The 262,779-nt window shown below is 43.5% G+C and overlaps 1 protein-coding gene across 1 annotated transcript; it reads left to right on the forward strand.

Moving 5' to 3' along the window:
* Positions 1 to 3,366: 3,366 nt before the first annotated feature.
* LOC142760540 (protein unc-93 homolog A-like) lies at positions 3,367 to 227,932 on the forward strand. Its single transcript, XM_075863733.1, has 8 exons — positions 3,367 to 3,456; positions 38,978 to 39,159; positions 134,823 to 135,052; positions 157,699 to 157,827; positions 208,642 to 208,856; positions 217,326 to 217,461; positions 224,113 to 224,244; positions 227,664 to 227,932. Exons 1-8 carry the CDS (start codon positions 3,367 to 3,369, stop codon positions 227,930 to 227,932), a joined length of 1,383 nt encoding a protein of 460 aa, XP_075719848.1.
* The last annotated feature ends 34,847 nt before the right edge of the window (positions 227,933 to 262,779 follow it).

Consider the following 262,779-nt stretch of genomic DNA (forward strand, 5'->3'; position numbering starts at 1 on the left):
TGAAAAACAAATAGATAGTTCATATCTGTTTTTATGAAGAGGTGAGCAGAAGTCTAGACAGAGGGGCCGCTGTGGATTTAGTGTTTTTGGACTTTGCAAAGGCATTTGACACTGTCCCCCATAGACTCCTAATGGGTAAATTAAGGACTATAGGTTTAGAAAATATAGTTTGTAATTGGATTGAGAATTGGCTCAAGGACCGTATCCAGAGAGTTGTGGTCAATGATTCCTTCTCTGAATGGTTACTGGTTATAAGTGGTGTACCCCAGGGTTCAGTGCTGGGACCACTATTATTCAACTTATTTATTAATGATATAGAGGATGGGATTAATAGCACTATTTCTATTTTTGCAGATGACACCAAGCTATGTAATATAGTTCAGACTATGGAAGATGTTCATGAATTACAGGCAGATTTAAACAAACTAAGTGTTTGGGCGTCCACTTGGCAGATGAAGTTTAATGTAGATAAATGTAAAGTTATGCATCTGGGTACCAACAACCTGCATGCATCATATGTCCTAGGGGGAGCTACACTGGCGGATTCACTTGTTGAGAAGGATCTGGGTGTACTTGTAAATCATAAACTCAATAACAGCATGCAGTGTCAATCAGCTGCTTCAAAGGCCAGCAGGATATTGTCGTGTATTAAAAGAGGCATGGACTCGCGGAACAGGGATGTAATATTACCACTTTACAAAGCATTAGTGAGGCCTCATCTAGAATATGCAGTTCAGTTCTGGGCTCCAGTTCATAGAAAGGATGCCCTGGAGTTGGAAAAAATACAAAGAAGAGCAACGAAGCTAATTAGGGGCATGGAGAATTTAAGTTATGAGGAAAGATTGAAAGAATTAAACCTATTTAGCCTTGAAAAAAGACGACTAAGGGGGGACATGATTAACTTATATAAATATATTAATGGCACATACAAAAAATATGGTGAAATCCTGTTCCTTGTAAAACCCCCTCAAAAAACAAGGGGGCACTCCCTCCGTCTGGAGAAAAAAAGGTTCAAGCTGCAGAGGCGACAAGGCTTCTTTACACTGAGAACTGTGAATCTATGGAATAGCCTACCGCAGGAGCTGGTCACAGCAGGGACAGTAGATGGCTTTAAAAAAGGGTTAGATAATTTCCTAGAACAAAAAAATATTAGCTCCTATGTGTAGAAATTTGTCCTTCCCTTTTCCCTTCCCTTGGTTGAACTTGATGGACATGTGTCTTTTTTCAGCCGTACTAACTATGTAACTATGTAACTATGTAACTATATTGACGTTTGATTTGTACTTATGAATAATGTTATATATGTTATATGTTTATCTTTGTTATAATGTTTACATACTGCAGGTGTTGCTATTCAGACATCATACATACAAGTAAACTAGTGAAAACATGACATAAACATGTAAAGTTACTTACAAGGTTAATAAGAGTGGACACTTCCATATCCATTCGGCTATTATCTGGCCATGGTAATAGCTCTGTGTTCATGTAATAAGCTTGGAAGGCGAAAATGGAGGTTTTCTCTTCCTCATCAGAATGATGAAATATCCTGTTCCTGAAAGAAATCCGCAATGCAACATACAGTAAATCCGCAACACACATTACATCTGCGGATTTCATTGCATAATTTTGAAACTCCATTGAATTCAATGGGGAAATTCCGCAACAAGTCTGCAACAGACAGTGAATGCTGCGGACAGAAAATTCTGCACCGCAGCCTATGTTCCGCAGTGGAGTTTTCTGCAACGTCTGCACAAAGTTAACTAAAAAGGTGTTGAAACCAATGGACAAACTTTCTGCTGCGGATTTCCACTGCTAACTGTCCGGAGCGTAATTCCACAGCAATTCCACCACGTCTGAACGTGCCCTCAGGGCACGTTCAGACATGGCGGAATTGCTGTGGAATTCCACTCTGGACAGTCCGCAGTGGAATTCTCCAGTGCCCGTTTTTTTCATTTCTTTCTATACATTTTTAGGAAAGTTAGTTCAGACGTTGCAGAAAATTACTTTGCGGAAATTAGACTGCGGTGCAGATTTTTCCCTCCGCAGCATGCTCTTTCCATTGCGTAGAAGAAGCGGAATTTCACTGCGTATTTCAGCCTTTGCAATGCAAAAACTGAAATCTGTGGCAAGTCTGCTGTGATACCTGTCAAATATGCAAATGCTGGTGCAGATTCATTGAAAAATTGCCCCAAATCTGCACCATTTTCAGCGGAAAAATTCTGCCACGTCTGAACGTGTCCTCATTATACAATGTGAGGTGTAGGAACTGATCAAGGTGATCAAGGGATTAATCTGGGCTGCTGAAAGCCTGTTAGGGCAACCGACTAGATTTTCAGTAAACATCGCTGTGATTGGTGAGTACAGACTCACCAATCAGAGTAATCGCTGGCATGGGACCACTCTAATTAGTCCCTTAGCAGTTGCTAGGGAGTCGTCACTGTCGGGGACAGCTGATCTCCTGCAAATGTGACACTGTCTGTTGTGACAGTGGCAGTTTGAATCTGCCACGTAATTATATTTCAAGTTGCGCAGAGTTACTCCCCACCTCGACTTACATTTATGTCAAGGTGCCGCAAGGGGTTAAATAAAAATGACAATTCTTTTTACAGAATATGTACATTGAGGGTATGTTCACGCAGGGTTTTCAGCCGTATTTTGGGGTGTAAACGCCTCGAAATATGTCCTTAAAAACGCTAGTGGCACGCCGACAAACAGCTTCCCATTGTAATCAATGGGAAAAAACGGCGTCTAGTTCAGATGGGGTGTTTTTTACGCCGCTGTTTTATAAAACGGTGCGTAAAAATACGCCGCATAAAACAAAGGAGCATGTCACTTCTGGAGCCGTTTTTGGAGCTGTTTTTCATAGGGTCAATTTAAAAACAGCTCCAACAAAGCCTCAAGAAATGTTTTCTGCTTTAAAAACGGCTAAAAACCAGAGGTTTTTTTCCCTTGAAAACAGCACCATAATTTTCAGCCGTTTTTAATTGTGCATGTGAACATATTCTGAAGCTTACAGTATATGGATCTTTGGAACCTTTATGTGGAATTTGGCTACACAAGGAATCATTTGTTAATGAGAAAAAAAAAAGCACCACAAGTCATGTGTTGATGGGTTAACCATTTATGTGTCACATTTAAATAGTAGAGTTCAACCTAACAATTTCACAAACAGTCAACTATTTATGTACATGCACCCATTTAAGAGTTTCAAAACACTATTAAGAATCGACTTGAAGAGTAAACTTTGCACTGCTCGCTTGAAACTTGTATCCGTTCCAACAACAGTCTTTGTGTATACTGTGTGTTTTGGCATTTTACTTATAAGGAAGTCATTAACCTAGAAGAGCAGAATATAGTGAAGCAATGAAGATAAAACATCTTAAAAATATTATCATTGTTTCCTTTGGATTTCTTCTTCTATTCACAGCCTATGGTGGACTTCAAGCTTTACAGGTAATATACATATGAAATAACCAATTTTTGCTGTTAATTTTGGCAGTTATGTTTTATTGCTCTTAATAGAAAAACATTACAAGCCATGTTATGTGTTTACACGTCTGGTATATTGTTTTATTAGCTAAACCAGAGAATCATACTCCAGAACAGTATGAGAAGATAAAGTATAATTGGAAACACAAGAACAACAATGCAGAATGTCTAATAGGCAAAATTGAATTTCTCATATTTTATGCTAAGGCCTGATTCACACGAACGTGTTAAACATCCGTGGGACGGCAGTTGAAACAGCGGCCATCCCACGGACCTATGTAATTCAATGTGGCCGTTCACACAGCCGTTGTTTCAACGGACCGTGTGAAGGGTCCGTGGGAAAATAGGACATGTCCTATCTTTTCACGCATCACGCATCCCTCCATAGAATCTCATCTATGGGGGATGCGTGACATTGCGTCCCGCAGCGCTGAGCATGGATGCATCTCGGACGTGAGAAACGGCAGTTTTGCACATCCAAGATGCGCAGCGTTCGTGTGAATCAGGCCTGTGAAAGTGATTAGAATATTTTTAAAAGATAACATTTTGCATGGACTCTATCTTGTATGGTAGGCGTCCATTTTGGATCAATGGAATCCATCTTTTGGCCTGAAGGAGCCATCTTGAGATTAATAAGTAAAAAGTAAATGTCAGCAGGTGTCCTGAAGCAATTCTATGTTATGTGTTCTTGAATTGAATGTTTTATTACTCTTGTAAGGAGCAGATCAAATAGCCTTGGCCGAATGGACAATGACATTGTTTACCAGAGGGAGGGGATTCAGCCATGGAAGAAGCGCTCTGTTTAATTAATTTAAACTTATCTGTAGTCTCCATTCTCTAATGAGATAAGAAGTAGAGACAAATTAACTTGTGTCTCTGAAATGTGTGTCTTCCCATGGGACAAGATTCAGGCCACCTGGGGCTTGGAGGGTGAAACATTATTATAATGCATTAAAATATTCTCATTGGCTGAATCAGAGTCATTATCATATTGTAGATGATTGGCTGAAACCAAAGCCTACACCTTTCCTGTCATTATACTTATATACTTGTAGGGATCAATAAAGAGCAGAGAAGGATTTTGAGCATACAAGCATGGTCTCTTGTGCCATCTTTTCTCTCAGATATATATATCTATTACCTATGATTTTAAAACTGGATAAATCACTGGAGGGCGGGTATCGGTTGACATACCCATTACAAATTTCAGTCTAAGGGTATGTGCACACACACTATTTACGGACGTAATTTACGGACGTATTTCGGCCGCAAGTAGTGGACCGAACACAGTGCAGGGAGCCGGGCTCCAAGCATCATACTTATGTACGATGCTAGGAGTCCCTGCCTCGCTGCAGGACAACTGTCCCGTACTGTAAACATGATTACAGTACGGGACAGTTGTCCTGCAGCGAGGCAGGGACTCCTAGCATCGTACATAACTATGATGCTAGGAGCCCGGCTCCCTGCACTGAGTTCGGTCCGGTACTTGCGGCCTAAATACGTCCGTCAATTACGGACGTAATTAGTGTGTGTGCACATACCCTAATATATTTTGGCCCATGATTGCGTTAACAAGGCCTAAGTCACAACAACCATTAATCAGAAATATTCTGGCGCTAATAATATAGCACAATGCTATCAATAAGCAGCTATAACTAATGGTAACCAAGTTCTTAAATGCAATGTGTACAGACAAATATACGCCCATAAAATCTTTATACATAGTATATGGGCTTGTCCCCTATATTTCCTTTATCAGTGCTGCATAATTCTGTGTTTATTATATACAGTGGCAGGCTGGCAAATTTTAGCCTGGGGGCAAGCATACAGCACTGGCCAAAGAGCAGCGGACCATTCTTAAGGCTTATTCACACGAACGGGATATACATCCGTGCAACGCGCGTGATTTTCACTCGCGTCGCACAAACCTATATTAGTCTATGGGGCCGTGCAGACATGTGCGTGATTTTTATGCAGCGTTGGTCCGTTGCGTAAAAGTCCCGACATGTCCGTTCTTTGAGCGTTTTTCGCGCATCACGCACCCATTGAAGTCAATGGGTGTGTGAAAACCACGCATGTCACACGGAAGCACTTCCGTGCGAACAGCGTGATTCGCGCAACAGCTGTCAAAAGGATGAATGAAAACAGAAAAGCACCATGTGCTTTTCTGTTTACAAACATCCAAATGGAGTGTCATAATGATGATAATCACGCAGCCGCGCATCATATGATGCTGCCACACGGAGCTGTCAAGTGGATTTTGCGGAGGCAAAACGCAGCGTTTTTTGCGTGCGCAAAAGGCACACGCTCGTGTGAATCCAGCCATAACCTCTTTACGTCTGCCTACCGTATAAAGGTGGTTGAAGTAACTGGGCTTTAACCCCTTCCCGCTGCAGCCCTTTTTCAGATTTTCATTTTTGTTTTTTCCTCCCCACCTTCCAAAAGCCATAATGTCTATAACGTCGATATAGTACTATGAGGGCTTGATTTTTGCGGGACGAGTTGTAGTTTTTCGTAGCACAATTTATTTTGTCATATAATGTACTAGGAAACAGGAAAAAAATTATTCGTGGGGTAGAAAATGAAAAAAACAGCGATTCCTCCATGTTTTTTTGCGCACCATTTTTACGTAATTCACTGTGCAATTAAAACAACATGTTAATTTTATTCTATGGGTCAATACGATTATGGCGATACCAAATATATATAGTTTTTTCTATATTTTAAAAAGTGTAAAAAATAAAATTTATTTTGTGTCACCAAATTCCAAGAGCCATAACTTTTTTATTTTTCCGTCGATTAAGTGGTATGAGGGCTTATTTTTTGCGGGAAAAGCTGTAGTTTTTAATAATACCATTTTGGTGTACATACGACGGTTTGATAACTTTGTATTTCATTTTTTGTGGGAGATTAAATTACCAAAAAATAGAGATTCTGGCGTTTACAAATTTTTTTTTTACAGCATTCACCGTCCGAGTTAAATAGTGATATATTGTAATAGTTCAGACTTTTACGGATGCGGTGATACCAATTATGTGAAAATGGGAAAAGGATTTTTTTTTTTACTTTTAATATATATATATTTTTCTTACACAAAAAAAAAGTTTTATTTAACTAATTTTTACTTTTTATATTAGTCCCCCTAGGGGACTTCAACCAGCGATCGTTAGATCGCTTGCACGATATACTGCAATACTAATGTATTACAGTATATCGTGATTCTGACAGGCAAGTATTAAGCCCTGCCGGACGCAGGGCTTAATAGGTGCACAAAGATGGCGGACCTGGGGGCCTTCATAGCAACCGTCACACCCCCCCCCCCCATGATTGCGTTGCCGGGGGCGCGATGAGCTGTTAGAGGGGGTTGCCCCCCTCTTTTTAATGATTTAAGGGCTATGCTGGGATCGCGTTCGAGCGCGATGCCGCTCGTTACTCTGTAGTGTCGGCTGTAACAGCCGACACCCGCATCGTATGGAGCAGGTTCACTCCATGAGCCCGCTCCATATTTTCCCTAACCGACTTTGGCGTATGGATATGTCAAATGTTTGGAAGGGGTTAAATTATTAAAGGGTTAAACTATTAAAAGACGGCTGCTAGTTATGTTTTCATGTTCAGATCACACGAGCAAACTAATACCCCTTAGGGTTTGTTTACACCTATGGATGTAGCCATCTTTATCTTGACTCTGATAACTTTCTTGAGCGTGATATCACATAAGAAAATTAATTAAAAAGTCATTGAAAAACTCTAGATAAATGATCTTGCCTATGTGTATTTAATGCGTTTAAAGTCAAGGTAAAGACGGCTACATCTGTATGTCATTGTTTCCATTGTTCTGCTAAATCAGAGGAGCAGAACAACGAAAATACCAGAAGTATCGGTACCACTGCGTGACAGCATGCTGTGCTATTGTTTCCAGTATTTTCGCCCAGATCTGTGTTGGAGGCCCCTAACGGAGCCTCCAATGCAGATGTAAACAGGCCCATCCCCGCAATACTGTTACTGAGCAAAACTACTATACAAAAATAGAAAAATTACCAATAATACCATGATACAAATAATTCCACCACACTATTACCGCAAAGTGACTGAATATTATTGCCATACTGTTACTGAATTAAAACCACTGTACAAAGCCTAATTTTAACACCACACAGTGACCACATAGTAAATATAATTACTATACATGCACTCTGCAGACTATATAAGTGATTACAGTACAGTTTTATACAGTGACTCACAGGTGACGTCTTCTCTGATTAGTCATTCACTTTCCCTTTTCTTCTCCATCCGTCCCAGGCCTCTATGATGACTTCTTCCAGCCACGACTCATGTTGGCTTTTCCAGCATCCTCCCTACCTATATTCCACCCTCTAAACAAACTCGCCATCCACAGAACTCCATACGGTAATAGCATCCCCCTTGGTGTCCCACACAATGAAAGTGCCCCCTCAGTAACCGTGCCGCCTCAATAATAGTGCCCCCTTTGTGTCCTATATAGTGTCAGAGTAGACTGGGTTCGGGAGGGTTAAAGGTACTCTAAGAATCCAGCCTTGGAGTCCAAATCAGGATATTGATGCATCAGAGAGAAGACACAGACATGTGCTTCAGTGTCTCATGTGGTGTTCTCTGAAGAATCACTCCCCGTTCAGTTTATTTATACAGTACAGGATGCAAAGAGAGATAACATACAAAAGTCAATAGTAAACACACACAATTACAAGTATAGCATCATTGCTGTGGTAGCTTAACTAATTAGGTAGAAGATCACTTATGGTACATACAAACATGTTAGATAAAGACACAGCCTGTGGAAAAGCCATGAGCCCCCAACTTTGGAAAAAAAACAAGTTAAACTGAACTTTAAACTTTCCTGGGGTTTTTATAGTCCATGTACACACATCTAATTATTAACTTGCTATCTCATTCTCATAGCCTGATTATACAGGATAAAAAACTTAACCCTTCGTTAACTTTCATAATAGTAAAAGTGCCCCATCAGTAATAGTGCCACATTTGCAACCCCACACAGTAATAATGCCCCATTTGTAACCCCTTAATGTAACAATGCCTTTAAAAGTCTCATTTATTGCCTCTACACAGTAATACTGCCCCATTTTTCCCATACAGTAATAGTGCTCCTTTAGAGGCCCCACACAGTAATAATTGCCCTCTTTGCTCTAAATAAATGAAAGAAAAAAACAGAAACTCACCTAAACACTGCTCTAACAACGAGCATTAAGGTTCTCTTCCTGGTCTCTACAACCTGGCGAAGGTGGCGTGATGCAGTGATGTCATCACGCAGCCTTTGCCAGGATGATGACGTCCTCTGCATCCTGGCTTCTGGGAAAAGATTGTCCCATTGCCAGACTTCTCCCCCAGTTGCAGTTGTAGGGGGTGCTACCGTGCCCAAAAGGGAAAGGGCCTGTCAATGCAATCGGGCTGATCTTTTTACACCTCTGAAAGGGTGCCCCTGTGGGGATGGGGGAACTGGGCATTTGCCCAGTTTGTCCCCTTCTAACGCCTGTAGAGCTCCTAGCAGTCAGTCAGACCCCTATTGCAGTGTACTGTTATCCCCCCAAATAGAGCCCTCAGAAGTCAGACCCCACCTTGTAATATAATAACTACCGAGGGCTCTATGGGTGTATTATAATGCAAGGGGAGTTTGAGCATCTAATTTTGCATGCTGAGGGTTCTATGGGGAGGAAACTCAGACCCTTCACCCTTGCAGTATAATAATTACTTTGGACTCTATGGGGAAAGGTAATTATACTGCAGGGAAGTTTGAGCATCTGACTGTGTGACGGCTCTAGGGGGGATAAATTCCCTCTGCAGTCGTTCAGGTTCTCAGACCCCCCTCCTTTGCAGTATAATCCCAACCCACAACATCGGTCGATCACTTTTAGAGGCAGAGCGGTGCTCAGTCTTTAACATGGCTCACTGGTAGCCTGCTTGGCTACTCCTCTCTTGGTTCTTTGGTCTGCATAAGCAGATGCAGTCCTGGGAAGAGAGCAGCCAGCACAGCAAGCAAACCACACACATTCATGTAGCAGCACTCTCCTTCTCCTCTCTGGCGGGGCAGTCTGTGCCAGAAGCGTGTTCTAGAAGACGTGCATATCGTGCATGCTTTTCTTAAAGCTAAAGTGTTTCCGTGGTTGGCGGCAGTCATTGGGTATGGTCTGCTGGCCCTAAAAAAATCTACTGGGAAACGTGCCCGGGGGGAACATGCCCCCTTGCCCAGCCCAGCCCTGATTATATATAATCAGGGGCGTAGCTAAAGGCTCATGAGCACCGATTCAAAAGGTCTTATTGGGCCCCCCCTGCAAACTTCTCATGGCCGACGGTACGCAGCTTTCGGCTGCATCGCTGGGTCTCTTATGTGACCCAACAATGCAGCACTAGCAGCCAGGGGCACTAAGGACTTAAAATGTCAGGGTAAATAGCCCCAATACATATGTGTCCGGCCAAAAAAAATGTGTTCGTGTGTGTGTGTGTGTGTGTGTGTGTATAGGACACAGCATAGCATAGCTATAGCACTACGACCCTATAAACTATGGATAGGATTAGATACATTGGCTCAGCAGACAGTATCACACATGATAGGATTAGATACAGTGGTTCAGCAGACAGTATGACACATGATAGGATTAGATATAAGGCCCAGCCGACAGCATCACACATGATAGGATTAGATACAGTGGCTTAGCAGACAGTATCACACATGATAGGCTGAGATATAGGGCCCAGCTCGCTGACATTGCTGCTCCAGCGCTGGACCCAGGAAAGGTAAGAATAATAATTGTTTTGCTTTTTTATGTGTTACTAATTATTTTTGTGTGTTTGTGTTATTCTACAAGTTCGATCGTTGGACTACGTCGTATTCGAGGACTACTTCAATGACAGCATTTTTTTATTCTCAATAAGATGGTTAATGGGGGTTGTGTGTGTTTTTTTATTTCAATAACCTTAGTAATAGCCACTGGCTGATTGACAATCTCAATTACTAAGGCGAAGCTTAATGTTAGCAGGTGAAGAGGCTAAAACTAACCCCCATTATTACCCTGGTATCCACCGCCACCAGGGGTACTGGGAAGAGCCAGGTACGAACCAGTACCCGACCATCTTTAGCGATGGTCAGGCACCGGGGCAGCCATAGGCTGGTAGTATTAGGCTGGGGAAGGCCAAAAACAGTGGCCCTTCCACCCTGGTAATGCTGCCTGCTGCTGCTGTGTTGTATCTGGCTGGTTATGAAAATTGGGGGGGGGACCCCACATTGTTCTTTCCAATTATTATTATTATTATTTTTTTTTTTAAATGACGTGGTTTCCCCCCATTTTTCATAACCAGCCAGATATAATAAAGCATCAGCAGGCAGCATTACCAGGAAGGGAAGGGCCGCTGTTTCTGGCCTTTCCCAGCCTGATAATACCAGCCTGCGGTCGCCCCATTACCCGACCATCGCTACAGATGGTCAAGTACTGGATCATACCCGGCTCTTCCCAGCACCCCTGGTGGCGGTGGGTACCGGGGTAATAAAGGGGGTTAGTGTTCGCCTGTGCAATGGCTAACACTAAGCCCCGCCTTAGCAATGGACGCTGTCAATCAGCCGGCGGCCATTACTAAGGCGGTGGTAATATAGTTAAAAAAAACCCACAAAGACATAGAAAAAATATTTTATTGAAATAAAAAATAAACCCACACAACCCTCATTAACCATTTTATTGATAATAAAAAAGCCGTCATCGAAGTAGTCCTGGAATCCGACGCAGTCCAACAACCGAACCTGTAAGAAAACACAAAAAAAACGATTAGTAACATGTGTTAGACTTAGATACAGGGCCCATGTGTGATACTGTCTGTGGGACCCTGTATCTAAGCCTACCACAAGGTAGGCTTAGATACAGGGTCCAGCAGACAGTAATCTTATACAGTATAAGATTACCGTGTGCTGGGGCCCCTGTATCTAAACCTACTGTGTGGTAGGCTTATATACAGGGCCAATCAGACAGGATCACACATGGGCCATGTATCTAAGCCTACCATGTGATTGGCTTAGATGCAGGGCCCAGCAGACAGCATCACATAATCTGTGATCCTGTATCAAGGGCCCTCTAAGCCTGCTACATCGTAGACTTAAAGGAATTGTCCAGTCCCTAAACATTGATGGCCTATCCTCAGGATAGGCCATCAATAGCTGATGGGTAAGGGTCCGACTCCCGGGATCCATCAATCAGCTGTTTTGATGGGGCCACAGCACTCATACGACAGCTGCTTCCCCTTCATTTCCCTTACTCGCTCACACTGTGAATCGCCGACACGGATTCACAGTGTGAGCAAGTCACCAAAATGAAGGGGAAGCAGCTCTCGTAAGACTGCTGCGGCCCCTTCAGAACAGCTGATTGGCCGGCTCACGGGAGTCGTACCCCGCCAATCAGCTTCAGCATACAGGGATATTACTCTTACCCTCCTCTTCAGCTGCCTGAAATTCTGTCCTGACTCTATCCGGGATCACGACGTTGTGCGGTGCGCACAGCGCTGTGACGTCAGGACCTCCACTGCGCTCCGGAAGCAGGAAGGTAAGTGCTGTCAGTTACTATAGTAACTTTTTATTGATATGGTGCGGTGGGGCGCGGGTCCCCTGGCTTCGGGGCCCGGTGGCAATTGCGACCGCTGCGACCCCTATAGCTACACCACTGTATATAATAATGTCTAAGATTGCTTGTCACTTATTGCAATGCTAACAAATGCACATGATAAATTATTGTTTCAGATAAGCATCATCTAATGGAGGTAGATATCACTAGGATGCTCCAGTCAGGGCAGGATTCAAATTTTTAATAACATGTTCCCTTGATGGCGTGTGGGATGCCCAGGGTGTAGTGTGCCACAGAAAATTATGTAAGTTAGTATTTGTGTAAATAGCAGTAATATCCCATACATTGGTTTGCCACAATGTTAATATATCAATTAATATATTGAATTGGCTAGATGTAGATATGGTTCAAGCTACATAAAAAAAAAAAAGTGCACAAAGATGGTTTACACCCTAGAGTTCTTAAAGAGCTTAGTTCAGTTATTTTTGTGCCCGTCTTCATAATATTTAGAGAGTCTCTGGTGGCTGATATAGTTCCAAGGGACTGGCGCAGGACAAATGTTGTGCCTATTTTCAAAAAGGGCTCTAGGTTTTCCTGGAATAATTATAGACTAGTTAGCATAACATCAATCGTGGGAAAAATGTTTGATGGACTTTATACAGGATTGTGTGACAAAAAATAAGTGATAGCCAGCACGGATTTACTAAGGGCAGAAGTTGTCAAACCAACCTGATTTGTTTTTATGAAGAGGTAAGCAGAAGCCTAGACAGAGGGGCCTCTGTAAATCTAGTATTTTGGACTTTGCAAAGGCATTTGGCACTGTCCCTCATAGACGTCTAATGGGTAAATTAACCTCTTCACGCGCTGCTCCGCAATAGTACGTCCTGCAGAGGGGTTAGTTCCCGCATACAGACGTACTATTGCGGAGTAGTTCCCGGCGCACACTGTCCTAACGAACAGTGTCCGGGAACCGGGAGGTCAGCTGTCCCCGACAGCTGACACTCCAGCCTTGCCGGTCAGCGGACCATCGCCGCTGATTTCGGCAATTAACCCCATAAATGCGGCGACGGATTGCCGTCGCCGCATTTAAGTGGTTTGAAGCACATCGGCAGCCCCCTTGAAGTGATTGTGGGGGCTACCGATGCTTGTCACGGCAATCGGAGGTCAGACAATGACCTCCGGGTTGCCATGTACGGAAGCCTCGGAGGAGCAGCCTCCGGCCGGTCCTCCGAGCCTTCCTGTCAGTGTGACTGTCACGTCACAATGACAGTTTGGGTATGTGCACACACACTAATGACGTCCGTATACAAAAGTATGATGCTAGGAGCTCGGCTCCCTGCACTGTGTTCGGTCCGGTACTTGCGGCCGAAATACGTCCGTCAATTACGAACGTAATTAGTGTGTGTGCACATACCCTTAGAGTACATTACACTACGTGTGTAGTGTAATGTACTCTAGCAGCGATCAAAGCTGCAAGTCCAAGTATCCCCTAGTGGGACAAGTGAAAAAAGTAAAAAAAAGATAATAAAAATGTTTTAAAAAAAGTGTAAAATAAAAGTTCTAAGTTATATAAACAAACACTGCATTTTTTTCCTATAATAAGTCTTTCATTATAGGAAAAAAATGAACATGTTAGAAAAAGTACACATATCTGGTATCACCGCGTTCGTAACGACCCCCACTATAAAACTAGGAAAGAGAGCAAAAAACCACGGCGCCACTTGGTGTGGATCAAAGGAGATGGAGGTGAGGGATAAAAGGAGATATATATGCTCACCGTGAGGTTAGGAGAGTTGAATTGAGGTGTCCACGGGATAGCTGCTGCCAGATACGAGCCGTTTACCGAGGTGACCGCTTGGGTACGATAAATGCAAGAAAGAACAAATGGGATCTATGTTGGCGCTGCTGCGTGGTGTGGACAAGGTACAGATCCAGAAGACCAGTTTATGTAAACTGTTTTATTGCTATATTTGCAACGCGTTTCAACGCCGAACTGGCATTTTCGTCAGGCATAAGGGGTACAGAAAGAAAGAGACATGTTTATATACACACATGAGGCCATCTGGTTTGGGCCAGTTCAGACTGATCAATTAGGTAAAAAACCGCGAAAAAAGTTCAAAGGGAAGGATCTATTACAATAGCAGTTAGTAAAAGTTTTAATATGAACACATAAATAAAAAAAAAAAGTCTATACGTAATAAAAGACGTGGTGTCACGTCAGAGAATGATTTTGGAGCGATATAAAGGGGTGGATAAAAACGTTGTGTCGTGTCTAAGGGACAGCAACGTTTGGTTGCTTGAATCGTTAGCTGGTGTCATCGGGAGAGGGAGGTGAGCAAGTCATATCTGGTTTTTATTATTGTTTGTTAAGTCATAAGGATGTTAGTTATGTTTGAGAAGTGAACGATTCTATCTGGTGGTTTTTGCTGTTTACACGTTGCCAAGGAGACCAACTATGTTACGGAGGCCGATGGGGTCCAAAAGGAAATGGAACGCACGGTGAACCGCATAACGCGAGGGATCGCTGGGCTGCTCAGAAGGGACAGTGAACAGGGAGAGTATCTGCCAAAAAAGAAGAGAGGGACGGGGGGTGAGTATGAATGAAGAACCATAAGTGGATATAGACAAAATGCCTTGGTTAGTATGATGATATGTTCAATGTAAATATTAGTTTGACGGAACACAGAACGATATTAAAGGGTAAGGATGACCTTGTTAAGGTGGTCGGAACAGCGCCTATATTCTTGAATGAATGTATGACTTATGGATTTACTTTAAAAGTGAGAGTTTTTATCAAAAAGCGTTAAGTGTATTTGGTTTTGTGTGTGAAGAAACCGCAAATGTAAAAATGGTTTATTATATAGTTGTTACTGGAAGGCAAGGATGAAGACTAACTGAATATTAAAATGCTGTTAGGGGATGCGGAGAGAATTATGATGTCTTGATTTGCGTTATAGTAGTTTATGGGGATATCATAGTTCAATATACAGACCGTTTACTTGATCTGTGTAGCGCTATAGTTGTTGAATTTTTATATAGATTCGCGTGGGTGCAGAAGGGGTTGGTTGTTGGATATTTTTCAATGTTGGGGTTGGTCAAACAGTTAGTCCAAAGATGACTCTGTGATGTCATTCAGACCCAAAGGGTGTAATGTATTCATTTTAAAAATCCAGTTGTTTTCCCTTTGTTTTAATTTGCTGAATCTGTTTGGGACGTCAAAATGAATATGTTCAATGGGTGTGATTTTGATTTTGTTAAATTGGCAATCATGTACCTGAGAGAAATGACGGGATATACTGTGTTTGAGGTATCCAGTGTTTACATTGAACCGATGGTTGTTAACTCGGGTTCTTAAACATTGGGTGGTTCTTCCGATGTACTGCAACTGGCACGGGCACTCCATTAGGTAAATGACGTATGAGCTGCCACAGTTGAGGAGAGTTTGAATTGTGAATGTTTCGTTGGTGACTGTAGAAGTATAGTTATATTTTTTGTGGCTGATGGAATTGCAACAAAGGCAGCGTGAATGTCCACATTTATAGGACCCTTTGAGGTTGGAGAGAAAGTTTGCTTGGGGTGTTGGATGTTTCTTTACTCTGCTGGGGGCCAGAATGTTTTTGAGGGTTAAAGACCGTCTGAATGTGATGTTTGGTTTATATGGTAATGTGTCTTTTAGGTGCGGATCATTTTTTAGGATGTGCCAATGTTTGGAAAGGATGTTCCTAATTGTTTTATTACCTCTGTTGTAGGTGGTGATGAAGTTGAGATTAGAGTTGGTAGAGCCTGATTTGGGTTTCTTGAGGGGGGGGTTTAAACAGGACTTTTGTGTGAGTTCTGAAGCTTTTGATCGTGCGCCTTTTATGAGTTTAGTGGGAAAACATTTGTCTTTGAATCTTTTTTCAAGGACTAGGCACTCCTTGTTGTTGTCTGTTCTTGTTTACTGTTTGTTCTAGTTATGTTTTTCCGATAACTGAGAGTAAGGCATATGCTGAAAAAGTAGAAATGCCCGAGCAGGCATCCACTTGATATAATGAGAAAGTTATTAATTATGTCATGTATGGTCTAGTTCTCTCTCTTTTTCATTTTCTTCCTTTCAAGAACTGATTCAAAAATGCCTTTGATTGCGTACAAGTAATTCCTTGCACAGATCTATGAGCCGCAGTTCATATATATATTGTAAATGTATTGCCTGTACTATGTTTATATTGTTACAAATTTCCTAATAAAAATATATTGAAATAAAAAGTCGCATGTACCCGAAAATAATACCGATAAAAACTACAACCCGTCCCGCAAAAAACAAGCTCTTACACAGCTTTTTTGATTGAAAAATAAAAAAGTTAAGGCTCTCAGAATATGGTGACACAGAAAATAAAAGTGATTTTATTGCGCAAACGCTGCAAAACATAAAAAAAACCCTATATACATATGGTATCGCCGTAATCGTACCGGCCCGCAGAATAAAATATAATGGGCATTTATAGTGCACGGTGAACGCCGCAAAAAATAAACTAAAAAACATTGTCAGAATTGCTTGTTTTTGGTCACCCGGTTTGCAAAAAAATTGAATAAAAAGTGATCAAAAAAATTGCATGTACCCCAAAATGGTACCAATTAAAAGTACAGATTGTCTCGCAACAAATAAGCGATGCAAAATGTGCAGTGTTTTCTAAAAGCGGATAAGATCCGACACCATTTATCAGTGCGACACCGGCCACATATCCACATTTTTATACCCTCTTATTATGCCCTGATGTTCTCCGCACAGATTACATACGCCCCCACATTATAAACTGAAATACCAGCAAAACCCCAAACAGAAAAACTACCAAGCAAAATCTGCGCTCCAAAAGCAAAATGGCGTCCATCCCTTCTGAGCCCTGCAGCGTGCCCAAACAGCAGTTTGTGCCCACATATATGGCATCGCCATACCCGGGAGAACCCGCTTAACGCTTTATGAGGTATTTGTCTTCAGGGGCACAAACTGGGCACGACATATTATGCACTAAAATGGCATATCAGTGGAAAATTGCAATATTCACACCATCCGCTGTGCATTAACCCCTTTGAGCACTATGACTTAATAGCACGTCATGGTGCGTGGGTGATGTATGGAGCGGCTCACGTGCTGAGCCCGCTCCATACGCTGCGGGTGTCAGCTGTGTATTACAGCTGACACCCGGGACTAACGGACAGGAACAGCGATCGCGCTGTTACAGGAGTCTGTAAAAATAACAATACACTGCAATACATTAGTATTGCAGCATATTGTACCTGCGGATCAAATGATCGCTGGTACAAGTACCCTAAGGGGACTAATAAAATGTGTAGAAGAATTAAAGTTATTAGTAGTGAGAAAGAAAAAAGTTTAAAGTTAAAAAAAACAAACTTTTCCCATTTTCCTTCAAAAGTAATGTAAAAAAATAAACAGAATTGATATCGCTACGTCCGTAAAAGGCCGAAATATTACAATATGCCATTATTTAACTCGCATGGTGAACACCGTAAAAAACTTAAATAATTTAAACCGCCAAAATCGTTGTAGTTTTCGTTTTTACCGCACGGCGAAAGCTGTAAAAACGAAAACCCCCAAAAATGGAATCAGTTTTTTTTCCTATATTCCTATATTTTCCTATTTTTTTTTCAGTTTCCCAGTACTTTTTATGGCACTGTAAATGGTATCAATAGAAACTACAATTCCTCCCGCAAGAAATAAGCCCTCACATCACTCTACTGACGGAAAATGAAAAAAGTTATGGCTCTTGGAAGGTGGGGAGTGAAAAACGAAAATAAGAAAGCAAAAAATGGATCAGTCCTGAAAGGGTTAATTCATTTCTAATGGAAAAAAATGTATGACCACTTGTGGGGTATTTCCGTACCCGGGAGAAATAGCTTTACAAAAATTGGTTGTTTATTTCTCCTTTATCCCTTGTGAAAATGAGAAAATTCAACATTTTAGTGGAAAAAAATTGTGATATTAATTTTCTCCGCCTAATTCTAATAAATTCTGCAAAAGACCCGTGGAGTCTAAATGCTCACTGTACCCCTAGAAAAATTCCTTGAGGGGTGTTTCCAAAATGGGGTAACTTGGGGGGCTTCCACTGTTTTGGTCCCTCCAGGGCGTTGCAAAGCCGGCATGGCACCGAAAAACAATCCAGCAAAATCCGTGCTCCAAAATCCAAATGGCGCTACTTCCCTTCTGAGCGCTGCCATGGGTCCAATCAGCAGTTTATTACCACATATGGGGTATTGCCGTAATCAAGCTTTTTAAAAAAAAAAGTTGATTTTCATTTTCACTGCCTAATTCCACAAAATTCTGCAAAAAACTGTGTGGTCAAAATGCTAACTATACCCCTAGATAAATTCCTTGATAGGTGTAGTTTCCAAAATGGGTCACTTTTGGAGGGTTTCCCCTGTTTTGGTCCCTCCAGGGTCCCTCCAGGGTGTTGCAAACGTGACATGGAACCGAAAACCAATCCAGCAAAATCCATGCACCAAAATCCAAATGGCGCTCCTTCCCTTCTGAGCCTTGCTGTGGGTCCAATCAGCAGTTTATTACCACATATGGTATTATCTCTTGTAAATATTAAAAAGTTCTATGTTTTTTCAGAAAAAAGTAGATTTTCATTTTTACAGACTAATTCTGATAAATTTAGCGAAAAACCTGTGCGGTCAAAATGCTAACTATACACCTAGATAAATTCCTTGAGGGGTGTAGTTTCCAAAATGGGGTAACTTTTGGGGTGTTTCTACTGTTTTGGCACCACAAGACCTCTTCAAACCTGACAAGGTGCCTAAAATATATTCTAAAAAAAAGGAGGCCCAAAAACCACTAGGTGCTCCTTTGCTTCTGAGGCCAGTGCTTCAGTCCATTATCACACTAGGACCACATGTGGGATATTTCTAAAAACTGCAGAATCTGGGCAATAAATATTGAGTTGCATTTCTCTGGTAAAACCTTCTGTGTTACAAAAAAAAATGTATTAGAAATTTATTTAGGCAAAAAAAAGAAAATTTGTAAATTTCACCTCTACTTTGCTTTAATTCCTGTGAAACGCCTAAGGGTATGTGCACACACAGTAATTACGTCAGTAATTAACGGACGAATTTCGGCCGCAAGTACCGGAACGAATACAGTGCAGGGAGCCGGGCTCCTAGCATCATACTTATGTACAATGCTAGGAGTCCCTGCCTCGCTGCCGGACAACTGTCTCGTACTGTAATCATGTTTTCAGTACGGGACAGTTGTCCTGCAGCGAGGCAAGGACTCCTAGCATCGTAGATAAGTATGATGCTAGGAGCCCGGCTCCCTGCACTGTGTTCGGTCCGGTACTTGCGGCCGAAATACGTCCGTCAATTACGGACGTAATTAGTGTTTGTGCACATACCCTAAAGGGTTAAAACACTTTGTGAATGCTGATTCGAATACCTTGAGTGGTGCAGTTTTCAAAATGGGGTGACTTCTGGGGATTTTCTAATATATAAGGCCCTCAAAGCCACCTCAGAACTGAACTGGTCCCTGAAAAAATAGCCTTTTGAAATTTTCTTTAAAATATGAGAAATTGCTGCTAAAGTTCTAAGCCTTGTAACGTCCTAGGAAAAGAAAAGAACTTTCAAAAAACGATGCAAACATAAAGTAGACTTATAGGAAATGTTAACTAGTAACTATTTTGTGTGGTATTACTATCTGTTTTACAAGCAGATACTTTTAAATTTAGAAAAATGCAAATTTTTGCAAATTTTTTCTAAATTGTGGTGTTTTTCAGAAATAAATACCAAAATTATCGACAATGTTTTTCACTAACATAAAGTACAACATGTGACAAGAAAACAATCTCAGAATCGCTTGGATAGGTAAAAGCATTCCAACGTTATTACCACATAAAGTAACAGATGTCAGATTTGAAAAAATTGGCTGGGTCCTGAAGGCCAAAACAGACTGGGTCCTGAAGGGGTTAAGGACTATAGGTTTAGAAAGTATTGTTTGTAATTGGATTGATAATTGGCTCAAGGACCGTATCCATAGAGTTGTGGTGAATGATTCCTACTCTGAATGGTCCCCGGTTATAAGTGGTGTACCCCAGGGTTCCGTGCTGGGACCACTATTATTAAACTTATTTATTCATGATATAGAGGATGGAATTAATAGCACTATTTATATTTTTGCAGATGATACCATGCTATGTAGTATTGTTCAATCTATAGAAGATGTTCGTAAATTGCAATCTGATTTGGACACACCAAGTGTTTGGGCATCCACTTGACAAATGAGGTTTAATGCAGATAAATGTAAAGTTATGCATCTGGGTACCAGCAATTTGCATGCATCATGTGTCCTAGAGGGAGCTATACTGGGAGAGTCACTTGTTGAGAAGGATCTGGGTGTACGTGTAGATCATAGACTAAATAACAGCATGCAATGTCAATCAGCTGCTTCTAAGGCCACAAGATATTGTCGTGTATTAAAAGAGGCATGGACTCGCGGGACAGGGATATAATATTACTACTTTACAAAGCATTAGTGAGGCCTCATCTAGAATATGCAGTTCAGTTCTGGGCTCCAGTTCATAGAAAGGATGCCCTGTAGTTTGAAAAAATACAAAGAAGAGCAACAAAGCTAATAAGGGGCATGGAGAATCTAAGTTATGAGGAAAGATTAAAATAATTAAACTTATTTAGCCTTGAAAAGGGACAACTTAGAGGGGATAGGATTAACTTATATTAATATATGAATGGCACATTCAAAAAATATGGTGAAATCCTGTTCCATGTAAAGCCCCCTCAAAAAACAAGGGGGCACTCCCTCTGGTTTAATCTGCAGGTTCAATCTGCAGAGGCGACAAGCTTTCTTTACTGTGAACTGTAAATCTATGAAATAGCCTACCACAGGAGCTGGTCACAGTAGCTACAGAAGATGGCTTTAACCCCCTTCCCGACATTTGACGTATCCATACGTCATAGCCGGGTAGGGGAAGTATGGAACGGGCTCACGGAGTGAACCCGCTCCATACAAAGCGGGTGTCGGCTGTATGTTACAGCCGACACTTCACAATAACGAGCGACCGCGCCATTTAAATCGTTAGAAAGAGGGGGGCGACCCCCTCTAGCAGCTCATCGTGCCCCCCGCAATACAATCGCGGGGTGGCGATGGTTGCTATGGCTGCCTGGGGGCCTAATGAAGGCCCCCAGGTCCGCCATCTTTGTGCACCTACTAAGCCCTGCCTCTGGCAGGGCTTAATAGAAGCCTGCCAGAAAGACAATATACTGCTATACATTAGTATTGCAGTATATCGTGCAAGAGATCCAATGATCGCTGGTTGAAGGCCCCTTGGGGGACTAATAAAAAAAGTTAAAATTTGTAATATAAAGGCTTTTTTTATTTGTAAAAAAAATTAAAATTAAATGTAAAAAAAAAAACCTTTTCCCATTTTTACCCTAGAGCATAGTAAAAAAATAAATAAATATAACTGGTATCGCCGCATCCGTAAAAGTCTGAGCTATTACAATCTATCATTATTTAACCCAAACGGTGTACGCCGTAAAAAAAATTGTAAACGCCAAAATCGCTATTTTTTGGTCACCTCAACTCCCACAAAAAATTGAATAAAAGTGATCAAAACGTCGCATGTACCCCAAAATGGTATCATTAAACACTACAGCTTATCCCACAAAAAATAAGCCCTCATACCACTTAATTGACGGAAAAATAAAAAAGTTATGGCTCTCAGAATTTGGCGACACAAAATAAATTACATTTTTTACACTTAGTTTTTTACTTGTAAAAGTAGTTAAATATAGAAAAAACTATATATATTTGGTATGGCCATAATTATATTGACCCGCAGAATAAAGTTAACATATTGTTTTAATTGCACAGTAAGTTACGTAAAAACAAAGCGCAAAAAAACATGAAGGAATCGCTGTTTTTTCATTTTCTACCCCACAAATACATTTTTACCACTTCCTACTACATTATATGGCACAATAAATAGCGCTATGAAAAACTAAAACTCGTCCCGCAAAAATTAAGCCCTCATAGGACTATATTGACGGAAAAATAAAAAAGTTAGGACTTTTGGAAGGTGGGGAGGAAAAAACGAAAATTTTAATCTGAAAGTTGTTTAAGACGGGAAGGGGTTAAAAAGGCTTAGATAATTTCCTAGAATGAAAAAACTCCTATGTCAATGTGTAGAAATGTTTCCCTTCCCTTTTGTCATCCCTTGGTTGAACTTGATGGATATGCGTCTTTTTTTCAACCGTACTAAATATGTAACACTTTGAATATAAATATATGTACATATATACCTCCCTATACAGAGTCACTATGTTATATGCATTCATTACTTATAGACCTATATGCAAACATTCACTGAGAGAAGGAGGCAAATTTCCCAGCCTTTTTTCACACCCCTTAAATACAAATGTTTAGTGTATAGATACAGTATCAGATCAAAGATTTATCAAGAGTAAGAGCACTAGAACCAATCTCATAACTTAAATACACTATCAGAACCGAGCTGAGTGCAGAAATTGCTAAAACCAAGTTAAGTACAGAGATCAATTGCAAACTTAGGTTAACCCATTCCATATAACTGAAATTATATGGAATGGGTTAGTTATTTCAACAATCTAGATTGGAACCACACAACATCTCCACAGACCATACAAATCAATCCAGGTCTGATATGTCACACTCAGAGTGAGAATAAACAACAACATAACAGGTGACATCTCCTCTGAATGCAGTCATTGTCCATTTTTTCTTCATCCGGCCAAAACCGTCATGACGACTTCTCTCGGCCACAACTTTTTTTCTGTAGAGCTTGCGGCCAATGTCTATGGCTCCTCATTTTTTACGCACATCTCCACACTCTATACTAGGACAAAATGCGCAGAGTGCCTTATACTGTGCCTCCTGAATATAACAGTGCTACACACTCTTTGTCCCCTAAAAATAATAGTGCTACACATTTTTTGCCCCCTAAAAATAATAGGGTGACATACACTGTGCCCCTAAATATAATAGTGCTACATACACTGTGGCCCTGAATATAATAGTGCTACACACACTGTGTCCCTTGAATATAACACTGTGCGCTATGAAAAAAATGGTGCTACATACACTGGGCTGCTACATATAACATTGCCACACACTGCACTTTCTAAAATAAACTGTGCCACACACTGCGCCCCCTGAAAATTACAGTTCCACATATCGAGTGCCCATTAATCAGTACCAAATATAGAGCCCCCGTGAAATAACAGTGCCACATACAGTTTCCCATAAATCGGTGCCACATATGGATCCTGCATAAAATAACAGTTCTACATAAGGTGCCCCCAGAAAACAATGGTGCCACATACTGTGGCTCCAAAAACCAATAGCACCACATTTTCTGACCCCAATGAAACAGTGCCACACTGTGCTGTTCCATATATGTATGTATGTATGTGTATATATATATATATATATATATATATATACACCCACAAAAGCAAGAAAGCAGCTTGGAAGATTCAGGTGCAAGACCTTGGCACAGACCCGAACATTTGCAACGTTTAAGTGCAACTAATTGTGGCCTTTCTCTATTTCAGATATGTGAATAAAGTCCACCATCTTTTTTCACTGAAGTATCGGAGAGGTGCCAATTTTGTTTGATATATAAGTATATATATATATATATATATATATATATATATATATATACTGACCTGTCCAAAATCCCACGCTGCCATCCCATCCAGCAATGCATGCCAGGCATGTCCACTTCTGGCCAGACCTGGCACTTACAGAACGACGCAGGCAGTGCGATGACGTCATTGTGTGTCTACATCATAGCGAATGTGCCGAAAGTTGGTGCAGGAGCACGAGAGATATTATAATGACCAGTTGGTGAGAACCAGATGAAACCAACCCCTGGCTCGAGTCCATAAGATGCAGCAATAATTAGAAACAAAAACGGGGGAAAATATTTTATTGTATATATCCTTGGGTGATATGGTATAGTAGCAACACATCACACATAATCTGAGTTTAACAGACAGTAGAAGTGCACATGCATATTCTCGTTCTGAAAGGTTTTCCCCAGTCCTGGAAACTGCATATCTCCGGACTATTAGACACACCAGCATATATTTTTTACATATTTTAGCAAAAAATAGTGTATCTAAATGTAAAAAACAATAATAATAAACTAAGAAAGCTATCTACCTTATAACTGGCAGCATCAGTCCATAAACCTTCTAAGTTTAAAATTAGTCTCTCACGTACCTCTAAGGCTGGATCCACACAGTGTTTATTTGCATTCTTTAATTGATTTTTTTTTTGTGTTTTATTTCCCCCAAAAAAATAGTTGCGTTTGTGGCAGTTTTGTAGCGTTTTTGGGATCAGTGGCGTTATTTTTCAGAACACAGACTGCTTCAGATATGGCGTTTTTCTTTCATTATGGGTTTCTCTATAGAACTTAAAAAACTCCATAAAAAAAACTGTGAGAAGGAGGCCTAAGTTTAAACGAGCAATTATATTTTTCTCATGGGTGATCATGACGATTGATAACTTTGTTCCTTTAACCCCTTAATGCATTATCACGTAAGCGCACATCACAGGATAGGTCCCCTTTCCACATTCTGACATGCTTTGTACATAATGGTGATCACGCAGTCACAGAAGCCATGCCCGTGCAGTCATGGCAAAAGCCCGGCTGTAAGTGACAGCTGTGCTCCTGCTACAATGACCAAGATCAGAGAAACCTACATGCCCAGCAGTTTAACCCCTTAAATGCTGCGTTCAATAGCAACAGCAGCATTCAGGTGGTTTAACAAAAGGAGGGACCTCCCTCTGTTATCCATTGGCGATCTGCTATAACTGTCTGCCGATAGGTTGCCACAGCAGCCGTGGGCCAAACATGGGCCCCCCGGCCTGCCACGAATGTACAGTGAAGGAAATATGTATTTGATCCCTTGCTGATTTTGTACGTTTGCCCACTGTCAAAGACATGAACAGTCTATAATTTTTAGGCTAGGTTAATTTTACCAGTGAGAGATAGATTATATAAAAAAAACAACTGAAAATCACATAGTCAAAATGATATATATTTATTTGCATTGTGCACAGAGAAATAAGTATTTGATCCCCTACCAACCATTAAGAGTTCAGCCTCCTCCAGACCAGTTACACGCTCCAAATCAACTTGGTTCCTGCATTAAAGACAGCTGTCTTAAATGGTCACCTGTATAAAAGACTCCTGTCCACAGACTCAATTAATCAGTCTGACTCTAACCTCTACAACATGGGCAAGACCAAAGAGCTTTCTAAGGATGTCAGGGACAAGATCATAGAGCTGCACAAGGCTGGAATGGGCTACAAAACCATAAGTAAGACGCTGGGTGAGAAGGAGACAACTGTTGGTGCAATAGTAAGAAAATGGAAGACATACAAAATGACTGTCAATTGACATCGATCTGGGGCTCCATGCAAAATCTCACCTCGTGGGGTATCCTTGATCCTGAGGAAGGTGAGAGCTCAGCCGAAAACTACACGGGAGGAACTTGTTAATGATCTCAAGGCAGCTGGGACCACAGTCACCAAGAAAACCATTGGTAACACATTATTCCGTAATGGATTAAAATCCTGCAGTGCCCGCAAGGTCCCCCTGCTCAAGAAGGCACATGTACAGGCCCGTCTGAAGTTTGAAAATGAACATCTGGATGATTCTGAGAGTGATTGGGAGAAGGTGCTGTGGTCAGATGAGACTAAAATTGAGCTCTTTGGCATTAACTCAACTCGCCGTGTTTGGAGGAAGAGAAATGCTGCCTATGACCCAAAGAACACCGTCCCCACTGTCAAGCATGGAGGTGGAAACATTATGTTTTGGGGGTGTTTCTCTGCTAAGGGCACAGGACTACTTCACCGCATCAATGGGAGAATGGATGGAGCCATGTACCGTCAAATCCTGAGTGACAACCTCCTTCCCTCCACCAGGATATTAAAAATGGCTCGTGGCTGGGTCTTCCAGCACGACAATGACCCGAAACATACAGCCAAGGCAACAAAGGAGTGGCTCAAAAAGAAGCACATTAAGGTCATAGAGTAGCCTAGCCAGTCTCCAGACCTTAATCCCATCGAAAACTTATGGAGGGAGCTGAAGATCCGAGTTGCCAAGCGACAGCCTCGAAATCTTAATGATTTACAGATGATCTGCAAAGAGGAGTGGGCCAAAATTCCATCTAACATGTGTGCAAACCTCATCATCAACTACAAAAAAACGTCTGACTGCTGTGCTTGCCAACAAGGGTTTTGCCACCAAGTATTAAGTCTGGTTTGCCAAAGGGATCAAATACTTATTTCTCTGTGCACAATGCAAATAAATATATATAATTTTGACAATGTGATTTTCTGTTTTTTTTTTTATATATAATCTATCTCTCACTGGTAAAATTAACCTAGCCTAAAAATTCTAGACTGTTCATGTCTTTGACAGTGGGCAAACTTACAAAATCAGCAAGGGATCAAAAACTTATTTCCTTCACTGTATGTATATTAGAAGGTATAGATATCTGCAGCAATACCAGCATACAAAAAAGATCCCCAAAGTGGGTGGTGCACGCAGCAAAAATAATGCCGGTTCCAAAGGGATTTACTTATCCAAAGTTAGAGAAGACACAACTGCAGCACTTGAAGCGATTGAAAAAACCTGTACTTGTTTATTCACCAAGCATGAACTTGCAATGTTTCAACCCTGATAGGGTATTTCCCAAGCATAAATACAATATATATAGTAACAATCTAGTGACATCATATCCTGTTTATCAATTATCTTACAAAGACTTCTTAAAGAGAACCCTTCACCTCCCCATACATGTGCAGCTGAGTGCAGCATGTAATGGGCAGGGCTGCACAAACCCTGGGGCACTTTACATTTTTTTCTACCTTCCTCCGTTATTAAAATATCAGTGCCGTTATATTTGGCGCCCGATATTTAACCCCCTGAACTGTCAATGGGGCGTGTAATGGCAAGGGGGCGTGTTACTATTTTCTGTGACACTGTCCAAATCAGATACCGACAGTGTTGCAGCAAGAGCGAGGATAGGGGAGAGAGTGTGCGTGCGTGCGTGCGTGCGCACGCACGCTTTCACTCTGCAGTTGTCGAGATCAGTCTTCTGCCGAACTGGCAAGGGGGCGTGTCACTGCTACGGACTGTGTAAGAGCTGGAGAGAGAGCCCGCATGTGTGCTCTCCTCTCTTCAGCTCTTGCGAGAGATCAGTCTTGTACTTTGTCTGCCGAACTGGCAAGGGGGCTTGTTACTCGCACTCTCCCCTCTTTTCAGCTCTTACAGTCTTAGTCTTTTACTATTGAAAAAAAAAACGCAAAAAGAAGAAAACTATACATACAGTAATTGGTAGCTCCGTAACGACCCAAACTTTAAAACTATTATGTAATTTATCCCGCACGGTGAACGCCGTAAATAAAAAATTAGAAAAACTCCGGAATCGCTGTTTTTAGGGCCCATCACCTCCCAATAAAAATGGAATAAAAAGTCACATTTACCCCAAAATATTACTAATAAAAATGACAGCCTGTCCTGCAAAAAAAAGTCCCTGACACAGCTTTGTCCACGCAAAAATAAAAAAGTTGTGGGACTTAGAATATGGCGACACAGAAAACAAATGGTTTTATAAAAAAAAGTGATTTTATTGTGCAAAAGCTGCAATACATGAAAAAAAGTATATAAATTTGGTATCACCATAATCATATAAACCCGCAGAATAAAGTTAACATGTAATTTATGTCGCACGGTTAATGCCGAAAAAAACCCCAATAAAAAGCTATTCCAGAATTGCTTGTTTTTGGTCATTTCCTCTTACAAAAATGAATTCAAAAGTGATCAAAAAGTCGTATGTGTCCCAAAATGGCACCAATAAAATCTACCGCTTGTCTCGCAAATAATAAGCCCTCACACAGCTCCATCAACGAAAAAATAAAAATATTATGCCACTAGTCATGCGGTGATGAAAAAACAGGTCGGAGGGGAACATTACTTCAGTCTCAGGGCCCCAAAAGGTGCAGAGTGTTACAAAAGGTAGACACTGGCCTGTGCAAAACGGATTGCTTCTCAGCGTACCACACATCTATGGATAGTCTTTTTATTTACCTAGTTATTATACCCCCTTATTATGTCCAGATATACTCTGCACAGCTTACATGTACCCCCACATTATAAACTGAAATACCAGTAATACTCAAACAAAACTACCACCAAGCAAAATCCACGCTTTAAATGGCGCTCCTTCACTTCTAAGCCCTACAGTGTGCCCAAACAGCAGTTTATGTCCACATGTATGGCATTGTCATAACCAGGAGAATCCGCTTAACAATTTATGGGGTAAAATTCTCTAGTGGCACAAGCTGGGCACAACTTATTGTGCGGTGAAATGGCATATCAGTGGAAAAATTGCAATTTTCCTGTTGCATCATCCACTGCGTATTCATTTCTAAAAAAACACCTTCGGCGTCTAAATGCTCACTACACCCCTTGATAAATGCCTCTAGGGTATAGTTTCTAAAATGGGGTCACTTTTTTTTTGGTACATCAGGGGTTTTGAAAATGCAACATTGTGTCCACAAAGCATTCCAGCAAATTCTACGCTCCAAAAGTCAAATAGCACTCCTTTTTTTCTTAAACCTCCCATATGTCCAGTTTATAACCTCATATGGAGTATTACCATACTCGGGAGACATTGCTTTAAAAATGTTGGGGTGCTTTTTCTTCTTTATTCCTTGTGAAAATGAAAAATGCTGATCTAAAACTACATCTTATTGGAAAAAAAATTATATTTAATTTTCACGGCTTAATTCTAATGAATTCAGCAAAAAAAACTTTGGGTTTAAAATTCTCACTATACCCCTAGATGATTCCTCAAGGGGTGCAGTTTTCCAAATAGTTACTTTTGGGGTGTTTCCACTGTACTAGTACTACAGGGGCTCAGCAAATGCGACATGGCATCCGGAAACCATTCCAAAACCCAAATTGCGCACCATGTGTCCAAACAGCAGTTTATGGCAGAATATGGGATATTTCCGTACTCGGAAAAAATCGCTTTAGAAATGTTGGGGTGCTTTTTCTCCTTTAGTTCTTGTAAAAATGAAAACAAAATTGTTAAATATACATTTTATTGGAAAACATATATATATTTTTATTTTCACTGTCTATTTCCAATAACTTCTGCAAAAAACCTGTGTGGTCACAATGCTCACTATACCCCTAAATAGTTTCCTTGAGGGGTGAGGTTTCCCAAATGGGGTCACTTGTGGGGGTTTTTCACTGTCTTGTTCCCTCAGGGGCTTTGCAAATGCAACATGGCCTCCACAAACTATTCCAGCAAAATTTGAGCTCCAAAAGTCAAATGCGCTCCTTCCCTTCTGAGCCCTGCCGTGTGTCCAAACAGCGGTTTATGAACACATATGAGGTATTGTTGTACTCGGGAGAAATTATTTTACAAATGTTGAAGTGCTTTTTCTTCTTTAGTCCTTGCGGAAATGAAAAAATTCTACGTTTTTTGGGGAAAAAATTTATTTTTCATTTTCACAGCCTAATTCGAATAAAATCTATTAAACATATGTGGGGTCAAATCGCTGACTAGACACCTTGATAAATTCCTTGTGGGGTGTAGTTTCCAACATTTTTTAGGGTGTTTCCTATGTTTTGGCACCACAGGACCTCTACAAACCTGACATGGTACCTAAAATATAATCTAATAAAAAGGAGGCCCCAAAATCCTCTAGGTGCTCCTTTGCTTCTAAAGCAGGTGCTTAAGTTCATTATCACACTAGGGCCACATGTGGGATATTTCTAAAAACTGAAGAATTTGTGTAATAAAATTTTAGCTGGATTTCTCTGGTAAATCCTTCTGTTACAGAAAAAAATGGATTAAAAATGAATTACTGCAAAAAAAAAACCTGAAATTTGCAAATTTCACCTCTACATTGCTTTACTTCCTGTGAAATGCCTAAAGGGTTAAGAAACTTTCTAAACACTGTTTTGAATACTTTGAGGGGTGCAGGTTTTAAAGTGGGGTGGTTTATGGGGTTTGTAAAGTATGGGCCACGCAAAACCACTTCAGATCTGAACTGGTGCCTGAAAAAATAGCCTTTTGAAATTTTCTTGAAAAGGTGAGAAATGTATAAAGTTATAATGACCTAGAAAAATAAAAGTATTTTTTTTTTTAAAAACTATGCCAGACATATGGAAATATTATTTAACAACTATTTTGTGTGGTATTACTATCTGTCTTACAAGCAGATGCATTTAAATTTATAAAAATGTAGCAAAATAATTTTTTTGAGATACTGAATGTATCAACCAATTTTTACCACTACCATAAAGTCCAATGTGTCACGAGAAAATAATCTCAGAATCGCTTGAATAGGTGAAAGCATTCCAAAGTTATTACCACACTAAATGACACATGTCAGATTTGAAAAATGAGGCTCTGTCAGGAAGGTCAAAACTGGCCGCAGCAGGAAGGGGTTAAAACCTTAGCTTCAGGAAAATCACCAGGACCCGACGGTTATACTAGAGAATTCTTCAAAATTATGCTACCGTGGTTTAAAGATTTGCTCTTCGTTATATAATAATATGTTTAAAAAAGGTGAAACCCTGGAATCTGTCAGGGCTGCATACATTACAGTTATCCATAAAGAAGATACAAATCCTGAAGAGGAAGCTTCATATACATCCATCTCGTTAATAAATGGGAATATTAAAATATTCTCAAAAATATTAGCAGACAGATTGGCAAAAATATTATCAGATAGTTCAAGATAACCAGAGTGGATTTATTAAGTGTAAGCAGGGGGTTAAAAATATTAGGAAGTTGTGTGCTGTCCTGGATTGGGCCATGGCCAGGCCACAGTCAATTAAATTGGCTGCATTAATAGAATTTGATGCAGAGCAAGTATTCGATAATGTGGCCTGGCCCTGGCTCAACATGTTACTGAATAAAATAGGGGTAGAGGTAAGGTTCCTAAGGGCAATTAATAGGATGTATAATAAGGTAAATGCACATTTGGTGACGCAGGGTGTAATTTCACAAATATTTACTCTATATAAGGGGACTAGCCAGGGATGCCCACTTTCCCCACTTTTGTTTAATTTAGCACTAGAGCCATTGGCAAGGGATACTTTACAAAATAATGATATAAGAGGTATCACTGTAGGCAAAAAATAAGTTCAATTAGCACTTTTTGCAGATGATTTACTATTGTTCACAAAAAACGTAGGAACACAAATACAGGAAATACTTAATAAAATGAGATGTTTTGGAGAAGTGTCAGGTTCTAAAATAAATAGCACAAAATCAGACGTATTAATGTTAAATAAGGAAGCAAATACCCTGTGGAACTCTACCTATAAAATGCGCATAACAAAATCATATTTCAAATATTTAGGGGTCTGGATAGATAGAAATCCAACAGAATGGAATAGATTGAACTATTTCCCTATAATAGAATAAAAAAGGAGTTAGAGAGATGGAGGGCTCTCCCTTTGTCTCTATTTGGAAGATGCAATTGTTACGTCCATTGTAACGGAGTAGATCCTTGCCAGACAGGCATAGGACAGTCACTGGTAGATGGTACCTTGATTGCAGGTTGTTGCCGGATTACTGGAAGCAGGCTGGTGCTGGATATCTGGAAACAGTTTTGTGCTGGATAGCTGGGAGCAGGCTTGTGCTGGATTACTGGAAACAGGCAGGGGCCGGATTACTGGAAGCAGGCTTGTCCTGGATAGCTGGAAGCAGGCTTGTGCTGGATTACTGGAATTAGGCTGGTGCCAGATAGCAGGAAGCAGACTTGTGCTGGGTAGCTGGAAGTAGGCTTCTGCTGTTTTACTGGAAGCAGGCTGGTATAATGGTGCAGCCATCAGAAGAATGAAGAGCAGTAATAAAATCCAAGGCAATGTGTTGCCAGGGGCTGTTCTTTCCCGACTTCTGAGGACACTGACGCACAAGATGTCCCTTTCTTCCACAGTACACACATAGGTTAGAAGAACGTCTGTGCTGCCGTTTTTGGTCTGAGAGTCTGACCTAATTTAAAATGGATAGGCTCTTTAAAGGTTGTAGTAGAAGGTAGCAGGCGCCAGTCAAGGAGACTTTTCTCTTGGAGGACTTCTTGAGAGCGTTCCCGAAACCTCAGATCTATGCGGGTGGCCAACAGAATCAGGGCATCCAGAGTAGAAGGGAGGTCACGACCTGCCAGCTAATCCTTGATCCTACTGGCCAATCCTTGCCAGAAGGTTGCCACGAGGGCCTCATTATTCCAAGCAAGCTCTGCTGCAAGGGCACGGAACTGGATGGCATATTCTCCAACAGTCTAACTTGCTTGGCGAAGTGAGAGCAGTGAAGCAGTACGGCTGAAGAAGTACGTACAGGTTCCTCGAACACAGTACAATAAGTGTGCATAAAAAGCTGCTTATTGGAAGACTCCGGACCCTCGTGTTCAGAGATAGGATTTGCCCACGCCAGGGCCTTGCCAGACAACAGGGGGACAATGAAGGCTACTTTGATCTGACAGAAATAAATGTTCATGTAGCGTGAAATGTATTTTGCATTGACAAATTGACAAATCTTTGCTTCCCCATCGTAACAGGGTGGAAGAGGCAAGGAAATCAGGCTCCGGAGCCGACTGGAGCTACATCTGGCTGAGGATCAGCTGGAGCTAAAGATTGTGGAGCTGTCAGAGTAGGGACAGGAGCAATGTCCAGGCGGTTGGCTAAAGTCTTAACTGCTTGCAAAAGCTGATCTTGGAGTAATCAGAATTCACACATATCATGCCGCATGATCTGAACAGCAGTGTTGAGTTTGCCAGTGGGGTCCATGGCCTGTGTAAACGGTAACGTCCACTGGGGATGTGGACCCACTGGGCTACTCTACATAACGGAGTAGCTGCTGTCCAGACAGCTATAGGACAGTCAATGGTAGATGGTACCTTGATGGCAGGCTGGTGCCGGATTTCTGGAGGCAGCCTTGAGCTGGATATGTAGGACTGGTTATGGACAGTGGACTCAGCAGGACTGGACACGGATGCAGGATGTCACGATCTGTGGGTATGTGGACCCACTAGGCCGCACCGCCGTAGAGGGGTAGCAGCTGGCCAAACAACAGTGTACCAAGTCTATACAAAGTCCAAACACAAGGGTACCTATAATAGTCCAGACAGTAGTGGAGGCTTAGGCACAGATGGTACTTTGACGGCAGGTGATGCAAGACATGGTAGGAGGTACCAGGTGTGGCAAATGACATCAGACATGGTGTAAGACAGCAGGCGTAGGAGACGGCACAACACGACTCCAAGACTAGAGAGGGCACAGGAGCAAATACAGTATGGTATACAGGATACAGGTAGCAGGGCACAGGAACACTGGGAAAAGGATACGACTAAGGGACCATTTTCAAGACTAACATAGGATTACAAACAACGCTCAGGCAACGAGTGAAAGAGTCATTTTTATAGTCCATAGTGATTAGGGCTAATTAACAATATTTTACATGTGCGCGCGCACCCTACGGGACACTGCAGAGCGAAGCGGAAGTGAGTGCTGGTGTCTCCTAGGAAAGAGATGCCGGCTAGCACTCGCAAGTCCATGGCCGCGGCCATCGGGGTGTGAGTAGGAACGACTGTCCGCGGCTCTGGACGTTACATAGGACTGATCACAGTCACTGGAATCAGGACTGGTCACGGACACTGGACTTAGAATACAGGACTGAACACAGATACAGGATATTCACGGACTCAGGCTTCAGGGAACAGGATACAGAACCTTCACAGACTAACATTGGGTTAGAAACAAGTACTGGAGAAGTGGGCAGAATTCCTTAAGTAGTCCAGGGTATGTATGCAGGGATAGGCTGGGGGCAATATTCCTGGTGCGCTCTGGCCCTTTAAGAACTGGTAATAGGCACAGGATGGGGGAGGAGAGAGCAGAGCGTGCCGGTGTCCCTGGGCAGAGAGAAGCCGGCGATGAGGATGAACAGGTTGGGGGCGGCTGGAGTGAGACCCGTAGCCGTCGGCGCTACAATAATATTATAAAGATGATGCATTTTCCTAAATTACTGTATTGTATGCAGATGCTACCATGTTTGATAAAGCATAAGGATATAAAGCTGCTTGAAAAGGTATTTCAGAGATTTATTTGGAAAGGGAGAGTCCCAAGAGTGGCTTTCTCACGCTTGAAGGAGAGTAATAAAAGAGGCCTTGCTTGACCAGGTTTGTAATGGAGTGGTTACATAAAAGGGACAGGTTTATAAATTATGAGCTAGAAAAGCAGCTGACATCTCCGGCTTTCCTGGCAACCTATATGCACGCTAGAACAAAAAAGATATCATGTCTGGAGAAAACAGCATTGTTGTTAAAATAGTCGTTTTGAGTTGCCAGTCCACATATCAAAATATTTGACATTAGGAGATTATCTTGACCTAGCAAAAGTTGAAGGTATTAATGGATGGGTGCCCTGTTGGGGGGGGGGGGGGGGTAAAGGTATAGAGACAATAAATAGTTTGATACACCAACAGACTGGCAAGCCAAACTGCTTTAATCAGCTAATAGGAGAATATGGAATATTTGAAAATTTGTTTTTGCACTATTTTCAGATTAATCCCTTCCCGTTACAGCCATTATCTGGATTTTCATTTTTTCCTCCCCATCTTCTAAAAGCCATAGCTCTTTTATTTTTCTGTTAATAAAGCCACATGAGGGCCTGTTTTTCGCGGGACGAGTTGTCGTTTTTCATGGCATCTTTTATTCTACCATATAAAGTATTGGGAACCTGTAAAAAAAATCTTTGCGGGGTTGAATAGGAAAAAAAACGATACCACAATCTTTTGAGGGGTTTCGTTTTAACGGATTTCACCGTAAGGTAAAAATGTTATGTTAACTTTATTGTGCAGGTCAATACGATTACGGCAGTACCAAATGTATATAGTTTATTTTATGTTTTGCTACTTTTACAAAGAAGAAACTAATTGTTAAAAATAAAATTTGTGTTTTGTTGCCAACTTCTGAGAGCCGTAACTTTATATTTTTCTTGCGATTTAGTGGTATAAGGGCTTATTTTTTGCCGGGCGAGCAGTAGTTTTTATTGGTACCATTTTGGGCTACATGAGACTTTTTGATCACTTTTTATTTCATTTTTGTACCATATGAAGTGGCAATAAAACAGTGATTCTGGTGTTTACATTTATTACGGCGTTCACCGTGTGGGTTAAATAATGGTATATTGTAATAATTCTGACTTTGATGGACACAGCGATACCAATTTTTAGTTTTAGTTTTTTGCATTACTTTAGAGTAAAACCTGGAAAAAGTTATTTATTTTAACTTTTTATATATATATATTTTTTTACACTACTAAAAACTTTTTGCAACTTTTTTTTTTACACCTTTTATTCCCCCTAGGGGACTTGAATTGGCGATCTAACGTTGGATCGCTGGTACAATACACTGCAATACTAGTGTATTTCAGTATATTGTCATTTTTACAGTCTCCTGTTAAGCCCTGCTAGAGACAGCTGATATCACAGAGCTTTCACCCGGAGATGCATTCTCCGGTAATGTGTTCGCTGTGACAGATTGCCACAGCGATCACATTGGTACTCTCAGCGGCTCTTGCACACGGATGGTAAGGAGCTCCTAAGTTATGAATTTAGATGTGACCGATAACAGTTCATGAGAACGGCGGTCCCGTTCCTCCGAATGAACTGAACGGCAGGTCGTGCATGCCCACTGCTGCTTCATTCACTATCTATAAGACTGCTGGTTATCTCTGGCAGCGCCATATAGAATGAATGGAGCAGCAAGGCTCAAGCACGAACTGACGCTCAGTTCATTTATAGAAACGGAACCCCTGTTCCCGTGATCGGTGGGGATCCCAGTGGTCGGACCCCCACCGATCAGCATGTTATCACCTATCCTGTGGTTAGGAGAGAACTTTGAATCTTGAGACAACCCATTTAAACCACATAAATATATACTTCACCGTACTTGGTTTGAGAAACCTCCGCAATGTATTCTGAGGCCACTAGTCCTCCATCCAACCACGTACAGCAGTAAGGCAGATTTACCCTATTTCAGGTCAATAAAGTGTGATAGTATAATAATATTGCAACACATCATTTAAAAACGAAAAGATGATTTATTATACTCACAAGTATGACAAAAATGTGCAGTTATACAATCTCATAGCATGCCATGCAGTAGCCCGACCCTGGACTTCTCCCCATTCCGGCTTCTTCCGGAAGAAGCCAGACAGAGTGAAACCCAGGATCTGGCTGCTGCTTGACATGCTATGAGATTACAATTAACACCATGATTTCTGCAGTCAATACTGACTTGAGGTGATTAAAATGTAGGCATCGCCATAGGCTTTGCCTTTTATGAACAGTTAGGATTCATTCACAGGAACGTGTAAAACGTCCGTGTGATGGCCGTTAAAACAATGGCCGTCACACGGACCTATGCAATTCAATGGGGCCATTCAGACATGCAGTGTTTTTCATGCAGCGTATTTCCGTTGCGTGAAACTCACTGCATGTCCTATAATTGAAGTGAAGTGAATGGGTGCGTGAAAATAACGGACAGCACACAGACTCACATCCGTGTGCTGTCTGCGATTCATGCACAAGTTCATAAGAAATTAAGTAAAAAAATAAATAAATAAAGAAATGTGCACCAACAGTCATCACAAACTGATGCCACACGGAACACACACGGATGACACACGGAACTACAACACATGACAAACGTGTCCTTTTTTTGTGGACGCAAAACAGACACGTTCGTGTGAATAAGGCCTATGTCTTGAATGGGGTTCTTGAATGCAAAGAACAAAAAACCACTCATTAAAATAGGAGTCACACCCAAATACACCCAAAAGCAATACAATGTACAAAGTGTCCAGTATTTCATGGTATGGCCCTAGACATTTTGATTTTCTTTACTGTTCAGCCCATTATTTAAATTTTTCCATATTGCTATGATGCTTGGAGGTGCAAAGATTGCTCTTGCACGTGGGGGGGGGGGGGGCAAAGGTCCCTCAGCCTAATATGAGAAGTAGTATAAACAACGTGTGACAGTTGGGGATCGGTTACAGATTTTGTATTGATTCCCAGGAGCATCAAATTACGCTTTTGGGTAAATTTCTAAGCAATGTTTAGTCGACTGCTAGAGCAATAAAGGTTATGCCAGAAGTTTGTGATGATGTTGCAGAGGTCCTGCCACAGCTTAAACTACTGGGAGTTTAATCAACTTGTAGAGCTTTGATAAAGTTAGGGTATGTTCACACGGCAGCCTCCGTTACGGCTGAAATTACGGAGCTGTTTTCAGGAGAAAACAGCTCCGGAATTTCAGACGTAATGGCATGTGCAGGCGTTTTTCGCTGTGTCCACTACGGACGTAATTGGAGCTGTTTTTCCATGGAGTCAATGGAAAACGGCTCCAATTACGTCTCAAGAAGTGACAGGTACTTCTTTGATGCGGGCGTCTTTTGTACACGGCGTCTTTTGACAGCGGCGCGTAAAAAAACCGACCGTCGGCACAGAACATCGTAAAGCCCATTCAAATGAATAGGCAGATGTTTGCCGACGCTTTGGAGCCGTATTTTAGTAAATAGGGTGTGTGAACCCAGCCTTAGAGGTCAGACCAATCAGCCAAGAGTAATCAGCCAAGTAATGGTTAGTGGAGAATTGTAGCAAAGGTCAGACAACTAAGGCCCTCTTTACAGAGTCCATCTAGTTCAACCTATTCTCCTGCAATGTTAATGCAGAGGAAGGCAAAAACACCCATGAGGCAGTATCCATTTTCCTCATCCTTTCTAATTTCAAATATAGCAATAAGAATAAAAACGTGTATCAATGAACCATCTCGATACAGAGGCAGGGACAGAAAACATGCACAAAGATACGGCCACAACCCTGCGGCTGCTAAGATATACTATTCCGTCTCAATGAATTAGAATATCATCAAAAAGTTAATTTATTTCAGTAATTTAATTCATAAAGTGAAACTCATGTATTCTATAGATTCATTACACACACACTGATCTATTTCCAGAATTTAATGAAAATCGAACATTTAGGGTATGTTCACACGGCGGGGGTCCGTAACGGCTGAAATTACGGGGATGTTTCAGCCTGAAAACATCCCCGTAATTTCAGCCGTACCGGCATGTGCAGGCGCTTGAACGCCGCGTCAATTACGGCCGTAATTAGCGCTGCTATTCATTGGAGTCAATGAATAACGGCTCCAATTACGGCCAAAGAAGTGACAGGTCACTTCTTTGACGCGGGCGTCTATTTACGCGCCGTCATTTGACAGCGGCGCGTAAATATACGCCTCGTGTGAACAGACAAACGTCTGCCCATTGCTTTCAATGGGCAGATGTTTGTCAGCGCTATTGAGGCGCTATTTTCGGGCGTAATTCGGGGCAAAAACGCCCGATTTACGTCCGTAAATAGGCCGTGTGAACATACCCTTAGTGTCTCAGAAAATTTGAATATTATATAAGCCCAAATTCAAAAATTATTTTTAATACAGAAATGTAGGCCTACTGAAAAGTATGTACAGTATATGCCCTCAATACTTGGTCGGGGCTCTTTTTGCATGAATTACTGCAGCAATGCGGCGTGGCATGGAGGCGATCAGCCTGTGGCACTGCTGAGGTGTTATGGGAGCCCAGTTTGCTTTGATAGCGGCCTTCAGCTCGTCTGCATTGTTGGGTCTGGTGTTTTACACTTCTAAACAATATAAAAAGAAACATTTAAAACAAATCAATAGTATAAAGATGCACATTCATAAAAAAAATGCTGAGTTTTAAATATAATAAAATATTTTGTCATTACAGAGCAGCCTGAACCCTGAGAAAGGACTGGGAGTTGCATCATTAAGTGTTGTCTATGGATGTCTAATATTATCGTCACTTTTTCTACCTCCCATCATTATTAAGAAAATTGGATGCAAATGGACAATTGTCGTCTCAATGTGCTGTTATATCACTTATTCCATTGGGAACTTTAAACCAAACTGGTACTATTTTTTTTTATCTTTTAGTGTTACAATTTTTAGTGATATTTGTTTGTTCATCTGTTTTTATTTAAAGAAACATTGATTTTTGTTAACAGCAATATGTCTTAGGCTTCGTTCACATCTCCATTGGAAGCTCCGTTACCGGGGACAATAGCACAAAATGCTGCGCTATTGTGTCCGTGATTGAAGTCAACGGGTTCTGTTGGCTGACGGCGGTAACCGTTGTGCAATGGAACCGTTGCTTCCATTTATTCCCTTGTTCTGCTCCTCTGATAGAGCAGAACAAAGGAATGACACAATGCAGGTGTGAACATAGACTTAGGCCTTGTTAGATGTCTTTCTTTATAATTTTCCTGTGTTTAGGATACAATTTTAGTGTTGGATAAAAATTTATTAATTCAAAAACAGGACTTGAACAAGGTCTGAGTTATCCTAAAATCTTACATCACATCACTTCCATATAACTAACTAACACAAAATTAGTTAAACAAAACCTTAAAGGGATTATTCCACCACAACCACTTATCCCCTATTCAGAAGAAAGGTGATAATTATTTGATCGCTGGGGTCTCACCGCTTGATTAAGAGAACCTGTTTAGTTGTATGGCTGTAGGCCCTGTTCCCACGGATCGGATACGCTGCGTAAAAACTGTGCAGCGTATTCGACCTGGAACCCGCAGCACCATCCTTTCGAAAAAAACAAACCACATTGGAAAGCAGTGCTGGAAAAAAAATTCATACTTACCTCCTCCTTCTCTTCTGCGTGTAATCTGGCCTAAGATGACGTTGCAGGCCATGTGACGCTGAATCCTGTGATTGGCTGCAGCGGTCACATGGGAGGAAACCTCATCCCAGGGAGCCGGCATGCAGCAAGGAGAAAGTTCTGGGTAAGTATGATATTTTTTTTTCCTAAATTGCGACACTTGGCTTTCTGTTGTGGATTTTGCATCCTCATTGAATTCAATAGGGAAAACCCACAACAGAAATTCAACGAAAACGCAGCATGAATTGACATGCTGCGGATTTAAATTCCGTACCGCAGGTCAATTTAGTAATGTTTACGCTGTATATGTTTTCACAGCGTGGGCATGGGATTTTCTAAATCTCTACCACTTTGCTGGTACTGTATATACTGCGGAATTTCCACACAGAATTCCGTTGTGGAGATTTCACAGCGTTTGCTCTACGTGGGAACATAGTAGGCTTGAACATCCAAGACCTACAGAATCAGGGTCTCTTTTACTTCAACGAAAATCTGGAAAAATGCTGCATAGAAACTGGAAAAAGGAAAAGCTTAAAGGGGTTGTCCACTACCCGCAGGCGGCGGCCTGCTTCCTCTCTGCTGCCCCCTCCGGCACTATAGTTTTACCTGCGTCTATAGGACGCAGATACAATTACATGCATAAGCAGTGCATAAGCGCTTAATAGCAGAACACGTTCCGTGCCCCACCATTCGTGCTTGCGTCGTTCAGCCTCAGCAGGTCGGCATTGCAAGAGGATGGCACGGGAACGGGATCAGGTGAGTATGTAAAGTTTTTTTTTCTGTTAAAAGTGTGAGGGGCTATATGTGGGGCACTATCTACAGAGTGGTTATTTATGGGGCACTATCAGGGGGGGGCTATATGTGGGGCACAATCTACAGGAGTGCTATATGTGGGGCACTATCTACAGGGGGGGCTATATGTGGGCCACTATCTACAGGGGGCTATATGTGGGGTACTATCTACAGGGGCTACCAACTACAAGGGGATCTATGTGGGCCACTATCTACAGGGGGTTCTATCTAGGGCACTATCTTCAGAGGATTTTATTGGTGCACTATCTACAGGGGGCTCTATGGAGGCACTATCTACAGGAGGCTCTATAGGGGGCACTATGTATGTGGGCACTGTCTACAGGGGGCTCTATGTGGGGCACTGTCTACAGGTGGCTCTATGTGGGGCACTGTCTACAGGCGGCTCTATGTGGGGCACTGTCCACAGGGGGCTCTATGTGGGCACAATATCTTTTTTTATATTAATCTTTTTATTTCAAAAATAAATATTTGCTGTAACCATATTTCAAGCCTAGTTTACTATAAGCGCAAAAGATGGAAAAGCTACACATTTATCTTGCTGTATATGCAAAACCACGAGTACCAAACCGAATTTTCAGACATTATCTGCAAATGATACAGTAAGACATAAAAATTCGTATTATATTTCCCTTAACCCCCAAACCCAACCCCATAAGAACGGAAGATAGAGAGCGAAAAAGAGAAAAAAAACAAAACATTTTAACTATGCCAACACTCAGAAAGATTTGTAGTTTCTCTACCAGGGTTCTTCCTGAGGTCACATGTTTCAAAAGAGATCATCTCATTAACTAATTTTTTCCAAATTAATACTTGTGGAGAATGTTTGGCCAGCCAACTTTTGGCGATACAGTATGTTTTGATATATAATGATTTGATAATCATAGTGGTCTGCCAAGTACCCAGAGAGGATTCCCACAGCCCCAACACACAGTTATCAACAGACAATTGCACAGGAAGATCATAAATAGAGGCGATATGTTCTATAACGTTTTGCCAAAAACTGAAACATTTTGGGCAGCGCCGCAAAAGGTGAATTAGACCTACGTGTTGTTCTGCACATTAAGGGCAGCTTCAAGAGTCACGTTTACCAATTTTATACAAAACGTTTGGCGTATAGTATATCCTGTGTAATATTTTATGTTGTACCAAATTATATGAAGAGCTCAGCCAGGAACTAGCTAGAGAAGTCCAAATTTTATCCCATTGTATATTAGAGATAGTACCCAAATCTCTAGACCAATCTTTTTTTTTTTATAAATTCTTTTATTTTTCGATTTTCTCCAAACAAACACGGTAAAGCAGGTAATGCACGCATCTGCAGTACACATCTGCACGCAGGCCAGTATAAGTGTTCACATTAAATGCAAGAAGAACAATAAGGAATAACTTATACTCTAAGTGCGACAAACATCCTGAACCCGCAGCCATGCAGAGAGGCCCCTGGGTAAACATATCAGAAAGGGAGAATAAAGAAAGAAAAGAGGAATGACAGAGGGAGGGAAGGGGCGGGAAAGAGAACTAGCAGTGTCCCCTAAGCATCAGAAGCATATCACGAGGCCACGATGGTCCTGAACTCCGCGGAGGATTGGAATCTGACCCAATGATACCAAGTCTTAAGAAACTTGGCATGGGTGCCTCTCATGGATGCCGTGAGATCCTCCATTCTCATGATCTCCTGTATCTTACTAAACCACATGCTGATCGACGGAGGACAGATTTGTCTCCACAGCGCTGGAATACACGCTCTAGCTGCAATCACTAGGTGGTGAACCACAGAACGACGGTACATGGGTAACGGAGCCTCACACAGATGGAGCAAGAAGAAGGCCGGCGTATGCGGGAGCTGGAAATCCGTGAATTTGGAGGAGATACGCCACACCTCTGACCAAAACGCTGTCAGCCGCGGGCACTCCCAAAAAATATGTAAAATCGTGCCCACCTGGTCTCCACATCTCCAACACAGCGGCGAGACCGCCGGAATCATTGCATGCAATTTGGAAGGCACTCTATACCAACGCGATAAGATCTTAAATCCCTCCTCCTGATACCTGCTAGCCATGGATGATTTATGTGTCATAGTATACACCCGAAACTGTTGTTCTGCTGTGAGTGTGAGGCCCAAGTCCCTCTCCCAGTGGAGCAGATAAGTAGGTGTAGGAAGAGTGGATGGGGAGAGCAGTAGGGTATATAGTCTGGACAATGAGTGACGCAACGAGACTGTACCTACGCAAAGGAGTTCAAACAGGGGTTTTGTCCCGCACGTGTTCAGCAGGGTTAGGCAAGGACACGAGAAAATTACTAAATTGAGTGACCTGCCAAGGAGTGAGAGGAAGAGGGTCTGTCAGAGATGCTAACTGCGGACCAGTCATCCAGGCCTCCCCATGTATAAAATGGGAAGCATGTCCCCTACCTGCCCGCAACCAGGGGGGACATGATTAATTTATATGAATATATTAATGGCACATACAAAAAATATGGTGAAATTCTGTTCCATGTAAAACCCCCTCAAAAAACAAGGGGGCACTCCCTCCGTCTGGAGAAAAAAAGGTTCAACCTGCAGAGGCGACAAGCCTTCTTTACTGTAAGAACTGTGAATCTATGGAATAGCCTACCGCAGGAGCTCGTCACAGCAGGGACAGTAGATGGCTTTAAAAAAGGGTTAGATAATTTCCTAGAACAAAAAAGTATTAGCTCCTATGTGTAAAAAAAATTTCCCTTTCCTTTTCCCGTCCCTTGGTTGAACTTGATGGACATGTGTCTTTTTTCAGCCGTACTAACTATGAAATTATGAAACTATGAAACCAGCTCCGGAATGGACCCCCTTCCCACCCCGGAGGGAATGCCGGATTGCCCAAGACTGGGAACAGGAGGGGGGCGGAGAAGGGTAGATCTCTTTCCGGGGGAAGAGCCGAGACGCAACCGCCAAGGAGGGTCCAATCGTCGGGTGTGTCCGCACCGTTAGGGGAGTATTCCTGCCCTACCGAGGCAGAACCTGCAGGGGAACTGCCATCAAGGATGTTCCATCGATACCCACTGTTTAACCTGTGGCGGAACCAATCCAGAATTTGCGACAAGTGCGAGGCCTGGTGGTAAGAGACAAAGTCCAGGAGACCCACTCCACCCTCACTCTTAGAACGGAAAAGCATGGAGCGGGCTATATGGGCTGGTTTACCCACCCAGATAAATCGATGGAGTAAGGACAACAAGGCTTGAAAGAAGGTACGGGGGATGTGAATTGGCAGGGCCTGGAAGAAATACAAAATCCGCGGTAGGATGTTCATTTTAAAGATTGCACATCTGCCGAACCACGTGAAGGTGCCCGTCGTCCAGGAATCCAGATCGCTCTTTACACGTTGAAGGAGGGGAGGATAATTAACTGCATAAAGGCGAGATAGATCCCTGGAAAGCTGGACCCCCAGATACTGGAGCGAGTCTCTAGCCCACTTAAAGGAGAAGGACCCCGACAGCTCTTCTACCAAGGACTGCAGCAGTGATATATTAAGACCCTACGACTTCTGATAGTTAATTTTGAAATTGGACAATTTCGAGTATCTACTCATCTCCACCATGAGATTGGGCAAGGAGATCCTGGGTGCAGTGAGAAAGAAAATAAGGTCGTCCACATATGCAGCAACCTTAAAGGACCGTCCACCCAATTAAACACACGCTATGTCTGGATTGGAGCGAACCTGACAAAGGAAGGGCTCCAGGCACAAAATGAAGATCAAGGGGGACAAAGGGCAGCCCTGCCTCGTGCCGTTAGAGATAGTGAGCGGGAAGGAAAGGGTACCATTAACCTTAACCCGGGCCGAGGGAGATGAGTAGATGCTCGAAATCCATTGCACCATGTGAGAACCCAACCCAATATGCCGCAAAGTGGCCAACATAAAGTCCCAATCGACCCTGTCGAAGGCCTTCTCTGCATCCGTGGACAGTAAGAGCGTGGGCAGAGCCGAGGCAGCCGCGTGATAAATCAAGTTAACTGCCGTTGTGGTGTTGTCCCGAGCTTCCCTAAGAGGCATGAAGCCCACCTGATCGTAATGGTTCACACTATGGAGGAGGGGGGGGGGGGGGTAATCGTACGGGCCAGGATCTTTGCAAACAGCTTTAGATCTACATTTAGCAATGAAATGGGGCGATAATTTTGTCCGATGGAGGGATCCTTCCCCTCCTTGGGTATCACCGTGATGTAAGCCCTCAGTGCATCCTCAGGGAGAGATTGCCCCTCCGTAAGTGAGTTGTAGGCTTGCAGGAAATGGGGAGCTAGGAGGTCTGAGCAGACCTTGTAGTATTGTATGGGCAGACCATCTGGACCTGGCGCCTTCCCCACCGGTGAATCCTTCAAGGCCCATGACCACTCCTCTGGAGAAATGGGCTCCTCCAAAGCTGCAATAGCCTCCCGTGGGATACATTTCATCCCCGACGAACGGAGATATGCTTCCATCTGCTCCAGTCGGTTCCCACCATCCACAGACGGAGAGGCCCAAGGAAGATTGTAGAGGGAGTGGTAATACGCCCGGAAGGCCTCCGAGATGTCCTGGGGGAGGTGTATACTCCCAACTCAGGGGGCCTTGAAGTGAGGTACGTAGGTACGAGATCAGGTTTTCCTAAGTGCCTGCGCCAGAGTCTTACCAGGCTTGTTACTAAATTTGTAGAAATGTCGTCTACATTTCACTAGGGAGGCCCTAGCCTTGGCAAGACAGAGAGAACAAACCTGAACTCGCAGCTGCCCCAGCTCCATCCCCACGACCCGATCCAAGGAGGCTTTATGGGACTGTTCCAAGAGGTGTATGCGGGACAATAGATCAAGCAAGTGTGCAGTCCGCTCCTTTTTAAGTTTAGATCCGATACGGATGAAGGAACCTCGAATCACACACTTATGCACCTCCCAAATACAAAGCGGGTCCACATCTGGGGAAACATTCATGGCAAAATACTCCCGGAGATCCCTGTGTATGTCCGAAACCACAGTCGAATCCTGCAGAAGCGAATTATTCAAACACCACTGCCAGGAGCGAGGGTGAGCCGCTGGGAGACAGAGAGTAAGAGTAATGAGTGCGGGATCTGAAAAGGTAATGTCATCAATAGAAACTGAGGAGAGGTCGGATAGATGGGAGTGGCGAAGGAAGAAGTAGTCCAGTCTGGAGTATGTGTTGTGTGGGGCCGAAAAGAAAGTGTAATCTTTTGTCGTTGGGTGCAGAAGCCGCCATCTACCAGTTGGTGTTCATGTAACAATCGACATATATACGGCGGTGTGCTGACCTGGGTAAGGACGAGTGCCCGCATGAGGAGTCTAATGTCGGATCCAATGTGACATTCAGATCCCCCCCCAGTATTAGAGTGCCTTCCAGAAAACCATCCAACTCCGCCAAAACCATCTCCAGAAAGGCAAACTGACCAGTGTTAGGGAGATAGTATGAAGCCAGTGTGAACAATGTATTAGCCAACCTACCCTTCACGAAGAGATACCTTCCCGCTCCATCCGTGCGAGTCTCCACATACTCCCAAGGGAGAGAGCGTGAGATCAAAATGGAGACCCCTTTGGTCTTGGAGTCCGGCGATGCACTGTGATACCCCTTCGTATAATGAGAATATGTCAACCTTGGTATGCTATCCGCCCGGAAATAAGTTTCCTGAAGAAACGCCACTTGCGCTTTCTTCTTCCAGAGAAGACGGAGAATGGAGGATCTCTTCTCTGGGATGTTCAGGCCCTGTGCATTCAGCGAGACAATGATGACGTTAGACATATTGGGAGAAGAAGGAAAGACAGAGAGGGGAAGAAAAGAGGAAGAGAGAGAGAGAGAGAACCCCTTAGACAGGGAAAAAATGTCCAGAGAGTGGAACAATACTGCCCCACTAACGGCGGAGTACAAAACCCCTAATCAATACTTCGCATATTATGTCGTTCCCAGGAGGAAATTACCCCCCGAACGCAACACAACAGCACTGAACCCTAATGGGGAAAGTGGAATGACAGCGGTGCAAAGAAGTGATCCCACCAGGAGTTATCAAGTAAACTAAACCAATAGGAGCAAAAAAATAAAAAATGAACGAATCGGAACCACGGACTCAACCAGCTAACTATTATGGGCAGAATGGACCTCCCGGCCCCAGACATCGGATCAGCTGGAAATGTAGATGTAGATCCCCTGAGACATTAACCCAAGACCCAACAAACTGAACCCAATGTCCCGTACATGATCACCACCATGTCCGACATCTGCCCCTCCTGTGGAACACTGCAAAGGAAAAGATTAAACACACAGAGCATGCAGGCCACAACCGACGCCCCTGTGGAAAGAGAATTAAACTATACATCCGGATGTAGGCCGGTCAGTCTCTGCGTGAGGAAAGCCGTCCAGGTGTCCGCTGCTCAATTGGTCCGTCTCTGGGACGAGGCAGAATTGGGCGCGCAGGATCCGGGTTAGGACGTCCTCTAGAAAAGAGCGATGGCGGGGGCTCTGTCCAATCCGGGAGCCGCACTGGGGAGATCTCCAGAAAGCGGAAGGCTTCTTCCAGGTCCTCCGGGGAGCGGGCGGCAAACGATTGCCCCTGGCGGCAGAGTATAATGTGGAAGGGATGGCCCCATCTGTAGGTAGCGCCCGCCTCTTTGGTAGCCTCCAGCAGGGGGCGGACCACCCTGCGCATGTGAAGAGTCAGTCTGGAGACGTCCGGCAAGATGGTAACCTCGGAGCTGTTGAAAGGAATGGCCCCCTTCTCCCTTGTCCTCTTTTTGTTTATAAAAGTGCACTCTGCATATGACATCCCGGGCGATTACCTTCCCTGGTCCGGGGGCCCGCCAAGCGATGCACCCTATCCATCTCAATGGCCATATCGCGTGGTCTGTCCATGAGCTTATTAAAGATATGAGTAACTGCATCGTATAACCCCTCCGGCGGCACAGATTCCGAAATGCCTCTCAACTTCAGATTATTCCGCCTCCCCCTGTTCTCCACAACATCCAGGTGCAGTGAGAAATGCCGCATTTGGGCAGATTTGGTTTCCAAATTCTGAGAAAGAACCGAGATGTCCGTGGTATGAACGGAGTTCTGGCGTTCCAATGTATCCACCCGTGCAGCCAATAAGCGTACCTCTTGAGAACCAACCCAATGGCCCGGTCGTGCTTCTCTTCCAGCCGGGAGAGGCGTACATTCAGATCGGATTTGGTGGGTAATACCCGCACCATTTCCCATAACTCAGCTAGGGTCTGTTCCATGGAGGGGGGCCCGGAGATGAGGCAGGATGAGGGTCCCCCAGGACAGTTGATGGGGTGAGTGGCCCCCTCAGAATGGCAGGCGACCCCTGACTGAGGTGCAGCCAGTCCACTGGGGGAGAGTGCCGGGTCGCGGTAACAGAAAATGGTGCCTGGACCGCCGCGCCTTGTAAGGCCATGCGGCCATCTTCCTGTCCTGACACAGGCTGGGACAGAGGGGGGAGAAGGGCAGCAGCTAGCACCGGAGGAGCCGACACAGACATGGCCGTTATGCTCAGACCTACCTCCGGAGTCGAGGTGGCAGGAGAGCAGTCCTGGGAGCCGCTGACGAGTCACGCCGGAACCAAGGAGCTGGGAGGAGGTGAGCACCCTCGTTCTGGCGGGTCCGACTGCGGCCTACAGCAGGAGTGGAAGAAGGCCGCGGAGAAGCCCCGTCGCGACTGGAGCGGAGGTACCGATCGATGGACGGGTTGCCGGGAGTGACCGAGAGACTCTTGCGGTGCCTGCCCTTAGTCATCCCGCTGCTGGAGCAGGTAAGTGAGTCCTTTGTGGGTGATTGTGAATGGTGTGGGTCCGGAGCTCCTGGAATGCACGTCCTCACACCGCCATTGCAAAGCCACGACCCCTCTAGAAAAATCATTTATCCTCAAGTAAGTCACTGTTTAAGGTGACAGTCCTATGTTTTTTATACATTTTTCCTAAACACCCCTTTCTAGTTTTTGTGTTTTTCAAAAAGTAGGAAAATTTCCAATTATTCAATACAAACGACTTAATGCAATAATGCATGATGTAGTTGGAGATATTTAAATTTATCCATATTGTCAGTCAGTGCATATAAATCCATTAAGTTATTAAAACAAATGATTGTACTATTATCCAATAATTGTGATATCCAATAAAAGTGATGCCTTCCATTAACACAAAAGGCAGGTGTCGTCAGTTTTCGGACTTATTTAACCCCTTCCCGATATTTGTCATGTGGATACATCATGGAAAGCTAATGCTTCCCGCATTTTGCCGTATCCATACGACAAATGCATCGCACCGGCACAGAAGACTCGGTGCCATCATCGCCTGATGTCAGCGGTGTATTACAGCTGACATCCGGCTGTAATGGGGGTGACCGATATAAGCTTTGAACTCCGCCATTAACCCCTTAAATGCAATGGTCAAAAGAGATTGCTGCATTTAAGGTGTTTGCAGCTCATCGGCACCTCAGCAATGAAAATGCCGGGGTACCGGTGGCTGCAATGGCAACCGGAGGCCTAATACTGGACTCTCGGTCTGCCTAGCACGGAAGCCTGAAAGTCTTCTGTAGCCGACGGCAAGATGACGATGGCTCAGGAGCTGAGCCGGCGTCAACAGCTGGACGTGAGATGCATGTTACAGCTGCCATCCACCTGTAATGGCAGGAACCGGAGCAAGCTCCGATCCCTGGCATTAACCTCTTAGATGCAGCGATCAATCGCTGCATCTTAGAGGTTGCTAGCAGATCGGCAGCCCTGCCATGCAATCAGGGCTGCTGACTACTGCTATAGCAACAGGAGGCCTATTTATCGCCTACTGCTCTGCCATTACGGAAGTCGATTAGGCCTCGCCGGGAGGTGCAAAGTATTAGATCTGTCGACTGACAGATCTAATACTTTTCACTATATAGGAAGTGCAATGTATTAGAAAAAAAATCAGACAGTTGGACCTTCAAGTCCCCTAGTGGGACTTAAAAAAAAGTATAAAAAAGTGTAAAAAAAAAGTGAAAAAAAGTTTTAAAACATAATAAAAGTTTCAAGTAATAAAATAAAATACAATCGCCCTTTTCCCTTATCAAGTTCTTTATCATTGAAAAAAATAAAAATAAACCATACATATTTAGTGTTGCCGCGACTGTTACGGCCTGCACTATAAAAAATATTATGTTATTTATTCCACGCCGTGAACGGTGTAAACAAATCCGTAAAAAACTATACCAGGATTTCTGTGTGTTGGTCACTTTGCCTTACAAATATTGGAATAAAAAGTGATAAAAAAAAGTTGCATGTATCCAAAAATGATATCTATAAAAACTATAGCTCGTCTTGCAAAAAACAAGCCCTCATATAGCTCTGTTGACTAAAAAATTAAAACGTTATGGTTCTCACAATTGGCGACAGAAAAAATACGTTCTTTTTACAAAAGTCATTTTATTGTGCAAAAAGTTGTAAAACATTAAAAAGTGCTATAAATTTGGTATCGCCGGAATCGGACTCACCCGCAGAATAAAGTTAACATGTAATTTATAATGCATGATGACCGTTGTATAAAAAAAGAATAAAAAAACTATGCCAGAATTGCAGTTTTTGATCACCTTGCCTCTCAAAAAATAGGATAAGAAGTGATCTAAAAGTCCCATGTACCCCAAAATGGTACGGATAAAAACTACAGCTCATCCCGCAACAATAAACAGTCCCCATACCACTACGTCTATCAAAAACTAAAATTAGCTAAGGCTCCAATAAGCCAGGAAAGAAAAAATATGTGCAGGCCCGAGGGTAACATTTCTTCTGTTTCAAGAGGTGAATTATCAAGGCCCTAAAATTAGGGAACCAGGAATGGTAGGGCCCAAACATATCTTCTGGAAGTGAGGGTGCCCGTATTATATCAGGACAACATTTTCCCATAAGAATTCCCCAAATTGCAAAGGTGCGGAATGTGGACCAAAAGGGGGATTCGAAACTACACCATTTATCAGTGCAACACTAAGGACAGAAGTTGTCAAACTAACCTAATCTGTTTTTATGAAGAGGTGATCAGAAGCCTAGACAGAGGGGCCGCTGTGGATTTAGTGTTTTTGGACTTTGCAAAGGAATTTGACACTGTCCCCCATGGACGCCTAATGGGTAAATTAAGCACTATAGGTTTAGAAAATATAGTTTGTAATTGGATTGAGAATTGGCTCAAGGACCGTATCCAGAGAGTTGTGGTCAATGATTCCTACTCTGAATGGTCCCCGGTAATAAGTGGTGTACCCCAGGGTTCAGTGCTGGCGTCCACTTGGCAGATGAAGTTTAATGTAGATAAATGTAAAGTTATGCATCTGGGTACCAACAACCTGCATGCATCATATGTCCTAGGGGGAGCTACACTGGCGGATTCACTTGTTGAGAAGGATCTGGGTGTACTTGTAAATCATAAACTCAATAACAGCATGCAGTGTCAATCAGCTGCTTCAAAGGCCAGCGGGATATTGTCGTGTATTAAAAGAGGCATGGACTCACGGGACAGGGATGTAATATTGCCACTTTACAAAGCATTAGTGAGGCCTCATCTAGAATATGCAGTTCAGTTCTGGGCTCCAGTTCATAGAAAGGATGCCCTGGAGTTGGAAAAAATACAAAGAAGAGCAACGAAGCTAATTAGGGGCATGGAGAATCTAAGTTATGAGGAAAGATTAAAAGAATTAAACCTATTTAGCCTTGAAAAAAGACGACTAAGGGGGGACATGATTAACTTGTATAAATATATTAATGGCACATACAAAAAATATGGTGAAATCCTGTTCCTTGTAAAACCCCCTCAAAAAACAAGGGGGCACTCCCACCGTCTGGAGAAAAAAAGGTTCAACCTGCAGAGGCGACAAGCCTTCTTTACCGTGAGAACTGTGAATCTATGGAATAGCCTACCGCAGGAGCTGGTCACAGCAGGGACAGTAGATGGCTTTAAAAAAAGCTTAGATAATTTCCTAGAACAAAAAAGTATTAACTCCTATGTGTAGAAATTTTTCCTTCCCTTTTCCCGTCCCTTGGTTGAACTTGATGGACATGTGTCTTTTTTTCAGCCGTACTAACTATGTAACTATGTAACTATGTATGTAACACTGGCCTGTGCATAGAGGATTGCTTCACAGCAAAATATCTATGCATTATTTTATTGTTTTTTTTACCCCATTATTATACCACCTGACTATGCCCCTGATGTACTCCGCACAGCTTACATATGCCCCACATTATAAATTGAAATACCAGTAATACTCCAAACAAAACTACTACCAAGCAAATCCACAATCCAAAAGCCAAATGGCGATCTCTCCACTCTGAACGCTACAACGTGCCCAAACAGCAGTTTACTTCCACATTTATGGCATCGCCATACCCGGGAGAATCCTTTAAACTATTTTTGTGGTGTGTTTCTCCAGTGGAACAAGCTGGGCACGACATATTTGCCACTGAAATGGCATATCTAGGGGAAAAAAATATTTTTACTTTGCACCATCCGCAGAGCAATCATTTATGAAAAAGACCTGTGGGGTGAAAATGCTAACTACACCCCTTAATAAATGCCTTGATGGGTGCAGTTTCCAAAATGGGGTCACTTCTCAGGGGTTTCTTTTATTACTTCACATCAGAGCCTCTGCAAATGTAAACCAATTCTTTGTAAATCGCCAATTTAGGCCTCAATTTTGTATGGTGCACTTTCACTCCTGAGCCTGGTCGAATGTCGAGGCAAAAGATTAGGGCCACATGTAGGGTGATTCTATAACCGGGAAACACAGCATAATAATTAGAGAGCTGTCTTGTTATGGTGGCACAAGCTGGGCACCACATATTGGCATATCTATGGAAAAAATACAATTTTCACTCTGCAACATCGAGTGCACTCTAATTTCTGCAAAACACCTGCAGTGTTAACATGCTCACTACACCCCTAGGTGAATACCTTGAGGTGGTGTCGTTTTCAAAATGGGGTTACTTCTGGGGGTTTCCACTGTTTTGTTCCCACGGAAGCTTTGCAAATGCTACATAGCGCCCAGAAACCAATCCAGCAAAATCTACACTCCAAAAGTTAAATGACGCTCCTTCCCTTCTGAACCCAACTGTGTGCCCAAACAGCAGTTTATGACCACATATGGGGTATTGCCATACTCGGGAGAAATTGCTTTACAAATGTTGGTGTTCTTTTTTTTCTTTATTTGTTGAGAAAATGAAAAATTTTGAGCTAAAGCTTCGTTTTATTGAAGAAAAGGGATTTTTTTTTATTTTCACTGTCCAATTTCTAACAAATTATATGAAACACCTGTGGGGTGAAAATGCTCACTACATCACTAGATGAATTCTTCAAGGGGTGTCGTTTGCTAAATGGCGTCACTTTTTGGGCGTTTTCACCAGGGATTTTGCAAATGTGACATGGCCTCAGCAAACCATTCCTGCTAAATTTGAGATCCAAAAACCAAATGGCGCTCTTTCCCTTCTAAGCCCTGCCGTGTGTCCAAACAGCCGTTTATGACCACATGTGGCATAATGTTTTACGTGGGAGAAATTGCTTTACAAATTTTGCAGTGCTTTTCTCATTTAGTCCTTGTGGAAATGAGAGAAAAAATTAGCTAAACCTACATTTTCTTTGAAAAAATGTAGATTTTCATTTTCACTGCCTAATTCCAATAATTTCTGCAAAAAAACCTGTGGGGTCAAAATGCTCACTATACCTCTAGATAATTTCCTCAATGCATGTAGTTTCCAAAATAGGGTCACTTGTGGGGGTTTTCCACTGTTTTGTCCCCTCAGGGGCTTTGCAAATGCAACATGGCATCCGCAAACCATTCCTACTAAATTTGAGCACCAAAAGCCAAATGGCGCTCTTTCCCTTCTAAGTCCAGCCGTGTGTCCAAACAGCCGTTTATCACCACACGTGGGCTATTGTTTTACTCGGGAGAAATTGCTTTACAAATGTTGTGGTGTTTTTTCCCTTTTAGTCCTCGTGGAAATGAGAAAAAATTAGCTAAACCAACATTTTCTTTGAAAAAATGTAGATCTTAATTTTCACGGCCTAATTCCAATAATTTCTGCAACAAACCTGTGTGGTCAAAATGCTCACTATACCTCTAGATAATTTACTTGAGGGGTGTAGTTTTCCAAATGGGATCACTTTTGGGGGATTTCCACTGTTTTGGCACCGCAAGAGCCCTTCAAACCTGACATGGTGCCCAAAATATATTCTAATAAAAGGAAGGCCCCAAAATCCTTTAGGTGCTCCTTTTTTCTGAGGCCGGTGCTTCAGTCCATTAGCACACTAAGGCCACATGTGGGATATTACTTGAAACTGCAGAATCTGAGCAATAAACATTGAGTTGCATTTCTCTGGAAAAACTTTCTGTGTTACAAAAAAAATGGATTAAAAATGAATTTCTGCAAAAAAAGAATGAAATTAGTACATTTCGGCTCTAGTTTGCTTTAATTCCTGTGAAACCTCTAAAGGGTTAGGAAACTTTCTAAATGCTGTTTTGAATACTTTGTGGGGTGAAGATTTAAAATGGGGTGATTTATTTGGGGTTTCTAATATATAAGGCCTTCAAATACACTTCACAACTGAACTGTCCCCTGTAAAAATAGCCTTTTGAAATTTTCTTGAAAATGTGAGAAATTGCTGCTAAAGTTCAAAGCCTTGTAACGTCCTAGAAAAATATAAGGATGTTAAAAAAAAAACGATGCCAATCTAAAGTAGACATATGGGGGATGTTAATTGGCAACAATGTTGTGTGGTATAACTGCCTGTCTTACAAGCAGATACATTTAAATTTAGAAAAAAGCTAATTTTTGAGTATTATCGCTAAATTTTAGTGTTTTCCACAATTAAATACTGAATGTATCGAGCAAACTTTGCCAGTAACATAAAGTCCAATGTGTCACAAGAAAACATTCTCAGAATTGCTTGGATAGGTAAAAACATTTCGAAGTTATTACAACATAAATTGAAACATAGCATATTTGAAAAATGAGGCTCTGTCAGGAAGGTCAAAAGTGGCCAAAGAGGGAAGGGGTTAAGAATGTTATTATACCATAGTGAAGAAAATTTTGTAAATTTCACATTCCACTTCTTCTTAAGTGTTACCCAAACCTTGTGCAACATCCTACCACTTGGGAACTTACAATCCTGCAATGATCCAGAATCAAGCACTTCATAAACATCGGCATATTTCCCCTTTGACAATACCTTGACCGAGTATATATTAAAAATAATATTTCTCCAGTGAACCAAATATTGCACTTGAGAAGATAAAAAATATATTAAAAAAATAGGTGATTACATTCCTCCCTGTTCCTTGGGTAACTGTGGAATTTAACAATTAACTCTGGTTTTACTACCATTACAAAAAAAGTCTGATATAGAGTCAAGTGACCCAAACCATGTTTTTGGAATCATTACAGGACAATTGATAAGACTATAAAGGTTTTTAGGCAAAATAATAATTTTAACTAACGCAATCTGATCCGGCAGGGAAAAATCAAATCTCCTCCAATTCTTCAACCTTGCCCGTACCCATAACAGGATAGAGGAAATGTTCATTTCCAAATACTCCTCAGCCCTACCGGAAATAATACCCAAATATTTAAAAGAGTTTGAGTGGGTACTTCCAGTACCACTGCCAACTTTATTGATTCTATTATCTAGCAATAGCAAATAAGCCTTGCCCCAATTTATTATCAGACAAGAAAACCCACCAAATTTGTTTATTATATCCATAATAACTGGGTATGAAAGATACATTATCCAGAAAAAGAATAATGTCATCCGCGTAAATAATATTGTATTCTTGCTTCCGCCCGGGCCAAATCCAATTATGCTATCGTCACCTCTGACTGCAATTGCAAGTTGCTTTATAAAAATAGCAAACAGTAGCGATAATAGAGGGAACCCCTGTCTCCTTCCCCCGCTCAATACCAAAACTGTCCGTTGTGTAATTATTCATCAGGACTTGGCCGTTCAGGTTGGATTATAGCAGTTTAACCCAATCTATAGAGGTATCCCCAAAACCAAAGGCCTTCATCTCCAACCAAAGGAATGACCAGTTGGTACAGTCAAAAGCCTTTGTAGCGTCTTAGGCCACAAGGGCTTTTCCCTTTTTATCCATGAGGCCAATCTGGATGGTAGTAAAAGCATGTACCGTCTGTGGTGTCTGACCACGAACTCCTTCAATCCGGTCGACGCCCTTCTCTCCAGAGATGTCTGCACATGCGGCCATCCTGTTTCACAGTGACCACCAGGGTGCGCTCGTGAGCTCAGTCCAGACTTAAGCAGCCATAGTGCACACAGGTGGGAGATTGAGCTTATTGCTCCCAGAGCACTCTGGGCTATAAGAAGGGCTGTGTGTGTGTGTGTGTGTGTGTGTGTGTGTGCGTGTGTATGTGTGTGTGTGTGGGGTCTATATGTGGGGATGTGGAGCACTATATACAGGGGGAGCTCTATGTAGGGCCCTATCTACAGGGGTGGACTATCTATAAAACACTATATACAGGGGGTGGGTTACCTGTGGGGCACTATCTACAGGGGGCTATATGTAGGGCACTGTCTACAGGGGTGGGCTATATGTGGAACACTATCTCCCGAGGTGGGCTATATGTGGAGCACTATCTATGGGGGAAGATATATGTAGGGTAGCACGGTGGCTCAGTGTTTAGTACTATTGCCTTGTAGCTCTGGAGTCCATATGTGGTCACTATCTACAGAGGGCTGTATGTGGGGCACTATCTATAGGGGCTTCTATGTAGGGCACTATATAAAGAGGCTCTATGGGGGTCACTATCTACAGGGGGGCTATGGGGGCACTGTCTACAGGGGGCACAGTGTGTGTGGGACACAGTATATGGTACTATTATAATAAGGGACACAGTGTATGGCGCTATTATAGTTAGAGGTGCAGTGTATGGCGCTTTTATATTTAGAGGTGTTGAGAATTTTATCTTCGTTTATAGGTGCAGAAATGTTTTAAAAGTGAGAAGCTAAAGACATCTGAGCGGAAAACTGCAGAAATGGGAACTGGAAAACACTTAGGAGACAATTTTCAAATACAGACTAGGGTAACGACAACAAAGCTCAGGCAATGCAGTGAGGGGCAGAGCCCTTCTTATAGTCCAGAGTGATCTGGGAGCAATCGAATACTAGAAAGACCGTAGTAGTTGGCAGGTATATGAATAAATCAAAGAACTGATGTGCCTAGGGCACAATGAAACCCAATTTCCCAATACTAACTGAACAACAATAAAATATAACTTTTAATGATATGCTATTAAGATGTCCAAGGAAAGACAAACGACAGACACATTGAATTAAAATGTATAGCTAAAGTCAGCTGGCACATGCTCTGTATGGACTATGCCTTCACTATGGCAGGATGGAGTGTGATGAATGCAAAAGTGTAAATGCTTAGATCTGCAGCTGCAGACAGCTGAACATACGCTAGTATTGCAATTGATCGTGGTATAGATCTCATCTGAGCCTCATCTGAGCCACATCCACGACTTCAGTGCCCTATCCGTGCTCCAAGGGGCGTAACTAAGAAAGACTAGGCCCCATAGCAAACGTTTGACTGGGTCCCCACAGTTGCCACACGCACCCTGTAGACAGTGCAATACAGCCCCGCCTGTAGACAGTGTCACACCCCAATTGTAGAACGCACCCCCAACCTCCCCCTTATAGATAGTGCCATACAGAACCCCCTGTACATAGTGCCATACAGCTCCCCCTGTATATAGTTCCAGACAGCCCCCTCCCTTGTATATAGTGCCACACAGCCCCCCTTAGTAGATTGTGCCACACAGCCCCTTGTAGATAGAACCACAGCACTCCCCTTGTAAATAGTGCCATACAGCCCCCCTAGTAGATAGTGCCACACAGCCCCCCCCTTACTAGTGCCACACAGCCCCTTGAATATATTGCCACACAGCACCCCAAGTAGTACAAGGCAATGGCACATCCGAGAAATTTGTATCAGCCAGGGGGATGTCAATCAAACATGGAAAGGTGGGTTTGGAGGCAGGACTATGTAACTCTTCAGGATAGCGGCACTAACCCATGACCCTTTAAAGAGTAATTAGTATGTAGTGTGCGCTATTTTAATCCCCTGAGGATGCTGTGTTCACAGCTAAACATGTCGGGGGGGGGGGGCTAAGATACTTTTAACAGCTATGTCAGACTAGCCTCTATACCACCCAAAATAGTTACTAGTTCACATTTCCCATATGTCTACTTTAGATTGGCATAGTTTTTTGAACATTTTTTTACTTTTCTTGGACGTTACAAGGCTTAGAACATAAACAGCAATTTCTCATATTTTTAAGAAAATTTCAAAAGCCTTTTTTTGAAGGTCTCTGTTCAGTTCTGAAGTGGCTTTGAGGGGCCTATGTATTAGAAACCCCCATAAAACGCCCCATTTTAAAAACTAGACCCCTCAAAGTATTCAAAACAGCATTTAGAAAGTTTTTTAACCCTTCAGGCGTTTCACAGGAATTAAAGCAAAGTGGAGGTGAAATTTGCATATTTCATTTTTCTTGCTGAATTTAAATTTTATGACATTTTTTTCTGTAACACAGAAGGTTTTACCAGAGAAATACTACTAAATATGTATTGTCCAGATTCTGCAGTTTTTAGAAATGTCCCACATGTGGCTCTGGTGTTCTCGTGGACTAAAACACAAGCCCTAGAAGCAAAAAAGCACCTAGTGCATTTTGAGGACTCTTTTTTTAATTAGAATATATTTTAGGCAGCATGCCAGGTTTGAAGAGGTGTTGAGGTATCAAAGCAATGGAAACCCACCAGAAGTAACCCCATTTTGGAAATTACACCCCTCAAGGAATAAATTTATGCTTGTTGTTATCATTTTGACCGCACAGTTTTTTCACAGCACCTATTTGAATTGGGCTGTGAAATGAAAAACCTGTGTGGTCAAAATGCTCACTATACCTCTAGATAATTTACTTGAGGGGTGTAGTTTTCCAAATGGGATCACTTTTGGGGGATTTCCACTGTTTTGGCACCGCAAGAGCCCTTCAAACCTGACATGGTGCCCAAAATATATTCTAATAAAAGGAAGGCCCCAAAATCCTTTAGGTGCTCCTTTTTTCTGAGGCCGGTGCTTCAGTCCATTAGCACACTAAGGCCACATGTGGGATATTACTTGAAACTGCAGAATCTGAGCAATAAACATTGAGTTGCATTTCTCTGGAAAAACTTTCTGTGTTACAAAAAAAATGGATTAAAAATGAATTTCTGCAAAAAAAGAATGAAATTAGTACATTTCGGCTCTAGTTTGCTTTAATTCCTGTGAAACCTCTAAAGGGTTAGGAAACTTTCTAAATGCTGTTTTGAATACTTTGTGGGGTGAAGATTTAAAATGGGGTGATTTATTTGGGGTTTCTAATATATAAGGCCTTCAAATACACTTCACAACTGAACTGTCCCCTGTAAAAATAGCCTTTTGAAATTTTCTTGAAAATGTGAGAAATTGCTGCTAAAGTTCAAAGCCTTGTAACGTCCTAGAAAAATATAAGGATGTTAAAAAAAAAACGATGCCAATCTAAAGTAGACATATGGGGGATGTTAATTGGCAACAATGTTGTGTGGTATAACTGCCTGTCTTACAAGCAGATACATTTAAATTTAGAAAAAAGCTAATTTTTGAGTATTATCGCTAAATTTTAGTGTTTTCCACAATTAAATACTGAATGTATCGAGCAAACTTTGCCAGTAACATAAAGTCCAATGTGTCACAAGAAAACATTCTCAGAATTGCTTGGATAGGTAAAAACATTTCGAAGTTATTACAACATAAATTGAAACATAGCATATTTGAAAAATGAGGCTCTGTCAGGAAGGTCAAAAGTGGCCAAAGAGGGAAGGGGTTAAGAATGTTATTATACCATAGTGAAGAAAATTTTGTAAATTTCACATTCCACTTCTTCTTAAGTGTTACCCAAACCTTGTGCAACATCCTACCACTTGGGAACTTACAATCCTGCAATGATCCAGAATCAAGCACTTCATAAACATCGGCATATTTCCCCTTTGACAATACCTTGACCGAGTATATATTAAAAATAATATTTCTCCAGTGAACCAAATATTGCACTTGAGAAGATAAAAAATATATTAAAAAAATAGGTGATTACATTCCTCCCTGTTCCTTGGGTAACTGTGGAATTTAACAATTAACTCTGGTTTTACTACCATTACAAAAAAAGTCTGATATAGAGTCAAGTGACCCAAACCATGTTTTTGGAATCATTACAGGACAATTGATAAGACTATAAAGGTTTTTAGGCAAAATAATAATTTTAACTAACGCAATCTGATCCGGCAGGGAAAAATCAAATCTCCTCCAATTCTTCAACCTTGCCCGTACCCATAACAGGATAGAGGAAATGTTCATTTCCAAATACTCCTCAGCCCTACCGGAAATAATACCCAAATATTTAAAAGAGTTTGAGTGGGTACTTCCAGTACCACTGCCAACTTTATTGATTCTATTATCTAGCAATAGCAAATAAGCCTTGCCCCAATTTATTATCAGACAAGAAAACCCACCAAATTTGTTTATTATATCCATAATAACTGGGTATGAAAGATACATTATCCAGAAAAAGAATAATGTCATCCGCGTAAATAATATTGTATTCTTGCTTCCGCCCGGGCCAAATCCAATTATGCTATCGTCACCTCTGACTGCAATTGCAAGTTGCTTTATAAAAATAGCAAACAGTAGCGATAATAGAGGGAACCCCTGTCTCCTTCCCCCGCTCAATACCAAAACTGTCCGTTGTGTAATTATTCATCAGGACTTGGCCGTTCAGGTTGGATTATAGCAGTTTAACCCAATCTATAGAGGTATCCCCAAAACCAAAGGCCTTCATCTCCAACCAAAGGAATGACCAGTTGGTACAGTCAAAAGCCTTTGTAGCGTCTTAGGCCACAAGGGCTTTTCCCTTTTTATCCATGAGGCCAATCTGGATGGTAGTAAAAGCATGTACCGTCTGTGGTGTCTGACCACGAACTCCTTCAATCCGGTCGACGCCCTTCTCTCCAGAGATGTCTGCACATGCGGCCATCCTGTTTCACAGTGACCACCAGGGTGCGCTCGTGAGCTCAGTCCAGACTTAAGCAGCCATAGTGCACACAGGTGGGAGATTGAGCTTATTGCTCCCAGAGCACTCTGGGCTATAAGAAGGGCTGTGTGTGTGTGTGTGTGTGTGTGTGTGTGTGTGTGTGTGTGTGTGTGTGTGTGCGTGTGTATGTGTGTGTGTGTGGGGTCTATATGTGGGGATGTGGAGCACTATATACAGGGGGAGCTCTATGTAGGGCCCTATCTACAGGGGTGGACTATCTATAAAACACTATATACAGGGGGTGGGTTACCTGTGGGGCACTATCTACAGGGGGCTATATGTAGGGCACTGTCTACAGGGGTGGGCTATATGTGGAACACTATCTCCCGAGGTGGGCTATATGTGGAGCACTATCTATGGGGGAAGATATATGTAGGGTAGCACGGTGGCTCAGTGTTTAGTACTATTGCCTTGTAGCTCTGGAGTCCATATGTGGTCACTATCTACAGAGGGCTGTATGTGGGGCACTATCTATAGGGGCTTCTATGTAGGGCACTATATAAAGAGGCTCTATGGGGGTCACTATCTACAGGGGGGCTATGGGGGCACTGTCTACAGGGGGCACAGTGTGTGTGGGACACAGTATATGGTACTATTATAATAAGGGACACAGTGTATGGCGCTATTATAGTTAGAGGTGCAGTGTATGGCGCTTTTATATTTAGAGGTGTTGAGAATTTTATCTTCGTTTATAGGTGCAGAAATGTTTTAAAAGTGAGAAGCTAAAGACATCTGAGCGGAAAACTGCAGAAATGGGAACTGGAAAACACTTAGGAGACAATTTTCAAATACAGACTAGGGTAACGACAACAAAGCTCAGGCAATGCAGTGAGGGGCAGAGCCCTTCTTATAGTCCAGAGTGATCTGGGAGCAATCGAATACTAGAAAGACCGTAGTAGTTGGCAGGTATATGAATAAATCAAAGAACTGATGTGCCTAGGGCACAATGAAACCCAATTTCCCAATACTAACTGAACAACAATAAAATATAACTTTTAATGATATGCTATTAAGATGTCCAAGGAAAGACAAACGACAGACACATTGAATTAAAATGTATAGCTAAAGTCAGCTGGCACATGCTCTGTATGGACTATGCCTTCACTATGGCAGGATGGAGTGTGATGAATGCAAAAGTGTAAATGCTTAGATCTGCAGCTGCAGACAGCTGAACATACGCTAGTATTGCAATTGATCGTGGTATAGATCTCATCTGAGCCTCATCTGAGCCACATCCACGACTTCAGTGCCCTATCCGTGCTCCAAGGGGCGTAACTAAGAAAGACTAGGCCCCATAGCAAACGTTTGACTGGGTCCCCACAGTTGCCACACGCACCCTGTAGACAGTGCAATACAGCCCCGCCTGTAGACAGTGTCACACCCCAATTGTAGAACGCACCCCCAACCTCCCCCTTATAGATAGTGCCATACAGAACCCCCTGTACATAGTGCCATACAGCTCCCCCTGTATATAGTTCCAGACAGCCCCCTCCCTTGTATATAGTGCCACACAGCCCCCCTTAGTAGATTGTGCCACACAGCCCCTTGTAGATAGAACCACAGCACTCCCCTTGTAAATAGTGCCATACAGCCCCCCTAGTAGATAGTGCCACACAGCCCCCCCCCTTACTAGTGCCACACAGCCCCTTGAATATATTGCCACACAGCACCCCAAGTAGTACAAGGCAATGGCACATCCGAGAAATTTGTATCAGCCAGGGGGATGTCAATCAAACATGGAAAGGTGGGTTTGGAGGCAGGACTATGTAACTCTTCAGGATAGCGGCACTAACCCATGACCCTTTAAAGAGTAATTAGTATGTAGTGTGCGCTATTTTAATCCCCTGAGGATGCTGTGTTCACAGCTAAACATGTCGGGGGGGGGGGGGGCTAAGATACTTTTAACAGCTATGTCAGACTAGCCTCTATACCACCCAAAATAGTTACTAGTTCACATTTCCCATATGTCTACTTTAGATTGGCATAGTTTTTTGAACATTTTTTTACTTTTCTTGGACGTTACAAGGCTTAGAACATAAACAGCAATTTCTCATATTTTTAAGAAAATTTCAAAAGCCTTTTTTTGAAGGTCTCTGTTCAGTTCTGAAGTGGCTTTGAGGGGCCTATGTATTAGAAACCCCCATAAAACGCCCCATTTTAAAAACTAGACCCCTCAAAGTATTCAAAACAGCATTTAGAAAGTTTTTTAACCCTTCAGGCGTTTCACAGGAATTAAAGCAAAGTGGAGGTGAAATTTGCATATTTAATTTTTCTTGCTGAATTTAAATTTTATGACATTTTTTTCTGTAACACAGAAGGTTTTACCAGAGAAATACTACTAAATATGTATTGTCCAGATTCTGCAGTTTTTAGAAATGTCCCACATGTGGCTCTGGTGTTCTCGTGGACTAAAACACAAGCCCTAGAAGCAAAAAAGCACCTAGTGCATTTTGAGGACTCTTTTTTTAATTAGAATATATTTTAGGCAGCATGCCAGGTTTGAAGAGGTGTTGAGGTATCAAAGCAATGGAAACCCACCAGAAGTAACCCCATTTTGGAAATTACACCCCTCAAGGAATAAATTTATGCTTGTTGTTATCATTTTGACCGCACAGTTTTTTCACAGCACCTATTTGAATTGGGCTGTGAAATGAAAAACCTGTGTGGTCAAAATGCTCACTATACCTCTAGATAATTTACTTGAGGGGTGTAGTTTTCCAAATGGGATCACTTTTGGGGGATTTCCACTGTTTTGGCACCGCAAGAGCCCTTCAAACCTGACATGGTGCCCAAAATATATTCTAATAAAAGGAAGGCCCCAAAATCCTTTAGGTGCTCCTTTTTTCTGAGGCCGGTGCTTCAGTCCATTAGCACACTAAGGCCACATGTGGGATATTACTTGAAACTGCAGAATCTGAGCAATAAACATTGAGTTGCATTTCTCTGGAAAAACTTTCTGTGTTACAAAAAAAATGGATTAAAAATGAATTTCTGCAAAAAAAGAATGAAATTAGTACATTTCGGCTCTAGTTTGCTTTAATTCCTGTGAAACCTCTAAAGGGTTAGGAAACTTTCTAAATGCTGTTTTGAATACTTTGTGGGGTGAAGATTTAAAATGGGGTGATTTATTTGGGGTTTCTAATATATAAGGCCTTCAAATACACTTCACAACTGAACTGTCCCCTGTAAAAATAGCCTTTTGAAATTTTCTTGAAAATGTGAGAAATTGCTGCTAAAGTTCAAAGCCTTGTAACGTCCTAGAAAAATATAAGGATGTTAAAAAAAAAACGATGCCAATCTAAAGTAGACATATGGGGGATGTTAATTGGCAACAATGTTGTGTGGTATAACTGCCTGTCTTACAAGCAGATACATTTAAATTTAGAAAAAAGCTAATTTTTGAGTATTATCGCTAAATTTTAGTGTTTTCCACAATTAAATACTGAATGTATCGAGCAAACTTTGCCAGTAACATAAAGTCCAATGTGTCACAAGAAAACATTCTCAGAATTGCTTGGATAGGTAAAAACATTTCGAAGTTATTACAACATAAATTGAAACATAGCATATTTGAAAAATGAGGCTCTGTCAGGAAGGTCAAAAGTGGCCAAAGAGGGAAGGGGTTAAGAATGTTATTATACCATAGTGAAGAAAATTTTGTAAATTTCACATTCCACTTCTTCTTAAGTGTTACCCAAACCTTGTGCAACATCCTACCACTTGGGAACTTACAATCCTGCAATGATCCAGAATCAAGCACTTCATAAACATCGGCATATTTCCCCTTTGACAATACCTTGACCGAGTATATATTAAAAATAATATTTCTCCAGTGAACCAAATATTGCACTTGAGAAGATAAAAAATATATTAAAAAAATAGGTGATTACATTCCTCCCTGTTCCTTGGGTAACTGTGGAATTTAACAATTAACTCTGGTTTTACTACCATTACAAAAAAAGTCTGATATAGAGTCAAGTGACCCAAACCATGTTTTTGGAATCATTACAGGACAATTGATAAGACTATAAAGGTTTTTAGGCAAAATAATAATTTTAACTAACGCAATCTGATCCGGCAGGGAAAAATCAAATCTCCTCCAATTCTTCAACCTTGCCCGTACCCATAACAGGATAGAGGAAATGTTCATTTCCAAATACTCCTCAGCCCTACCGGAAATAATACCCAAATATTTAAAAGAGTTTGAGTGGGTACTTCCAGTACCACTGCCAACTTTATTGATTCTATTATCTAGCAATAGCAAATAAGCCTTGCCCCAATTTATTATCAGACAAGAAAACCCACCAAATTTGTTTATTATATCCATAATAACTGGGTATGAAAGATACATTATCCAGAAAAAGAATAATGTCATCCGCGTAAATAATATTGTATTCTTGCTTCCGCCCGGGCCAAATCCAATTATGCTATCGTCACCTCTGACTGCAATTGCAAGTTGCTTTATAAAAATAGCAAACAGTAGCGATAATAGAGGGAACCCCTGTCTCCTTCCCCCGCTCAATACCAAAACTGTCCGTTGTGTAATTATTCATCAGGACTTGGCCGTTCAGGTTGGATTATAGCAGTTTAACCCAATCTATAGAGGTATCCCCAAAACCAAAGGCCTTCATCTCCAACCAAAGGAATGACCAGTTGGTACAGTCAAAAGCCTTTGTAGCGTCTTAGGCCACAAGGGCTTTTCCCTTTTTATCCATGAGGCCAATCTGGATGGTAGTAAAAGCATGTACCGTCTGTGGTGTCTGACCACGAACTCCTTCAATCCGGTCGACGCCCTTCTCTCCAGAGATGTCTGCACATGCGGCCATCCTGTTTCACAGTGACCACCAGGGTGCGCTCGTGAGCTCAGTCCAGACTTAAGCAGCCATAGTGCACACAGGTGGGAGATTGAGCTTATTGCTCCCAGAGCACTCTGGGCTATAAGAAGGGCTGTGTGTGTGTGTGTGTGTGTGTGTGTGTGTGTGTGCGTGTGTATGTGTGTGTGTGTGGGGTCTATATGTGGGGATGTGGAGCACTATATACAGGGGGAGCTCTATGTAGGGCCCTATCTACAGGGGTGGACTATCTATAAAACACTATATACAGGGGGTGGGTTACCTGTGGGGCACTATCTACAGGGGGCTATATGTAGGGCACTGTCTACAGGGGTGGGCTATATGTGGAACACTATCTCCCGAGGTGGGCTATATGTGGAGCACTATCTATGGGGGAAGATATATGTAGGGTAGCACGGTGGCTCAGTGTTTAGTACTATTGCCTTGTAGCTCTGGAGTCCATATGTGGTCACTATCTACAGAGGGCTGTATGTGGGGCACTATCTATAGGGGCTTCTATGTAGGGCACTATATAAAGAGGCTCTATGGGGGTCACTATCTACAGGGGGGCTATGGGGGCACTGTCTACAGGGGGCACAGTGTGTGTGGGACACAGTATATGGTACTATTATAATAAGGGACACAGTGTATGGCGCTATTATAGTTAGAGGTGCAGTGTATGGCGCTTTTATATTTAGAGGTGTTGAGAATTTTATCTTCGTTTATAGGTGCAGAAATGTTTTAAAAGTGAGAAGCTAAAGACATCTGAGCGGAAAACTGCAGAAATGGGAACTGGAAAACACTTAGGAGACAATTTTCAAATACAGACTAGGGTAACGACAACAAAGCTCAGGCAATGCAGTGAGGGGCAGAGCCCTTCTTATAGTCCAGAGTGATCTGGGAGCAATCGAATACTAGAAAGACCGTAGTAGTTGGCAGGTATATGAATAAATCAAAGAACTGATGTGCCTAGGGCACAATGAAACCCAATTTCCCAATACTAACTGAACAACAATAAAATATAACTTTTAATGATATGCTATTAAGATGTCCAAGGAAAGACAAACGACAGACACATTGAATTAAAATGTATAGCTAAAGTCAGCTGGCACATGCTCTGTATGGACTATGCCTTCACTATGGCAGGATGGAGTGTGATGAATGCAAAAGTGTAAATGCTTAGATCTGCAGCTGCAGACAGCTGAACATACGCTAGTATTGCAATTGATCGTGGTATAGATCTCATCTGAGCCTCATCTGAGCCACATCCACGACTTCAGTGCCCTATCCGTGCTCCAAGGGGCGTAACTAAGAAAGACTAGGCCCCATAGCAAACGTTTGACTGGGTCCCCACAGTTGCCACACGCACCCTGTAGACAGTGCAATACAGCCCCGCCTGTAGACAGTGTCACACCCCAATTGTAGAACGCACCCCCAACCTCCCCCTTATAGATAGTGCCATACAGAACCCCCTGTACATAGTGCCATACAGCTCCCCCTGTATATAGTTCCAGACAGCCCCCTCCCTTGTATATAGTGCCACACAGCCCCCCTTAGTAGATTGTGCCACACAGCCCCTTGTAGATAGAACCACAGCACTCCCCTTGTAAATAGTGCCATACAGCCCCCCTAGTAGATAGTGCCACACAGCCCCCCCCCCTTACTAGTGCCACACAGCCCCTTGAATATATTGCCACACAGCACCCCAAGTAGTACAAGGCAATGGCACATCCGAGAAATTTGTATCAGCCAGGGGGATGTCAATCAAACATGGAAAGGTGGGTTTGGAGGCAGGACTATGTAACTCTTCAGGATAGCGGCACTAACCCATGACCCTTTAAAGAGTAATTAGTATGTAGTGTGCGCTATTTTAATCCCCTGAGGATGCTGTGTTCACAGCTAAACATGTCGGGGGGGGGGGGCTAAGATACTTTTAACAGCTATGTCAGACTAGCCTCTATACCACCCAAAATAGTTACTAGTTCACATTTCCCATATGTCTACTTTAGATTGGCATAGTTTTTTGAACATTTTTTTACTTTTCTTGGACGTTACAAGGCTTAGAACATAAACAGCAATTTCTCATATTTTTAAGAAAATTTCAAAAGCCTTTTTTTGAAGGTCTCTGTTCAGTTCTGAAGTGGCTTTGAGGGGCCTATGTATTAGAAACCCCCATAAAACGCCCCATTTTAAAAACTAGACCCCTCAAAGTATTCAAAACAGCATTTAGAAAGTTTTTTAACCCTTCAGGCGTTTCACAGGAATTAAAGCAAAGTGGAGGTGAAATTTGCATATTTCATTTTTCTTGCTGAATTTAAATTTTATGACATTTTTTTCTGTAACACAGAAGGTTTTACCAGAGAAATACTACTAAATATGTATTGTCCAGATTCTGCAGTTTTTAGAAATGTCCCACATGTGGCTCTGGTGTTCTCGTGGACTAAAACACAAGCCCTAGAAGCAAAAAAGCACCTAGTGCATTTTGAGGACTCTTTTTTTAATTAGAATATATTTTAGGCAGCATGCCAGGTTTGAAGAGGTGTTGAGGTATCAAAGCAATGGAAACCCACCAGAAGTAACCCCATTTTGGAAATTACACCCCTCAAGGAATAAATTTATGCTTGTTGTTATCATTTTGACCGCACAGTTTTTTCACAGCACCTATTTGAATTGGGCTGTGAAATGAAAAAAATTTCATTTTTTCCAATAAGATGTCATTTTTGATAAAAATTTCTTATTTTCACAGGGAACAAAATACCCCATTTTGTTGCCCAATTTGTCCTTAGTGCGGCACTACCCCATTTGTGGTGATAAACTGCCGTTTGGGCCCATGGCAGGGCTCAGAAGGAAAGGACCACCATTTGGCCTACTGGAGCTTTTCTGGTGCTAAGTCATGTATGCAGAAGCCCCTGAGGTACCAGTACAGTTGAAACCCACGAGAAGTGACCCCATTTTAAAAACTACACCCCTTAAGACATTCATCTAGAGGTGTAGTGAGCATAATGACCCCACAGGTACTGTGTAAAAGATAATGCGCAGCAGATGGTGCAGAGTGAGATTTGCAATTTTCGATATATATATATATATATATATATATATATATATATATATATATATATATATGGCATGTCAGTGTCCGATATAGTGTGCCCAGCATGCGCCACCGGAGATATACACCCCATAAGCTGTAATGTGGGTTCTCCCGGGTACGGCAATACCCTACATGTGGCTGTTATCAGCTGCCTGGGCACACGGCAGGGCTCAGAAGGGAAAGATGAGGGGAATATGCTGTGCGGAGTGCATCAGGGTAAATTAAAAATTAAGGGATGTATGATAAATTCGAAAACAATCTTTCATACAGAGCCCTGGTTTTTCGGGACACGTGTCGCATTGGTATATTGTTTCACTCCTTATCCCCCTCTTTGAGCAGACTCTGCACCTCTTTTGACTTTTTCCCTTCTTGGCAGTTTGGGGAACTTCTCCTGGAAAGTGTTGCCCTGGTACGATGCGTGTGGCCTTGCTTCCAGAATTACTGGGTGCTCCCTTCTTCTTGGTCCCTAAATATTAGGTTCTTGATAACCACCTCTTGAAATTCCAGGAAAGTTCCCCTCTAGCCTGCACATCGATGTAGCACGTACGCATTGTACAATGCCATCTGTATGATGTGCATGGCCAGCTTCTTATACCACATCCTCGATTTCCGCATGGCGCTGTAGGGCTTCAGGACTTGATCTGACAAGTTCACCCCTCCCATGTACCTATTGTAGTCTAGGATGCAGTCTGGTTTGGGGGTCTCTGCACTGGTACCTCGTACAGGTACATGGGTACTGGTGTGGCCATGTATTGTTGTCAATACAAGGACATCTCTCTTGTCCTTGTACTTGAGACATAATATGTTGCTGCTAGAATGTGCCCTGCTCTCATCCCTTCTGAGTGTTTGCCAAAGCAGAGTCTTCTCGGATTTTTTCTAGCAGTGCCGCATGCCACAGTACGTCTGGAAGCGAGGCACTTGAAGAGTGGGACGCTGGTATAAAAATTATCCAGGTAGAAGTGGGAATCAATGATTCACTGTATATAAGATAGCAAATGTCGTTCAAAAATGTAAATATATTCACCGCCTGATAGAACGATTAAAAATTGATTTTATTGTTAAATTGATAAAAGATATGGCTCAACCAGCCATTATTTCCAGAAACAGGCAAAAGCAAGTGATTGGCGACAGTAGAGGTGTATCAGAGTGAACGAGGTTTCTCAAACACTCCAAGACCACCCTCCCTGTTTATTGTATAATATTTCGCTACACCCTTGCCAATAGATAACAATCTATCCAGATCCAACGCGTTTCAGCAACACATCAAGAGTGATGCCTCATCAGGGATTACTAGATAGCAATTTCAGTTAGAATTGTTAGGTTACAAAAGCTGGATAGCACTGTATATGTGCAGATTTTAGCCTCCAGACGCGTGAACGGCTCTGATACAATGACCGCATACGCGCCCGAGAAGCTGCAGGCTTATACGATTGAGAGCCCGCCCTCATTCCAATCGTCACCGGAGCAGCCGCCAATCCGCATACAACACGCACATTGTGACGTGCCGGAGGCGGCGCCTCACGACACAGACAACCAATGAAGGTATCTGGACGACAAGCGTCCATAGTTACTAGGGGACGCTAGACGCGGCTCCTAAACTGCTGTCAAAATCAAACAGCAAGGAATGGAAAAGGAACGAATGTCCCTCCTATCACACATAACACCGTCCCCAAACAAACGGGGTAGTGTGAGGTGGAGGAGATAAGTATCACGGGAGTCGTCAAGAGAAGACTGACCCCCAGTGATTCCATAGTTGCCTAGCAACTTATCGTTACCCTACTAGCCAGGGATAAGACTCAGATAGAAGATGGACATAGCCCAATATCCCACAAGGACTATGTATAGAAGTCCTATACGAGCCTCCTCCCAAACAGAAACGGAGGGTGCCCGGCGGAGGAAAAACCCCCATCCATAGTCGCTCCCTAAATCTCAAGATGCGATAGGTAGACATAAAAAGTAAATAGAAAGGAAAAAAGTCAGCAAGTGGAGAATAATGCACCCACAAATCGCAATAAAAAACGCATAGTATGAACAGGGACTGAAATACCATTTATCAGTCAAAATATTGATATATTCACAGGGACATCCCCAATTCTCAGAGATGCCCCTGTCAGTCAAAATACTATATATTGGTATATTCACAGAGATAGCTGGGAGTAACCAAAATAACAACTAATCGCAGTAGACACAAACGACTCGACAAAGAAGAATGAGAAATAAGAGGCGCAATGTATCTAGAGAAAACAAGAATAGGAGATTTGTTCATTCAATCCATGAGGATTTATGGTCTGCATCCTAAAAATCCATTCAGCCTCCTTTTGTAAAATTTTCTTGTCCAGATCCCCCCCTCTCGCGAGCGGTCTGACATATTCAATTCCCTGAAAGCCAAGAGCAGTAACATCCCCATCGTGACAGGACCATACGTGTCTTGATACCGGGGTGTCCACCTTCCTTCTGACATCCCCAATGTGGTCACGGATCCTTCTCCTAAACTCCCTTTTTGTTTTACCCACGTACTGTAGACCACATCTACAGGTAATCATGTATACAATGCCTTTCGTTTTACAGTTGATATATGATCTATTGTCAAATGTTTTACCAGTTTTCGTGCTACTGAAATTCCTGCTACATATAATGGACACACATGCTTTGCATGTTCCACATCTAAAGGTACCTTTTAGACTGTTCTCCAACCAAGTACTGCACTGTGCCTGTGGTAGTAGATGACTATGAACCAAACGGTCCCTAAGGTTCCGCCCCCTCCTGTATGTAATAAGCGGGGAGTCTCCTACCAGGTCCCCCACATCGGGGTCTGCCTTAAGGATGCCCCAGAAACGTTTAAGAACTTCCCTCACCTCTCTACTGGCAGAGTCAAAAGTACCGATCACCCTGATCGACTCTTCCTCCACTCTCTTCGGTTTAGGGTTCAGGAGATCGTTCCTGTTGCAACCCAAGGCATTTTGATATGCCCCTCTCAGTACATCCCTGGGGTACCCCCTATGTCTGAATCTATTCTCCAGGTCACGTGCCGATACCCTAAAGTCCGAAATGGTGGAACAATTTCTACGTGCCCTGAGATACTGGCCCTTCGGTATTCCTCTCTTCAGACTAGTTGGGTGCCAGCTTTCCCAGCGCAGTAAACTATTGGTCGCCGTCTTTACATCTGAAATCCAAGATACCAAAATTACATTTTTGGATATTCTGATTTCCAAAACTGACACAGGGATGCTACAGACGAACATGTACCGCAAAGAGACGGCGACCAATAGTTTACTGCGCTGGGAAAGCTGGCACCCAACTAGTCTGAAGAGAGGAATACCGAAGGGCCAGTATCTCAGGGCACGTAGAAATTGTTCCACCATTTCGGACTTTAGGGTATCGGCACGTGACCTGGAGAATAGATTCAGACATAGGGGGTACCCCAGGGATGTACTGAGAGGGGCATATCAAAATGCCTTGGGTTGCAACAGGAACGATCTCCTGAACCCTAAACCGAAGAGAGTGGAGGAAGAGTCGATCAGGGTGATCGGTACTTTTGACTCTGCCAGTAGAGAGGTGAGGGAAGTTCTTAAACGTTTCTGGGGCATCCTTAAGGCAGACCCCGATGTGGGGGACCTGGTAGGAGACTCCCCGCTTATTACATACAGGAGGGGGCGGAACCTTAGGGACCGTTTGGTTCATAGTCATCTACTACCACAGGCACAGTGCAGTACTTGGTTGGAGAACAGTCTAAAAGGTACCTTTAGATGTGGAACATGCAAAGCATGTGTGTCCATTATATGTAGCAGGAATTTCAGTAGCACGAAAACTGGTAAAACATTTGACAATAGATCATATATCAACTGTAAAACGAAAGGCATTGTATACATGATTACCTGTAGATGTGGTCTACAGTACGTGGGTAAAACAAAAAGGGAGTTTAGGAGAAGGATCCGTGACCACATTGGGGATGTCAGAAGGAAGGTGGACACCCCGGTATCAAGACACGTATGGTCCTGTCACGATGGGGATGTTACTGCTCTTGGCTTTCAGGGAATTGAATATGTCAGACCGCTCGCGAGAGGGGGGGATCTGGACAAGAAAATTTTACAAAAGGAGGCTGAATGGATTTTTAGGATGCAGACCATAAATCCTCATGGATTGAATGAACAAATCTCCTATTCTTGTTTTCTCTAGATACATTGCGCCTCTTATTTCTCATTCTTCTTTGTCGAGTCGTTTGTGTCTACTGCGATTAGTTGTTATTTTGGTTACTCCCAGCTATCTCTGTGAATATACCAATATATAGTATTTTGACTGACAGGGGCATCTCTGAGAATTGGGGATGTCCCTGTGAATATATCAATATTTTGACTGATAAATGGTATTTCAGTCCCTGTTCATACTATGCGTTTTTTATTGCGATTTGTGGGTGCATTATTCTCCACTTGCTGACTTTTTTCCTTTCTATTTACTTTTTATGTCTACCTATCGCATCTTGAGATTTAGGGAGCGACTATGGATGGGGGTTTTTCCTCCGCCGGGCACCCTCCGTTTCTGTTTGGGAGGAGGCTCGTATAGGACTTCTATACATAGTCCTTGTGGGATATTGGGCTATGTCCATCTTCTATCTGAGTCTTATCCCTGGCTAGTAGGGTAACGATAAGTTGCTAGACAACTATGGAATCACTGGGGGTCAGTCTTCTCTTGACGACTCCCGTGATACTTATCTCCTCCACCTCACACTACCCCGTTTGTTTGGGGACGGTGTTATGTGTGATAGGAGGGACATTCGTTCCTTTTCCATTCCTTGCTGTTTGATTTTGACAGCAGTTTAGGAGCCGCGTCTAGCGTCCCCTAGTAACTATGGACGCTTGTCGTCCAGATACCTTCATTGGTTGTCTGTGTCGTGAGGCGCCGCCTCCGGCACGTCACAATGTGCGTGTTGTATGCGGATTGGCGGCTGCTCCGGTGACGATTGGAATGAGGGCGGGCTCTCAATCGTATAAGCCTGCAGCTTCTCGGGCGCGTATGCGGTCATTGTATCAGAGCCGTTCACGCGTCTGGAGGCTAAAATCTGCACATATACAGTGCTATCCAGCTTTTGTAACCTAACAATTCTAACTGAAATTGCTATCTAGTAATCCCTGATGAGGCATCACTCTTGATGTGTTGCTGAAACGCGTTGGATCTGGATAGATTGTTATCTATTGGCAAGGGTGTAGCGAAATATTATACAATAAACAGGGAGGGTGGTCTTGGAGTGTTTGAGAAACCTCGTTCACTCTGATACACCTCTACTGTCGCCAATCACTTGCTTTTGCCTGTTTCTGGAAATAATGGCTGGTTGAGCCATATCTTTTATCAATTTAACAATAAAATCAATTTTTAATCGTTCTATCAGGCGGTGAATATAGAAGTGGGAATCCTGGTACAGCAGTGGGTGCACCAAATCCCACACAATTTTTGCATTAATTCCCAGTAAGGGGGGGCATTCTGGGGGCTGAATACTGCTGTCCTTCCCTTCATATATCCTAAATTTATACGTATACCCTGATGCACTCTCGCACAGCTTATACAACTTCATGCCATACTTTGCCCTCTTACTCGGCAGGTACTGGTGGAATTGAAGCCTCCCTTTAAAATTTACCAGGGACTCAACCGGGGCAAACCGGGCACTGAAATGGTCTAATAGAGGTCTCAGTTTGTACAAACGGTCAAAACCGGGGTCATCTCTGGGTGGGCACTGCTCATTATCCGTATAATGTAAGAAGCGAAGTATTGCTTCATAACGCATCCTGGACATGGCCATACGGTACATGGGGGTGTGGTATAAGATGTCCGTGCTCCAGTAGGTCCTAATGGATGGCTTTTTCAGAATCCCATGTTCAAGTGAAGTCCCCAGAACTTGCCCAAATCTGCTGCATCTACAGGGGTCCACCTGTGGGATTGGGCATAAAATGATGTGGGGTTCTTAGTAATATACTGTTGGGCATATAAATTCGTCTGGGAGACAATAAGATCTATAAAGTCATCAGTGAAGAACAACTTGAAAAAGTCCATTTCACTGAGCCCTGCCGTCTTAAATTTTATCCCTGAGCTGCTCGTGTACTCTGGGATTTGGGGCTCATAAATGTCTGGTGTGGGGGTCGAAATGGGGTCACTTCGCTCGGGGGCTTGAACTGCGGCGGGGTCATTTCGCTCGGGGGCTTCAACTGCAGTGGTGGTCCTGGGGCGTCTCCTAGGGGGTTCCTCTTCTTCATCACAGGATGAGGAGGTGGATAAGTAAAACAGAGTCTCACCATCCGACGACTCTGTGTCGGAGGCAAGAAATGAATATGCCTGTTCGGCACTAAATGTCCGTTGGGACATGTTTGATTGTTTCCCTAACTAGGAGCAATAGGCTGCTACCTAAACCAGCCAAAAATATTGATGTTTTTATAGAACGAGTGGGCTTCCCTGAGACTAAACCTAACTAGGGCGAGGGTTCCTAACACTAAACCTAACTAGATTTTATTTGAACTTCCCTGAAACTAAATCTAACTACGGCAACTATTCCCTGACACTAAACCTAACTATGGTGACGGGTGCCTGACACTAAACCTATCTACATTATTCCGAGCTTCCCTGACGCTAAACCTAACTACGGTGATGAATCCCTAACGCTAGATCTAACAACGGTAATGGATTCCTGACGCTAAATTCCCTGACGCTATACCGAACTACGCTTTTTCACGGTTCCCTGACACTAACTAACCATAATACTAAATTAACCAGTTAAATTGTCTAAATTATTATAATTAATTTTTTTTTGTTTTATTTTTTATTTTTATATATATATTTTTTTTATATGCTTTATAAAGAAAAAAAAGAAAAAAATAATCCCCAGGGACCAAGAAATTGGTCCTGAAGACTAAGAAGTGGTCAGTGATAGGAGATCACTGACCAAAAATGTGGGGGAAACACAAAGAGGAAGGGTACAGGACTGGGTAGTGGATTGGGGAGGTGGGAAGCAGAAAAAAAGGAGTTTTTTCACTTTTTTTTTTCCACTTTTTTCACTCTTTATCTTCTCTTCCTCTTCTCACAACCGCTCTGAATGCCTCGCTATCTCCAACAGAGGCGTTCAGGGCGGGTGCGGCAAGATGTGATGTCAGGGAGAGGAAGTGAAGAGACCGATCGCCACTATTGGAAAGTTACTCACTAACTGACCAATAGTGGCGATCGTGGAGGCGGGACCATCGCGACAGGTCCCGGCGTATGAAGCTGTGATAGCCTGCTGTCGGAAACAGCAGCTGTCACAGCTCGTGCACGCGCCGGTGGAAAATGGCGATGCATTTTCCCTGCGACGTAATATTCCGTCGCTGAGCAAGAACGTATTGATTAGCGCGACGGAATATTACGTCGCTGAGCACGAAGGGGTTAAGGGAAGAACATTTAGAAAATGTTTCACAATAGATGAATGGCCAAGGAAATTAGGTTATGTCCATGAAATTTCCACCAGCCCCAGAGTCAAGCAATGCAGAAGAAGAAATCTCATGTTTTTTAGTGCAGATGTGCTTTGGCACTATACAATTAGACTGCTATCAACAACTTCTCCTCATCCTGTTGCCAGATGAGAAATTGAATGTAATTTTGAATCAAACAGATCAGACATATTCAGTTTATCAGTTTTTTTAAATCAGTCACAGCAATTATCCTACAATTCTTATTTGGGCAACAAAAAGAATAGTGTCCTGAACCCCGGCAATAAAGGCAAAGATATTTTGTATGTCATCTCTCTTTTTCAACTGTAGAAAGGGGTTCTTGAATAACATCAATTTGAGTATGTTCAGATATAGATTCACTATTTTGCTGGGTCTTCATTGTTCATTGACTAAAATAGAAGGCAGAATTATTTACAAATCCCTGCAGTCTTTCTCCTCTTCTTTCATGAAGTATCTAATCAATTTGAATGCACAATTGAATTAAGTCCTCTGCTCATCTGGGGTTTCCACTCTGCAAATTTCAGCCATCACATGCGTTGAAGGCCCTCGCCGAAATTGGCTCTTCTGGGCCACTTGACTTCACATGGTATCAGCTACTGAGTTGTGGAATTCTGCTATGTATTCAGAAACAGAGCGTTTTCCTTGTCACAATTTAGCTTCAACTGTAGAACAATGATTCGGTTAATCAAAAACAATTCAAAGAGGGACAGAATGGAGTTAATGCCTTTTTGCTTGTCTTTTTTAAGTTTGGAGCCCAAAGCTATACATTTTTTCCTAATATAAGCTTTGTGGGCCTCCCTTATTAACCCCTTCCTGCTATTGGGTGTGACTGTACGTCCTGATTTACAGTGCATTTCTGCAATAGGGCATACAGTCACGCCCTGTAGATGAAGCGGGCACAGGAGCTGTGCATGCTTCATCTTCAGTGGGTGTCAGCTGTAATACACAGCTGACATCCCACTGCAACGATGGCCGTTACCGCCGATCGCAACCGTTTAACCCCTTCAATGCGGCGGTCAATGGCGTTTGGCGCATTGAAGTGGCTGACAAAGGGAAGGGGCTACGTCTGTAACCCCCCGCCCCCTCCCCCATGAGAGATCGTGGGTAGTGATGGTTGCTATGGCAACCAGAAAGCATAGCAACGGCTTCCTGATTGGTCAGGTACGGAAGCCTATTAGGCTTAATTGTCAGATGAAAAATGGCACTTGCAATACACTGCACTATACTACACAAATAGTGCAGTGTATTGTACCGGGGATCAGAAGATCAGATCTTCATGTCCCCAGGTAAGAGTAAAAAAAAGTGAAAAAAGGTAAAAAAAATAAAATAAAATAAAAAGTTTTAAACTAATAAAAACAATAATCTCCCTGTTTCCCTGATCAAGTCTTTAATAAATGAAAAAAAAATGAAAACATGAAAAAAAATATCCATAATAAATTTTGCCGCGTTCGGACCGGCCTCAACAATAAAAATATAACTTATTATTTTTACTGCATGGTGAACACTGTAAAAAAATTTAATAAATATCAATGACAGCATTTAATTTTTTGGTCAGCTTTTCTCACCAATAGAAACTACAGTTTGTCATACATAAAACAAGCCCTCCCATAGCGATATCAACTGAAAAATAGAAGTCAGAACATGGCGACACTAAAACATTATTTTTTTTAGAAAAGAGTATTTTTATTGTGGAAAAATAGTAAAACGTAAAAAAAAACGATATAAATTTGGTATCGCTGTAATCGTATCGACCCGCAGAATAAAGTTAACATGCTGTTTATGCTGCACGGTGAACACTGTAAAAAATAAAAAACAAAAAATTGCTAGAATTGCTGTTTTTCCTCATCTTACAAAAAATGGAATAGTGATAATAAATATTGCATTTGCATCAAAATGGAACCAATAAAAATTACAACTCGTTCCACAAAAAAAAAAGTCATCACACAGCTCCGTCAACGAAAAAATAACACGTTATGACTCTCAAAACGCAATGATGCAAATTATGCTAAATTAAAGGCCTAGAATAATATTTTAGGTCCCATAGTTTTTCACTAAATACTCCACATCGTCATTTGCTAGACTCCACAGGTGCACCCCGTAGATGAAGCAGAGATGAGGACACTTCAGGGCCTTGTGCTGCTTATGGAGCTAGTGAAGAAGTCAAAGATTAGGCAATACTGGAGCGCAGATATTTTGCACAATACCCAAAAAACCCAGCCTATGCATAAAGGATTGGTGCAAAGCGTACCACACCAATCCATGGATTATTCATTTTATTATTCATTCACCCATTATTACATCATCCTATTATTGTTACGATACTGGCGAACACTGCTGGAATCCTATGGTCAGAAGTGGCGAGCGGAGCACAGTGCAGAACCCGGTGAGACGTCCCCAGGAACAGTGCTTGAAGGGTGGAACACGAGTAGTAGTAGTAGCAGCAAGGAAATTGAACAGTCTGGCAAAGACAGTTCTCAGGAGCAGGAGACTGGAACAAGTCACAATACTCAAGCACTGTTTGGTATTCCATGTGGTCTGAAGTAGGCCCAAACAGGAAACAAGATGGTTCACACGATGCAACATTTGCCATCTTGGTTAAGGGCAAGTTTAAGGGCAAAACAGCAGCCTCCAGTGGTAAGGAGTAAAGGTGCAGCACAATTCTTCAAAGTGTAAAACAGCGGCCACTAGTGGTAATTTTGCAGTACAACAACAGAATCCTGACATTACTCCCTCCTTTCGACAGCGGCCTCAGGACGATGTTTGACTTGGTTTATCTGGATATCTTTGGTGAAATTCCCTAACCAGTCGAGGAGCATTGAGATTGCCTACGGGTTCCCACGAATTATCCTCAGCGCCATATCCTTGCCATTTTATTAGATATTGCAACCGATTTCTGAATATCCTGGAGTCCAGGATGTTTTCAACAGTATAATGTTCTTGTCCATCAACTTCGATAGGATCAGGGGGAGGCAGGTGGCGTCCTGGAAATGGATTTGAAACAACAGGTTTCAATAGGGATACATGGAACACTGGATGTATTCTCATTGGTCTGGGAAGTTTGTGACGAAAAGCCACTGAGTTTACTTGTCCAATAATCTTGAAAGGACCAATAAATTTTTGGCCCAATTTTGCTGAAGGTAAGTGAAGTTTCAGATTCTTGGTTCAAAGCCATACTTCATCTCCCACTTTGAAGGTTGGAGAAGGTCTACGAGATTTATCTGCTGTTTCTTTATATTTCTCCTGGGCAATTGATAATGTAATTTTTAGCATTTCCAGATTCTATTGAAGTGATTGTATTCTGTCAGTCACTGCAGGAATAAAAGTTTCTCTGGGAAGATTGGGAAGAATACTGGGATGGTAACCCAAATTTGCAAAAAACGGTGTTTGTTTAGTGGAGGCATTCTGAGAATTATTGTAGGAGAACTCCGCCATTGGAAGCAAATCGACCCAGTCATCCTGTAAATGGCAGATGTAGCATCGGAGATACTGTTCTAACGTTTGATTTGTGCGCTCAGTCTGACCATTAGACTGGGGATGAAAAGCAGAAGACAAACTGACATTTATGTCGAGTGCTGTGCAAAAACTCCGCCAGAATCTTGATGTGAATTGTACTCCGCGATCCGAAACCACTTCATCTGGTATTCCATGAAGACGAAACACATTCTGAATTATTAGATCAGCAGTCTCTTTAGCAGAAGGTAGTCCAGAGCAAGGAATAAAATTGGCTGCTTTAGTGAGCCGATAAACCACTACTAAGATGGAATTCTTCCCTTTGGAGACTGTTAAGTCGACAATAAAGTCCATAGAGATAGATCCCCAAGGGCGAGATGGAATTGACAGAGGCTGCAATAATCCCATGGGTGAGGTACGAGGAGTTTTGTACATGGCACAGGTGTTGCAAGAAGAAACATATTTCTTCACATCTTTTTGATAATTGGGCCACCAAAAGAAGCGGGAAAGAAATTCTTGTGTTTTCTGAATCCCCTTGTGACCTGCTAGTTTGGAGTCATGCATTAATTTTAGCACGTTTAATCTTACAGTTTCTGGATCGTAAATGCAGTGCTTGTTAGTCCATACTTGATTTTTGAAAGTTAGGGACACTTCCTCTGGTGGGTGCAAAAGAATTGGGTCGGTCTCATAGGCTTCCTTTATCTCATCAAGCAAGTCCTTGCTATGGATCACCCCCAGGAAATTGGACTCGGAAAGAATAGTTGTTGGTGGTACTGTCGAGGAGGAGTCATTGGAGAACAACCTAGATAAGGCATCGGCCTTACATTTCGGGAACCAGGCCTGTAAGAGATCACAAAGTTGAAACGATTTAGAAACAGACTCCACCGGGCTTGGCGGGGAGACAAACATTTGGCAGATCTAACAAATTCAAGGTTACGATGATCAGTTAGAACCACTATTTGTTGAGCTGTGCCTTCTAAATGATGTCTCCATTCTTTGAAAGCAGCAATGATGGCTAGGAGTTCCTTGTTCCCCACGTCATAATTCTTTTCAGCAGAAGTCAAACTTCGAGAAAAGTAAGCACAAGGGTGCAGCAAATCTTTCTCTCTAGTTCTCTGTGATAGAATAGCCCCTATTGCACAGTCTGAAGCATCCACTTCAACAATAAACGCTTTTTCAGGGTTAGGATGAACCAGTATAGGGGCTGTTGTGAATTTTGTTTTCAAATTGAAAAAAGCATCTTGTGTCTGAGGAGACCACACAAAAGGTATCCTTTTCTTTGTTAATTGGGTAATTGGTGTAATAATGCCCGAAAAATTCTTGATAAAACGTCTATAGAAATTAGCAAATCCTACAAATCGTTGGACCTCTTTCACATTTTTTGGAGTTGGCCAGTCTCTAATTGCTTGAATCTTGCTAGAATCCATGTGTAACCCTAGGGGAGAAATGATATAACCCAAGAACTGTATTTCCGTTTGATGGAATTCACATTTCTCCAACTTGATATAGAGTTGATATGCTTTCAGACGTTCCAACACCATTCTCACATGATTCTGATGTTCTTCTGTAGAATTAGAAAAGATTAATATGTCATCCAGATAGAGGACTACGAACTGATCTAACAAGTCCTTGAAGATATCGTTAATAAAATGCTGAAAGGTTGCAGGAGCATTGCAAAGTCCAAAAGACATGACTAGGTATTCATAATGTCCATAACGTGATCTAAACACTGTTTTCCATTCATCACCTGGTCTAATGCGAACCAAATTATATGCACCTCGAAGATCCAATTTGGTGAATATTTTAGCTTGACGAACTCTATCCAGCAACTCCGGAATAAATGGCAGAGGGTAACGGTTTTTAATTGTAACTTTGTTTAATTCTCTATAGTCCACGCAAGGTCTCAAAGAGCCGTCTTTCTTTTTAACAAAAAAAATAGGTGCACCTGCTGGCGATGAAGATGGACGAATAAAACCTTTAGCTAAATTTTCATCTATGTATTCTTTAAGAGCCTTCAGTTCCGGCTCTGCTAATGGGTAGATGCATCCAAAAGGTATAGCTGCTCCAGGCAACAGTTCAATCGGACAATCGTAAGGTCGATGTGGAGGAAGTTTATTAGCATTCTCTTTGTCACATATATCGGTAAATTCGTCATATAGAGTAGGTAATTTAGGAGATACTTCAAGCTCCCCTTCAATCTTTTCGTGAGATTGTTCTGGTAAAGACTCTGAGGAGGGGACCTCTGATGGAAAAGACACTTCTTTGGTTTCCCAGTCAATTGTAGGGTTCTGAGCCTGCAGCCATGGTAGTCCAAAAATAATTGGAAAATGCGGGGATGAAATTAATAGGAAAGATAGAACCTCATGGTGATTAGGTCTCATAATTATCTCCAATGGTTCAGTCTCTTGATCAACTGGACCTGAGTTCAGAGGGAATCCATCTACAGTTTCCATAAGAATGGGTGACAGTCTCTCTTGAAATTTTACACCATGTTTATTAGCAAAAGAAATGTCCATAAAGTTCCAATTTGCTCCAGAGTCCACCATGGCAGAGGCGGATATCCATTGAGAATCAATTCTAAACTTGATGGGAATAAAGCAATGAGTGTCTTTGTGTTCTTTTTTAATATTGGGTGCTGTGCAGGAGACTGAATGAATGAGTGCATGCACTGGTGGCACTTGTTCAGAAGAAACAGATTCTACATCAGAGAATTCATGATCTGCTACTACCGCGACCATCTTGCGTTGACGACATGGACAATTGATAAGGAAGTGATCAGTTTTACCACAATAGAAGCATTGATTTTCTCGAAACCTTCGTTCTCTTCTGTCGGCACTTTCACGCTTTTGTATACTTTCAATTTGCATAGGTTCAGCTTGGTGTTCTTGGTAATTCTTTGTTTCAGAGTCTCTAGGAGTGGGAGCTGAAGCAGACGAGTAATAGTTATTATTACGGGACCAGGTAGAAACCCATTTTTCTTGTCGACGCTCTGACAGCCGAGTGTCTATTCGGATACAATGGTGTACAAAATCATCAAACTCTGTGGGAGCTTCAGCCCGTGCTAACTCGTCCTTAAGTGCATTCTTTTTTAAAGAATGTTAATTTTGCAGCATTATTCCACTCAGTATCCATCACCCACTGTCTGAAATCTGTGGCATATTCGGCAACAGAGCGTCTGCCCTGACGTAGAGCCATCAACGCTGCTTCTGCTGTAGTACACCGGTTAGGATCATCAAATACTTAGGATCATCAAGCCGAGCATCGTTGGTTTCAATAAGAGGGCTTGCCCAGGCTACAGCCTTATGTGTCAGAAGCATAATAATACACAGCACCTTTGAATTATCAGTAGGGAAGTGAGCAGGATGTGCACCAAAATATAACTTGCATTGGTTTATAAATCCACGGTATTTGTCACGATCCCCACCAAACCTGAATGGTGGAAGCGGCAGGGTAGATGAAGAGGCTGGGGTCACAACTCGAGTCTGAAGTTCCCGGATCAGCTCTGCTTGCTGAGCCACCATGCCTTGTAAACCCTGTGTAGCTTGTCCATAAACTTGAACATCATAGGTTGTTTGATTTTCAAACGCCAAATATTTAGTCTTTGAAGTTTGCATGTCAGCAAAGATGTTAGTAAGCAAACAGTTCATATTGTTCACATGAACCTCCAAACTTGCTTCTCTGGCGGATTCCATGGAAATGGCTTGAGTATCCTGTTACGATACTGGCGAACACTGCTGGAATCCTATGGTCAGAAGTAGCGAGCGGAGCACAGTGCAGAACCCGGTGAGACGTCCCCAGGAACAGTGCTTGGAGGGTGGAACACGAGTGGTAGTAGTAGCAGCAAGGAAGTAGGAACAGTCTGGCAAAGACAGTTCTCAGGAGCAGGAGACTGGAACAAGTCACAATACTCAAGCACTGTTTGGTATTCTATGTGGTCTGAAGTAGGCCCAAACAGGAAACAAGATGGTTCACACGATGCAACAATTGCCATCTTGGTTAAGGGCAAGTTTAAGGGCAAAACAGCAGCCTCCAGTGGTAAGGAGTAAAGGTGCAGCACAATTCTTCAAAGTGTAAAACAGCGGCCACTAGTGGTAATTTTGCAGTACAACAACAGAATCCTGACAATTATGTTCTGATGCACTCCGCCCAGCTTACACATACCCTGATGTACTCCGCCTAGCTTACATATGGCCCCACATTATGAGCTGAAATACTAGTAAAACCCCAAGCAAATTATGCTCTTCAATAGCAAAATGGCTGTCCTTCTGGGCCTGGCAGTGTGCCCAAACAGCAATTTATCACAACATATGGGGTATTACTGCACTCTGGAGAACCTGCTTGACAATTTATTGGGTGTGTATCTCTGGTGGTACAAGCTAGGCACAACACATTGGGCACTGAAATGGCATATCTGTGGAAAATGTCAATTTTCAAACTGCAACATCTAATGTACACTAATTTTTGCAAAACATTTCTGGGGTCAAAATGCTCATTACACTTCTAGATGAATTCCTTGAGGGATCTAGTTAACAAAATGGGGTAATTTTTCAGGGGTTTCCACTGGTGTCAAAAAACTAATCTTGTAAAATCTCCACTCCAAATACTAAATAGCGCTCCTTCCCTTTAGAGTCTTGCTGTGTGTCAAAATAGGCATTTATGACCATATGTGGGAGAAAATGCTTTACAAACGTTGAGGTGCTTTTCTCCTATAGTCCTTGTGTACATGCAAAATTTTGAGCTAGAACTACATCTTTTCAGAATTTTTTTTAAATTTATTTTCTATTACATCCCAATTCTAATAAATTCAGCAAAAACCTGTGGGGTCAAAATGCTCACTACACCCCTAGATTAATTCCTCACGGGGTGTAGTTTACCAACTGGAGTCACATTTCTTACTGTACTGGTACCTCAGGGGCTTTGTAAATGCAACATGGTGCCCAGGAATCAATCCAGCAAAATCTGCGCTCCAAATGCCAAATGGTGCTCCTTCCTTTCTGAGTCCTGCCGCGTATCCAAACAGCAGTTTATGACCACATATGGGGTATTTCCGTACTCTGAAGAAGTTGTTTTACAAATTATAGGGAGCTTTTTCACTTTTATTTGTTGAGAAAATGAAAAATTTTGAACTACAGCCACATCTTATTGGAAAATAATAAAATTTTCACTGCCCATTCTAATAAAATCTATGAGACACTTGTAGGGTCAAAATGCTCACTACACACCTATATGAATTCCTCAATGGGTGTAGTTTGTCAAATGGAGTCACTTTTGGGTAATTTCCACTGTACTGGTACATCAGGCGCTTTGCAAAAGCGACACGGTGTCAAGAAACAAATCTGTGCTCCAAAAGCCAAATGGCGCGCCTTCACTTCTGAACCCTTATGTGTATTCATACAGTAGTTTATTACCACATATGGGGTATTTCCGTACTCTGGAGAAGTTGCTTTATAAATGTTGGGTGGCTTTTTCTCCTTTATTTGATGAGAAAATGAAACATTTTGAGCTAAAGCTACGACTTAGTGGAAACTTTTTTTTTTTTTTAATTTTCACTGCCCAATTCTAATACAATCTATAAAACACCTGGGGGGTCAAAATGCTCACTACACCCCTAGATGAATTCCTCAAGGAGTGTAGTTTCACAAATGGAGTCACTTTTGCGGAGTTTCTACTGTTCTGGTACCTTAGGAGTTTTAAAAATGCAACATGGTGCAGAGAAATTAATTGTGATGGCAGGAAGGAGGTGAAGGGAAAGTGAGCCCTAATCTACCCACCGCCCTGTCCCTGCCTACTTGCAACGACCCGCCCTAGGCGACGAGGTACAACTGGGCGGCGGTCCCTACGCTGTCTAAGTGCACAGGAAAACAAACAGGGAACACGCAAGGGAAGGGGCAGTAGCCACGGAACGACACGAGGAAACGGAGCGGCGAACGAACAGTCAGGACCAGGACGAAGTGAGTAACCCGAGCGGGCACGGAGACAGAAGCAAGCCAGGGGCAAAGCAAAGCAAAGCAAGTCAAGTCAAGGAGAACTGCAGCAAGGCAGAAGCACGGCAGAAGCAGGCTGGAGCAAGCAGCAGTGGGGCCAGGAATCCAAAAGAATAACAAGCAATGAGGAAGAGAAAACTGCAGGTATAAATGGACAGGGGGCGGAGCTAACTCTGACTGACCAGGCCGCGATAGGCTCTCCCACTCCTGAGCCTGCCACCCTGATTGGTGGGAGCCGGTGTCAGTCTAAGAGGTCTGGCCTCAGGTGTCGGCTGATTAACCCTGGGAGTCTCCACAGACGTAGTGCCTGGCAGATCCTTTACAGTACTCCCCCTTTTATGAGGGGCCACCGGACCCTTACTAAGAGGACCCGGTTTAGTGGGGAAGAGAAGGTGGAACCTCCTGACCAATACCCCAGCGTGAACATCTCGAGCAGGTACCCAAGTCCTCTCCTCCGGCCCGTATCCTCTCCAATGGACCAGGTACTGGAGGGAGCCCTGGATCATCCTACTGTCCACAATCTTGGCCACCTCGAATTCCACCCCCTCAGGGGTGAGAACGGGAACAGGAGGTTTCCTAGAGGGGGACCAGGACGGGGAGCAGCGTTTAAGGAGGGAAGCATGAAAGACGTCGTGTATGCGGAAGGATGGGGGCAGCTCCAGACGGAAGGATACAGGGTTGAGGACTTCAATGACCTTATAAGGCCCAATAAATCGGGGAGCAAACTTCCTGGACGGGACCTTAAGGCGCAAGTTCCTGGACGACAACCAGACCAAATCCCCGACGACAAACCGGGGGTTAGCAGAACGTCTACTATCCGCCTGAATCTTTTGTGCGCTCTGGGACGCCTCTAGGTTCTTCTGAACCTGGGCCCAGACAGTGCACAGTTCCCGATGAACATCCTCTACCTCAGGATTATTGGAACCACCAGGGGAGACGGAGGAGAACCTTGGGTTAAACCCGAAATTACAGAAAAACGGGGAGACCCCTGACGAGTTACTGACCCGGTTATTCAGGGAAAATTCAGCAAGGGGAAGGAATGAGACCCAATCGAATTGACAGTCAGAGATGAAACACCTTAAATATTGTTCCAGGGATTGGTTGGTCCTTTCCGTTTGGCCGTTAGTTTCGGGATGGAAGGCGGAGGAGAAGGACAGATCAATCTCCAACTTTTTACAAAAGGCTCTCCAAAATAAGGAAACAAATTGTACCCCTCTGTCCGAAACGATATTGACTGGGGCCCCATGGAGACGCAGGATGTGTTTCACAAACAAAGAAGCTAACGTCTTGGCGTTAGGTAGCTTCTTAAGGGGCACAAAGTGGCACATCTTGCTGAAGCGGTCGACTACCACCCACACCACCGACTTGCCCTGAGATGGAGGCAAATCGGTGATAAAATCCATGGAGATATGGGTCCAAGGTCTCTGGGGAATGGGCAAGGGACGTAGTAGGCCCGCAGGTCGGGACCTAGGGGTTTTGGACCTAGCGCAAACCTCACAAGCGGCGACGTAAGCCCTAACATCTTTAGGCAACCCAGGCCACCAATAGTTTCTGGTAATGAGGTGTTTGGTGCCCAAGATGCCAGGATGACCAGATAGAGCGGAGTCATGGTTTTCCCTGAGTACCCTCAGCCGGTATTGCAGGGGAACAAACAGTTTGTCCCCAGGGACGTTCCCGGGAGCTGCACCCTGATCAGCCGCGATATCAGAAGCTAAATCAGAATCCGTGGCAGAGACGATTATACCAGGGGGTAAAATACAAGCGGGATCCTTCTCGGAAGGAGGATTGGCCATGAAACTACGTGACAGAGCATCAGCCTTAATATTCTTGGACCCAGCCCTATAGGTAACCAAGAAATTAAATCTGGTAAAGAATAGTGCCCACCGAGCTTGTCTAGGATTAAGCCTCCGGGCCGATTCTAGGAAAACCAGATTCTTGTGATCCGTAAGGACCGTTACCTGGTGTCTGGCCCCCTCCAGGAAGTGCCGCCACTCTTCAAAAGCCCATTTAATGGCTAGAAGTTCACGGTTGCCAATATCATAGTTACTCTCCGTGGGCGAAAACTTCCTAGAGAAGTAAGCACAGGGGCGGAGATGGGTGAGGGAGCTGGTACCCTGGGACAAGACGGCCCCCACTCCCACCTCGGAAGCGTCAACCTCCACAATAAATGGCTCCTCTTGGTTGGGCTGAATCAGCACGGGGGCCGAGATAAAGCACTTCTTGAGAGTCTCAAAGGCCTGGACGGCCTCAGGGGGCCAATGGAGGACATCAGCACCCTTGCGGGTAAGGTCCGTAAGAGGCTTAGCGACGACCGAGAAGTTGGCAATAAATCTCCTGTAATAGTTGGCGAACCCTAAAAAACACTGTAACGCCTTAAGGGAGGCAGGTTGGACCCATTCCGCCACAGCTTGAACCTTGGCAGGGTCCATGCGGAATTCATGAGGAGTGAGGATTTGCCCTAAAAATGGTATCTCCTGTACCCCAAAGACACATTTTTCAGTCTTAGCAAACAGATTATTCTCCCGAAGGACCTGGAGCACCTTCCTGACATGCTCCACGTGAGAGGACCAGTCCTTGGAAAACACCAGTATGTCATCAAGGTACACAACAAGAAAATTACCCAGGTACTCTCTCAGGATTTCATTAATAAAATTCTGGAAGACAGCAGGGGCGTTACACAACCCAAAGGGCATGACCAGGTATTCGAAATGACCCTCGGGTGTGTTGAACGCAGTTTTCCACTCATCCCCCTCTTTGATGCGGATAAGGTTATATGCCCCCCGTAGATCGAACTTAGAAAACCATTGGGCTCCCTGAACCTGATTAAAAAGATCCGGAATCAAAGGAAGTGGGTACTGGTTCCTTACGGTGACCTTATTCAGGTTACGATAATCAATGCACGGCCTAAGACCACCATCCTTCTTCCCCACGAAGAAGAAGCCAGCACCTACAGGAGAAGTCGAGGGGCGAATGAAACCCTTGGCCAGGCATTCCTGGATATACACCCTCATGGCTTCACGTTCAGGACATGAAAGATTAAATATCCTACCTTTAGGAAGCTTGGCACCAGGCACCAAATCGATAGCGCAATCGTAATCTCTATGGGGGGGCAACACCTCGGAGGCCTCCTTAGAAAACACATCGGCGAAGTCCTGAACAAACTCAGGAAGCGTGTTTACCTCCTCCCGGGGAGAAATAGAGTTAACAGAAAGACATGACATAAGACATTCATTACCCCATTTGGTGAGATCCCCAGTATTCCAATCAAACGTGGGATTATGCAACTGCAACCAGGGAAGGCCTAAAACCAGATCAGACGATAATCCCTGCATCACCAGTACAGAGCACTGCTCCAAATGCATGGAGCCAACCAGGAGTTCAAAAACAGGAGTATGCTGAGTAAAATAACCATTAGCAAGGGGAGTTGAGTCGATACCTACTACAGGGATAGGATAAGGTAAATCAATACAAGGCATCTTTAGAGACATAGCAAATTCCACAGACATGATATTAGCAGATGAGCCAGAATCCACGAAAGCACTGCCCGTGGCAGACCGGCCAGCAAACGAGACCTGAAAGGGAAGCAAAATTTTATTGCGTTTCACATTAACGGGAAATACCTGTGCGCCCAAGTGACCTCCCCGATGATCACTTAGGCGCGGAAGTTTTCCGGCTTCTTATTCTTGCGCCTGGGACAGGTGTTCAGTAGATGCTTGTCGTCCCCACAGTAGAAGCAGAGACCGTTCATTCTGCGAAACTCCCTACGTTGTTGAGGGGACATGGAGGCCCCGAGTTGCATAGGTACCTCCGAGTCCTCCGTGGAGGGGCGAGGAGGCGGGACCTCGGGGGGGATCGCAGAAAAGTCAGAGGGGAGCACACTGAAGCGTTCTAGCTGACGTTCCCTGAGACGTCGGTCAAGTCGTACTGCTAGGGCCATAACCTGGTCAAGAGAGTCAGACGAGGGGTAGCTAACCAGCAGATCCTTCAGGGCGTCAGATAATCCTAACCTAAACTGGCACCTTAGGGCCGGATCGTTCCACTGAGAAGCTACGCACCACTTCCTAAAATCAGAACAGTATTCCTCAACCGGTCTCCTACCCTGACGTAAGGTCACCAACTGACTCTCGGCTAAAGCAGTCCTGTCAGTCTCGTCGTAAATGAGTCCGAGGGCAGAGAAAAAACGATCAACAGAGGAAAGTTCAGGGGCGTCAGGAGCCAAGGAGAAGGCCCACTCTTGGGGCCCTTCCTGGAGTCGGGATATGATGATACCCACCCGCTGGTTCTCGGAACCTGAGGAGTGGGGCTTAAGGCGGAAATATAGTCTGCAACTCTCCCGGAAGGAGAGAAACGTCTTACGGTCCCCTGAAAACCGGTCAGGTAACTTGAGGTCGGGTTCTAGAGGTGAGGTGGTGCGCCCAACCCTTTGGGCCAGGGCCTGGACCTGTAGGGAGAGGCCCTGCATCTGCTGGGTCAGGGTCTCAAGGGGGTCCATGATAGCGACAGCGTAGGAGAAATGGTAGACTAGGTAAGGGCTTGTTATTCTGTGATGGCAGGAAGGAGGTGAAGGGAAAGTGAGCCCTAATCTACCCACCGCCCTGTCCCTGCCTACTTGCAACGACCCGCCCTAGGCGACGAGGTACAACTGGGCGGCGGTCCCTACGCTGTCTAAGTGCACAGGAAAACAAACAGGGAACACGCAAGGGAAGGGGCAGTAGCCACGGAACGACACGAGGAAACGGAGCGGCGAACGAACAGTCAGGACCAGGACGAAGTGAGTAACCCGAGCGGGCACGGAGACAGAAGCAAGCCAGGGGCAAAGCAAAGCAAAGCAAGTCAAGTCAAGGAGAACTGCAGCAAGGCAGAAGCACGGCAGAAGCAGGCTGGAGCAAGCAGCAGTGGGGCCAGGAATCCAAAAGAATAACAAGCAATGAGGAAGAGAAAACTGCAGGTATAAATGGACAGGGGGCGGAGCTAACTCTGACTGACCAGGCCGCGATAGGCTCTCCCACTCCTGAGCCTGCCACCCTGATTGGTGGGAGCCGGTGTCAGTCTAAGAGGTCTGGCCTCAGGTGTCGGCTGATTAACCCTGGGAGTCTCCACAGACGTAGTGCCTGGCAGATCCTTTACATTAATCCAGCAAAATCAGCGCTCCAAAAGCTAAATGGCGTGCCTTCCGTTCTGAGTCCTGCTGCTTGCCTAAACAGCAGTTAATGACCACATGTTTGGTATTTTCGTACTCTGGAGAAGTTGCTTTACAAATGTTGGGGGTGATTTTCCACATTTATTTGTTGAAAAAATAAAAAATGTTGAGGTAAATCTACATCTTATTAGAAAATAATGTCATTTTTCATTTTCACTGCCCAATTCTAATGAAAGCTATGAAACACCTGTGTGATCAAAATGCTCACTACACCCCTAGATGAATTCATCAAGGGCTGTAATTTCCAAAATGGGGTCTTTTTGGGGTGTTTCCTTTGTTTTGACACCCCAAGACCACTTCTCACCTGACATGGTGTCTGAAATATAATCCAAGAAAAGGAAGGTCCTAAAATCCACTAGGTGCTCCTTTGCTTCTTGGGCCTTTGTGTCAGTCCACTAGCACACTAGGGAAACATGTGGGATATTTGTAAAAACTGCAGAATCAGGGCAATAAATATTCAGTTGTGTTTCTCTGGTAAAACCTTCAGTATTACAGGAAAAATGGATTAAAATGGGATTCTGCTAAAAATTTAAACTTGCAAATTTCCCATCGATTTTGCTTTTATTCCTGTGAAATGCATAAAGGGTTAAGAAACTTTTAAAATGCTGTTTTGAATACTTTAAGGGGTGACGTTTTTAAAATTGGGTGATTTGTGGGGGTTCCTAATATATAAGGCCCTCAAAGTCACTTCAGAACTGAACTGTTCCCTAAAAAAAATAGGCTTTTGAAATTTTCTTAAAAATATGAGAAATTGCTAGCCTTGTAACTTCCTAGAATAATAAAAGGATGTTGAAAAATGATGACTACATAAAGTAGACATATGGTAGATGTTAACCAGTAACTATTTTGTGTGGTATTACAAGCAGATACCTTTGAATTGAGAAAAATTCAAATTTTTGCAAATTTTCTTTACATTTTGGTGTTTTCACAAAAAAAAATTCAATTTATTGACCACATTTTTTCACTAACATAAAGTACAATATTGTCATGAGAAAACATTCTCAGAATCGCTTGGATAGGTAAAAGCATTCCAAAGTTATTACCACATATAGTAACACATGTCAGATTTTAAAAATGAGGCTCTGTCATTTGGTCCAAAAGTGGCTACGGTGGGAAGGGGTTAATGGTTTGAATTCCCAGTTGTATACTGTACATATCAAAGAAGTTTTGTAGATGTTGTGACTCAGTCTTACAATTTACTTTGTTATCTAAAAGGGATTCATTTAAGCGCCAACTCCATTCTTTTAATGGAAGTTGGGACAATGTAAGGGAGACTGAGACAGGTGCATGGTCCGTGACTGTTATATTTCCTACTTTGGGCTTCTTAGAATTAGAAAAGGGTAGCAAGGTGTCTGATGCAGGGGGAGGGCGAGTAAAAAACAGAAGTCTATAGCTGATGGATTTGAGGATTAGCGAATTTCCAGCTGTCCAATTCGATTTTGTCCGAATAAATTTGCCACAAGGATTCTACCCCTAAAAAAAACCCACATTCTCACCTCCCCTGGTTTTCCGTAGCGATGCATCCCTGCCTGTTTCCTGAGATGATGTAATTATGATGTCTCCAAACATCTATCATTTTCAATCTTGTAGCATGGATTGTAATTTTTCTAGTGCAGCTTGGTAGATGTGTGATTTTCTTGAGGAATCTAAGAAGGGGTTTAAGGTGACATTAGAATTGCACCCAAGGATAATGGGTCCCTCTAAAAACGCTTTAAGATCTTCTAAAACTTTTGCAAGCCAGGAAACCTGATGTGTATTTGTAATATAAATGTTAGCTAAAGTGTAGGCAACAAAGTGCCATTTAAAAGGAGAATTCAGCATTCAGCATCTTAATGCTGCAGAAGCTTTAAAGGAACAGATTTATGTTTTGCCATCGTGACCCACATTGATGAGGAGTTAGGATGACAGCTATGGAACCATTGTGAGAAGTAGTGTTTTGGAAGAGCTCTTTTTGGACTTTGGCGACTTAGGTCTTTTCACGGGCTTTCAGGGCTCAATCTTGCTTTGGAAAAGAGAAAATGGGGAGGGAAAAAAAAAGAGAAAATGGAACAGTGCCCTCTAAGGTAATGACGTCTGGGTAGGGTTAAAATGAACCTTACATGCGGGATAGTTATATATGATAACGCATCTTTTTTAGGTGTGCAGGTTCATTAGCACAACTCAATTTAAAGCGTGGTGAGTCTTTGACTCTATGGTCCATAGTGTGCTAGGCCTTTGAGTTTATAACGGGTTTGGCTTGACAGTGCTCCCCTCGTCATCAAGACAGAGCCAGTGGAAACCAAAAAATTACTAACTTTGGGCACTCCAGTGTGTTTTTTTTGGATAGGTGGAAAAAGGTTCGTGATTCACGGGGAAAAAAACTTTGTTTAAAAAGGTTCTTTATTGAATGCAACGCATTTCGACCTTGCACAAATGTCTTCATGAAGCATATGTCTGATGAAAACTTTGTTTAAAAAGGTACTTTATTTTTCGAATCAGGAATGCAACGTGCTTCCAGTTCAGAAGAATATTCTTTTTGGCATAAAACAATAACAACATCATAAGGGAAATGGTAGCAACGTTGGAAATAAGGTCTTCCACCAGAAGGCGCAAGCAGACTTTAGGGTCCAATTTACGAGGAAGTCCGACATTTGACTCGAGAAACTCTAGGACTTCAGATGACCGAGCACTCCCAGAACATGTGAAGGAAGGAGCCGTCCTCCCTCTGGCACCGTGGGCAGGTGGGAGAAGAAAGCTTCCCCATTCTAAACAGTTTAGGTGGGGTGTAGTAAATTTAGTGAAAGAACTTAACTTGAATGAGCCAATCCCTTGCAGATATCAAGAGACTAGTTAGGGCACCCAGCATTTTCGCATGATCATTAGAAATGAAGGGTAGGGTCTGGGGCTCTGTCAGTTTTATTGGTAGAGACCTGTAACAATTGTTTGTAGAGTGTGGATAGCAGCTTGGTTAGTGTCTTTTGCACCACCCAGTCCTCCACCGGGGATGTGCACAACCTTAGATCATAACCTGCAAATTGTGACCAGAGGGCATGTCTAAGCTGAAAGTATCGGAATTTCATGTGAGGTGGGATCTGATGCTTAGTAAGGAGTTGTGTAAAATTGACAATCATATTCTCTATCACCACATCCTCCACAGACAGTATCCCCAATTCTGATCACGTAGATGGATTTGAGAGCCTTCGGATGTGTGCCAGGAGGGGTTTATACCAAAGAGGGGTCCTGGGTGACCAGGACACCTCCTCAGTTCGAAAAAGCAGAAGAGACGTCTGCCACACCCTCAAGGTAGTCTGAATCGGAATTGTGAGTAGGTGACCTGGTGGGGGTGCCTGTCGGAATAAAATGTTGACTAGAGCCTTGTATGACATCAGTAAGGGTTGCCTCTAGATCTGTAGAAGGGTTTAGAGGCCTATGAGTATACCTTTAACCAGACATACACTGTAATGCCCATGGCCGCTAGGTTTGCTTACCTCCTGATGGCCGCAGCCATGGATTAGTGAGAGCTGTTTCCCATCTCCTCCTCAGGAGACGCCAGCGTTCACTTCCAATTCGCTCTGCTGTGTCCCGTAGGATGCGCGCGCACGCTCGTGCCCGCTCTTAAAGGGCCAGCGAGCACACCTGAATTAAAGACCAAATTAGCCCATGAGCACCCTGGACTATAAGAAGGGCTCTGCCCCTTCCTGCATTGCCTGAGCGTTGTTGTCATTACCCTAATTTGTCTCTGCAAATGATCTCCTAAGTTTCTTCCAGTTCCCAGTGTTTCCCATTTCTGCTACCTTTAACCTGTATGCTGTGCTATCCTGGTCCAAGTGCCGTATTCAGTTGGAGTCGTGCTGCGCTGTGTACCACACCTGTCCTGCTACACCACGCCTGGTGCCTGCCTGCTGCCTAGTCCCATCCGAGCCCGTCTTGCTACTGTCTGAAGCTACCACAGGTACACCTATACGAACTATAGCCTTTGTCCTGTGTCCTGTTGGCTAGCTGCCATACCGTTAAGGTGGTATGGCCCCGTGGGTCCACGCAACGTACATGACAAACACCAGTTGACTAGCCAAAAAAATATAGGTATAAATTCGGTAAAGCCAGGCCTCCCTGCTCAGCAGGCAATTGGAGTGTACCAAGAGCAATACGAGGGGTTCCACCCAAATGAGGGACCTGAGATCCTTATCCACCTTCGAGTAAAATGAAAGAGACAACCACACAGGGGAGTTATAAAAGAGGTACAAAAATATCAGGAGAGATTTCATTTTAACTAGATTGATTCGGCCTGTTACCAAAGCGGCAGGTATCTCCATCCTTTAAAATCAACATTAATCTGCTGTAAGAGTGGAGAAATGTTATCATTGTTCATGTCAGCACTAATCACTACCCCAAGGTATGTAATGTTATCTGCCCATTGTATGGGTGTAGGGAGAGTAGCCCCCTGGCTCCCGCATCCACCACCATTATCAAGGACTTTGACCAATTAAACTTCAGACCAGAGAACATGTAAACCTATCAAATAATAGAGGCAAGGCTCGCAGTGATTGATCAAGGTCATTAAGAAAAACAAGAGTATCATCAGCGTATAGTGAAACCTTCTTCTCTCTTCCACCTACAGCATATCCTGTTATATCTGCGGAGTTCCTTATTGCTATAGCAAGGGGTTTGCTAATGCAAATAGAGCAGGTGACAAAGGACATCCCTGTCTAGTACCTCGTGCCAGGGCAAATGATGGGGAGATATGGCAGTTGGATTTGACACTCGCTATGTGTTGCGAATATAAGAGATGCACCCATTGGACAAAACAATCTCCAAACCTAAATCTACGCAATACTGACCACAGGTATGGCAATTCTACCAAGTCAAATGACTTCTCTAGGTCCAGAGAGGCTACAACCCAGGAGCCAAGAGGGTTAGAGTCAGAGGAGAGATTAGTAAATAGTCTCCGTAAATTAATATCTGTAGCTTTACCTGGCATAAAACCAGATTAGTCTGGATGAACCACATGAGACATCACCTTTTGCAATTGCATTTCTAGCATGGCTAGGATTTTAACATCAAAATTGAGAAGTAAGATGGGTCTGTAGCATAATTGCTCGGATCTTTACGGGGACCTAGGTATCAGTACTACAAGGGCCTCTCTCATAAAAGAAGGGAGGGTCGTCTTCCCGGACAGGGATTGAAATAGGACAAGAAGCCACAAAGCAATCATGTCCTCATGTGTCTTATACCATTCAATGGGGAACCCATTCAAACTCAGGGTTTTCCTATTTCGGAAAGAGCTAATGGCCACTGTAATCTCCTCCAAAGTTAGTTCAGCATCTAAAGAGGCAGTATCTTCCGCATCTAGAACAGGGAAGTTAATAGTATTCAGATACTCCTCCAGTCTACTCATGGATGACGTCATATTGGATGAGTATATTACAGCATAGAATTGGGCGAATGTCTGATTAATGGCCAAAGGATCTGTCACCAGCAGACCCGTAGGGGATGCAATCTCCACTATAGGATTAGTTAACGTGTCGTCTCTAGCCAGATATGCCAATAAGAGCCCGTTTTTGTCTCCCTGCTCAAAGTATCTCTGTTGGAAATATAATGGTTTCTTCCTGGTTAGTTCTGCCAAAAATAAACTACAGGGTGGGCCATTTATATGGATACACCTAAATAAAATGGGAATGGTTGGTGATATTAACTTCCTGTTTGTGACACATTAGTATATGGGAGGGGAGAAACTTTTCAAGCTGGGTGTTGACCATGGCGGCCATTTTGAAGTTGGCCATTTTGTATCCAACTTTAGTTTTTTCAATGGGAGAGGGTCATGTGACATATCAAACTTATCGAGAATTTCACAAGAAAAACAATGGTGTGCTTGGTTTTAACGTTACTTTATTCTTTCATGAGTTATTTACAAGCTTCTCTTTGTTTACAGCCATTGACATGTCGCAGAGGTTAACACGTGAGGAGCGGATAGAAATTGTGTTATGTCTGGTGAACGCAGTACCCGGGTCATTGCAGCAGATTTCAATGCAAGACACCCTACAAGACCACCCATCTCCCATGCTACAGTTTGCAAACTGCTTGCCAAGTTTCGGGAAACTGGTTCAGTGTTGGATTTGCCCAAATGTGGACGCATGAAAACTGTCACTAATGAAGAAACATCAGTGGCTGTCCTAGCTTCATTCAGCAAGAGCCCACAGCGTAGCACTCGTCGCATGTCACTGGAGAGTGGCATCAGTCGAACATCCCTCGGCGGATATTAGCTACTCACAAATGGCACCCTTATAAACTCCAGCTGCTGCAGCATCTCAACGAGGATGACCCAGATCGGCGCACTGAATTTGCAGAATTGGCAAAACAAAAATTGGAACAGGACCCTCAGTTTACACAGAACATTTTGTTCAGTGATGAGGCAAACTTTTATGTGAATGGTGAAGTTAACAAACAAAACCACCGCTATTGGTCTGACACTAACCCACATTGGATAGATCCTTCCAAGACTGTTGGAACACAAAAATTTATGGTATAGTGTGGTATATGGGGTACAAAGATAGTGGGGCCATTCTTCATCAATGGAAACCTCAAGGCCACGGGATATCTGAAATTGCTACATGATGATGTGTTTCCCTCTTTATGCACTGAAGCTGGCATGTTCCCTGAGTTTTTCCAGCAAGATGGTGCACCACCACATTATGGGTGTCAGGTCCGAGCATTCCTAGATGAACAGTTTCTTGGAAAGTGGATTGGTCGTCGTGGGCCAGTTGAATGGCCCCCTAGGTTTCCCGATCTGACCCCCTTAGACTTTTATCTTTGGGGTCATCTGAAGGCAATTGTCTATGCTGTGAAGATACGAGATGTGCAGCAACTGAAACTACGGATACTGGAAGCCTGTGCTAGCATTTCTTCTGCGGTGTTGCTATCAGTGTGTGAAGAGTGGCAGAAGAGGGTTGCATTGACAATCCAACACAATGGGCAGCACTTTGAACACATTTTATAAGTGGTCAGAAACTTGTAAATAACTCATGAAAGAATAAAGTAACTAAGCGATTTTACAGAAGCCATGACTAAGGACGCTGCAAGCGTCAGAAACGCGTAGGCACCGCTTACACTGCCATAAATCCATCATTTCATTGGAGAATATCTTCCTACAATGCGATTGTTTTTAATTTTTTCTTAATATATCAATAAAACTTGGAAATAGTTTCCTTTTAAAAGACTTCAAGGACACAGCGCTGGATCCATTTCTTTGTCTTCCTTCCATTTCATACGTGTGCCGACACGAGGACCCGTGCGCAAGTCCACACATGCGATAAGGTGAGCTGGAGGAATCCTCCCAAACGTTAAAACCAAGCACACCATTGTTTTTCTTGTGAAATTCTCGATAAGTTTGATGTGTCACATGATCCTCTTCCCATTGAAAAAACTAAAGTTGGATACCAAATGGCCGACTTCAAAATGGCCGCCATGGTCAACACCCAGCTTGAAAAGTTTCCCCCATCCCATATACTAATGTGCCACAAACAGGAAGTTAATATCACCAACCATTCCCATTTTATCATTTTATTTAGGTGTATCCATATAAATGGCCCACCCTGTATATTCCTGTTGTTTGGCAGAGAATTCAAGGAAATCAGAGGCGCTTCTGTAATTAATATCAGTTATCTCCGCCACAGCCAACTCACTCTCAAGGTTAACTCGCTGCATTGCGGCATCTCTTCTATGCGATGAGACAGCCCTTATAACTATTCCCCTTGTATACGCTTTGAACGCATCCCAAACTAAACCATAATCCGCCGTGCCAGCATTAGTATCCCAAAAGCCCAGCAACTCTGTTTCCAAGGACTCCTTACAGGAGAGCCATAGATGACTTACACACACTGAAAGACCCTATTAGTTGGCGGGCAAACATTTAATTTTAATTTACAAGAAATGCCAGAGGCAAATAAAGTCAGTTTTTTCCCAACTAACATTTAACACTAGTCTAAATATAGGAAATTATAATTATTATCATTATTAATAGAACCAAAATAACGAACCACATGTAAGTTAAAATTACAATGCAGTCAAGCAGCAACGGTCCCCATTACTGAACCTAGGTAGCATTGTACTACTAGCTGTGGAAAAGGCATAGACAGAAAAATATCCACATACGGTGGCAGGATGTATGAAATAACTAGCTAATGTAGACAGCTATCTGTATGCCCCAGCTGTCTAAGACTGCATCAATCTAAAATTCAGAAAAGACCCCCGACATGTTTCGCAGTGTCTTCAGGGGTATCGGGACTAATGATAGAGCACTCAGTCTCCAAATTTTACGTTTGGCCACTTCAGGGAAATATCATATTATTTATTCCGCACGGTGAACACAGTAAAAAAAAAAACAATGGCAGAATTTCCTTTTTTCATCACCTTGTCACCAAAATAATGGAATAAAAAGTGATCAAAAAGTCGCAAGTACCCCAAAATGGTACCAATAAAAAACTACAGCTTGTCACGAAAAATAAGCCCTCACACTGCTCCATTGACAAAATAATTAAAAAAGTTATGGTGATGCCAAAACATTATTTTATTTAGAAAGAACTGTTTTTATTGTGTAAATGTAGTAAAACTACTTTAAACTAATTTTAACTAATTTAAAAGCTAAAAATAAATTTGGTATTGCCATAATCGTATTGAACCTCAGAATAAAGTAAACATGTTGTGAATGCCGTAAGAAAATTAGAAAAAAAAACAGTGCCAGAATTGCTGTTTTTTTGTCCCCTCACCTATCAAAACATTGAATATAAAGTGATCAAAAAAATTGCATGTACCCCAAAACGATACTATTAAAAACTACAGCTCGGGGGGCGTTCCTCGAAGTCTATGGAGTAGGACGCACGGTTTAAAGCTCCTCTACCCTTCAGCCTAACTACGCGGTTCATAACTTATTTAGCCTTCTAAATCATACCCACAATGGTGAGACGATTGGCTAAGAAGCCAGACAGCAAACTGGCACCCTCTAGAACACCTGCTGCGGGGACTTTGGACACCTTCCTGTGCTCAGACATGGTGGCAGACCATGTGCCATTATCCGCGCCTCTGCAAGAAACTGTGTCACAATCCTCCTGGTGCCCGTCGGACTCTGAGGATGGAGATCGCCCTCTGGGGAGGGACTGCAGTGTCTATGTCGGCGGAAGCCAATACTGCGGTGCTCCAAGAGCAGCCTCCTGAATTGGTTAGTGTAGAGCAATGTAATGAAGACCCACTGCAATTTTCTTACACAGCCTCTGATCCTAGAAGGTCTGAATCAGAGACGCTCGATTTCCAGCTGCCACTCCCTATTTCACAGCAGGACACACAGGCATGTGACTTGCCGACAAATCTTGTAGACCTTCAACTATCACCTAAACCTCCACGAACCCAGAAAGGTGATATTCTTTCTTTTAAACGCTCTAGAGACTCGGGGCGGTCATGACGGGAAACTGAGCTGGAGCAGCCCTCCACCTCTAGATCTTTACGTCCCCACAGATATGCACCAGACTCCCAGCCATGGCTCTCATCATCGGACTCGGAGAGTCCTACTCCTAAATGAAAGGACTTGAAATCATACCGAAAACAACTTCCTACTAGGGATGACTTTAAAACACTCATAACTGATGTTAAAGATACTTGTAATGCAGCAATCGCCACGGTGCAACAAGACATTCAGAAAATCTCACGCAGAGTAGAATCTCTGGACGATGATCATGATTCCACTAGCCAATACGTCTCCCAGCTACAATCCATGGTTATGGCCCAACATAATGCTATCTCTGATCACCACAAACATCTTGAAGACCTAGAAAATAGAGGTCGACGCCATAACATTAGAGTCCTTGGTGTACCTGAAGCTGCACATGAGGAGGATCTGAAAGGAATTCTCGCGACCATATTTAACAACGTTTTAGGCGTCTCTGCTGAACACACTATAAAACTGGACTGGGCACACAGAGTGCTGAGACCCAAAGGCACTTCACTCCTACCAAGGGACATCATCTGGCCAGAATTCACAGTTCTATTCAATATGACGGATCCACCATCCAACTGCTACATGATCTGTCCTATATCACCTTGCATAAGCGTAGACAATTGTGCCCTTTATTATCTACCCTGCGAGATAACAATATTTTATACCGATGGGGATTCCCGTTCAGTTTACGGCCAGGCGAGAGGGTCGTTCAGAACATCATCGGACAGTCGAACCTTCTGTGATATACTTAACATTCCGGTCCCGAAACTGCCCAACTGGGAACTTACTCAACAACCAACTCCGCCCACTCCTGTCTGGCAAAAAGTGTGCCCAAAGAAGAAATCCAACACTTCACAGGGTCCCGCATTTGACCGGACGAACAAGCCGCCATCTCAGAAATAAGGACTTTGTTCCCTATGGCTAATAATCTTTCTAGCATTAACGATTGCTTAGACCGCATTGTATGTTTTTTTAAATTGTTTTTCACTTCTTTATATAGGTTGAGGGGGAGGACCAATATTGAGGGTTATATAAGATCTCTACGTCCCCTTTACAGGGGTTGGTGACCGCATCGCCGACAGATTTGACTTCCTGTGGTTCTTCTCCTTTATGGAGACATTCATCTTTTCTAGTGCACTTGGTGCAGCTTGTGCTCTCATTGTTATTTGACTACAAGAATTTCTCTATGTTGCTAGTCTTCATATGGTATATCATTCCCATTCATAGTCGCATAACCGACTTGGTAACAAAATGTTGCTTGACATGGTTTTCTCTATTGTCTCTGTTTGTATGTCTAGGTCTCCCCCATCCCTCCCCCTTTTTCCTCCAATTTTTTCTCTTTATTAGGAGATCTAGTCTGTGGTTTGGGATTTCAAGCCTACTGATATATCTTCGCAGCTCCCCCCTTTAGGTACAGGTCAGTCCGCCCTCGGGGCCTCTCATTGATGTATTGTTCTCTAATCACAGATTTGTCATGGCGCGAATAGTTTCTTTGAATGTTAAGGGACTAAATTCCAATGCTAAGCACCGCCTAGCGCTCAGAGAAATGAAAAATCTGAAGGCGGATATTGCCTTTCTCTAAGAAATGCATCATTAAAGTCAGTTTCTTTAAAGTTTGCTCTACCTCACTTCCCTGTTGTCTACACAGCTACTCAGAATAAAAAAAAAGGCAGGAGTCGCAATTTTAATATCTCGAGATTGCCCATTGCAGGTCACTAGATCGATTTCTGACCATCAGGGAAGGTATGTCCTCGCAGGGACTCTGAAGGGTACGCCGATCACTTTATGCAATGTATATGCCCAAAATTCCCTTCTTGGAGAGCGCTTTGGCTAAAATTTTCCACTTGCCATCTACCACTTTATTTATAGGAGGTGACTTTAACCTTCCTCTCTTTGATACCCTGGACAGACATTCCCTCCATACGCCTTCACCACCTTTAGAACTACGTAGATATAAATCGACACTTCGTAAATATAACTTATATGATTTATGGCGAATCTCCAACCCAACGGCTAAACAATATACATTTTATTCACATCCGCACATCACGCATACACGTATACACCGTGTCCCAAATTATTATGCACATTGGATTTAAGTGTCATAAACATTTAATTATTAGTTTTTCAATTAAACTCATGGGTGGTATTGTGTCTTAGGGCTCTTTGGATCATTGTAATCAATCTCAGACATCTGTGATAATTAGTTTGCCAGGTGTGCCCAATCAAAGAAAAACTACTTAAGAAGGACGTTCCACATTATTAAGCAGGCCACAGGTTTCGAGCAATATGGGAAAGAAAAAGGATCTCTCTGCTGCCGAAAAGCGTGAAATAGTGCAATACCTTGGACAAGGTATGAAAACATTGGATATTTCAAGAAAACTTAAGCGTGATCATCGTACTGTGAAAAGATTTGTGGCTGATTCAAAGCACAGACGGGTTAGTTCAGATAAAGGCATAATGAGGAAGGTTTCTGCCAGACAAATTAATAGGATTAGGAGAGCAGCTGCTAAAATGCCATTGCAAAGCAGCAAACAGGTATTTGAAGCCGCTGGTGCCTCTGGAGTCAAGGTGTAGGATCCTCCAGAGGTTTGCAAGTGTGCATAAAGCTATTATTTGGCCACCCCTAAACAACGCTCACAAGCAGAAACGGTTGCAGTGGGCTCAGAAATACATGAAGACTAATTTTCAAACCGTGTTGTTTACTGATGAGTGCCGTACAACCCTGGATGGTCCAGATGGATGGAGTAGTAGATGGTTGGTGAATGGCCACCATGTCCCAACAAGGCTGCGACGTCAGCAAGGAGGTGGCGAAGTCATGTTTTGGGCTGGAATCATGGGGAGAGAGAGCTGGTAGGCCCCTTTAAGGTCCCTGACGGTGTGAAAATGACCTCTGCAAAGTACGTAGAGTTTATGACTGACCACTTTCTTCCGTGGTACAAAAAGAAGATTCATGCCTTCCGTAGCAAAATTATCTTCATGCATGACAATGCACCATCTCATGCTGCAAAGAATACCTCTGTGTCATTGGCTGCTATGGGCATAAAAGGAGAGAAACTCATGGTGTGGCCCCCATGTTCTCCTGACCTCAATGCTATTGAGAACCTTTGGAGCGTCCTCAAGCAAAATATCTATGAGGTTGGGAGGCATTTCACATCAAAACAGAAGCTCTGGGAGGCTATTCTGACATCCTGCAAAGATATTCAAGCAGAAACTGTCCAAATACTCACAAATGGATGCAAGAATTGTGAAGGTGATATCAAAGAAGGGGTCCTATGTTAACATGTAACTTGGCCTGCTAAGCTCTTTTTTGATTGAAAGAGCTTTTGATTTTGCGGTAAATATGACCTCCTGATGCTGCAAATTCAACAAATTACCATTTTAGTTCTCTTTACAACCTTTAAAATGTTTTGAGCTCTGTTGTGCATAATAATTTGAAACAGTGCATTTTGAGTTTTTTACTTCGAAAAAAAATCTGTTATCATTAGGAGATTTGTTCAATAAAATTCGCATTATACTCCAACTGTTGATGGCTTGAAGATTATACTGACTGTCATTTGCATCGACTATTTAGGAAAATCAGCGAAAAATAACATTTGCATAATAATTTGGAATGCGGTGTAGATTTCTATCTAGGAAATCTCCCTGGCCTTTGTTCATCCTCCAATGTTTACATTGGCCCTATTACATGGTCAGATCACGCGCCAGTCATACTAGACTTGCATTCTGATATACAGACTACAAGGGTCTGCCATTGGAGAATGAACGTACGTCTACTTAAATCTCCAATCCATAGGGAATCGCTTAAAACTCATATTGACTCATATTTTACTCTCAAAAAAGATTCGACCGCTGAATTATCCACAATATGGGAAGCACACAAAGCAGTCCTCAGAGGGCACTGTATATCCCTTTCCTCTCACCTCAAACGAGACGCGACTCAACAAATTCTAGATCTGACGGACACTTTAAATAAATTGGAAAATAAAATGTCCCTTTTCCCCTCCACATCTACCCTTCAACGTATTGTTGAGATAAGCGGCAGGTTGAAAGATCTCTCTATTGCCAAAGAAGAAAAATTACTACCGTATAAACAACGATATTATGAAAGAGGGAACAAGGCGCATACGTTACTTGCAGCCCAATTACGAGAAAGAACAGCTCGGTCTGCCCCTTCTGCACTCAGGGATGCATGGGGTCAGATGTTATATGACCCACACCAACAGGCTAATATATTCCACCAATATTACACAAAAAGTCTCCCTCACATCACCACTCCCCGCAGACCCATCCACCCATACCCAATGTCTATCGGACTATCTAAATACATGCCCTCTTCCCACTATTACTTCCACCGACTCACTCATGCCCAACTCTCCTATTACTATAGAAGAACTGCAGGATAATATAATGGAACTTCCTAATGGTAAGTCCCCGGAACCTGACAAGTTTCCGTACCTTTATTATAATGTCTTTCAAGAATCTTTAACCCCACACATGTTAGATCTCTTCAACTCTTTCCTGTCGGGAGCCTTAATTCCCCATTCTATGCTTCATTACGGTCATTCATAAACCTGGGAAAACCAATCTGAATGTGCCAGCTATCAGCCCATATCTTTGATGAATGCTGACCTCAAAATATTTATCAAAATATTGGCCAATAGACTTGGCTCACTTCTCCCTGGTTTAATACACAAAGATCAGGTTGGGTTTGTAATGTATAGACAAGCGGGGGATAACACTAGACGTACGATTGACTTGGTGGATGTTCTTACTAAATCTGAATCCCCAGGCTTACTCCTTAGTTTATATGCTGAAAAGGCCTTTGACTGACTGAATTGGTCCTTTCTCTTTGCTACTTTGGAAAAAATAGGCATTTCTGGCTCTTTTCTTAGTCATTATACTAATCTCCAAATGCGGTGGTTAAACTACCACACGCGGTCTCCCAACGCCTAAATATATACAATGGCACTTAACAGGGTTGCCCTTCCCCCTTCTTTTTGTGCTCTGTGTAGAGCTATTGGCCTCCCGAATAAGGAATAATCCGGATATCCAAGGTATTATGGTCTCTCTTTTTGCTGATGATGTCCTCCTGACGCTACGCAATCCACAAATTTCTTTACCTAACCTTCACTCGGTCCTAAGTGAATATAGCCACTATTCCGGATATAAGATTAACAATTCTAAGACAGAAGCCCTACCAATTAACCTCTCACCATCGCTTACCTTGACCCTGAAATTTTCCTTCAACTATACATGGAAAGAAGACACAATCAAATATTTAGGTATTAAAGGGGTTATCCAGAGACCAAAAATTGCATTGCAATAATATATTTATGTGAAACTAAGTAACTTACTAATATACTTTAATTAAAAATTATGTACTAAATGGTGCAGTTCAAACCTCATGAATTATTCAGGAAGCGCTGGAGCTTTTCTAATAGGGATGATGCTCCCACATGACCCCACATGACAGCTCTTGCTTCATGTGCAGTTTGTGAACTTGACCACAAGGGGCTGTCACATTGCCTATCGCTTGAGTCCCGAGCAAAGCATCATCTGATGCTCTGCTCGGGGACTCCAGTAGTGCTGCCGACGTCATTGTCCATATATGGACAGTGACAGTGACATTGGCAGAAGTTGTGGAGTCCCCAGGCAGAGCATCAGCACATAAAGCAAGAGCTCAGTCACGTGGGGTCGTGTCGGAGCGTCATCAATATTACAACAGATACTATCTAGCTGTTCACTTGCGTAGGATCCCTAGTTGGACCTCGTAATGTGCATATAATAAATGGACTGAAATTAAGAATCTCTGGATTGCCCCTACCCATCCGAATGCACTGTTATGGTCTGGGACTGTAGACACTTTGATGATGCCCTTACTTAGTTCAATGGTGTTTACCAAGAACATTTGGAAACTTTCTAATAACCACCACTCATTGTCATCTGTAAAATCCCCTATGACATCTTTCTTATTTACCTCTTCCTTACCGGACAGTCTCACTACGAGGATGACTAAGCCTTGGTCGAAAGCTGGCCTTTTTTATGTTGCCAACATAATAGACCTGTGCTCGAAGACCATCCTACCATTCCATACTTTACAACCCAAATATAATTTACCACCTACGGCATATTTCAGTTGTCTACAAATTGTCCATCTTGCCCATTCCCTTCATAAAGATACTAGTTTTTCCAAACCTACAACTTTTGAATTCCTTTGCAAAACTACCACCTCCACCAGGGGTTTGATCTCTGAGATCTATGACATTCTCTCCTCCCCGAATACAAATACGACTCCCAAGCATGGATATATGGTTAAGTGGGAGACTTATCTAAGTAGGGGGCTCCCCCTGTCCCTGTGGCTATTATTTGGTCTCGTCCAGCTAAATCATCTTTATGTACTTCCTACAAAGAGAACCAGTATAAGATTCTGATGCACTGGTATCATACTCCAGCGTTCCTCCATCAAATTTACCCTCTGGTTTCAGACAGATGTTGGAGATGCTGCAGTGACGGGGGGACACTCCCCCACATTTTCTGGGACTGCCGATTTATTCACCCCTTTTGGGGAGAGGTTAATGATATACTACATCAAGTATTGAATACTCGGCTCCCTCTGTCAGCTATGACTTTATTACTTAATGTCCCACCTAAGAGATTAAAGAAACTGAACTCCAGATTATTATTACATATTCTGACTGCCGCTAAATGCCTTATATCAGCCCATTGGAAGAGAGCTAACCCTCCTACGATGATGGATCTACACAATAAAGTTAGGGAGGTTAGGAAAATCGAGTCCCTCACGGCATCTATGAACAATCAGATAGAATGCGGTTTGGTCACCGTGGGACATGTATCATTACTCTAGACCACCCTGAATGCACAAAATATCTATACTTACCGTGTTTCCCCGATAGTAAGACACCCCCGATTGTAAGACGTATCGGGGGTTTCAGGGGGGTCGGCTAATATAAGCCGTACCCCGAAAGTAAGACATATGTCTTACTTTCGGGGAAACACGGGGGTATTGCGGCCTCCTGCCCACTTCCGCGCCGCCCCCCTCTCCATACGTCACCGCGCCGTCCCCTGCACTTGCTCCTGCTGCAACTGCCGGAATCGAAGCGCTCGCCGATTCCGGCAGTTTAACCCATTAAATGCCGCTGTCAATAGTGACAGCGGCATTTAATGTGTTTGACAGAGGGGGGAGCTCCCTCTGTCACCCGATCGGCGCCCCCGCAAACAAATCGCGGGTCGCCGTCGGGTTTCCATGACAGCCGGGGGTCTAACAAAGACCCCCAGGTCTGCCTTCAGCATCTGCCTGTTAGGCGATGCCGGAGGCATGACCTAATAGGTTGCCTGTCAGTTTTACACTGACAGGCAATAATGCTTCGGTATACTAAGTATACCAAAGCATTATATATGCGATCGGCACATCGCATAGTGAAGTCCCCTGGTGGGACTAAAAAAAAAAATGTAAAACAGTTAAATAAAGTTTGTGAAAAAAAAAAATAAATAAATTCGACAATTTTTTTACAATATAAGACATACCCCGAAAGTAAGACATAGTGGGGCTTTTGGGGATAAAAAGAAAGTAAGACACTGTCTTACTTTCGGGGAAACACGGTACCTCCTCCTGTTTACCCATGTATGACTAGGATATTTCTTTACTTTTCCCCCACCCTCTACCCTATTGTGTCAGTCTTTTGTCTTGTTATCTACGATTATATCTCCAATGCTCTTTTATACAGAGTTTAAGTGCACTCTTGGGTAGTATGTTGAGTTAAATGCTACTTAAAGAGAACCTGTCACCAGCATTTCACCTATTGAACTTTACATTACCCTCACTGGCCTCTGCTATAAAAAGTTAATTGCTGTTATCCCCTCTCCTAAACTCCTCCGACCACGACTGTAAATAACGGTTTGCAAACAATTTGCGCCTTTTATCGTAATAATACGGTGTCCCTTTGTGTGCACACCCCAGAAGAGGACAACAATGTACAAGCGCAGGATTTTGTGTGCTGGGGGAAGGCGAGGAGCTGTCAATCAAAAGTAAGGAGGCGGGGTAAACTCGGAAAGACTTGAGGAAATAAATCTTAGTTTGAAAAGAGTTATATCTTGTCTCTTTTCAAACTAAGATGACGCTTTTATGCTCATTAGCATATGGTGTGGGAACACTAAAAAACAGAATACTAAAGCTACAGAGCCGACTAAGAAGACATTCATAGGTTATTGTAAACAGTCAGTAGGAAGACTGGTAGAGGGTAGGTATGTATTTCTTATCTCAGTGGTGTAAATCTCTGAGAAGTTTGTTGCTCAGCAAAGTTAGTTGGTGAGCAGGGGTTTTTAAGCTGGATTTCAGGGTCAAGGATTTAGGAATGGCTGTAGAGATTCTGGGTGGGATGCCATACCTCCACTCCAGGTTTTGGTTCTAGAGGTTCTGAGTCTCAGCTGGCCCTGATTAAAAGGGAAGCTGACAATGTGATGGGTGTGAAGTGTGGCAGAGAGTAAGTAGGAAGGAGAGTGGTTTTCCTCCAGGGCGACTCTGCTACCAACGAACACCTAACAAAGGACACTTGCACGGTCAGGTGGTGGCTGCTACAGGGTGAGGAATTTACATATTGTTTTTCCATAAGTTATATTGCTTCGTTTGTTGCTTCACCCGGTGGAGACAAGCCCTGTGCAGAAGGGTCTGTTTATTTGGTGTAAATAAAAAGTATCCACTGCTTATGTTTACCCCGTTTACGTGTGCGTGACTGTCCAATACAACAGCCCAAGTGGGACGCCGGCTCGCATAATATAGAAATTATTTTTCACCCACTACTGCCTGGTATTGCTGGTTTAATAGGTGAAATGCTAGTGACAGGATCCCTTTAAGATTATTTAGATTGCCAGATGTTTTTGCATCATTATCAGTTGACTACAATGACACCTACAGAGTATGCTTAAGGCTGGGTTCACACGACCTATTTTCAGACGTAAACGATTCGTATTATGCCTCGTTTTACGTCTGAAAATAGGGCTACAATACGTCGGCAAACATCTGCCCATTCATTTGAATGGGTTTGCCGACGTACTGTGCAGACGACCTGTCATTTACGCGTCGTCGTTGGACAGCTGTCAAACTACGACGCGTAAATTGACTGCCTCGGCAAAGAAGTGCAGGACACTTCTTTGCAACGTAATTTGAGCCGTTCTTCATTGAAGTCAATGACACCGAAAAAGGCCATACTTACAAATGGACACAGCCAGGTCTGAAACGCTGATGAAGGCGAGTGAGCAGGTGCTTTAAATAATAATAGCCACTCCCACTAGTCTTGAGGGGAGTGGTATGTGGTGCATGGGATGTGTAGTAAGAAATAATAAATGAATAGTGTATGTGCAAGTGTAATAATGTGAGTGAAATATAGGGGGCAGTAATGAGTGAAGTGCCTAAAAAATAAATGAATAATGGGATGCAAGTGTGTGAAACATGGAGGAATAGTGTGTAAGTCATGAGGCGCAACGTGACTAGCCAGGTAGAAGCCTATTTGTGACGCCTTGATAATTCATAGAGCGGGCTACCCTGCTTGCTAGGCCAAACAACCACACACCATGCTCTCCCAGCATCAAAGACCTGGCTGTGTCCAAAAGAAGCGGATATAAGTAATAATGAAAAATACCTGGGGTATTAGTGATCATTTTGGCCAAAAGGACGCAAGCTCGCAATCCACGACAAGGATCCCCAGACTTGCGAGTCCCTAACTGGAGCGAAAAGCTCCTGATGTACAGACAAAACAGATAAAAACAAGGACATTTATTCAAAAACACCGAAAAAGGCCATACTTACAAATGGACACAGCCAGGTCTGAAACGCTGATGAAGGCGAGTGAGCAGGTGCTTTAAATAATAATAGCCACTCCCACTAGTCTTGAGGGGAGTGGTATGTGGTGCATGGGATGTGTAGTAAGAAATAATAAATGAATAGTGTATGTGCAAGTGTAATAATGTGAGTGAAATATAGGGGGCAGTAATGAGTGAAGTGCCTAAAAAATAAATGAATAATGGGATGCAAGTGTGTGAAACATGGAGGAATAGTGTGTAAGTCATGAGGCGCAACGTGACTAGCCAGGTAGAAGCCTATTTGTGACGCCTTGATAATTCATAGAGCGGGCTACCCTGCTTGCTAGGCCAAACAACCACACACCATGCTCTCCCAGCATCAAAGACCTGGCTGTGTCCAAAAGAAGCGGATATAAGTAATAATGAAAAATACCGACTTCAAGTCGGTGAAGTCAATGAAGAGCAGCTCAAGATTTACGAGCATCACAGACGCCTCGCATAATGCGAGGAGGAGCTTTTACGTCTGAAACGAGGCAGCTGTTTCAGAGGCGTAGCTAGGTTCTCCAGCACCCGGGGCAAAGATTCAGTTTGGCACCCCCCCCAACCTATTTCCCGACATCTCCTTCCCCCTCGCCGTGTTTGTTTTCTATACCAATCGACGTGTCATTTCTTTTTATGTAACGCGAGCATAAAATTATTTGTACATTTCACAAGCAATATGGTTCTAAACACAACACCAGAACCAAGCTCAGTACATATATACAGCCCCAGAAGCAAGCTCACTACATATATACAACACCAGCACAAATACAGCTTAATTTAGTGCAACCCCTGCCGTATAGGTGTGCACGGCGTAAAACTACAGCTCCCAGCATGGCCCGAACAATGGTAAGGATATGCTGGGAGATGCCGTTTCACAAAAAATAAATCCTATCATAATCACACCACCCATCATCTCACTGCAGATCACACAGTGACTACAGTACTGATTAGAGGCAGAATAAACATTTACATTGAGTGACTCACCGGTGACGTCTCAGATTCTAGTTCTTTCTCTCCATCCGGTCCAGACCTCTATGATGAATTCTCCCGGTCACAGCCCATTTCTGCAGTTTGCCGCTCAGATGTCTTCAGCCTCTCACTTTTCATACATTTCTGCACCTATAAATAAATATAACGTTATCATTATACCACACACTACGCCCCTAAATATAATAGCGCCATACACTGCACCTCTAATTATAATAGCACCATACACCATGTCCCACACACACACTGTGTCCCCTCTAGATAGTGCCTGCCATAGAGCCCTCTGTAGATAGTGCCTGACATAGAGCCGCTGTAGATAGTGCCCCCATATAGACCACCCCTGTATATAGTGTCCCACAAATAACTCCCCCTATAGTGCTCTACAGATAGCCCACCCCTGTATATAGCCCCCTGTAGATAGTGCCTACATAGAGCCCCTGTAGATAGTGCCCCCATATAGACCACCCCTGTATATAGTGTCCCACAAAAAACTCCCCCTATAGTGCTCTACAGATAGCCCACCCCTGTATATAGCCCCCTGTAGATATAGCCCACCCCTGTATATAAAGCTCTACAGATAGCCCAACCATGTATGTAGCCCCCCTGTAGATATAGCCCAACCCTGTATATAGTGCTCCACATATAGTCCACCCCTTTATATAGTGTTTCACAGATAGCCCACCCCTGTATATAGCCCCCCTTGTACATATAGTCCACCCCTGTATATAGTGCTCCACTAGATAGTCCACCCCTGTATATAGTGCTCCACAGATAGCCCACCCCTGTATATACTATATACAAGGGTGGGCTATCTGTGGAGCACTATATACAGGGGTGGACTATATGTACAAGGGGGCTATATACAGGGGTGGGCTTTCTGTGGAGCACTATAGGGGGAGCTATTTGTGGGATACTATATACAGGGGTGGGCTATATCTACAGGGGGACTATATACAGGGGAGGGCTATATCTACAGGGGGACTATATCTACAGGGGGACTATATACAGGGGTGGGCTATCTACAGGGGGACCATATCTACAGGGGGACCATATCTACAGGGGGACCATATCTACAGGGCTGGGCTATACACAGGGCTGGGATATACACAGGGGGGCTATATCTACAGGGGTGGGCTATACACAGGGGGGGCTATATTTACAGAGGGGGGCTATATACAGGGGTGGGCTATATCTACAGGGGTGGGCTATACACAGGGGGGCTATATCTACAGAGGGGGGCTATATACCGGGGTGGGCTATATACAGGGGGAATATATCTACAGGGGGCTATATCTACAGGGGTGCTATATCTACAGGGGTGCTATATCTACAGGGCTGGGCTATATACAGGGCGACTATATCTACAGGGGGGGGCTATATACTGGGGTGGGCTATCTATGGAGCACCATATACAGGGGTGGGCTATAGCTACAGGGGGGGCTATATAGTATATAGCCCCCTGTAGATATAGCCCACCCCTGTATATGGTGCTCTATAGACAGCCCACTCCAGTATATAGCCCCCCTGTAGATATAGTCCCCCTGTATTTAGCCCAGCCCTGTAGATATAGTCCCCCTGTAGATAGACACCACCCGCAGATAAAGCCCCCCCCATAGATAAAGTCCCCTGTGTAGACAAAGTCCCCCCCGTGTAGACAAAGTCGTCCCCCCTGTAGATACACCCGCACACTTTTATTACAATTTTAAAAAAAATTAAAAAAAAATTCAAGCTCACCTTATTCCCGCTCCCACGCCGTCCGGCAGCCATGGAGACCTGCTCTCTTCTGTGCAGGTCTCCAGGGGGTTGAACACAGCGTCTATGAAAGGCGCTGATTGGCTGGGCAGGATGACTTTCCCTGTCAGTCAGTCAGCGCATTTCATCGACGGAAGCGTCACCGGTACAAAAGGTACTAGTCGCTTCATTCGTGGAAAGGCGCTGAATTGCCGGGCACGGAACGTGCCCGGTCATTCATTGCTTCTAATTGTACCTGTGTCCTTGCGACACAGGTACAATTATAGTGCAGGAGGAGGTGGCGCTGGCGCCCCCCTCTGAACTGCGCCCGGGGCACATGCCCCGCCTGCCCCCCCCCCCTAGCTACGCCCCTGGCTGTTTTCTCCTCTCTTTTCAGACGTAAAAGCCTCTCATCGTGTGCACATACCCTAATGCTTGTCACAACTTCCTAACATTATACTCTGTATTGTTGTATTATAATTTTTATTTGATTTCTTTTCTCTTTGATCATTGTATGTTGCGAATCTTCCTTTCTGAAAACACGAAATAAACAATTATACAAAAACAAAAAACTACAGCTCGTCTAAGGAAAAATAAAAAGTTATGACTCTTGGAAACCAATGATGCGAAACGACAGCCCAGTCTAATTTATATGTTCAGCACTTCACCTAAAACCTCATGTCATCATTTGCTAGGCCCCACAGGTGGACCCCGTAGATGCAGCGGAGACTATGATATTTAAAAAAAACTGGCCTGTGCATAAAGGATTGGTTCAAAGCGTACGTCAATATCCATAAATAATTTATTTTATTTATATACGCCATTAAACCACCTTATTATCTGCTGATATAGTCCACTAAACTTACCTATGCTCCCACTCTGTAAACTGAAATACCAGTAAAACACAAAACAAAACTACTAGCAAGAAAAATCAGCTCTCCAAAAGCTAAATGGCGGGCCTTCTAAGCCTGGCAGTGTGCACAAACCGCAGTTTATGACCATATGTGGGTATTACTGTACTCTGGAGGACCCGCTTAAAGAAGCTCTGTCACCAGATTCTCAAACCCCTATCTCCTATTGCATGTGATCGGCGCTGCAATGTATGGACAACTGGCCGTTTTTTTTTTCGTTATGTCCAACTGGGCGTGTATTGTGTTTTTAACTGGGCGTGTTTATGTGTATGACGCTGGCTAGAGATGAGCGAACTTATCAAAAGTTCGGTTCGGCTAGTTCGCCGAATTTCACAAAAAAGTTCGGTTCGGACCGAACTAGTTCTGACCGAACCTGTCACTTACGTGCGCCGAGCATGCTACTGTCCAGGGTGCTGATAGAGTTAATGGGCTGCACTAACTCTTTCAGCAACCTTCACAGTACATGCTCGGCGCGCGGAAAATACAATTTAAATGCAATAAAAAAATAAAAAATATACGTTCGTACTTACTTTCCTCCTGTCCGGCCTCCAGCGATGACGTTTCATCCCTTTCGCCGCTGCAGCCAATCACAGGCTGTAGTGGCGGTCACGCACGTCAGGATGACGCTTCATCCCACGTGACCGCCTCTGCAGCCAATCACAGGCTGCAGCGGCGACATGAATGAAACGTCATCGCTGGAGGCCGGACAGGAGGAAAGTAAGTATGAACGTATTATTATTATTTTTTGGCATGTATGTATGTATGTATGTATGTATGTTGGCATGTATGTATGTTGTCATGTATGTATGTATGTATATCTGTGCATGTATGTTGGCATGTATGTATATATGTGCATGTTTGTATGTATATTTGCATGTATATATTTGCATGTATGTATGTATGTATGTATGTTTGCATGTATGTATTTTTGCATGTATGTTGTCATGTATGTATGTTGTCATGTATGTATATATGTGCATGTGTGTATGTATATTTGTATGTATGTATGTATGTTTGCATGTATGTGTGTTTGCATGAATGTATGTTTGCATGTATGTATGCATGTTTGTATGTATATTTGCATGTGTGTATATATATATATATGTATGTATGTTGTCATGTATGTATGTATGTTGTCATGTATGTATATATGTGCATGTATGTTGGCATGTATGTATATATGTGCATGTGTGTATGTATGTATATTTGCATGTATGTATGTTGTCATGTATGTATGTATATATGTGCATGTATGTTTGCATGTATGTTGGCATGTATGTATATATGTGCATGTTTGTATGTATATTTGCATGTATATATTTGCATGTATGTATGTTTGCATGTATGTATTTTTGCATGTATGTTGTCATGTATGTATGTATGTTGTCATGTATGTATATATGTGCATGTGTGTATGTATATTTGTATGTATGTATGTATGTTTGCATGTATGTGTGTTTGCATGAATGTATGTTTGCATGTATGTATGCATGTTTGTATGTATATTTGCATGTGTGTATATATATATGTATGTATGTTGTCATGTATGTATGTATGTATGTTGTCATGTATGTATATATGTGCATGTATGTTGGCATGTATGTATATATGTGCATGTGTGTATGTATGTATATTTGCATGTATGTATGTTGTCATGTATGTATGTATATATGTGCATGTATGTTTGCATGTATGTTGGCATGTATGTATACATGTGCATGTTTGTATGTATATTTGCATGTATATATGTTTGCATGTGTGTATGTATGTTTGCATGTATGTATGTTTGCATGTATGTATGTTGTCATGTATGTATGTATATATGTGCATGTATGTATGTTTGCATGTTTTTATTTTTGCATGTATGTTTGCATGTATGTTTATATATATGTGCATGTATGTAATTATGTTTGCATGTATTTATGTTTGCATGTATATTTGTGCATGCTTGTATATATGTATGTATGTATCTTTGCATGTTTGTTTGTAAGTATGTATGTTTTCATGTGTGTGTGTATGTATGTATGATAGTTTGCATGTATATATGTGTGTATGTTTGCATGTATGTATATATGTGCATGCTTGTATATATGTATGTATGTTTGTATATATGTATGTATGTATATTTGTATATATGTATGTATGGCCATGTATGATACTGTCTGCTGGCGCCCTGTATCTAAGTCAACTTCACGGGAGGCTTCTATACATGGTATAACAGTCAGTATCACACATTAAACTGAATCTAAGCCTACGACATGTTTTATTTCATTTTTACAGGTTTGGTGTTTGGACTACGTCGGTTTCGAGGACTACTTAGATGACGTTTTTTTTTTCTACAATAAAATGGTTAATGAGGGTTGTGTTGGGGGTGCTTTATTTCAATAAAATATTTTATCTATATCTTTGTCTTTTTCTTTTCAAATTTTATTATTACCACTTTAGTAATGGCCGCTGTCTGAGTGACAACATCCATTACTAAGGCGAGGCTTATTGTTAGCCGGTGCAGAGGCTAACACTAACCACCATTATTACCCCGGTACCCACCACCACCAGGGGTGCCGGGAAGAGCCAGGTACGATCCAGTACCCGACCATCTGTTGTGATGGTCGGGCCCTGGGGCGGCCGCAGGCTGGTATTATGAGGCTGGGAAGGGCCAAAAACAGTGGACCTTCCCACCCTTGTAATGCTAGGCTGCTGCTGCTGTGTTGTATCTGGCTGGTTATAAAAGTGGGGGGGGACCCCACGTCATTTTTTTAAATTATTTATTTATTTACATTTTTTTTTTTAAAAAGACATGGGGTTCCACCCAATTTATCATAACCAGCCACATACAACACAGTGTTATTAGCCTGGGAATGGACAAAACCAGTGGCCCTTCCCACCCATGTAATGCCAGACTGCTGCGGCCTTGTATATGGCTGGTTATTAAAAATGTGGGGGACCCGTCTATTGCTAAATTTGTTAAATTCCAAAAAAAAAACGACGTGGGGGTCCCCCCCATTTTTATAACCAGCCCGATACAACACAGCAGCAGCAGCCTAGCATTACAAGGGTGGGAAGGTCCACTGATTTTGGCCCTTCCCAGCCTCATAATACCAGCCTACGGCCGCCCCAGTACCCGACCATCACAACAGATGGTCGGGTACTGGATCGTACCAAGCTCTTCCCGGCACCCCTGGTGGTGGTGGGTACCGGGGTAATAATGGGTGGTTAGTGCTAGCCTCTGCACCGGCTAACACTAAGAACCGCCTTAATAATGGACGCTGTCAATCAGCCAACTGCCATTATCTAGGCACTAATAAAGTTTGAAAAAAAACCACAAAGACAATTCTTTTTTATTGAAATAAGAAATCCCCAACAAAACCCTCGTTAACCATTTTATTAAAATTTGAAAAAACGTAGATCTACGCAGTAGTCCAACGAATCGAAGATGTAGTCCAATCGGTACATCAAAATCTGCAACAACATAAAAAAACAGTTATCAATGTGAACAATACCAATACTTCTACTCACCTACACACATATATACACGCACACACAAACAAACAACCATACACAGACACACACATATATACACAAACACAACAAGATATACACACACACATAAACAGACAAACACACACATATACACGAACTCACACATATACAAACAAAAACACACATATCCAAACACACACACACACAGTTATACACACATACACGAACACATATACACAAACACATATACAAACAAAAACACACATACCCAAACACACATATACACAAACACATATACACAAACACACCCATATATACACACAAACACACACTCATATACACATATACAAAAACACACACAAACATCTACACACAAACATATACACCCATATATACACAAACATATACACAAAACACATATACACAAACACACCCATAAATACACACACACATATAAAAACAAAAACAGACAAAGTCACATACCCAAACACACATATATACACAAACACACACATACACAAACACGGTTTCTTTTAAATGCTGCTGGGGAACCCGCTCGATCCACTATATAAGGCTGCGCTACAGTGCAGCATTTAAAAGAAACAGGATCCTGACCTGTCCATAGAGTTTAAGGCAGCACAGAGTATTTCAGGAGATGAGCGTGCAGATTCAGTGCTGCTGCGAACTCTGAACTTACCATTACGTAGCTCTCAGTCTGTTACCTCTCCTCCACTCCTGTCCTCCAGAACACCTTCACATGATTGGCAAGTCACCACGTAATGGTAAGAGCAGAGTTCACAGCAGCACAGAGTATTTCAGGAGATGAGCGTGCGGATCTTGTGCGGGGTGGTGACTTGCCAATCATGTGAAGGTGTTATTGAGGACAGGAGTGGAGGAGAGGTAACAGACTGAGCTACGTAATGGTAAGAGCAGAGTTCACAGCAGCACTGAATCTGCACGCTCCTCTCCTGAAATACTCTGTGCTGCTGTGAACTCTGTTCTTACCATTACGTAGCTCAGTCTGTTACATCTCCTCCACTCCTGTCCTCTATAACACGTTCACATGATTGGCAAGTCACCACCACGCACAAGATCCGCACGCTCATCTCCTGAAATACTCTGTGCTGCTGTGAACTCTGCTCTTACCATTACGTGGTGACTTGCCAATCATGTGAAGGTGTTCTTGAGGACAGGAGTGGAGGAGAGATAACAGACTGAGAGCTACGTAATGGTAAGAGCAGAGTTCACAACAGCACTGAATCTGCACGCTCATCTCCTGAAATACTCTGTGCTGCCTTAAACTCTGTGGACAGGTCAGGATCCTGTTTCTTTTAAATGCTGCACTGTAGCGTAGCCTTATATAGTGGATCGAGCGGGTTCCCTAGCAGCATTTAAAAGAAACAGGATCCTGACCTGTCCACAGAGTTTAAGGCAGCACAGATTATTTCAGGAGATGAGCACGGGCAGCCGTTCGTTTTTCCGAGCCGTGCTCCCATCATGCACACGACCGTAAAAACACCCGTTATTGCGGGTCGTAATTACGACCCGCAATAACGGGCTCATAGACTTCTGTTACCCACGGGTACCTTTCCGTATTCTCACGGGAAGGTGCCCGTGCCGTTAAAAAAATAGAACATGTTCTATTTTTCTATTTTACGGGCCGTGCTGCTATAATTATAATGACAGCACGGTTCGCAAAAGCGGCCGGCTGCCCGTAGTTACGAGTCGTAATTACGAGCACGGCCCGTAAAATAAAAAAATAGAACATGTTCTATCTTTTTAACGGCACGGGCACCTTCTCGTGAGAAAACGGGAAGGTACCCGTGGCTAACAGAAGTCTATGGGCCCGCTATTTCGGGTCGTAATTACGACCCGTGATAACGGGTGTTTTTATGGTCGTGTGCATGAGGCCCCGTAATGACGGGTGGCTACATGTGTGCACCCGTCATTACGGCAGCGTTGCTAGGCGACGTCAGTAAGGGTATGTGCACACACACTAATTACGTCCGTAATTGACGGACGTATTTCGGCCGCAAGTACCGGACCGAACACCCTGCAGGGAGCCGGGCTCCTAGCATCATATTTATGTACGATGCTAGGAGTCCCTGCCTCTCCGTGGAACTACTGTCCCGTACTGAAAACATGATTACAGTACGGGACAGTTGTCCTGCAGAGAGGCAGGGACTCCTAGCATCGTACATAACTATGATGCTAGGAGCCCGGCTCCCTGCACTGTGTTCGGTCCGGTACTTGCGGCCGAAATACGTCCGTCATTTACGGACGTAATTAGTGTGTGTGCACATACCCTAAATAGTCACTGTCCAGGGTGTTGAAAGAGTTAACTGATCGGCAGTAACTGTTTCAGTACCCTGGACAGTGACTACCGATCACAGTACCTGTAAAAAAAAAGACGTTCATACTTACCGAGAACTTTCTGCTTCCTCCAGTCCGGTCTCCTGGCCGTTGCCTTGGTGACGCGTCCCTCTCGACATCCGGCCCGACATTCCTTGATGACGATGCAGCCCATGTGAGCGCAGCAGCCAATCACAGGCTGCCGCGGCCTCTGCAGCCAATCACAGGCTGCAGAGGCCTCTGCAGCCAATCACAGGCTGCCGCGTCAGAAAAGGTCGGACTGGAGGAAGAAGAGGGACTCGTCAACAAGACAACGACCGGGTACGTATGAAATGCTTTTTATTTTATTTTTAATCAGCAGCCTCTTTTCTCTATCAGTGATTGATAGAGATAAGTGGCTGCCGATTTGTATAATGTTTTTGACCGGGTTCGGTCAAAACGGGTTCGGCCGAACCCGGTGAAGTTCGGATTCGCTGCGAACCGAACTTTACCGGAAGTTCGGACCGAAACCGGGTTCGGTTGTCCCGGTTCGCTCATCTCTAACGCTGGCCAATCCGTGACCAGTCAGCATCATACACTCCTCAACATCTGCACGCTCCTCTCCGTGCCGTAGGATCTTGTGCGGGGTGGTGACTTGCCAATCCTGTGAAGGTGTAATTGAGGACAGGAGTGGAGGAGAGGTAACAGATTGAGAGCTACGTAATTGTAAGAGCAGATTTCACAGCAGCACAGAATATTTCAGGAGAGGAGCGTGCAGATGTTGAGGAGTGTATGATGCTGACTGGTCACTGATTGGTCAGCGTCATACACATAAACACGCCCAGTTAAAAACACAATACACGCCCAGTTGGACATAACGAAAAAAAAAACGACCAGTTGTCCATTTCAAAGCTCATTTGCATAAATATAAAATAGCTCATAACTTGGCCAAAAATTAACGTTTTTTTAAAAAAAAACACGTTGCTGTTATCTACATTGCAGCGCCGATCACATGCAATAGGAGATAGGGGTTTGTGAATCTGGTGACCGAGCCTCTTTAACAACTTATCGGGTGTGTATCTCCAGTGGTACAAGCTAGGCACAACTTATTGGCCATTGTAAAAATGGCAATTTTCCATCTGTAGTATCCATTGTGAACTAATTTCTGAAAAACATGTGTGGGGTCAAAATGGTCACTACTACTCATAATAAATTCTTTAAAGGGGTTTAGTTTCGAAAATGGAGTCACTCCTCTGAGGTTTTGACTGTATTTGTACGTCAGCCCAATGCAACATGGCGTCAAAAAAGAATTTTTCAAAATGTTCGCTGCAAAAATTAAATTGCGCTCAATTGAGCAAAAGATAGCTCTCTTTTCCTTCTGAGCCCTGCTGTGTGCTCAAACAGCAGTTTATGACCACATATGGGTAATTTCTGCACTCAGGAACAAATGCTCTACAAACATTGGGGTGCTTTTCTCCAATAGTCCTTAAAACTTGAGCTAAAACTACATATTATTGGCAAAAAATAATAATTTCCGATTTTACAGCCCAATCCGAATACATTTTCAGAAACATCTGTGGGGTCAAAATGCTCACTACACCTCCAGAAAAATTCCTTAAAGAGGCTCTGTCACCAGATTTTGCAACCCCTATCTCATATTGCAGCAGGTCGGCGCTGCAATGTAGATAAGAGTAACGTTTTTTTTTTTTTAAAACGAGCATTTTTGGACAAGTTATGACCATTTTTATATTTATGCAAATGAGGCTTTCTGAAGTAAAACTGGGCGTGTTTAACGTTAAAGTACAACTGGGCGTGTATTGTGTATGTACATCTGGGCGTTTTTACTTCTTTTACTAGCTGGGCGTTGTGAATGGAAGTGTATGATGCTGACGAATCAGCATCATCCACTTCTCTTCGTTAACACCCAGCTTCTGGCAGTGCACAGACACAGCGTGTTCTCGAGAGATCACACTGTGACGTCACTCACTTCCTGCCCCCGGTCCTGCATCGTGTCGGACGAGCGAGGACACATCGGCACCAGAGGCTACATTTGATTCTGCAGCAGCATCGGCGTAAGTCGATGTAGCTACTTAACTGCAAACGCTGATTTAAAAAACAAAAAAAAAAAACGTTACTCTAATCTACATTGCAGCGCCGATCTGCTGCAATACAAGATAGGGGTTGCAAAATCTAGTGACAGAGCCTCTTTAAGAAGTTTAGTGTCCTTAATGGGGTCATTTATTGGGGGTTTCCATTTTGCTGCTACATCAGGGGCTTTGCAAATGCGACATGGCATTAGAAAACCATTCCAGTAATATCTGCGCTCCAAAAGCGAAAAGGCGCTCCTTCTGTTCTAAGCATTGCCATGTGCCCAAACAATTACATACACGAGAAAAAGGAGTCAAATACTATTGAGCCATAAAAAGCCAATTGCATAGAAAATTCCAAATTTTATTGGACAATACAAAAATACATGGTTAAAATACAGACTACAAATCAATTCACTGCATATCTCCAATTAGGAGAAAACATGGAACCACAATAGTAATTTTATGTGTACATAGGAATGGGAAAATTCCCAAAGAGGATTGTCATCATTTTGCTCTAAAGTACATTATAAGAGTACGGCAAGGGTTAACAGAGTGTATGTCTATTCGTATCCAAAAAGTATGTTGTATCCCCAATACAATATGTCTTCGTAAAAGATAGTGGAGGATGACATAAGTAATGACTACAGTTTAGTCTAATCTACACCCACTTAATAATTATTCAGAGGACAGAATAGTGAGCACAGCCTATCCAAAGCCTCAATTAAGTGTACAAATAGCCGAGCAAATAGCATAACAAAACATCAGTTAGAAGTAAACCTAAATAAGTTACTAACCCATGTGGCTCCTCGGATGTAACGACTCCCAAGTGTGGAGGAAAACCCCAACGCGCGTTTCACGTAGATTTCTTTTTCAAGGGGTGTTCTGAGTTGTATTAATTAGACCTCTTAAGTATGATAGGTCAAGAAACCAGCTGACCTATCAGGCCAATAGAAGCCTTAATATGTTCAGTCGCGTGTGCCGAGATAAGTCATCGCGAGACTCCAGCACTGAGCCATTGAGACCCGACCACGCATGCGCGGCTCCGGAAACCGACACACACAGACGGAAAACAAGGTAGGAAGCAATAGTAAAGCTTAACCCCTTAACGACCAAGGACGAAAATGCACGTCCTGGTCGGCTTATAGTTCCCGCACCATGACGTTCATTTTCGTCCGCATTTCAAACTGTCACTCTGTGTAAACACAGAGTGACAGACCCGCGCTGACAGTTGTCCCCGACAGCTGAGACATCAGTCTTGCCGGAGAGCGGACCATCGCCGCTGATTTCGGCAGTTAACCCCTTAAGTGCGGCGACGGATTGCCGTCGCCGCATTTAAGTGGTTTGAAGCACATCAGCAGCCCCCACGAAGTGATCGTGGGGGCTACCGATGCTTGTCACGGCAATCGGAGGTCAGATAATGACCTCCGGGTTGCCATGCACGGAAGCCTCGGAGGAACAGCCTCCGGCCGTTCCTCCTCTGCTTCCTGTCAGTGTGACAGTCACGTCACAATGACAGTTAGAGTACATTACACTACGTGTGTAGTGTAATGTACTCTAGCAGCGATCAAAGCTGCAAGTCTAAGTGTCCCCTAGTGGGACAAGTAAAAAAAGTTCAAAAAAGTAATAAAAATGTTTTAAAAAAAGTGTAAAAATAAAAGTTATAAGTTCTATAAACACTAAATGCTTTTTTTCCTATAATAAGACTTTTATTATAGAAAAAAAATGAACACGTTAAAAAAGTACACATATTTTGTATCACCGCGTTCGTAACGAACCCAACTATAAAACTATAATGTTATTTTTCCCGCACGATGAACACCCCAAAAAAAATCAATAAAAAACTACGACAGAATCGCAATTTTTTGGTCACCACCGCTCCCTAAATAAAGAATAAAAAGTGATCAAAAAGTCGCATGTACCCGAAAATAGTACCAATAAAAACTTCTATCCGTCCCGCAAAAAACAAGCCCTTACACAGCTTTTTTGACTAAAAAATTAAAAAATTATGGCTCTCAGAATATGGTGACACAGAATTTTTTTTTTTTATAAATAAGTCATTTTATTGTGCAAACGCTAAAAAAAAGGACCAAACCTATATACATATGGTATCGCCGTAATCGTACCAACCCGCAGAATAAAGTAAAAATGTCATTTATAGCGTACGGTGAGCGCCGCAAAAAAAAAACCCTAAAACACGGTGTCAGAATTCCTGTTTTTTGCTCAGGATTTCAAAAAAATGGAATAAAAAGTGATAAAAAAAAAATTGCATGTACCCCAAAATGGTACCAATGAAAACTACAGATTGTCCCGCAACAAATAAGCCTTCACACTACTCTATTGATGGAAAAATAAAGAAGTTATGGCTCTTGGAAAGCGGGGAGTGAAAATCGAAAATATGAAAGCAAAAAATGGATCAGTCCTGAAAGGGTTAATTCATTTCTAATGAAAAAACGTATGACCACATGTGGGGTATTTCCGTACTCGGGAGAAATTGCTTTATAAAAAAATGGTTGTTTTTTTCCTCCTTTATCCCTTGTGAAAATGAGAAAATGCAACATTTTAGTGGAAAAAATGTTGATATTAATTTTTGCGCCCTAATTCTAATAAACTCTGCAAAAGACCCGTGGGGTCTAAATGCTCACTATACCCCTAGAAAAATTCCTTGAAGGTTTTTCCAAAATGGGGTCACTTTTGGTGGGTTTCCACTGTTTTGGTCCCTCCAGTGCATTGCAAATGCGACATGGCACCGAAAACCATTCCAGCAAAATCATAAATCCAAATGGCGCTCCTTCCCTTCTGAGCCCTGCTGTGGGTCCAAACAGCAGTTTATTACCACATATGGGGTATTGTCGTAATCGGGAGACATTGCTTTACAAATGTTGGGGTGCATTTTCTTCGTTATTCCTTGTAAATAATAAAAATTTCTATGTTGTTTCAGAAAAAAAGTACATTTTAATTCTTACAGACTAATTTCAATATATTTAGCGAAAAACCTGTGTGGTCAAAATGCTAACTATACCCCTAGATAAATACCTTAGGGGGTCTAGTTTTCGAAATGGGGTCGTTTATGGGGAGTTTCTATCATTCTGGCAGCTCAAAGCTTCTCCAAATGTACATTGGGGCCTAAAACATTTTCAAGCAAAATATGAGTCCTGAAAGCCTCCGGGTGTTCCCTTCCTTTGGGGCCCTGCCGTGTGTCCAAACAACGCATTAGGGCCACAATGTGGGTATTTTTGAAAACAGGAGTAAGAGGGTGATAGATTTTGTGGTGTGTTTCTTCATTTTCATGGTCGCTTTACAAAGAAATCGGTCTTCAAACAAATACTTTTATGAAAAAAGTGAAATTATTTTTTTTTTCACCTGATATGCATTAAATTTAGCAAAGAACTGTGGGGTCAAAATAATTACTATACCCCTAAATAAATACCTTATGGGGTCTAGTTTTCTAAATGGGGTCGTTTATGGGGAGTTTCTATCGTTCTGGCAGCCCAAAGCCTCTCCAAATGTACAGTGGGGCCTAAAACATTTTCAAGCAAAATAGGAGTCCTGAAAGCCTCCGGGTGCTCCCTTCCTTTTGGGTCCTGCCGTGTGTACAGGCAGCGCATTAGGGCCACAATGTTGGTATTTTTGAAAACAGGAGAAACAGGGTGATAGATTTTGTGGTGTGTTTCTTCATTCTCATGGTCGCTTTACAAAGAAATTGGTCTTCAAACTGATACTTTTATGAAAAAAAGTGAATTTTTTTTTTTTCACCTGCTATGTATTAAATTTAGCAAAAAACTGTGGGGTCAAAATACTTACTATACCCTTAGGTAAATAACTTAAGGGGTCTAGTTTTCTAAATGGGGTCATTTGTGGGGGTTTCCACCATTCTGACACCTATGAGCCTCTGAAAACCTGGCTTGGTGCAGGAAAACAAAATGTACTTCAAAATTTATAATATTATTATTCAATTTGTAAGTCCTCTAAATTGCTGAAAATTTATTTTATTTTTTCAAAAGTGCTGCCAAAATGGAGTAAAGAGATAGAAATATATATTTAATTAAAAAAATTGTACAGTATGTGTGTACATATGTGACATATTGCAGTTAAAAATAGGGGAAAATGGTAATTTTTACAAAATTTCTTCAATTTTTCTATTTTTTAATTAATTTCCGCAAATCGTATCAGTCTACTTTTACCACTAAAATAAAGTACAACATGTGACGAAAAAACAATGTCAGAATTACTTGGATATTCAAAACTTTCACAGAGTTATTCTCTGATAAAGTCAGACATACGAGATTTGACAAATCTGGCTTGGTCATTAAGGTACAAACATGCCCGGTCATTAAGGGGTTAATGATTGTTTGGAAAGAATCACAAGCAGTTAATCTACCATTTAGAATATGGGCCATTTTATAATCATAGGAATATCATCCACCGCAGATGTACACAGACATATTATAATGAGATAAAAGGTCTCAAAAGTATCAATATACAGAAGCATTCAAAAGTAGAAGAATATATCCTGATAAGACAAGTGATGAATAAAAGTATAAAATAATGGCAAATTATAAACCATAATAAACAGGTACTCATCGAAATAAGATTAAGTGAAAGAAAAAAGAGAAACATATAGTGATAAGATGCTGACTAAAATGTAAAGGTCAGCAATGATATTTAATAAATCATTATAGTGAGTTTATATTATTAAATATCCAGAAAGAACACAGACAAGGAAAGAGACAGATACTCTGTCCACATATGTGTTCCGCGTGGATATCCATACATTAGTAAAATAATGTGTGTATGTAAGTAAATAAATGAAATTACATACATTCAAAAAAAGAAATATTACATCAGGAAAATAAAGGTCTACATAAAAGAATATTCATTTTATACTGCGATTTTAACAATGAATCCATTAGTACAAATGCAATGACAGATAGTAAAATATCAACAGCGTGCGAACACGCTCCAAATGGTCCATTCATGATTTTAATATAAAACTAACCTATGTGTCTGATAAATACACAGGGTTGATTTTTTGGACATTGCAATTGAGGTGGATAACATGGGATGTCTTCAGACTGATGTATTCAGGAAAAAGACATCTGTTAATTCACTACTCCATGCAACTTCTGCCCACAGCCAGTCGACAAGTGGCGCCATCCCTACTGGGCAGTTTTTGAGAATGAGGCGCATCTGTTCATCGAATGTGAGCTTTGAGAAACAATCTAGGGATTTGCGAGAAAGATTTTTGGACAGAGGGTACAGTCACAGAAGCATTAAGAAAGGATAAAGACGGGCACAACTCACGAGTCGGGATTCAATTTTACATCCATTGGGAATAAACAAAAAGAAAAGTGATCAAAATAATATCCGATATATCACTACATATAATAATCAATGGTCTATGATGAGATCTATTTTGGATAAGCATTGGCAAATTTTACACCTTGAACCTGCTTTTGTGGGAAACCTATCCAAAAAAAAACAAATGACAGCTCGAAGGAGCATGAATCTTAAAGATATGCTAGTGAAGAGCCATTATGCACACAGCCAACAAAATTTATTTTCATCAAGCAGTCCCAGACAGGGTTGTTACCCCTGTGGTGATTGCCTATCATGTATGAACATGGTCCGCACAACAAACTTTGTGTCAATGACAGAGAATAGGGCTTTTGAGATCCGACATTATATCTCCTCCAGCACAACGAACGTTATATATTACGCAACTTGTGGCTGTCAAAAGGTATATGTTGGTCTGACCTCAAGACAACTAAGGATTAGGGTAAGAGAACATGTGCGTGATATACTGCTAAGGATGTCGAGGACATTACACTCCTTAAAACAATCCCCAGACACTTTAAAATACACCATGCCTGTGACCCAAAATCTTTCAAGGCATGGGGTATTGATAGAGTTTTTTGTGGCATTAGAGGTGGGGACTGTAAGAAATTGTTGGCTCAGAGGGAATGTAAGTGGATTATTACCCTTGGTACAATGGCCCCTGTTGGTCTGAACGAGACATTAAGTTTTGCCTCCTTCCTTTTAAATTCTCTATCTTCATTTGTTTTTTAACCTTTTTAATCTGTATATCTACTAATATATGTTTTTGTTCTGTTTCGTTTTTTACACTACTCCTCTATACCAGAGTATTTCTGATTTACTTATGGTCGCTAAAAGTGGGACGTGAGAGGCGGGATTTATGTGGAAAGACTCTCTTCTTTGTCTAGACCTCGGAACATGATGGGACCATTTGGAGCGTGTTCGCACGCTGTTGATATTTTACTATCTGTCATTGCATTTGTACTAATGGATTCATTGTTAAAATCGCAGTATAAAATGTATATTCTTTTATGTAGACCTTTATTTTCCTGATGTAATATTTCTTTTTTTGAATGTATGTAATTTCATTTATTTACTTATATACACACATTATTTTACTAATGTATGGATATCCACGCGGAACACATATGTGGACAGAGTATCTGTCTCTTTCCTTGTCTGTGTTCTTTCTGGATATTTAATAATATACACTCACTATAATGATTTATTAAATATCATTGCTGACCTTTACATTTTAGTCAGCATCTTATCACTATATGTTTCTCTTTTTTCTTTCACTTAATCTTATTTCGATGAGTACCTGTTTATTATGGTTTATAATTTGCCATTCTTTTATACTTTTATTCATCACTTGTCTTATCAGGATATATTCTTCTACTTTTGAATGCTTCTGTATATTGATACTTTTGAGACCTTTTATCTCATTATAATATGTCTGTGTACATCTGCGGTGGATGATATTCCTATGATTATAAAATGGTGCATATTCTAAATGGTAGATTAACTGCTTGTGATTCTTTCCAAACAATCATTAAGCTTTACTATTGCTTCCTACCTTGTTTTCCGTCTGTGTGTGTCGAGCTTTTCGTCTCCGGACCTCGCTCGTGCTGTTGAATGTACCTGTCTGCGCGTGCGCGGTTTCCGGAGCCGCGCATGCGTGGTCGGGTCTCAATGGCTCGGTGCTGGAGTCTCGCGATGACTTATCTCGGCACACGCGACTGAACATATTCAGGCTTCTATTGGCCTGATAGGTCAGCTGGTTTCTTGACCTATCATACTTAAGAGGTCTAATTAATACAACTCAGAACACCCCTTGAAAAAGAAATCTACGTGAAACGCGCGTTGGGGTTTTTCTCCACACTTGGGAGTCGTTACGTCCGAGGAGCCACATGGGTTAGTAACTTATTTAGGTTTACTTCTAACTGATGTTTTGTTATGCTATTTGCTCGGCTATTTGTACACTTAATTGAGGCTTTGGACAGGCTGTGCTCACTATTCTGTCCTCTGAATAATTATTAAGTGGGTGTAGATTATACTAAACTGTAGTCATTACTTATGTCATCCTCCACTATCTTTTACGAAGACATATTGTATTGGGGATACAACATACTTTTTGGATACGAATAGACATACACTCTGTTAACCCTTGCCGTACTCTTATAATGTACTTTAGAGCAAAATGATGACAATCCTCTTTGGGAATTTTCCCATTCCTATGTACACATAAAATTACTATTGTGGTTCCATGTTTTCTCCTAATTGGAGATATGCAGTGAATTGATTTGTAGTCTGTATTTTAACCATGTATTTTTGTATTGTCCAATAAAATTTGTAATTTTCTATGCAATTGGCTTTTTATGGCTCAATAGTATTTGACTCCTTTTTCTCGTGTATGTAATTAAATGATATTTGGAGTTTCTATTCCGACATTGGGGAGCATAGAAATTCACACTTGCTGGTAGCTTAACCCAAATTACTTTATAGTCCCATGTGCCCAAACAGTAGTTTATGACCACATATGGGATATTGCCATGCTCATGAGAAATTGTCTAACAATTTTTGGGCTGCTATTTCTCTTGAATTCCTTGTGGAAATAAACTTTGAGCTAAACCTGCATATTATTGGAAGAAAAAATGAAATAAAATTTTTATGGCCCAATTCTAATAAATTCTATGAAACACCTGTGAGGTCAAGATACTCACTACACCTCTAGATACATTCCTTGAGGGGTGTCGTTTCCAAAATAGGGTATTTATGGGGTGTCACCTTAAGGCCTTTTCAAACTTGAAATGGTGCCTGGAAAACATCCTAATAGAAAGGAGGCCCCAAAATCCCCTAGGTGCTCCTTCATTTCTGAGGCCTGTGTTTGAGTCAAGTAGCACACTAAGGCCACATGTGTGATATTTTGGAAAACTGCAGAGTCTGTGTAATAAATATTGAGTTGTGCTTATCTGTTAACAATTTCTGTGTTACTGAAATAAATGGATTAAATTGAAATTTTGCCAGAAAAAATAAAATTTGGAAATTTTACCTCCACATTGCTTTAATTTCTGGGAAACACACTGTCATGTTGGGTTTGTGGACCCACTGGGCTGTACCGTCTTGGCGGTAAGGCAGCTGGCCAACAGGACACAGGTCAAAGTCTATAGTTCGTATAGGGTACCTGTGGCAGCTCGGACAGTAGCAAGGCAGGCTAGGCAGGAACTTGGCAGCAGGTGGACGTCAGGCTAGGAGAAGCAGGACAGGTGTGGAATACAGCACAGCACGGCAACAGCTCAGCACGGCATTAGATCAGTATACAAGTATAGGATACAGGAACAGGAACACTGGGAGCAGGAAACACTAGGGGACCATATGAAAGACAGACTAGGAATACACAAACAAGCTCAGGCATAGAACTAGGGGGCTGGACCCCTCTTATAGTCCAGAGTAGTCACGGGTCAAAGTTCATGAACGAGGTCCGGTGTGCGCGCTGCCCCTTTAAGGGTGCCTACGGGATCCGGCAGTGGTGAGTAGACGCGAGCGCTGGCTTCTCCTGAGGAGGAGGCTGGGGCCAGCGCTTGCCGACTCGTGGCTGCGGCTGTCAGGGGTCGAACAGAGCTGACAGCCCCCAGCCACGGACATGACACACCTAAAGGGTTAACAAACTTCTTAAATTCTGTTTTGAATACATTGAGGTGTGCAGGTTTTTTTTAAAATGGGGTGACTTATGAGGAGTTTCTAATATATAGACCCTTCAAGCCACTTCAAAACTGAAGTGGGGCTTAAAAAAATATGTTTTGTAAATTTTGTTGAATATTTGAAAACTGCTATTAAACTTATAAGCCTTACAATGTCCTGAATTTTTTAAAAAAAGAAAAATAATGATGCCTAGATAAAGAAGACATATAGTAAACTTTACTTATTTACTAATGTGTGTGATACAATTATCCATTTTATGCTGGGTTAGCAAGAAAAGGGAGTCTCCGCGGGCGCTGCTGCACTTCAATGGGACCAGATAGACACAAAAGTTTGGAGTGACGATAAGTGATGTACGAGAGAATAAATGATAAAATAGGATTTATTGATATAATGACTACGCGTTTCAATGCCGCACCGGCATCTTCATCAGGTCATAAGGAAACATACACAATTCACTGTTTAAATAACACTGCCAATAATGAAAAACCCGCCAATGTGAACAGGGGTCAAAGTGCTCGGGTGACGTCATAGTTCAAGGTTTAAAAAACGGATATTCACAGAAACAATGAAAGGATAAGACATGTGAAAGAAAAAATGATCAATTACAATGCTGAAAGAGAAGAGATATAAAATTTACAAGAAGGTAAAAATAATATGATAAGAACCATTTGAAATACAGCACGGCGTGCATCGCATCCAAAAGGATGCTGAAAAGAAAGGCCACCCCGGGGATAGCGGAATTGCCACCGAAAATGGTACAAAAAGACCTAAACATCAATTACGATGTGTAGTTTAGAAATTAACCATTTGTGTGCAAAAAGTGACATTTAAAATGAACGCACTTTCAGAGCACACTAATACGCGAACATCAGTATATAAAAAAATATATATATAAAGGACATCAGTCAGAGGTAAAACGAAATTTTTAGACTTAGTAAACAGCCGAAAATATAAAAATGTAGAAATAAATATATAAAACTATATGTATGGTATAATGAAATTAAAACAGAAATAGAGAAGGAAAAAAGGCTGCATCGGCACTAGAAGAAATTGAACAGGACATCATATAATAAAAATTTGCAATAGAAATTACATTATAAAAGTCATATAAAGCAGTACTGTGTAAAAGTGCAAGTGTATAAAGGTATACAAACATATATAACATACTTGTCAAACGATGTCAAAGCAGTAACAGGAACCACCATAATAGACTCATATGAAAAGGACGGCAAAGCCGGTAAATTGTAATTAGTAACCAAACGAAAATAGAGGCTAGCAAAGTGCCATGAATTATATTTAAATGGAAAGCATAACTGTAGGTGTATCTGAGAAGGGGAGCACTGATAATCTATACGAAAATAACAGTGAATGTAGGAAAAACTAAATATAATAATATAATAATATAATAATAAGAAATTGGGCTTCCAAAAAAACAATCAGTAAAATAATTATTTTGTTATTTTCTAATCAAGGGTGGACTCCGATACATCATTAAGGCCATCTGGTTGGAGGGTCTTCATTTTGAAAATCCAGTAATTTTCACGCTGTTTAAGCTTACAGAATTGATTAGTAACATTAAGTGGAATTTGTTCAATAGGTGTAATAAGTATGCTACTAAACTGGCTACTGTGTGTGGTAGAAAAGTGCCGAGAGACACTATGTTTCAAAAAATCAGTATTTATATTGAATCTGTGGTTATTGATCCTTGTCCGTAGACATTGCGTAGTACGGCCAATATATTGTAGATGACATGGGCATTCCAACATATAAACAACAAAAGAGCTTCCACAATTAAGAAAGCTATTAATATTGAAGGATTCCTTAGTTAATGCGGATGTGTAAGTGGTGGCTTTGTGAGTTATATTGGCACAGCACATACACCGCTGACGACCACATTTGAAAGAGCCAAGAGTCTTAGGGAGCAAAGTGGAGCAGGATACCATAGGGTTCTTTAATCTGCTAGGTGCTAAGATATTTTTGAGAGATTTGGACCGTCTATAGGTGACAGTCGGTCTATCAGGTAATTCTGCTTTTAAAAAAGGATCATTTTTCAAGATATACCAATGTTTTTCCAGAACCTCTCGGATTTTTTTATTTCCACTATTAAATGAAGTGATAAAATTATTACTAAAATTATGGTTCTTTTTAATGCCTTTTTCCTGCTTGATGCAAGAATCTTGTGAGAGTAGAGCAGCCTTATGACGTGCCCCTTTGATGAGACTCAAAGGAAAATTATTTTCCTTGAATCTCTTTTCTAATAGATTACATTCCTCTATGAAATCCATGTCGGTGGTGCAGTTCTTTCTCACCCTTCTAAATTGTCCAAAGGGAAAAAATTTTATCCATGGGGGATAATGGGCACTGTTAAAATTTAAATAACTATTGACATCAACAGATTTAAAATGTGTCTTCGTTATAAATTTATTAGTGGTGGTGTCAAAAGCAACAGTCAGGTCTAAAAACTCAATAGATATAGCAGAGAAAGTGTGGGTAAAAGACAATACTAAACTATTCTTATTTAAAGACTCAATAAATGATATAGCCTCAGCCTCATTACCCAACCAAATAAAAAGAAGGTCGTCAATGTAACGCTTATAAAATAAAATTTTACTTTTAAAAGGGTGATTTTGATAAATGTAACGATCTTCAAAATGTCCAATATATAAATTGGCATATGAGGGTGCAAACCTCGAGCCCATGGCGCATCCTTTAATTTGATTAAAAAATGTATTATCAAAACTGAAAGAATTGTGATTCAGAATAAAATCAACACATTTGGTTAAAAATTCAGTTTGACTATCAGGCATACAGGTTTTAGTGGATAGTGTCGACCTAATGACCTCAAGACCTTTGGAGTGGGGAATATTACTATATAGGGCCGTTACATCAGCAGTCAGAAAATTAATAGGGTACATAAAGTTGGTGACATTTATTGCATGAAGCTCTCTTATTACTTGAGTAGATTCTTTAAGATATGACGGTAAGCCAACCACTAAAGGTTGAAGGTGAAGGTCTATAAAGTGTGAGAGATTGCTGGTCAAAGACCCAATACCTGATATAATTGGGCGCCCGGGGGGATTTGTGATGGATTTATGCACCTTTGGAAGATCTGCCTCTTTTAGGGCTTCCGTTATTTAGATCTCTGGAAGTTGTTTGATCCTTTTATATTCCGTCTTTGTTTCCTATTCTCTTGTTCTTAATGAATGTGATTTATAGAGTCTGTTTGATATGAGACCTGTGAAGCAAGTGCCATGGAGAAGGAGATTATATCTGCAAATTTATTTTCTAAATCTTCCACTTTGTGGTCTATTTGCTGTATATCCGGTTTTTATGCCAGCAAATTCTGCTATACCTGAGGCAGTGCTTGCATGAATGTTTTGAAGAACAAGCCTTTCGATATCGGGGAAGTAACTGAGTCAGTTTGATCACAGTCAGTTATGCTGTCCATGTCTGAGATTACAGCAGTTTATATGGTGGAAGCTGCTTCCGTAGCGGGAGAGAGCATGGATTTTCTCTTTCAGTATTTCCATAATTCAGCTTGTTTTTTTGTAACTGGTTTCTGCCTGGTTTGACCATTTTGCGGCATGTATAATTGCAAATACCGGTCTCTCTGCACCAAGTGGAGGATCTGCAGTCAGCAGTAAGGCTCCACCCCCCTGGGCACAGTTTTTTTTAATATATAAGAAGCTCCAAATCCCCTCGTTCCCTTCATCGATCTATAGGGTAACATAATAAAATTCTATCATTCTGCTGCTGCCTCTACTGAGCTCACTGCATAGAGATTTTTACAGCTCTCATTAAACTCAAACATATATTCATATGCTGTGAGTTTGCCCCTTGTCGGGGCAGAAAGAATTTCAACTTTTAACTCGATTTTCTGAATTGCTTATAGGGAGGCTTCCAAGCACTAGGACCCCCAAGTGCCCCCCTACATTATATAATGTTTACAGTGGCTCAAAAATTGGAGCTTCTTTAATATCGTATTTCTAATTACTGTGCATGATATTTATTTTGCGGAAATATATAATTTTTATTACAAATCAATAACACTTTATATTTTTACCCCTTTTTTGCGGACAGGTATAGTTTATTAATCACCTCAGCAATTCTGGGTATTGGAGGAGGACCACTATGGGCATCAAAATGTACTTATCTCACCATCAATGGAATTAAGTATGCACAGCAGACAGGCAAAGAAAAGATGGACATTGTGAACCAGTACTTTGGCTTATTTTTCTTAATATATCAGTCATCAGGAATTTGGGGAAACCTTATTTCATCTTTAGTGCTTAACCAAAATCCCAATAAAGGTAAGTTCATATACATATAAAAAAGTTAAGAATCAAATACACATTTAACAATGTTATAGTTTTGTATTTTTTTTTTAACTGCAATTTTATTAAGACCTCATAACCTCATATCAAAAAGCAGTACAAAATGCAAAAGTACAAAATAATGTTGCAGACCGCAAACAATACAGCAGTACAAGGTAAATTATGAACAAAAATATACGGATATATTTTTTGATAAACCAATAGGTATATATAGTGAAAAAAAACAAAACTCTGAACAAACAGCCTTTCCTTATCAGAAGAAAACTGGTGAGGACCAATCAATGGCAAAGTTTGGTGGAGAAACGGGGGACACCAGAGAGGCGTTAACAAATTCCAGGCCCAAGCAATGTTAAGTTATGAGCAAGTATGAAGGTTGGGTATCCAAGAGCTCCACACTTTCAGAAATTTATCAAGGTACCCACGTGCTTCATAAGCAAGTTTAAAAAGTGGCAAGGTAGAATTGGCCAAATTAATCCATGCTGACAACGTAGGAACCTTTGGATGCTTCCAATGTAGGAGTATAGTTTTTTTCCCGCATAGAACAGTAGGAGTGTTATGAGTGATCTAACAGCTACAGTAGGTATAATTTCTTCCACCAATAATAAAAGACAAGTTTTGGGTTCAAGTATACGAGGGAGTCCTACTTTAAGCTCTAGGAATTACATTACCTCAGCCGAGAAATTATTAATAATCGCACATTCCCAGAACATATGTAGGAAGGAGCCCTCAGCTCCGTGGTGCCATGGACAGACAAGAGTTGATATTCGTCCCATTCTAAATAGTTTAGAAGGGGTGTAGTAAATGTGGTGGAAATTTTTTTACTAAATAAGTCGGTCTCTACACCGCATTTCAAATTATTATGCAAATGTTATTTTTCGCTGATTTTCCTAAATAGTCGATGCAAATGACAGTCAGTATAATCTTCAAGCCATCAACCGTTGGAGTATAATGCAAATTTTATTGAACAAATCTCCGAATGATAACAGATTTTTTTTTAGAAGTAAAAAACTCAAAATGCACTGTTTCAAATTATTATGCACAACAGAGATCAAAACATTTTAAAGGTTGTAAAGAGAACTAAAATGGTAATTTGTTGAATTTGCAGCATCAGGAGGTCATATTTACAGAAATCAAAAGCTCTTTCAATAAAAAAAAACTTAACAGGCCAAGTTACATGTTAACATAGGACCCCTTCTTTGATGTCACCTTCACAATTCTTGCATCCATTGAATTTGTGAGTATTTGGACAGTTTCTGCTTGAATATCTTTGCAGGATGTCAGAATAACCTCCCAGAGCTTCTGTTTTGATGTGAACTGCCTCCCACCTTCATAGATATTTTTCTTGAGGATGCTCCAAAGGTTCTCAATAGGGTTGAGGTCAGACGAACATGGGGGCCACACCATGAGTTTCTCTCCTTTTATGCCCATAGCAGCCAATGACACAGAGGTATACTTTGTAGCATGAGATGGTGCATTGTCATGCATGAAGATTATTTTGCTACGGAAGGCACGGTTCTTCTTTTTGTACCACGGAAGAAAGTGGTCAGTCATAAACTCTACGTACTTTGCAGAGGTCATTTTCACAATGTCAGGGACCCTAAAGGGGCCTACCAGCTCTCTCCCCATGATTCCAGCCCAATGACTCCGCCACCTCCTTGCTGACGCCGCAGCCTTGTTGGGACATGGTGGCTATTCACCAACCATCCACTACTCCATCCATCTGGACCATCCAGCGTGGCACGGCACTCATCAGTAAACAACACGGTTTGAAAATTAGTCTTCATGTATTTCTGAGCCCACTGCAACCGTTTCTGCTTGTGAGCATTGTTTAGGGGTGGCCGAATAATAGCTTTATGCACACTTGCAATCCTCTGGAGGATCCTACACCTTGAGGTTTGCGGGACTCCAGAGGCATCAGCGGCTTCAAATACCTATTTGCTACTTTGCAATGGCATTTTAGCAGCTGCTCTCCTAATCCTATTAATTTGTCTGGCAGAAACCTTCCTCATTATGCCTTTATCTGAACGAACCCGTCTGTGCTCTGAATCAGCCACAAATCTTTTCACATTACGATGATCACGCTTAAGTTTTCTTGAAATATCCAATGTTTTCATACCTTGTCCAAGGTATTGCACTATTTCACGCTTTTCGGCAGCAGAGAGATCCTTTTTCTTTCCCATATTGCTTGAAACCTGTAGCCTGCTTAATAATGTGGAACGTCCTTCTTAAGTAGTTTTCCTTTGATTGGGCACACCTGGCAAACTAATTATCACAGTTGTCTGAGATTGATTACCATGATCCAAAGAGCCCTAAGACACAATACGATCCATGAGTTTAATTAAAAATCTAATAATTAAATGTTTATGACACTTAAATCCAATGTGCATAATAATTTGGAACACAGTGTAGTGGATAGCAAGGAACCTGTTAGAGCGGATACAATTTCCTTATGATCGTCTGTAGGGACAGGGGAAAGAGTCGGAGACCAAAGCTTTAGGGCTCTATCAAGTTTATTAGAAGATACAGTTAACAACTGCCTATAAAGTGTGGATAATGATTTAGCCAATGTCTCCTGTGTCACCCAATTCTCCACCGGGGATGTACATAGCTTGACAATATATTTGGCAAATTGCGACCAGAGGGCATGACTAAGCTGAAAATAACGGAACCTGAGATGAGTAGGGATCTGTTGTGTGGACCGAAGTTGTAGAAAAGTAGCTATTTTGTCTTCTACTATCACATCCTCCAAAGTCAATATACCCAGGGTTGCCCATTCAAAAGGGTTAGGGAGGCCTCTTAACTGAGTGAAAAAGCAGCATTAATCTCTGCCAAACCTTCATAGTAGTTTTTATTAGTTTTGTGAGTACATATCCCAGAGGAGGGGCCTGTCCATAAATAGAGTTCACTAGGACTTTATAGGAGCCTAGAAGTGAAGCTTCCAGCTCACTACAGGGATTAAAGTGCGTATGGGTAAACCACCACCACCACACGTAAACCAGTTGACTAGCAAGGAAGTAGAGGTATAAATTCGGGAGGACAAGCCCACCCTTCTCAGTGGGTATTCGTACTGTGCCCGAAGCGATTCTAGGAGTACCCCTTGCCCAAATAAAAGATCTAAAATCTTTATCAACATTAGAGTATAGGGATAAAGATAACCATACTTTGAATTATGAAAGAGGTACAAGAATCTAGGCAGTGACTTTATTTTAAACAAATTAATTCTACTTGTGACTGTGAGAGAGAGGTGTTACCATCTGTCAAAGTCCATTTGAAGACGTTGTACCAAAGGAGTGACATTATGAGGTATAAAAGTACAAATATCTGGGCTAATCACTATACCTAGATAAGTAATTTTATCCACCCATTGTAGTGGAAAAGGGAGTAAAGTTTTTCAAGCCGCAACATCTATCGCCATCACCAATGATTTTGACCAATTTACATGAAGGCCAGAGAAAGACCACTCTACCGAGTTAAATGCCTTCTCAAGGTCCAAAGAGGCAACAATTCTGGAGCCAGTAGATCCTATAGTAGACAATATGTCCGTAAATAGTATTCGAAGGTTAACATCAGTGGCCTTCCCTGGCGTAAAACCAGATCGGTCAGGATCAATAAAATGAGAGATTATTTTTTGTAGACGCATTGCCAGTATTTTGGCTAATATTTTAATATCAAAATTGAGGAGTGATTAATGTCGATATGAGCCACAATCTTTAGAATCTTTACGGGCTTGGGGATCAGTACTAGAAGAGCCTCTCTCATAGAAGGGGGAGGGTATTACGCCCATTAAAAGATTGAGAAAGTTAAGCAAATGAAGTGCAATCAGTTCAACATGCAATTTATACCAATCTATGGGTAAACCATCTAGGCCTGGGGTTTTCCTGGAAAGGATCGAATAGCCTCAGTAATTTTCTCCACATTCAGGTCAGCCTCCAGCAAATCAACATCCTCCCTATCCAGAGTGGGGAATACAATTGTAATGATGGGGGTAAGGAAACAGACAATTGAGCCCTAATCTACCCGCCACTCAGTCCCTGCCTACTTGCAACGACCCGTACAACTGGGCGACGGTCCCTACGCTCAATAAGTGCACGACAGACAAACAGACAAGGTTACACAGAAGCAAGGGTAAAGGGGCAGTTGCCCACGGCAACACCGTGAGCAACAAGAGTGGTGAACGAGCCGAGTCAAACCAGGAGTGTACAAGGTACCAAACGCAGAGCAGGAGAGTAGTGAACAAGCCGAGTCAAACCAGGAGTGTACGAGGTACCAAACGCAGAGCAGGAGAGTAGTCAGTAAGCCAGGACAATATGAAGCAGGGTCAAATGGTTCAAGAAGCTGCAGCAGGGCCAGGAAACAAAACGAGAAGAATCACAAGCAAGGAGGAACAGGAAAGGCAGGTATAAATAGACAGAGGGCGGGAGCTAGCTCCGTCTGGCCAGGCTGTGATAGGCTCTCCCACTCCTAAGCCTGCCATCCTGAGTGGTGGAAGATGGAGTCAGTCTCACAGACATAGAAGCAGGTGCAGACTGATTACCTATGGGCGTGGATACAGAAGCTGTACCTGGCAGATCCTTAACAACAACAATAGTGTCTAAATATGTCTCTAGGTCAGGTGAAGTAGTTGAGATTTTAGAAAAGTATAAATCAGAGAAAAATTTAGCAAAGATGTCATTAATGGCCAGGGGGTCACTTACTGGCCTCCCAGTACAGGAGGTGATTTACAAAATGGGGTTCGGGGTGGTGTCCCCTCTAGCCAAGTAAGCCAGCAATAGACCATTTTTATACCCCTGCCCAACACCCTCTGTTGGGAGTACAACGTTTTCTTCCAGGTGAGTTCAGTTAATAAAAGAGTATATTCACGTTGCTTTGGTGAGAAGGTAGAAAAGTCAAAAGAGTCCTCAGTCTTAAAATATTCTTCCTGCGCCGACGCAACCAGTTCAGCCTCCAAAACCATACGTTGATAAGCCAAGCCCCTCCTATGTGAGGACATTGCTCATATAACCACACCTCTAATATATGCCTTAAAGGCATCCCACACCAGATTGCTATCTGTAGAACCTGAATTGATATTCTAAAAAATCAGTAATTTCTCTTTCTAAGGAGGTTGCAACCTCAGCACAGGAGAGCCATAGGGGACTTAATCTCCAGATCTCCAAAGTGACCATAAGGGGAGAGTGGTCCGAAATTCCAAGAGGGAGGTACTGTGCGTTTATCACTAATACTAAAGAAGCGTCATTGCCGAACGCCAAATCAATTTTGAAAAAGGTCCTATATGCGAGTGAGTGGCATGAAAAAAGCTATAGAATGAGGTTAGCGAGCCTGCCAAATGTACTTTAAATATGTTGCGGCCCAGTTAGCTAAGTCTAATTTAGAGCACAGCAAAAGATTGAAATCGAGAAGGGGAGCAGGACCAAACTCCGCCACCAGCAACATTATGTCAGAGAGTAGTTGGACGGAGGCCGGAGTTGGATTATAGACGTTAACTATAATAAAGGATGTAAAATGGATCTGACACGACAACACAATGAACCTCCAGCTAGGATCAGTTTAACAGACGTAACATTACATTGCAAAGATTTGTGAACCATCAAAGAGTCCTCACAGGAGTAATTAGAATAAGAAGCATGATAACCATGTATGACCCATGGTTGCGTAATAGCTCGCAATTTGGGACCAAGTAAATGAGTCTCTTGTAAAAGTATAATCTGCGGGTTGTATGAGGAGAGAGAATTTAAAACTAGGGACATTTTAAATTTGTCATTAAGTCCCCACACCTTCCAGGAGATAAATTTAAGATGGCGTAACGTCTCCATGAATGAAATGTAGGTCAATGCAGACCCAGATGGTAATAATTCAAAGGGGTGGAAGAGAAGCCACTCCCCACTTGGGAATGTCCAACTGCAGCAATCCCAGAGGTTAGTTCACCAGTCCACATGATCAAAAAAATTTACATTCATATAAGCAGACAAGTATGACAGGCAGAAATAAGTAAACCCAACCCACCCTACCTATCTCCCTGAATATGAGATAGGTTTTCTACCCAATTGCAGCATGTAGCAAAAAAACAGACACAAAACTATTAGTTATGCTTAAATGATTAGCAAAAGAGGGCAACCCCCTTCCCCTAGAATGATGCAAGGATTCCCAAATAAAGCTAGTAGGCTCAATAGAGCCATAACGTGGAAGACCAGAGTATTACTGTAATATATTCAAGTCCGGTTATATCTCCCGACACCCATCATGACTGAAGACATCAGCTAAGAAAATCGAAATCTTCACAGAAGAGCAAACTTAGGAACACGTTTCACGGCGTAGAGCAATTTCCCACTATTATAGTTCCTTACAGCACAGGAGCAAAGGAATCAGAGTCCATGACGTTCCAACTAGGCAAAGACTTCTTCTGGTTTGTCGATAAATACTGCAGATCCATTGTGCACGAATCTGAGTTTGGCAGGGTATACCACAGAATAGAAAGTTTTTTTTCTCCCTCAAACATTTCTTGGCCTCCGTAAATCGCCGCCTCTGTTTTGGTACCTCCAACAAAGTCACAAAAGACTCTCACATCCTGGTTGGTGTGTTTCCTCGCAAGTTCCAGTAATTTGTCTCAGTCTTTAAAATTCCAAAACTTGACGATGAAGGTGCGTGGCGATTCCCCAGGTGGAGGAGCTCTAGTCGGGATCCGATGTGCACGTTCCACACAGAACATAGGGGAAAAGGCAGTGTCTTCAAATATTGACTTGAGCCAATTTTTCAGGAACACAGCAATGGATCTGGCTTTTCCACACCTTTAGGCAGACCAATGAAGCAGATGTTACATCGTTGCAAACGGTAATCCATATCATTAACCTTAGCTCGCCACGCAGACTGTTGCGATTCTGAAGTGTCGACTCTCAATCTCAGAGGAGTCACCACATCAAGTCACAATTGCTCCCCTCAGACTCAGTATCTCTTTCACGTCAGCCCTGAGGAGACCAAAGTCTGTCTGAAGGGCATCAATTTTCCCAGTTAGTACCGTACTAGATTCCGTAATGGCCTTCAGCACGTCCAGCATGGACGGTTCAGGAGGGGAGTCAACCGGAGTGGAAGGAGAGGTGGTCTCTGCTTTACCTTGACCTTTGTTGATGTCATCAGGACTTTGTATGGTCCTACTAATCCGTCAGTCACTTTGGCTTGTTAGTGTACATCACCACGCTGTACACAGCACTTTCTACTGTGAGATGGGGTTCCCTCATAGGCAGATTAATGGAGTTTCATTATGACTACAACAAAACCCTCTGCCTCTATACTCTTCCATCGGCAAGTTGCTTGTCTGCACGGCTGCTTGGAAGTGTGACACTGCCGTCAGTTAATGACAAACACGTTGTATCGGCTCAGGTTGTGCCTGCCGCATCTCAGTGATAGAGTTCATCATATTAAAGTCTTTGAATTAAGTTTGTTGGCACTTGCTGGGGACCCAACCTTTTATAAATTGTTAAAATAAATGATCAACTGGGGATAACAACATCTGCATACTCTATAAAAGTTGCTCTAAGTACATACAATAGAATGACAGGCCCTTAAACTAAATCAAACAAACACGTTTATATAAGAAAAACTTCTCTGTCCAAATGGACAGGGCACCTCGAAAATGTGTAGTTACTGGGTACATTTTATTTTGCACTTGGTGTTACTCTTTTAAAGTGGGATGTGTACCTTGATCTGAGCTGATTACCTGTAACAGCTCCTACCCCCAAAAATATTCACAGATACCATATGTTTTATCTGAAAAACATTTTTCTGCTTACCTACTCAGAGCCTTATACACATACATATTATGTTAGGAAGCTATAAACAACTTTTTTTACCTTGGAAGGCCTCTCTAGGTCCCTTCATGGGGGGCGGGTATGATTAATAAGGTTGGCACCAGTCTTCCAGAACTGTTCTGTAGGCAAATCAAACAGCTCGAACAGAATTTTTTTTTAGATCAAACCAATTTTATTGATACGAACACAGAATAGAAATAACATAGTAACATTCACATTTCAATTTTCCAACATCGTATACAATAATGACAGCATATCAGGAAATCCCCAACTTCCCCCCTTTCCCCCCTCCCCGCACGGCCCCCACTATATCTCCGCCCTTTGTTTCTAATACCATTCCTGGCCAGAGCACATTTCTCTTATCAAGTTTCCCCACCACCCCTTTTTGCTCCAGACTCTATCACCTCCAGTTCCTCAGACGACTCTCGCCCTTATTCTGCTCAGTTCAGGTGTCAGCACCTCAGGACAGGCCATCCATCTGCTCCATTGTTTCTCAAATTTTTTTTCCGTGCCCCTTTTAGAAAATATCTTATGCTCCATCAGGATATTATATTTCAACATTCCTACAATTTCCCTCATCCCTGGTGGCTCCTCATCCAGCCAGTGTTTAGCAATGCATTTCCTTGTTTGATATAATATCTTGGCAATTGCCAGGTTTGCCATTCTGTCACTCTCCAATTCTCCCACTGCTCCCAACAACATAACTTTAGGGTCTGCCACCAATTCCCGACCATACACCTGCTTTATCAGATCCAATATTTCCCCCCATAGGGTCCTCAGAGCCTCACATGACCAAAACATATGCAGTATATCCGCTTTCTCTTCCGTGCACCTAGGACATTTCGCATCCGGTCTAATACCCATCTGTTTTAATACCCACGGGGTGAGATATACTCTATGTATCAGGAAGAGTTGTGATCTCCTCTGCGCCAGACTGAGCGATAAGTGACATGTGGATGCTAATATCTCCTCCCACTCCTCCTCAGTCAATGGACCAACATCCTGTTCCAATTTCGCTTTTACCAGCACCATTGGGTTTCCCAGGTGTTTGGACAGTAAGCTCCTGTACGCCATTGAGATCAGGCCTTTGGTCGTTTCAGCCCTTCCCACATACTCCAGGACCCCAAGAGCACAGACCGTCAGGTCCACCACATGCGGCTGCGCCTGTAGGGCATGACGGATCTGCAAATATTGATAAAACATATTGTGCTCTAGTGGAAATAGGTCTTTCAACTGCTGAAATGATCTCAACCCGTTATCATCATACAAGTGTTGTATTCGTCTAACCCCTGCCAACTCCCATTTTTGCATGCCCTCTAATTGGTATAATTCCCACAGGACCGGATTATGCCATAGGGGAGTATATTTGGTGCACATTCCCACTCCCAGGATCTGTTTGCATTGCCACCATACTTTATGTATCAGGAGTAACGTTGGTTTAGCACTCGCCAATCTCTTAAAGGTATGCGCTTCCAGACTCTCTAGTGGGTTGTGTCCTCCCCCCATATATGACAATAAACGTGCACTGGAACCCCAAGTCTCTGTGTCCTCCCATCCCTAAAATTGTTGGCTCTGGGCAGCCAGGTAATATAGCCAGGCATTTGGCAGCGCGACCCCCCCCTTCGTCTTTGGGCAATTGCAATTTCTCCAATTTAATCCTTGGAACCCCTTTTTTCCATACCAGATCCCGAAAGAGATTGTGCAATCGTCTGAACCATTGCTTAGGTATCCATACTGGGGAGTTATGAAGAATGTATAAAACTTGAGGCATAAGGATCATCTTGATTAGGTTAGTCCTCCCCAGAGCAGAGAGCGGGAGCCTGTTCCAGGCATCCACCTTTTGTTTCACCTTAAGCAGCAGTGGTGAGACATTCAAAGACATGTAGTCTTGGACCCTAGCCGTCACCTTAACCCCTAGGTACGTAAATTCAGAGACTATCGGAATCCGGAGTCCCACTCCAGTATCTACAATATTCACTGTATCAAGTGGCATCAAAGCAGACTTGGTCCAGTTAATATTTAATCCCGAGAACTCCCCAAACCTTGTGATCGTATCCATTACTACCTGCAGTGTATTCTCAGTGTCCGTCATATATATTAAGATGTCGTCTGCATATAATGAAATTTTTTCCTCCATTTCCCCATATTGCAAGCCTCTTATACGCTCCTCCTGTCTTATGAGGCACGCCAATGGCTCTACCGCCAAGGCGAATAGTAATGGTGACAGTGGGCACCCCTGTCGCGTACCCCGGGCCAGTGAAAATTTCTCAGACATTGCACCATTCACCCGTATGCGGGCTGTAGGGGCCACATACAACAACTGTACCCACTTCACAAAGTTAGGGCCGAATCCCATCTTTTCTATTACCCGCCATAAATACCCCCATTCTACGCAGTCGAACGCTTTTGCAGCATCTAACGTTAGCACCGCCCTTCCTCCTTGCTCATCCGGTGCCGCCTGAAGATTTAAAAACAGCCGCCTGAGGTTGACCGCTGTCAATTTGGAGGGCATGAACCCCGATTGGTCTTCATGCACAACATGCTGTACCACCCTGTTCAGCCGCAGTGCCAATATCTTTGCCAAAATCTTGACATCCGATGTCAACAAGGATATTGGTCTGTAGGACTCTGGTAATTGACTGTCTTTCCCCTCTTTTGGGAGAACCACTATCGTAGCCTCATATAGGGAGTCTGGCAGTTTACCTCTGTCAAAACTATCCTGCAAAGTACTCAAATATTCTGGCGCTAGTTCCGTCCCATATTCCTTATAGATTTCCCCCGGTAACCCATCTGGACCCGGAGCTTTCTCATTTGCCATATCTCTTATCGCCTGTTCCAACTCCTCTAGTGAAATAGGGGTCTCCAATCTTTCACGGTCCTCCCGGCCCAAGGTAGGCAAATTAATGTTTCCCAGGTACTCGTCCAATTGCTGTGTGTCGTAATGCACTTTGGATGTATATAGGTCAGTGTAAAACCGCTGGAATATGTGCAGGATTTGCCCTGTGTCTGTCTCCACCCTCCCCCTCCCCCCTAAGGCCATGAATGAAATTATTACCCCCATGCGGTTTTGCCATCCTAGCGAGTAATCTCCCCGCCATTTCCCCTTCTTCATAATATTGCTGTTTAAGGAATAGTCGTTTATTATCCGCCATTGTTAGTTGGTGATTTTTTAACAACGTCTGTGCCTCCACCCAATGTCGAAGTGTCTCCTCGGATCCCTCTTCTACATGTCTCCCTTCTGTTTCTGTCACCCGATCCTCTAAACTTTCTCCCAACTGCCTGGATTTAGTTTTAATTCGTTTAATATTTTGAATGAATACTCCTCTCAGCCAGGCTTTCATGGCATCCCATAACACTCCCCGCGGCACCGACTCAGTATTAAAATTAAAATATTCTTTTATCAGGTTCCGTATTTCCTCGCCATCCATCAATCTTAACCAAAACGCATTCAGCTTCCAATTCCCGGGGTTCCTGGTATGCCTTACACCCACTTCCAGCGTCACCGCCATCGGAGAGTGGTCTGACAATGCCCTCTGTAGGTACTCTATTTGCGCTATGTATGGCACTGCTGAAGCTGTGCATGCTACCAAGTCTATTCGCGAAAGTGACTGAAATGTGGATGATGCACACGAGTATTGCCTCACCCCTGGATTTTTATTTCTCCAAATATCCCGCAGACCCAATTCCTCCATTAATCTTCCAAAGGCGGTCAGATCTCCTCTTTGCCCTCCTCCTCCTCTATGAAACCTATCCAACCCTTCAGACATCACTGCATTAAAATCCCCCATCACGATTAGCGGTACCTCAGGCCACCTGGAGAGTTTCTCCGTAACTCGTTTCAGTACAGTGCTAGAATAAGGCGGAGGGATGTACAGCACTACCAGAATACACTCCCAGTGATATATAGTACAGTGCACTCCCACATACCTCCCCTCCTCATCAGAAAAGGACGAATGACAGACAAAGGGAAGACTCCTGTGTATCAGCAAACACACCCCCCTGGAATAAGTCGTATGAAAAGAGTGAAACCCATGTGCGATCCACACTCTCTGCAATAAGGATACAGACTCTCTAGTCAGATGCGTTTCTTGCAGCCCCACTATCAGGGCATTTTGCTGTTTAACCCAGTTAAAGATTGCCTGTCGTTTCCTAGCTTCCCGTATTCCCTGGACATTCCAGGATAGACATTTAACCGATCCCATCAGGCGTCATATCTTTAAGAAATCTGTTACTCCTCCAGCCTGCTCCAGTCAAGATATTAGGCCGTGCGTTCCCTCCCTCCTCCCCCCCCCCAACAAAACCTCCCCTCCGAAAAGGGTCAGAGCGACATGTACTGTCTCTCCTATCCAGCAGAAACGCACCATAGTGCGAACTTTTAACATGCCCTACTGGCATCTCTCTTTGAACCGTTTAACTTTCTCACCACTTCCAGTGAGCGCTGGCTCCCACTGCTATTCGCATGTATTAAACAATCCCACACAATCAGCAGAATTTACAGATACATTAGGTACCCAGTAACATTCCCTCAATAACATTGCCGTCAGGTGCGGCCATTCTTGTTAAAAGGATACCACCCTGCTGTGTTTCAGACAAGGGTGTTCACACACTTCGGAGAACTGCATAATAACATATAATATGCTACAGTCCCATAAACGCCAACATGGCTCCAGACTTCACCGCCCAGGCGGGCTTTCACGCATCTTCTTCTCCAGCCGGTCTCCGCAACCGTGCCTCATTGCTATCCAGCCATCTTGCAGCCTCTCTGGGGTTCTCAAAGAATGAAGCAGTCCCAAAAGCAACCACCCGCAATTTGGCCGGATACATCATGGAGTATGGTATGGACAAGTTCCTCAGACGTTTCTTTACATCCCAATATTGCAGCCGCTTTTTCTGTACCTCCGCGGAGAAATCCGGATAAAAGGAAATTTTGGCGCCATTGATGGAGATATCCTGCCGTTCCCTTGCCTTCCTCAGGATCTTATCTCTGTCCTTGTAGTGCAACAGCTTCACTAAGACCGGCCTCCCCGGTGGTCCCGGTCTGGTAGGTACTCTGTGCGCTCTTTCAACAGCATATAAAGGAGACAGTTCATCCCGGCCAAACTGCTCCAGCAGCCATTTTTCCAAAAACTCATCCGAGTTATTGCCCTCCGTTTTTTCCGGCACTCCGACCAAACGCACGTTGTTTCTGCGTAGCCGATTCTCTAAATCATCCGCCTTAGCCTGCAGGGCCACCACCGCCAAGGAGTGAGACTGCACATCCCGCCTGAGCTCCGGCAGAACATCTTCCACTTCAGACACTCTCCCCTCAATAACTGTGGTTCTTTCTGCCACTTTCTGTAAGTCATTACGTAACAGCAGTATATCTTCCTTCAGGCTTCCCACCTGCCCGGTCAGCACAGATAAAATTGAGGAGTTCTGCTTTACCGCAGCGAATATATCAGCAAGGGAAGGCTCCTTCACCTGGTCTCTCCTGCTATGCGTTCTGCCGCCATCTTCCTCCACACGCCTGTCCCGCCGCTGACTCCCCAGCTCTTCCTCCTCCTCACTCACCGTGTCCTCTCCCAGCACGGAGTATCTGGAACCTGAGGCCATGCCTTCTGCCTTTCCACTGCCAGCCACCGGCGTCTTGCCTGCTGCAGATCCGCTCGCACGAGGGGTTCTTGCAAATCTCTCCAGCCTGTCTGCCGCCTCAGACCGCATGTGCCTGCTCCTGCATTCAGTCTCCTCGGCGCCATCTTGCCTTCTCGGCCCCGGACTCGCCGGCGGCGTTTTTTGCTTCTTAGAACGGGTCATTGCAGCTGTATTAAGCGGTACCGACTCCTCCAGCCTCCCAGCCTCCAGATCGGTGAATATTACCGGGTAATTCAGGGATAATCTGTACTTTCAGGATGAATACAGCAGGAGCTCCAGCCACACACGTCCTCTTACATCTGCTGCTAGGCCACGCCCCCCAGCTCGAACAGAATTTAGCAGTTAACAGCTGTAAAACCTGGGCCATACCAATTAGATCTTACCAAATTTATCTTTGCAGTCTTGGGGGCATATGTAAGGCCACATACCATCAATGCAAGCGCCATCAAGAGTGCCTTGGGTCGTACCGGTTTACATTACTTTATCTGTCCACATTCCATTAAAATCTGGTTTTCACTGTCTCTGCTCCCAGTTGGACACTTCCTGTGGAGAACAATCTTTTTCATAACATAATCATTAATTGATCTTAATCAGATAATTAAATTGAAGGAAAACATTAACAAATTACTTCTTTATATTAAACATTCACATTGGGCAGTAACTAAAAGTCATACATGCAAACTGATTTTTCTTCTTTACATATACTGCACAGAATTTTATTATCAAACAGCTGGTTTAATCCTCAGCAAAACTAAATAATATTGTGCAATCAGAATCTATTTCCACTGAGAAGTTATCATTTTAATAATAACACTGACAAATGCCTCCAATAGTCCAAAGCTAAGGCACGCTGATCCAGAACTTTACATAAAACATAACCTCAGTATTTAATATTCCCACAAACATTTTTTGAATACAGTTATTAAACAAACTAACATTGGGATAGCTCTAGAGAGCTGATAATATCTTAGTCATTGTACAAACAACAGTTCAATACTTGGGAAAAAACTATTCCCCTGTCACTACACACAACTTCTGTGTCATGGTCACAGGGTATGTGGACCCACTAGGCCGCTCCGCCGTTGCGGAGAGGCAGCTGACCAGGTCACAGTCTATATGAAAGTCAATAGTAGATAGTAACGCTTGGGTACCTGAACTAGTCCAGACGGTGGCTGTGGCTTCAGCACGGATAGAGGCCAGTGCAGCAGGTAGCGCCAGATGTGGCAGGCAGTATCCGATGTGGCAAAAGACACTGGACATGGCAGAAGACACTGGACGTGGCAGAAGACACTGGACGTGGCAAACGACATTGGACGTGGCAGAAGACTTATTGGACGTGGCAGAAGACACTAGATGTGGCAAACGACAGCAGGTGCAGTAGACACGACTCCAACACTGGTAGGCACAGGAACAAGAACAGTATGGGATACAGGAACAGGTAACAGGGCACGGGTAACAACTGGAACGAGAAACACTAAGGGACCATTTGCAAGACAAACTGGGATAAACTAGCAACGCTCAGGCAATGATCAGGAGGGCTGGGGCCTTCTTATAGACCAGGAAATCATGGCAGTTGATAAGGCCGGGCACGAGCGTGCTCGCGCACCCTACGGGCCACCCTGAAAACAGGTCTACAAATATAAGCACATTTTCATACACACCTACCTCGGATAGTTGTATGTTCTGCAGTCGCTGGAACAGGTTATCTGGCCTGGGTGCACTTTTCATAGACCTTTGCTGTTTAACCTGTGTAATGCCGTGTGCATATCATGCAGGCTACTACAAACCTGCAAACCTAGTTGTGGCATTATTCAGAGGCGTAGCTAGGTTCTCCAGCACCCGGGGCAAAGATTCAGTTTGGCGCCCCCCCCCCCAACCTCTTTCCCGACATCTCCTTCCCCCTCGGCGTGTTTGTTTTCTCTACCAATCAATGACGTGTCATTTCTTTTTATGTAACGCGAGCATAAAATTATTTGTACATTTCACAAGCAATATGGTTCTATACACAACACCAGAACAAAGCTCTGTACATATATACAGCACCAGAACCAAGCTCAGTACATAAATACAGCGCTAGAACCAAGCTCAGTACATATATACAGCCCCAGAAGCAAGCTCAATACGTATATACAGCCCCAGAACAAATACAGCTCAATTTAGTGCAACCCCTGCCGTATAGGTTTGTACGGCGTAAAACTACAGCTCCCAGCATGGCCCGAACAATGATAAGGATGTGCTGGGAGATGCCGTTTCACAAAAAATAAATCCTATCATAATCACACCACCCATCATCTCGCTGCAGATCATACAGTGACTACATTACTGATTAGAGGCAGAATAAACATTTACATTAAGTGACTCACCGGTGACGTCTCAGATTCTAGTTCTTTTTCTCCATTTGGTCCAGACCTCTATGATGACTTCTCCCGGACCATTTCTGCAGTTTGCCGCTCACATGTCTTCAGCTTCTCACTTTACCAACATTTCTGCACCTATAAATACTTATTTATAGGTGCAGAAATGTTGGTAAAGTGAGAAGCTGAAGACATGTGAGCGGCAAACTGCAGAAATGGTCCGGGAGAATAGAGTTAACATTATACCACACACTACGCCCCTAAATATAATAGCGCTATACACTGCACCTCTAATTATAATAGCACCATACACCGTGTCACACACACACACACACACACACACACCGTGCCCCCTCTACAGATAGCCCAACCATGTATGTAGCCCCCTGTAGATATAGCCCACCCCTGTATAAAGCGTTCCACATATAGTCCACCCCTGTATATAGTGTTTCACAGATAGCCCACCCCTGTATATAGCCCCCCCTTGTACATATAATCCACCCCTGTATATAGTGCTCCACTAGATAGTCAACCCCTGTATATAGTGCTCCACAGATAGCCCACCCCTGTACATACTATATACAAAGGTGGGCTATCTGTGGAGCACTATATACAGGGGTGGACTATATGTACAATGGGGGCTATATACAGGGGTGGGCTTTCTGTGGAGCACTATAGGGGGAGCTATTTGTGGGATACTATATACCGGGATGGGCTATATCTACAGGGGGACTATATACAGGGGTGGGCTATATCTACAGGGGGACTATATACAGGGGTGGGCTATATCTACAGGGCGACTATATACAGGGGTGGGCTATCTACAGGGGGACTATATCTACAGGGGGACTATATCTACAGGGGGACTATATCTACAGGGGGACTATATACAGGGGTACTATATCTACAGGGGGACTATATCTACAGGGGGACTATATCTACAGGGGGACTATATACAGGGGGACTATATCTACAGGGGGACTATATCTACAGGGGGACCATATCTACAGGGGGGCCATATCTACAGGGGGACCATATCTACAGGGGGACCATATCTACAGGGGGACCATATCTACAGGGCTGGGCTATACACATGGGGGCTATATCTACAGGGGTGGGCGATATCTACAGGGGTGGGCGATATCTACAGAGGGGGGCTATATACAGGGGTGGACTATACACAGGGGGGCTATATCTACAGGGGTGGGCTATACACAGGGGGCTATATACAGGGGGAATATATCTACAGGGGGCTATATCTACAGGGCTGGGCTATATCTACAGGGCTGGGCTATATCTACAGGGCTGGGCTATATACAGGGCGACTATATCTACAGGGGGGGCTATATACTGGGGTGGGCTATCTATGGAGCACCATATACAGGGGTGGGCTATATCTACAGGGGGCTATATACTATATAGCCCACCCCTGTATATGGTGCTCTATAGACAGCCCACTCCAGTATATAGCCCCCCTGTAGATATAGTCCCCCTGTATATAGCCCCCTGTAGATATAGCCCCCCTGTAGATATAGTCCCCCTGTATATAGCCCCCCTGTAGATATAGTCCCCCTGTATATAGCCCCCCTGTATATAGCCCAGCAGATAAAGTCCCCCTGTATATAGCCCAGCCCTGTAGATATAGTCCCCCTGTATATAGCCCCCCTGTAGATATAGTCCCCCTGTATATAGCCCCCCTGTAGATATAGTCCCCCTGTATATAGCCCCCCTGTAGATATAGTCCCCCTGTATATTGCCCCCCTGTACATATAGTCCCCCTGTATATAGCCCAGCAGATATAGTCCCCCTGTATATAGACCCCCTGTAGATATAGTCCCCCTGTATATAGCCCCCCTGTAGATATAGTCCCCCTGTATATAGCACCCCTGTAGATATAGTCCCCCTGTATATTGCCCCCCTGTACATATAGTCCCCCTGTATATAGCCCAGCAGATATAGTCCCCCTGTATATAGCCCCCCTGTAGATATAGTCCCCCTGTATATTGCCCCCTGTACATATAGTCCCCCTGTATATAGCCCAGCAGATATAGTCCCCCTGTATATAGCCCAGCCCTGTAGCTATAGTCCCCCTGTAGATATAGTCCCCCTGTATATAGCCCCCCTGTATATAGCCCCCCTGTAGATATAGTCCCCCTGTATATTGCCCCCCTGTACATATAGTCCCCCTGTATATAGCCCAGCAGATATAGTCCCCCTGTATATAGCCCCCCTGTAGATATAGTCCCCCTGTATATTGCCCCCTGTACATATAGTCCCCCTGTATATAGCCCAGCAGATATAGTCCCCCTGTATATAGCCCAGCCCTGTAGATATAGTCCCCCTGTAGATAGACACCCTGTAGATATAGTCCCCCTGTATATAGCCCCCCTGTATATAGCCCAGCCCTGTAGATATAGTCCCCCTGTAGATAGACACCCTGTAGATATAGTCCCCCTGTATATAGCCCCCCTGTATATAGCCCAGCAGATATAGTCCCCCTGTATATAGCCCAGCCCTGTAGATATAGTCCCCCTGTAGATAGACACCCCCCGTAGATACGGCCACACACTTCTATTACAATTAAAAATAAAAATAAAATAAAAATATTTCAAACTCACCTTATTCCCGCTCCCACGCCGTCCGGCAGCCATGGAGACCTGCTCTGTACTGCGCAGGTTTCCAGGGGGTTGAACTCAGCGTCTATGAAAGGCGCTGATTGGCTGGGCAGGATGACTTTCCCTGCCAGTCAGTCAGCGCCTTTCATCGACGGAAGCGTCACTGGTACAAAAGGTACCAGTCGCTTCATTCGTGAAGAGGCGCTGAATGGCCGGGCAGGGAACGTGCCCGGTCATTCATTGCTTCTAATTGTACCTGTGTCCTTGCGACACAGGTAAAATTATAGTGCAGGAGGAGGTGGCGCTTGCGCCCCCCTCTGAACTGCGCCCGGGGCACGTGCCCCGCTTGCCCCCCCCCCCTAGCTACGCCCCTGCATTATTGAATCCTGGGACAAGCCAATTTGCTAAAACCTGGCTGCACATACTCTCTTTGCCAGGTGTGTCATCTCTTGCACTCTCAATTGGCTTACCCGATGATCCAACAAAGGTCCTACTACCAATGGGCCCATAATCGTGGGCAGCACCACCTGCATCAGGTCCTGTAGATGCCTAATTAACACCACAAACAACAAAAATTATTTTGCTCAAATCTGGCATACAACTAACAATGTTCAGACAATTTCACCTCCTTCCCATCTAAATCTGTAAAGACTCATTTGTGAGTCACGTCACATTAGCCTCCTGTGCAAATTTACTGGAGGGGAGTGATCTCTTACACAATACCTCATAGTGGGTGGTGACTACAGAACAGCATATCCAGTGCCATATTTACAGTCTGGAAGGATCTGGAACCATCTACACAGAAAAACCCTCAAAATATGGGTTAATCTCATACACATTTTAATCTATGTTACTCATTGGGGTCCCATTCACATTTTGTAGACCTCCTAGAACCAAATTCATTAATTCAAAACAAAAGCTACTCATTTTTGGACTCTGTGAAAGTAACGTAGCAGGGTTCAAAACTACATATCTCCACATAGTGAGGTTGGGCACTCTTATCTGCGGGCACTAGTTTGGCCCCTTGTAATACGCAATAGCCTAGAACAAAAACGACTTTCTCCTGACAAAACTACATTTAATCTTTTAAATACCTTGCAACCATTTACTTTTAAAACATCATACATTTTCAAAAATAACATTTAGGCAGTACTATACCACTTGCCTGCATGTTTACAAACAAAAATTAACAATTGCAATTATATATCCAGTAAAACAGAGAATAATATGTCTGCTAATACTAATTACTGCAAACCAATAAACTGTGTGTGAGAGTAGGCAAGAGTAGAGAGTAGAGAGTAAGGAGAGAGAGAGAGAGAGAGAGAGAGAGACACACAGAGAGAGAGAGAGAGAGAGAGAGAGAGAGAGGAAACAAACTGGAGGATTGCTGTTTATTTCCATTCCACATTACAAAATAATTTTCTAAAGTTTCCCAGTACATTATATAGTACATTTAATGATGCCATGAAGAACTATAACTTGTCCTGCAAAAAAAACAGCCATCATATGGCTATGTCGACACAAAAATAGAAAAGTTGTAGCTTTTGAAAGGCAGAAAGGAATATGTTAGAATGTAAATATGAAAAATAGCTTTCTAAAAATGTCAGATATTTGTAATGGTCAGATAATGAATAAATCTTCTTTAACGTGGTTTTTCCCGGAATCTAATGAAGCATAGCAAAAAACAAAAATGAAAGGATAATAAATACACATGCAATAGCGGTCAGCCGAATTCTTGCTCTTCCAACATCATCCAACTTCACCATAAAGATTGGGTCGGTTGAGCATGCATGCTATCCGTAATGGGAAGAGGTGAATTAGCTGCTGTGGCCACCTGGAACGCAATCAGATCACACACATGTTAAACCAGTTATATATACCAGACACACAAGTCAGTCAGTCAACCTCCGCCATGAATAAGGACGCAGGAAGTGTCTGAAACACGTAGGCTTCCTTCATCTTTGAAACCTCTCCTTGCACCCCAGGACATCACTCCCCTTGATCCTGTTTTAAACATGACCGATTAAACTTGGAACAAGTTTCCTTTTTATCTACAGCAGCGCTGGATCCACACTTCTTACTTTTCCTACTGTTCATATATCGTGTGCCGACACGAGGATCCGTGCGGGGCTTTTTGTGCAAATCTACACATAAGGTGAGCTGGAGGCTTCGTCTCCCCCTTTTTTTCTAGCTGCTGTTTTGTTTATCTCCCCCGTGAACAAAGGATCATGTATGTTTGATATCAAAATGCCCAATCCTTTTTTCCCCATCTACCATCAGGGGATGGTCAAGAGGCCCTTATAGACATTAGATCATTAACTGATCCGACCAAAATTAGTACCAGGTAAACGCTTACTTTCTAAAAAAAAAAAAAAAAAGATCAATCTTTAACCCTTTAATGTATGGCTAATTTTGGCCCTCATAACCAAGCAAATTTTTCATGGTCAGATTCAAGAGCCATAACTTTTTTTATTTTTCCGTCAGCATAGCTGTATGAGAGATTATTTTTTGCAGGATGTAGTTTATTGATGAACAACTTTTTGAGGGGGAAATGAAAAAGGAACAACCGTAATTTTTTACATTTTAAATTTACGCCGTTCACCGTGCAGCATCAATAACATGTTACCTTTATTCTATTGGTCGATATGAATACGGTGATACCAAATATATATTTATTTTTATGTTTTATTACTTTTGCACAATAAAAAATCTTTTAAAAGAAAATAATTTGTCGCATTCCAAGTGCCATAACGGTTTTTAAATTACATTCATTTCACAATAATGTATTATTTTCTTAGTCCCACTAGGGGACTACACTATATGACTTTTTTGATTGCTTATATAATGCACTCGGTATGCTTAGTAAACCAAAACATTATTGCCAGAGGCGTAGCTAGGGGTTTAGCACAGGTGGGGCGAAACACATCTGAGTGGGCCCCAACCCAGTGGTCCCCCCACACAGTATATTGCCCCTATGGTTGCCCCCACACAGAATAATGCCCTGATAGCTGCCCCCCACACAGTATAACACATTAGTGCCACTCACATAGTATAATGACCCCATAGCATAACCCATTATGGCCCCCACACAGTATAATGACCTTATAGCTTCCCCACACACAGTATAATGACCCTATAGTACCTCCCCACACAGTACAATGCCCCTAAAGCTGCCCTTCACACAGAGAAATGCCCCCTTAACTTCCCCAACACAGTATAAAGACCCATCAGTGGCCCCCACACAGTATAATACACCTATAGCTGTCCCCACACAGTATAATGCCCCATGGTGTCTCTCACACAGTATAATGCCCCATAGCTGCCACCACACAGTATAATGCCCATAGCTGCCCCCATAACGGATAGTGCCGCATAGCTGCCCCATACAGTATCATCCCCATAGCTGCCCCTTACAAAACAATGCCCCCATAGAGGCCCCTATACAGTATATTGCCCCCAAAGCTGCCCCAATACAGTATATTTCTCCATTTTGGCCCCCCATACCCAGTATACCCCATAGTGCCTAATAAAAAAATAATAAAATAAATACTCACCTAGCCCTGTTCCCATGGTGAGTGTAGGAGATCTTTCTGCTTCTTCGCTCAGAGAAGTGTGTGGCTCGACGCTGACAGGCGCGATGACGTCACTACATCACGCATGTCTGTTGAGTAGCTCACAGCTGCCATTACAAAGTAAATGCTGGAGCAAAGAGTCAACAGCTGAGGACACAGATACAGTTGAAACCGGGATATGTCACTGCTGGGGGACCGGCCCTGGGCCCCACCATTTCAGTGGTATAAATTTGTTACAGTTTTTTTCTCATTATCTTTATTGGAGAAAAATTGCAGCATTAAAAATGGGATGTAAAAACCATGATCATGATTTTTACATGAGAGAACATAATGCATGTGAGTGTACCCTTATAGGGCTTGGCAATAAACACTTTCAAATAATAATACGATAGATAGATAGATAGATAGATAGATAGATAGATAGATAGATAGATAGATAGATAGATAGATAGATAGATAGATAGATAGATAGATAGATAGATAGATAGATAGATAGATAGATAGGTAGATGGATGTTAGATAGATAGATAGATAGATAGATAGATAGATAGATAGATAGATAGATAGATAGATAGATAGATAGATAGATAGATAGATAGATAGATAGATAGATAGATAGGTAGTTTCATTATTTTTGTTTTATTTCAGTGGTGCTTAATAATACAAGTTACTCTTACTGCGGAGCAAATAACTGCCCTACATCTGAAGCTGAACTTAGCAATACTACTTCCGGTGTTTCGGACAGCCTGCGTTACACACTGATGGGCATTTATACAGGTAAGTGTCATCATGATAAGTATAACTGTAATGGCACGACCAGACGTGGCGGAATTGCTGTGGAATTCCGCTGCGGAGAGACTGCAGTGGAATTCTCCAGCGGTCGTTTTTTACAGTTGTTTCAATACATTTTTAGGCAAGTTAGCTCAGACATGGTGGAAAACTCTGGTGCGGACCATAGGCTGCGGTGCAGAATTTTCCCTCTGTTGCGGAGAAGCGGAATTTTACTGCAGATTTCTGCCTTTGCAAAGCAAAAACGGAAATTTGTGGCAAGTCCGCTGTGTTTTCTACAATGTCTGAATTACCTGTCAAATATGCAAATGTTGGTGCAGATTCGTTGCGTAATTGCCCCAAATCTGCACCAACATTTACAGCGGATAAACTCCGCTACGTTTGGCCGTGCCAAAATGCTATTAGTTGGAAACAATGTTCAGAAAATGTCAGTGTATGTTAAAAAACAAAAAAAAACAAACAAAAAAAAAACAGCAAGAACCACAATTAACAAAGCGGAAATAACATTGATATTCACAGTGAGTCCAATCATGGTAAATAAAATAGTGATACTATATGTACAGTCATGGAGAAAAAGAAAGTACAATTCTGTGTTTTGAATTATCGGAGCCTAAATAACAATTGTTTGGTCCTCACAAAGGGAAGAGAAGTTGTTTTTTTCCCTAGCCACCCTTCCATGAATGTCATACTGATTGCACTGTCATGAACATAAGCATTCAACCCCTTCGGGACTGAGCCATTTAATTTTTGTTTTTCACTCCTTGCCTTCCAAGAGCCATAACTTTTATTTTTCTGTCAATAGAGTGATGTGAGGGCTTATTTTTTGCGTGAGGAGTTGTAGTTTCTATTGGTACCATTTAAATTGTCATATAATGTACTAGGAAACTGAAAAAAAAAATCTTTGCGGGCTGAAATTGAAAAAAACTGTGGTTCCTCCATTGTTTTTTGGGTTTCATTTTTACAGCTTTCATCATGCTGTAAAAACGACAGCTTAAAGAGGCTCTGTCACCACATTACAAGTGGCCTATCTTCTACATAACGTGATCGGCGCTGTAATGTAGATCACAGCAGTGTTTTTTATTTAGAAAAACGATCAATTTTGACGGAGTTATGACCTATTTTAGATTTATGCTAATGACTTTCTTAATAGACAACGGGGCGTGTTTTTACTTTTTGACCAAGTGGGCGTTGTGGAGAGAAGTGTCTGACGCTGACCCATCAGCGTCATACACTTCTCTCCATTCATTTACTCTGCACATAGTGATCTATCTAGATCATGATATGCAGTCACATACTCACACATTAACGTTACTGAAGTGTCTTGATGGTTAACAGACATCGCTTCCAGCCAGGACGAAATAGTACAATACACTACTAATGTATTGCAGTGTATAGTTATTTTTACAGGCTTCTGTTAAACCCTGCTACAGGCAGGCTGAGAGGCAGAGTGAAGGCAGTCCTGGGGGCCTTCATTAGGCCCTGGGCTTCCATGACAACCATCGACACCCCCAATCGCATTGTGGGGGCACCGATGAGAAGTCAGAGGGGGCCGCCCCCTCTTTTTAACATCTCAGATGCTGCGGTCGCGATTGGCCGCAGTGTTTGAGGGTTTAAACTGGCAGGAACAGTGCGATTGCTGTTCCTAGCCATTAGTCCCTGGCATCAGCTGTGACCTCATGTTGTAGGCGGGGCAAACAAAAGTAGGCTCAGGACATAAACACAGCACTACAACCAAGCACAGTACATAAATACAGCACTAGAACAAAGCTCAGTACATATATATAGCACCAGAACAAAGTTCACTACATAAATGTACTGAGCCTGATTCTGGTACCATAATTATTACGGTGCTTCTTCCAGTGCACACAGTGTATATTTATGCCTATGATGCTGAATGTGCACAAACTGGTCTTTCATGAATGAGTGAATATAATAAGTGCAGGCACATAGGTATGTCCTTTCTCTGCATGTATGCACTGCAGATTTTATGCAGTATGTGATCAGGATTTTTATAAACCCTATGTACTTGTATTAAACAGATTTCCACAACATGTGAACATAAAAATGATATTGTTTTTTCTTTGCGATCTGTACCCTATCACCCTATAGGGCGTTCGAGGGCGCTGTTTCACTGTTCGTCTCAGGCAGCAGAAAGAGTAGATGCACTCCTGATGTTATGTGCCCGTTCTGGAGCTAAAGTTATATTGCTCTCAATAAGAGACACAAAATAAAAGTATTGCAGTATTTCAGTTATGATACCTTTCAATGGTTAACTGAAATAAAAGAAATTACGATAAAAAGAAAGATTTAGAAACACCACATTTTGTGATTATGTCTAAAATGTCCAGCTGAATGTATACCCCAGAGATATGTCATTGTATCTGTATGCCCATACAGTTTAATAATTCTGTCTTTGTTTTCTATTAAAAAAAAATTTCAACACATGTCTATTAACCCCTTCAGGACACAGCCTGTTTTAGCCTTGTGGACACAGCTAATTTTTTCAAATCTGACGTTAATTTATGTGGTAATAACTTTGCAGTGGTTTTACCTATCCAAGCGATTCTGAGATTGTTTAATCGTGAAACATTGTACTCTATGTTAATGGTAAAATTTGGTCAATACATTTATTGTTTAATTGTGTAAAACATCGAAAATTTGCAATAATTAGCATTTTAGTAAATTTAAATATACCTGCTTGTAAAACATATAGTAACACCACTCAAAATAGTTACTAGTTAACATTTCCCATATGTCTACTTTGTTTGCATCATTTTTTGAATATCCTTTTATTTTTGTAGGACGTTATAAGGCTTATAAGTTTAGCAGCAATTTCTCACATTTTCAAGAAAATTTACAAAATATATTTTTTTATGGACTAGTTCAGTTCTGAAGTGGCTTTGAGAGCCTTATATATTAGAAACTACACATAAATCACCCAATTTCACCAGCATTTAGAAAGTTTATTGACCCTTTAGGCGGTTCACAAGAATTAAAGCAAAGTGGAGGTGAAATGTAAACATTTTTTTTTTTTTTCAGAAATTACATTTTAATCCATTTTCAATTTGTTACACAGCAGATTTTACCAGAAAAACACAACTCAATATTTATTGCCCAGATTCTTCAGTTTTTAGAAATATCCCACACATAGCCCTAGTCCGCTAATGAACTGAAGCACAGGTCTCAGAAGCAAAGGAGCACCTGGAGGATTTTGGGGCCTTCTTTTTATTAGAATATATTTTAGGCACCATGTCTGGTTTGAAGAGATCTTGTGACACCAAAACAAAGGAAACACCACAAAAAATACCCTATTTTGGAAACTACACCCGACAAGGAATGTATCTAGGGGTGTAGTCAGCATTTTAACCCCACAGGTGTTTCATAGATTTTATTAGAATTGGGCAGTGTAAATAAAAATAAATTTTTTTCCAGTAAGACGTAGCTTTAGCTCAAAATGTTTCATTTTCTCAACAAATAACAGGAGAAAAAGCAACCCAACATTTGTAAAACAATTTCTCCCGAGTACGGCAATACCCCATATGTGGTCATAAACTGCTATTTGGGCACAAGGTAGGGAATGAAGGGAAGGAGCGCCATTTTGGTTTAATCTTTTGTCTGGACATTCAACAGGGCTCCAGAGTGAAAGAGTACCATGCAAAATTGGGGCCTAATTTGGCGGCTTACAACATATTGGTTCACAAATGTAGAGGCTCTGATGTGAAATAATAAAATAAATCCCTAAAAAGTGACCCCATTTTGGAATCTACACCCCTCAAGACATTTATTAATGGTGTAGTGAGCATTTTCTCCCCACAGTCCTTTGCCGTAAATGATTGCGCTGCGGATGGTGGAAAGTGAAAATCGCAATTTTTTCGCAGTTATGCCAATTTAGTGGCAAATATGTCGTGCCCAGCTTGTGCCACTGGAGACACACACCCCAAAAATTGTTAAAAGAGTTCTACCGAGTATGGCGAAGCCATATATGTGGGAGTAAACAGCTGTTTGGGCACACTGTAGGACTCAGAATGGAGGGATCGCCATTTGGATTTTGAAGCGCAGATTTTGCTTGGTATAGTATTGTTTGGAGTTTTACTGGTATTTCAGTTTATAATGTGGGGGCATATGTAAGCTGTGCGGAGTACATCGGGGCATAATAAGAGGGTGTAATGGGGTAAATAATGAAATTAGTAATCCATAGGTGTTATGCTGTGAAGCAATCCTTTATGCACAGGCCAGTGTCACACTGATAAATTGTTGTAGAAGATATTCAACAGCACTCACTTTTTCAGATTCTTTCCACTTCAATTTTGAAAAAGAGACGCAAATTCCATGTCCAAAAATCCCATCCAGACAGACGACTAGTATACAAAACTTGAGGACAGCATCAATATGGCAAAAATATAAATGTGTTTGTAAGAGGGGTGAACATGGCTGGGATAAATGATTGTAGTCTGTGTAACCTGTATTCTGCTGTACTATGCGTATGCTATAGTTTTTTATTACTGTTATCTGTCTGGTTATATTTGTAGAAGGAATATTTTTACTAATGAATAATTTGACAGATTGTACTGAGCATGCCTAGAAAGCCCAGCATAGGAGACTGAGGAAAGTTCTAGAAAGGAAGAGAAGCAGCAGGAGGAGGAGCTCTGTGTTAGAGGAGCAGGAGCTCTGTGCTAGAGGAGCAGGAGGAGGAGCTCTGTGTTAGTGCAGCAGGAGGAGGAGCTCTGTGCTAGAGGAGCAGACAAGATAGGGAAGTGATAGAGAACTGCTGCAGCTTGGAAGGGAGAGAGTTTGGTCTCCCAGTGCCTGAGCCTGGCAAGAAGCTGCAGGATGGAAGTCCTCCCTACAAGAGAGGGAATGTGGGGGAACAAGGATGTTACCTTGTGAGTAGACGGAGGAGAGCGGGAATGCTGAGGAAAGAAGGGAGCCACCATTGGAGGGAGTGCAGAGGATGTAAGTGAGAGAGGAGCCTGACAGGATTAGCACAGAGAGAGAGATTGGAGATATGGATCAGGAGGACTTCAGTAAAGAAAACCACAACAAGAGATAAGTGTGCCCTTTCTCATGAACTTATGATCTAGAATGTCATGGTGAATTGCTGACTGATAGCAGAGCTGGAGGGCGATTGGTATTTAATTTCCTATAAGGATAGAAGTGCATTGGGACATTCCAGACCTATTAATGCTGTTCACTCAAATCTTAAACCCATGTCCCTGTGGCGAATGGAAAAGTGACTGTATTTATTGTTGAAGATAATATCCTGTATAAAGTTAATACTGTGAAAGAACCAAGAGACTGGGTCAGAAAGTCAATGGACTAAGTACGCAGTTGTTAAGTGACAGTTTGCTCTCCGAAGCAAGAAGTCTTGTTGTATTGTTTGGGATCAAAGTAAAGCATCATCATAAGACCGGTTGTAGTATCCGTTATACAATCAAGAACACCCTACATGTTTATTACACATCCCAAGTATATCAATAAAGCTACGTGCGGAGTCGAAACGTAGCTTTATTGATATACTTGGGATGTGTTAATAAAAACATTTCTATTTTTGCCACATTGATGCTGTCCAAGCTTTGTACACTGATAAACTGTGTCGTTTCTTATTCACCTTTTGGTCCACACTCTGCACCTTTGTAGTTTGGGGAATTTTGCTGTGAAAGTGATGCCCTGGTATAATACGGACTCCCTCACTTCCAGTAGGTATGTCTGAGCCCTACCCTTCCTGATTCCCTAATCTTAGGGCCTTGATAAGTCGCCGCTTGAAACAGAAGGAATGTTCCCCTCGGGCCTGCACATCCGCATATTTTTCTTTCCTGACTTATGGAAGCCTTAAGTTATTTTATTTTTTCATAGATGTCGTGGTATAAGGGGCGTTTTTTTGCGGGACGAGCTGTAGTATTTATTGGTACCATTTTTGGATACATGGAACTTTTTGATTACTCTGTCGATGTTTAAGGTTTTTGATTTTTGACGGCGTTCACCGGGCGAGATAAATAACATAATATTTTTTATAGTTCAGGCCGTTACGGATGCGGCGTTACTGAATATGTATGGTTTATTGATTCTTTCAATAATAAAGGACTTGATAAGGGAAATAGGGCAATTGTGTTTTATTTTATTACTTGAAACATTTCATTTTAATTTTTACAACTTTTTTTTACACTGTTTCTCCACTTTCTTTTAGTCCCACTAGGGGATTTGAAGATCCAACTGTTTGATTGCTGTTCTAATACACTGCACTACCTATGTCGATTAGGCTCCACCTTCGGATGGGGCCTAATTGGCTTCTGTGAACTGCAGAGCAGAAGGCCATTGTTAGGACTCCTATTGCCATAGTAGCCGTCGGAAACCCTGCGATCGCTGCCGATTTGCTACAAATCCCTAAGATGCAGCAATCGCTTTCAATCGCTGCATCTAAGGGGTTAATAGCAGGGATCGGAGCTAGCTGGGTGTCAGCTGTAACATACAACTGACACCCACTGCTGATGATGCCGGCTCAGCTTCTGCGAGGTGGGCATAGGAGGCTTCCGTAGCCGGCAGACCGGTAGGCTAGTATTATGCCTTCGGTTGCCCAGCAATCACGTTGCTGTGGTGCCGGTGGCTAAAAACCTCTCAGATGCTGGGCTCTCTATTGAGTGCAGCATCAATAACTGTACTGCGCTTTCTGACAGTGCTGTGTATATATACGGGGGATAAAGGAGGGCTTATCCCCCCTTGTCTTTCCTAACCTTTTCACCTTATCCCCTGGGCATGTCAACAAAATTGCTTCCCATACTCGTTTCACTCAAGGGGTACGCCCCATCAAAGGATCTAGGATGATGCGAAGCACTGAAAAAGTTTTGGCAGGGCTCAAAATATGAGGCGCAGAAGCGAATATAATGCAATACATAATAAAACAACCTGCAGGACACTCTGGAGCAACCCATTATCCACACCCCCAATACCCTCAAACAAGTAAGAGGGATTTAGCCATGGCAACCAATGTGGATACTACAGGTGTAGTGTCCCAGTACACTCCCTACTTCCATAATAGGAGTAGTTGTCGTATGGTAGTAGGTTTGTCACAATGTAATAGTACTGTGTGTCAGTATGCCTCTGTATATCATGTATTTCCTGTGCATACACTGTGTATATTATCATTTGCTGCCATCTATGGTTGACCCACTGTAAGTGCATGTGAGTGTAGGATTTCAATCACTGCTGAGTCATAACCAGTTTTCCCTCCAGAAACTTCTAGTATTCTGTGGGTGGAGACTGTAGCCCAGCCTACCTCTTAGCAGAGGGCAGGGAAACCAGGGCAGATGAGTTCTGGGGAGTCTAGTGTGAGGTGCCAGCAAACCATGCTGTGCAAGAGATGGCAGGGAATCTACAGCTACCTACCTGCCAGGCCTAGGAGCTGCATGGTGAATCTCATCGCCCATGCAAAGCACAGATATTCCTAGGACCCTTTACCAGTCCATACAGAGGGGATAACATATACATTTCTACCGCCTCCGAGAAGGAGAGAATCGATCTGCCAGAAAGGAGTAGTTTCAAGAGGAGCCTTTCTGCAATCCTGGACCTTAAAGTAGGCCTCCTGTCAAGTCCAGTGCTCCGTGGTTTCCAAGCCACGTGTCTTAGGTCCGCGTTCGGCTGTCGGATACCGCGGCCCAGCAACCGTGAGTAACTACATCTCCCTCAAGTTAGTCACCTGCCGGGAGCCAACCGGTGCAGATCCCTTCTGTAGCCATAATAAGGACTGTGTCTCCCCCAAAACCATAAACTGCATAATCTGAGGAAAGTATTGTGTCAGCATCACTCCTCACAAGCATATCCCTGCAAGTCAGCTAACAAGGGGTCCTCCTCACATGCACACTCCACTATACTTGTAATGAGAGACTGCATTGCTGTGAATTATTACTGCACTTTATATATGTTCTCCTCAGTAAAGAGACTTTTGGTTAGCAGAGAACTTTGTCTGATTTTGCTTTCCATTTTTTTACAATTGACTTGCTGCGTGTCCTAAGAGAGGTGCCCAGGGTAGGACCCCACTGCCGCGACCGTGACATCACTAATAAACCAGCCATTAGGGGGACTACTACCCCCATCAGGTCCTCTCATAACATCTGCATCCTCTGGGATACCACACAGGCTTTATTTTCTTAGCTTGACCTATCTCATACTTGACCAGCATAATGCCAGAAGGGTCTATGTAATGTTAACATGCTGGGCCAACTACTTGTCACATGCCCCCTTGAGTAGCTGTCAAATAATCTAGCAATATGTATATTAGATAGCTACTAATATTAATTATTGAGCAAATGCGCAAGTTACTTTTAAAGCATCAAACACATAATCTGTAACATTGTCAAATATTTCACTTAATTTCTCTATATTATGCGCATTCTTTTCTGCTAAACCTACTAATGTTAGGCTGGGTTCACACAACCTATTTTCAGACGTAAACGAGGCGTATTATGCCTCGATTTACGCCTGAAAATACGGCTCCAATACGTCGGCAAACATCTGCCCATTCATTTGAATGGGTTTGCCGACGTACTGTGCCGACGACCTGTCATTTACGCGTCGTCGTTTGACAGCTGTCAAACGACGACGCGTAAAATGACTGCCTCGTCAAAGAAGTGCAGGACACTACTTTGGACGTTTTTGGAGCCGTTTTCTCATAGACTCCAATGAAAACAGCTCCAAAAACGGATGTAAAAAACGCTGCAAAAACGTCGCGAAAAACGCGAGTTGCTCAAAAAACATATGGAGGTGTTTTCAAGGGAAAACAGCCCCTGATTTTCAGAAGTTTTTGGTCACTACGTGTGCACATACCCTTAGGGTATGTTTACACGAGGGCGTCCGTTACGGCTGATATTACGGGGATGTTTCAGCCTGAAAACATCACCGTAATTTCAGCCGTAACGGCATGTGCAGGCGCTTGAATGCCGCGTCAATTACGGACGTAATTGGCGCTGCTATTCATTGGAGTCAATGAATAACGGCTCCAATTACGGCCAAAGAAGTGACAGGTCACTTCTTTGACGCGGGCGTCTATTTACGCGCCGTCATTTGACAGCGGCGCGTAAATTACGCCTCGTGTGAACAGACAAACGTCTGCCCATTGCTTTTAATGGGCAGATGTTTGTCAGCGCTATTGAGGCGCTATTTTCGGACGTAATTCGGGGCAAAAACGCCCGATTTACGTCCGTAAATAGGCCGTGTGAACATACCCTTAGTGATAATCCAAACTTGTCCTGCCACAAAATATGTATTGGTCATAATTGTGTTGCACTGTCACTTACTGTCCTAATGGGACTTTTACCACTGCGGATATAACAGGACGTGGGCAGCATCTTATATTACATATCATAGCTTTAGGGCTCTCATTGCTGCCATGTACTTCTTACGCATGAGTGACAACAACTAGTGACCTTCACCTCATAACTCCACATAATAATACACCTTAGGTTGTACTTTTCAATACTGTGGCATATTTACATATATTAGGATTATAAACCTTAACCCCTTCCCGCACCTTGACGTAACTGCACGTCAAGATGAGCAGTAACTTCGCGCACCTCGACGTGCAGTAACGTCTGTACTTTGACAGTTAACCGCCGTGCGGCGCTACACCTCAGTGGCGGTTAACTGTGCAGGGTGTCTGTCCTGCATTCTCTGTTGCCAGTCAGCGGCCCATCGCCGCTGATTTCGGCAGTTAACCCCTTCGATGCGGCGGTCGATTGCAATCGCCGCATATAAGGAGTTTAGCGGAGATCAGCAGCCCCCACATGAAATCATGGGGGCTGGCGATGGTACCCATGGCAACCGGACGCCAGACAATGGCTTCTGGGCTGCCATGTACAGAAGCCTATGAGGACCAGGTCGTAGGCTTCCAGAAGCGGCCGTACTGCCGACTGCAAGGAATGAGGGGAGGCCGCCATGACAGGATAGGAGGGAACAGGTGAGGAAAGGGTTAAGGTTACGTGCAGGGAGTGAAGGGGAGGGGATTGGAAGGGAGGAGGGAGGGGAGTAGGTCTCGGGCTTCCCGCTGTTTTTCTCGGCGAGGGAGACTGCGGGAGGTGAGACATCACAGGAGTAGCAGCAGCAGCAGCGTGTGTGCACTTACCTGCTAGGAGGAGATGGCGTCCTTCGGTGAACTTGTGGAGCGGCACTGGGCGGCAGCTGATCAACAGGATGCCGGCTGGTTTGAGGAGCAGGTGACGAGACTTGTGGGGCTGACTGTGCCCCAGGCTGCTGGGCCCCGGCGCTCTCATCGCGCCGTGTCCAGGGAGGGGGGAGGGGCGGCTTCGTCTCTATCGTCCCCTGCTGTTATGAACTTGGATTTAGGCAGTCCTCTGCTGCTCAGCCCTACGGATAGTGGAGTGAGCAGGCCCGAGGTCGGTACGCCGGGGGTGGTGCCTGCTCGCAGGTCATGGCGTGCACGACCCCCAGCGAGACTTAGCCCGGAAGAAATCCCGCGGGTACGGCGCCGCAGGGGAAGCCCCTCCAGGGTCGCTGCAGGCCGTTCTCCAGGGAGAGCGGCATCCCCTAGGGGGTCCCGGCCTGGCAGAAGTCCCCAGCCGCGGCGGTGCTTGGCGGTCAGGGGGGGTTGGCTCCTGGCTTCCCCAATACCCCCCCATCTGGTGTGGTGCATGATGCGGGGATGTCGGTAGCCCCGCCTGGTGAAGTGCCAATCAGGGGGCTGGCTGCTGCGAGATCTGAGTCCGGTGGGCTGTGGAATGCGGTCGGAACTGTGGATACCGCATAACGGGCAGCAGGTGGCTGGCCCTATCAGCGTCAGGGCCACTATGGAGGCTGGTCTCCCAGTGCCTGAGCCTGGCAAGAAGCTGCAGGATGGAAGTCCTCCCTACAAGAGAGGGAATGTGGGGGAACAAGGATGTTACCTTGTGAGTAGACGGAGGAGAGCGGGAATGCTGAGGAAAGAAGGGAGCCACCATTGGAGGGAGTGCAGAGGATGTAAGTGAGAGAGGAGCCTGACAGGATTAGCACAGAGAGAGAGATTGGAGATATGGATCTCCGTGTTCGCATTGTAGGTGCGGGCAGCGGTCGCAGATAACGGGTGACATGGATGAAGGAGACGTGGTTGAGGATCGGTGTGTGCAAGTTCGTCCGGCTGGCGGGATCACAGCGCCTGAGCAGCCAGGTGGGTGCTCTTCTTCTTTCTCTACTCTTACTCCGTGCATGTTGGGTGGCGCGGGGGATGCGGCGGGTTCTGGGGCAGTCGTCGGGTCTTCCGGGGGAGGTGGTAGCGGTCCGATGACTTAGTGGGATGCTTGCGCGAGCTGGTCAGCAGATTGGATTGGTCGCAGGCCCCGGTTGCGGTTTGGTCGGCGCCGCCGTTGGTAGTGCAACCGCAAGATAGGGTGCAAGTGGGGGGCTCGGCGGGGGCGGTGGCTGTGTCGGTGCAGACAGACAGGGCTCAGGAGGGTGACAGGGTGCGGTTGGATGATAGAGCAAGAGGGGAGGTGTATGTCTGTTTTGAGGGCCCGTTGGGAGCGAATTTAAAACAGGAAGTTTCGGAGCGTATTTGGAAAGACGAATATGTGGAGATATTTTCCCTTCTTCCGTTGGTAAAATTTTATCTGGACAAAGGGAAGAGGGATGAGAGCAAGAAGGAAGAGGAGGAACGTCGGCGTTATCTGCTCATCCCACAAACTTTTGTGAATTGGCTGCAGGCCTTTGCGATCTTGGCTAGTGTTGTGGGGGAAAAGGCGCCGGAAAATTGTTCCGCGCTTTTTTGCTATATGGATGCTATCGGTGAGGCGCATCGGGCTTATGGCGGTATGGCGTGGCTGTGTTATGATGAACAATTTCGGCAGCGGAAGGCGGTTCGGCCCGGCATTAGATGGGATCAGAAGGATATCGCATTATGGTTGCGGGTGACGGCTCCGGTTAAGCCGGGACAGTCCTTTCCAGGGAGCGGAGGGTCTGCAGGGCAGGTCGGTCAGTCTGGTCAAGGTTCCGGTTCAAAAATCGGTTTCTGCTGGCAGTTTAACGACGGCCAGTGTAAATTTGGGGCAACGTGTAAGTTCAAGCACGTGTGTTCCCATTGCAGCCAGTCATCTCATGGCGCGTCAAAGTGTTTGCGAAAAGGCAAGAAGGGAGGGGGAACAGGGGGTTCAGCTGGTCAAGGGGGTGACGCCGGTGAAGCTGGAAAGGATGGCCCCCTTTCTAAGTAGATATCCGGATAGGGATGGGGCGCAATTGATTGCGGATCGTTTTAGCGTGGGTTTTGTAATTCCTTCTCCTCCTTATGATATTCCAGTGACTCGCCGGAATCTCCGGTCCGCTTACCAGCAGGCGGGGGTGGTGACTGAAAAACTTCATGAAGAAGTGGGTTTGGGTCGCATGGCTGGGCCTTTTGTGGAACCACCGGTGTCGGATCTTGTTGTTTCCCCGTTGGGTGTGGTGCCGAAGCGTTAGCCAAACAAGTTAGTTGGGTGGAAAACGGTTTGACAAAGAACCTGGCCCTGCTGGAGCTGTTTCCCATCGTGGTCGCTGTGACCATTTGGGGGGATAGGCTCAGGGACAAGAAGATTCGTTTACACTGTGATAACCTAGGGGTGGTGTTAGCTATCAATAACATCTCAGCGTCTACTCCTCCGGTGGTTCAACTGTTGCGGCATTTGGTGCTGGTTTGTTTGTCATTAAATGCTTGGGTGGTGGCGGTGCATGTGCCGGGGGTTGAAAATTGTGTCGCTGATGCCCTTTCTCGCTCACAGTGGGATCGTTTTCGTCAGCTGGCGCTGGGAGCGGATCGGATCGGCATGGTGTGTCCGGATCATCTTTGGGAGTTGGTCTCTCTGCGGCAGGAGCATTGATTGAGCGATCTTTGGCAAGTTCTACGTGGGCAGCGTATAGGGCTGGCTGGGCTCAATGGGAGCTTTGGTTGAGAGGTTTGGGTGACGTCCGGTCAGACCGGGACAGGCTGGTAGCCTTGTTGTATTGGTTGGGGGATGCGTATGAGTCGGGTGTGTCTGTAGCGAAAGTGAATACGTTTGTGTCCGCTGTGGCATTTGGCTTGAAATTGCATGGCGAAAAAGATGTTACCAAAGAATTTTTGGCGGTTCAAGCTTTAAAAGGTATTCGCAGGGGAAGAGGGTCACTAGATCGGCGGCTTACCGAATTCTTTGCCTATTAGGAACGACCGTGGAGGTGGTTTGCAGTTCAGCCTTCGAAGTCCGATTGTTTCGCTTGGCTTTTTCATTAGCCTTTTTTGGGGCTTTTAGAGTGGGTGAATTGGTGTCGCCGAGTGGGTTGCGTGCGGGGGGACTGAGTCAAGAGGATGTGGAGTTGTTTACCGATAGAGTGGAGATATTGCTGCGCAGGTCAAAAACGGACACGACGGGTAAGGGGACGCGAATTGTGTTATTTGCCATCAGGGGCTCGGCGGTGTGTCCGGTACAGTGTATGTCTGCTTTTTGGGTACAGGTGGGGGTAACGGGGGTTCCGTTATTGCGGCATGAAGACGGGTCCTTTTTATCCAGATTTCAATTTGGGGCAGTGTTTAAACGCTGTTTGCTGGCAATTGGGTTGCAGTCAGCTGAGTATTCTTCCCATTCGTTTCGTATTGGCGCAGCAACTGAGGCGGTGCGATGGTGGTTGGATGAGGCTGGGGTCAGGCGTATCGGGAGATGGGAGTCTAACCGTTTCCGATCTTATGTTCGGCCTCACTTGCTGTCACACTGTTAAGAAGCTGCTGGGAGGTATGTTGTGCTGGTGGAAGATGGAGTGTGATTGGGATATGTAAGACGTGTGTGTTTATTTCTTTCACAGGTTCGCGTCCTTTGCTGGTGTGGATCCTGGGGCACTCCTTTGTGTACTGGGGCGCATTACGGGCGGAGGTTCGCCCGGATGGTCATCAACTAAGGATTCCGCGGGAGGATGCTATCCTGCATTGGCTGGGTTTTCGGGGAATGGTTTGGTCAAGGGTACTATCGGAATTCCAGGTGTATACGCAGCTAGACCGGGTTCCCGAAATTTTAGTTTTACATGTTGGGGGGAATGATTTGAGTGTGCGCCCTTTTCGAGATTTGGTGAGGGATATTAAGCACGACTTGTTGTGTTTATGGGCATTACACCCGGGCCTGATTATAGTATGGTCAGATATTGTACCAAGAAAGACGTGGCGCTTGGCCCGATCCGTGGAGAGACTTAATAAGGCCAGAATAAAAGTAAACAGGGCTGTGTCGGCATTTGTGGCAAGAAATGGAGGTGTTGTGGTCAGGCATAGGGATCTGGAAGCGGGGGTAGGTTGTTATTGGAGACAGGATGAGGTGCATTTGAATGAGGTGGGGATGGATTTGTGGAGTTTGGCCCTAGCAGACGGGATTGAAAGAGGTGTGTTGGTGTGGAGGAGCTCACGGCCTTGAGGTGGTCAAGGTCCATGTCGCAGTGGCGGGGGGAGTCCTTGAGGTTGGTCAGTAAAACTGGTGGGGGGGTCGCATCAGAGGTATGCGTCCCCCAAAAATAGGTGGAAGGCTTCTTAGGGTGTTACCCCTTTGAAGTGCTTTATGGAAAAGCCATCTGCAAGAAGGTGCCTTCGAGCCGGGTTACGGCTGGAGGTAAAACAAGTGGTGGTGGCAGATGGCTACGTTTTTTATAAGTTGGGGTAACCTCAAGGGCTTCCCCTGGTCAATTTATAAGGTGTTATTTATATTGACCCTGTTAAGGGTTTGGTATGTGTATTCTGGTAGAATTTCCAATGTTTGGGAATTCTAAGTTATTTAAAGTTTTGGTTATAAAATTTTCTAATTTTATAACATTTATAATAAACGGCTGCTGTGGCCATTAAAATCCAACCTGGTGTCGTGTGTTATTATTCTGAAAGGGTAAGGAATAATTATGGATCACTCGACTCTACTTATCCAAGTCATGTCAGAGTGACACTGATGTCACAATGACAGTTGGAATGCATTACACTACGTAGGTAGTGTAATGTGTTCCAGCAGGGATCAGAGCTGCAAGTCTTAGGGTATGTTCACACGCAGTGTTTTCAAATGTAATTTGGGCGTTTTACGCCTCGAATTACGCCTGAAAAAACGCCCCTAATATGCCTACAAACATCTGCCCATTGCTTGCAATGGGTTATACTGTGTTCTGTTCCCACGAGGTGTAATTTTACGCGTCGCTGTCAAAATACGGCGCGTAAAAAGACGCACGTGAAAAAGAGGTGCATGTCACTTCTTGGGACGTTTTTGGAGCTGTTTTTCATTGACTCCATTGAAAAACAGCTCCAATAATGGCCGTAAAAGACGCTGCGAAAAACATGATTTGCTACAAAAACGTCTGAAAATCAGGAGCTGTTTTCGCCTGAAAACTGCTCCGTATTTTCAGACGTTTTTGGTCACTGCGTATGAACATACCCTAAGTGTGGCACAAGTAAAAAAAGTAAAAAAAAGCTAATACATTTTTTTTTATAAAAGTTCAAAAATAAAAGTTAGAAGTTACATCAACAAAAAATGATTTTATTTCCCTATAATAAGTCTTTTATTATAGGAAAAAAATAAACAGGTTAAAAGTACACATATTTGGTATCACCGCGTTTGTAACGATCCTAGCTATAAAACTATAATGTTATTTTTCCCACACGGTGAACACCGCAAAAAAAATAAGTAAAAAACTATGCCAGAATCACAATTTTTGGTCACCACTCCTCCCATACAATAAAAAGTGATCAAAAAGTCACATGCAAGCCAAAATAGTACCAATAAAAACAACAACCCGTCCCGCAAAAAAAAAAGCCCTTACACAGCTTTTTTGACTGAAAAATAAAAAAGTTATGGCTCTCAGAATATGGTGAAAATAAATTATTTTATAAAAAAGTGATTTTATTGCGCAAACGCTGCAAAACGTAAAAAAACTATATACATATGGTATCGCTGTAATCATACCGACCCACAGAATAAAGTAAAATTGTAACAGTATCCCCCTTACGCCGCCTTTTCCTGGGTCCAGAGCGAGAGAGGAATTTTTTAATGAGTGTAGGGGGCATTGAGGTTCTCCTCTGGCTCCCAGGATCTCTCCTCAGGACCAAACCCTCTCCAGTCCACCAAATAGAAACTCCTTACAACTACCCTCTTGCGGTCCAGAATTTCCTTCACCTCGAACACCACAGAAGAACCACTGGGAGCAACTGCAGACCTAGGAGCTTTACTGTAGCAGTTCAGGACCATGGGTTTAAGGAGGGACACATGGAACGAGTTGGGAATCTTCAGAGTAGGAGCAACCCAAATTTATATGATACTGGCTTGATCCGCTGTAGGACCTCCAAAGGATCGAGGAACCTAGGAGTGAACTTGTGTGAAGGCATCTTGAGTGGAATGTTTCTCGAGGACAGCCAGACCATGACTCCAGGAGAGAATTGAGGGGGAATTTTCCTTCTTTTATCGGCATGCTTTTTCATGCGGTCCACTGCTTGGGGAATTGCAGCCTTAGTTTGCTGCCATATGTGAACAAAAGTGCCAAATGAAGAGTTAGCTACCTGTACTTGAATCATGGCTGGTATAGGAAGAGTCTAAGAGTCGAGGATGCTGGCTGTACACAATGTAGAAGGGAGATGAGGCGGTAGACTCACTTGTGTGGTTGTTGTAAGAGAATTCCGCCCAAGGCAGGAGTTGCTCCCAATTTTCGTGTTGGGCGGAAACAAAGAGGTGAAGATAATTCTCTAAAATTTGGTTGGTCCTCTCCACTTGACCATTGAGGTTAATAGGCAGAAGAGAAGTCAAGTTTAACGTCCAGCAGGTTGCACAAGGCCCACCAGAACTTGGATGTAAACTGTACACCCCGGTCCGAGACAATATGTAGAGGGGGTCCGTGTAGCCAGAAAATTTGCAAAATAAACAGGCTTGCCAGGCAAGGAGCAGATGTGCCATCTTGGAGAAACGATCCACTACTACCCAGATTCTAGTACATCCAGCCGAGGGGGGAAGGTCAGTGATAAAGTCCATAGCTATATGCTGCCAAGGGGCATCAGGAACGGGCAGGGGAAAGAGCAGACCAGCAGGTTTGGAGCGGAAACACTTGTTCGAGGCACAGTTTTTACATGAAGAGACATAGTCCACAACATCCTTAGGCAGCGTGGGCCACCAATACTGACGGGTTATGAAGTCCTGAGTCTTTCGAACACCAGAGTGCCCCGCCAATTTTGAGCTGTGTCCCCAGTGGAGAACTCTCCTCCTGTCCGAAAGGCGGACAAAAGTCTTTTCAGGAGGAATGTCTCCAATTTGCAACGGGCTAGCGACAATAATCCTAGACGGGTCTATAATTTATTGGGGAATTTCGTCAGAGTCATTAATCTCAAATGATCCAGAAAGGGCATCAGCCTTTACATTCTTATCAGCAGGACGGAAGTGAAACAAGAATTTAAAGGATTCAGTCGTTGTGCTGACTAAGTACGTTAGGTTCTTGTGATCCGTATAAATGATAATAGGGTGTGCCGTGCCTTCCCGCAAGTGTCTCCTCTCCTCTAATTCCAACTTGACGGCCAGCAACTCCCGATCCCCGATGGAATAGTTGCGCTCTTCCAGAGAGAACAATTTTGAGAAGAAGCCACAAGTCATCATCTTGCCCTTAGAGTTCTTTTGACCTAGTAGTGCTCCAGCATCAACGAAAGATGCATCGACTTCCAGAAGGAACTGCCGAGAAACATCAGGGTGATAAAGAACAGATGCTGAGGTGAAAATGCTCTTGAGCTTAGTAAATGCCGATTCTGCCTCTGGAGGCCAAACCTTGGCATTCACCCCCTTCTTAGTGGGGGACGAGATTGGGGTAGTCAGAGATGAGAAGTTCGGGATAAACTGCCAATAGAAGTTTGCGAATCCCAGAAATCTTTCTATGGGCCGAAGGCCCTGTGGACGTGGCCACTCCAAGACGGATCTCACCTTCTCTGGGTCCATCTTGAGGCCACGGGCGGACATGATGTAGCCCAGGAAGGGCATAGAGCTTCTCTCGAACACACACTTCTCAATTTTAGCGTATAGGCGGTCCTCCCTTAACCGCGACAGAACTTGAAGAACGTGCCTCCGATGCGTCATTAAATCCGGTGAGTAAATCAGGATATCGTCCAGATAGACCACTACACTATACAGTAGATCACGGAAAATTTAATTTAAAAATTCCTGGAACACAGCTGGAGGGTTACACAGGCCAAAGGGCATCACAAGGTATTCATAATGGCCATCTTTGGTGTTAAATGCGGTTTTCCATTAGTTTCCTCTGCGGATACGGATCAAGTTAAATGCTCCGCGTAGGTCGTGTTTTGTGAATAACTTGGCCCCACAGATTCTGTCAAAAAGTTCTGAGATGAGCGACAGGGGATACTTTATTTTTAACAGTAATTTGGTTCAGACACTGGTAGTCGATTCATGGCCGAAGAGATCCGTCCTTCTTTTTCACGAAGAAGAATCCGGCTCCGGCCGGAGAGGAAGACTTTTGGATGAACCCTCTTTTGAGATTCTCTTTAACGTAGGCAGACATGGCTTGGGTCTCTGGCAGGGAAAGAGGGTAAATGCGCCCTCGAGGTGGTGAATCGTCAGGGAGTAGATCCACCGGGCAGTCGTAGATGCGATGAGGAGGAAAGGAGGAAGAGTCTCTGCTTCCATTTTACTGAAATGATCCACAAAACTAGTGTAATGAGATGGTATATCAGAGAGTGACTAAGGCAGTGGGGGCAAAACAGGGCAAACCTGTGACAGGCAATGACTATGGCATCTGGGACCCCATTGGAGAACTTCTCCAGAACTCCAGTCGAGAACCGGAGCGTGTATGGCAGACCCAGCAGAATAGGGTTGATAGCTTTAGGTAATACAAGGAAGGCGATCTGTTCAGAGTGAAGAGCTCCGACTTGTAGTGTCAATGGTTCCGTGATGAATACAATTGGATCGGTCAATGGTAGGCCATTCACAGAAGCAACACCCAGAGGTCTCTCCAGAAGAACTGTGGGTAGATGTAAGCGATCCACTAGATCCTGCTGGATGAAATTTGCATCTGCTTCGGAGTCAAGATAGGCAGAGGAGTAATGTGAAGTCTCTCTGGAGATGATGGCCACAGGAATCGATAGTTTGGAAGGGGTTTTGACGTTTGGAGACGTCCCACCTAGAGTTGCCACTCCAACCAACCCTAGGGGCTGGAGTTTCCTGGTTTCAGAGGGCATTGGCCCACAAAATGACCCTTAAGGCCACAATACAGACATAATCCAGAAGAGTGCCTGCGCTGTTTCTCTTGTTCGGAAAACCGGACTCTGTCTACCTGCATAGGTACTTCAGGTAGCGCACTAGGGAAAGGCAATAGTGGTCTCTGGGCCAAAGGTGTTGGTCTGTGACACTGGCTCTCCTGTCAAACCTCCTGAGTGCACTCCCGGATCCTCATGTCAGTCCGAGTGGCCAACAGGATGAGGGCATCCAAGGTAGAAGGAAGGTTGCGGGCTACACGCTCATCCTTGACGCGTGAGAACAGTCCCCGCCAAAATGTCGCCACCAATACCTCATTGTTCCATGCCAACTCTGCTGCAGGGTACAGAAGGAAATAGCATACTTTCCTACTGTGGAACCCTCTTGCTTGAGGGTTAGCAGAGTTGCTGCGGCAGAAGATCTTCGGCCCGGCTCCTCAAACACAGCACGGAAAGACTGCAGGAACAGAACAAGGCTAGGTCCGACGATACAGGTCCTTGTTGTTCCAAGATGGGATTTACCCATGCGAGGGCCTTGCCAGCGAGGAGGGAGATTATAAATGCTACTTTGGCCACCTCAGAGGGGAAGAGATGAGCTAGTTGCCTAAAATGAACCATGCATTGGTTGATGAACAGGCTCTGGGATCACCGTCATAGTGTGGAGGAAGAGGCAGTGAAACTGTAGATCCGGAACAAACATGGAGAGCAACGGACCGCGGAACAGCAACAGTCTCTGGAGGAAGAACCGGAGGTGGAACAGTGAGTTGATCCAGATGGCCCATGATGGAATTTACAGCCTCAAGGAGTTGATCCTGACGTGTCCGTAGGTCATGCAGCTCCATCTGTATCTTTTGAACTGTGGTTTTGGGCTGGCCAGCGGCTTCCATGGCCTGAATATACTGTCACGATCTGGGTTACTCTCATAAACATTTAATCCGGGTTACTTATTGGGGTCTCATACACATTTTGTAGACCTCATGGCTCTGAGTTCCTTAATTCAAAAACAAATTTTGGTGCGGTGCCTCACTGAGATGTAACAGATCAGACATGTAACTGATCAGTCTCAAAACTACTCCCCCCCCCCCTTTTTGGACTTTTTTTAAGTAATGTAGCAGTTTTAAAAAAACTGTATATGCCATCACAGTGAGGTTGGGAACTCTATCTGGGGACACTTGTTTGGCCCCCCTTTAATATGCATTGGCCTAAACAAAAAAGTGACTTTATCCTGACAAAACTACATCTTATCTTTAGATGCCGCGCAGCTTCTTGCTGCCAAAAAACAACAACAACAGGAGACTCAAAATAACATCTAGGTAATCTTATCCTGACTCACTGCATCAACATACTGCAACAACTGGGTTAGTAGGGGTCTTTGCATACATTTTTCAAAACCCTGTGTGGGTCCCACTCTTATTAATCTCTAAACAAACATGGGGTGGGTCCAGTTTTTCAATATCTTTAATTTAATTCATTTGAATTGTCTTCCTCCTATACATTTGGACCTAGTGGATTCAACATATAAGATCATAACATGAATATGCATAACACATTAATATGCAAAGAGGAGACTTCATACGTATCGCCACACCTGGTGAAAATACCTAATTACCAACAGACCACATTTTGTAACTTTTATCTTTTGTGCAGACAGATTGAACTTGCTGAAATATTTTACGGTCTCTATGTGTACTACGAGACAGAGCAAAGATAAGACATTTCACATTCCTTCTCACAGAGGACAGAAGTATAGACACGGGAGTTCACAAACCCCCCCCCCCCCCCCACCCCTTCCTCTTTCGCACCCACGCTTGTTGCTGGAAAACCAAAATTCTACTGCATTTATAACTCTAAAACCTGACTTTACACTGTTAACTATAAAAATTATTTAACCCCACACACAAGGCACGCCTAAAAGCTTGAAACATGTAAACCTTGTACTTAAATTTAATACACAAATTTTACACAGTGTTGCTGTTAGGAATGAGAGCATGCAATATAGATCTAAAATCAATGCTATACTGTGGCAACTGGTCGTATCAATACCTGCTCAATTTAAAAGCTTGTACCAGTCTGCTTTTCATACTTCACACTGCACACGTTACATCCCAACCACTGGTCAAAATCTACATTATTCATCATCATCATTAATTCTTTACAAGCACTCCGGATTCACTTGCTCTTCCACTTTAAGCCACATACTCTGTTTTCCCAGTTACCTCAGTTAACTCCTGGTCATTTAACCATCCGTTGTTCATCTCCACAAGCAACCATTTATCAACATCCACACATCCTGCATTTCTAAACAATTTTTCTCAGTTTGTTATATCATCTTTGTCTGACCAATTTTTTTGACTGTACACCACGGGGTTCTGTTCCCCTGTCACTCAGAGTTCTCCATTATCAGGATTTAACCACAGATGTCTTTGTGGTACTACTGGTGCTACCTACAGAATATTACCTATGAAAATCCAATCTCTGTCACCTACGGACAGTGTCTGTCCCCTACGGACACTTAGGGTATGTGCACACGACCTCTTTTCAGACGTAATGGAGGTTTTACGCCTCGAATTACGCCTGAAAAGACGGCTCCAATACGTCGGCAAACATCTGCACATTGCCTGCAATGGGTCTTACGATGTTCTGTGCAGACGAGCTGGCATTTTACGCGTCGCTGTCAAAATACGGCGCGTAAAATGACGGCTCGTGCAGGACACTTCTTGGGACGTTTTTGGATCCATTTTCTCATAGACTCTAATGAAATCAGCTCCAAAAACGGACGTAAAAAAGCCGCAAAAATCAGGGGCTGTTTTCCCTTGAAAACAGCTCCATATTTTGAGACGTTTTTGACTCTGCGTGTGCACATAACCTTATAATACCTCTGAGTCGGTGGTCTCTCTGAACAAAAAAGGGAATAGGATAACCTTTCCCTTGATCCTTGAAAGTTTTACACAACAGCCAAATAATAAATAAAGTTACCAACAACAGACCTATAACAATACAACATAAATCCAGCAACCATCAATCCATTGCAGGTCCCTTCTACACACTACTGTACCTCTGAATTAAGGTTTATCAGCACAAGTTTTTTCCCACTGTCCAAGCTTCAGTCCTTTCACTTTAAAACGTTCACATGTAAATTACAACTCTTCTAAACTGTCGGCTCCATCACTGCATTTCAAGGGGGGTTCATTCACTCACCTCTCAACAATTTTAACACTTATGGTTCTAACAAACTTAAGGGCCCATGCACATGATCATAGTGGTGTGCACGGCCCAAGATATGTGGCTCGGACAGCCGCGGAGTGTCATCCGTGGGCCACCCGCAAATCACGACCCGTGAACATGGCCGTGTACATTCATTTCATGGAGCCCGGACCGGAAAAAGCGGCCGTAATAAGACATGTCCTATCTTTTTGCGGTCCAGGCTCCCAGGCAATGCACGGACCGTGAAAACCATGGCCGTGTGCATGGGCCCATAGAAATGAATGGGACCGCAATTCACCTGCAGATTTGTGGGTGAATTGAGGCCGCAAAAACAGATTAGTGTGCATGAGGCCTAACAGTTACATTGCCGGCAAAATCTTCTCATGTCCTCCATACCATGAATTCATACATGCCGCTCACAGCAACAACTCATGATAGATTTACACATCTTCAACATTAACTTGAGATACACGTACGCATCTGCAAACATTCATCACACAAAAAGTTTTAACATACCTCATACCTCTGATACATTTTCCTGCATCCGGGAGGTGTGATGTCTTGACAGCTAATTCCAGCCCACAATTTTTGTGCAAAAACGGTTGGTCTAAGAATAAGCTTCTTACTGCACTTTTTGAAATTTCACTGATGCAAAGCCAGACCTCCCAGTGACATCTATCAGATGATTAATCTCCTGGGTTTCATCACCAAAACTTGTTGATGCAATCATGGCCAAAATATATTAGACTTAAGTTTTAGATGGGTATGTCAACCGATACCCTCCAAGGAAACGTATACAGATCCAAATCATAGGTTATATTGATACATCGAAGAGAAGTAAGAGACACAGAGACACTGCAGTGAATACTCAAAAATACTCCTCTGAGCTTTATTTACAAGAGCAATTACAATAATATCTTTCAAAAAGGTGTAGCTTGATTTCAGCCAATAATTTACAATGTGACGTTGACTCTGATTTAGCCAATAGCATATGCTGAGGAGATAATCATCCTGAGCCAATCAATACTTTTTAAATGTAAAACTATAATTTCCCAAAATACATCAGGTTATCCTGGCTAAAGAGTCAAACTGACCCCACATAATGGTATGTTCAAATGTGTTTATTTCCGTCTCCCATTGATTTCAATGGGGTTTTTGAGGCGGAAAACGCCTCAAGATAGGGCATGTCGCTTCTTTTTACCGCAAGCGTTTTTTCTGCTTGTGGTACAAAAAAATGCCTCCACCTCCCATTGAAATCAATGGGAGTAAATTTCGGCCATTTTTTGCTGTGTTTTTTGCCGCGGCAGTGTGAACAGGGCCTAACAGACAGCAGACTCCTTTCTCATAATAAAACGTGTAAATATTTATCTATATTCTCCATAACAAGAAAGGCTAAACATGCAGCTCAGTAACAAAAACATATAATTGTTTCAGACAATGCTGGCATGGATATATTAGCTTAAAGCAACATGACTTCTTAATCACAAAATGGATTCTTTAGGCTACAAGATGGATGCCAGACATATAAGATGGAGTGTACACAAAATGGAATCATTGTAAACGCATTTTAATCACATTCACATGGTGCCAAAACAGTGAGAACCCCCAAAAAGTTACACCATTTTGAAAACTACACCCCACAAGGAATGTATCTGGTGGTATAGTTAGTAGTTTTTTTTGCTGAATTTATTGGAATTAGTCTGTAAAAATGAAAATCTACAATTTTTCTGAAAAATGTAAAACATTTTTATTTTTACAAGGAATAAAGCCTTGGCTGCATCTTCAGATGGAAAGGCCCTGGGTTTGGACTCATTCTCATTTGAGATTTATAAAAAAAATAAAAATCGGAATGTCTTGTTGCCGGAACTATTAGTTATATATGAGGAAGCATTTGAGGTTGGTCTTTTACCTGAGTCTATGAGAAAAGTGATGATAATAACTCATTCTAAAAGAGGGAAAGGATCCATTATCTTTGGACGCAAATAGTCCAATCTTGTTAATGAATACAAATGCTAAGATCTTGGCTACGGTTCTGGAAACAAGGTTAAAATAAGTAGTGGGGGATCTCATCCACAGTGATCAGGCTGGTTTTATGATGGGTAGATCTAAAATGGATAACCTATTCAGACTATACCGGAATATTCAGCTAATGCTGGACTATTCGGGGAAAGAGTAATATTGTCACTAGATGCAGCCAAGACCTTTGATTTAATTGAGTGGGATTTTATGTGGGATGTGTTGAGGTATATGGGAATAGGTCCAAAATTCCTAAAGTGGATAAAATTGTTAAATACTGGAACAATGGCAAGGATATCTATAAATGTGACAATATCGAATCCATTTAAGGTTGACAGAGGAACTAGACAGGGCTGTCCCCTGTCCCCTTTGCTCTTTGACCTAGTAATTGAGCCATTGGCAAGTTATATAAGAAAAAGGCCAGAAATAGTGGATTATAGGCATGGAAGGGAGGAAGAGAAAATAGCATTATTCGCAGATAATGTTTTATTGTTTTTGGGTACACGATTCTATTGGGATTATCTTTAACCTATTTGATGAATTCGATAGAATTTCAGGTGTGGGTATTAACTGGGGAAAATCTTCTATCTTACCGATTTATGAAAAGGACCATATTCCGGGAGGGCAGTTAAAAGCATAGAAAAAAAAGATTACTTTAAATATCTGGGGATTAATGTCTCTAGTGATAAAAAGGAGTAAGAAAGTTTAATGTAGCCCCCCCCCCCTCTCGAAATATATAAGACAAAGGTTCAGATATGGAAAAAAAAATGGATATAGGGTTGGCTGCAAGGGTGGAGCTGATTTAAAATTATTTTATTACCAAAAATATTATATGTTTTGATGAATAGTGTGATTTGGTTGACAGAAGCGATATTCAAAACTTTTGATAGTTTGTTCTCAGAGTTGGTTTGGAGGGGGAACGTCCTAGAATAAAAATTGAACAGCTGAGGAAACCGGTTGATAGGGGTGGTTTGGCAATTCCAGCAATGAGAGACTATTTTTTGGCTACGCAAGTTAATAAGATTATTAATGCAAAAATTTATAGTGTTTGGGTTAGGGCCTTAGGATATAGATTCCCAATCTGGCAGAATTATAACATGCTTGAAATTCTGGAATCCGGAATGGGGAGAAGATACAGGATTGATTTTCCCTCTTTGTATATGTACACTATAGTATGGAAAGTAGTAGATTAGAGACTGGAAGCGGGTGGTAGCATGCCTATATGGGGAAATACAAATATTGGAGATGATTATTTTTATTAATGAGTTTAAATTTTTGGAAATAGAATGGGATATATAAATTAGGACAGATCCTTAAAGAAGGACTAAAACTGTTCCATGAGATAGCTAGGGCATATGGACTTGAGGAGAAAGATAGATTATGTTTTTTACAGCTCAGACATGCACTTGGGAGGGAAGTGGCCAAGGATTTGGAGGAGACCCCATTTGTAATCTTGATGTTGGGAATAGAGGTGTAATGGCAGGAAGGAGGTGAAGGGAAAGTGAGCCCTAATCTACCCACCGCCCTGTCCCTGCCTACTTGCAACGACCCGCCCTAGGCGACGGGGTACAACTGGGCGGCGGTCCCTACGCTGTCTAAGTGCACGGGAGAACAAACAGGGAACACGCAAGGGAAGGGGCAGTAGCCACGGAACGCCGCGAGGAAACGGAGCGGTGAACGAGTAGTCAGGACCAGGATGAAGTGGAGTATACCAAAGTGAGCACGGAGAAGGAAGCAAGCCAGGGGCAAAGCAAAGCAGGTTAAGCGGAACTGCATCAAGGCAGAAGCACGGCAGGAGCAGGCTGGAGCAAGCAGCAGTGAGGCCAGGAATCCAGAAGAATTACAAGCACTGAGGAAGAGAGCACGGCAGGTAATAAAGGACAGGGGGCGGAGCTAACTCTGACTGACCAGGCCGCGATAGGCTCTCCCACTCCTGAGCCTGCCACCCTGGTTGGTGGGAGATGGTGTCAGTCGAACAGGTCTGGCCTCAGGTGTGGATTGATTAATCCCAGGAGTATACCTAGACGTAGTACCTGGCAGATCCCTAACAGTACTCCCCCTTTTATGAGGGGCCACCGGACCCTTACTAAGAGGACCCGGTTTAGTAGGGAAGAGAAGGTGGAACCTCCTGATCAATACCCCAGCGTGAACATCACGGGCAGGTACCCAAGTCCTCTCCTCCGGCCCATATCCTCTCCAATGGACCAGGTACTGGAGGGAGCCCTGGACCATCCTACTGTCCATAATCTTGGCCACCTCGAATTCCACCCCCTCAGGGGTGAGAATGGGAACAGGAGGTTTCCTCGAAGGGGACCAGGATGGGGAGCAGCGTTTAAGGAGGGAGGCATGGAAGACGTCATGTATGCGAAAGGATGGGGGCAGCTCCAGACGGAAGAATACAGGGTTGAGGACTTCAATGATCTTATAAGGTCCAATAAATCGGGGAGCAAACTTCCTGGATGGGACCTTAAGGCGCAAGTTCCTGGACGACAACCAGACCAAATCCCCGACGACAAAACGGGGGTTAGCAGAACGTCTACTATCCGCCTCAATCTTTTGTGCGCTCTGGGACGCCTCTAGGTTCTTCTTAACCTGGGCCAAGACAGTGCACAGTTCCCGATGAACATCCTCTACCTCAGGATTATTGGAACAACCAGGGGAAACGGAGGAGAACCTTGGGTTAAACCCGAAATTACAGAAAAACAGGGAGACCCCTGACGAGTTACTGACCCGGTTATTCAGGGAAAATTCAGCAAGGGGAAGGAATGAGACCCAATCGAATTGACAGTCAGAGATGAAACATCTTAAATATTGTTCCAGGGATTGGTTAGTCCTTTCCGTTTGACCATTAGTTTCGGGATGGAAGGCGGAGGAGAAGAACAGATCAATCTCCAACTTTTTACAAAAAGCTCTCCAAAATAAGGAAACAAATTGTACCCCTCTGTCAGAAACGATATTGACTGGGGCCCCATGGAGACGCAGGATGTGTTTCACAAACAAAGAAGCTAACGTCTTGGCGTTAGGTAGCTTCTTAAGGGGCACAAAGTGGCACATCTTGCTGAAGCGGTCTACTACCACCCACACCACCGACTTGCCCTGAGATGGAGGCAAATCGGTGATAAAATCCATGGAGATATGGGTCCAAGGTCTCTGGGGAATGGGCAAGGAACGTAGTAGGCCCGCAAGGCGGGACCTAGGGGTTTTGGACCTAGCGCAAACCTCACAAGCGGCGACGTAAGCCCTAACGTCTTTAGGCAACCCAGGCCACCAATAGTTTCTGGTAATGAGGTGTTTGGTGCCCAAGATGCCAGGATGACCAGATAGAGCGGAGTCATGGTTTTCCCTGAGTACCCTTAGCCGGTATTGCAGGGGAACAAACAGTTTGTCCCCAGGGACGTTCCCGGGAGCTGCACCCTGATCAGCCGCGATATCAGAAGCTAAATCAGAATCAGTGGCAGAAACGATTATACCAGGGGGTAAAATACAAGCAGGATCCTTCTCGGAAGGAGGATTGGCCATGAAACTACGTGACAGAGCATCAGCCTTAATATTCTTGGACCCAGCCCTATAGGTAACCAAGAAATTAAATCTGGTAAAGAATAGTGCCCACCGAGCTTGTCAAGGATTAAGCCTCCGGGCCGATTCTAGGAAAACCAGATTCTTGTGATCCGTAAGGACCGTTACCTGGTGTCTGGCCCCCTCCAGGAAGTGCCGCCACTCTTCAAAAGCCCATTTAATGGCTAGAAGTTCGCGGTTGCCAATATCATAGTTACTCTCCGTGGGCGAAAACTTCCTAGAGAAGTAAGCACAGGGGCGGAGATGGGTGAGGGAGCTGGTACCCTGGGACAAGACGGCCCCCACTCCCACCTCGGATGCGTCAACCTCCACAATAAATGGCTCCTCTTGGTTGGGCTGAATCAGCACGGGGGCCGAGATAAAGCACTTCTTGAGGGTCTCAAAGGCCTGGACGGCCTCAAGGGGCCAATGGAGGACATCAGCACCCTTGCGAGTAAGGTCCGTAAGAGGCTTAGCGACGACCGAGAAGTTGGCAATAAATCTCCTGTAATAGATGGCGAACCCTAAAAAACACTGTAACGCCTTAAGGGAGGCAGGTTGGACCCATTCCGCCACAGCCTGAACCTTGGCAGGGTCCATGCGGAATTCATGAGGAGTGAGGATTTGCCCTAAAAATTGTATCTCCTGTACCCCAAACACACATTTTTCAGTCTTAGCAAACAGATTATTCTCCCGAAGGACCTGGAGCACCTTCCTGACATGCTCCACGTGGGAGGACCAGTCCTTGGAAAACACCAGTATGTCATCAGGGTACACAACAAGAAAATTACCCAGGTAATCTCTCAGGATTTCATTAATAAAATTCTGGAAGACAGCAGGGGCATTACACAACCCAAAGGGCATGACCAGGTATTCGAAATGACCCTCGGGTGTGTTGAACGCAGTTTTCCACTCATCCCCCTCTTTGATGCGGATAAGGTTATATGCCCCCCGTAGATCGAACTTAGAAAACCATTGGGCTCCCTGAACCTGATTAAAAAGATCCGGAATCAAAGGAAGTGGGTACTGGTTCCTTACGGTGACCTTATTCAGGTTACGATAATCAATGCACGGCCTAAGACCACCATCCTTCTTCCCCACGAAGAAGAAGCCAGCACCTACAGGAGAAGTCGAGGGGCGAATGAAACCCTTGGCCAGGCATTCTTGGATATACACCCTCATAGCTTCACGTTCAGGACATGATAGATTAAATATCCTACCCTTAGGAAGCTTGGCACCAGGCACCAAATCGATGGCGCAATCGTAATCTCTATGGGGGGGCAACACCTCGGAGGCCTCCTTAGAAAACACATCGGCAAAGTCCTGAACAAACTCAGGAAGCGTGTTTACCTCCTCCCGGGGAGAAATAGAGTTAACAGAAAGACATGACATAAGACATTCACTACCCCATTTGGTGAGATCCCCAGTATTCCAATCAAACGTGGGATTATGCAACTGCAACCAGGGAAGACCTAATACCAGATCAGACGATAATCCCTGCATCACCAGTACAGAGCACTGCTCCAAATGCATGGAGCCAACCAGGAGTTCAAAAACAGGAGTATGCTGAGTAAAATAACCATTAGCAAGGGGAGTAGAGTCGTTACCTACTACAGGGATAGGATAAGGTAAATCAATAAAAGGCATCTTTAGAGACATAGCAAATTCCACAGACATGATATTAGCAGATGAGCCAGAATCCACAAAAGCACTGCCCGTGGCAGACCGGCCAGCAAACGAGACCTGAAAGGGAAGCAAAATTTTATTGCGTTTCACATTAACGGGAAATACCTGTGCACCCAATTGACCTCCCCGATGATCACTTAGGCGCGGAAGTTTTCCGGCTTCTTATTCTTGCGCCTGGGACAGGAGTTCAGTAGATGCTTGTCGTCCCCACAGTAGAAGCAGAGACCATTCATTCTGCGAAACTCCCTACGTTGTCGAGGGGACATGGAGGCCCCGAGTTGCATAGGTACCTCCGAGTCCTCCGTGAAGGGGCGAGGAGACGGGACCTCGGGGGGGATCGCAGAAAAGTCAGAGGGGAGCACATTGAAGCGTTCAAGCTGACGTTCCCTGAGACGTCGGTCAAGTCGTACTGCTAGGGCCATAACCTGGTCAAGGGAGTCAGAAGAGGGGTAGCTAACAAGCAGATCCTTCAGGGCGTCAGATAATCCTAACCTAAACTGGCACCTTAGGGCCGGGTCGTTCCACCGAGAAGCTACGCACCACTTTCTAAAATCAGAACAGTATTCCTCAACCGGTCTCCTACCCTGACGTAAGGTCACCAGCTGACTCTCGGCTAAAGCAGTCCTGTCAGTCTCGTCGTAAATGAGTCCGAGGGCAGAGAAAAAACGATCAACAGAGGAAAGTTCAGGGGCGTCAGGAGCCAAGGAGAAGGCCCACTCTTGGGGCCCTTCCTGGAGTCGGGATATAATGATACCCACCCGCTGGTTCTCGGAACCTGAGGAGTGGGGTTTTAGGCGGAAATACAGTCTGCAACTCTCCCGGAAGGAGAGAAACGTCTTACGGTCCCCTGAGAACCGGTCAGGTAACTTGAGGTCGGGTTCTAGAGGTGAGGTGAGGGGAACTACTAAGGCAGCAACACCCTGGTTGACCCTCTGGGCCAGGGCCTGGACCTGTAGGGAGAGGCCCTGCATCTGCTGGGTCAGGGTCTCAAGGGGGTCCATGATAGCGTCAGTGTAGGAGAAATGGTAGACTAGGTAAGGGCTTGTAATTATGTAATGGCAGGAAGGAGGTGAAGGGAAAGTGAGCCCTAATCTACCCACCGCCCTGTCCCTGCCTACTTGCAACGACCCGCCCTAGGCGACGGGGTACAACTGGGCGGCGGTCCCTACACTGTCTAAGTGCACGGGAGAACAAACAGGGAACACGCAAGGGAAGGGGCAGTAGCCACGGAACGCCGCGAGGAAACGGAGCGGTGAACGAGTAGTCAGGACCAGGATGAAGTGGAGTATACCAAAGTGAGCACGGAGAAGGAAGCAAGCCAGGGGCAAAGCAAAGCAGGTTAAGCGGAACTGCAGCAAGGCAGAAGCACGGCAGGAGCAGGCTGGAGCAAGCAGCAGTGAGGCCAGGAATCCAGAAGAATTACAAGCACTGAGGAAGAGAGCACGGCAGGTAATAAAGGACAGGGGGCGGAGCTAACTCCGACTGACCAGGCCGCAATAGGCTCTCCCACTCCTGAGCCTGCCACCCTGGTTGGTGGGAGATGGTGTCAGTCGAACAGGTCTGGCCTCAGGTGTGGATTGATTAATCCCAGGAGTATACCTAGACGTAGTACCTGGCAGATCCCTAACAAGAGGAATATGGTAGAAAAAGGAGACTTTAAAAAATATATAAAGTAATGAGTGATAAAAAGATTCAAACTATTCTAATCCCTGTTCAGAGGAGATAGATACAAGATATGGGGGAGATAGGAGAGTTCCAATGAAAGAGAATACTTGGAAATGTTCCTAAACTATCTCATGGACCTCAGCTTCGGGCCACAAAACTCTTTTTTGTTAATAGAGTGCATTATTCACCATATAGGTTGGCTAAAATGTTTAAAGATCGGAAAGCAAATTGTCCTAAGTGTGCAGGGGAAAAGGCAGACTTAATCCATATATTGTGGTCATGTCCCCAAATAAAAAGATTATGGGTAGGACATCCTTAAAGAAATTATGGAGAGATATGGTGTTGAAATCCCATGGGATCCGGTTAGTGGTGTATTGGTTTATGATGGATTTAAGGGTAGAGGGGATATTAAGAAAGAGGTCCTATTGAAACTGCTATATAAGACCATTATGTTTAAATTAATCAAGCAGGATCCACCTACGGGAAACTGCTTGAGGAAATACGTTAGGAGTATGCTACTGTAACGTCCGTGGTCACAGACCGCAGACTCCTATCATCCTGCTGACATCTTCCTCTCCAGAGATGCCAGCACATGTGGCCATCCTGTCCTGCAGTTACCACTAGGGTGCGCGCTCGAGCTCATTCCCGGCCTTAATGGGCCAGAGCACAAACATGTTTTAGATTGACTGATTGCTCCCATGATCACCCTGGACTATAAGAAGGGCCCTGCCCCTTCCTTCATTGCCTGTGCTTTGTTGTGTTACCCGTGTTAGTCTTTGCAAATGGTCCCTTAGTGTTTTCCAGTTCCCAGTGTTCCCGTTCCTGCTACCTTTATCCTGCATCCCGTGCTTCCTTGTTCCTGTGCCGTAAAGAATTGGAGTCGAGTTGTGCTGTATACTACGCCTTCTGTGTTACACCGCACCTGCTGTCTGCCTGCTGCCAAGGTCCCATCCGAGCCTACCACCGCTACTGTCTGACAGTGTGGGTCCACGCATCCATCGTGACAGTAAGCTCAGGACATGAACCCCGCTGGTCAACCCAAGACCATGATAATGATCAAGTGATGCGAGTGGATATGCTAGGACTCCGGTCTCGACAGGACCAACTCCTCCAGACGTTGAACATTATTGCACATCGGCCGGATATGCAAGCTGCAGTTCCCCCAGCACCTGCTCCTTTTGCCTCTGCTGTTCCTCCTACTACACCTCCTGGCAGTATGGACCCTCCTACTACACCTCCTGGCAGTGCTGACCCACGATTTTCTCTGCCACTACCTCATCGCTATGACGGAGACGCGAGAACCTGCAGGGGATTTCTGAACCAGTGCCAGAACGGCAAGAACCAGAGACCTGTGACTTCCAGGAGTTCCTATGGACGTTTCGCACGGTGTCTGAGGAGCCTGGTCGAGTCTCTTCGGCAGCTGCCTCCCTGCTGAACCTTCGCCAGGGGGGCGCTTCCGTGGGTTAATATGCCATTCACTTCCGCACCCTGGAGGGAGAGTTGTTATGGAGCAATGAGGCCTTGCTGACTACATTCTGGCAGGGACTGTCCGCTGAGATTAAGGACGAGCTTGCCGCCCAAGATCTGCCATCTACCCTGGATGATCTCATTCTTCTGGCCGCCCGGATCGACATAAGGATCCGAGAACAGTTCCAAGAGGCTCGTCAGGAGGTAGGACTCCCTAGTCTGACTCCTACATTGCAGCAACCCCTGCTGCCCTTATCAGCTGTTCCTCCAAAGGAGTCTTTGAAGACAGACCTTCTCCAGCTGTCTACCCAGGAGAGACGACGCAGTCACACCTCGGGACTCTGTCTGTATTGCGGCCTCGGGGGCCATCTTGTGCATCTGTGTCCACAAAAGCCTCAGAGCCTAGGGGTGGTTGGAGGGACAACTCTGGGTGAAGAAGTACTTTCTTCTAAATTGTCCATCCCCATGACTAGAGATGAGCGAACCGGGACAACCTAACCCGGTTTCGTTCCGAACATCGTGAAAAGTTCGGTTCGCAGCGAATCCGAACTTCACCGGGTTCGGTCGAACCCGTTTTGACCGAACCGGCTACATTTTGGCGCCTGTCACATGTTAGATCTTAAATGGAGGATTTCAAAATATCACCTGACATCAGGCTACCCCATAATGCCTTGCAAACAACTCTCCCAGCCAATCGGGAGGCAGCATAGGGGCGGGCTCAAGCCTGCAATAAAAGTCTATGCACGGAGCTCAGCGGCCATTTTAGAGACAGGAGCTGTAGGACTAGCATCTCTGTGCAGTAAGGGAAAGCTTAAAGGGAACCTGTCACCAGCATTTCACCTATTAAACCGACTATACCTGGTGGTAGTGGGTGAAAAATCATTTCTATATAACCTATAATTGTCTTCTTAGTCGGCTCTGTAGCTTTAGTATTTAGCTTTTTAGTGTTCCCACATCATATGCTAATGAGCAGAAAAGAGTCAGATCTTCATTTGAAAAGAGTCAAATCTTCGTTTGGAAACAGTCATATCTTCATTCCTCAAGTCTTTCCAAGTTTACTTCGCCTCCTTACTTTTGATTGACAGCTCCTCGCCTTCCCCCAGCACACAAAATCCTGCGCTTGTGCATTGATGTCCTCTTTTGGTGTGTGCGCACAAAGGGACACCGCATAATTACGATAAAAGGCGCAAAACGTTTGCAGACCGTTATTTACAGTCGGAAGAGGAGTTTAGGAGCGGGGATAACGGCAATTAACTTTTTATAGCAGCGGCCAGTGAGGGATAAGTAAAGCTCAATAAGTGAAATGCTGGTGACAGGTTCCCTTTAAGGGATCTAAAAGCCAGCAATCCAGCAATCGAAGGAGCTCATCCACTACATTGGGAGTCTACTCTACTCTCAACATCGAAATTGCAATACAAATTCTCCATTTGCCATTTGCCATGCCAGTGTGTGAATAAGCTTTTATAAGGGGCTCATCCCCGTTGCATGGGTTAACATCCAACTTGCAATCCAGGCAGGCAGCTGTAGTACTACAACGCCCAGCATTCCCTGAGTGCACAGTGGCTGATAGAAATTCTCATTCATTGCCATTTGCCAAGCCAGTGTGTGAATAAGCTTTTAGAAGGGGCTCATCCCCGTTGCATGGGTTAACATCCAACTTGCAATAAAGGCAGCCTTTGTAGTACTACAACGCCCAGCATTCCCTGAGTGCACAGTGGCTGATAGAAATTCTCATTCATTGCCATTTGTCAAGCCAGTGTGTGAATAAGCTTTTAGAAGGGGCTCATCCCCGTTGCATGGGTTAACATCCAACTTGCAATCCAGGCAGGCAGCTGTAGTACTACAACGCCCAGCATTCCCTGAGTGCACAGTGGCTGATAGAAATTCTCATTCATTGCCATTTGCCAAGCCAGTGTGTGAATAAGCTTTTAGAAGGGGCTCATCCCCGTTGCATGGGTTAACATCCAACTTGCAATAAAGGCAGCCTTTGTAGTACTACAACGCCCAGCATTCCCTGAGTGCACAGTGGCTGATAGAAATTCTCATTCATTGCCATTTGTCAAGCCAGTGTGTGAATAAGCTTTTAGAAGGGGCTCATCCCCGTTGCATGGGTTAACATCCAACTTGCAATCCAGGCAGGCAGCTGTAGTACTACAACGCCCAGCATTCCCTGAGTGCACAGTGGCTGATAGAAATTCTCATTCATTGCCATTTGTCAAGCCAGTGTGTGAATAAGCTTTTAGAAGGGGCTCATCCCCGTTGCATGGGTTAACATCCAACTTGCAATACAGGCAGGCAGCTGTAGTACTACTACTGCCAGCATTCCCTGAGTGCACAGTGGCTGATAGAAATTCTCATTCATTGCCATTTGCCAAGCCAGTGTGTGAATAAGCTTTTAGAAGGGGCTCATCCCCGTTGCATGGGTTAACATCCAACTTGCAATACAGGCAGGCAGCTGTAGTACTACAACTGCCAGCATTCCCTGAGTGCACAGTGGCTGATAGAAATTCTCATTCATTGCCATTTGCCAAGCCAGTGTGTGAATAAGCTTTTAGAAGGGGCTCATCCCCGTTGCATGGGTTAACATCCAACTTGCAATACAGGCAGGTAGCTGTAGTACTATAACTGCCAGCATTCCCTGAGTGCACAGTGACTGATAGAAATTCTCATTCATTGCCATTTGCCAAGCCAGTGTGTGAATAAGCTTTTAGAAGGGGCTCATCCCCGTTGCATGGGTTAACATCCAACTTGCAATACAGGCAGGCAGCTGTAGTACTACTACTGCCAGCATTCCCTGAGTGCACAGTGGCTGATAGAAATTCTCATTCATTGCCATTTGCCAAGCCAGTGTGTGAATAAGCTTTTAGAAGGGGCTCATCCCCGTTGCATGGGTTAACATCCAACTTGCAATAAATGCAGGCAGCTGTAGTACTACAATGGCCAGCATTCCCTGAGTGCACAGTGACTGATAGAAATTCTCATTCATTGCCATTTGCCAAGCCAGTGTGTGAATAAGCTTTTAGAAGGGGCTCATCCCCGTTGCATGGGTAAACATCCAACTTGCAATACAGGCAGCCTTTGTACAGGGTGGGCCATTTATATGGATACACCTAAATAAAATGGGAATGGTTGGTGATATTAACTTCCTGTTTGTGGCACATAAGTATATGGGAGGGGGGAAACTTTTCAAGCTGGGTGTTGACCATGGTGGCCATTTTGAAGTCGGCCATTTTGTATCCAACTTTCGTTTTTTCAATGGGAAGAGGGTCATGTGACACATCAAACTTATCGAGAATTTCACAAGAAAAACAATGGTGTGCTTGGTTTTAACGTTACTTTATTCTTTCATGAGTTATTTACAAGTTTCTGACCACTTATAAAATGTGTTCAAAGTGCTGCCCATTGTGTTGGATTGTCAATGCAACCCTCTTCTCCCACTCTTCACACACTGATAGCAACACCGCAGAAGAAATGCCTCCCGATCTGACCTCCTTAGACTTTTATCTTTGGGGTCATCTGAAGGCAATTGTCTATGCTGTGAAGATACGAGATGTGCAGCAACTGAAACTACGGATACTGAAAGCCTGTGCTAGCATTTCTTCTGCGGTGTTGCTATCAGAGTGTGAAGAGTGGGAGAAGAGGGTTGCATTGACAATCCAACACAATGGGCAGCACTTTGAACACATTTTATAAGTGGTCAGAAACTGGTCATAACACGCTTCTTAAAGTCATATGTTGGTTTGAAGGGTGTGCTGGCCATGTTGGACCGTCTGTACGAACAGTGGAAAGCCGTGAATGATTTCCTGATGCAGCAGACGGGCAGCGTTTGGAGCCAGTGTAATTTCGAGCTCAGGCACTGGCAGCTGGTTGAGGCCATTTGAGGCCATTTGAAGAGGCCACACATTTGTGAGCCGTGACTCTAGCGGAATGAACGATGTTATGCCGCTGATATTCATTCTGGAGCAAACGCTCACAGCGATGATTCAGCAAAGGATGGAGGAAGGATTACATCTGGCTATGGATGTTGAGGAGGAGGAGGATGAGGATGAGGAAACAGGACCTGAAGAGGAGCTGGATTTGGAGATGGAATCACAGGAAGGGATAGGGGACGAGGCAGCCGCACAACATGACAGTGATGATAATGACGAGTCTGACGACGACCTTGATGATGGACAACCATGGCAGTATGGGGCGGAGATGGAACCAACTGGGCCCTCTGAAACGCTGGCCTGGATGGCGAGCTGTATGCTTCGTTACTTGCGTGCTGACTGTCGTATTGTTAGCATGAAGCAAAGAGATGAGTACTGGATAGCCACACTTTTAGACCCTCGGTATAAAGCCAGAATGGGGGAGTTTTTTGCGCCTTCCGAGAGGGAGGCAAAATTGGCTTATTATCGAGAGAAGCTATGCAGCCAGCTTGTCACGGCTTTCAAACGGCAAACACCTGCTGCAAGCATGTCTGACCGGTGGGCCACTCTCCGCTCCCCACTGTCTCATCGTTCCACCGCCTCTCGCAGAGCTACCTCTGCAATAGGCGGCAGCAGCGGCAGCAGCAGCAGCCAATTCAGTTTGGAAAATATGATGACAACATTTTTACATCCAATACCCCGACCTGACACACATCGTAGTCACCATAGGGATGTTCACCATCACCAGCACCTAAACAACCAGGTTCACTCGTACCTGAACTGTGCCCTTTCTCTGTCAGAAATCCTGATCCCAGACCCCATGGACTTCTGGGTCAGCAGATTGGATCATTGGCAAAAACTGGCCCAGTTTGCCATGGGTGTACTGTCTTGTCCACCCTCCAGTGTAGTGTCAGAGAGGGTATTCAGCGCAGCAGGGGGCTTCGTCACCCCTAAGCAAACAAGATTGTCCGCCAACAGCTTGGAAAATCTCACGTTTCTGAAAATGAATCAAGCGTGGATCGGTGAGGATTTTATAACCCCTGTGCCTGATGCCACTAATTAGATCTGACATTGCTGCTGCCGCTGCCGCCTGCTACTGCCGCCTGCTACTACGGGATTATGTCCTGTCCACTCTTTTTTTAATGTGCCGCTGTTGGTGCTGCTACTACTTCTACCACCAATCCACCCCCAGTGCCGTCTGCTACAAGCAGGCCTGCCCCACCACAGGGCTTTGTCTGTGACTGTCCAGTCTGTTTTAAAGTGCTGCTACTACTACTACTACTACCACCACCCGTGCTGTCCGTTGGCTACCTCTACTACCACCAATACACCTCCACTGCCGTCTGCTACAAGCAGGCCTGAGGCCAGCCCCACCACAGGGCTTTGTCCTGTGACTGTCCAGTGTCTTTTAATGTGCTGCTACTACTACTACTACCACCACCCGTGCTGTCCGTTGGCTACCTCTACTACCACCAATACACCTCCACTGCCGTCTGCTACAAGCAGGCCTGCCCCACCACAGGGCTTTGTCCTGTGACTGTCCAGTGTCTTTTAATGTGCTGCTACTACTACTACCACCACCACCCTTGCTGTCCGTTGGCTACCTCTACTACCACCAATACACCTCCACTGCCGTCTGCTACAAGCAGGCCTGAGGCCAGCCCCAACACAGGGCTTTGTCCTGTGACTGTCCAGTGTCTTTTAATGTGCTGCTACTACTACTACAACCACCACCCGTGACCAAACCACTGCGTCTCCGTGGGAGCCCTTCATTCCGAGCTCATCTAGTTTTTCATCCTGTTCAAGGCCGTCAACCCTGTACTGCTAGGCCTGCCCTGGCACCGACTACGTGCCCCAGTTCTGGACTGGAATTCTGGAGAGGTTCTCCAGTGGGGTTCCAAGTGCCTCAAGCGCTGCCTGGGGCAGATCCATCTGGCCCATCCTCCCCAGTCTCAGTCATTGTCAGGATTGCCTTCTCACTATTCACAATTTGCGGATGTTTTCGGCAAGAAGGAGGCGGAAACGCTGCCCCCACATCCACCGGGTGTATGACTGCCCTATATAACTGGTTCCTGATGCATCCCTTCCGCGTGGAAGGGCATACCCTCTCTTCTTGCCAGAGACTCAGTCTATGTCCGCCTATATTAAGGAGAATTTAGAGAGGGGCTTCATACTAAAATCCTCCTCCCCGGCCGGGTTCTTCTTTGTCAAAAAGAAGGATGGATCTATTCGACCCTGCATCGACTACCGGAGTCTCAACCAGATCATGGTCAAAAATAGATATCCGTTGCCACTGATTTCTGAACTTTTTGACCGCATACGAGGAGACAACTTATTTTATAAGCTAGACCTGCATGGGGCTTACAACCTAATCCGGATTCGCCGGGGTGACGAATGGAAGAAGGCTAAACCCGAGACGGGCACTATGAATACCGGGTGATGCCCTTCGGTCTGTGTAAGGCTCCCGCGGTCTTCCTAGAGTTTGTTAATGACATCTTCTGTGACCTCCTCTATGTCTGTGTTGTGGTCTATCTCGATGACATCTTAATTTTTTCTCTAGACCCGACGACTCGTCAGAGACATGTTTCCGTCAAGTTTTGCTGCGATTAAGGGAGAATCGTCTGTATACCAAGCTGGAGAAGTGCTCTACTCTTCTTGGGCTACATCATCTCGGATCAAAGGCCTCAAGATGGATCCTGAGAAGGTAAAGGCCATCCTGGAATGGCTACGTCCTTAAGGCTTAAGTCAATACAGCGTTTCCTGGGATTCGCCTATTTCTACCGGCAGTTCAACCCAAACTTCTCCTCACTGACAGCTTCCATCTTCACCCTCACCAAAATAGGGATGAATGCCAAGGTGTGGACTCCTTGGCATTTAATTGCCTGAATAGTGCTTTCACGTCAGCCTCTACCCTCCATCATCCTCATGTATCTTGACAGTTTTTGTTGGAGGTGGACACCTCCTCTGTTGGTGCTGGCATACTTCTGTTCCAGAGAGGTCTCTTCCGCAGATCGGGAGTTACTGGCCATCAAATTGACCCTGGATGAGTGGAAACATATACTAGAGAGCGCAGTTCATCCCATCCTGATATTTACTGACCACAAGAACCTCACCTATCTCCAGACTCCAGAGAAAAAGTACACCAACATTTGTAAAGCAATTTCTCCCGATTACGGAAATACCCTATATTTATTAATAAATTAATGTTTGGACCCACGGCAGGGCTCAGAATGGAAGGATTTTGGAGGGCAGATTTTGCTGGAATGGTGTTCAGTGCAATGCCGCATTTGCAATGCCCTGGAGGTACCAAAACAGTGGAAATCCCCCAAAAGTGACCCCATTTTGGAAATTACATCCCTCAAGGAATTTATCTAGGGGTACAGTAAGTTTTTTGACCCCACTGTTTTTTTTTCTGCTAAAATTATTGGAAGTAGTCTGTGAAAATGAAAATCGACTTTTTTTTTCTGAAAAAACGTAGACATTTTAAAATTTTTACAAGGAACAAAGGAGAAAAAGCACCCCAACATTTGTAAAGCAATTTCTCCCGATTACGGAAATACCCTAAATGTGGTAATAAACTGTTGTTTGGAACCATGGCAGGACTCAGAAGGGAAGGAGCGCCATTTGGAGCGCAGATTTTGCTGGAATGGTTTTTGGATGTCCCCACCCCTCAAAGATCTTATCTAGTGGTGTGATCTCTTTTATGACACCATAGTTTTTTCGCTGAATTTTGTGGACATCTGGCATGAAAAATAAAAGGTTACATTTTTTCAGAAATGCGTCATTTATAGGGCAGATTTTTCAGACACAGAGCTTGTAAGTGAAGAAAAGCACCTCAACATTTATTGGGCTATTTCTTCTGAGTTTAGAAATACCCCCAAAGTGGTCTAAAAATGTTGTCTGGACACATTGCAGTGCCTGTAAGTGAAAGAGCACCACAAGTATTTTGAGGCCTTATTTTTACTTGTATGATTGATGGGCACCTGCATTGCCAAAAAACAAAATGGTGCAGGTCATACACATTTGTTATAGTGTTATAGTACTAGGTATTCATCTACGGGTATAATGAAAATTTTTAGTTTTGTTATAGGGTTTTTTCAAAATGGGTAAGATACCAGAATGATAAAGGGAGGGGGTGAGGGTTTTAAATGTAGCACATTTTTAATCAAGGGAGGTGTGCTAGATGCTGAAGCAGTCTTTAATGCAGAGTGCGGGTTTGGATGGACAAGTGTCGGACTGATATATGGTTTCCTTTTGGACAGTGGTGTAGCTGTACGGGTTGCAACGGTCGCACTTGCAACTGGGCCCCAAAGCCAGTGGAGCACGAGGGCCCGTCCGCACCACCTCTGTAAAACAAGGATAATGAGGCTGCTACACAAGCAGCATGAAGACCGGGGGCTGTGAAACATGAAATAAAGCAGCTGCTTCCACCCATCAAATAATGGAGCCGCCCAGCAGTCAGGGCTTCTACTGAGACATTATCGGGTAGAGTACCTGCAGTTTTCTTTAGGATTATCAGCGATTTCCCCGCTCCCTAGAGACTCCAGAGGGCTCTGTACAGCATTATAGGGCTCCTGCAGTAAGTGCTCCCCTAATCACTCATGTTTACATGAGTTTACATATTTTCTTCCTGATTTTGTTGCATTTTGTGCCGCCATTTGTGCTGCAATTTTTGTAATGGCGGTAAAAATTGCGCAGTTTAAAACCACAGCAAATCCTCATAGTTTTTACCGCGATGAGTGAAGTCGCGGCAAAAATGTTGCGGTATTTTGAAAATTACGGAACAAAAACGCAATCAAATCCCTAAAGCCACTGACAGGCAAAGAACGCAACAAAAAACGCTTTCTCTGCCTCCTATTTCAAGAAGTAACATGCCGCTTTTTTTCCCCGTGAGTGTCTAAAAGCCGCCGCAGAAAAAATGCCTCCGGCTCCCAGTGAAATCAATGGCGCAGTTCCCACGTCAAAATCAGCACCAAAACAACTCTGTGTGAACTGGCCCTTAACCTTTCTAGGACAATTAGGCCTAGTCCACACATAGCTTACATACTGCAGAAATTCCACAGCATAATACAGTAGCAGAGGAGTGAATGAGAGTTCAAGAAATCTCGTCCACGCGCTGTGTACTTGAAATGCGGAGATTACACACACAAATTAAACTGCGATGCGTTTTTTTTAAGCCGCAGCATGTCAATTGTGGTTGCGGAATCACTGGTTGCAGGTTTTCCCCATTGAATTCAATGGGGATCTAAAACCCGCAACAAACAGTCAATATGTTTCATCCTATGTAACAATCACTGCAGCCAATCACAACCTGCAACAGTCTGCAGCGGTCTCCTGGGATGAAAAGCTAGCAGGCCAGCTAAATGCTGCAGTTTTCCTCAGTGGACATTCTGGGTGAAAAACTGCACCACAATTTGGTGTCGTTTTTTGCCCAGAATGCCCTGCGACCACCGGGGCGGATACGCTGTATACCTTTTATGTAGCGTATCTGCCCCGTGGGAGCTTATCCTTACTGTGGGTTGAAAATACAGTATCTTTGCTCATTTATTTCCGGACATGACAAAAATTTATGTAGATATGCAATGGATCCATCACCATTGAAATCAACAGTGATGCAAACAGAAATCTATGGTTTCCGTTGTCTGAGTCAGGGTTCCGTTCTGACAGGAAGCTCTGATGGAACGTCAGAACGCAACCCTGATGCCGAAGTGAACGAAGCCTAAGCATTTCATGAGAATTATAATTTTACATTTAAAAGGATTTGTATGTCTGTGATTGGCTTAATATGAACATATTCTCATTGTATGCTATTGGCTGAACCAGAGTCATTGTCACATTGTAAGTGATTGGCTGAAATCAAGTCTAAAGATATTATTGTGACAAGATTTTGGCAATAAACCAGAGAAGGATATTTGAGAATACAATCATGGTCTCTGTGTCTCTTACTTCTCTCCGATATTTTGATATAACCTATAATTTGAATCTGGATAAGTTTCCTGGGAGGGTATCAGTTGACATACTTGTCTAAAACTTCAGTCTAATATACATTTTGGCCATAAATGCATCAAAAGTTTTGGTGCCAAAACCCGGGAGATTAATTGTCTGATGACTGTCACTGGAGGTCGGACATTGCATCAGTGAAATTTTAATAAAACTGTGGTAAGTAAGAAGCTTATTCTTACACAAAGCTTTTTCACTTATGTATTTACGGGGCTGGAATTAGCTGTTATGATGTCACATCTCCCGGATGCAGGAAAATGTATCCAGAGGTATGAGGTATGTTAAAACTTTTTGTGTGATGAATGATTGCAGATGCGTACGTCTATCTTGAGTTAATGATGAAGATGTGTAAATCTTGTTGGTATGAAAGGCATAAATCAGGTTCATGATATGGAGGACATGAGAGGATTTTGCCGGCAATGAAACTGTTAAGGTTGTTAGAACCAGAAGTGTAAGGTTGTTAAAAGTGAGTAAATTCCCTGAACTTGGAATGTAGTGATGGAGCAGACTGTTGAGAGGAGTTGTAACTTACATGTGAAACTCTTAAAGTGAAAGCATTGTAGCTTGGACAGTTGAAGGCTGTGTAGAATAAATCTGCAATGAACTATGATGTTGGATTTGTGTTGTATTGTTATAACCAAAGTGCAGTTTATGTAATTTATTGTTGGCTGTTGTGTAAACTGTCAGGGTTCAAGGGAAAAGTTATCCTGTTGCCAATTTTTGTTCTGAGAGAGCAGAGTGTCAGGGACGCCTGACTCAGGCAAGAGTCACAGACCACTGACTCAGAGGTACTATAAGTGTCCGTAGATGACACAACTGTCCGTAGGTGACAGAGCTGAGAGTCACAAACCACTGGCCAGCGTGACAGACCACTGACCTAGCAGAGGTACTACAACTGTGCATAGGTGACAGAGCTGAGAGTCACAGACCACTGATCCAGCAGTGATACAGTCCATAGGTGACAGAGAGGATGGATATTCGTAGGTAATATCCTGTAGGTAGTTCCGGTAGTACCACAAGGACTTCTGTGGTAAAGTCCTGATAAGGGAGAACTCAAAGAGCAGAGTGAGAGGGGGAACCCCATTATGTGCAGCGAAAAAGAAATCAAACAGGGCAGACAAAGATGCTATAACAAACTGTAGAAAATTTTTCAAAAAGGCAGACTGTGATTGATAAATGGTTGTTTGTGGAGAGACGAACAAAGGGATGGTTGAATGACCATGTTAACCATGGTAACTGGGAAAGCAGAGTACGTGGCTTAAAGTTGTAGAGTTAGTGAATCCAGAGTGCTGCGCGCAAGGAATTGATGATGATGAATAATGTGGAATTGGAAAGGGGGGTGTGCAGTGTGAACATGTGTGAAGTCTGAAAAGCAGAAAGCTTATAAATTGATTTTAGATCTATATTGCATGGTCTTGTTCCTAACAGCACTACTGTGTAAAAATTGTGTATTAAATTTAAAGAGGCTCTGTCACCAGATTTTGCAACCCCTATCTGCTATTGCAGCAGATAGGCGCTGCAATGTAGAGTACAGTAACGTTTTTATTTTTAAAAAACGAGCATTTTTGGCCAAGTTATGGCCATTTTTGTAGTTATGCAAATGAGGTTTGCAAAAGTACAACTGGGCGTGTTGAAAAGTAAAAGTACAACTGGGCGTGTATTATGTGCGTACATCGGGGCGTGTTTACTACTTTTACTAGCTGGGCGTTGTGTATAGAAGTATCATCCACTTCTCTTCACAATGCCCAGCTTCTGGCAGTGCAGACACAGCCGTGTTCTCCAGAGATCACGCTGTGATGTCACTCACAGGTCCTGCATCGTGTCGGCACCAGAGGCTACAGATGATTCTGCAGCAGCATCGGCGTTTGCAGGTAAGTCGATGTAGCTACTTACCTGCAAATGCTGATGCTGCTGCAGAATCAACTGTAGCCTCTGGTGCCGACACGATGCAGGACCTGTGAGTGACGTCACAGATCTGCACTGCCAGAAGCTGGGCGTTCTGAAGAGAAGTGGATGATACTTCTCATCAGAACGCCCAGCTAGTAAAAGTAGTAAACACGCCCCGATGTACGCACATAATACACGCCCAGTTGTACTTTTACTTTTCAACACGCCCAGTTGTACTTTTGCAAGCCTCATTTGCATAAATACGAAAATGGTCATAACTTGGCCAAAAATGCTCGTTTTTTAAGAATAAAAACGTTACTGTAATCTACATTGCAGCGCCGATCTGCTGCAATAGCAGATAGGGGTTGCAAAATCTGGTGACCGAGCCTCTTTAAGTAGAGGGTGTTTCTGGCTTTTTGGGGTGTCTTGTGTGTAGGGTTAAATAATTAGAATTAACTGTGGAAAGTCAGATTTTAAAGTTATACGTGCAGTAGAGTTTTAATTTCTTCCAGAAAATCATGGGTCTGAAGAAAGGGTAGGTTGTGTAAAGACAGGGGGAGGCATCTGGCTGATTACAATGTGAGAAGGTTTTGTGTCTTATCTTTACGCATGCGCTGCTGTCTCTTAATACACAGAGAGGGAGTAAAATATTACAGCAAGCTCATTCTGTCTGCACAAAATATAAAAGTTACAAAATATGGACTGCTGGATTGTGTGGCACTACGTATTATGTATGATATGATTTGACGTTGTAGCGTCTTTAAGAGAATCCAAATGAATTAAAATACAGATATTGAAATATCTGACCCATGCCATGATTGTTTAGAGATTAATAAAGATTGAGACACACAGAGTTTTGAAAAATGTATGCACAGACCCCTACTAACCCAGTTGTTGCTGTATGTTGATGACGTACTTCTGGCCTGTGAGTCAGAATAAGACTGCCTAAATGTCATCTTGAAAATGTATGTTGTTTTTGGCAGCAAGCAGCTGCGACGTATCTACAAATAAAATGCAGTTTTGTCAGGAGAAATTCACTTTTTTATTTAGGCCAATGCATATTACAGGAGGGGGCCAAATAAGTGTCCCCAGATAGATTGCCCAAATTTACTATGTTGAGATATGCAGTTTGAACCCTGCTACATTACTTTCACAGGGTTTAAAAAGGGGGGAGTAGTGATGAGACTGATCAGATACATCTCAGTGAGACACCGCACAAAAATGTTGTTTTAAATAAATGAACTTAGAGCTGGGAGGTCTACAAAATATGTATGAGACCCCAATAAGTAACCCAGATTAAGTGTGTATGAGAGTTACCCAGATTTTGAGTTTTTTCTGAGTAGATGGTTCCAGTTCCTTCCAGAACGGCAAACATGGCACGAGTATGCTGTGCTGTAGTCACTCAACATGAGGTATTGTGTGGCAGATCAGTCCCCTCCAGCAAATCTGCACAGGAGGCTGAGGGACGTCACTCACAGATGAGTCTTTACAGACTCAGATGGGTAGGAGGTGAAAAGTACCTGAGCATTGTTGGTTTTATGCCATATTTTAGTAAAATAATTGTTTGTGGTATTAATCAGGTATTTACATGACCTGATGGAGTGGGATTCTCAAATGTTCTGGATTATCAGATGACCATGGAGAAGTATATCAAATTTGTTTTTTATTTTCTGTTTAAGAAGCGGAGCTGGAGGTACTCACTGAGTCTTGTAACCTGGCAACAGGTAACTGACCGACAATTACACTGACTCTAGGTACGCTTTTGGGATCGCCCACAATTATTGGCCCATTGCTAGTAGGAACTTTGTTGGATCATCGGGTGAGCCAATTGGGAAAGCAAGAGATGACACACCTGGAAAGAAGAGTAGATGCAGTCAACTACCAGCAAATTGCCTTTCCCCTGGATTCAATAGTGCCACCACTAGTTTTTTTGTAGTAGCCTGCACGATATGCGCACGGCATGAGGTAAAATAGCAAAGGTACCAATGAAAAGTGAACCCTGGCAAGATTACTTCTTTTTGTGACTGCAGAACATATAACTACCCGATGTAGAATAAGAAGGTATGTATGTAAATGTGCTCGTATCTGTAGACCTGTTTTCAGGGAGGAAGCCTGGCCAGCATCTTCCCCACTGCAAAGCACACGGCTAAGAAAATTCTTAGTGAAGTTGTGTGTGACAGGGGAATAGTTTTTACCCCAAGTATTGACTGGTGTTTGCACACTGACTAAGTATCAGCAGCTTTAATTACTGAGGTTAAGTAGATTTATGTAAAGTTCTGGACCAGCATGCCTTAGAATTGGTTAAACATTTCTTTCTTGTGAAAGGAAAATTTTAGAAACAAAACTTCAGATCAGGAACTATATCTGGATCTGGTCTGTGTTATTTATTTAGTTATACTGAGGATTGAACCAGCTGTTTGATAAGAAATTTCTGTGAAGTATATATATAAAAAGAAGAAAAATCAGTTTGTATGTATCATGTTTAGTATACTGCTCAATGTGAATGTTTAACTGGAAGATGTCATTTGAAAATATTTTTTCTTTATTTGAATTACCTGATTAAGATCAATTAATGATTATTTAATAGAAAGATTGTTTTTCAAAGGAAGTATCCAACTTGGAGCAGAAGGTGTGAAAACCAGATTCTCTTGGAATGTGGACGGATAAGGAAGGTAAACTGGTAGTACCTAAGGCACTCTTGATGGCAGTTGTATTGAGGGTGTGTGGCCTCATACATGCCCCCAAGACTGCAAGGATCGATTTGGTAAGATCTGATTGGTATGTCCCAGGTATTACAGCTGTTGCTGATAAATTCTGTTAGAGCTATTTGACTTGCTTACAGAACAGTCCTGGCAGACCTGTGCCAACCTTATCGGCACACCTGGCTCCCACAGGGAGACCTTCCAAAGATTACAAAATGTTTTCATTTAGTTTCCTAAGATATTAGGTATGTGTATAAGGGTGTTAATGTGTTCTAAGAAGTCAGTAAAACATGGTTTCCAGGTTAAAGTATATAGTATCAGTGAATATTTATGTGGGAAGGAGTTGTTACAGGTAATCAGCTCAGATCAAGGTGCAAATCCTACTAAAAAGTGTTACACCAAGTGCAAAATAAAATGTACCCAGTAGCTGCACATTTTCTAGATTCTGACAAGTATTTTTATTTTTTTAAAAGATGTTTCTTTGATTTAGGTTAAGGGTTTGTCGCTTTTATTGTGCATTTTTTTTAAAATAAAGTATGTAGATGTTGATGTCACCAGTTGAGCATTTATTTTAAAAATTGACAAAGGTTGGATCCCCAGCAAGCGCCAACAAACTTAAATAAAAGCTTTATCAAAATTATGAACTCCATCACTGAGATGCGGCAGGCACAGCCTGAGCCAGCAAAACGTGTTTGTCATGAATTGAAGGCAGTGTCAAAATTCTAAGCAGCTTTGCAACAAGCAACTTGCTGGAGGAAGGGGATTTTGATGCAGAGGGTTTGTGGCAGTCCTAATAAAACTCCACTAATCCGCCTACGAGGGAACTCACCCCAGGCTCACAGCATGAGGTGTACAGCCCAGTGATGTACACTTTCAAGCTACAGTGACTGACAGATGAGAAGGACCAAATCAAGTCCTGCTAACATCAGCAATCGTCAAGGTAAAGCAAAGGCCAAAGACCTGAGTGAACCAGTCAGCAGCATCCAAGTGTTCACAGCGGATGACAAGTAAGTGACCAGGAGGTGGGTAATAATAAATCCCGCACTGGACACCACCGTACAGTCTGACTCCACAACTGTATTGGTTACCCTAAGTGTGACAGCCAGTGAAGTGCAGAAGACAGAAGAGGATGATGATGTACAGGACTTGTCAATGCACCGATGGGACCCAAACTTGGGGGGGAATACTGAGATAGGTGATAGCATTATTTTATTAGTTGAGGCTTTTGAAAGTGTAAGTATATTGAAAAGTTAATGTTTATTAAGAGAAATGATAAGTGAGAGCACAAAAAAATTGCTTTGAAGACCCCTTTAAGATCAACCAGAGAAAGTGAAAGGATGTAGATGAATGGAAGGAGCAGAGTTATATCTTAAAATGCTGTTTCTCCCTATTAATACAGAGGAAGGCAATAAATCTAGCCAATCGTTAGCCAATCTGCCCTAAAAGGGAAACATTTCCCTCCTCCGGCAACCAGATTGGATCCAGATTCAAACAAGAATTCTATACATTTACAAAAGCATTGTTGTTTCTTTGTTCTAAGAAATCATCTATGCCATTCTTCAAGTCATCAATGGTTCCTACTAAAATCAGCTCCCAAGGTGACTATTTCACAGATTCACAACACTTCCAGAGAAAATAATAACAGAATAATGGGTATTAGCTGTGCTAATACAATTACAAAGGTTTTTCTAATAGACAATTTGTATTTAAAGGGTACTTTTAATGATGTTGCCAACTCCGTCTCCACCGACAGCAGTTTGTGTCAGTTCACACGTTGCGTAAATACTGTGGTTTTTCCGCAACGGAAATCTCATCCACACGCTGCGTAAATATTGAGCAGAAAAACCGCTCAGAAATTGACCTGCGGTGCAAAATTTTATTCCGCAGCATGTCAATTGTATTTGCGTAAACGCTGCTTATTTGTTGCAAGTTTTCCCCATTGAATTGGGGAGGTAAATCCAGCAACAATTAGCAGTTGTTGCGTTTTTTTGCGGCAGGTTTGCAGCGATTCCGCCGCAAAAAACGCAACTCAGAAACCCCAAAAAATCTCATACTTACCCAGAAGTCTGTGTTTCTCCCTCCAGCGTGGCCTCTTGGGATTATGTTTCATCCCATGTGACCATTGCAACCAATCACAGGCTGTAGCGGCAGTCACATGGGATGAAACATCAACCCAGGAGGCTGGCCTGTATGACGTCAGAGAGCCGGCCTCCTGGGATGACGCTTCATTCCATGTGACTGCCGCTGCAGCCAATCACAGGCTGCAGCGGACTCCTGGGATGAAACATCATCCCAGGTGGCCGGCCTGATAGCAGTGCTAAGTGCTGCAGTTTTCTGCAGCGGACATTTCGGGCGAAAAACTGCATGACAGTTTGTGCGCTTTTTCGCCCGGAATTCAATGCAGCACACAGGGTGGATACGCTGTGTGCTGTTACGCAGAGTATCCACCCTGTGTAAACTCAGGCTTTTAAACCATTACTGACCGCCAATACGGCGGCCACAAACGGGTTTATTCTGATGCATACGCCTTTTCACGGTGCTGCATCAGAATAAAGAATCGCTGCTGGGAGCAGTTAAAACTCCCTGTTCTCAGCTACCACAGGTAGCTGAGAACTTGGGGCAGCGCTGCTCGAGTGGGCGGATCAAAATCCACCCGTTTAACCCCTTAGATGCGGCGCTCAATAGGGAGTGCCGCATCTAAGTGGTTTTGGAGAGAGGGAGCGAGCTCCCTCTCTCACCCCACCGGCATCCTGCTATGAGATCGCAGGGTGCCAGTGTCTTCTAGGACAGCCTGGGTCCTTATAAAGGCCCCCAGGTCTGCCTGTAGTGGATGCCTGCTAGGCCATGCCTCTGTAGGCCTTTGTAAACAGACAGGCAGTAATACACTGCAATACAGAATTATTGCAGTGTATTATAAAAAGTTAAAAAGTTTAAAAACATTTATTAGTAAATAAAGAAGTGAAAAAAAAAATGGAAAAGCCACCTTTTCCCCTTGCAAAAAGCTTTCTTATGAAAAAAAAAAAGTAAAAAGGTTACACATATTTGGTATCACCGCATCTGTAAAGACCCCAACTCTAAAGCTATTATGTGATTTAACCAGCTCGTCGAACGCTGTAAATAATAAATAAAAAACAATAACAGAATTGCTGTTTTCTGTTCATCCTGCATGCAAACATTTTTTTTATATAAAGTAATCAAAAAGTCGCATGTACACCAGAATTGTACCGATAGAAATTACAAGTCATTCCACAAAAAAAGCTCTCATACAGTTGCATCGGCAGAAAGATGAAAAAGTTATGGCTCTTCAAATATGGAGACACAAAAACACATAATTTTGAAAAAAAACAGTTTTTTGGGCTGAAAGGAAACCTGTCAGCAGTTTTGTATCTTCAAACAGGAGACCGCTAGAGCCATCAGAGCAGAGCGTGGCATTTGCGATGGCAGATCTATCTCTGTCTATCTCTCTGTCTAGCTATGTATCTATCTATCTATCTATCTATCTTGCATGGTGTTGCTCCAATTTTTGTATTTTTTGCAGGAAGTGGAGTTATTGCCGTTCTACTGATTGTAATTTTCTTGGACCAAATTGACTTATCAGAAGAACAAAAAGAAGAAAATTATGACAATCCAACTATTTGCAATTCATTACTAGGAACAATAAGACAACTTAAAGATATACGGCAGTGTCTTCTCATACCTTTAACAATGTTTAGTGGCTTTCAGCAGGGATTCCTTTCTAGCGATTATACCAAGGTGTGTAAAGTATGGTATAATTCTTAGTTTATAGTTTGATTGTTTTACATGTTATAGTTTGACTGTTTTACATTTTTATTTTACATGTGGTACACTCTAATTAGAACCTATAATCTTTCTTTTATTGTTATACATAGATCAAAAAAATATATAATTTTTTTTAAAAGCTGCCTGCAGTCATCAAAATTTACATATTAAACTATGTTTAAAAATCTATATTTTATGGCTGTACAGAAAGAAAGCAAATTTAAGCCCTTTGTGCTTCACGTTTTTTTGTTTAGGTTAAACATGTAGGTTTTTTATTTACGTTTAGCATGTATGTACATGCTAAATGTATCCATAGGTCTCTATTGTCAGGTGAAGGCCAAAAGGTGTCTTTTTAGCCTCTGTTTGGCTGATATATCTCAGTATACCGCAAAAACATATACTTTTTGTTTTACATGGTAGCCTAAGGATGACGGACGCCACCCTATGTTAAACAAATACGTCAATAGGTTTCCATGACGTATCCAACAAAAGGATACCATCACAGTCTATTTGTGACAGATGCATTAAAAGGGATGATGCCGGACAGTGGTATCTGTCAATCATAGTCTATAATGGAGTCTGTTTAATGGATACGTCATGAAAAGGGTGAGGACGGTTAATGATGTATCCGTTGAACAGATACTATTATAGTCTATAAATGATGGCTGCCACTTTGAGGCATCCGTCACAGTCTATGTTTAACGTATATGTTGGGAAAACTTTCACCAGCATACATAACAAACGTAGGCCTCCCATTGAAATCAAGAAAGCAAGAAAGCACATGCCATTTTTTCTTCCCGCGAGCTGCTAAAGGCCGCATGAAAAAAAAAAAACGCCTCTGCCTCCCATTGATATAAATGGAGGGCAAATTCAGCCACTTTTTGGCGCGGATTCTGATGCGGTTTCTGCGTCAAAATTAGTGCCAAAAAACTGTGCAAACTGGGCCAAAAGAACCACAAATAAATGTACAGAAGCAATATAAATAAGAGGAGGGGGACTGCCCTTTGATCGCGGCACTGAAAATCCCTGTGACGCGATCAAAGCCCATAACTTGTATGGCCAGACAGCCCAGGGTCCATTGAAGGACCCCAGGGCTGTCTGACCATATTTCCTGTTGTTAGGGCATACTAAGGTATGCCCTAACAACTGCCAGTGTACAATCAGTAACAGGCTAATGTACTGGCATATAGATCTATGCCAGTACATTACAGTTAAAAAAATCAATATCAAAATGATAAATCCCTTTATGGGATTGAAAAAAAAAGTTAAATCAATGTAATTTTTTTTTATGTTAAATAAAAAAAAGAAAGAAAAAAAATATACAGAAATACCAATTTTTTACAATAAATTAACTTTTTAAAATATAAGTCCCAAAACATGAAATAATAGACATATTTGGCATCGCCACAACCGTATCAACCTAAAGAACAAATGTATAACATTATTTATGATGATCGGTGTATGGTGTAAAAAATAAAAAAAATATAGTAAAATGGCAACAGAACTGCTTTTTTTCTGCATTTTCGCCAAAATAAAAATTTATATAAATTAAACGATAATATATTTGTACCAAAAAAATAGTACCTACAATAAAGTACAACTCATCCTGCAAAAAACAAAGTCTCATATAGCTACGTGGTACAAAAAATAAAAAAGTTATTAACGTCGGGATACAAAGAGGGAAATATAAAAAAATATTGTTCTGTCCTCAAGGCCAAAATTTGCCGTGTCCTTAAGCGGTTAAGATGTTACATATACAGTAAATTTGGCAAACAGCTAAAAAAAAATTATATTACAGCATTAAAAACTCCTCATACATTAGATTTGACACAAATTAAAGGGGTTGTCCAGTTTTTATTTTGTTTTGTTAGAATAGGAAATTATACTGTTTTCCAATATACATGTATAGTGCATAAGGCTCCTGTCACAGTAGAATGGTATAGCCCACAGATTAGTCCTGTGTAATGCGTCCACAGGCTAACTGGATATGACTAAACATGGCGTCAGTCGTGTGACCCCTCCAACACGCACACGCACGCACGCACACGCACGCACGCACGCATGCACGCACACACGTGTTGGGGCATCATAGAGGACACATCCATGGGCTAAGGGAATAGGTCTAATGGTGGAATAATGATAAACAGCTGCTTCACTGTGCCTATATTTACTGTCTTTAAATTATTTTGTAAATCTCTGCCTGTCTTGAGGGGATTTTGTCAAGTTGTTACTAAAGTTACATTTTTAAAAAAAAAACACAGGTGAGACAGGGAGAAGAATGTAAGATCTGATCCTCACCGATACAGACAGACATGATAATGAGATGTTTCTGTAGGTAAAAATACTTTATAATTTCTGCTCCTCAATAACCTATTATTCACCTATTATAGTGTACCCTGAATGCCTGGGGTCACATAATATGGGTCACATGGCTGCCGCCATCTTTAGTCCATTCGGTTATCCTATGAATGCATTTCTAGGGACTAATCTGTGGACTATACCATTTTTTTTTTTAGTCAAAGGCAACTACACTGATATAAGAAAGGTATGTGATCCATGTTTTAAATGCGTATATATTAGAAAACTGTATGATTTCTTATTCTATAAATAAATTAATATAACCTATTATAACTGGACAACCCATTTAAATATGCAGAAAAACTGATTTTGTTTAATATTCCAAACATATTAATATTAGACTATACATTATGGACTGGTGTATCGTAAAGTGAAAGTTATTCATTCTGTCACTTATTATCCAATTATACTTATTATAAATCCAAAACTCCCTATTTTTATTACAGTTTTCATCCTTTTGTATTTATAAAGGCAAATATTTATTCCTAAAGACAGTAATATAGCAAGGTTTTCCTTCACTTAGGGCCAAGATTTAGCTAGCTCACAGCCCAGTATTTAAATATACTGACCAATGCAGCGTGACTTGTTGGTAACACCCCAGCACGCAGCACCCAGAGCACATGCGCCACCTGCCCACATCGCGTCATTTTTTACAGCCGTATTTGGAGCTGTTTTTCTATAGAGTCAATGAAAAATGGCTCAAGAAGTGACATGCACTTATTTTTCGCGGGAGTTTTTTTCCGTGGCCATTTTGAAAAACGGCCGTGTAAAAAACACCCCATCGGAACAGAACGCCGTATTTCCCATTGAAATCAATGGACAGATGTTTGTAGGTGTTCTGCTTCCAATTTTTCAGGCATTTTTCGTGGCATAAATTCCCCCGAAATATGCCTGAAAACACTACGTGTGCACATACCCTCAGCCAATAGGGCAATCTCTATAAGGAGAATAAGATAGTTATTCTCATTCCCTATAGATATAATAAGGACCTTTACATAGATGAAAAAGGTAATTTGTTCAACATTTGAAATTTTATTTCCTAATATGCACTTATCATCCATTACATTAAAACCACCTGCCTAATATTGTGTAGGTCCTCCTTATGCCAAAACAGCTCTGACTGTAATGATCTAGGGGTATGTGGACCCACTAGGCCGCTCCGCCATAGCGGAGTGGCAGCTGGCCAAATAAAAGTCTATAAATTCTATGCAATAGTCCTTAATACAAAAGTACCTGTAAGAGTCCAGACAGTAGCAGAGGCTTTGTCATGGATGGAACTTGACGTGGCGGAAGATACCAAACATGGTATATGACAGCAGGTGTCGCAGATGACAACAGACGTGGCAGGTGACATCAGGTGTGACAAATGACAGCAGGCATGGCAGATAATACACACGACTCCAACTAAAGGCTTAGGTATAGGAGACAACAGAGCAGCAGGAAACAGGAAGCAGGACACGGGAACACTGGGAGCAGGATACAACTAAGGGACCATTTGCAATACGAACATGGGTAGACAACAATAACGCTCAGGGAAGGAGTGGAAGGGTGGAGCCCTTTTTATAGTCCAGGGTGATCTGGGGATAGGTAGGGGAACTTTTAGTAAGCACGCACGTTGGCCCTTTAAGACCGGGGATGAGTGCGCGCGTGCACCCTAACACACAATTCAGGACGGGATAGCCACGTGAGCTGGTATCTCCGAGGAGGGAGACGCTGGCAGGAAGCCAGGAATCTGCAGTTGCGGCCGTCCGACGATGGGGAGCGGCGGCGTTCTGCGGCTTAAGCCGTTACAGTACCCCCCTTACACTCCCTCTTCTTGTGTTCAGAGTGTAAGAGGAATTTTTTAATGAGGGTAGGAGCATTAAGATTCTCTTTTGGATCCAAGGACTTCAGGACCAAACCCTTTCCAGTTCACTAAATAGAAAACCCTTCCTCCTACTCTCTTGTAGTCCAGAATCTCCTTCACCTCGAGCACATCAGAAGAAACTCTGGGAGCAACAGCAGAACTAAGAGCTCTACTGTAGCAGTTCAGAACCACAGGCTTAAAGAGGGACACGTGGAATGAATTAGGAATCTTGAGAGTAGGAGGCAAGCAAAGTTTATAGGATACAGGGCTTATCTGTTGCAGAATTTCAAAAGGACTGAGGAACCTGGAAGCGAATTTGTGAGAGGGCATCTTGAGACAAATGTTTCTCGAGGATAGCCAGACCTTGACTCTAGGAGAGAATTGTTGGCATGATTTTTCATGCGGTCCACTGCCTGAAGGATCGCAGATATAGCTTGCTGCCAGATGTGGATAAAAGTCCCAAATGCAGAGTTAGCTGCTAGTACTTGAGTCATGGCTGGCACAGGAAGAGAAACACCTGGATGTTGGCTGTACACAATGTAGAAAGAAGAGGCAGTAGACTCACTTGTATGGCTGTTGTAAGACAATTCCGCCCAAGGCAGAAGTTGTACCCAATTGTCATGTTGGGTGCAAATGAAATGACGAAGGTAATTCCCTAAAACTTGATCGGTCCTCTCCACTTGACCATTGTATTGTGGGTGATAGGCAAAAGAGAAGTCCAGTTTTACATCTAGCAGGTTGCACAGAGCTGCCCAAAATTTTGATGTAAACTGTACACCCCGATCCGAGACAATATGCAGAGGAAATCCATGAAGACGGAAGATGTGCAGAACGAATAGATTTGCCAGGCAAGGATTAGACGGAAGGCCAGTCAACAAAATAAAATGTACCATCTTTGAGAAACGATCCACTACTACCCAGACAGTAGTACATGCAGCTGAGGGGAGAAGGTCGGTAATTAAGTCCATGGCGATATGTTGCAAAGGGGCATCAGGGACAGGTAGGGGCAGTCCAGCAAGTTTGGAGCGGGTAGACTTGTTTGAGGCACAGTTCATACATGAGGATACAAAGTTCACAACATCTCTAGGCAGCGTGTGCCACCAGTAATGACGAGCTATCAAGTTCTGAATCTTTTGGAGACACCAGAGTGCCCTGCCAGTTTGGAGCTGTATCTAGAGTGGAAAATTCTCTTCCTATCTGCAAGACGAACAAAAGTCTTTCCGGGAGGAAAATCTCAAATTTGTAGAGGGTTAGCGGCAATAATCCTAGAAGGATCTATGATATATTGGGGAATTTCCTCAGAGTCATTAGTTTCAAGTGATCGAGACAGAGCATCAGCCTTCACATTCTTGTCTGCAGGACGGAAGTAAAGCAAGAATTGAAATCGCGCAAAGAACAGCGACCATCTGGCTTGGCGAGGATTTAGTCATTGTGCTGACTGTATGTGCCTGAGGTTCCTGTGATCCATATAAATGATAATAGAGTGAAAAGTACCCTCCAGCAAGTGGCTCCACTCCTCTAAGGCCAATTTGATAGCCAGCAACTCCTGATCCCTAATGGAATAGTTGCACTCTGCAGGAGAAAATAATTTTGAAAAGAAGCCACAGGCCACCATCTTGCCTTTAGAGTTTCTTTGACATAGTAGTGCTCCAGCACTAGCAGAAGATGTGTCCATCTCCAGAAATGACTGCCGAGATCCTTCAGGGTGATGGAGAACTGAGGCGGAGGTGAAAGCGCTCTTGAGGTTGGTAAATGCTGACTCTGTCTCTGGGGGTCAAACCTTGGCATTCATCCCCTTCTTGGTAAGGGCAGAGATTGGAGCAATCAGAGACGAGAAGTTCGGAATAAATTACAGGTAGAAGTTTGCGAATCCCAGAAATTGTTTTACGGACCGCAGGCCCGGTGGACGTGGCCACTCTAAGATGGACTTCAATTTCTCCGGATCTATCTTGAGTCCACGGTCAGATACGATGTAGCCCAGGAAGGGCAGAGAGTTCCTCTCGAACACACACTTTTCGAGTTGTGCATATAGATGATTCCTCCTTAACCATGACAGAACTTGACAAACATGCTTCCGATGCGTCGTCAAATTGGGTCTATAGATCAAGATGTCATCCAGATAGACCACCATACAGACATATGGCAGATCCAGGAAGATGTAATTTACGAACTCCTGGAACACAGCTGGAGCGTTACACAGTCCAAAGCGCATCACGAGACATTTGTAGTGATAGTCTCGGTTTATTGAATGCGGTTTTTCACTCGTCACCTTTGCTGATACAGATCAAGTTATAAGCCCTGCATAGATCCAGCTTTGTGAAAATCTAGGCCCCACAAATTCTGTCAAAGAGTTCTGAGATGAGCAGCAAGGGATACTTGTTTTTGACCATGATTTGGTTCAATACATGGACGCATAAGATCCATCTTTCTTCTTCACGAGGAAGAATCCGACTCCGGCTGGGGAAGAAGACTTACGGATGAACCCTCTCTCAAGGTCCTCCTTAACGTAAGCTGACATGGCTAGGGTCTCCGGCAGGGAGAGAGGATAGACAAGCCTCTACAAGCTCTAGGATTTCCGTCATAGCGAGGTGGTAGAGGTAACGAAACTGTAGATTCAGAGCAGACAGGGGGGAGTAACAGGCAGAGGAACAGCAGCAGCATCCCGTGGTAGAGCAGGAAGATAATCCAAACAGGTGATAATAGAATTTACTGCCAGTAGGAGCCGATCTTGGCGTGCACGCAAATCATGCATATCCTTTTGCATCCCCTGAACAGCAGTGTTAGGCTGACCAGCGGGTTCCATGGCCTGAGCGCACTGACACGATCTAGGGGTATATTGACCCACTAGGCCGCTCTGCCGTAGACGGAGTGTCAGCTGGCCAAATAACAGTCTATAAAGTCTGTGCAATAGTCCTTAGCACAAGAGTACCTGTAAGAGTCCAGACAGTTGCAGAGGCTTTGGCACCGATGGAACTTGATGTGGCAGATAATGTCAAACATGGCGGATGATACCAGACGTGGTATATGACAGCAGGTATGGCAGGTGACAATAGACGTGGCAGATGACACCAGGCATGGCAGATGACAGCAGGCGTGGCAGATGATACCCATGACCCCAACTAAAGGCTTAGGTATAGCAGACAACAAAGCAACAGGAGACATGAAGCAGGATACGGGAACACTGGGAGCAGGATACAATTAATGGGCCGTTTGCAATACGAACATGGGTAGACAACAACGCAGCCCTTACACTGACCTTTCAAGGAATGGACTCCACAAGACCTGAGAAGGTGTCCTGTTGTATCTGGCAACAAGATGTTAGAAGCAGATTATTTAAGCCCTGTATGATGCGAGGTGGGGCATCTGTGGATCGGATTTATTTTTCCAGCACATCCCACAGATGCTGTATCGAATTGTGATCTGTGGAATTTAGAGGCCAAGTGAATACCTTGAACTCTTTGCCAAGCTTCTTAAACTATTCCTAAACAATTTTTTAGTGTGGCAGGACACATTGTCAAGTGAGAGAGGCCACTGCCAGTAGGGAATACCATTATCATGAAGAGATGTACTTGGTCTGCAGCAATCTGACTTTGGCTGTCAAATAATATTTTATCAGATGTAACCAGGAAAGATCTCCTTAGGACCCATGCACACGGCCAGGCCCGTAATCACAGCCCGCGATTGCTGGCACGGTTGGCCACGGACAGCTGCCCGCAATTTTTGGGCCGTGCTTCCATACAAAGTATGGGAGCACGACCAGTAAAATACGAAAAATAGGACATGCTCCATAATTCCCGGCATGGTTCTACGGCACAGACACCCATCCGTACCGCTACGGAAAGGTGTACGCGGCCAATAGAAACAAATAAGTCTGTAAAAACGCGGATCATAGTACGGTCCTTAGTTTTACATTTGTGTGCATGGGGCCTTAGTCTTATGATATTTAGAGCGAGGTGGATATACAATAAAAATGGGCAGATTTTTTTTTTTTTGTCTGGCCGGAATCCATGGTTATTATAACGATGAACACAGGACCACAATGGGTTAATGTGTTTTTTGTATTTTTTTTTATTTTTACCTTCCTCCTCGTCTTCAGTACTCGTCTCCTTCTCAGGTGGGTGAATGGCTAATATAAATATGTAATGTTATTTTTATTTTTGAAATCATATAAATTGAGAATAAAAAATAAGTTTAAATAATACTTTATAATATTGATTGTTTACTGTACTTTTTTTTAGGCTTATGTTACTTGTACATTGGGTATACACTTTGTGGGCTATGTGATGATTTGCTTCGGGGCAACAAACTCAATCTCCTCAATGGTATTTGGAAAACTTTCTCAGTATACTGGACGGATCGCACTTTTTATGCTAGGTAGGAAATTTAACACAACAGTAAATTTTCTCAACGATGGCAATCATTTAAATTATTTTGTGAATTTTTAATAAAGTGTAATTAGATCTGCCCAATTGTTGAATATTTGTCACATTTGAATGCTTTTTAAACTCTTTAAGGCCCTGTTCACACAGAGTGTATTGCCGCAGTTTTTGCCGCGGAAACCGCTTCGGAAACTGCGGCAAAAAGTCTGAAATTGCCTCCCATTGGTTTCGATGGTAGGCGGAGCCGCTTTTTCCCGTGAACGGAAAAGAACGCTTGCGGGGAAAAAGAAGCGACATGCCCTTTCTTCAGAAGTTTCCATCTCTGACCTCCCATTGACATCAATGGGAGGCAGAGAAAGTGTTCTTGTCGCTGCGTTTTGGCCGTGGCAGAAAAAACGCAGTGAAAAACGCGCCAATAAGAATGCAGGCAGGTCCAAATCTGCCTCAAAATTTCTGAAGGAATTTTGAGGTATATTTTTTTGCCTGCAAAAAACTGTGTAAACAGGACGTTCGATTGGATTCACTCAGCTTTTTGCTTTGTTTTTCGTGGCATTTTTGTTTTCACTATTTTTTTTTCAGGTCAAATACGCTGCAGCAAGATGTTACTTTCAAGTCTATAGGAAAATGTTGAAAGTCTACATACACATAACATTTGGTTTGTGCCATTTTGGTTCAGTGGTATTTTTTTCTTCAAAAAGAAGCATGCTCTGGGTATGGCGTTTTGCTGGCCTTTTATAACTCATGTTTAAAATGTTTCAAAATAAAAGACGCCACCAAAAAAGTATGTAAAAATGCCATAAAAACACTTTACATTTAAAAAACGCTGGCATTTTTACATGCAATTTTTCATGCAGTTTAAAAAACACTAGATAAAATACTGTGCGAAGGACGCCCTACTACAGTAAACACATTTTAAGTTACTCTATTCATTTAGAATTAGGTTAACTAACACTTATGATCAGGCCTGTACTTAGTCATGCTGACCTAGGCACTAAGCCTGAATACGCCACCACCATACTGTGATTGGATAAAACCACCATACTGTTTGGGCATGGCCAGACGTGGCGTATTTCTGCAGACACTGTCCGAATCAATGTCGCACATACTCTGCGTTGCCTAAAATGTGAAGTAAATTGATGCAGATTAGCCGTCGCGTATTCAGGTGAAGAGTACTTTCTGCTGTCTTTTAAAACATTTCAACTCAGTCTGGCTATAGACCTCGAAAAACATAGGTCCAGCCAGAATGAAGAAATATCCTGTTCGTAAAACTAATCCGCAACGTAAAACACAACATCTGCGAATTTCATTGCGGAATTTTGAATCTCCATCTAAGTCAATGGAGAAATTCCGCAATAAGTCTGCAACAAGTCAGCTACACGTCCGCAACAGCCAGTGTATGCTGCGGACACCAAATTCCGCACTGCAGCCTATGGTCCTCAGCAGAGTTTTCTGCCACGTGTGCACGAACCTAACTAAAAAGGTGTGGAAACCAATGGAGAAAATGTCCGCTGCAGATTTCCGCAGCGGACTGGCCGCAGCAGAATTCCAGAGCAATTCCGCTACGTCTGGCCATGCCCTTACCGGATAAAACCACTATGCCGTGACTGAATAAAACCGCCACACCGTGACTAGTTGAAACCACTGTATTGTGAGTAGATAACACCACCGTCCCATTATTGAATAACTCCACCATGCCTTCACTGTACCACACCACAATACAGTGACCTAATAATACCTACATACTGTTGCGAAATAGAAAACACTACGAAACTATGGGAATACCAAAGTTACCACCATACTGAGACTGATTACAGTGATTATATAGTGATCAGACACCAATCAGGCTGTTTGCAGAGTATCACCACACTGCAGACTGGACAAATTAATAAAATACTGATCAAACGCAATCAAAGGCAGAATAAACAAATGTATCCAGTGAATCACAGGGGTCGTCTTTTCTGATTGGAGTAATTTGCTTTCCCTATCTTCTCTGTCTGGCCGAGACTGTCATGACAACTTTTTCCAGCTACAATTCGCCTTTGCAGAGTTTGCTGCACATACATTTTTTGGCTCCTGTCTTTCTAAGCACAACCCCACTCCCTTCATAAATGCCTCCTCCAGCTGCCCCCTTTAAGGCTGGGTTCACACGACCACATTAACGTCCGTAATGGACGGACGTATTTCGGCCGGAAGTCCCAGACCGAACTCAGTGCAGGGAGCCGGGCTCCTAGCATCATAGTTATGTACGATGCTAGGAGTCCCTGTCTCTCCGTGGAACTACTGTCCCGTACTGAAAACATGACTACAGTATGGGACAGTTGTCCTGCAGAGAGGCAGGGACTCCTAGCATCGTACATAACTATGATGCTAGGAGCCCGGCTCCCTGCACTGAGTTCGGTCCGGGACTTCCGGCCGAAATACGTCCGTCCATTACGGACGTTAATGTGGTCGTGTGAACCCAGCCTAATAGTGCCACCCTGCTTTTACCCCTAATAATGTGTCTGCTCTTATGCTTAATCTATGTTAACTAAGGATTATACTCATAACCGGCCTTAGACAAAAGGGTGCCCTGTGTAGGATTTTTCTTTTTGGCGACCCCCACATACTACGTACCTCAGTACAGTACATATAATATAATACTTATGTATACTGTACCCACATATATTATCAATATATGCTGTACTCAAATATAATATAGTTTTTTACTATACTGACATAGTATCGCTATAAACTGTACTCATATAATACCGCTATATAAATGTAATCACATAACACTGCTATATACTTTACTCACATATATCGCTAAATATCTAACGCACATATATCGCTTTCTACTGCACTGACATGAAATATTGCTATGTATTATACACACATATAATATCCCTATATACTGTACATACATATAATACTGCTATATGCTGTACAAATTAGTTTTGCCGCTATTTATAGAAAAGCACGGCATAAACACTGCAGTTTTTTAAGATCGCAGCAAAACCACAATGTGTAAATATACCCTGAAAGTATCATACATACACAGTATCATACATAAATAGGATCATACATACACAGTATCATACATACACAGTGTGTCACGATCTGTGGGTATGTGGGCCCACTAGGCCGCATCGCCGTAGCAGGGTAGCAGCTAGCCAAACAACGGTATACCAAGTCAATATAAAGTCCGAGCACAAGGGTACCTGTAATAGTCCAGACAGTAGCAACGACTTTGGCACAGAGGGGACCTGGGCGGCATGTGATGCAAAACGTGGCAGTTGACACCAGATGTGGTGTAAGTCAGCAGGCGTCGTAGACAGCACAACACGATTCCAACACTAGAGATGCCACAGGAACAAATAGAGCACGGGATACAGGATACAGGTAGCAGGGTACGGGAACACAGGGAACAGGATACGACTAAGTGAGCATTTGCAAGACTAAAAGAGGAATACAAACAATGCTCAGGCAAAGAGTGAAATGGCAGGGCTCCTTTTATAGTCCAGGGTGATGTGGGACTAATTAGTTAATTCTTAACATCTGCGCGCGCACCCTTTAAGGCTGGAAATGACCTCGCGCACGCACCCTAATGGTCACTGTAGAACAGGACAACCGCTTGTGCTGGTATCTCTGGGGAGGAAGATGTCGGCAGGACGAGAGGGGTCTACGGTCTGCGATGGTGGCCATTACAGTACACCCCCTTAATTTCTTAATGAGGGTGGCTCCCAGGACCTCTCCTCAGGACCAAACCCTCTGCAATCCACTAAATAGAACGTCCTTCCTACTACCCACTTGCACTCCAGGATCTCCTTTACTTCGAACACATTGGAGGAACCGCTTGGAGCAACCGCATGACTAGGAGTTTAACTGTAGCGGTTCAGCACCACAGGTTTCAGGAGGGACACATGAAAGGATTTGGGGATTTTGAGGGTAGGAGGCAGCCAAACTTATAGGAGACTGGGTTAATTTGTTGCAGGATCTCAAAAGGTCCGAGGAACCTAGGGGCAAATTTGTATAAAGGCACCTTCAGACAGATATTCCTAGAGGACAGCCAAACTTTGGGACCTCTTCTTCGTGTATCGGCCTTTCACTTCATGCGATCGACTGCCAGCAGAATAGAGGACCGAGTCTGTTGCCCGATTTGCAGGAAGTCCCCAAATGCAGAGTCAATGCAGAATTCAAACTCCTCTTGTATCTGTTGATTAGTTTTAAATATATCCTCCTGGAGCAACTGCTTTCCAACCTTCAAATCCTTCAAGAGAGAGGAACTCCGGAAGTGCCTTATTCCCCCATAAAGGTGTAAAAGTTGTGCAGACCCCTATATCTCTAATAGCTCGAACCTTATCCCATACTTTACGCATTAGTGTATATGTGGGCATATTCCTACCCACCAGCATAGAGTGTCCCACCTCCAAAACTGAGAGTAGAACAGATGGTCCAAACTGTACCTGTAGGATCGAGCCATTGGATCCTTTTGGTATAGTTTCCCCCCACCCCTTAAAGTGCTGACATTGGGAGGCAAGAAAATATATCCAAGGGTTGGGTAGGGCCAAACCACCATCATGATTTGCACGTTGTAGTATTTCTAATTTAAGTCTTGGACGACCCTTCCGCCATATTAGGTCCCTAAAAAGTGTGTTAATATAATAAAAGTCACGTAATGGAATCCATACGGGGGAGTTATGTAAAATATACAATAATTGTGGCATTAGTGTCACCTTAATAAGGTTGTCCTTTATCCCCAATAATATTCATATTATCCATGGAACCCCTTGCCGAACACATTGAACTCCACAAGGAAATTCAGGGCATGAAGATTCATGACAGATCACATACTATCTCTTTGTATGCTGATGACATTATCTTATCTTTGACGAACCCAGAATCTTCATTGACCTCGGCTATCAACATTATTACTAATTTTGGCAAACTCTCATACTACAAATTAAACACGCAAAAATCCCAAATGCTTCCACTCCACTTAGACCCTCCCACATCACACTTCCTAAAGACAAAATGTCCCTTTGACTGGCAAACGAAAGGCATCCAATATTTAGGGATTACCCTAACTTCCTCATATCGTGAACTATATAAGGCCAATTATGAACCTCTTTTAAAGACCATTTAATCTGAAACTGAAAGGCTACTTAAATTCGAAACATCATGGATAGGCAGAATATCAGCCTACAAAATGCTTTTATTGCCGAAACTCCTATATCTTTTTAGAACCTTACCAATCACCCTTCCCAAAAGATTCTTTCGAATAGCACAAAAAACTATTTCCCAATTTATATGGTCAGGTCGTAAGCCTAGAATTTCTCTACGTATACTTACCCGAAATAAGAGGATGGGTGGGTTAGGTATTCCTGATATTTATAGTTATTATATAGCTACACAGGTAGCACGAATATCTTGTTGGTGGAACATGATGTGGATCAACATTGGTTACAAATAGAAAACTCACCTTTATATCCTCTGTCTCCATTGACGAAGGCAACATTGGAATGCTGGTCATGTATCCAACACGACACACCAGACCGTGCTCCTTTACCCAAAAGATACACACCCATGGAATTTTTTATGCTAATAATAATAATTCCTAACCTTACTTTGACATCTTGGATTGCAAATGCTATCACATGTTTCCCTATTGTTTGAGAACAATCAATTAGTACATTTTGACTATCTCACGTCCAAATATTTTATACCTAAGGCTACATTCACACGACAGTGAAAAACGTCCATGTGACGGTGGTGATTTTTGAACGGCCGTTTTCAGGACAATGGTGTTCTATGGAAGTAATCGATTGCAAGTGTATCCTGAGTATCAGAGACATGCAGGACCCCCTTTCACTGAACCCGTCAATCCCGCGGACCTGACGGAATCAGGTCCTAGTGCATCATACTGCTTCTCTGTACACAGAATACAAAACAGCTGTTTCTCAAAAAGTAAAAATAATTTTTAATAAAAAGTATTTTGAAAGTTGCACCAATCACACTGATAGAGATCTTTATTAAAAAATATATACTAGTGTATATATTTCAAAGGTGTACATAGTCTTTAAGGCCAAATTCACACACAACGTTTAGGGTTATTTTTTATAGCCGCAGCCAGATGTTTGCGGACATTTGGAACATTTGAATATTTGGAGCATAAAGGAACATTTGAATATCCATACACACATTGCATTTTAGTCTGTGCCGTTTTTTGGCCAGTTGTGTTTTTTCATTATGTTTTTTCCCCACAGACTTCAATAGGTTATTTAGAGCACCCTAAAAATCGCAGAAAAAACTAGGAGAAAAATACATGATTCAGAAAAAGGCCACTTTAAACGCCATAAAAAAACACTTGCAAGTTTTGGAAACTGCAGTCATTTGTTTGGGTGCGGTTTTAAATGCCTTGAAAATACCTTATCTGAACCTGGTCTAATAGTTCCGAAAATTAATTAAGTATTGTCTTTTATATGTGAATTAAAAGTGAAATATCCAAAATTTATTTTTGTGGTTAAAAGAAAAAATAAAAGAGTTGCAGCTTATTTATCAAACATTTCCAGATATTGCTGCATGCATTCTCTTAATAATTCTAAGAATATGATGTATTTTCAGTTACAAAAGAATGTATTTTTCACTTGCTTTATTTGTCTTTTTCCAGCTGCAGCCATAAGTGTTTCTTGTATTATTGCCCTGCTACTCTGGAATCCAAATCCTAACCAGTTTGCAGTATTTTTTATTTTTCCTGCTTTGTGGAGTATTTCTGATGCCATCTGTCAGACTCTTTTAAATGGTCAGTACATTAAATATTGTTCTAACAATTTAAAAAGCATTGGTATTTTTTTTAATCTAAATAGTTTCAGGTAAATAATCTTTGATTCAAACCTAGGACCCCAAATGCGTTAGTGCTGTACAACCGGGTTTTGAGGGTCTATTTTAGTGACATCAAAATTATAGGTACCAATGACAATTATATTCCAGTAGGGGCAGAGTAAATTATTTTTAGTTTGCTCTCCTTCTAATGGCAGTTGGCAAAAGATATCCCTACAGTGGGACCTGATATTCTCCCCTTCTTTTTTTATTTTAATTCCTCAGCTCCCTTGTCAGGTAAGTTTGGTTCATCATTACTTTGTTCCAAGTTGTTTAGTACACTGGTGGTTATGTCCAATGGTGTCCAAATATTGGCAGTTCAAAGGGTAAGTCCCTGTTAAGAATAATTGAATAGCCATGTCTGTAATGGCCGCCGCACCACGCCGCTGTGTACATACTTTTTCACATCATCCACTGGATTCTTGTCGACGCCGCTTTTCTTCTCTGGTCGCAGCCTCTCTTGCTGCCACTGTTCTCCTGCATCTCATGCACTCCTTAGTGCGCATGCGTGCTGACCCTTTCTCCCTTAAAGGGCCAGTGCATGCCAAATTCTTTCCCAGGGTATTAAAGGGTCCTCCCCCTGTCCATCACTGCAATTAGGTTCTCCCTAGCTTGCTGAAAATACCCTACCTTATCATTGGTTGGATTTCCTTTTGTTTTGGCCCTGCTTGCACTTTTGACTATCCTTGCCTGCTGCCTGCCCTAACAACTTGCTTGTGACCCCTGAAAACCTCTGCCACTTGCCCTGACCCTTGGCTATACCAAACGAGAGTGCTCGTCTGCCGACTGCCGTGACCTATGTTATACCTGAACTGTCATTCTTTCTTCTGATTCTGTACCACGCCTGTTAACGACAGCCATTGCCAAAGGAGAATACTCTGGGGCTAGCGACCTGGTATTCGCCAGCAGTGAATAGGGATTAAAGGGTGATAACCTGGGGTCCCCTTAGACTTCACTCCCCAGTTTAGCCCCATGTCAAATCCCTTGTTGACACAGTGGGTTCACACCATCCTTTGTAGACCATGTGACAGTCTCATATGAGTCCCATAAAACTGCCCATTGTGAACAGAGATTTATTGCCTAATGACTTAAAAAGGATCTGTCATCTCTCCTGACATGTCTGTTTTAGTAAATAATTGTATCCCTTAAGACATAACAATTCTGAAGTTTTTTTTCTTAGAACTCTGTGTTGTGCCATTTCTCTGATATTCTTCCTAGAAATGTATGAATAACTTGACAACCGAATGTTATCATATCCCTTGTTAAAGTAGCGTATCCTGCAGAGTTTTACGCTCTACGCTTCTCCCACTTCGTCAAAGTTAAATATATCACTTGTTTTATTACAGAATGTTGAAGCCCTATATGTTCTGAGAAAAACAAGACCAAATTAATATAGGTTGGCAGAGGAATAGAACAACAATTTGCTATTAAGTTGGCACATTGCTAAAACTTGAAATTACGCCTTGTTAAGGGGGATAAAGCTTCTGGTCAGAAAGTGACTAAAGTGTACCTGTCATTTCAAGTGACTTTTGAGAATAAGCTCTCATACAGTATGTATGTACATGAGGAATAACACTGTTTTTGCCCATTATAGGACTTGTTATGTGCAATAGTCACAGTGCAAAAAGGGGTGATCCTGTCTTAGGCTTCGTTCACATCTGTGTTGGGGTCCTGTTCTGACGTCGGAGGTTTCCATCTGAACGGGACCCTGAACAGACACAGTCAACTATGCTATTGCTTCCGGCAAAATCATGGGTCCGGTGCACAACAGACACAATCGGAAACCATGGGCACCGGATCCGTCACCAATGAAATCAATGGTGATGGAAACGAAAACCTCTGGATTCCGTTCGTGTTAGTTTGTGTCTGTTCAGGGTCCCGTTCTGACAGAAAACTCAGATGAAACGTCAGAACAGGACCCCAACTCAGATGTGAACAAAGCCTTATCTACCTCCAGCTTTATAATAGAGGTGTTACCTATCATTGTAAAGCTGGATTTATACACAACTTTTGCTCACGCTTTTGCAATGGTGTTTCTTTTTATTTTATTTTTTTGCTGTGGCCTGATGTTACATTAACCCTTTCCCTGCTGAGGATGTATCCAATACATCCTTGCAGGATGGCACTTCAGTAGCCAAAGACATATCTAATTCTTACTTGGTACTAACGGCTCGCACTAAGGCTATGCCGCAGCCAGAGCCACAATCTAAGATTCTTGGCTTTCAAACAATCTGTAGCTGCAATGTAGCCTGAGTTAGAGCAGGATGAAGTGGGAGCTGGATATATTTTTAGCTCTCACTTCTGCCCTGGGGAGAAAAAGAGGGGGTGCAGAGGGGGACATGATGGCAACATCCAGGGATAGGAGGAAAAGCTATCATCCTCTCCTGTCCCTGTATGACTGTAGATGACTCCAGGGGGAGGGGTAACATGAACTTTTATTCATATTATCAGGCCACCTTTTCATTCAGAGAACATACTTGCTCTCTCATTGTTACATATGGGAGTATTTTTTTTTTTATTAGAAAATGAGTGAGAAGATGAGCACACTAGCTCATCTAATCCCCCTCTGCATCTAAATAATTTATTGACCCCCCCCCCCCCGACCAAGACATTTACCAGCGTCCGAATCTCGGCATCAAATAATTGACACCAAGCATTCACTTTTTAAGGTGTGTAATCCCTGTATTTTATAGGTTGTTAAGCTTTTTTTTTTTTTTTTTTTTAAACTTTCCAACCTAAAACCAGATTTTTGGTCTGTTCAATTCTTGTGATTTAATAAATAAGCATGGTATGTATGCACATAATTAACTTTTATTTTTAGGAAGTGTGGTGCATCTAATTTTCTGCTTGGGTCTCACTTTTTTTAGCCACAAATATACATTTTTATGCATTTTATATGAAAATTGCACTTTGACTCAAAGTTTTATGACAGTGCTTGTGTGTATAAGGTGTTGAGTCGCATTTTGACAATGTGCCACCAGGTATCTACTCTAAAAAACAAGATATAGGTATGGCGGTTTAGTATGATTTTTTATTTTTGTAATTTCAACATTATTTGTCAATAGTGTGAACATTGGACTGGCTACCAGAGGTGCAAAATGTCCAAAAACCCCTGGCAGCGAAAAGGTTAAAGTCTATAGTACAATATGAGAAAGACTGCATACACAGTATGTTGGTTTGTGACATTTATTAGCATTTTTATGGTCAGTTGCATTTTTTTCAAAAATCAACATGCTCTTTTTATGATGTCTTTTTCCCATCATCTTTTCTATAGTGTAAAGTTACTTTCTATTCCATGTATGAACTTGAAATAATTGTGTTTTTGTATTTCTTTTCTTGCAGCTTTTTATGGAGTTTTATTTGATGATCACAAAGAAGCCGCTTTTGCAAATTATCGTCTGTGGGAATCTCTTGGCTTTGTCATTGCATTTGCATACAGCAACCTTTTATGTGTCTGTGTAAAGCTTTATGTAGTACTTTCAATGTTATTGATTGGGATGATTCTTTATCTTGTGGTTGAGTATTTAGAATACATGAAAAATAATGGTCAAGACACAAATGCAGTAATTATGACAGAAAGCACAAATGTTCAGAATATGACAAATGGGTAATAAGGTTGACACTATGTCATTGTTATATAAAATTCTAACGGCTACAAAATGCTGCTACTACAGACGTTCAAAGAAATAAAAATCTGTTTTATCATATTTTTTTTTCAATTTCACACACAAGCAATCAGTGAAACTCACGAATGCAACAAGAATCAGATTTCCATCATGGCAGCGATCCCTGCAGCAATGAATATTGTAAAGATTGTGCTGCTTGTAAACATTTATTTTTATAGATCAATACTAAACAAATATTATCATCTTTATTATAATTTATTGCTCCTCTTTTCCTGCATTCACTGAGGACAATTACAGTTTAGATAATTATAAAGATAATTAATTGGTCAATGTAAAGGGGCCTTTACTATTAACTTTGATTTAGCCCTTCCAGTGCCACAAAGATTCTTACACTTTTACATACACAAATTAATAAATCATATTTTACTTCGATGCCCATATATTTTATGTAAGTAGACACCTTAGGTGCCTTTTTATTCAATTTTGCATCAAAGTTTAATGCTGTGTAAAAAATACATAAAAAGTCATGCTTGTGGCAAAAAGTCTGACCCAATTGCTCATCTTCTAATCCCTGTATTAGGGAAAAAAAATTACATTTCCTCTCAGTTTGGTAAGAGGGGTGATAATAAGAAATGTCCATGTATAACCCACTGGTGACACTGGAAGGCTGTACAGGAAAGATCCTATTAACATCACGTTTTTCTCTCAATATTTAGTGTATTTGCCTTAACAAACTCCCAATATATACATTAAAGAGTGGCTGTGATGGATACCTAAGGCTGGATTCACACCAGCACATTACGTCCGTAATGGACGGAAGGTATTTCGGCCGCAAGTCCCGGACCGAACACACTGCAGGAAGCCGGGCTCCTAGCATCATAGTCAGTGGCATAGCTATAGGGGTTGCAGCGGTCACAGTTGCGACCGGGCCCCTAAGCCTGGGGGGCCCACGGGCCCCCGTTGCCACACAGCATGCTTCCTAAATAAATCTTCTGTGCCGTGAAGCCGGCACTTCCTGGTTACGGTCACATGGTACACTTAGTGTACCATGTGACCGTGTTGTCACGTGACACGTCTTCCAGACAGTGCAGTGGAAGAGTCGGTGCGGAGGACTCCAGGTAAGCTGCAGTCTGTAATGTGTTGTGTTGTAATGTAATGTATTGTGTTGTGATGCCTTGTAATGTATTGTGTTGTATTGTGCTGTTTGCGGTGGAGAGGGGGGGCCGTTAAATCATAGCCCCCCCTCCTCTCTCCCCTGCAAACTGCACAATACAACACAATACAGTATAGTAACACATGACTATGAGAGCGGGGCTGCAGCTGTGTAATACAGTCACTGCCCCGCTCCTGAGTCCTGACATGTGCGCGCCTTCAGGATGATGCGATGCGGTGCACTAATGATCTGCGGCACTGAAGACAGAACATGGCGGGCGCACTACAAAACACCCCCATGTTCTGTCTTCAGTGCCTGAACCGCCGCTCATTACTGCAGCGCCTGCCGCATCACCTCATGCTGACCGCGCGTGCACTTCCTGTCAGGAGCGGGACAATTGTTGTATTACACAGCCACAGCCCCGCTCTATAACAGCGGAGATCAGGGAAACCTCCCATCTCCGCCGCTATTCTCCTGAATGCTGCGATCTAAGCTGACTGCAGCATTCAGGGGAAAATGAGAAGGGGGGATGCCCCTAGATCGCATCACAGGAATCCCTGTGACGCGATTGAGGGACATACCATATATGGGCAGACAGTATGGAAGTCCAAATTTTGGTATCGTGACATCCCTACACTGTGGGTCGCATCCCCCTGGGGGTTCGTGTGAAGACCTCCGGGGGGTCGCGAGTCACTCACCGAGGTCCCAGTTCCATTCAATCCTGGAGCAAGGAGCTGACGTCTCCTTGTTCCAGCATTCACTGTGCCCTGAGCGGCTCGACGCAGGCAGGCGGGATGTAGCGACATCATCGCGCCTGTCTGCGCCGAGTTACTGATATCACACACCGGAGGAGGCAAAGGATCCTCCACCCAACGTGGGAACGGGGATAGGTAAGTAATTATGCTATTTTTGTATTATGCACATATGGGGGCATTATACTGTATGGGGGCTGATATTGCGGGAGGGGGGGCATTATACTACATGGTTGCTGATATGGCATGGGGGCTGATAAGATGGGGGGCATTATACTGCATGGGGGCTGATATGGGGGAATTATACTGTATGGGGGGCTGATATGGGGAGCATTATACGGTATGGTGCTGTTATGGGGGGGCATTATACGTTATGGGGCATTATACTGTGTGGGGGCAGCTATGGGAACATTATACTGTGTGGGGGCATTATACTATGGGGGCTGTTGGGCAAGGCGTCTGGGCATAGGCACGCGCAGGGGACTGATGATGATGGTGGTAGGGGGGCCAAAGCTGAATTCTTGCACCCGGGCCCATGAGCCTTTAGCTACGCCCCTGATCATAGTTATGTACGATGCTAGGAGTCCCTGCCTCTCCATGGAACTGAAAACATGATTACAGTACGGGACAGTAGTTCCACGGAGAGGCAGGGACTCCTAGCATCGTACGTAACTATGATGCTAGGAGCCCGGCTCCCTGCAGTGTGTTCGGTCTGGGACTTGCGGCCGAAATACGTTCCGTCCATTACGGACGTAATGTGCTCGTGTGAATCCAGCCTAACAGTGGCATCCATTGTTCATAGACTATTAGGGCGGATTTACACGAGTGTGTGCGTTTTGCGCACGCAAAAGATGCTGCATTTTGCGTGCGCAAAAGGTACTTAACAACTCCGTGTGTCATCACATAGGATGTGCGGCTGTTTGATTTTCGCGCAGCCGCCATCATTATGACACTCCGTTTGGATGTTTGTAAACAGAAAAGCACGTGGTGCTTTTCTGTTTGCAAACATACTTTTGACTGCTGTTGCGCGAATCACGCCTGTCCCGCGGCAGTCCATGTGACCGCTGCAGCCAGTGATTGGCCTGTGATTGGCTGCAGCTGTCACGTGGGCTGTAATGTCATCCCAGGAGGTCGGACTGGAGGAAGAAGCAGGGAGTTCTGGGTAAGTATGAATGTCCAAAAAACAATGTGTTTCTCAGCCACGTAACAACCACACAGTTCCTCTGCTACAATGATGGGAAAAAGCTCAAGTAGTGTCAAGTTCTTAGTCAGCCCCAAAGCCTGCCAATGTTGAGGCAAGGGAGACCTGCACCACCAATTACTGAATGTTGCACCAAAACCATCCCTGCCAGCTGTGTCTGTAAACAAATTCAAATCCACGCTGCTAACATCCATATCCTGCCATACTGCACGACCATTAATCCCTGCAGCAATGAATATTGTAAAGATTGTGCTGCTTGTAAACATTTATTTTTATAGATCAATACTAAACAAATATTATCATCTTTATTATAATTTATTGCTCCTCTTTTCCTGCATTCACTGAGGACAATTACAGTTTAGATAATTATAAAGATAATTAATTGGTCAATGTAAAGGGGCCTTTACTATTAACTTTGATTTAGCCCTTCCAGTGCCACAAAGATTCTTACACTTTTACATACACAAATTAATAAATCATATTTTACTTCGATGCCCATATATTTTATGTAAGTAGACACCTTAGGTGCCTTTTTATTCAATTTTGCATCAAAGTTTAATGCTGTGTAAAAAATACATAAAAAGTCATGCTTGTGGCAAAAAGTCTGACCCAATTGCTCATCTTCTAATCCCTGTATTAGGGAAAAAAAATTACATTTCCTCTCAGTTTGGTAAGAGGGGTGATAATAAGAAATGTCCATGTATAACCCACTGGTGACACTGGAAGGCTGTACAGGAAAGATCCTATTAACATCACGTTTTTCTCTCAATATTTAGTGTATTTGCCTTAACAAACTCCCAATATATACATTAAAGAGTGGCTGTGATGGATACCTAAGGCTGGATTCACACCAGCACATTACGTCCGTAATGGACGGAAGGTATTTCGGCCGCAAGTCCCGGACCGAACACACTGCAGGAAGCCGGGCTCCTAGCATCATAGTCAGTGGCATAGCTATAGGGGTTGCAGCGGTCACAGTTGCGACCGGGCCCCTAAGCCTGGGGGGCCCACGGGCCCCCGTTGCCACACAGCATGCTTCCTAAATAAATCTTCTGTGCCGTGAAGCCGGCACTTCCTGGTTACGGTCACATGGTACACTTAGTGTACCATGTGACCGTGTTGTCACGTGACACGTCTTCCAGACAGTGCAGTGGAAGAGTCGGTGCGGAGGACTCCAGGTAAGCTGCAGTCTGTAATGTGTTGTGTTGTAATGTAATGTATTGTGTTGTGATGCCTTGTAATGTATTGTGTTGTATTGTGCTGTTTGCGGTGGAGAGGGGGGGCCGTTAAATCATAGCCCCCCCTCCTCTCTCCCCTGCAAACTGCACAATACAACACAATACAGTATAGTAACACATGACTATGAGAGCGGGGCTGCAGCTGTGTAATACAGTCACTGCCCCGCTCCTGAGTCCTGACATGTGCGCGCCTTCAGGATGATGCGATGCGGTGCACTAATGATCTGCGGCACTGAAGACAGAACATGGCGGGCGCACTACAAAACACCCCCATGTTCTGTCTTCAGTGCCTGAACCGCCGCTCATTACTGCAGCGCCTGCCGCATCACCTCATGCTGACCGCGCGTGCACTTCCTGTCAGGAGCGGGACAATTGTTGTATTACACAGCCACAGCCCCGCTCTATAACAGCGGAGATCAGGGAAACCTCCCATCTCCGCCGCTATTCTCCTGAATGCTGCGATCTAAGCTGACTGCAGCATTCAGGGGAAAATGAGAAGGGGGGATGCCCCTAGATCGCATCACAGGAATCCCTGTGACGCGATTGAGGGACATACCATATATGGGCAGACAGTATGGAAGTCCAAATTTTGGTATCGTGACATCCCTACACTGTGGGTCGCATCCCCCTGGGGGTTCGTGTGAAGACCTCCGGGGGGTCGCGAGTCACTCACCGAGGTCCCAGTTCCATTCAATCCTGGAGCAAGGAGCTGACGTCTCCTTGTTCCAGCATTCACTGTGCCCTGAGCGGCTCGACGCAGGCAGGCGGGATGTAGCGACATCATCGCGCCTGTCTGCGCCGAGTTACTGATATCACACACCGGAGGAGGCAAAGGATCCTCCACCCAACGTGGGAACGGGGATAGGTAAGTAATTATGCTATTTTTGTATTATGCACATATGGGGGCATTATACTGTATGGGGGCTGATATTGCGGGAGGGGGGGCATTATACTACATGGTTGCTGATATGGCATGGGGGCTGATAAGATGGGGGGCATTATACTGCATGGGGGCTGATATGGGGGAATTATACTGTATGGGGGGCTGATATGGGGAGCATTATACGGTATGGTGCTGTTATGGGGGGGCATTATACGTTATGGGGCATTATACTGTGTGGGGGCAGCTATGGGAACATTATACTGTGTGGGGGCATTATACTATGGGGGCTGTTGGGCAAGGCGTCTGGGCATAGGCACGCGCAGGGGACTGATGATGATGGTGGTAGGGGGGCCAAAGCTGAATTCTTGCACCCGGGCCCATGAGCCTTTAGCTACGCCCCTGATCATAGTTATGTACGATGCTAGGAGTCCCTGCCTCTCCATGGAACTGAAAACATGATTACAGTACGGGACAGTAGTTCCACGGAGAGGCAGGGACTCCTAGCATCGTACGTAACTATGATGCTAGGAGCCCGGCTCCCTGCAGTGTGTTCGGTCTGGGACTTGCGGCCGAAATACGTTCCGTCCATTACGGACGTAATGTGCTCGTGTGAATCCAGCCTAACAGTGGCATCCATTGTTCATAGACTATTAGGGCGGATTTACACGAGTGTGTGCGTTTTGCGCACGCAAAAGATGCTGCATTTTGCGTGCGCAAAAGGTACTTAACAACTCCGTGTGTCATCACATAGGATGTGCGGCTGTTTGATTTTCGCGCAGCCGCCATCATTATGACACTCCGTTTGGATGTTTGTAAACAGAAAAGCACGTGGTGCTTTTCTGTTTGCAAACATACTTTTGACTGCTGTTGCGCGAATCACGCCTGTCCCACGGTAGTACTTCCGTGTGGTGCGCGTGATTTTCACGCACCCATTGACTTCAATGCGTGCGTGATGCGCGAAAAACGCCGAAATATAAGACCTGTCGTGAGTTTTACGCAGAGGACTAACGCTGCGCAAAAATCACTGACAGTCATCACTGCCCCATAGACTAATATAGGTCCGTACGACACGCGTGAAAATGTAAATAAGCCCTTAGGGTATGTTCACACGCTTTATAAAAAACGTCTGAAAAAACGGAGCGGTTTTTTTACGGCCTTTTTTGGAGCCGTTTTTCTAAAGAGTCAATGAAAAACAGCTCCAAAAACGTCTCAAGAAAGGGCATGCACTTCTTATTCGCAAGCGTTTTTTAACGCTGCTCTTTTTCAAAACGGCCGCGTAAAAAACCTCCCCGTCGGAACAGAACGCTATTTTTCCCATTGAAATCAATGGGCAGATGTTTGGAGGCGCTCTGCTTCCGATACTTCCACCGTTTGGAGGCCGTTTACAGCCCGAAAAACATCCGAAAATAAGCTGTGTGAACATACACCTATGGCATCCAGCTAATGTATATCAGAAACTTTTCATGAACAAATCACAGAAAAAAGGGATCAAATCAACTGAAAAATCCCAAAAAGAAGCCTTACTGATACATGGGCAGGTTAAAAAATAATTCTCAGCACCATGAAAACAAGCCGCAATGCTATATGGGAGGGATATCACAGGTGTAAAATACTGATAAGCATCCACTCACACACCTATTATTGATGAGGGGAGTGACTGTTTAGGCCTCATGCACATGACCGTATTTTTGTCCACCCGTAAATACTGGCGTAAATATGGGTCCTTGGTCACACGTATTCGACCCGTATTGCACCAGTATTTACGGACCTGTGCCCGTAAATATGGGTCCGGTGTCACTCGTATTCCACCCGTATTTACAGGCATGTTTTTGGTTGCAAAATTGCACTGCACTAATCGGCAGCCCTTCTCTCTATCAGTGCAGGATAGAGAGAAGGGACAGCCCTTTCCGTAATAAAAGTAAAATAAATTCATACTTACCCGGCCGTTGTCTTGGTGACACGTCCCTCTCTTGACATCCAGTCCGACCTCCCTGGATGACGCGGCAGTCCATGTGACCGCTGCAGCCAGTGATTGGCCTGTGATTGGCTGCAGCTGTCACGTGGGCTGTAATGTCATCCCAGGAGGTCGGACTGGAGGAAGAAGCAGGGAGTTCTGGGTAAGTATGAATGTCCAAAAAACAATGTGTTTCTCAGCCACGTAACAACCACACAGTTCCTCTGCTACAATGATGGGAAAAAGCTCAAGTAGTGTCAAGTTCTTAGTCAGCCCCAAAGCCTGCCAATGTTGAGGCAAGGGAGACCTGCACCACCAATTACTGAATGTTGCACCAAAACCATCCCTGCCAGCTGTGTCTGTAAACAAATTCAAATCCACGCTGCTAACATCCATATCCTGCCATACTGCACGACCATTAACCCCTATCCGCACGAGTCAGTAACTAAACGTCGTAGCGGGAGGTTACGTCCCGCACGAGGACAAATAGTTACTGAGTCGTTCCTGGTGCACACTGTCGGCAACAGTGTGCGTCGGGAACCAGGAGGTCAGCTGTCTCGGATAGCTGTTAGGCAATTAACCCCTTAAATGCGGCGATCGGTTGCTATCGCCACATTTTAGGGGTTTCCAGTACATTGGCAGACCCCAGTCTGAAATCGTAGGAATTGCTGATGCTTAGCATGCCAAACAGAGGCCAAACAATTGCCTCCTTGTCTGCCATGGACGAAAGCCTATCAGGACCAGCCTCCAGCTAGTCCTGATAGGTTTCCAAACAGAGTGACAGGAAGTCACTGTGTCGTTCCCGATGCACAATATCGGCGACAGTGTGCATCTAGAACCGGGAGGTCAGCTGTCCCTGACACTCCAGTTTTTGCCAATCAGCGGCTCATCGCCACTGATTAAGGCAATTAACCCCTTAAATGCGGCGATCGTTCGCCAACTTCTACAGGCCGTTTATCTCAAACTTCTCATCACTGACGGCCCCCATCTCTGCCCTTACCAAGAAGGGTGTGAACGCCAAGGTGTGGACTCCAGAGGCAGAATCTGCATTTAATAGCCTCAAGAAAGCTTTCACTTCAGCCTCGATCCTCCATCATCCTGACGTGTCTCGGCAGTTCTCATTGGAGGTGGACGCTTCTTCTGTGGGTGCAGGTGCACTTCTGTTCCAGAGAATTCCAAAGGAAAGGCACTAGTATGTGGGTATTACTCGAGACTTTTTTCTTCTGCAGAGCGCAACTACTCTATTGGGGATCGGGAGATACTGGCCATCAAATTGGCTCTGGAGGAGTGGAGACATCTGCTAGAGGGCGCAGCTCACCCCATCTTGATCTACACTGACCACAAGAACCTCACCTATCTCCAGTCGGCTCAACGACTAAACCCCCGTCAATCCAGGTGGTCGCTGTTCTTCACCCGTTTCCAATTTGTGCTCCACTACCGTCCCGCTGACGAGAATATGAGGTCCGATGCCCTGTCCAGATTATTTGTGACAGATGACACTGTGGAGTCCCTTCAAAGTATCATAGACCCGTCCTTCATTGTCAATCCTTTGCAGGTTAGAGACATCCCTCCAGGGAGGACTTTTGTTCGGTTGTCAGTCAGGAGAGGAATTCTGGGGACACAGCTCTAAATTGGCTGGGCCCGCTGGTGTTCGTAAAACCCGAGATCTAATTACTCATCATTTCTGGTGGCCCACGCTACCCAAAGATGTTGTGGACTTTGTCTCTTCCTGCACGGTGTGTGCTTCTAACAAGGTTGCTCACTCCACACTTGCTGTCCTGCTCCAGCCGCTTCCTGCGCCCAATGCTCCCTGTCAGCATATAGCAATTGACTTTGTCACGGACCTGCCTCCCTCTGCTGGATGCAGTACGGTCTGGGTGGCGGTTGACCGATTCTCGAAGATGGCTCATTTCATTCCGTTGACCGGCCTACCTTCTGCTACTCGACTGGCCAACCTCTTCATCCAACACATCTTCCGCCTGCACGGCTTACCTGTGCATATCGTGTCTGATCTGGGGTTTCAGTTGACCTCAAAAGTTCTGGAGATCCCTCTGTAAACTCCTTGATATAAGTTGGACTTTTCCTCAGCCTACCATCCCCAGTCCAATTGTCAAGTCGAGAGGATCAATCAGATCATGGAGAACTACCTACGACACTTAATCTCCAGGCAGCATGATGACTGGGTGCAGCTTCTTCCTTAGGCCGAGTTCTCTTATAACAGCCATACAAGTGAGTCCACAAGAACCACACCATTCTTCATCGTTTACGGCCAATACCCACGAATCCCTCTCCTGGTGTCAGTTATGTCGCAGGTGCCCGCAGCTGACTCTGAATTCAGGTACTTCCTACAGATCTGGCAGCAAACCCGATCCTCTATTCTGCTGGTGGTTGACCGCATGAAGCGAAAGGCAGACACAAGGAGAAGAGAGCTTCCCCAGTTTCTTCCGGGTACCAAGGTCTGGCTGTCCTCAAGAAATATCCGGCTGAAAATCGGACTTCTGGCGCCTGCATGTGAGGACGCAGGGAAGAGGAGCTCCCGTCCCCAGCCGGGTAAATCATTCGCAACAGCCGCTATACGCGGCGCAGACCTGCCACTGAAGTGTGGAGACACGACCCAGCACGGCGGTCGGCTGTCAGAGAGGAGGGAGTCGGAGGAGACACCGGAGAGTACCGCACTTACCGGAGCAGCGCAGCAGGCGGACGACTGGTGTGACACGACCTCGTGGGATCCTGGTTTGAATTGGGGAGATCGCAGGATGCAGATCGGAGGTGAGAAACACTACCTCGGGAGAGATCTGCAGAGGGAGAGAGTGTGGAGAGTGTGGAGCGCTGGATGGGAGACCGTTGAGACGGGAACGGTGAAGGAGAGCTTCACTTCCGGCCATTATTACAGGCAGACCACGAGGGCTGCGTTTTGCTTGCAGTGATCCTCTGCTATCTCGCTGCACTGCTAGGCTGACCCCCGATACACAGTGATACTGAATTGCATCATCGGTTATACTCCAGTCACAACAGAGCTGCATTCTAAGTTATACTGCTACCTCAGGTCTTATACTCCAGTCACATCTAAACCTGCAACTTCGCATTATAGCAGAAGGTGCAGACCAGAGAGGGAAGCTCTCTATGGAAAGATACCTGCTGCGCAGTGGGCAAAAAATGAATACTCTGAATAAAGAGGCTGAGATGGGGGAGGGGTCAGTGGAGTCCCCGTCCTCGCATGGGATGCAAATTCCTGATCCAATAGGGAGGGACACAGAGATTGACCTGGAGGAGAGAGATCTTTCTCAGGAGGGAGTTGCCCTGATCGATTACAGGAAACTGGCTATGGAAGTGGCTAAGCGCATAGCTCCGGATACACAAAGGACTCTAGAAACCACGATTCAAGCCTCCTTTAACAGACTTCAAAAGGAAGTCACTCAGCATGGCACCAGACTGGATGAGTTGCAACAGTGCATTACTCTGCTGGAGGATGAAAATATGACCATACATTCCACTATGCGGAAGTCATTAGTGGAAAATAAACGACTGGGAGATAAGGTGGAGGATATAGAGAACAGATCCCGCCGAAACAACCTCAGGATGGTGGGCCTAACCGAAAAATTAAAATTGTCTGATTTGCAAGCACTTTGCGAGAAGGACTGGCCTAAGGCCTTAGGGATTGGTTATTATTGCCGGGTGGAAAAAGGCCATAGTATAGGACCAGATCCTCAGTACAACAGGGATGACCTAACATATCGTCAGCATAGACCCAGACAAGTCATTATGAAACTACTGCATTTCAATGACAAGTTGTCACTACTACGAGCTTACTGCAAAAAAGCTCAGCCACTGGATATACAAGGCTTTAAACACCTACTCTTTGAAGATTATTCAGCTGAAGTAGCGAAACAGCGGAAAGCTTTTAGCAAGATCTGCTCCACACTTTATCAAAGACAACAACGCTTCCAATTGCAGTACGCGGCTACCTTAAGGGTTTTTGGCCGGGATGGTTGTACCAAGTCATTTTGCTCCCCGGAGGAAGCAGAAGAGGCTCTGAATTTGCATGATGCCAGAGTGGGAAACCAAAGTGGAGATCCAGTACCCATACATAGTCAGGAAGAAAACGGAGACGGAGAAAGAGATGATGTCTGGATTCGTAAAGACGGTCGGGTTTTTAGACTTAGGCCCTAGAGATCGCCAATCCACACGTTCTTCCAGGGTGGCCAATGTTTATCCATGATGGTCGGGTAAGAGACACAACCTCAGAGAGTATTTTAAGGGAGAAAAATGGACATCGAATGTATGTTGCCTTTCTCTTGGCACCAAAATTGGGGGGTTGGAGGGTAGCTGGTCTCTCGGTTGGTGCGTGTATTCACGCTTTGGAAATGTTATTACTGGGGGCGGGGCGGGGGGGCTTCTTTTTGGATGAAGAAAAAAAAGAGAGGTCCAGATACTAAAGTGGGTGCATCAGAATAGGTCTGTTCACCAAATGTATTAATGTGCAAGCCCATACAGGGTAAGGTTTTCTTAAGTTATGTTTGTTTATGTACAAAGATGTTAATGTTTTTACAGAATATTGCCATATGTAAAGATGTTTCGCAAATGAGACGGAATGGAGGGGGGTATTACAGACAAATTCCTCCGCATGCTGAAATATTTGCTCGTCCATCATTTAACAATGTCATAGCCATGGTGTCAACATTTCATATTCGTTTTCGGTCTAGGTCTTGTCCCGCTGATATCTTTCACATAATTAGACCTTTATGAAAGTTATTTCTTGGAATGTAAAGGGACTTAAATCTCCCAATAAAAGAATTAAGATTCGGAGGTACCTGAAACGTTTAAAACCAGATGTGGTATTCTTACAGGAGATTCACTTGGATACCCCAGAATTTGATCGTATGAAAAAATTGTGGGTTGGCGGTGTTTGCGGATCTTTGGTGGCAAAGGGTAAAGCGGGGGTAATGATTCTGTTTCATAGAAATCTAGCCCACAAAATTTTATCCCAAGAAACGGACACAGAAGGTAGATGGATAAAAATTCATGTGGAGGTCAGCGGGGAAAATCTTAGTTTATACAATGTTTATGGCCCCAATGAGGATAATAGAGTGTTTTATCGAAACTTAGGCCTGAAACTCCAACAAGATCCACAAGTGAACAAAATAGTGGGGGGAGATTTTAATTCCGTGATGCATGTAGGTGAAGATAGACAGCGAGCAGCTAGAGACGGGGTCCCCCAGAGAATATCAGATACGGTCCTACCTCCTTTTTTACAAATATCAAATCTCAGAGATATATGGAGAAAAGCTCATCCGGATAGTAGAGAATATACTCATTTCTCACATGTACACCACTCATGGTCACGTATTGATTATCTTTTCTGTTCGGCACAACTGGTGGGAAGGGTTGCGGATTCGGGGATAGGGTGTAGCGCCCATGGCCGTGGGCCGTCGGGTTTACTCACCTCCCGACGCCCGCAGCCATGGATCTGTGAGCGCTGGCCTCCGTCTCCCTCCTAGGAGATGCCAGCGCTCACTTCCGCTCCGTCCGGCTGGGTCCCGTAGGGTGAGCGAGCACGCTCGCGCCCGGCCTTAAAGGGCCAGCGCGCGCAATTAGGAAATCGTCATCATCATCAACTGCCACGATTTCCTGGTCTATAAGAAGGCCCCTGGCCTTCTAATCCTTGCCTGAGCGTTGTTAGTCTTTCCCAGTCTGTCTCGCAAATGGTCCCTTAGTGTCTCCCGTTCCAGCTGTTACCCGTGCCCTGTTACCGTTCCTGTATTCCGTATTGTTCCTGTGCCTACCCGCGTTCAAGTGCCTTCTGCCACGTCAAGTGCCATCTGCCACGTCAAGTGCCATCTGCCACATCAAGTGTCTTCTGCCACGCCAAGTGCCATCTGCCACGTCAAGTGCCATCTGCCACGTCAAGTGTCTTCTGCCACGTCAAGTGCCATCTGCCACGTCAAGTGTCTTCTGCCACGCCAAGTGCCATCTGCCACGTCAAGTGCCATCTGCCACGTCAAGTGTCATCTGCCACGTCAAGTGTCTACCGCTCATCGGATACTGCCCGCAACGTCTGGCGCCACTTGCCGCACCTGCCTCCACCCGTGCTGAAGCCACAGCCACCGCCCGGACTAATTCAGGTACCCAAGCATTACTGTCTGCCATTTTACGTTCGCATAGACTGTGACCTGGTCAGCTGCCTCCCCGCTACGGCGGAGCGGCCTAGTGGGTCCACAAACCCAGTGTCCGTGACAGTGGGGACATACTTTTTTCAGATCATTCCCCGGTAACAATCTCCATAACGGACACTCACCCGAGGGGTAGCGATTTCCTGTGGAGGTTTCCATCCTTTCTGCTTAAGGATGAGACATTTGCAGATACAATGAAGGGGTGGTGGTTAGAATTTGCACTTGACAATGAGCCTCATAAGGAAACCTGCGTTATATTGGGCCACGGCTAAAGCGGTCATGAGAGGTAGATTGATAGCTTATGTGAGTACATATAAAAAAAAGACAATGCAATCTTATAAGGCAGCTAGCTTCCACCTTAGATCGACATATACTACCTACATGTCCTCTCTTTTAGATCTGGATAGGAAGAAATGGATTGCTGCTAGACAAGATTATGAGCTGTGGTTGGATAGGAAGGAAAGAATCTACAGAGCACACTTTGAAACTGACTTGTTCCAATATGGAAATAAGTCGGGGAAACTTCTGGCACGGCTAGCAAAGGGCAGGTTTCCTTCTTCTCAGATTTTAGCCATGAAAAATAGGGAGGGACAAATTCAAAGGGGGCCGCGAGAGATAAACGCAGTTTTTTTTTTCTTTATCAAAGATTTTTATTTTGAAAATATACAAAACATAACAGCATACACATGGTTTCATAAATTTGCAAAATTCACACACAGTGCAATATAACCACTTCAATATCGCATAAAATATACAAAGACATAGAAACAACAGTAGGAGGTAACCTCCTAATCAGTAAGCAAAAACTAAATAAGAATGCAACGAGAATAACAATACCATAAGTGCAGCAAAGATAGTGCATTATTTAGGGAAGCCAGTCCCCACAGTTGGATAAAAATTATCGCATATAAGTGCACATTATACGTCAGACTAACACAGACACAAGACAACAAGGGGAAACACATACAGACCTAGCATGCAAAAGGTAGGCTTATATAGGTGTTCAAAAGAGGCCATCCAGCCAGAGAGGTAGATCATTACCACCCCGGAATCCAGACCACACTGCCCAAGTGCGGACAAAGAGCTCAGCTTTACCCTGATCATCAGACATCAACTCCTCCATCCTCATAATTCCGTTCACCTCCGTCACCCATTCCTTCAAGGAAGGTACAGTCCTGGACTTCCAATGAAGAGGAATCACTGTTCTTGCTGCGGTTCAAAAAATGCCAAAAGACACTCTTTTTGAGGTGTGGGAGTGATCCAGGAACCATGGAAAGTAATCCAATGGAGGCCGAAGTCTGAACCTCAGTATGAAAAAGTTTGTTACCAAGATCAAACATTTTTCCCCAAAAGGGACGAAGATTGGGACAATCCCACCAAATGTGCAGCATGGTTCCAGGAGCCTCCCCACACCTCCAGCACTCATTGGATACATCAGGGAATATCCTATGCAGCAAAGAAGGACAGCGGTACCATCTGGTGAGAATCTTATAATTTTTTTCCTGGGCAAAGCACGAGGTCGGTAGCTTATGCGCCAGGAAGAAAGATGTGCCCCACTCCTCAGCAGAGTGTCGAGTCCCCAATTCCTCATCCCATGCGGTAGTGAATGTCAGCTGAGAGTAATCGTATTTAGGTAGAAGGATCCCGTGTAAATAGGACAACACATGAGAGGGGGCAGTAGTCAACAACAAGTAGTGCTCCAGAGGAGTCTTATCCTGCAGCAATACAAGACGGTCCCCCATGGAAGAAAGATAGGAGCGCAACTGAAAATAGGACCACCAAACCGGACGTCCCCCCGGGCAGGCCTCAGAGGCAACAGACTGTGACAAGATTGTACCCTCAGGTGTAAGAGTCTTAGCCAAGAAACCACCGTCCTGTCTCTCCCAACAGAGGAATGTGTCCACACCCACCGCCGGAGGGAAGGAAGGATCATCAAAAAGAGGAGTTAGAGGACCTGGACGGTGAACAATGTCCATCGTAGCAATGATCCGCTCCCAGACTACAAGAAACTGACGTGTGAGGGAAGGCAGAGAAGATGAAGGTCGATGAAGAGCAGACAACCAAGGCAGAGACGACAGTGCTAGGGGAGACATAGCCTTCTCAATGCGCACCCATTGCTTACCCGCACCTGAGCGGAACCAGTCTACCAATCGCATGAGGACCGCAGCTTGGTGGTAGCGTTTAAAATCCGGCACTCCTTCCCCCCCCCTCCACTTTCGGCCGACTAAGGGCAGCAAAACGAACACGAGGCTTAGAGGAGCCCCAAACAAATTTATTTATGGCCCTATGTAAGGTTTGGAAGAAGCTCGTTGGAATTATGATAGGGACGGTTTGGAATATGTATAGGAATTTGGGCAGAATGTCCATTTTAGCCGCGTTAATGCGCCCAAACAACGATATGCGGTTCCCGTCATATGACATTAAATCCTTCAAGGTGCGCTGCAGAATGGGTGTGTAATTCAAAGCGAACAAATCCGACTGTTGTGTGGGAATATGCACCCCCAGATATTTTAGAGATTTAGATTGCCATTTGAACGGGAAAACAAAAGCGAGATGGGTGGCTAGAGCAGTATCGAGAGATATATTCAATGCCTCCGATTTAGAATAGTTGACTTTAAAATTACTCAAATGACCAAATCGCTCAAATTCCCCGGTCAAAGATGGCAAGGAAACCATGGGAGTCGTAATGCACACAAGGAGATCATCGGCATACAATGCTAGTTTGTGATGTTTCGCGCCAACACAGACGCCATTAACATTAGGGTTGTTCCGCAGTGCCACGGCCAGGTGTTCCATGACCAAAACATAGAGTAAAGGTGAGAGTGGGCACCCCTGTCTCGTGCCATTAGTAATAGACAAAGAGTCAGATAACAAACCATTAACTCGAACCCGGGCCATAGGCCCATGATATAATGCCATAATCCTATCCACCATAGTGGCGCCAAGGCCAACCTGTGTCAGGACACTGCAGAGAAACACCCAATGTACCCTGTCAAAAGCTTTTTCAGCATCGACCGAGAGTAAACACATCGGTATCTTATGGGATTGGCAGTATGATGTTAAAAGGAGGGTCTTGTTAGTGTTGTCCCGCGCTTCCCTACCACGCACAAACCCCACCTGGTCATCTGGTTTTGGTAAAAGGGTAATATGAGCCTCAAGGGACTGAGGTGCAAAGGGACACGAGGAAGACACAGAATTAAAAACTTTCGTCAAGAACGGAGCCAATTGATCCTTAAATGTCTTGTAGAATTTATTATTAAACCCATCGGGTCCCGGACTTTTGCCCAAGGGGGAGTCTCCAATAGCGCGCTCCACTTCCGTTTCCAAAAAATCTTCCTCAAGTCCCAAGGCCTCCCCGTCCCCCAATGACGGCAACACAGTGTTGCGCACATACCGGTCTATTTTATTCCGCAACGCATCCGCCTGCATATCCTGAAAATGGCCTTTAAGATTATATAATGCCGAGTAATACTGTCTGAAGCAATCAGTGATGCCCACCGGATCATGAACCTCACCGCCCGAGGGAGAAGTAATTTTAGGGATATACGACGCCTGGGTGCGAGGATGTAGTATCCGTGCCAGAGACCTGCCACATTTGTCTGCAAATTCGTACGAATGTTTTCGCATACGGTCCCTGAATCGAGCGTGTGACTGGTCTATCAGAGAACGCAAGGATTCTCTCGCTGTAGTAAGTTTCGCAAATATCTGTGATGAAAGCACACGCTTATGACGGGATTCAAGGTCCCGTATCTGAGCAAGGAGCCGCGCAATGGCTACCCCTTTTTCCCGCTTCAAACGAGCCCCATGTTGGATCAGGACTCCCCTTACTACACACTTTAGCGCCTCCCACTGTAATGGTAATGGGGTGGTGTCACGTGTATGTACCTCAAAAAAAACGGTTAGCGAGTCCTTAAGGGCTGACACACACACTGAGTCACGCAATAAATTATCGTTACGTATCCAAGATTGGAAATTGGGTACCGAACTAGGAAACGTGAGAGTCATAAATACAGGGGCATGATTCGACCAAACCATAGGGCCCACCTCAGAGGTAGGATGCCAGGTAAGCAAATGGTGACTAATAAGAAAGGCGTCCAGCCTACTGTACATATTGTGTAGCGGGGAGAAGTAAGTATATTCTCTCACCTGAGGATGCAGAATCCTCCACACGTCAATCAATTGCATGGAATGCATCACAGTTTTCAAGGTTCCCAAGTGGGACTTCGGAACCGCAGACCTGCACGAGGAGGTGTCAAGCCTGGAATCGAACGTCAGGTTAAAATCACCGGCCACAATCAAAACTCCCTCCGTGAACTCCTCCAATTTCCGCAAATACCCGCAGCACACTCGCGCCTGATCCTGATTGGGGAGGTACACATTAGCCAAGGTGAACAGCTTATTCCGAATGGACAGTTTAAGAAACACATACCGACCACCCGGGTCAACCAGGACGTCTACCAGTTTATGAGAGAGTGACTTGTGAATACATATACTAGCGCCCTTGGACTTGGATTCCGGGTTGGCACTGTGGAACCAGACTGGATAATAACGATTTGTAAACTGTGGAGTGTGGCCCACCTGAAAATGAGTCTCCTGTAAAAACAGGATATTTACACGCTCTTTGTGCATGTTGTACAATATCTGCGAGCGTTTTTCCGGGACATTAAGCTCTCTAGCATTAAAGGTACAGACTTTCAACTGTGCCATCTCCAACGCACGTACGTCTAGCAAGTCAAGAAATGTGCTACAACAATGAAGAGAAGGACAAGACAGACAAGGAAGGGAGACACGACAACAAGGACAAACAAGCGGGTGAAACAAGCACCCACTCCTTGATCTAATCAAGGAGAAACAATTTAATATACACCGGATATAACCAGTGAGACCCTAAGAGGAGAAGTGTCAGGACAAGGTCTAGCCAGCGCCCCGCACCCCCCAACCCAGCAAATTTTATATAGCAAATAACGATATAACAGAAAAGAAAGGAAAACCAAGGCACTTAGTATAATACCCAAAAATAATTAAATAAGAATATACATTGTTAGTAGGGCCCTAAAGAAACCCCAGCAGAGAACACCCCTGAATAAATTCATTGTCAGCATAAATGTACAGACAGGTTAGCAATAAAGAAAAATAATAAAAATAAACATTCACGATTGTGGCGTATTAACAGCAATCAACCGACATCAGTAGCCACCAGGTCTCCAACCGCAATCACCTAAAACATAATGCAGACCCACACAGCAATGACCACATGAAACTCCGAATATAATTGCCTCAGCTGATGAACACAATAACCATTATAATTAGGCTCTGACAGCAGGCTGCAATTAGGAGACATTAAAAGGGCATAACATCGGCTCCGCAGGACGACCATCATGACGCCTCATAGGAGAAGCAGGAGAACGACCTCGCCTGCGTGATCGTGGACGCGGCGGCGGAATGGGAACATAAGGCCAATCAGGGAGAGAGACTCTAGGCAAACGGAGAGCAGCGCAGAAATCCGGAACATCCCCCGGGTCACGAACACTCAGCAGTGCCCCGTCCCTGCGAACCTGCAACTGAAAGGGGTGACCTCAGGAATAGGAGATCTCCTGTTCTCTCAAGACATCCAGCAAAGGGCGTAGCACTCGGCGCTTGTCCAGAGTCATCCTGGACAAATCAGACAGCAGCTGGATCTTGACTCCCTGTAAAAAAACCTCGCCTTTATCCCGTGCCTTCCTCATAATCTGCTCCTTAAGAGAAAAGAAATGGACACGGCATAGCACATCTCTAGGCCTATCAGGATCCGGGTTACGCGGGCCTAGAGTCCTGTGAGCTCTATCCAGCTCCATAGGATCATCAGCAGGGCGCCCTAGTAATGAATTAAACAGAGACTGTAGAGCAGGAATGAGTTGACCCGGAGAGATATCCTCAGGGGTGCCCCGAAGCCGAATATTATTACGGCGATTCCGATTCTCATGATCCTCAGCAAGGTTAAATAATGCGTGAATCTGATGAGAGTGTTGATCCAATCGGTCGGCATGAGAAACTTGTTGCTGTGTAATACCGGAAACATCGCTTTCCATCCGCTGTACTTGATCGGACAATTGAGATAAATTGGTAGTAAGAGATTGTATCTCTGATTTATACGTCGTCTCAAGACGGTTTACATAACGTTCCATGTCCTGTTTAGTGGGCAATGCTGATAACTGTCGTCTCAGGCCCTGTAAATCATCCCCTAGGACAGCAGAACCACCTATATGAGAGGAGGGATGAACAGCCATATCTCTGGGAGAGGTAGAAGGCAACATTGCAGGCCCCAGCACATGAGGGGAGGATAAGGGAGAAACCCGGCCGCCATGACAGGCACCACGTGGCGAGCAGTCCCGCGCAGGCAGCGCCATCTCAGCCCCAGAAGAGCACGGCTCAATCCCATCCAGCAGGGAGGGAAACTGCCCCTGAGAGCCCGATATCGAGGGGAAGGTACTAGCGGTACCTGATGCAGCAGCGCCGGCCGCAGATGATAGCCCCTCTGGAAGCGAAGTCCCGGCGCCATCTCGCCTCCCCTCCAGCGGCGCCATCTTAGATGATGTTCCAGCTGCAGCGTCGGTCAGAAATCTCTGGATGGAGCCGGCTGAAGACATCTGCCGTGTACAGTAAGGAGTCCCCGTGGAGGCCTTGGATTTCCTGACCATCAGGGTAATAAAATGATGCTTATTAATGTGCTTATGATCGGGTTAGGGAGGTGCAGGAACGGAGCTCTCAAGCAGCACGTCTGGTCAGCGCCATGTCCAAGCCATGCCCCCAGATAAACGCAGTTTTATGTGATTTTTACAAGGAGCTTTATAGAGAGGGAGAGTCCGATGCGGGTGACGGAGCAGCTTTTCTTGATTCCATTAGTCTCCCATCTCTTACATCAGATCAGTTGGGCCACCTGAATAAGGATATCTCGTTGGAGGAAGTTAGCAGAGTGGTAAAAAATGTGCACAATGGCAACTCCCCGGGTCCGGATGGGTACACGGGGGAATTTTATAAGGCTATGTTGGACCAAATTGCTCCTACGTTGTTAGAATACTACAATGAGGTATTGAAATTTGGCACACTACAGGCGGGCTCTAATATGGCTTATATCAAAGTTTTATCCAAGCCGGGGAAAGATCTTTTGAATCCAGGATCCTATCGACCCATCTCACTTATAGATCAAGATCTCAAAATCGTAACAAAAATTATGGCAGAGAGGTGGCATTCGCTGGGGATGGTGATGGACAAAATGAATATCAAGGGAAACGTCAGGACTCTATTACGAGGACTTTATGATTCCCCGAAAGCCAAGGTACATACTCCTGGCTTTATATCGGAAGCATTCATATTGGAAAAAGGTACCAGACAGGGATGTCCATTGTCGCCCTTACTTTTTGACTTGGCCTTAGAGCCCCTGGCTAGATATTTAGAGTCAAGCAATGTTTTCCAGGGCATACGAGTAGGGGATCAGGAGGTACGGCTTACTTTGTTTGCGGATGATATTCTGATATTCATGTCCAATTGAGGGGTCTGTTAGAAAAAATTAATGAGTTTGGGGAGTTTTCAGGATACAAAATCAATATAACAAAAAGTGAACTATTGGAACTAGATCATCAACATTCAAATGACTACTGGTCCAGAGCAGGGATCCTGATCCAAACAGCCGCACATTACATCACATACCTGGGCATTAAAATAGGGAGGACACCGGATACTTTATACACCCTAAATTATAACCCACTAATATCCAAGATCACACAAGAACTACATAGGTGGCATCACCTTCCACTCACATTTATGGGGAGGTGTCACCTAGAAAAAATTATGAGCTTCCCGAAATTACTTTACCCCTTACAAACCCTGCCAATCCGGCTGAAACACATAGATATGAAAAAATTACACAATGCTTTTCGCGTTTTATTTGGAACAGAAAACGCCCCAGGATTGCATTAGTTAAGTTAATGTATTGCAAGGATGAGGGGGGATACATTTCCCAAGTGTCAGGGGCTATAATTTGGCGTGTTTGTTCCGACATTTGTTGGATTGGATACAGGGCTCAAGCCACTATTCAAATGGGGAATTGGAAAAACAATTAGCGGCACCTTGGAACCTCATGACCTTATTACACACTAGATACTCTAAACTCCCTTTCAGTGTGACACACTCAATATTATTAAGAGATACCAAAGCAACTTGGAAGATCTGGAGAAAGTTATTTAAGATACCGTTTTTACTGTCAAAAAGGATGCCGCTATGGGGCCACCCATAATTCCTGCAGGGGACGCACGTTAATCTCTTTAGAGAGTGGAGGGAAAAAAACGTTATGCTGGCACAGCACCTAATGCACTCTGAACATCCAAGGTGGCTAACGATGTTGCAAATCAAAGACAGATATAATTTGGCTGATAAGCATAATTTTCCCATAATGCAGATTGTGGCGTTTTGCAGAGGGAGTTTTCAGTCGCTGCACGAGGAAGCACTAGTACACACTTTTGATGAAATTATAGGCCCGAGATTGGAAAAAGCTTTGATATCCTCATTATATAACATCATTAGAAATAGAGTCGTTAAGCAGAATCCTAAGGATTGCTATTAAAGGTGCGAGAGAATGACAGGAGATTCGGATACATTTCCCAAGTGTCAGGGGCTATAATTTGGCGTGTTTGTTCCGACATTTGTTGGATTGGATACAGGGCTCAAGCCACTATTCAAATGGGGAATTGGAAAAACAATTAGCGGCACCTTGGAACCTCATGACCTTATTACACACTAGATACTCTAAACTCCCTTTCAGTGTGACACACTCAATATTATTAAGAGATACCAAAGCAACTTGGAAGATCTGGAGAAAGTTATTTAAGATACAGTTTTTACTGTCAAAAAGGATGCCGCTATGGGGCCACCCATAATTCCTGCAGGGGACGCACGTTAATCTCTTTAGAGAGTGGAGGGAAAAAAACATTATGCTGGCACAGCACCTAATGCACTCTGAACATCCAAGGTGGCTAACGATGTTGGAAATCAAAGACAGATATAATTTGGCTGATAAGCATAATTTTCCCATAATGCAGATTGTGGCGTTTTGCAGAGGGAGTTTTCAGTCGCTGCACGAGGAAGCACTAGTACACACTTTTGATGAAATTATAGGCCCGAGATTGGAAAAAGCTTCGATATCCTCATTATATAACATCATTAGAAATAGAGTCGTTAAGCAGAATCCTAAGGATTGCTATTAAAGGTGCGAGAGAATGACAGGAGATTCGGATATAGCTGAAGTTATACTGAAAGGGTCGAAGACAGTTCGAAAGGAAATTATAAATGAGAGATGGAGGGAGTCGCTTTTCAAAATTATGCATAATGCTATTTATGGTTTCAACATCCCGGCTTCTGCCTCCAATCCTGATAGGATAATTGCTTGTCCTAAATGTCAATTGGCCAAATCTGATATGTACCACGGGATTTGGAGTTGTCAAGCTACCCAAGACTTTTGGGGGGAAATGTGCAGGTTTGCAACAACATTCTGGGCAACATCCTTACCAATGTCTCCACAATGTTTGCTATTCCATCAGGTGAGACCACCTGAGGAGGAGGATACTGCGATATATAGACGGGTGCCCTCAATAATACACACTGTCCTCATGGTAGCAAAAAGTTGTCTATTGCAGAACTGGTTGATTAGAGATGTCCCAACAATATCGGAGGTGATCATACAGCTGAAGAAGCTTTTGAATATAGAGCGTCTAGAAACGGAAAGACATAAAGAAAAGGAAACAACCCACTTTTTCGCCAAATGGAAAAGATTCATTGTTACTCAATTCGATGATCAGGAGTTCAGAGAATTGATATCCTCGTTTCGACATACACCTTAGTGGTTATTTGGGAGCATTGGATATATCCTAGATGTATCAGGGAGAAAGATATTGTGACAATACCAGGTATTGTTAGAATACTTACACAGGTTCTTTCGGGTGGGACGGAATACCTGAGGTGGATTTGGATGGTTGGCTATGTGTCGGAAATAACTGTAAAATCTTACTTGTATGGACGTTATACTGTGTAATATTTTGTGAATGATAATGATGTCGATACATGTTTTTCAATGTTCAATGTTCAATGTTGTATTGAATTGTTATTATGTAAAATTGGAAAATGGCAAATAAAAATGAAAGTTTAAAAAAAGAAATATCCGGTTGACGGTACCGCCGTGTGAAATCGCTCCCAGGTTCCTCTGACCCTTTGAGATCTTCCACCGGATAACCCCCCGGTCTCTTATAAGCTTCGGCTGCCCGCTACCCTCAGAATCCCCAACTTATTTCATGTGTCTCTTCTGAAGCCTGTGGTCCTGAACCGCTACTCTAAGACTCTTAGCCCTGCATTTTCCCCAGCGGTTCTGTTGATGTATTCAAGCACATTCCCGGGTATAATGGGCCAGAGCACACACATGTTTTAGATTTGTCTAATTGCTCCCAATCACCCTGGACTATAAGAAGGGCCCTGCCCTTCTGATCCTTGCCTGAGCGTTGTTAGTTTTCTCATGTCAGTCTTGCAAATGGTCTCTTAGTGTTATCCTGTTACTGTTGTTACCCATGCCCTGTCACTGTGCTTTGTCCTTGTTCCTGAGCCTGTTAGAGTTGGAGTCGTATCCTATTGCACCTGCTGTCGAGAGCCACGTCCAGTGTCATCTGCCACGTCCAGTGTCATCTTCCACATCCAGTGTGATCCGCCACGTCTGGCGCAACCTGCTGCACCTGCTATCATCCGCCACGTTTTGTGTAACCTGCTGTACCCACCTACATCCATGCTAAAGCCCCGGCCACTGTCTGGACTATTCGTGGGAGTTTGTATTGTTTGGGTGCTCTGTAGCTTGGCCAGCTGCCTCCCCGCTACGGCGATGCAGCCTAGTGGGTCCACATACCCACAGATCATGACACTCGGAATCGCTTGGATAGGTTAAAGCATTCCAAAGTTATTATCACATAAAGAGACACATGTCAGATTTGAAAAAATCATCTGTGTCCTCAAGGCCAAAACAGGCTGTGTCCTAAAGGGGTTAAAACCATGAAGGAAAGGCTGCCAGACCAACAAATCTTCACGCGTACTCTTTGTGACTCGAATAAAATGGTCTGGTCACTGAATCCCTCTCGTCGCCAAAGACAAGTGACAGGAAAAGACCCTGCTCATAGGCATAACCTTAATCTTAGGCAAAAACCAGCGGACCCAAAAAGGACTGCATTTGTTTCAACATCACTTTTTTCGTCAGCACAATCTGATCTATAAAAGATACGAGATGGGCCAATTTATGAGGCATAATCCTAAAAACCAACTCCACCGTGTCAATCTCAACACCTAGGAAACACAGCATTGTGACAGGACCTTCTGTCTTGTCAGCAGACAATGGCACACCAATCGCACTCATCAATTTTTGAAACGTGGTCAACAAAAACAAACAAATTGGAGAATCAGGTGGACCTACAAAAAGAAGCCTAACTAGGAAAGACAGGGCCCCATAACAAACTTTTGACTGGGCCCCCTCCCCTAGGTGCCACAGACAGCCCTCCTTGTAGATAATGCCCCCTGTATATAGTGTCCACCTGTAGATTGTGCCATACATCCCCCTGTAGACAGTGCTATACAGCCCCTCTGCAGACAGTGCTATACAGCCCCCCAGTAGATAGTTCTATACAGCCCCCCTGTAGACTGTGCTCTACAGCCTCCTTGTAGACAGTGCTGTAAAGCCCCCCTGTAGACCGTGTCACACGCCACTTGTAGATAGCGCCCTCCACCTCCCCCTTGTAGATAGTGCCATAGAGACCCCTGTAGATAGCTTCATACAACCTCCACTGTAGATAGTGCCATAAAGCGCCCCTCCTTTAGATAGCACCATATAGCGACCCTCCCTCCTGTAGATTGTGCCATATAGCGACCCCCACACAAATAAAACCAAAAACTTCATACTTACCTAGGCCCTGTTCCCACCACGAACGGAGCGTATCAATACAGACGGGATCCTTGCATAAGCCGGCGTGATCCAGTGACGTCATAACGCCAGCCTCCAGCCTATCAGGTGCAGGGACGGGATCCCTGCGCGAGCCAGCGTGATGATGTCACTGGATCACGTGGACTGTAGGCTAGTAAATGTCAGAGTAGTAAATGGCAGCTTTAAATAGTATCTGCGTCCTAAGGATGGCGGGCGACACGGGTCCCCTCATGCCGCAGGCCCTGTAGCAGCCGCTATGGCTGCTATTGCGGTAGTTACGCCACTGCCTACAAACAAAAAGTCATACAAATAGTGTATTATGGAATCAAAGCCAGACTTGTAGCGAACCATCCATTCTAAAAAAAGAATTGAAAACCTCAAAGTACTTACATGAGATAGAACAGCCCATCGGAAAACACATGTCATAATAAAAACCACTGTACAAAAAACAACACAAAAGATGAACATTCTTCATGAACAGGAAGCAAACAGAACGCTGATTCGATAACGGACGTGGCCAACATCGCACTGGCGCCTGCCCGCTGCACCAAATGCAAAACCGCATCAAAGGAAGCAACCTCTTTACAAATCTTCTCATAAGCAACAGACATATTATCACAAACAGACTTTACATTCCCACTCAATGACAACAAGGCTGAAGACTCATGTGGTTTGCAAAAACCCTCAGCAAAACCATCACAAAGGAGCTCTGCTTCCCGCTTCCTGGAATACCCGACAAACCAACGCTCCATCGCGGGCACGCTCATTACTATTCTCTGACATATTGGGGACACCCGCCTTCGCATGCTGCTTTTTTCAGAAACAAAGCAGTGCGGAATGTGCTCCTCCACAAATGGAACACTCGTGTTGGAACTTGCATGTGGCAAAGAAAAGGCAGTGTCTGTCATTATAAAGCCAGCATGGGCCGGTGGGCCGTTTTTCCGCCAATCCACCCGAAATAGGAGCCGGTGAAGCGGCTGTACCTGGAAAGGAAATCAAATGAATCCGAATGTCAGTTGCCTTTGATGCCCATCCAATATTGAGGGCCAAAGCCAGCTGTCACCGGAACTCTTCATCTGAGGACAGGTGAGTACCTACCGGAGCTACACCACAAAAAAATTGTATCCCTGAATGTCAAACCATTGACAAAAGTTAAGCGCTTAGGCTGGGAAGTGTCCCACCCTGGTGAGACGGGTGGGCCAGTAGCCAACCTATTTGAACCAAATTTATCTAAAACAGACTTTAAAGCAGAAACCAAATCCCCAGATTCTGAATTAGTAGACGTAGACCAAACAGGAACACAGACTGACTCACCACCCGCTGCCAATCTCGTCCGCGAGAGCTTTAACGGATGCAGGGTCGACTGTAGTAGGCGTGGACTGTACCGAAACCACCTCAGGACAGTGTTGGTGTGAAGACCCACTAGCTCTACAATGTCTCCGCCTCCCTTTTTCCGCCATCTTGCAAGAATTTCAGCCCGTCTTACCCGAGCCCCTCGAGCTTACGGTGGATGAGGAAGAGGCTGATGAAAAAGATCCGGACGACTCTGGAGGTGAAGAAGCTGCTGTACAACCAGACCGAGACTGCTCAGAAGAACGATGTCGCCGTCCACAATGTCACCTTGATCGATGATGTGCTGCTTGGCGACTAACGGCATGTCTCCGACCGTGCTTTGAAGAAGTACAACCTGTGGAGGAAACAAAAAATAGTGACAGGGAAACGGAACCATTAACAGCCTCCTGCTCTGCTGAATACATGCCTTGTAGAGCCAGCCACCTCTCACTTGACACTGCAATCACCCGCATTACGTCAGCCACATGGGATGCAGCTGCAGGATTTCCTGCAGCATCCCCTGTGCCATCGCTCCTCCTCACCACCAGGCCGGGACCATCTTCACCAACAACAGTGGGATCAGCGGCAGACAACATTAGGCCACGCTGCCGGCCAGAAGACAAACGACCGGTGGCTGACCTCGGCAGTACAGTGGGGGGGTGCTTCAGCAGCAGGGAGCACTGTGCCGGTGACATGACCACAAACGTCCCTGCTACCACCAGGCTTCCTCAGGAGAGGCCTGCCACGACTGGCATTGCTAAAGTAGGAGGAGTAGGGGGGATAAAAGTCAGGAGAGGCCCACAAAGAGGCCGCTTCTGAGGATGAACGCCACCCTGCTCTAGCCTCGTGGGCAGAAGTTGGTAACCTGCGGCACCTGGGTGGAGAGCCGGGGCTTAAATGAGCAGGGGACCGGGAAATCCTTAAAGGCCCACATGTATCTAAGCCCACATGGTAGGCTTAGATACAGGGCCACTGTGTGATACTGTCTGCTAGGCCTTGTATCAAAGCCTTCCACATGGTAGGCTTAGATACAGGGCCACAGCAGCAGGAAATCTTATACTTACCCTCCTCTACAGCTCCGGGCACATTGCAGATCTTGACGCCATTCAGCGTCATGAGGTTGTGCACAGGTAGAGTTGTGACGTCATGACGCTAACTTTGACTGGACCAGCACTGCGCCCAGAGCGAGGAGGGTAAGTATACTGTCACTATAGTAACGGGGACCTGTGCCGTTTATTACATAGACCCCATTTACTATAGTAACTGTATATAAGTGTATTGCGGGGGGGGCGGCGGGGGCAGTGGCCCCCTTGGCTATGGGGCCCAGTCGCAATTGTGACCGCTGAGAGACCTATATTTTTGCCACTACTTATAGCCGAATCGATTTTTTCCTCCAAGCCACTATTGGTAACATAGTATGATCCTACCATGCACGCATATTTCTCAGATATTTCAGATCCAGATGCCTTACAGCCCTCATGGACTTGTGGCTGAACTATAGCCTTCTTAACTCCTTAATGACACAGCCTAGTTTGGGCTTTAAAGACTATGTACACCTTTGATGGGCATTTTATTTTATTTTTTTAATAAATGTGTCAGTGAGTGTGTTTGGTGTAACTTTTTAATTAGTTTTTATTAAAAATTAGTTTTACTTTTTTCAATACAGCTGCTCTGTAGTCTCTATACAGAGCAGCTGTATGTAGCACTAAATCCTGTTCCGTCAGGTCGACGGCACTGACGGGTTCAGTGACAGCAGGTACTGCGTACGCAGGATCCACCCGTTATCCATCACATCTAAGTTCATGACTTAGATGTGGTGGATTACAGGTGGATCTTCAGATTCAGAGACACGCAGCACCCACTAACACTAAACCCATCAGTTCCACGGGACTGACGGATTCAGGTCATAGCGCTAGATACAGCTGCTCTGTATAGAGAACACAGAGCAGCTGTATCTCAAAAAGTTAATTTTTTTTTTTAAATAAAAACTAATTATAAAGTTACACCAACTACACTGACTGACCTGTTTATGGAAAAAATAAATGCCACTCAAAGGTGCACATAGCCTTTAAGGCTCAGACCCCATTCTTCAAATCTGACGTATCATTTTAATTGTTAATAACTTTGGAATGCTTTTATTTATCCAAGCGATTCTGAGATTGTTTTCTCGTGGCACACAATACTTTAAGTTAGTGGTAAAATGTGGTCGATACATTCAGTGTTTTAGCGAAAACTTTGAAAAATTTCATTTTCTAAATATAAATGTATCTGTTTGTAAGATAGATAGTAATAGAACACAACATAGTTACTAGTTTACATTTCCCATGTGTCTACTTTATGATGGCATCACTTTTTGAACATTCTTTTTTTTTTAGGACGTTACAAGGCTTACCGTATAGGATTAACAGCAATTTCTTACGTTTAAAAGAAAATTTCCAAAACCTATTTATTTAGAGACGGGTTCAGTTCTAAAGTTCCATTGAGGAGCCTATATATTACAAATGCCCCTAAGTCACCCTTTATAATGTTCAAAACAGTATTTTAGATAGTTAATTAACCCTTTAGGCGTTTCACACAAATTCAAGCAAATTGGAGGTAACATTTACAATTTTTTTTTTTTCTTCAGAAATTCAATTCAAGCCATTTTTTTCCTGCAACGCGGAAATTGTTCATAGAGAAACACAACTTAATATTTATTACCCAGATTCTGCAGTTTTTAGAAATATCCCACATGTGGCCCTAGTGTGCTACTGTACTGAAACACACCTCAGAAGCAAAGGAGCACCTAGTGGATTGCTGGGCATCCTTTTTATTAGATTGTTTTTTGGCACCATGTCAGGTTTGAATTGGTCTTGTGGTGCCAAAACATAGGAAACACCCCCCAAAAAACATAATTTCAGAAACTACACTCCCCAAGGAATTCATCTAAGGGTATAGTGAGCATTTTAACCCCACAGTGGTTTTGCTGATTTTTTGGGAATAAGGCCATAAAAATTAAAATCCAATTTTTTTTTCACACAAATAGTAAATTCAGCTAAGATTTTTTCAGTATCACAAGGAATAAACAAGAAAAAGCACCCCCACATTTGTAAAGCAATTTCTCCCGAGTACAGAAGTATCCCATATGTGGTTATAAACTGCTGTTTGGACACACAGCAGGAATGGCAGCAGCACTATTTGGCATGCAGAGTTTGCTGGATTTGTTTTTGGGCGCCATGATGCATTTGCAGGGTCAGTACAGTTGAAACCCCTGAGAAGTGACTCAAATTTGGAAACTACACCCCTCAGGACATTTATCTTGTTATTTAGATAACATTTTAACCCACAGGTGTTTCATACATTTTATTAGAATTAGGCAGTAAAAATGAAAAATTACAAAATATGCTCCCAATATTTCATTTTCACAAGAGGTAATAGGGGAAAAAACACCATACAATTTGTTACTCAATTTCTCTTGAGTATGGCAATACCCCATTTGAGGCCCTAAATTACTGTCTGAGCACATGGCAGGGCCCAGAAGGGAAAGAGCACCATTTGGAGCGCAGATTTGGCTGGATTGGTGTTTGGTCACCATGGTGCATTTGCAAAGCTGCTGAGCTACCAGAGTACAGTGGAAGCCCCGAGAAGTGACCCCATTTTGGAAACTACACCTCTCAAGGCATTTATCATTCGCCAGGACATGTGGCAGGGCTCAGGAGTGAAAGTGCACGATACGCATTTGAGATCTATTTTGATGATTCTTCACAGCATTGGCCAATTGCAGGGCTCTGAGGTCAAATAGTAAAACAAACTCTTATGAAGTGACCCCCATTTTAGAAACTACACCCCTTAAGCATTTATTAATGGGTACAGTGAGTATTTTTACGCAAAAGGTGTTTGCAGTGGATTTTCTGCTGATATGCCATTTTAGTGCACATGTTTTGCCCAGCTTGTGCCACTGAAGACAAATACCTCATAAACTGTAAGTGGTTTATCCAGGTATGGAAATGACATATATGTGGTCATTTGGTGCTGTCTGGGCACACTATAGGGTTCAGAAGGGAGGGAGCACCATTTTGCTTTTGGAGCGCAAATTTAGCTTGGTAATAGTTCTGTTTGGGGTTTTGCTGGTATTTCAGTAAATAAATAATAATTCATATATATGTGCAGCCAGTGGTGCACTGATAAATGATGCCCAAATATATCCAGATTATGCACCTTTTGTGTCGCCATATTCTGAGAGCCATAACTTGTTTTTTTTTCCATCAAGAAAGCTGCGAAACGAACTGTACTGGTACAGCAATTTTCTGATTGTTTTTTATTCTTTTTTTTTACGGTGTTCACTGTGCGCTATAAATAACATATTTACTTTATTCTGCGGGTCAATACGATTACAGTGATACCAAATGTATATATTTTTTATGTTTTACAGCGTTTGCAAAATAAAATCACTTTTTTAAAAAAATCATTTATTTTTCGTGTTGCCATATTCTAAGAGCCCTAACTTTTTTATTTTTCCATCAAGAAAGCTGTGTGAGGGCTTGTTTTTTTGCGGAACAAACTGTAGGTTTTAGCAATACCACTTTGGGGCACATGTGATTTTTTGATCCCTTTTCATTCCATTTTTTGGGAGGTGAAGTGACCAAAACATAGCGATTCTGGTATTGCCTTTTTATTATTTTTTACGGCATTCACCTCGCGGGATAAATAACATAATATTTTTATAGTTCAGGACGTTACAAACGTGGCAAAACTAATAATGTATAGTTTATTTATTTTTAATTATTCCTTTAAGGACTTCAAAGGGAACAAGGGCGATTTTTAATTTTATTAATTGAAACTTTAATATTTTTTATTTTTTATTTTTTTTTTACATTTTCAATTATTTTTTTATTTGTCCCACTAGGGGACTTGAAGGTCCAACTGTCCGATTGCTGTTATACTACACTGCAGTACTTACATATGCAGTGTATTATGCCTATCAGTTTCGCTCTGGTAGGGCCTAATAGACTTCCGTAGATGGCAGACCCAGAGGCCATTATTAGGCCTCCGGTTGCCTTAGAAACCATCGGCAGCCCGCAATCATGTTTCAAGGGTGCCAATGGTGTTCCAACCCCCTAGATGCCACGCACGCTATTGACTCTGGCATCTAAGTGGTTAATCGATGGGGACCACCACGCTCGGTCAGCAGTTATCACAATATATATGTGGGGGGGATAGCACTGGTTCAAAGTTCAAATAGTACTTAATAGTACCTGGTATCTGGGGACCAAAAATTGCTTTGAATTCATATTTTTGTGTAAAAAGAAGTCACTTACTAATATACTTTAATTAAAATTCGGTACTAGATGGTGCCATTCAAACCTGGTGAACTGTTCCCGGAAGTCCTGGAGCTTTTCTAATAATAATGGCATGACCGCAAGGGGCTGTCACACTGCCTATTGCTGGAGTCCCCGAGCAGAGCATCAGCGCTTTGCTCAGGTCTCCAGCACTGCTCCTGACATTTGGTCAGTGACCACAGGGGTTTCCTGTAGCTGCAGTTTCTGAGCAGAGCATCAGATGATTCTCTGCCTGAGGACTCCAGCACTGCTGCCAACGTCACTGTCCATATATGGACAGTGACCTCAGGGGTTTCCTATAGCTGGAGTTCCGGAGCAGAGCATAAGCTGATGCTCTGCCCATGGACTCCAGCACTGCTGCCAACCTCACTGTCATTGGCCATATATGGACAGTGACATTGGCAGCAGTAATGGCGTCCCCGAGCAGAGCATCACTGTCCGTATATGGACAGTGACGTTGGCAGCAGTTCTGGAGTCCCCACGCTGTTGCTCTGCTCGGGGACTCCAGTGATAGTAGACCCCTGAAGTCACTATCCATATATGGACAGTGACGTCGGCATCAGTAGTGGAGTCCCCGAGCCGAGTCACTGTCCATATATGGACAGTGACATTGGCAGCAATGCTGTAGTCCCCGGGCAGAGCATCAGCTGATGCTCTGCTCGGGGACTCCAGCGATAGGCAACCCCTGAAGTCACTGTCCTTAAATGGACAGTAATGTCGGCCGCAGTACTGGAGTCTCCGGGGACTCCATAGAGGAAACCCCTGGAATCACTGTCTATATATGGAGCATAAGCTGATGCTCTGCTCGGGGACCCCAGCGATAGGGAACCCCTGAAGTCACTGTCCATATATGGACAGTGACATTGGCAGCAGTACTGGAGTCCCCCGAGGAGAGCATCAGGTGATGCTCAGGGACTCCAGCGATAGGAAACTCCTGAGGTCACTGACCAAATGTCGGGAGCAATGCTGGAGTCCCGAGCAAAGCGCTAGCTGATGCTCTGCTCGAGGAAACCAGCAATGGGCAATGTGACAGCCCCTTGCGGTCATGGACTTCCTGGAACAGTTCACCGGGTTTGACCGGCACCATTTAGTACCAAATTTTTCATTAAAGTATATTAGTAAGTGACTTAGTTTTACACAAAAATTAATTCAAAGCAATTTTTGGCCCCCGGATAACCCCTTAGTGAGCTGAGCACTAAGTGGTTAAAGATGCCATATTATTGGCAGAGATCAAAAACACTTACTTCTTACTCACGCACGCAAGAGAATCTATATCATTACCCATACATGGGAGGCTCAAAAATTTGTCATAAGAGGCACCATAACCAAACATGGCACCAGGTTAAAGAGAGTAAAATCATTTAAAATGTATTTGCTTCTTCAACAGTCCACATCATAGAAACTATACATAAACTAAAGATGTCTCCTTCATTCAAAGACTAGGGACGGGCTGAGATCCCTCTTAGACCAAAAACGTATGCGCCTCAGCGACCAATTTAAAATATACTTTTATGATTACTCCGTTAAGTGTGGTCGGCAGTTGTCCCGTTTACTCCACGCCTGTAATTCTACCACATACATTTCACATAAAAAATCTGATAGAGTTGATACTGACAATGCAGCTGAAATACTGGAAGTCTTTAGTTCATAATAACCATGCCTTTATGCCATTAAAGGACAATTTATGGATACAAACCTCCAGTTCCGTACTACGTGCATAGAGGAATACACAGAGGAAACAGTTCTCTCCCTTCCTAGAGAATGAAGCTAAGGAATCCTAAGTGAAAGACTTTTTTTGATTCAGAAATTAAACTACCACTTCTGGGAAAAGTCCAGTGTCAGATGGCTTTACCCCAGGATTCCACAAATGATTCCACAAATGATTCCAGAAACAGCTCATACCTTTTTTCACAAACGTTTTTAACTCCCTATCTGAGGACACTCCCCTCGTTACCCAACTCCTGGACATACGTACATATCAGTGTATTGATGAAACCAAGCAAAGACGAATCCATCTCTTCTTATTACAGACCCATCTGACTACTTAATGTAGACACAATGTTGTTCTCCAAAACTCTTGCAAACACAATGGCACCACTTCTCCCCTCGATCGTACACACAGATCAGGTGGGGTTTGTCAGCGGAAGAGAAGCATGAGATAATACAAATAAAACATTGCTCTTGATGTCTAGGGCCAGAGTTCAGTCATGTCCTTTCTGCCTATTCTCAGTAGTCGCAGAGAAAGCCTACATTGGAGCTTTATGACAGCCACACCTAAGCAAATTAGTATATGCCAAAGATTCTTAAAGGGGTTTTCCAGCCAGTAAAAATGGATGGCCTATCCTCAGGATAGGCCAACAATAGTTGATGGGTTGGGGTCAGACTCCTGGGACCCCCACCGATCAGCTGTTTAAGAGAACCAATCAAAGAGAATGAATATGTGTCAGCTCACCTATGTAATCGTATTGCTCTAAGACTTTCTATACTTGCAACAAAAACTGTTATACTCTAAACTCGTTTGTCTATTATTAGTCCCTGTAAGGCGTTACATTTAGTTAATCTTTGTCAAAATCAATAAAAGTTGATTAAACATAATGTCTAAGATGTGAAAATCTCTTTAATGGCTCATGAACATGGCCCTCATATAGCTTAGTTTTGAAGAGCTGCATTGAGGTCTTTACTGTACCTTTGTATGCTTCCAACTCTACACTGAGGAGTTCAGAGGTAGTTTTTTTCATATGGAATCCGTAAGAAAAATATCTTGGCGTGTTCCATTGGATACCGTATGTACAGAGGTATTCTGCCATATCAGCATTTCTTCTAGAGGAAAATATCTCTGTACATATGGAAT

Source organism: Rhinoderma darwinii, chromosome 4 (assembly GCF_050947455.1).
Source record: "Rhinoderma darwinii isolate aRhiDar2 chromosome 4, aRhiDar2.hap1, whole genome shotgun sequence".
Lineage (NCBI taxonomy): Eukaryota > Metazoa > Chordata > Amphibia > Anura > Rhinodermatidae > Rhinoderma > Rhinoderma darwinii.

What these genes read in the sequence shown, in the direction of transcription:
- LOC142760540 (XM_075863733.1), top strand. Translation starts at nt 3,367, where the DNA reads ATGAAGATAAAACATCTTAAAAATATTATCATTGTTTCCTTTGGATTT. An exon ending in TTTCTAGCGATTATACCAAG is followed by an intron (nt 208,857 to 217,325) that starts GTGTGTAAAGTA and finishes ACTTTTTTTTAG; the next exon opens with GCTTATGTTACTTGTACATT. An exon ending in CTGTCAGACTCTTTTAAATG is followed by an intron (nt 224,245 to 227,663) that starts GTCAGTACATTA and finishes CTTTTCTTGCAG; the next exon opens with CTTTTTATGGAGTTTTATTT.